Below are 288,358 nucleotides of genomic sequence, written 5' to 3'. Positions count from 1 at the left end.
TTTTAATGCATTAAGCCGAGTTTCGAATCCGTAGGCCGAGTTTTGCGTCAAGAAGCAGTGTTAGACTTTTGACAATATCTCAACGATTGGTTTCTCTTTATCAAATCTTACGGTACGTACGGAAAGGTAAATAAATTTGAAAGCCATCAGTAATAATAACATTCCGTTTGGTGCTAAACTGAGCTAGATTAAGAAAGACTAATTGCGGGTTGTGCTTAATAGGCCGGAAATGGGGTAGTTAACCCTACACCAAGTGTTTTGATGAGAAAATACGGAGAAACTATCCTTTAAATGTTGGTATCTGAAATCATTTAAAGAACGTAGAAACCGTCATTTACCCTATTGAAAATGTATTTGATGCTTATACGACAATCTTCATTGCATTTTCATGGTAATTTTGATATTGGTTTTGGCGTTTTATGTCCATGTTGACATTTGAGATGAACTAGCCTAAGGCTCATAAGCTCATTAATAAAGTTTTGAACATAAAACATGTTGACATTTGTCAGTTCATTTGTCGCAACTAGACGGCGTGTTTTTACGAACTTTTAACAACTTTTGATCTGATTTTGTGCCAACCGCACCACCAGCTGAATATTGCGCTGGTCTTGATCAGCAATAAATATGCTTTGATTAACAATTTTTCTCGATCAATCAATTATATTTATCATTGATCAACAGCGATCAAAAATTTGCCATATTAATTTTTTTTTGATTTTATCATCAATATGACTAAATCAACATCTTACCTCGATAAACAAAATGCCATGATCATCAATCTGAGCTGATCGATTTTTGCCTAGATCAACAATCTGAACGGTCTAAATTGATCAACAATATGCCCTGATCATAATTCTAATTTGTATTGATCAAACAGCAGCATCAATTATCTGGCTTGTACACCAATTTACTTCGATCGTCCGGCTTTATCAGAAATCTGCTTTGATAAAAAATTTACCAAACCATCAATTTGCACCAATCAACAATTTACCATGATCAACAACTTGTCTTGATTAAAACTTACCTTGATCAACAATATGGCTTTTTTGTTAAATACTCAAGTTAACTGTGGCACCTGACGCATTTCGCGCCAAATCGTATTCGGAGCTGGCAGCACACTCTCAGATTTCAATGAAACGTGGAACTTGACTAAATAAGCCGCTTTGCATATACTTAGTTTTTTTTCGAAATTTATCTAGACTAACCTTTGAGAAGGGCCAAACTTTTTCTGCCGATTTTTTTCAAAAAAAAAAAAAATATGGAAAAATGACAACTCCTACAAAAATGTGTTGTATGGATGACTTTTAGGAAATTGTCCAAATTATCGTAAAAAAAATATTGAACAAAATTCCTTTTGAGACCTACATAAAAAAATATTTTTAAAATTTGAAGTCGCTTTAAAAAAAAATTACCATGTTTGATTTGAATGAAACTTAGTCTCAAGATAGGTAATTATGTTTACTACCAACCGTTAATACATCGCAAGATGGGCACTTTTAAGGGATTTTTGTTTCAAACAAAAACTTTTTCATATCTGAACTGATTTTTATTTATTTGCCATTGTCACACAAAATTAAACCAGTGCAGCTCAAAATCATCTCAAAATCCAATGAAGCACAATTGGTGATTCAATTTTGTCTAATTAGCAATTAATCACTTGGATTAATCGAGAATTCCATATGAAAATGGCGTATATAATTAGAAAAGAATATAATTGATTATATTGTCTACTACTGAGGCAAAATCCGATACTTCTTTAGCAACTTAGCATTCTTAATCTAAATTATCCATAAAGAATTAGGTAAAAATAAAATTTAAACTGAGATCTTCTTTCGTATCAACAACGATTTGGGAAGTCAACCTATCGCATCATAATCATCATCACTTTAATTTTTCAGTGTAGGTCTCAAATGCATTTTTTTTCAGATTTTTTTTCCAAAACTTGGACAATTTCCTAAAAGTTATCTATACAACACATTTTTGTAGGAGTTGTAAATTTTTCCATAATATTTTTTTTTTTGAAAAAAAAAACGGCAACAACAGTTTGGCCGTTCTCAAATGTTAGTCTAGATAAATTTTGGAAAAACTGAGTATGCGAAATTCTTATTTAGTCAAAGTCTTCACATTCCGAAAATTTCATTGAAATCTGAAATCTGCCATCTTCGATTCGATTTGGTGCGAAATGCGTCACCTTTGGATACAGCTACATGAGTTTAATTTGATCAGAAATCATTTGGAGGACCTACAATTTATCAAAAATTAATGTTAGGTCTTCTGTATGTTCTTCGAAGAGGCTATGGTTGCCAGGAATCTTTTGGAAGCAATAGAACTGATCAGAAAATAAAAAGCAGCCAACCGGAGATTTCCACCAACAATTATTCCAAATACCGTCGTCCAAAATTCTAATGAAGTCTTTCTGATGTACACTCAAAAGATTTTCAAATCTAAATAGATTAAAAGTTACACTAAATCGCAACTCTCCTGATCGACGCATAGCTTGGTTTAAGAAAGAATATACACTTAGTATAAAAATGGATTGTACATCGTAATGCATTTTCTGCTTGTATACAATCCTATAGTATAAACTTGGTTTGTTTATTTTTAGTTGTCATTAAGCTTTTATTATCATTTTGAGTGAATTGGAAAACAAAATATATAAGCATACATCGAAAGCTACTTATATTCTTTTTTCATACATATATACAATACATTTTATTTTAATACCACTACCATCACCAGCTGAGTCAACAAATTTCTGGGCCACCATCCAGGAGATAAGAAGGGTTTTTACCTTCAATATTGCCACTTTACTGAGTTTTTACTCGTTGTTAGAGAAGCAACCTGAAACGGATGTTAACTTCATATCAGTTCGAATGACCTGACAGGAGTTTCAGCTGAGCAGAACGGTGGTACGTTGCACATCGTATTTGTAACCTTTTCAATCAGGTTGAAACAACTAGCGAAGGGATTCTTCGTCTTACACGCCTGTGTCCAACACGTAAAGTCGAACAGTTGAACCGCTTCTCCGTCATCGTCCCTGAAAGCACTTTCTATCCGACGCAGAATTCTAAACGAGTGACAAACATCAACATTTCGATCCTATCTGAGGCTCACTTATACCACCGACGTAGTTTTTGGGTTCCCGCTCATACGGGAAATCATCGGGTAGACCTGCTGAGATAGCTAGAGCTTAACCAAATGCATTCATACAAAACGGAATAATATTTTTGTAATTTAATTTTGATTGCATTTCTTAGTTACTTACAACTGAAAATGGTTTCTTACTCGACGATTTACTTTGGAAATACTCGGGAAAATATGCCTAAAAATCCTTGTTCCACCTTCCATTTATCTTTAATGTCTTTCTGGAACTTATAGGGAAAAGTAATGTTTTGGACGTTTACAGTCCATGTATTCAATCTTAGTATAAACACGATGGAATTTTTATGCAAAACACAGTTTATTTTGCGGTTATTTGGAAAAAATTAAATGGTCATCTAACTGTGTTACTTTTATTTTTGAGTGTATTTTAACGAGGTCGAAATTATTACTACTAGAGTTCATATTTATGAACTGTTTAAAAAATGTATTAAAGTCCTTCAGATATTTAGGAAAAAGATCGGGATGATCAGAAATTATTCCGAATACCTACAACTGAATAAAAAGTTATCTGATTTAAGATTGAATTGGTCAGTATGATCCAGAATTTGGAAGACCTCCAACTGAATCGATCTTTAAAAAATCGTTAGGATATTACGGGCACCCCAGTATTATGGGTCAGCCACAATGATGGACCACTTCCATTTGATTGCCACGCAGAACTGTCTGACCCATAAACGTTACTAGCAGGCCCTAAATACTGGGGTGACTGTAATACATGAGTTTACTTTGTTCAAAAATCATTCGGAAGATCTATAACTGATCAAAAATCCAATTGAAATGTTTTGTACGTTATTGTAATAATGACCACAACCACATTACAACTACACGAAAAACGGACGAGCGCCGGCATAAGGGTCCTCAACCGGTAATTGAACCCGTCGGCTCCGGCTTGATAATATCTTAACCTAATTGACAATATTAGACACCTTCTCTCCTCATGGATTATGTTGAACCCCAGTAACGATCAACTATCCCTATATACTTTTGATACTCTTGCTGGTCTGGTAGACTATCAATCATTCATATGTCAGGTCTGGTTGATCAGCTGGAATTAATGTAAAGAAGAAGAACGAAGAAATTCTACCAATCAAGTCATTTTGGAAGAATCTAAAGATGCCCCATCACAACAGCATGATGTGTACAACACATCCTCGAGGATCTTGCAAGTCAACCAGATAATCACCAGTAGACCAATTTAAAAAAAATATAAGTGTGAATCATTTCCAAAAAACAACAAATAGGTCAGTTCACAGTACAATAATGCCATAGGATTACGTCCTTCGACAACATATTGGGGGTGCAATTTCAAAAAATGACCACATTACGAAAAGTGGTCAGCTTTTGACCACATATAACTCTGTCAATAGCAAATGGGTTTTAATTTTAAACAAACCAACTGATTAGAAATTTTGTTACAAATCCGCTAAATTTAAATTCAATATGACACTACTAAAAATAATGCAAATGTTCAACTGTTGCAATAGTGATTAAAATTATCACCGATTGCCTGCAAACAGCGCATTCACTAACACAGAATTCAAAATCGAAATCGATTCTGTCTCCCTGAACGTTGCTAATTCAACCACCGTGTGTGTTAATGTGGTGATATGGGCCCAAATTAGGGGCACCAAGGCCGACAATACATCCTTTTTCCGTATATATTTGGATTGAATAAACCAAAAGTCTTGCCAAAAGTTCCGTGCGTTTTATGCACGAAAATGCGTAATTTTGACATCAGAAAACGAGGCGTTTCCTTCATGGCAAAAGTGGTTTCCCTAACACAGCCGCCGAATATTGATACCAAGCACTGAGCATGCCAGACCGTACCTATCTCTATGCTTTTTGTTGGAAATTTTAAGCCCCTTTTATTAAGAGAATTATGCCAAAAAAAAATCTTGCCGGATTCTCTTATTAGAAGGGGCTTAAAATTTGCCTCAAACTGCCTAAACGTAGGTACCGTCCGGTAGGCTCAGATTCTGTGATTGGCTTAACAACAAATGAAGTTCAGCTTCAAAACGTGCCAAATATTAGTTTTTTTTGTATTGTCCCACCGTCTCGATGAGTCTCATCGTTACCCACTGGTCACCCACCATAGTCGGTCGAACTCCAGACGAATCTAGAACTGAACTACCGTTCATACTGGCAACAACCCTCTGATGAGACAACGAAAACTCACCCCTAAGCTTCTTCCCTGATCTTACCTTCGACATTGTACCCTTCTAACCTCGAGTAAGCCGCGAGTACTTGGCTCAACCCTTACTAGACATAGAATTAAGTGAATTTTGTTACAAACAGTGAACAATAAATTATCGGCTCCGTAAAGCTAACGCGATTGAACCTTCCAAATAAACGAACTGGATAGAAAAAAAAAACCTTAAAAAAAAATGCTGATGGTTTCCAAATGAATTTACCTTTCTGTACGTACCGTAAAATTTGATAAAGAGGAACCAATCGTTGAGATATTGTCAAAAGTCTAACACTGCTTCTTGACGCCAATCTCGGCCTACGGATTCTAAAATCGGCCTAACGCATTGAAACGCCATTGAAACGCAAATGAATTCCACTTCGGCCTATCGGATGAAGATAAAAATTGATTCGGTCGGAGCGCTTCTTTTGTTTTTTGTGAATTATGGGTGCAAAACTTCATATCACGCGTTCTCATTGACTTCGTTCGGTAGCTTATTAACGAAAGTATCGTGCCAAACTCATAATTGACTTGTTAACTCAGAAATCATGGAATAATTTTGTGTTTTCTGCACGATAGGCCCAAAATGGGTGATTATGCCGAAGTAGTTCTCTACCCTATTCACAAAGCGCATCGCAAACAAATACACCCTCGTAAATGCGTAAACTTTCAGTACACTCCAATGGATCTTGGTATATTTACGATAGTAAATACCTCTAATACCTCTATATATTCTTCGATTTCCAGAAACCTCTCCAATAGCTGCAAATGATGAATGCAAAAATATTGTTGGTGGCTTAAATAGAAACCTCTGCAGCTCACTGCTATCAACAATGACCGAGTAATTTTTTCCCGGGCCGAACTAATGGCACGCTCATAATTTCCATCCGATATCAATGCTTTGTTTACCAACAGGCCATTTATATTACCATAAACAGTCGATAAAGCACATTAACTATCAAAACCCATGCAACCAGCATCCTAATTGAATTCAACACATCTCCCGGAATCACCATGAAATGACCACCTAAACATGCTCATAAACACGATGTAATGTGCAAGTCCTCCGATCCGAGTCTCCGCAAACATTACGCGGGCGATCATCATGGATGCTGGCTCACGCATCAGCGCTCGGTTTCTGTGGCCATCCCACATCCGCCCGTCGTCGCTTGACTGCTCTATAGCTCTGTACCACAGCACAAGTAGCAGCAGTAGCAGCTGGAGATGCTTCCCACAGACCATTTGGACAGCACACGATTAGGCTAATAAAATTAGCAAAACCGTGTGGATGTCCCACCAGCACCAGTACCTTATCGCCTCGCTTCGGCTGGGGACGCCCGTCGTTCCTTCGTTCATTTGCTCGCGTGCGAAGACATACCAGCCCCTCCAACCCCCCCCTAGTATGAAGAAAGGGAAGCTCATCATGAGGCGACATTGAAAGCACCACTACCGGTGAGGACGGAAAAAAGTAATTCTCCAGCGGAGAAGAGCTCATTCACCGGGATTAGTAGTAGGTATACTCTGCTGACTGCCACTAAGCTAGCCGATGGTGGTGTGAAGTGTGTTGTACAAATGTATTTGAATGTCTGGTCATGTTTTGACAAGACGTAGCGATAAATTATGTGCTCCGTTGCATTGGCGTTGTGCAAGCAGTTGGAGGGAAGGTACAAGACCGTTTGTCCCCCGATTGATGGTGTGGACTTTGCTAAAATAGGAAATTAGCTTATGGTGGGAAAGATTGTTAGGAAATCCGACGGAGATATGGTGTGAACATTCAAAACATTGTGTTGGGTGTCAATCATTTTGGGCGCGGAACACGTGTTTACACCGGTACTTTCTGACACAGGCTTACTCAAGGAAATCCTAGTCGGTTGGTTGAATAATGGTATCGATATTGCACCGAAAGTGTACAGATTTGCATATCAGGCAGCGGTAGATTTGGAGGATTAAAGATCTGTCACAAAACAAGACATTAGTCCGTCATTAACGATGAAAGTAAATTATGAAAACATGTTGTCACCATTTGATGTTTATCTACGATAAGAAAGATGCCGACGAAGCTGTGACCGCAGAAGATGGCGATGATGAAAAACAATAATCCAAACAGGTTGTAAAAAACTTGATTCACAACTGTCATATTTTGGGTTCGATTTGCATTTGTATCACGCGACTTGGATGTTGTGATCTTTTATCTCTAATTTAAATCAGTGGCGACAATCAGTTGATCGTGTTTAGTCGTTGCGGAGGTTATGAAACGATCTATGATCAATGATGGGTGATCAGATAGGCGATGTAAGAGTTTAGTAATCGCTTTGGATCTTATAAGGTGAAACGCATCAGTCATGTGAATTATGCACAGAGGGAGAGGTCAGTTGTCTTAATATTAAGTTTCTTCTTTTTTCGACTTTTAATACGTCCCTACTAGGACTTTTACGCCGACTATCGGCTTAGCGTTTTTATGAGCACTGCCACAGTTGTTAATTAGGGCAAGTACAATCAAACCGGGAAGCGAACCAAGCCGCCTCCAGCATGGTCTTACTTTACAACCATTACCGACTGAGCTAAGGGAGGCTAGATAACATATCACCCGATCACAGGGTCCTCCTGATATCATACTAAGTCCATTATAGTTCCTTAAAGTTCCGGTATTTCCAGATAGTACTTCATGCGACCGAAAAATCTGTCCGATTACTTCTCCAGAAGAATGAGGAAGCAGCCTGTGCACAGTTTTGCTGTCAACAACGATGCTTACCAATTGGTAGGGACAGTGGAAATTCACGATGGGTTCTTTCCGCCGCTTACCTTCTCATTGCACACAAGAAAAATGATTATAGTAACCGGTAGCATTGGCCGCGACTTTCCATCGTCCCTATCCATTGGATTTTGAATTTTTCACAAATGATGTAGTTCCTAGCACCCCACCAACGTACGTACTGTTATCCCTTAGTTAATTGTCCTCCTGTTGCTTCACTGGCTGATTGAGGGCTTCATACGGTGTCCCTACATGATGCATAAAAAGCATTCACTCTTATTCCCGTCATTCAGACGAATAAACCCTCCGATTGCGGAAATTAAACGAGGAGGAAATCTTCTTTATCATGTCCACATACATGCTTTACACACCTATATAGAGTAGACACACTTGATCCTCTGTTTTAATTTCGGATATTTAACAATCTAACTAGACGTATGGATTCAGGAAGGTCTATTCAACAAAATCCGAGCCAAATATTCAAAGAAATGAGCCAAAATCTATCCTAACTGAACGTAAAATCCAATTTTTTTACAAAAATACGTACTTTGATCATTTTAAACCTGACTTTGTGGTGCTTAAAAATATAATGATGAGATATGAATTCAGCAAATTTCATTCTATAAAACCCGAGCATAACTTTCAAAGGACGGTATCAAAATCCAACTCAGCAGAAAAGGAAATCCAAATTTCTAAACATATACTTCTCGAACTACAAACCCGGTTCAACCTTCACGTATGGATTCAGCAAGTTCTATCATATAAAATACAAACCTATTTTTCAAAGATAGGAGTCGAAAAGCAATTTGGAAGAACCGAAGAACGAAATTTCTATGCAAATACGTATGGATTCAGCTATTCTATAAAATCCACGTCTATTTTATAGAAAGGAGCCCCGAAATTCAACTTGACTGAACAGGAAACCCAAATTTCTATGAAAATACGTACTTTTGAGAATTTTAACCCAGTTTTCTAAAAAAAATGGTGCATGTTTTTAAAAATGTACCATCATGTATAGATTCAACTAGGTCCATTATTTAAAATCTAAACATATACTTCCAAGACTGGAGTCAAAAATCAACTTAGTAGAACAGAAAATCAATGTTTCTATTAAAATACGTATTTTTGTAAATTTAGTATCGGTTTTCTAAAAATATATAGAAATTCAAACCTCACTAATGGATTCATAAAGTTCTTTTTTATAAAATACAAGCCTTTTATTAAAGATAGGAGTCACAATTCAGTTCGGCAAAATAGAAAAATCAAATGTCAATGAAAACCTACTTTTGTGAACATTAACCAGGTTCGTCTTTCACGTACGGATTCAGCAAGTTCTTTATAAATAATCCAAGCACAAATTTCAACGACTGAATCGAAATCCAACCTGGCTTCCAACAAATCTACCATCACGTATGAACTCACAAAGGTCTATTCTATGACGTTATAGTACTTATGGAAACATGGCTTGATGACAAAATATATTCGCCACAGCTTTTCGGAGATTCCTACACCGTTTACAGAACAAATTGCAGCAATGTTAACAGCCAAATTCACGTAGCGATGGAGTGTTGATCGCTATTTCAATTAATTTCAACAGGTACATTGATTCCACTCCGCTAAATGTTTCTCTAGAACAGCTCTGGGTTAAGTTGAAACTGCTGTTGGGCTGGGGCTGTTCATAAATAACGTAGACAGTTGGGGGGGGAGGCTGACAATTATCCACGGCTCATACAAATTTTTTTTTGTATGGACAATTGTCTACGCAGAGGGAGGGGGAGGGTCGTGAATTCCACAAAACTGTCTACGTAGTTAATCAACAGCCCCTAGAGTCTATAGGAGCGATTGATTCACACCTTAGGAATAACGATCATGCTATTCTACTAAGCGATTATAATCAATCGGGACTTGTCTGGAACACACAAAGCAACGATCGCCCTTCCGTAGATGCATTGCAGTCTAACATCTCTGTTGCTTGCGCGTCGTTACATCGATGGCTTCAATCTGCATGGTCTGTCTCAACTATATTACTAATCAGAACATGCGAATCTTGGATTTTGATTTGGTGGATTAAGCAACACTCTCTCCGTACCAGATTGAAGAAGCTGTAGAACCGCTCTCTATTCTTGATGCCAATCATTCTGCTTTTGAAGTAGGGGAAACAGCCCTATTGTTGCGGTACGTTAGCAGCGTTAGAAGCCTATGTATGGAGACCTGCTAACGTACCGCAACAATCGGGCTGTTTCCCCTAACTATTAGTCTCTCACAGCCTACTGACTTTGAGAGTTTTCCGGACGAACCTGGACTTGACATTCACCGCGCTGATTTTGAAGGATTACTTGAACGACACTGACTGGCGCATCCTTGTCATTGCTGTAGAGAACTTCACCAGTGTTTTGAAGAATTACTTGGTTGATTTTGTTCCAATGCGTACCCACCTTGAGGAAATACACATTTACGACGACTCAAACGCCTAAGATCCAAAGCACTCCGAACCTACTGCCAATCTCGTTGTCCTTTTGCCAAGCAACATTTCGCACGTGCTAGTAGCAATTATCGCACGGTATAACCGTTATCTGTGCAAACGATACTGCAAACGAACTCAGGAAAATCTACGAAGACATCCACGACATTTTTGGAAATTTGTCAACTCTTAACGGAAGGAGAATGGTTTACCCGTTGAGATGTTTCTAGGCAATGAAGTCGCCAGGAAAAGTGCCACTCACTTTAGAAGGGCATTCAATGATTCTTCGTCGTTTGCACGTCAACTCACAGAAGCTTGTAGAGATACACCTAGTGGTGTCTGTTCCCTGAGAAGCTTTGCGATCACGTCGAATCAGGTGCAATAAACAAAATGAAATACTCTGTGTCCAGTGCAGATGACTTACAGTCATGTATCCTGAAAAAATGCGGCGAAGAGTTGATTTTCCTTCTGATGACACTTTTCAACATATCAGTCATGTCCCCGTGTTTGAAAAGAGGGGATCATCAAAACATCGAGAATTACAGAGGAATAACTTCGTTGTGTGCTTGCTCAAAGGTTTTCAAAGGTTTCCGAAATCATAATAAATGATGCACTTTTCAACTCCTGCGAGAATTACAATTCTATAGATCAGCACGGTTTCTACCCGAAAAGATCAACATCTACAAATCTCGTCCAATTTGCTTCGTTTTGCTACGCAACATTGATGCTGGTGCTGAGATCGACACCGCATACATTAATTTCAAATCAGTTTTCGATAGAGTTGACCACGGAATATTACTGAAACGTCTAGGAAGAATTGGTGTATCTGCGAATCTTGTTAGCTGGTTTGGATCATACCTTACGGATCGGAATCTCACCGTTAATATCGGATTTTAATCTTCGGAATAATTTTAAAACTTATCTGGAGTTCCACAAGGGCAACCTGGGTTCTTTGTTATTCTCACTCTTCATCAACGAGCTTTCCTTTGTACTACCCTCTGGCTGCCGTGTGTTTTACGCTGATGACGTAAAAATATACACGATCATTAAAGGTATCGAGCACTGCTATGCTATGCTCTACAAGTGCTGCTAAATAGTTTTGCTGATTGGTGCACCTGGAACATGCTGACGTTGAGCATCCACAAATGTAACATTATCTCGTTTCATCGCAAGCTCAACCCGATTACGTACGATTATTCAATTAATGGTCAGTCCCTTGAGCGTGTTCTTCAAGTTCGTGACCTTGGTGTCATCCTAGATTCAGCGGTAACCTTCCGATCGCACTACAACGGTATTATCTGTAGAGCCAGCCGACAGCTGGGATTTATGTTCAAAATATCCTGCGAATTTACCGATCCTCTCTGCCTCTGATCTCTGTACTGCGCTCTGGTGCAATCGATTCTGGAATCCAACTCTGTAGTAGGGTGCCCGTACCAGTCAACCTGGACTTGTGAGGTATGCCCTACGACGGCTTCCGTGGCGAGATCCGTTGAACTTACCACAGAACTGCAGACGCTTGAGCAAAGACGGAATGATGCCCAAGCGGTGTTAGTTGCTAAAATTCTCACAAGAGAAACTGAAACTGTTCCTGAACGATTGCTTCGCCAACGAAACTTTTTGCTGCTTGAGCCCCGGAACTCCTTGTACGGCCTTCATGATCCTGTGCGCTTCATGTCGGCAAGGTTCAACGAAGTCTACATCCTCTTCGACTTCAACTCTACTGTGGCAAAATTTAAGCGTAGACTGACTGAATTGCATTAATGAATCGAATGAGATTCGTTACTGTGAAAGGATTGCTTCGGATGATGAATGTCCAATGGAACTGATTGAATTATAAGTTTTTATGTGGTGACTACAGTTGATATTTGAAGCTATGATTACTTTATGTTGTGTTCACGGATATGCTTGTTTTGTAATGTTTGTACTGTATTGTGAAATGATATGGGGTTTTCACGCCACTTAAACTGGTTTTCCCCATCACATTAATTAAGAAGACAAAAAGTCAGATGAATAAATAAATAAATAAATAAATAAATAAATAAATAAATAAATAAATAAATAAATAAATAAATAAATAAATAAATAAATAAATAAATAAATAAATAAATAAATAAATAAATAAATAAATAAATAAATAAATAAATAAATAAATAAATAAATAAATAAATAAATAAATAAATAAATAAATAAATAAATAAATAAATAAATAAATAAATAAATAAATAAATAAATAAATAAATAAATAAATAAATAAATAAATAAATAAATAAATAAATAAATAAATAAATAAATAAATAAATAAATAAATAAATAAATAAATAAATAAATAAATAAATAAATAAATAAATAAATAAATAAATAAATAAATAAATAAATAAATAAATAAATAAATAAATAAATAAATAAATAAATAAATAAATAAATAAATAAATAAATAAATAAATAAATAAATAAATAAATAAATAAATAAATAAATAAATAAATAAATAAATAAATAAATAAATAAATAAATAAATTAATTAATTAATTAATAAATAAATAAATAAATAAATAAATAAATAAATAAATAAACAAATAAATAAATAAATAAATAAATAAATAAGTAAATAAATAAATAACTAAATAAATCAATCAAACCCAAGCCTGTTATTCATAGAACGGAACCAAATCCAACTTGGCTGATCAAGAAACCCAAATTTCTATAAAAAATACGTGCTTTTGTGGATGTACTCTCGACAATTGTACTCGCTTAACAAACCTACCATCAGGTATGAACACACGAAGGTCCATTTTATAAAATCATTTGAACATGAACATTTTATAACATCTTGCTTGAAAATTTATTATCTGGAAGGCAGCTCCCACACCTGAGCCTTGCTTACCGACCCATCAACTCATGGACCGGGGACCAACGGTTTTACTTCCCTTCCGAAGAAAGGCGTGATCAGAGATGTTATACCTCAGAAAATCTCGGTGGCACCGACTGGAATTGAACTCAGGCTCTTTGGGGGAAGAGGCAATCACGCCACCGGCGCCGCTAATCTTAACACATTGAAATGCCATTAGGTTTTCTTCATCCTACGGATACATTTAGTTCACTAGGAGTAGTTTTCTTGTTTTGAGATCAATGAATGTAAATATTCATACAATGCACTCTAATAAGCTTTGTGGTGTAGTTTTTGAACAAACGCATCGGGAAAAACGTATTATTGATTTGTGTACTGTGAAATCATTGATGTTATCGATGTTTTCTGCTCGATATTACAGAATTGTGCGATTACAACGAAGTAGCACCTATCCTATAATAATTTAATTACCGTATGTATTTTTTTCTTTTATTGATTTGTGTTTGATTTGTCCCTCCGTTTTGATGAGACTCATCGTCGCCCTCCATCGAATGCCGGTCGAACTCCAGGCGAAGTCGAAGTTTTAACGTCATTACCATTAGCTATCTGGCGACAACTCACTGATGAAACCTCATTCCCATTCCTCGAAAATGTTAACCCTTTAACCTTGAGTAAACCACGAGTAATCGGTCCCATCCATACTAGACGAAGATATACGAAAAGAATGGTAATTTTAGAAAATTTAAGAAACGAAGTAGATAAAAAATGTTGAATTTTGACTCAAAAGGTCACGACAGAAGCGACCGAGTTTCTTGTCATAAACAAAGCACACCGATACAAAAGCTTTTAACCAGTATTCAAACTGTCGATACCCAAGTACCATTGTCAGTTTTATCGAGGTTTTAAAGCATTCTTCATGTACGGAAATAACTGTGACTTTTAAAAATGGTCATAGCGATTGAACGCTTGCATGATTTTTTGATATCACTGTATTCCAGATATACTACATACATAACCTTCAAATAAGCATACATAGCAAATCTCTCTCCCTTTACCTTTAATTACCAAAATTTGACGGCCTTTATTGTCATAGAGTAAAACTACTTTTGTGAAAACCACCCAGTTCCATATTCGCTGAACATCGAGAAAGCCCTTAAAAACTGCGATCTCCAAACTAATACGTACATTCCCAAAGACTGACCAACCGCTTCACCAATGGATCACTCGCCTCACTGTCTGCTCAGTGAGACACAGATATCTTCCGCTCCAATTAACAGTCACTATGAATGCTCTTCTTGTTCAACGACAGAGTGTCCATCTTACCGTGATCCCGCGATCACCTGGCCCGATGAAAGCAAATCAAAATCCCATTAGAAGAGTTTGCCTTCATCGCAATCTCCCGGTTCGGGAACAAGGCTGACGATTATTCAATTGTATCCCCTTCTCTCCCATTAAAATGTCGACTTTCTCCGAAAACCGCGGAACAGTCACCACAGGAAAGATCATCGGACATCGAAAACCGTTTTGTCAAACAAGAATGTTCAGATAACTGTTTTTCCTTTCGCGCAACATCGGCGGCGGTGCAGATTTAATTCTTAACACGATCGCTCTTTTTTCATACACATCCGCTCGTCGGATCGTTGATCAATGAACGTGTGCTCTAGTCGAGCTGGTTCCCAAACAAGTTTCTTAACAAGTTCTGTAGATCTTTTAGAAGTTCCAGCTAGAACCGGTGCTGCAAAAACTTCTTCGTGACTATCTCGGTCGCGGTGGAATTGAAGAACAAATAACTGAAAAGCGATTAGCACCAGCGATTACCGAGCAAATTGGCAATAAATTATGTACGGGTTGAAAACACGTTTCTCCGCGATAAAAAGAAGTGCAGCTCAACTGGGTTTTATTGATGTGGAAATAAGCGGTCATAATTTCCTTTATTTTGGGAACCGAAACTCATTTCACACGGATCTAAAATACCTACTACAATGTATCGAGGACTGATCCCACCGAGAGAGCCTAGCGTACGCTAATGAATCCATTTAGGCTCGAAAAAGAAACAAGACCTCGGCAAAACAAACAGACGATAAATCCAATCGCCGCACAATCAACATTTCGTCACTCTTTAAATCACCGCAGCACCGACACCCCCGCCACCCCCACATGCGAATAAACACGTTTCCCCATTTCCATGGCATTAGCGGCAAATTCTGGTTTCCTTTCTGTCTGTGGTTAATAAACTCCCGGATCAAATCAAATTTTCATACAATCGACCAACAAATGAAAAGCCAATCAATTTTGTGCACCTCGTTGAAGGTGCATGCAGAAGAGAAAAAAAAAGCCAAGAAAGACCGACGCGACGTCTCGGTCGTCGTCCGTCAACGACAAGACAATTGTGTGCCGGTCGTTTGGTGGTTAACCGCGTCGGTGTGCTTTGCGGTCAGCAAACTGCAACACCAACCACCCGTTCGAAACTGCATTTGTCCATCATCGTCAGCAGCAGCAACAGCAGGCAACAGGTCTCTCACGTTTCTTCGACCAAGGGTTGATGTTGCAAAACATTTTCCACACCGCTAAAGCGATCCACGCGCGGACGGATCAACAGAATCTAATACGCGCGTTTTCGATCCGGTGACGAAGGAAGGACAAGGCACGGAGAGAAACAGTTGGCACGTGAAGCTTTAGAGAGGATTCTGGTGAGTTTTGGCGTGGAGTGCGGAATTATGTGGAATCCCAATTTAAGATTTTGTATGATTATTATTTTGGATTCTGTTGGATTTCTTTTTTTTTGTCAATTCTGAGCAAATTCCTATTGGGAAATATGAAATTTCTGATAATGATTCTGTTTAATCTCTGTGTGAGATTCTATTGAATCTCTACACAGAAAGCCTTTTTAAGATTGTTCTGAATCCACATTCTGTTGTACCTGCATTAATGGTTTTTTGGAAGCGCTGTTAAACATTCTATCTGCTTTAGATTAAGTAGAATCTTCATTCAGGATACTGGGAACTCCTTTTTTCCCTTGATTTGTATTCCGTTGAATTAACCACTTCATTCGAGCAGATAAAATGATGTTTACTACCACTTAAACTTTGAAATAAAACATTATTTTGAGATTTTTTCCTCTAGAACCACGAGAAAAGTAGCCAACATTTGTGCGTTTCATAAAAAAATAGAAATTAGTTGGTCCAGTTTTGTGAAATCGCTGGTAGACAGTCATGCCAAAACTGCTTGACAAAGTGGTCAATTTGTTTTCCTAGCTGAGTACCAATGCTACCGACGCCAACGAGGCAGCAACTCCCACAGCTGGACCCCACGTATCGACCCATCAACTTATGGACCGGGGACCAATGGCTTTACTTCCCTTCCGTGATCAAATATTGTATGCCTCGGAAAATCCTCGCGGTGCTGACTGGGATTGAACCCAGGCCCTTTGGGGTGAGAGGCAGTCACGCTTACCAGTGAACAGAGAAACAGAGAACAGAGAAAACATGTTTTCCTCGAGATCACATTATTTGGCATTTGAGCACTAACAACATAGTTGTTTACGTTGCATGTGTTACGTTAACGATGATTTATATCTCGCGTAAATTCGTATTTTCTAAGTGTGTGAGGTTTAGTGTTCACTCGGCTGTCGACAAAAGCAGGCCACTCTCGATGTGTGCCACGCGATCGTCTGTTTTCTCGGCAGCATCCATTGTGTGGTCCTCCTCATTGTTCTTCATCAGCAGTTCTTTCGGTTGATGCATCGTCGACTTTGGAAAGCAACCGTTTAGTGATGAGTGGTGTGTGAGTGCTGACCATTGCTGCAATGAAAGCGCTCTGACCCCCGTTGGCGATACTGCCATACAATGGAACCACTGGAAGCGGCTCCCGTTTTGATGGAGGCGGCTTTTTGGATAGCGGAAGATAAAGTGTTTATTGCGTTATACCTTTTGACTATAGTTTTAAGATGTATTGTATCCACGGCTTTTTTGAGCCTTATCAAATGAATGAACAAACAACAAGTGTGTGAGGTTTTGAGAAATCCATGATCGATATTGTGATTCATACTCAATTCCTTTTTAAGATTCTGTTGAATGCTTGTTTGGGAATCTGTGAAATCCCTGTGAAGGATTCCACTGAACCTTATTCATGTATTTATAGATACTATGTTTACCTTTGGAATTTATATTTAATGATCCATGGAATCCTAATTTGTGATTCTGTTGAATATCTATGTGGGGCACTGACGAAAACCTATTTAGGATTTTGCAGAATCTCATTTTGAATTTGATTGAATTCCTTTCTGTGCATGGTCTAAAGTGGAAGGTTAGTAACCTGTTGTACACAAATCAAATCGATTTGTCAATTTGTCAACAAAGTAAAAGTGAAAGAAGCTGCACTAGCAGTGATGCAGAGAAGGACAACGACTTCACAAAAAGGCACGAAAACTGAACAGAAGGGTGAAAAACAGCGAAAGTTTGTGAGACCTTTTAAATCTTTAAGTTTTATTATTGGTCATTTATCATTGGTCATCATTACATTCCATAGCAAAACGATATAGTGGTTCTCAAAATTTCGTAAAAATTGGTGGTTTTGTTCCATATCGCAATATATTAGAGCAGTATTTTTTTTATTTTGTCATTAGGGTGACCATTTCCATGTTAGTGTGGAACACAAAAATTGATTTTTTTTTTCAAGAATGACTTGTTCAAAAATTCATAATTATTGATCAAAATATCAAATGAAGGGTAATTTAAAATACATTTTAGGAAAAATATAATGATATTTAAAAAATTTGTATTGATAAACATTGATTTTTTTTTAAATGGTTTTTAAGGTTTGTAGATAGAGGCCGCAATATGTTTTCATGTTTTTTCTAGTAAATTCAGGCTTTTTTTACACAACATATCAGTGGCGTGTTTTTTTTTTTCGTTTTTGCGTTATATTTTTTTGAAGTTATCAAATTGTGGATTTTTGCTCAATATTCCTTTGCGACTAGACCCTGCGTCTCCATCGGTTTAGGTGACTATAATGACCTTATAATCTTTCATTTGATATTTTGATCTTTGAAATCGGCTCAGTGGTTCGAAAGTTATGAATTTTTGAAAAAAGTCATTTATGAAAAGTATCGATTTATTGGACCACCCTAACATGGAAATGGTTACCCTAATGACAAAATAAAATAAAATACGAGTCTAATATTTTGCGATAAGCTACCGATTTTTCGAAATTCTGAGAACCGCTATATCGTGTTGCTATGGAATGGCTGTAAATGATACACAAAACAATGCTGAGATTGGGAGGAACCATCAGGGCACCCGATTGAAGCGATTTTGATGGGAAGAGTGGAAATTCCAACTAATAACATTTCGTGGATATAGGGTGGGCTTTTCTCCCCACTCATTGGGCATCTTCCTGTTTGGGGGCTTGTCTGTTTGACCAATTGTGCGATCATGTTGCTGGAAGGAGCTTCTTTACTTTTTCCGTAGATGCGTATAGGCAACTTTTCCTACCGATCCACCCAATCCGTTTTTAGTCCTTCATACAGCGACATGTTGAGGACAATCAGAGGTTATTAAGCATGATCAAGACAAACAGAGAAGAGAGTCCACTACTTAGTTTCCGTGCTCCAGTGGTAGACCACTATCTTGCATACATCATGCAACTTAATAGTTTCGTTCTGTTTCTCATGCATTTTCGCATACAAATGTGACAAATTTGAACGAATTAAGCGGCGCCGGTGGTGTAGTGGTAAGTGTGATTACCTCTCACCCTAGTAGGCCTGGGTTCAATCCCAGTCGGCGCCACCGGAATGTTCTGAGGCATAACATCTCTGATCACGCCTTCCACGCCGGGAAGAAAAGCCGTTGGTCCCCGGTTCATGAGTTGATGGGTCGATAGGTAGAGTCCAGGTGTGGGAGCTGCCTCCCTGGCGTCGGTAGCATTGATGCTCACTGCGGAAAACAAGATCGGCGGAAAATAAATCAAAGAAAAAGAAAAAGAAAAATTTGAACGGATTTGGCACAGTTGTTTAGGACCTCAATGCAGATCGCAAAAGCAGTGGGAAACAAGGGAGTTATGATACGCCATAAAAACTTGACCCACCCTAATTAACATCACGCTTACCACTACACCACCGGCGCCGTTATAATATTCTGTACCGGTCAGATAGAAGAATTGATAAATAGCAGATAGCAGATTTTTAGCGATGGGCCCAATCTTAGATCCTTAGGCCAACATTAGAGCCATTTCCTCTAGTAGAAGAAAAGGTTGCAAAGTATGTATTTGACACATAAAACCTGTCAATTACGCTTTCAGTGCGTCACAATCAGCGAAATTATGACTCGTGAGCGCTCACTAAGAGTGAGCGCTCACCAATCTTAAAATCGCTTATTGTGACACATTGAAAGCAATAATGACAGGTTTTATGTGTCAAACACCTAGTATACAACCTTTTCTTCTACTAGGGGAAATAGCTCTAATGTTGGCCTAAGGATCTAAGATTGGGCCCATCGCTAAAAATCAGCTATTTATCAATTTTATCTAGATGAACGCGTCATTGCGACTAATGGATATTTTTGGCCGCTATTGAAAATTTAGTCGATTGCTGAATTTATGTATGGGCCCAAATTAGGAGCATTAAGGCCAACATTACATCCATCTCCCCCAAGGTTGCAAAGACTCATTTCAGCTAAAACAATGTTTTTCTAAATTATGAAATAATTAGATGCCATGATAAAATTTTGAATTGGTAGGATACAAGAAGAGGTTGCAAAGAATGTGTTTGACATATTAAACCTGTTTATTTCACTTCATGAGAGTCACAATCAGTGATTTTTCACAAACTCACTCACTCACTCACTCACTCACTCAGCGATCAGCAAATCGCTGATTGTGACTCATAGAAAGCAAAATTTACAGGTTTTATGTTTCCAATGCATACTTTGTGACCTCTTCTTGTAAGTTACAAGTAAAACATGCCATCATACCATCTTTTGGTTTTATTATTCCGAAAAACATTATTTTAGCTGAAATGAGTCTTTGCAACCTTGATCTCCCCTATTATCAATACTGCTTGGACTCGATGGTCTTCAACATCGAGTTAAGGAGAGTCGACAATATTTTCAATGAAATAAAAATAAACCTAGCATTTGTAGTCTTGCAAGCATAGAATCCCCATCCCATTTTTCCACAGTGTTCCCTGACGTCCACAATCCTCATCCTTCCGAAAACCACCCCCTTCTCACGCTGTTCGATTCCTTTTCACGTGCTAAATTATGCATTTCAATCGAAGAAATATGTTTATCTCGGTAGCATGGTGGTGTTTTGCATGATTCGTTTGCCTACGCCAGGCTACACAGACGAGAGGTATCCTCCATTCATGACTGACCGATGGCATGCAACAATCCACGAAATGCTCGTTTATGCAAACACAAATACGCATTTTCCGTGAGCATTTGCTTGCGCATTTGGAATTTAATGAAACTCCTCGATCGATTGCTGGCTGAGAGCTGCCATCGAGCGGACGGGCGCGCGCGCTCACTCTGACGAGCGAAGAATTCATTGTCAATGTTGGTATAAATTAACGTATAATTTCACCTCATTGAGCCACCGAGCACACCGAATCCATCCGATAACGATGCCTGGTAGGAAATTTATGCTGATTTTTCACACACCGAGTGGAGCGGCGCGGGCAAACTGGTTTCGGCACGCGGAACCTTTTGACTAGACTTGAGAAGGCTCTACTCCTGTGGCGATGACGGTGGTGGTTGTGGCATACATACATTATGATTTTCGGATAAGATCCAAAGTTTCGCCCGGCTGCTGCTGCTGCTGCCTCAGGGGGAGGACAATAATGCGCTGAGTACTGCAGCTCATCCACGTGCATATATGTGGGGCTCAAACGCTGCACAAAGGTTACAATTCAATAGATTCCTGCGTAGAAAGTGAACATCTGAGGGATTTATTTGTTTTCGCAATGCGGCATTTGAGTGGCGATTGATCATCCGAGCCGTGGCTATAAAGTAATCATATGTAGATTGAAATCTTGAGTGGTTTATGGTTGAAGTCGGAACCCGTTTATTCCCGATCGGCAGCCACTTCTTCAAAAATTGCACAAGCTCTGCAAAATCTCCGAACAATAACTGTAAATATTCGAAATCAACAACCCGTTGATTCGATGAAATTTACTGATCTCCAATCGACGCAACAATGTGACACTCTCGCCAAGTGACAAGTAAAACAACTGCCAAAGGAAGGAGGGCTCGGTAGATGGCAAAAGATACACATTTTCTTACAGCACTCACGAGTGAACGAGCTTGTAAACAGCTCCAGCTCGAAATAATGTCAGACAACATGCATTGATTTACGCTCACGACATGGACCCGTGAATTTATGAACTAGTTCTGCGGGTAAATAAATCTAAGTTCACTTTCTTTCGACAAAGTTAGGTAACATGAGATTGGCGTGCTTGTCGGTACAGGGAAATGATTGGATCCTTCTGTTTTTATCGCCAGTGTTGAGTCGAGTGACATACCTGGTATGCTTACATTGTTGCTAGAGTGGACAGGTCGTACATGTTTTATGTTATAAGATCGGAGTTCCTGGTTTTCTGTTGTGAGTTTTAGACTGGAAATCTGTCATATGTTAATGGATGATCATAAAAAAATCGCATATGGCCAATTTTATTTTACCGCTGAATCTCCTGATTTTCAATACATACAACCTTAGATCTGCTAAAAGTACATATGAAATAACTAACTGGAAACTTCATTGTAAAAATCTAAATTCATGTCCATTGGTCATATCTCTGGATCCACATGGATCCCATCGGGATGAAATTCAAAAGAGTCCTATGGAAGGCAGAAGGCAGAATAGAGATGGGCAAAAAAGATATTTTCACTGAACGGTTCCGAGTCGTCCAGTTCACTGAAAATAACTAGAACGTTGGAGTTCATTTGTGTTTTCAGAAAACAGATTTTTCAGGCACTTTAAAATAGCAGCTTGGAGTTTCAAACCAAAATTGCACGGGTAGTGGTCTGATTCTCAACATTGTGGATTTTCCTATATTTCGAGGGGTGCATCGATTAGCTTGGGACCAAAGAGAGTACCAGATCTGAGCCAAAAAGTTTAACACGTTTCTTCGGGACCTTCTGGTCTTAGAGCAAACTCTATGGACCAACCTTCTTCAGAAATCGCGTTTCGATGATGATTCGAATGCATCAGTGCCATACTGGAATTGCGGAAAACTGTCGACAGGAAACTTCAAAAGCTTCAGCTGGAAATTGACTGCCTTCCGAACCATAGCAGCGGTTTCATTCGGTGAAAGGGTCAACTGTTCCAAAAAATCCAAGGAAGCGCACATTGACTTCCTCGCATCATCCGGGAGAAGGAAAATATTTTGGGAACGATTGAGCTTCCACCTATTCCAAGTTATGCAGATACACTTCTGATTGACTACTTCGAATGGATGATAATCACCCTTATCGAGGATGAAGTTGCGTGGCATCCTCGGTATTATCATCCATTGGAAGCAGTTAATCAGGAAGTGTATCTGCATAACTTGGAACAAGTGGAAGCTCAATCGTTCCCAAAATGTTTTCCTTCTCCCGGATGATGCGAGGAAGTCAATGTGCGCTTCCTTGATCCAACGCAGGAGTAGAAGCTCGGTGCAATGATCGCGCAACAAAACTATCGAAATATAAACAAATTTAGACGTTTAACTTTTCCAGCTTCCATTAATGCCGTCATAAAACTAAACGGAATAGGATCAAGCAAAATGGCCTCAGATAAATACAATTCAGTCTGCAAATTATCTTCATTAATTGGGTGTTTACAATCATGCTTTTTACAACTATGTTATCTGACTTATAACGAATACGTTGTATACGAGTACCCCGAATACAACTTATAGTTCGTCTTATTTAATATTGCAAATGCTATCCAAAATTAGACGAGTCATTCGGGGTACTCGTATGCAACGTATTTTCGAAATAAGTCAGGTAGCACAGTAGCGCTTATTAAGCTGCTAGCAAAAAAGCTCACCTGCATAATATAAGCAGAACATTAGCGTCTACCAGCATGAGATTTCTGGAGCAACTGAGTTGCTAGTTGGCTAGTACACTAGGGCTAGCAAATCCGCACAGACGTAAACAACCCATAAAGCCAACTTAAAACGTTTTGTATTTGTCAGAGATTTCATGAAAGTAAAACAGCTTTTTCACAATTGGCCTATCAGTGTTCACTCGGCTGTCGACAGATGCAGACCACTATCAATGTGTGTTACGCGATCGTCTGCTTACTCGGCAGCAACCATTGTGTGATCCTCCTCATTGTTCTTCATCAGCAGTTCTTTCAGTCGATGCATTGTCGACTTTGGAAAGCAACCGTTTCGTGATGAGTGTGTGAGTGCTGACCACGTTTTGCGTCCATTGCTGCAATGGAAGCGCTCTGACCCCTGTTGACGAATATGCCATACAATGAAACCACTGGAAACGGCTCCCGTTCTGGTGGAGGAGGCTTATTGGATAGCGGAAGATAAAATGTTGTGTTGTACGTTTTGACTATAGTTTTAAGATGTTATGAACAAGAATCCTCGGCTCTGGTAAGTTTGTTCGGTTCAGCCTTATCAAATAAATTAATAAACGGAAAATAAAAACAATTGGCCTACAGAAAATTATTTTTTATGCCACCGCCATATTGCTGTTATTACATATGTTTTTGTACTATCTTCGTTTTTCAAGATGTTTTTCCATGAAATAACTTAATCTCATGAATTCATCAATGATTGTAATAGAGATTCCGAAAATCATTAAACTTTCGCGGCTGGACGCAATGATTAATATAAAACATTACTATACGTTGTTTCTTAAATTAAATTAAATTAAATTAAATTAAATCAAATTAAATCAAATCAACGATTTCCAAAGGCGTACTTATTTTTTTCGATCTTTCGAAGAACATTCCACATTAGATTTAATCTGTCACCTAAAAACGGATTATAAAATGAGAACTGCTTTGATAATTTTGGTAATTCTTACACATAACACCGTTTGAAAAATTCATGTAAATTTATGCGAGATATAGCGCACATAAAATTAACGCTAGAACTGGCATATTTCACTATATTTCGTGTAAATTTAAGTGTAATATAGCTTAAATTAGCAATATTGTATGCAAGCTTGTAAACGATTTCGTTGTTTATGTCAACGCGATTTATTTAACGCGATATTCAAAATTCAAAATAAATAATTCTTTGTAGATGAGAAAATTTAAGAAGACTTTTGAAAGATTCATCTTTGAACAAAGAATTTGGCAAGATCTGATGATGTTTATGTATTCCTTTTTATCTAGATTGGTGCTTTATGTTCAGTGCGGTTAACAAGCGTCAACGGTAAATGGCACAAGTATTGATGCCAAATGGCTTTTATTGTAGGTTTAAAAATGGATTTCAAATTGTTTTCAATGCTTTCGTCGTATAACCTTTTTGCAGCAAATCAATCTTGAAGTGCTTCTTCGGGGTGGGCCAAGAAGACAGATTCTAGTCTTAATGAGGTTTTGGTGGATGCAATAAAGGCAAAGCTGTGTTGACCAGGGTCTTATGAATGTTGTTTTGTAGTAGCCTTATAGTATTTCATAAAACGTAAAATACCAAGTAACATTTAGCCTTATGCATGTCATATGACTCCATCACAATTGAGAAATGATTAACTATTCGGATTTGGTACAGTTTTCATTCTTACAACGATCCTAAGAAATCGCTATTTATACCCTTCGAAGAGTTAGAGCCAGTGCCATAAATATTCCAAAACCTAACCCGATTTTTGATATTCATGTGTGTTCATTCGAACGTACACACGCTCATTTTCTGTATCCGAATGAGAGTGAACCGTTGTGAAGAGAACGTGAAAAGCATTCACCGTGCACGCACGCAATCATTGTATTTTGTCCGTACGCATTCGCTGTTTCTGTATTCATTCAAGCATTTTGAAAGCTTGCCAACACAGCAAAAAATAAATTTTAATATTACGTCCAAGAGGATGCCCTTCAATCATGTCGAAAATCTCGTGTAATTTTTATGGCCACAACAATAAACAAATGCAGTAAAAGCAGCGTAATGTCAGTTCATGCACTGTATTAATGATAATTTTGTCCTTTTTGGCAAGTAGTATTGCACCATATTTTCGACACGATTGAAGTGCATCCACTTTGATGTGATATTAAAAAAAATTTTTTTTGCTATGCATTAAAGTTGCTTTTAAAGTTCATTCGATGATACTCGTTTAAGAAGTTTTAACGCAAAACTCACAACCTGCGAGATTTCAATCACCGAATACGCTCTCTGTCTCTAGAACGAGTGGCTGAAGCGCCACCTCCGAAGAGGACCACTCGTCAAAATTAGTTTATCCCGGCAAGAATCCCAACCTCAGGGTGGATTTATGTAATAGCGAATTAGTTTTTGATTCAGTCCCAACCTGGATCGGGTATTAAAGGCTGAGTAAAAGTAATTGACGGACACGGCCGTGACGGACACGGAATCAGCGCATTTCTTCCATTTTACCTGCATTTGGTAGATGTCCTTGACTGCCCCGCCGCTTCGTCGAAGTCGTTGCTTTGAAATTGCTCAGTATCTTTCGATTGGTAGAAATTCCGGGCAATTCGGAGGATTCATTAGCTTGGGGACAAAATCGATCTTGTTCGCAGCATACCACTCCAGAACCACCTAGGAGTAGTGGCAGCCGGCCAAATCGGGTCAAAAGATGACTTTGCCCCTAAGCTTGCGAATGAACGGCAATACACGCTTTTTCAGGCATTCTTCGATGTTAACTTGGCCTTCTTCGCGAACTTGTCGGCAAACACGAACTTGAATCTTCCCGGCACATCCCTACGTCCAGTCGCGATGTAATACTTTTGACCGAAAAGCTGCTTAAAATCGAGTTTGACGTATGTTTCACTAAGGCAAAAGAATGTAAGAATTCCATAAGAACCACTTATGAATTTTAGCCACAAGAAATCGGTATGAATTTCATTGATTTGTCTTATGAAAAATAATGTCGACAAAAAAAATAAAATGAAGCAGACTGGAACCGAACCATGGATGTTTAGATTACGAATCCTGTATCTGAACCACTCATATATCAACGTTTGGGAAAATAAAATGGCTAAAGGCATACAAGAGCTACCTCATGTTAGACGAAAATCTTTCACAATTCACGCTTATGAAATTCATATGTTTTGTTCATAAGTCGAGCCTTATGAAATTCTTAAGTCTATTTGCCTAAGTGTTCGTCATCGATCAAAGTGCAGCCCTTGTGTTTCGTCAAAACACGGTCGTACAAGAGCCTTGCACGCTTTTTGGCCACGGAATTCTGCTTCATGTATCGGTTCAGATGTCTATGGGCTTTGTACGACTTGTATCCTTCCCTGGCAAGGATGTTCCGCACCGTTTGAAAGTTGGCGTTGTACCTTCTGGCCACATCTCGGATCAAAATACCGGCTTGAACACACCTCAACACCTTGCTGCGCAGATGACGATTTATTTCTGAACGCGTTCGACTACTTTGATCAAACTTGCACCAGTTGTTCTCTATAAAAGTGTAAACAAACCACTGTCAAAGATTTTTGATTCCCAACAATAGAGGCATGCTTGCGGTTGAAGATCGCACTGACAATAAGCTCGGGTTCGCACGAGTAGGAACTGGTTCCAACCTGGATAATGAAAAAAATCGCTATAAGTAATGGACCGAAATTTTGTTTGAGGGTGGTTGATAGGGTAGACTGTGCGTGCGTATGGACGTGACGTTTGTTTTTTCGGTCGTGTTTGAAATTAATAATTTATGTGTCATAGTTTGTCTCGTAGTTGGAGCACATTTTCGCGACTGTTTAAATGAAATGGTGTCGTTCGGTGTTGTACACGGACAGAAAATTGTTTGCATTGAACCAAACAAAACTTTAGTTGTATTTAAACAAACAATTCCGGTTGAAATTATATTGCATTTTATTGTTTCTATAAAACTTATTCAAATAAATTCAACATAAGATTCTTTTTGTTTTAATAAGCCACTTTTCAATTGCAACTATTGTAAAAATAACAATATTCTATTATTAAGCCAACAATAGTTAATTTTAATTTAGCATTTATTTGCTGTGTCTATTCCCCGGGCCATGAATACAAAAATAACTACCAACTATTCCCTCGTTTTCACCCGGACAAAAATGTAAATAATAACAACAAATTTCTCATTTGATTAAGTATTGTTTTTAATTGTGAATTTCGGGAAATAAGTACGAGATTTCCGAAAATCTTGAGACTTGAGGTAAGCAAGTAAGCTGTAGTTGAAGCTGCAGTTGTTAAATATAATCAATTTTTAAGTTTTTTTTCCTTGATTTCTTGTTTTCCGTACTGAGTACCAATGCTCCCGACGCCAGGAATGCACCTCCCACACCTGGACCCTACATATCGACCCATCAACTCATGAACCGGTGACCAACGGCTTTACTTCCCTTCCCGAAGGAAGGCGTGATCAGTGATTTTATGCCTCAAAAATTCAATTGCAATTCTGTTTGTTGCAAAAAGAAAACAAAACACAAAAAAAAATCGACATTATTTTTGAATCAATAAACATATTGTTATTTCTACTGCGTGAATTGTCAGCCTTCATAAAATAAATTTGATTGAATCAACAAGAAATCTCTTTTAAAAACAAACATATTTTCTTGTTGACCCAGCTGCCAAATTTGACAACTTACGTCAAAACCATGAAAGCTCTTGTAAATTCGAAAAGATTTTCTTTTTGATTTAACAATCCATGGGTTTTAAGGGACAACAATACTGGATTGTTGAAACAATAATGATTTCTTTTTGCAGCCAAAACAACATGAAATTCTTATTGCATTTACGTCAAATATTATTACGCTTAAAATATTTTTTTCTGCGTGTATATATACTTGAATGCTGATCCGGTCAACAACTACCATAGATGGATCTGGAATCGATTACCCGGTTCTGGATGGTTACCAAAACCAAACGTCAAGATGTTGGCCAATCAACAGCAACGGAAGATCATTTGATATCAGCGAGTGCTTGAGCTAGAAGCTCAACGACACTGCAATATTGCCCAACTCGTTCCTTGAACCGCTGTCAAGCCCCCAAACCTTGAACGTCCCATCGTTCGGAGCGATCATGTTGCAGATGAAGGACTTCATTCCAGTGTTTCAAGTGCCAGAAGCTTGCAGCTGACAAATGTCAAATGGTGAGATCCTTTCGTTATACTATATTTTAAATACCAATCATTACATAACATATTACTGTTACATTCACTCTTAACCAGTCTTGTAAGCGGTCACGGTAGTCGAAACATTTTACAGTACAGTACCAAACTAAAATGTCATATGACAGGCTCTGTCAGGCGACATTGTCGCCGAAGAACATAACGAATGTATGTATTTTAGTTTTTCTCATAATAAGAGTTGCTAATGTTGTGCTTGTGTGAATTCTGAAAATAGTAAGCAATGATGTCCTAGTAATAGCATTTCTGATCATAAATGGTTTAATTTACACCAAATTGAGGAATTACAACGAAATCACACAAGTCATATGATAGTTATTTGATAATTTTCTTATAGCTCGAATGATATTCTACCGTTCGTGTTGTTTGAGAGAGGTGACGGTAGATCATGAGTGTACGAATACAAACAGACTGTCGCGCACGACAACGAAGCGAGTGTAGTAAAAAACGTCAACTGTTTCAACCCCTGCTCTTAACCTAACTCAAGCGTTTGACACGATATGCCCACGCATCCTTCCATTCCTGAAGATTCACGAAATTTACAGAATCATCTTTGCGGCAAATGCAACGCAGTAGGCCTTGCCGTTTTGATGTTTGTGTCATATCTCAGATATGCTGCTTACATCAATGTTGACTAGAAAAATGATTGTCTTATCTAATCTAATCATTTTCCAGGATGCTTTCTCGTACTGGCTGCGTTTGTATTAGAAATTTAGTTTGAGGGTGATTCAGAAAATTAAAATCTCATGAGGGCTTGAGATCCGCATGATATGAGGCTGCTTCAAACGGTCTCAAGATTAAGTTGGTGCTAACAGTCGTTCTTCCCTTAACACAACACCCCACTCACATTTATCATCACCGGAGGAACTTTCCCGTTCAGATCTCCTCCCCCGATCCTAAAACGTAAGTGCGGATAATGTTTTCCTTTTTACTTTGTGAATTTATCTAACATTATCTATTGAATGAACCCAAAATTCCGTGCGTTTTGTGCACGAAAATGCGTAATTTTGTGCTTATCCGAAAACGAGGCGTTTCTGTGATGGGAAAAGGTGGTTTCCTTAACACAGTCGCCGAATATTGATACCAAGTACGTAATCCTACGTCAAATCTACGGTCGTGTCTTGGATACAACCTCTTCCTTTTTCATACAGATAAATACCGATTTACTGTAGAGGAAACAATTCTCAAAACCGAACTTCCGAAGTGTTTATGCATCGTCAGATGCACAAATTGTTCCAGGCAGAAACACCTCAGTTGCCAAGACTGAACACCAATGTTAACAGATTGTACAGATCTATTCTAGACAATTTTCTCAAAAACGGTTATATGGTGGGTTGGCTAGCTGGTTTTATTAAAGAAATTTTAAGCATCCATATTAAATAGGCTGCAAAAAAAAAACGATTATGTGCTTATATCACTTCACAATCAATGTGGAACAGAATAATTATATGGAATTGTAAATATATGAAAGATTACCAAAAACATTTAATTTAAAATAAGAATTTACATCAATGATTATTGCAAGTCACGATCAATATAACTTTTGCTTGAAGTTTTTCCAATGTTGACATTGTCCGACCGAATTCAGTATGGTCATGCTCAGCTCCAGGAAGTAAGGATCCTTACAATTCAATTAGATAATTGTCTTCTTCTTCTTCTTCTTCTTCTTCTTCTTCTTCTTCGAATTTGAAGCTTATTGCTTATCATATATTAGCATATTGCGTGCTCTCAACTTTCTGTTCTAGATGCACTTCCACAATTATTAATTGAGAGTTTTCGATGCCTGTACCATTTTTGCATTAGTATAATTGTGTGGCAAGTACAATCATACTCTTTGCCCAGGAAAGTCGAGAAATGTTCCAACCTGAAAAATTCCTAGACCGGACTGGGAATCAAACCCAGCCACTTCTTGGTCTTGCTTTGTAGCTGCGCCTTTAGCGTCAAATGTATGTATGTATGTAAGGTAGCCACCATCCCTTCGAAGATCTTGTCTTGTATGCAGCTCCACTTAATAGCAAGATCAATTTGAGCTACCGATCTGAATTCACAATATCGCTGTATGAAGGGCCAAAAACGGTGGGGTGGACCCGTAAGCAGAGGCACTTACGCGAAATCCACGGGAATTTAAGAATCTCCTTCCAACGATACGATCCAACAAATCGAATAACGCAATTCGCAATACTTATTAAGCTTCCTACAGGATGGTTTGTTAAGAAGGGCGCGTCAATCTCACTGAAACTGTTGGAGTAGAATTCACACCATCACAATCGAATCGGTAGGATAAAGAAAATGATAGTGTTTATTCCCTCCTAGACTCCGGTTGTCATACCACTCCAATCGTCCAGTTCCAGATCAAATGATACCCTGATGCTCCCTCCTAACCCAGTATTTATTTATATATATAGTAAAAATATGTAATGGAGAAATGAAATATATCAGAACATTTAAATACGTAATAATGAAAATACATTTATATGGATACAAAAAACTGGTATTCTGCAATGAAAATAATAATTAGGGGAATTTACGTATTCTCGGCAACCTAAGCAGCGACGTTCTTTCTATAGCCTTTTTCTCTAAGGAACGCACACATATGCAGTATTGGTTTGTTTACAATCTTTTGCTGCCAGCTGCTCTAACAATTTCAGTCGAAAGAATCGTCAAAAACTGTTTTGAAACGCTTTTACAAAGCTCCAATCTTCTCTAGTGAGAGCGAGTATTGTCGGCAACCAGTATTTCTTCGGCAACCGTTCCATTTGAACTGCATGTAAATCTGCTGTTCTATTATCGGCAACTCGAAATCAGCTAAAATTTGTAGTGCGTGTGTTTCATTTCAAGAAAACCTTGCTAGATTGCTATTTCTCAGTGGTAAAAATATATTCAAATAGAAGCTGAAAGCATAAAGAATCGTTTTCATGCATTCAGCGAAGTGTTTTCGTAAGAAAATCCAGTGAAAATAGTGTTTCAATTTGGGTTGCCGAAAATAGTCTGGCATGCCGAAGCCGTCATTTCCCCTATTTTACATACAATATGATGCAGCTCTATGTCTCCTCAGCTCCCAATAAGGAAGATGTAACCCTGAAATTTCCAGGTTATATTATGCAAATAAATAATTTTAGCTAGAATGATACTTAATATGCTTGTGTTGTGTTATGTTGTGGGAGAGCTTGGGATTAAACCCATGATATTCTGCTCATTAAGCAAAACCGATCCCTCTAAGGTTATCGAGCATCTCAAAACCAAACCACTAGACGGCAAAACATGATTAAGCCCTCACCTGGTATGTAGTGAACAACAGAAATACGCGATAATTCATATATTTTCAGCATATGATGCAATATCACAACTGTTGATAAAAGGAACGGATCTCATCTTATTTAAGACCTGGATGACCTGAAATGTGTGTAACCGGGTTAATACTTATTTAAATGTAATGTAATATTGAAAATGCGTTATAATGCCATGTAACAAGATACAATAAACACAAGATTTTTACAAAACAGATAATGAACGATTCAAATTTCTTTTCAAGCTGGCACTATGCTTCCCTGGAGCCGCTCATAATAGCTAAGATTAAGAATTAAGTATAATAAAATGTAATTTACAATACGCCTTTACCAAATGGCTAGTAAAAGAAATAATAGAATATTTTCAACCCAAAGTCAACTATTACATCTGCATGTGCAATTCGATGCTCCTAACCATACTTCAATCACTCAAATCTTACCTTTCCTCTGCGCAAACAGAAAAGGGTCTTTACCGGTGAATGTCATAACCGATCGTAATTTTTCCATGCACTCGGCAGATCTCTTCAAACTCATAAAAACCACGAGTCATACCAAAGAAACGGCAAGTTTCGAACTAGTTTAACACTGCCATTCAATGACGGCTCCTGGTCGCCTACCGGTCTCATCATCCGTCCGTCATCTTCACATGAATCACGAAACCATAGCTCAGTGGGTGCTGACTAACTCACCGTTTTAAAGTAGGTATGTGATTTAACAGATGACGAGAAAAACCAACACCGGACGGAGTCGATAATCGTCTGCAGTGCACTACCCATACCTATTTAATCGTCCATTGACGCGGTCGATAAGTGGCTATTAAATATTAATAGCTATAAGTATATGAACACTGATGAGGTCCGTCCCAATCGTACAAACGGTAGCCCGCTGTGGTCGGTAGTGCGGACCAAGTTCCGAACTAACAGCCACGCCTGCCAATACTACCATCGTTCCATACACCCAGGCCGAGCAGCTGATCAATTGCTGACTTAGCTACTGCTACTCGGTATTTGAAGATTTCCTCTCGCTTTCCATTAACACCTGATTCACTTGTTCCATCCCCCATCGCTAATGAACTCCATTCTGTGATGGAAACAGATCAAATAGCTACACTGCAGCCCCTTTTAACGTCACTCAGTCGAATTGACCGTCACCTTGAGAGCGGGACACACCCTATATGGAGAAACCTTATCAGTGTCCGATCGCCTTGATCTGTTAATTGCTTTTTCACCGTCAAACCGATCGAAAAACACCCGGCGCGTAGATCGATGAAGACGTCTTCCTGAACGGTCGATTGATCCCCGAGTGATCTAGAGTAAGTAGCCATCCAGCCGCTTGTAGATCGTTATCTGTCCTTGTTATTGTCGTTTGCGGTGCGGTGCTCGGCCTCCGTGGCCTACAACTGCTCTTCAAGGTTCGACCTCGGGGCATTCAGTCAGTGGGCAGTCCGCGCAACGAAACAAAAATAAAAACACGAGAACTAGTTCAAACGAAAGTCCATTTTGTCCATTGATGGATGATTTTCTCTTTCGAATCCGGCCGGAAAAGATACGAAACGAAAAAAAAAACGCACCTCAGATGAAGTGTAAGTCCATGTAGCTCATCATTGACCACCTTTTTTCCCCTCGAACGATCAACCAACCTGGTAACTGGTCCATCTCTGGTTGGAGCAAATTAACAGTTTCACTGATTAAATTATCGTCATCCCCTGCTACAGTGTCGTAGTCGGGTTTGGATGTTTTATTCAGACAGCTTGGTAATGCTCACTACACTGGCACTGCTGCTGCCTCCGAAGTTCCAGCCTCAAAAATTCATCAAAATGGGACCATTATCGCGGGCAGGGACCCCCAAAATCAACAGTTTTGGTTTGCTAATTAATGATACGAACTGTACCGAACCGAAATGCTCTGACGATAACGACGAAGACAAGAAAGCGCAGCATTAAATGTCAAAATAAATATTCATCAACGGTTAATTTACTGAATAAAAGATATCGGGAGAAACAGACCATAGAAGGGCCGACGACTTTTACTCTCATCGACAGCTCGGCTTTCGGCAGGTCGTCGTCGTCGTCGTCGTCGTCTCCGCCGACCGTGTCAAAAGAGAGCTTATGCACACTTGCAAATCGCAGTCGGTTGTTCTGCAGCATGGCTACCGAATAATTGATTACCACCACCTTAAAATCAGTACTGACCCGTTAACGGAAGCAACTAGCACCTTTTTCGCGCCGCTGGCTGCCGTGGTCAAGCGACCTTTCCAAAAGTGGGAAAAATTCGTTGGTGGTCCCATGAGAGACGCGAACGGGCGAAATTAAAGGACTCCGCCTGCTGCCGTGTGATTTAGCAGTGTTCACTAAATTACACCGCCCTTGTCAGATTAATTAGCGCTTTTGGCCGCGGCTTTGAGGCCGTGATAAAGCTTTATGATCTTGAGACTGTTACATATACTGCTGAATGCTGACACTGCGACGTCTCACGTGATACGGTTCTGTAAAGTCGCATTCGGTAAACATAATTATATAACATTTTTAACTTTTTTCCCTTTCCGTTTATCTCTCTTTACAGGTAAGGAGAAGACCTTCTGATTCGGTCGGTAGCAAAGCCTCGGGATATCCTTGGTTGCGATAATCATCTACGGGCTTGAAAGCGTGAGCAGGTATACTTAAGATTTATAGTTAAACGCAGTTTTTTTTTTTATTTCGCGGAACCGAAAATGGAAGTAGACTATCGTTGAAATCATGAGTCTAAGAATGGCGGTCTGCAGCACATTGCAATGGAGCTGACGGCGAGTGAATGGGATGAAAATGATTAGCACTGTCAGCAGATCATGACAAAGGTTAATTAGCTTGGACCGAGTTGGAAATATCACTTGTCGGAAATTAATGTTTACGATTGCTATAATATTTCAATTATCAAATGAACTGGCCATAATCTCATATCAGTCCGATATGGAAAAAAAGTAGGCATTGAGAAAATGGCAGTCGAAGTTCCAAAGTGCGATTCCCATGTACATAATTGAAAAATCATTGTAAATTTATTATTATTTTTTTTTTCAAGTTACAATCAGTTGCATAGAAGCTTGCATGTTATGTTATAGGGGAAGTTTATGTAATGTCAGCCTAAATGCCCCTAATTTGGGCCCATACATAAATTCGACTAATTTTTCAATAGCGACCAACAACATCCATTAGTACCGTCCCAATGACGCGTTCATCTAGATAAAATTGATAAATAGCAGATTTTTAGCGAAGGGCCCAATCTTAGATCCATAGGCCAACATTAGAACCATTTCCCCTATCAGCGAAAAATATAGGTACTCGAAAATCAGAACTGTAACCACACCTCTGGATGATTTAATTTAATGATGGGACTGATATGCAATTACTTTGCTTAATGGGACAAACTGACTTGATTTTGTATTCACATTTTTCATTGTAAAAGTCCGTAGTTTTATCACATAATATGACAGTAGATGCCAATGGATTGTGGATAGCGTTGTTATCTCAATATTGACGAAAATCCATATGGGACTGATATGCGATTATAGACAGTGAAGGTTACCACTACTTTGCGAGCGTTTTACCGACTCTCAACTTAGTGTTATAGATGCACTCTCTGTAGGTATGACCGATCGAATGTTTATGCTTAGTGCTCTAACTTTGCCTTATCTTTTTGGTGATACGATCCGGCATCCACAAATCATAGGGGAAGCTGATTTGTTGTTGTATGTTTTTCGGTGGCAGATAAAATGCAGAGTAGCACCAGATCCTTCTGGATCGTATAACCTTAGGTGAGAGTTAATGATTTTCCATTGATACTGACTCAACACCCGTTCGAACAACACCCAAATTCAAAATGCACCAATATCAACAAGCATTTCAACAAATACATCATATTAACAATATGATCCATTCATGCCTTTTCCAAATATTGCAAAGGTGACCCGCAAAATATTGCTTCACGCACCATCTTTGAAAAAGGTCAGCAACAATTATTCAATAACTATCGAGGGGTGCAAATATAGCCCTTATTACAAAAGTAAGAGTCACATTATTTTCATTAATTACATTGTGTACATTACTTTAAAATTTGTCTGACATGTCACTGTTGTCATCAAATAAAATAATATGCTGAAATACATTCATTTGAAACATTAAACAAATTTTCATTTGGTTTACCCCTCGTGACGATAAACAAATACATTGGTAGCCTTTTTGGCCACAGAGGTGCTTTCATCGCTAAAAATTTGGTTCACCAGCTAAGCGAAAAAGTGGATTATATTGTTAATATAATATATTTTATTTCATATTAGCAAAATGGGAAGTATTGAAATTTTATTTAACTAGTTCGTTTATTTGGAAGGCTTTACGGAGCCGATAGTTCATTGTTCTTTGTTTGTAACAAAATTCACTTAATTCTATGTAGGAGTTGGGCCGAATACTCGCGGCTTACCCGAGGTTAGAGAGGTACATTGTCGAAGGATGGGATCAGGGGAGGAGTTTGGGGGTAAGGTTTCGTTGTCTCATCAGAGCGTTGTCGCCAGTGTGAATGGTAGTGTGGTTCTAGGTTCCGGCTATGGTGACCATTGGGCGACGATGAGACTCATCGAGACGGAGGGACAAGACAAACAAAAACTATTAAAGAGAGACAAAAGACAAAGGAATTAAATTCTTATACTAGACATTTGAAGAAACACATAAACCGACTGCATATAGCAGGTATCGTGAGTTCCCAACACGTCTCTGATAGGAACATAGGGTTGTCTTCCTTGGGCCTCGAGGGTATTCAAAAGTCGCTCTCTGGTGGCGTCATTATCCGTGCATTGCCAAACTGCGTGATCGATGTCATCGTAACCGTTTCCACACCGACAGATGATGCTGCCCACGAGGTTTATTCTATTGAGATGAGCTTCTAGCAAGTAGTGGTTGGACGTAAGTCTACTCATCACGCTATTGAAATTTTGACCATATTCGTAAATACAATATTATTGTACAATTATAATTATTCTATTACTGAAATGACAACTTCATTTCCAAGATTCCAAGCTCAAGGAAAGTCTGCCGAAGGACAGAGAAGTCCTACTGAAGTTCAGGGAATTATTTCCATACTTCAGGGAAGGTCTACCGATCTTCAAGGAAGTCCTGACGAAGTTCAGAAAAGTCATGTCGAAAGTTCTGCCGAATTTCAGGGAAGTCCTGCAAAAATTCAGAGAAGTCCTGCCAAAATTCAGAGAAGTCCTGTCAATGTTCAGGAAAGTCCTTCCAAAGTTCAGGGAAGGCCTGCCAAAGGGCACCAAAGTATTGAGGTGCGTTAAAGCCAACCCCGACCTTTCGGTCCAAGATGTGGCCAGAAGGTACAACGCCAACCAACGGTGCGGAACATCCTTGCCAGGGAAGGATACAAGTCGTACAAAGCCAATAGACATCTGAACCGATACATGAAGCAGAATTCCGTGACGTGTTTTGACGAAACACAAGGGCTGCACTTTGATCGATGATGAAACATACGTCGAAGTAGATTTTAAGCAGCTTCTCGGTCATGCCTCTTCATGCCTGAAAAATCGTGTATTGCCGTTCATCCGCAAGCATAGAGGCAAAGTCATCTTTTGGCCCGATTTGTTCAGCTTACACTACTCCAAGGTAGTTCTGGAGTGGTATGCTACCAATAAGATCGAATTTGACCCCAAGCTAATGAATTCTTCGAATTGCCCGGAATTTCGAACACTCGAAAATACTGAGCAATTTCAAAACAGCGACTTCGACGAAGCGGCGGGGCAGTCAAGGACATCCAGCAAATGCGGGCAAAATGAAAAAAAAATGCGCTGATTCCGTGTTTGCTTCCACTATGCGGGCGCTGATGGGCTCCATCAAGAGGAAGATTCAAGATTTCGTTCGAACTGGAGAAATGTAACCATGTAATGCTGTAACTTTGAAGTTTTAATAAAAGTACTGTAAAACAACCATTAATGGACTTTTTAAACTTATTGAATCACGAATTACAGGTCTTTTTGAGCGTACCAATTTACTTATAGTCAGCCTTTACGCTTTCAAAGAAATTAACAAAGAGATTAGCTGTCTCCGAGCTTGAGCGAGAAGGGTTTCCATCGAAGTTGACCGAGAAAGGGATGCCGTAGTCAGCTTTACGTTTCTTGATGAAATCCCAAAAGTGCAAAGTATTTTCCTTGACAACTAGTTTTCGTGTGTTGCAGAAAGGGCAGCTTTGTACTCCAGCGGAGTCTAGCTTTATGGGACACATTTTTCGTATGGGCAAACCTGTTGCGCAGCTTACGTAGATTGTTTAGAAGTGTACGTAGCTCTGTAGTCCACCACGGTTTGTTGAAAGCAGAAATAGGTGCTTGTCTCCTTTGAGGTACATGATCATTTATAACTTCAGAGAGAGATTCGTAGAACATCAGAACATTCCGGCGGCGCAGACTAAGGAAGGATACAGATCAAAGGGAAAGGACAAAAGGAATTCAACAAGGTTCACGGGCAAGTAGAAGTCATCATCAAGCGGTCGGGACTGTCCCCGACATAATTTGGTCATTCGAACCGGATTCTTACTGCCGGTGGACTCACGGATCGATCGAATTTCGACAATTCGCCGATCAATTTGCGCCATTGCACGTCTAGTAAACGGTCTACCCGCAACCCCCAATGGATCCGCGCCATTCTAAAAGTGCCCTTAAAGGATCCATCGCCATCTCAAGCCATCATCAAAGGGATCTACAGTCTGGTCAACCACCATCGTCATCATCAGCAACATCAACAATTGGACATTGAGTGAGGAAATTCGCCATCGTCATCGAGTGTGATCGATTTCAGCCACAACAACCGTTGTTTACGAGTGGGATTTCGGATTTGCCCGGCCATTTTCAGCGATCTACAGGATTGTAGGACAACCAGAGCGTTTTCCGACTACCATATAACTGATGTAAGAACTTAGCACTCACCAACTACCTACTCGGAGATCAAACATACAACACCCGGTCGACTCAGGCCACAAGAGCAAGCTCCGGAACACCCAGGGTCGGCTAGCTACCGGGTAATCAGAGGGTTTCGCGATACAAAAACGAAGAACTTTCACTTTTCTTTAAACGCATTTATTCGCCGCTTTCTGTATTATGTGTAGCTGTAGTCGTGTAGCCTAATCGCGTTGTTCACTGTACTGGTACATACCGCTGCTGCCGTTGATGGTGAATCGGGATGGCCGACACAGTGACTCCTGTCCTACTGTGCGGCCGGAACTCTCGCCAGATTGGCGAAGCAAGCGGATGACGGGCCAGCGGGCGTAGCTGAACGGTGGGATAGCAGGCGTCGTCCTTCGTTGGCACGATCGGCCGACCGTGGCAAGGCCACCTTGGTCAAGCCGAGAAGCGAAAACTCCTTTGGGATTATGGCCTACGTTTGACCAGATAATGGTGTTTGGTCCTTGACAATTAGGCTCGGAAACTTTTTAAGGTTCAACCAAAAAAAGGTCCTATCGGACGAATACGTAATATATTTACGGTTTTGGTGCAGAGTATTTAGTTACCTGCGCGTTAAATTTCCCTAACGCACACTAGCTGCTAGTAGGGGGGGGGGGGTATCTCGTTCTCGTTCAAAAACAGCAACCACTGCACTTAGCTAATTCTTAGCTAGTTTTGTATGGTTGTTTGTAGTTCTATGGTGGACATAACGTAACGGTACAACATTTTCATAGCGGTACAGAACCCTATCACTACTGTGGTATACTGCTGTTCTTGCACAAGAAACGCGAAGGTTCTGAATACATAACATAAATTACAAAAACCTATGAACTTGTGACCAAACGGTTACAACCAGGCCAGGCATGTAAGAACAGTACATGTCCGCCGAAGCATTCAAGAGGTAGCACCACTGGTTTCTCTCACAGATGAGTTGAACAGTATATGTCCAGCCGAAGCAGACAATTTGCATACTACATCGCCGACTCCTTTCGATTCTCGGATCTTTCAACGTTTCGCCAAACTTCGAGAGCAGCACCTACCAATTGACTGGCTCTTGGTTCTTCGTTTCCGTACCGTGAGTCCTCCGACAACAATCATGTCAACGAAGATTACCAGATCAACAGACTCCTTGAAGGTTTTGAAGTCGAAACTCAAGGGTCTTAGAGCGTCGGTAAACAACATTAGTCAGTTCGTTAGGTATTATAAAGAGGGTACAACAGCTAGTCAGGTAAATGTCCGCCTCGAACGTTAAGATTTGTTGTGGGAGCAAATTAGTGAGACTGTTTGGGAGATAGAAGCACATGAGGACGAAGAGCAAGAAGGTGTTGAAAAGGAACAACTTGAGTTCGAGAATCGCTACTACGCTACTATAGGAAGAATCAGCACTAAACCAGTCAACACGGTACAATGGACCGTGTATGCCTGCCGCAAATCAAGCTGCCGACTTTCGACGGAGGCATCGAAACACACGTCTCTGATCCATGAAAAGCCAGATCTTCCGGAAGTGGAGAAATTTCACTACTTCAAGGGTTGCTTAGCAAGCGAAGCTAAGGCACTAGTGGATCCGCTAAAGATCCCTAGTAACAATTATCCGATTGCTTGGGAGTCGTTACTAAAACGATACATCAACAGCAAGTTACCGAAGAGGAAGCAAGTGCAAGCGCTAGTGAAACTGCCTTCTGCCTACTGCCTTCTAAACATGAAAAAAACATTTCCTCTCCCTAAAGACTTCGTCCTACGGGAAAGTACTGGGGGTAAATCGAAAATCTAAAATTTCAACCGTCACGAAAAGGTGTAAGGTTTTGAACGCTGATAACTTTGTAATTTATGGATGAAATTAAAATCCAAATACACCAATCGATAGGAAATAAATCTCGTAATCTGCTGCGTAAAATATTATTTTTTTCAATTTCCCACAAAAAAAAACTGTGGGAAAATGTACAAATAAAAAGTGATAATTTTTAACTGTCTTCATGAAATAAACGCTCTCCCCAAACCCAGTCGTCATAATCGAGTACCATTTGGTTACACATCGTGCTGCTTGAAACTGAAAAGTTATTTTCGCTGCAGACGGTTTGTGAGCAGGTAGCATCAGCAGCAGCAGCAGCAGCAGCAGCAGCAGCATCAGTAGCAGCACTAGCAGCAGTAGGAGGAAGGCAGCCAAGCGACAGGAAGCGCGCAGCATTCGATTTTTGCATCATAAACCTTGTGCATCGTTCCCGTCGAGATCACTGTGGCTGATGGCTCCTAAGTGGATCAACCTCCTTGCCAGTACGTGTTGTATTTATTCCGAAAGCTAACAGGAAAGATAAAACTTCACCTAAATCGTTTAGACCAATAAGCTTATCATCCGTAATGCTAAAAATCATGGAAAAGCTTATAGATCAACACATAAAATCAAAAATTTTGAAAAGTAATCCTTTGAGCAGCCATCAATTTGCTTATCAATCAGGAAAATCAACTATAACAGCGTTACACACACTTGTTTCAAAAATAGAAAAATCGTTTGAAGCAAAAGAAATTTTGCTTGCAACATTTCTCGATATTGAGGGAGCGTTTGACAACGCATCACACACTTCTATGGCAAAGACAATGTCAAAGCGTGGCTTTGACATACGTATCATAAGCTGGATTAGTGAAATGCGTGAAATGCGTGAAATTTCGGTTGAGCTCGGTAGCTCAAATATTTCAGTAAGAGCTGTTAAAGGTTGCCCACAAGGGGGTGTTTTGTCTCCACTTCTGTGGTCATTAGTAGTAGACGATTTACTAACAAATCTAGAATCACAGGGTTTTGAAATAATTGGGTTTGCAGATGATATTGTAATAATTGTTCGGGGAAAATATGACGATGTTATTACAAACAGGATGCAACAAGCCATAAATTACACCATTGCTTGGTGCAAGTCAGAAGGATTGAGCATAAATCCTCAAAAAACACATATTATCCCTTTCACAAAAAGAAGAAACATAAAAATAACTGGTCTTCACATGGAAAGGACATCAATGAAACTCTCACTTGAAGTCAAATGTCTAGGAGTTACAATTGATTATAAACTTAACTGGAACCAACACTTAAACCAAATCATAGGTAAAGCAACAAATGCACTATGGATAAGTAAAAGAACCTTTGAAAATAAATGGGGACTGAGGCCAGCAATGATCCATTGGATATACACGGCTATAATACGACCCAGAATTACATATGCCTCATTAGTATGGTGGCCAAAAACTAAGGAAAAGTGTGCAATAAACAAACTAGAAAAGTTGCAACGACTGGCTACGGTATCTACAACAGGTGCGATGCGTAGCATACCTACGAAAGCCTTAGATGCGATACTAAATCTTCTTCCACTACACCAATTTGTGTAATTAGATGCTGAAAAGAGCGCACTAAGACTTAAGCGAACTAAAACCTTGTTTGAAGGGAACATTAAGGGACACTTACATATATTAAAACTAATTCGAATCAATCAATTAGTTACAGCCAGTAATGATTGGATGGAGATAAAATTCAATTTTAGTCGACTGTTCAATGTGGTACAACCAGACCGCTCTCTCTGGAGTGCGGGAGGATCACAAATCCACCCAAGATCAGTTGTATTCTTTACTGATGGATCAAAACAAAATGATAAAGTGGGAGCTGGTGTGACAGGTCCTGGTGTTAATATTTCAGTTTCCATGGGTGGATGGCCAACCGTTTTTCAGGCTGAAATTCAAGCCATATTAGAATGCACTATTGTGTGTTTAAAGCGAAAATATAAACATGCAAATCTATGCATCTTTTCTGATAGCCAAGCAGCTTTGAATGCTTTAAAATCATTTACATGTACTTCAAAGTTAGTATGGGAATGCATTCAGTTACTTCAACAGTTGTCTAATAACAATACAGTAAATCTCTACTGGGTGCCAGGACACTGTGGAGTAGAAGGTAATGAAAAGGCTGATGAACTAGCCAGGCAAGGGTCATCTAAACAATTTCTAGGACCTGAACCATTCTGTGGGGTCTCTCCAAGCTCCATCAAGATGGAATTAAGGAACTGGAAAAAGATGATGATAGATTGTAATTGGAATAATACTGTCACAGCCCGACAATCAAGAAAGTTTGTGATGCCAAATGCATCAAACACCCAAAAACTCCTTAGCCTCTCAAAGAAAGACCTATGTACTTACATAGGACTAATTACAGGGCACTGTCCAGCCAAATATCATCTAAGACTAATTAAAAAAGTTGATGAGGATATTTGTCGGTTTTGTAACGAGGAAACAGAAACCTCCGAACATTTATTGTGCAACTGTGCAGCACTTCTTAACAGAAGGGAAAAGTTCTTTGATAAGGGATTACTACAGCCCTTTGAAATATGGTGTTCATCTCCTAGTAAGGTAGTGCGTTTCATACGACACATAGTTCCTTGCTGGGAATATACCTAAAGTTAGGCGTTGATGGTTACTTCTAATAGTAGTTTTTCACCCTAATAAGGTTAACAAAAAACCGGGGAATAGATCAAATAAATGGTCGCAGTGGTAATGTACCCAACAGAAAAAAAAAACCTCCTTGCCAGAGTGATTACGATCTCGCGTCCTACAAATCTCGATTACTTTTTCGAAAGGACATATCAGCTATTGTAAACAACAACTGATAGCTCGCCCACGCATACTAACACCAATATAACAGATAGGGGAAAATTTCCCTTATCTGATGGTAGTGCTATAATGCGTGGGTGAGCTACCAGTTCCGCCAAATCGACGATCAAATGCGTTGTTTACTCAGCCACGGTTGCCAAAATTTAACTTCTAGTCGGTCAGAAATAACCACGCTCAGATAACAGGGTTATTCGATAACTCATCTTGAGTTAAATTTAACTTGCCCATTTAGACACAACCTTGGAAGTAAAATAGAATTTTGTTGACCAGTTACCCCCTTCCCCCTCGTAGCGTGTTTTGATATACGTGATACATGGCCGGTCACAACTTCTGAAACCCCTCTCCCCTCAACTACTACGTTATTTATGAAAGCTCCCTAAGCATTAGGCAACAGTGAAAATCAGTGCAATGTCTCTACAATGTTCTTATTTTAATATTCAGGTAGGGCTGCTTCAGAATGCTATAAAAAAAAACGGGTTGGACATTTATGCAAAATTTCGGTATTGATCGTGAATATCTCGCGACCAGAAAATTAAGCTTGAAAGTTCGTGCGTTTTGTGAGCGCACATCCATTATTTTAACTACTGAACTACTGAAACTACTGAAATTATCAGACCGTACCTCTATTTAAGGTTTTAAATAAGCTATGAAGGTCCATCCTACTTGGAAAATTATGCTATAGAACGGATTATAAAATCCCAGATTTTCGCTGATGGGGGCGAGGCATAGCAAGCCGTTCGATTGCAAAATTCTTCAAGTAGGATGGACTTACAATGCTTATCTCTTAGCATAAAGAAAGGTACCGTCAACTTTTTTTTCCGTTCTAGGTACTGAAATTTGATAGTGAGCGTTGAAAGGGCCCGCACACCAAACTTCTTAAATTATGTTCGGTACTTTTTTTTTTGCTGAACTCAGTCTGTGAAATACAATTTTTACCGATTGTTCTGTAAAATACGATGTTTTGTCGCTTTTCAGTATTTAAAAGTGACGAATTTCTATGATTTACAGAAAATTACCGTAAACTGTAAATAAAATTACGGATTGAACCTGTAAATGGCTGCAATTCCGTAATTCTGCATTAATACGACAGTTTTTAAACTCAGACGCACATCTTTTGACTTCAAGTCTCCGCGTACATCGTACGGGCAAAAGATGTGCGTCTGATTTTAAAAACTGTCGCATTAATGGTCCATCGCTCATTTTCAACTTCTATTCAATTTTCATACTGCCGTACTCTAACGGAACTATCCACCTACTCTCTTCTAAAGATCATTTTCTAGCTAATAAATTATCAGACTAAAGCTTCATGTTAGCATTTCCAACCAATTCTATTTATCTTATTGTTAACTTCAAATTTGAAAAAAAAAATAGAAAATCCATAAAAAATGCAGTAACAAAACAATCGGTAATTTTTACCGAACAAATTATAGATCGACCGGTAATCATTTTACAGCATTTTCGGTAAAAAATTACAGAGCGGTAAATGCAAAACGTGCAGTAAGTATCGTTAAGTTTTGACAGCTCAGCTGAATATAAATTTACTGAACTTACTGTAAAACATAAAATTTACCGAATGTTCAGCTGTTGCATATTCGGTAAAAAATTACAATGTTCTGTAAAAAAAATCTTAGTGTGTACTTGCCATGATCGATTCTCTTCATCGATTTTCTTTTTACATTGCTACAGCGAAACAATTCAAGCTGAACATTGCATTAGGTCCTAAGTAACATTGACAGATTCTTTTCGTTGACTTTCTCCTTGTATCCCCTAGACCATTTAAATACATTCCCACGTATTTTCAGCGATTTGTGTGCTGTGTACGAAGCTTTTATCTAGCATTTAATACGACAAACACAACAAGAAACGGTTATGTACTCAAGTTATTAACGAAATAGAAAGTCGACGAAGAGAATCGATCAATGTTAAAGTAATAACCTAATGTAATGTTCAGCTTGAATATTATCTGAATTTTGTTCAATGTAGTGCTGTGACCTGTAACAGGTAGTATTGCCTATCAAAATCAACAGGAAGCGCACCGAGATATGTTAATCCAAGTGAGTTATTAACAAAAGAGGGAATCGATCATCGCGGTTACACTCTTATTTCTTATTTATTTGTCTGCATCAACAGGCTGTGTAAAGCCCCAATGATGATTTAAGTAACTTATATAGGTAAAAATCAAATCAAAAAATAAAAACTAAGAATAAAATACATAAATAAAACACACAATCATTCACGGTTAACTGTGCCAGAAAAGAACGATGAGAAGTATCTTCGTAGCAGCTGTCGAGGCATATGGAAATCGAAGATGCCCGAGACTCGATTGAACACTCGTTGCAGCCCACCTATTGCACCGTTCATGCCATAGTTTGTGCGCTGAAGTGGCAATCTCAGCATAACGTTGTTACGTAGCGCACGGGGTTGGACGTTAAAGTTGACTTGCCCCAAGATTGCACTGCAATCAATTCTACCTTGTAAAGTGTCCGCAATGAACAGGGCCCTAGAGGTGTCTCTTCTAGTTCGGAGAGGCTCCAGATCAATCAGCTGGCAACGACTTTCATAGCTGGGCAGATGAAATGGGTCTCTCCAAGGCAGCTTCCGCAGAGCGAATCGAAGAAAACGGCGTTGAACGGACTCAACTCTCTCAGCACCATTGTTGTAGTTTGGACTCCAGACCACAGAACAATATTCCAGAATGGATCGCACTAAGGAACAGTACAGTGACTTCAAACAGTAGATATCGGAGAAATTCTTTGCTATCCTGAAGATAAATCCCATCGTCCTAGACGCCTTGTCGACAACGTACGAGATGTGCTGCTTGTACGTAAGTTGAGAATCTAGAATAACACCCAGATCTTTCACATGGTTCACACGGTCGATTACAGTGCCGATAAGTTTGTATTCAAATGTGATTGGTTCTTTCTTCCGAGTAAAAGTGATCACTGAACACTTAGTGGGGTTAACCACCATTCGGTTCAAATTACACCAGCTGGCAAAGGCTTCGAACTGACGTTGAAGGAAGTGACAGTCATCAATCGAGTGGATTCGTAGGTAGATTTTAAGATCGTCTGCATACGATAGTCGTGGACCTTCGATGACCAAGTTCACGTCATTGAAGTAGAGTAAGAAAATCAAAGGTCCCAGGTGACTTCCTTGAGGTATTCCTGACGTAGCTAGATATATATTGGACCGGTTGTCACCAATGGCAACCATCAGTTGCCGATCAGTGAGATATGAACGAAACCATCGCAAGAGGTTGCCGCTGACCCCAAGTCTATGCAACTTGGCAATCGCGATGGCATGGTTTAGCTTATCGAAGGCAGCTGACAAGTCGGTGTATATGACGTCTGTTTGAGTCCTCTCTGCCATGCTTTCCGTAAGATACGATGTCAAACACAGCAGATTTGTGGAAGTAGAACGACCGGAAGTGAAGCCGTGTTGATCACCACTTAGATACTGCTTACAATGAGAGAGTAGAGGCTCCATGATGACTAACTCGAATAACTTCGAAACTGCGCTCAACGACGTAATTCCACGATAATTGTCCACATCCCGTTTGCTGCCCTTTTTGTGGATAGGAAACATATGTGCGAATTTCCAACAAGATGGAAATGTACCACTCGATATGGACAATCGAAATAGGTGAAGCATGGGCATCAGCAAGCTGGCGATATGCTTTTTCAGGAATACGGATGGAACGCCATCGGGTCCTGGATTGAAGGACGACTTGAGTTGTGATGCGGCAGTGGAAATCATCTCGACGTTGACATCCATCGCACCCAGTGTTTGACCGTACAGTGGAACATTACTAGCTGCTAGGGTAACGTGTTCGTCAGTTAATCCCTCATTCGTGAAAACACTGGCGAACTTCTCAGAAAACAAGCGACAGATCTGCTGAGAAGTGGATGCAACTGCTCCATTCAACACCATTGAAGAAGGTAGGCCGGATTCCTTGCGCTGCTCATTTACGTAATTCCAGAATGACTTCGGGTGCGACTTGAGTTTCCTCTGAATCCCTCGTTGATATCGCGAATAGCATCGACGGCTAACTCGCTTGAACTCATAATTGAGCCTAACGTAGTGACGTTTCAGCGAAAGCGTACGGTACTTAGTGAATTTTCTTAATGCGGCTCTCTTGGTCGACTTCAACCTACGCAGTTCACTCGTCTGCCAGGGAGGATGAGAAATTTTACGGTGAACTCTTTTCGGAACGTGCCTGTCAATGACATAAGCCAAGACATGTGAAAATGTTTGCGCAGCGGTTTCAACATTATCAGGATCGAGGATGCTCTCCCAATCTAAACTAGATAGCACGTTGACGATACTACGGTGATCGGCTTTCCGGAAATCGTATGACACGGTCGTGGAAATGTCGTCAAAGACCCGATCGTGATTGTCAGCAACAGTGACAACCAAGGGAGGGTGATGATGTACTTGCTTTACTAGTGGAGAAGGTGCCGTGGAGATGAAAGGAGCGGTGTCCTGAACGCTAACGAAGCAGAGGTCCAGGCTACGGTTGTTTTCGTTCTTATGCATGCTCACTGTTGAAGTTGTAATCTGTGATAGATATGGAAGGCAATTTTATTCCCACCAAAGAATCGGCCCGTGTTCTTACGCCAAATGATGCATGTGCGTCTACAAAACGCAAACAAAATCTTTAAAAAAGATGTACCGAAAACTTATTGGAGGGATTTATGGCTAATCGAGATATTCCCGATCAACTAAGAAATGTTGCATAACATTGGTGGTTTTATACATATTTAAGCACCTTTTTAGTTTTCACCTATTTGGGCCTAGGTGTTAGAGTTTCGAACTAAAATGATGGCTATCCATTGTACAGGGATCCTGTGATAAACCCTGAGAGGCACAACCAGTATCGATCAAAGTTGCAAGAGAACTGGTCTCAGTTCTTTATCTTCAATTATGGTCTTCGTTTCAGATATCCATGTTGTTCCTTGGGTTTCAATTTTGTCATGCTTAATATCTTAGCTAATTTTTATGTTCAATCATCCACTTTTATAAATCCAGCCTAATAACGTTTTCCCTAGTGCATTTAAAAAAAAAATATCATATAGCGGTAGAGAAGCAATCACGAGTTCATGAATCGGGCTTTTGGGGTTTTTAGAAATAATTGCATACAGATTTAATCTATGTTGACACTACCTGTCAAAGTAAGTCTTAAATTGCATTTGCAGAAGTTTTTTTAGAATTCTAAAGCCCAACATTCATCCATTATCTCAAGCAAAAAAACGCATTCTCGCAATCCATGAATGCTTAAAACATGCTAAGGAAAAAAACCTGACTAATTATTTTTATTAAAATTATCCATAACTCATCGTGCAACCATATTCTGTCACTCATAAATTCTTTCTTGTCTACAAAATTAGATCCCATTCCGTAGAACGCATCCTTGCAGTGCAGCGGAAACCAACTAATTGAAAGCGAAATGAGACAAATATTGCCTGCCATTAGTTCCAGATGGTTAGCGTCACTCGTGTCATTGTATTTCTTTTTTTTTCCGAATGCTAAAAAAAGAACAATTTGCAAAAAATATACCGCCTTTCAACGTTTATTTATTTTCGTCAAAAGTTATTTACCGCAACTAATTACCCGCCAATATGCTTTCTTCTTCTATTGCACGCCCTTCGCCAGCCGGCACCGTGTAGGTCCTTTCTCACAGATGAATGCAAGCCTGTCTGCACATCATAAAAATCTCGATCGTCTATCGTCTATATTTGCCTTCGGTTTTTTTATGGTTATTTGACAGACCTTCCTACAGCCGCAAGCGTCGTGTGGCGTGCCGCGTCCGTCAGTCGTTGTTGGTACACATGTGTGACGAATTAGGGGATCACTCGGAACAGTTATTTTGCTTTTATTAGCATGCAAAAAAAAAATCAACATACGATATAGCGTTAACTGTTTTATACTCTAATTCCTGTTTACAGCACTAAATTGCGCGGAATGCAAGAAGGAATACTATTAAAGTTTGTTTTTAGTGGTTAAACTAATAATGAGTAGGATATTGAGTATTCAACTTGGATATGATTTAGTACAATAATCTACAATCATAATAAAACTTAGTCGAATAAAAAAATTCAAGCACTTTTCTTCCACTACTATAATTACCAAAAAAAAAACATTAAAACCACAGCGGTTCAATAAAACTTAACAGCGCTTTAATGGTTTTGCAATTTCATTAGAGTGTCGATAAAGCCAATTTAGACTATATTGCAACAGCACGATCATCGTTTGCAAGCAAAAAATACCAACAACGGTCCAGTCGCATTTCTGCAGCCGGTGAAATGGAAACAGATGTCAAAGCAATTTCTTCCTTTCTTCTGGACCCTCTCATCTCTCATCACTGGCGCTTTACCACCACAGCGACCGACCGACTGACCGCCGGCCGTCCATCCGTCCATTCACTCCAGCTGGTCGGTTAGTCTGTTGGCCTTGATAAAATGGTTAATTTTTATTGGTTTGTGATTTTCTAGCCTACGATCACAATTAAATAGGGCTATTAACTTTTCTAAACATTTCCCATTTTCTCGAGCGGTTGAGCATTTTTATATAACCGATCCCCTGGTTGTGATAAATTGTGCCTCAATTTATGACTTTTACTTTCCGCTTATCATGCGCGAGCACGATCGCGAAATTTGACGGTCACCGATCGGACGTCGTCGCCAGTTGGTCTCGGCTTTCATGAACGCGAAATGCGGAAGATATGCAAATAAGAAAACCAGTTTCGGGTGACTGTCCGCATGGATTAATAAAACTTTGACGATCAATTTCATCGGTACAATTATCAATCAAGCAATGTGCGAATGGAAAGGTGATGGTTGGTTTCTGGTGAATATGTATGTTAATATATAGCGTTTATTGTGCCCGCCATTGTCGGCATGGGTAATATTTGACATATTTTATGATGGGACTGAGGACAACTACAGATTGATAGCATGGAAGCTTTGGTCAGAATTTCACAGTGATGTTGTTCAAAATCCTTTGCGGATTGTGAGGAGCAGTGTTGCGAAAATTTCAAAAACTTAAAATTCATGCTTGATATTATTCACCTCTGAGTTTTGCCTTGCAAAATTCAGCTACGAAATAATCAACGATGAGATTTCCTTTTCAAAATTTTGCCGTTGTTCGTTGTTTTTCATCTTGATTTTGCATTATTCGATAGAAAGCTAACAAAATGTGAGTGCGTGAAAAAATAAGCGTGAGATTTGTTTTGCAGATTCTCGTAAGATTTTATTCCAGGGCTGGTAGCGAGCCACTTTTTAGTGACTTGGTCACTTTTTTTCAAGCCAGTCACTAAAAAGTCTCTTTTTTTTAAGGCCAAGTCACTAAGGTCACTTTTTCTTGCAATAAGTCACTATTTAAATTTTTTTAAACGTGAATTTAGTTCAAGATTGATCATTCTTCTGGATAGGCCTACATTTTGTTCTATTTTTAAACAATTAGAAGTTGACGACGGTAAAGATTTTTTTTACACATAGTCGTTCTTCTCTATCTACAGTGTGTCCAATCCTTTGGGTAAATAAAGTTCCCTGAGTTTTTCAGGTTTTTCCATAACATTGGCGTATAATTTCCAGGTTTATAATAAGAATGCTATTTATTAAATGCGTTAAAAAATGTTTTGAACGCAACCGTTTTTAGGACATGACAATCAGTTTTAAAGAAACAGATTTACTATCTAATCCATTAAATGTTGAAGTTGAACACTTACTTCATTTTAGTAAGTCTAAGATCAAAACATTATTAATGTCTTGACGATTCGTTTTAACGAAATTGTGGAAACTTTAATGAAGTTCTATTGATCTCAGAAAAGCTAGATCTAGAGATCTTTGGGGAAGTCCCTGAAACTTTAGCCCAGGCTATTGAATTGGTTTAAACATCTATAAGCGTGAGTTTAGACAAATTCAGGATAGCTCCATGAGGTTCTGAAATAAAACCCATAAGATGTTCCGAAATATTCAGTACAGAAACTTTCAGAAAATTTATGAAAACTTCAGAAATATTTCAGGAACTTCATAGAAACCCAGAGAATTCCAGGGAAGTTTAAATGTGTTAACGAGAATTCAATTTATTTTAAAGCAGAACCGAGTTCATAATTGGAGTTGAGAGTTTTAAGGAAGCTCCGAGAACATCATGACAGATCAGATAATTAAAGGGCTGTTCAAAAAAATTCAAGAAAATTGCAGAAACCAGAATTTCCGGAAAATTTGGTTTGCTCAGAGAAAATTTCTGGAACGCAATAAAAATTGTATGAACATCCGGAAAATGTGATAGTATTTCAAGGGTGTTATATCATGAAAATGGCAAGATCTGAAAACATCGAAAATTTAGCTAAGTTGATTAAAGAACATCAACGAAGTTCCATTAATTAAAAAAAAAAAACAACGAAAACTTTAAGCATTTGCCGATATTTTCAAGAAATTCCAGAGAACTTCTAAGAAATTTAGATATTTTTAGATTTGTATTCAGTGGAGTTCCGAGTACTTCGAAGACGGTCAGATAACATAAGAAAAATCACATTAACTTAAAGAAATTTGCAACGACTTACAATGAGTTACTTAGATTATGGGATATTCCGAGAAGTCTATGATTGATCCGAAAACTTATGCAGCTTGAACATTTGATCAATTTAGAGGAATTAAGGTAAGCATAGAAAACTTCTTCCAGTGAGTTCCATGAGCGTTTGTAAACCTTATAAAACTCAAGAAAAATTGTAGAACTGAAAGGCAATTAAATCAATTCCAGTAAAATGGTGGGTTCTCTAAAAAAAAACTAAGACAGGGCATTTTAGAGAATTTTAAGGAAATTGAGAAATATTTTGGGCACTTTTGAAAACATCAGGAAACTCTTGACTGTTGAAGAAGTTATGAATTAGTTTCAATAATTTGAACTTCAGACAAATTTTGATAATTTCAGTGAAAATCCTAGAACTATATTAATTATTTCACTGCGGAAGCCTAAATAAGTTCCAGAAATTTCAGTATAACTTCGAAATCTTCACATGAGTACAGAGATCTTCAGAAACATTTCGAGAACTTCATAAAAGTCTATGGAACTTAAGGAAAGATCCGAGAACTTCAGGAACTTCAGGACATTTCGGGAGCATCTCAAATATGGAGTGGGATGCCTCCCCCATCCGATCAGATAGAACCATGGCCAACCGATTCAGAGCAGGGGACAACTCGGCGGAAATGAGATCCTGCCTTACCGAGCGACTGAGAACGATGTACCATAACCACCAACTCCGATACACCGACGGATCGAAGGCTAGGGGCCGAGTAGGTTTTGTAGTAACTGATGGCCGAACATCCCATTTCTGGAAACTCCCGGACCAATGCTCGGTCTTCTCAGCAGAAGCAGCAGCCCTACATTACGCGGCCTCCCTACCATCCTCCTCCCCTCTATGCATACTCACGGACTCCGCCAGCGCTCTGGCTGCATTGGAATCTTCCACTGCACGCCACCCGTGGATTCAGGCCATCCAGAAGCACACACAACCCGGCACCACCTTCATGTGGATACCGGGCCACTGCGGAATCGCCGGTAACATTGAAGCCGACCACCTCGCGGCCACCGGACGAAGCGGCCGTCTTGCCCACAAGTCGGTCCCCAGACAAGACCTGAAAGTCTGGATAAAATCTACCATCAGGTCAGCATGGGGCAACGAATGGAACAGCAACCAAGAGCTTTTCATTAGAAAGGTCAAAGGGGAAACGGCCCCATGGACCCCACCAAAAGTTACACGGAACAGAGAATACTCTCCAGACTTCGAACCGGTCACACCCGGATTACTCACAACATGGGAAGCAGCAGCGGTGGAGGCTTCCGGAGGAGATGCGACGCGTGCCGAACAACGATGACGGTTGAGCACATCCTTATCAACTGCCCGTGTTTCCACGGATCACGGGAGTTGTACGGTCTGGCCGACAACATTCGGGACGTCCTCCAAAACGACCCGGTAGCGGAAATCCAACTCATCTGCTTTACGAAGGAAGCAGGAATCTACAAAAATATTTAAAATACGATATTGATAGCAGGCCCGGCAACCCTGCCGGCAGCGGCTGCCAGGGTCACCTGGCAGTTTCTGCCGGTGGGTCTCTACCGGGGTCCTGAATTTAGTCACTATAACACGAAAAATACTATTTTGATAGCAGGCCCGGCAACCCCTGCCGGTAGCAACTACCAGGTTCACCTGGCAGCCTCTGCCGGTGGGGCTCTACCGGGGTCCTTTAGACAGCCTTTGAAATGAAAATTTGACAGCTAGCTGAGACAGGAAACATAAGTTTCAAAAACCAAAACTCTGTACTTTCTAAAAACTCTGTAAACCCTCTTTTCCCCTAGGAATACCCCCCTCTGGGGTATTCGGAGACGAGCCAGCCAACGATAAAAAAAAAAAAAAAATCTCAAATAAGTTTAGTAAAGCTCCAAAAACAAAGGGAATTTCAGGGGAGTTCAGTTCCATTAGTTTCACTAAATTAGCGGGAAATTTCAAGAAGTTCCCGATTTTCAGAGAACTTTTGAGATGTTAAGAAAATTATTGAAGTTTTCACATAAATCCAGAAGTTCACGCAAGCTTAAACATTTTTAGAGCCGATCAATTAAATTCATGGTGGTACAACAAGCTTCATAAGAACTGCAAACACTTGAGAGAAGCTTCGAGAACTTCGAAAAGATATTGATCTCGCTAATAAAGCTCTAAACAACAACAAAATCAAGAAAGAACAGATATCCTCAGAGCAGAGATATTCCAGAGCAGGAAAGTTATATAAATTATATAAAAATTCGAGAAATTCAGTGAATTGTTAACACTTTAGAAAAGATTCATGATCGTTCAGAAAATTGTGGAAGCTTTAGGAAGTCCGAAAAAAATGATGAGAAGTATTGCTAGCATCAGGTTAGATTCTAAAGCTACAAAAAACTTCAAAGCAGTTTAACTAACTTTAGGAATATTTTGGGAACTTTCAAGTAGTTATGAAGAACTCAGAGTAGTCCATTATATATTCAACGGAGATTTCTCATGAAAATTTGCTTGTAGTTTACTATCTTAGGCTTAGGCTTCACATGAAGTCTAAAATTCCAGATTGCAGTTGATGATTTTCTCATGAATTTTTTTCCCAAAACTCCCGTGGAATGAGGTCCTTAGAAATTATAATAAAACTCCATGAGCCTTAAAACTATGCAAGGAATTTCTTGATGTATTATAACTTTTCAGTTCAGAATTTATAAAATTTGTGTTAAATATGCATATTCTAAAACTAACAAAAAATCATTTGAAGGCTCTGAATTTTAAAAATGTATTTGTTACTGAAGATTAATCCATTCTGGATCTATAAAGTTCAATGTGTGAATGAAAATAACTAGAAATATTAAATGTTTTTATTTTAAAATGCATTCTAAGTAAGAAAATTATTAAATTTCATGAGTAATGATAAGATTTTATGATACTTCCAGGTATTTTCAGGAAAAATAAAATTCCCTGTGAATTTACGGTTTACTAGGTTTTTTTCAGGTAGTAGAAACTTGGAGGTTAAGTCATAAACTTTCTATTGAATCTTTCGCTTTAAAGGTTCCTATCTTAGGTCACTTTTTAATAACTTTTTTACAACTATAAGTCACGATTAGTCACTTTTTTATAACTACATGGTCACTAAAATCACTATTTTTAACAGCATTGATCGCTACCAGCCCTGTTATTCCCTTAAGAGGGCTCAATGAGAAAGAATTTGAAGAAGCTTCTGGAAAAATGCCAAGAAGAATACAAAGTATAAAAGAGAACGAATTTGAATCTGGGACAGTAGGAAAGAAATACAGTGGACTATCTTTATGATTTTTTAAGGATATTTAATGCCAAGGAGATTCTAATGAGAATATCATGGAACATGGAAGCCTGGGCGTGAAACTTCAAAATCAAAAATGTCAGCATCCACTAAACATACAAATCCGGAGAACTTCGAGATTAGGGCGTAATTGCTTTTGTACACAAACGCGTCAATCACCGATTTCTAGTGAATTGAAGCTCAATCTAAAAAAATAACAACACAAACAGGTAGATGAATGACTCCTCTATCATTTGGTATAGTTTGTTTGCGAGTTTGAGCTTTTATTCGCGAATAATCGGCGATTGACGTGTTTGTTTCCAAAGCAATTACGCCCAAATCTTAAAGTTCTCCGGAAATATGAGATTGCTACTCCTTGTTTTCTGCGCTACTACAAACAGAGAGTTCCAATTTCATAATTGTTTTGTGGCAGCTGAAATGTGTGCTTTTTAAGTTTCGCGCTAAGGCTTCCTTAGAGTATAACCTTACAAGACAATTTTTGAGATCATCCCAAATATAATTTTAAGAATATGGTTTCTTTCATTGTAAAGAACACATCATGCAAGTTCTAATGAATATTCCTAAAGTATAATAAAAAGAGCTACGAAGATAAATTTATCCTGGGAATTATACCTTACCTTACCAATCAGGCTAAGGCCATGTTGTCCTCTGCTGTCCGAAGAAGTCGTCTCCACTCTACTTGATCCATGGCCACACTTCGCCAGCCTCGCAGTCTGCGAAGGTCCGCAGGTCGATCCACCTTGCCCGCTGCGCGCCTCTTGTTCTTGATCCCGTTGGGTCGCTTTCTAGAACCGTTTTTACTGGGTCGTCGTGCGGCATTCCTACGGCTGCTCAGCCCACCGTAGTCGCCCAATTTTTGCAATGTGGACGATGGATGGTTCTCCCAGCAGCTGGTAGTTCATTCGCCTCCTCCACGTTCCGTCATGCATCTGCACTCCACCGTTCGAAAACACCAAGGGCGCGTTGGTCCTCCACGAACATAGTCCAGGTCTCGTGGCCGTAGAGGACCACCGGTCTAAAAAGCGTCTTGTAGACAGTCAACTTCGTGCGGCGGCGAATTTTATTCGACCGGAGCGTCCTCCGGAGCCCAAAGTCGGCACGATTCCCTGCCATAATGCATCTTTGAATTTCTCTGGTATCATTTTCGGCGGTCACCAGTGCGCCCAAATACACGAACTCATCGACCACCTCGATTTCGTCACCGTCAATCTGAACTCGGGGTGGGAGGCTAACATTGTCTTCCCTAGAACCTCTTTCTTTCGTATATTTTGTCTTCGATGCGTTGATGGCATGTCCAATCCGCCTAGCTTCAGCCTTCACTGTGATGTACGTTTCCGCCACTGTCTCAAAGTTCCGTGCCATGATGTCGATGTCATCGGCGAAGCCAAGAAGCTGGATGGACGTGGACGTGCCACTTGTGTCTATCCTAGCTCTTCTGATCACACTTTCTAATGTAATGTTGAATAGCAGACAAGAAAGTCCATCACCTTACCGTAACCCCTTTCGAGATTCAAAGGGACTCGATAGTGTCTACGATACTCGAACAACGCACATCACTCGATCCATCGACGCCTTGACCAATCGCGTCAGTTTGTCCGGAAATCCGTACTCGTGCATAATCTGCCACATCTGATCTCGATCGATTGTGTCGTATGCGGATTTGAAATCGATGAACAAATGATGTGTGGGCACGTTGTATTCGCGGCATTTCTGCAGAACCTGCCGAATCGCAAAAATTTGGTCCGTGGACGCGTAGTCACCCATGAATCCCACCTGGTATTGCCCCACGATCTTTTTTGGTGACATGCGGTGGAATAGAATTTGGGAGAGTACCTTGTAGGCGGCGCTCAGCAGTGTGATCACGCGGTAGTTGCAGCAATCCAACTTGTCACCGTTTTTGTAGATTGGGCATACGACACCTTCGATCCACTCTTCCGGTAATACCTACTCCTCCCAAATTTTGGCAATTACCCAGTGCTGTGCTCAGGCCAGTGCTTCACCACCGTATTTTAATAGCTCACTTGGAAGTTGATCTACACCAGTTGCTTTGTTGTTCTTCAGCCGACCGATCTCCTCCTCAACTTCCTGAAGATCAGGGGCCGGTAGCTCTGTCGTCTTCTGCGCGTGCTGCAAGGTCTGTTACCGTGCCACCTTTGTTTTCTGCTGCATCACCGTTGAGGTGCTCGTCGTAGTACTGCTTCCACCTCTCAATCACGTCACACTCGTTCTTGAGAAGATTACCGTCCAAGTCCTTGCACATATCGGCTTGCGATGCGTAGCCTTTGCGTGAACTATTTAGCTTCTCGTAGAACTTCCGTGTGTCGTTTACACGGTACAGATTTTCTGTCACCTCGCGATCTCGGTCTTCCTGTTGAGTTTTGTCTGTTCCACGCTTGTCGCTCCATATTCAATCTTGTGCGGTGTTGCAGCATTCTCGAACGTGCTACATTCTTCTTCTCTAATAACAGTTTGCATTCGCCGTCAAATCAGTAATTTCCTCGGTCCTGGATAGCAGTACCTAGTGCCGCTGCAGCAGTACTACCTATGGCGGAACGGATGTCCCTCCAGCCATCTTCAAGAGTAGCTGCGCCAAGCTGCTCTTCCGTGCGTAGTGCAATTTCCAGCTGCTGCGCGTAATTCTGGGCAACTCCTGCGTCCCGTAATTGCTCAATGTTGGATCGCGGCGTTCGACTTCCACGGGTGTTATGCATCGTCGAGAGTTTTGAGCGCATGCATACTGCAACTAGGTAGTGGTTCGAATCTATGTTTGCACTGCGGTACGTGCGGACGTTGAATTTCCCGTCGATTAGAACGTGATCGATTTGGTTTTCTGTGTGTTGGTCAGGTGATCTCCAGGTGGCTTTGTGGATATCCTTGCGGGGGAAAAAGGTGCTTCGGGCTACCATACCCCCGAGAGGCTGCAAAGTTCACGCACCGTTGGCCGTTGTCGTTCGATACGGCATGCAGGCTGTTTGGCCCGATTGCCAGTCTATACATTGCCTCCCGTCCTACCTGAGCGTTCATGTTACCGATGACGATTTTGACGTCCCGTTGCGAACAGCCGTCGTACACCTGCTCCAGCTGCGCATAGAACGCTTTTTTCTCGTCGTCGGGTCTCCTTTCGTGTGGGCAGTGCACGTTGATGATGCTTAATCCTCAACTTGCACATCCTCGCGTTGATCGGCTGCCAACCAATCAGGCGTTGGCGCATCTTACCCAGCTCTACAAAGCCGGTTCCCAGCTCGTTGGTGATGCCACAGCTCTGGTAGAAACTAGCCGCTCGATGCCCGCTTTTCCATACCTTTTGTCCCGTCCAGCAATGTTCCTGCAGTGCTACCTTCGAAGCTGCGTGGTTGAAGTTCGTCATAGATTAACCTATCGCAGCCCGGGAAGCCGAGTGATTTGCAATTCCATGTTCTGAGTTTCCAATCGTAATCCTTATTTCGTCGCGTAGGTCTGAGCTGATTTCTTTCTACGGTATTTGCAACTTTAGGTTTTTCCCAGGGTGGCTTGTTGGGCCTGCCCAACCTCTGTCTCACCGGGTCCATCGTGCACAGCTCTGTTTAGAGTCCCACGCTGGCACTAGGATGGTGATCAGCCGCTCCTAACATGGAGAACAGACACCGTTTTGAGCCGCAGCTCCATGGTGACCAGATGCTCAGGTTTGGTGAAGCGTTTCCTCTATCACCGTACTATGGTTACCGCGCCAGTGTTCGCGTGGTGGTTCGTGCGCAACATTGCCCAGGCTACGCCACCCAGCTGTGTCCATGTTTCAGCTGGTAGTCTTTTGTTATCATATGACTCGGGAAGGCGTGAGGTTGGAACTTGTGATGACCAGAGCTATGTATTCCGCTTCTTCTAGGTTGTAAACTCACCATTTTGTAGCCCAACCCATCCTGGGAATTATTCGATAATTTATTAATTATATATATGTATATAGCATTGTAACATAAGATGTGGATCTTGAGTGAAGTGTTTTGGCACTTGACTGGTTGGAGTTATTATTAAATATAAATGATGTGATGGAATGGTTTGATGAATAATAATTCATGAGTATACCAGACACACAAATTACACTCCTTTTTTATAATCCATTTATTTGTCAAGGCTCAAATGCGGTAGCTTTGCGGAGCCAAATTAATTTGAATGTAATTTTTTATATTTTTTTACAACTAAAGTCAGTATAATGGGGGCCGAGTACTCGCGGTTTACTCGAGATTAATAAATACATTTATTAGAGGATTGGAAGGGGACAAAGGGAAAGGGATATTGGTAAATCTTCTTTCTGCTTCTTTTGACGGATGAGTGTCACTGCACTGTATTGACGGGCATGTGGATATCGAAGCATTGAAAGCACAGCTGAAATGATACAAGAGAGGACTTGGGTTGGGATAGTGATAAGAGAATTAAAAATACATACATTAATCTCATAACATCGAGATCACGGCAAGCCAGGACGTCTCTAATTGGTGAATAAGGTTGTTTTCCTTAGGCCCTAAGGGATTCAATTAGTTCGGATCTCGCCACATGATGTGAGGTGCAAGACCAGACAACATGCTCGATGTCGTGATAGCCGTTTCCACAGGCACACAAACTGCTGTCTACAAGCCCTATGCGGTAGAGGTGTGCGTTTAACGAGTAGTGATTGGACATGAGCCTGGACATTACCCGGATAAATTCACGATCGACACCTGTGGGATGATCGAATGTAACCATCCTTCCAATTTTGTTGCCAGTTGATGAGGACTTGCTGACGAGCAATTGTGAAAAATTCATTGTAGGCGATTTGTCGCTCGTAAATGTCGCCTTCCATAGCGCCCACCTTAGCCAGCGAGTCTGCTTTCTCATTGCCCGGGATAGAGCAATGAGAAGGGACCCATGCTAAGGTGATGATATGTGAGCTGTTTGATAAAGCTCTCAGTGACGATTGTATTTCGTTCATCGGGCTCATAGAACGCAAAGCCTCCAGAGAACTTAGACTATACGAAAAAATGAAATAGTGATCAGGTGGACGTGAGGAGATCTACTCTAATGCTCTAATGCATACAATATAGCTGCTAGCTCTGCAACGTATACCGAACATGGTTTTTGAAGCTGATATGAGGCGCTAAATTACATTACTTATCATGTTCATAATCAGCTATACCAGAAACTATTTTTCTGGTTTCTTCACGATAATTTCATATCAAATGAACCTTTTCTTTCCTTTGGCCTATTAGTAAGTAATGCGGGGAGTAATTGTACTTTAAGCTAAACCTGCACTAGTTTCTCACCCACAGTAGGTGCTGAGGAGTAGTGGGTTCATGTTGTGGGTGCGCTTGTCTATATAGAGTATTACGAAAAAGGAACATTTTTACGAGCTCCTGCTGTTGGAGACTCACGGGTAACTCTGCTGAAGCAAGCTATTCTTGCGTTTGGCACGGAACCTCATCGAGTAATGCCTCCAATTTAACGTCTTCGAAGGTTTTTGTTTTAGTTACCTGAACTTCTCGTAACATGTACGTGTACAAGCACTCATCCGGAGCTTAATGAGCAACTCTCTGAATGCTCTTGAACAGCTCTGAAGTTTATAGACGCTATCTACACCCAAGCAGAATCACGAGCTTCTATTCTAAGTATTATTGGAGAGTATGAATCATGGTCTACAAGAATGTGATAACATTTAAATTGTTAAAATGGATGCACGCTTAAGATCTCTGAAATCTGTTCGGAATAATTGTCACTTTTAAAAATGGTCATAACGATTAAACGCTTGCCTGAGTCGAGTTTCGAACGCCTTTGGATACGGTTGTGTTTTAAGTTCGTTCTCTGTTTTGTGCGTGCATTCGCTTTCATAGTTTTCGGCTGCATTTACCGGATTAGCGCTGGCGCTCTGCCTCCCGGACGTGTCAGTTATACGTGTGTGAGTGGTGGTTTTCTCGATTTCCGAGAAGTTTTAGAATCGAGAAAGAAAACATGATTCATCATGTTTGCAAAATTGCAAGCATCAGAAGATTTGCCACTGCGTGGTTTGATTGTTTCTCCCGGATCAGAAATTTGTGGCATCGCGAGTGAAAATTTTAATTTCTGTTTATTTACGCAGTGATGAGAACGACGCTGATCTATTGTTAGGGTTTTGCGAGGTGCATTGCTTTTGTGCACTGAGTGACTTGAAAAAGAAAAGTGAAGAAAAGTGATATTTAGTTGTTGTGTGGTTGGAGTGGAGAGAAAAATATGCGTGGAAGCATCGGGAATGTGCTCCCGGGTGAAGTGATTTGGTGAGTACGTTCCAGTTGAAGATTGTTGACAAGTGAATTTGTGGTGATGCAAATTTTGGTTTAGATGACGCATTTTGTGTATCCAAATAAAACATATTACATACTAAATACACACAGGGCATCGTCTGCTGACCATTGCTGCGGGTATATCGTGAGAGTCCCAGGTACCCGGTTCAAGCTTTAGTTGGCGGCGGTGGCTCTTCTTGACCTTCTACCCCCTGAGTAGTTAGTGTGAATAAGGGCGTCTATGTGATGTTTTGCTGTACCTGTTGTGGACATCTAGTGCATCCTGTTCCCTTAACTTGTTGAGGACACACTGTCTTGCCTCAAAAGTTACCCTTTTTGAAGTACTAGTCTTCACAACATAAAGGGCACCATTACGGAGCATGAGATTTGATCAAATTATTCGCAGTTCTACTTGTCCAACACCCCCGGCTGGGTGAGGGATAGAGGATGACACACACACACACACATAACGATTAAACGCTTGCCTGAATTTTTGATTTCAGTATGTTCCAGATATATAACCTTCAACTTAGCATACTTAAATTCAAATCACTCTCCCTTTACCAGCCACATTTGTCACTAAAATTAACCGCAGCTGATACGCACGCTTTAGCTCCAGCACTTTTTGAGTCCTGGCGATGCATCTAAGCTCTGATCTTGAACGGATTTTCCAAGCATGGTTCCTTTGTACCAATATAATGATGCAAAAAATGAATGTTTCATTCTTTCGAAGAGATGTCGGTTTCTAAAAGATAACACACGATTTTATACAGATTTATAAAGTGCTCCATTTTTACGTCCGTTGCTGTTTGAAATCGCAAACGAATGGAATTTCAAATCCTACTATCAATTCAAGCTGATGTTTGGGCACACTTTAAAACAAAAATACTTTTTTTTTAAATATATAATGCGTTTATTTTTCCAGGCTCATTTTCTGTAGCTTTGCGGAGCCGATATTCAGTGTTTGGATTACAAACTCACTTAAAACTAACGTTAGTAAAGCGGGGGGGGGATTACTCGCGGCTATCTCTAGGTTAGGGGCAGGCTTGATGGAACCTCACTCGCGAGTTTGAAATGAGCCGAGCATAGCATTTTTCTGAGGAGTAGAATGCCGACTGCCAAATCATTCCACCGAGCTTCAGAGCTTGTGAGCGAAGGGGGATAAAATGAGAGTGAGGTTTGCTGCCATTCATGTTCATGTTTTCTATCACACGCTCTTACTCTCACTCTGGGTGAACTCTGAGCTTCTTGCGTCGAACAAAAAAGTCATCCGGAGTCTCGAAAAGCGCACCTCACGTCAAATCATCCGCTCGCTGAAGTTCACTCTCCCTCTCTTTCGAGGAGTTTTTGTTTACTTCTTCTATATTCCTGCCGCCATTCACTCGAGGTGAGGGCGGGCTAAACTAGCAGGACAAGAGTTTTTTAAAACCTCCAGTGAGTTTGAGCAGTTTTAGCAATCCTGGTTAGGGGTAACAAATTGTAACAATTGGATGTTAGTGAAGGGATTGATAACACAGGGTTTGGAGAGCAATGTGCTCTGATCTCGAACTAAGCGACATACTGATGAAAAAGACAACCATGGGAGTACACCGATGGGGCGCTAACAACAGAGGGAACACAAGATGACACCAACAACTAGATTCTCAAATCGATCCGTTTTAAAAATATATAAATTAAATTTAAATAGTCTACACACTTAGAAATACCTAATTTTACACGTAAAGGAATCCATCTTTGACATAAGTAATGAGACGTAAACCAACATGTCATGTAAGTTTAAGTGCTCCTAGACTGAAAAGTTCGTTACTCGACGAAAAGTAAATTTGATTGAGCTGAATTTCGCGTCTATTATGACTCAATTTTATGTCAAAATTTACGCTCGTATATGTCAGTCTCAGAGCACCTAAATTTACATGAATTTTTTGACGTAGGAATACGTCTGTGATTTCTATATGGGGGTACACTTTGTGAAAACCGAAACTGGAACATGTAACAAAATTATGAAAGATTTTGAACATTAATAACTCAGCTGCTCCTGGACCAATTTCAATAATTGTATCACCATTCGATCAGAAATATGTCTACGCATCTGTTAAATTTAACACTTCCTCATTTTTCCAAATATCATTATTGAAAATTGCACGAATGTGCAACTGCTGCTAAAATAATTAAAATTATCACCGGTTGCCTGCGAAAAGCGATTTTCCTAATACAGATTTCAAAGTTGAATTCCATCTGGTCTCACCAAACGGTTTTTATTCAATCACCACATGTGGTGAGTAGTGAAGCAGCTAGCTATCAAGGCCAGGGCTGGAAAATGTAATTTTCAATGAAAGATCTCACGCGATATTTACAGAGATGCTTCTGACACTATCATTGGATGAGAAAACGATGATAGAGATTTTCTTCAAAATCTCATCGAATTTTTTGTCATGACAGAACGTGACAGTGTTAAGATCATCGTAATTACAAGCTCATTTATTGCTATTAAAGTAGTTTGTACCAAGGAAATCTTAATATTGTATTCACTTTACCGATAACATACGGTTGCTTGCTTAAATTCATCTAAATCAGTTAGAAATGTTGATGTCAAAAAGCATATTCTCATGAGTGCTTGATCATTGGAAAATGACAAGAAAGCTAATGATAGGTAGTTTCGTCTCGTGATAGTGAGATAACCTGTTTTCTCATTGTCAAATGACGGCCGTGATATTTACCAGCTCTGATCAAGGCTGCAATTTTCCAATCACTGTGCGTGGTGGTGTCCGGTCGTCGGCATCATTTGCAGTGCTTTCGGCGTGTGGCGTTGAACTTTGTTCTCCAGTACACAACGCTGTTTGCAAGCAGCGAGCTGCAGCCCGCATGGGCATCCATAGAAGGAGGAAGAAGCCACACCGCTATTGATCGGAATCAGTAGCTCTTCGTGAGAGAACCCCGCTCAAATTCCTATTCCTACATAAAACACAAGCTCCTGCTTGTTAACAAATAACATTTATTATATAACACAGTTAACAAATAACATTTATTATATAACACCACATAGTCCTACGTCACCATTGCGTACAACCCCATAGGGCTGTCCCTTTTAGTGTTTAAGTGTGTAGATCTCGGCTTACCAACACAAAAATACTTGAACATATGCCTATTTTACTCATTGAGGATTGCATATTTGTGAAATCGGTGACAGTTATTTTTTATCACCCTGTATATGTAGTTTGTCGAACTTCTCAAAAAATTCCTGAGCTTTACAGCTTCTTTTTCTCAGAAGCGTCTTAGTCCTTTCAAAAGTCCTCTGAGAAGTTTAATTTATTTGCTATCTACAGGCATCCTGGAAAATTTTCAGAGATCATCATAGGACTAAGCTCCTCTGATACATTCAAGGAATCTTTTGGAGAAGTTCTTATTAATCTCTTCATAGTTCAGGGCATTTCAAAGAAGCTTATGGAACTTCAAAAAAGTTCAGGTAACCATAAAGAAACTTTTGAAATCCCAAATAAGTTTACAGATAAGAAGTAGGGAATTCCATGAATGTTTTCGAACATTTTTGAAGAATCTTAAGGAAGTTTCGGGCTATTCACGGAAGTCTCCTTCTTTATTTGGTGAATGGATCACATCAGTCGAGCAGTTTAAACTGAAGTTTCCTACCACTCGAACTTTGCCGTGAAAGAATACTTTGAAAAAAATAGTTCTTGTAGAACCGTGAGCCAGAAAAATTTAGAATTTATTGCGTTCCTTAAAATCACTGGAAGAAGGTTGTCGCAAAACTGCTCGACAATATGATTAATTGAATGACGTTCTGGAATAATTTAATAGTATTTGCCTGACACGCGCATATTATATCAAAAAGCTCCGTAGTCTAAAAAGTACTGTCCTCTCCAAGGAAAAAAAAATAAAGCAACCTGACTCTTATCGTCGGTCCAATTTCAAATTATCGCCGGTGTTCGCATAATTCATCGGCGTTGCAAAACGTTCACTCCTTCCAGCACCGCACAATCGTATCTCGGAGGGGCACGTTCCGGCAGCGTAACCCACACTTTCAATTTAGCAAATGAAGTATCTATCGGTAATTTATTACAACCCGATAACAGCTATTTCCCACTGTGTGTGTGTGTGTATATGTGCATGTATCCCCATATCTAACTTGGTCCGAGAAGTCTCTTCCACCACGCCTGGCTGCCTGCCGTTGAATCCTTCGGTCGAGCTGATGCGACGTCCGCGGCGGTAGCCGTTAAATTTGCTTAGCTTATTGTTAGGCTCCGGCTCTATGTACAGAGAGCTATGTAGGGAAGGCAGGTAATGCCCACCTTTTATCTTGACTTTTCGCTTTTTTCTCGTGGTTTGCTTCACGGCTCTGGTGGTGGTTTCGCACTCCGGTAATGAACGGTCGTATGAGCCGTAGCTGTCTACGGGCTGCGAACGCTATGTAGAGAGAAGACATATGCATCCGGTAGGTACCGAGTGGATGACGGGTTCAAGTGTTTTATTCGCTAGTTTATGATAGATAAGCTGAAATTAGCCACAGATGGAAAACAAACGATGGCCCCCGTTTGTATGTGTTGTGTGCTGGAGAAGGATGGGATGAATGGACGTTCTACACGACCAGCTGCATTCAGCCCAGGACAGTTACTGCAGCAAGATTAATAAGTTAATTATTAATAATAATTAAAATAATCAATTGTGATGAATTATTGGAATTGATTGCGTGTTGGAATTGAAATTAATGGAGATTTATGACGGTGGTAGCTAGTTCGGCATGCAAACAATGATGACAAAGATGGAAGCTTCCTACCGCAGAATGTAACAATGGCCATTATTTCCAAGGTGCTACAAGCTGAGTCACATCGATCGGAATGAGATAATACCCTCCCGCCCTTCCTCAATGAACCGGAGAAGAACGCAGTGAAATTTAAATGCTAAAAGTTTAACGCTTCAACGAACCGACGAACCTTGATTGACAGCTCTCGTCGTGCCCATTCCCTGCTTCCAACTGTGACCGGGAGGATCAGCTTGGAAGATCAAAGTCTGTAATTGAATTACTACCAAGCCAGAAATCAAACGGAAACAAATCATAATTTGCATATTGGCGCCTGTCATTCTTCGCCTTTTTTCCATGCTTCTGCTGTCCTACTGCTGCTGAAATTCAATTACAGAACTCATCACCAGAATGACGTCTAGGAAGGTACGATCGCATCATCCACTCCGCCGACTGTTAGACCGAACAAAGTTGATGGGGTGTGCGAGGGGTGACGGCGAGGAAAAACACTCGTTTCCGTTGTGGTTGTTGTTATTGTTGTTGTTGGTTTGCTCCATTGACAAGCGTAGGGCATCACTGCTGTTTATCTTTTTTCCTGCGCCAAGTCTTTATTATTATTTTAGCTCCATGTCTTTGATTCTTACTTTCTGCACTGTTATTACTTTGCTCAATTATTTTCCTCTCACTCACTTGTGTGGTTTCCAGCGGTAGCAAAGGGCTGATCAAAGGGGTTGAGCTTCCAAGATTGTCAACTACCTTAAATTTACAGGTAGTCAAACAAAACCCAAAATTAAAGATATCCAAATATTCTGTAGCATGTCAGATGAGAGCATGACCATGACCAGAAATGCATCGCTATTCTGGGACTTTTTTGTTACTTTTTAATATAGTATGCATACGTTAAATACAAATGCATTTTCAGTTAACCCATCTTGAAATATATAGTTCATTGCTATTTATCTCCATATCAACATTTCAAATTTCCAAACCACAGCGCCCACACTCTTTGTTTTCACTGAAGGTGAGAGCGCTCTCCAGTGAACCTTCAGTGTAAACACAGAGTGTGGCTTTACCGTGCGGAAATTTTGCATTTTGATAGGGAGATTAATAGCATTAAACTATTTGTTTAACGATAGGTTAACTGAAAATTTAACTGGATTTTACGTAAGCATTCTATCATAAAAAAAAGTAATGAAAAAGGCCCAAAATAGCGATTTATCACTTAGTCCATGACCATTGATGACCGTACAATTCGTAGATACTACTCCACGATTGCCATGATTCAGTGAAATTTACGCACAGTGATGGATCACTCTTTGGGGGCTTTTTCAATAATTTAAAATATACCCAAGTAACATTGCAAGTTTCATAGTGGTTTTACAGCATGCTACAAGTCTAAATCATGGTCAACAGAAACCCCATAAACCAAAATTTTTACTTGGGATAGAATGCTAACGTAAAATCCAGTTTAATTTTCAGATAACCCATCGTAAAATAGATAGTTTAATGAATGTTATTAATCTCCCTATCAAAATTTAAAATTTCTTAACCATAGAGCAACACTCTCTGCTTTCACTGAAGCTGCGCTCGAGAGTACTCTCAGATACATCTTGAGTGAAAACACAGAGTTTGGCTCTGCGGTGTGAAATTTTTTGTAATATGATAGGGAGATTGATAACATCAAACTATCTATTTTAAGATGGGTTAACTGAAAGTTCAATTGAATTTATCGTTAGCATTCTATATTAAAAAGTAATGAAAATGTCCCAAAAGAGCGAACCATCCCTGTTTACGCTAAGAACCAAATAGGGGAATTTACGTATTCCCGTCAACTTAAGCAGCATCCGCCTTTTAGCAATGTCCCAGCGTCACGCACACATACGTGTTTGTATGTTTACATTTATTTGCTGCATGCTATTCTTATCCATTCCAATCGACATTATTGTCCAAAACGGGTTGAAAACGTGTTTACAACGCTTCAAACTTCTCAGGTGAATGTGACTATTGTCGATAGTCTCTTTTTCTATGGCAACCTTTCCATTTGAACTGCGTGTTAACAAGCTGTTTTATTATCGGCATGTCAGCCGTTTTTTTAAGTACGTAAATTTCATTTGAAGGATACCTGAGTGCTCATTTGTAAAATGTATTCAGATTGATGCTGAAAGACTAAGGAATCGTTTAAATACATTCAGCAAAGTGTTTTGGAGGCAAAATACAGCGAAATTTACGGTTATATTTTGGTTAACGAAAGTCATCATTTACCCTATATGGGGCTTAGTATTGGCAGTCCATTATAAGTGTTAAAATTTTGTTGAATTTTCAAGATCAATAACGGAACCGGCCACGTCCTTACGGTCATCGAGGAAGACAAGGATTCTTAGTAGCACAGACATTGCTACTACAGACCGAGAAAACTTCCCAATCAACATACATGTTCTACAACAGTTTTAATATATAACCTTTATATAACTGAGTGTTCACTCGGCTGCCGACAGAAGCAGGCAACTCTTGAAGTATGTCACGCGATCGTCTGTTTACTCGGCTGCAACCATTGCATTGTGTGGTCCTCCTCATTGTTCTTCATCAGCAGTTCTTTCGGTCGATGCGTCGTCGACTTTGGAAAGCAACCGTTTCGTGATGAGTGTGTGAGTGATGATTTCGTTTATGCGTCCATTGTTGCAATGGAATCGCTGTGCCCCCCGTGGGCGATACTAACATACAATGAAACCACTGGAGGAGACTTTTTGGATAGCGGAAGATACAGTGTTTATTGTGTTGTACCTTTTGACTATAGTTTTAAGATTTTTTGTATTGTGAACAAGAATTCTCGGCTCTGCAAATCTAATTAGGTTGAGCCTTATCAAATAAATTAATGAGCAATAAAACAACTAGTATTGGTTGTAAAGCAGTTTATTCAACTTAATTATATGAATTTGTGTTACTTGGGTTATGCACCTGCTCATCTATCATGGGAAGGGAATTCATGTCATCCGCTAACTCTGGTAACAGATCTGGATTCACCATAGTATGTAATGCAACCTAATCAAGGCTGTAAAGCGCTTCAGAGTGATCACAAAGCCACTTTGTGCATGCATCGCACAACACTCGACAAAGAGTGTGTGGTTCTCCCATTTAAGGTCCCCCCAAACTGGCGCGTTTTTAACGCGGCGGCAGCAAATAATTCACGGCGGAAAATTCGCCGCGTTTTAAATGCATGGCGGCTTACGGAAGCGCTCAAACCAACGCGACAAGTTGACGCTCTTCACGCGTTTTGGCAGCGTTTCTTTTGCGTTCGCTTTCGATTCGCTGTCTGAACTGGCAAATGTAATTTACTGCTCCCTGAAATTTGATCCAGTTTTAAGACTATCATTGGAATTTCCACAATATTTCCATCTACAAAACTCCCTGAATCCCCCCGAAATTCTCCAAATTCTAGCAGAGCTTCTATGTAGTTCCAAGAACTTCTACAAAATTCCTTGCTCTACTTGGAATTCGCTCAACTTGTACAAAGATTGGTAAAGTGCTTTAAACTCACTGCCCTTCAAAAAAGCTTCCGGAGGAGAAATCTAAGGTATTTGTGAGGATAGTTGACCCACGATTTGTACAATTGCATATACTATGCTAAATCTAACGATTATGTTAGTAAAACTACATTAATTTATAAGGAGAATTTAGAAACTATGAGTTGAATGCCAAGGGAAGGAGAAAATCCAAAGCGATTTTAGAAATAAATTCAATTCTGAGAATAAACTAAAAAAAATTTCCAAAGATAATTTATTTGAAATATCGGGAGAATACTAAAAGCTAACTCAATAGACTGTCCGAGAGTTCAAAGTTCTTCAAAAAAATCTAAAAAGATATCAGAATTCTCAGAAATTATCGTAAACACCCAAGAATTCAGTTTGATCATTCTTCTGGAAATATTCAACAGCTCAACACGCCACAGGTATGAAGTTCTTCACATTTCCCTGAAGTTCTACGAAATTCCTTGATATTCTATGAACTTCCTTGAACTTTCACAAATTCCTCGGGAGATATGTTTTTCAATCTTCAACTTGAATTTTTTTGATGATCTACGAACTTTCCTGAAGTTCTGTGAGCTTCCCTTACGTTTTGCAAATTTCTATGATGATCTATCAACATTTCTGAAGTTCTGTGAATCTCTTTGAAATTCTGCAAAGTTTTTACTGATCTACGAATTTTCCTGAAGTTCTGCAAATTTATCTGAACATATACACACTTTCTTTGAACTTTTGCGTACTTCTCTGATGTTATGTCTATGAAATTTCCTGAAGATCTACAAATTTTTCTGATGATATGCATTCCAGGGGAAGTTAAGTTTTGTAATTTTTTCTAAAGATTGACAAACTTTCTTTAAAATTCCTTGAACTTCCGTGATCACCAGTGGTGAGAAATCTGTAATATCAAACAAATTAAGCTGAACATTGCATTAGGTCCTAAGTAGCATTGATCGATTCTCTTTGTCGACTTTCTTTTTCGTTAATAACTTGAGCACATAACCGTTTCTTGTTGTGTTTGTGTTATTAGATGCTAGATAAAAGCTTATTTTATCGATATGTGTTCTCAAAACACCTGGGAATGTCTTGACATGGCCGTGGGGATACAAAGAGGAAGTTGAAGTAGAAAATCTGTCAATGTTACTTAGGACCTAATGCAATGTTCAGCTTGAAATATCACTAAAATGAAGGAAATTTCCAAAGTACTTCAACGCATTTTCCTCTGCTTGCAAAGAAACTAGCAAAAGCGCCTCTTCTTCATCCGACGACGAATCCATTGCTCACGATCGCTACGACGCTGCGAAAAAACTGCCGCTTCGGTGTGGGTACCCACGCGAATATCGCTACCGCGGTTAACGCGATTTATTCGCTACCGCTGCCGCGGCGTAAAAAACGCTCCAGTTTGGGGGGACCTTTACTTCGCACACTCTTTTCCAACTTATCTTTGAGTAAGCGATCCGCACAATGAGCGGTACACTCGGTGCAGCGCAGGGAGAGAATAAAATACACCGCAGCAGCTAACGTCTTCTTTGAGTTATTTGACGTCTTTGTTTACCAAGATAGCATGCATAGCAGATGATGAAGTTCACATCAATGAAAAATTTTGTCTTTTTTCTGGGTTTCCCATTTACAGCCCTACACTTTGAGACACTCTTTGTGCTGGAGTCGTCAGAGCTATGGCTACACATTGAGTTTTTGATATTTTTGGATGTGTGACTTTCTTCTCTTCACCGCTCCTTTACGCTAACCCAGGGTGAAATGCTAGTAAAGTTTGTGTTTGCTTGATTCTAACTATAAGAATTTCAGATACTCGATCATTGCGCGCATTGAGTGATCAGATGACAGCCCTGATCCCAAATAGCTCTATAGAACAACGGAGCTGAGTATTGAACCCATGATCTACTAGGCTACCTTCCTTCTTATTATGTAAGCATATAAAACAACTGTAGTCGAGTTTCCGGTCAAGATGTTGTTATAATCGAGAGTAAAGAATAAATAACGTGTGAATGGCCCCTTTTTTTACCTTGATTTGTTTTCCGTCGATCTTGTTTTCCGTACTGAGTACCAATGCTACTGTCGCCAGGGAGGCGTGATCAGAGATTGTATGCCTCAGAAAATCCCGACGGTGTCGACTGGGATTGAATCCAGGCCTTTTGGAGTGAGAGGTAATCTCCACCGGCGCCGCTGTATGAATGACCTTGACCTCCGTGAAATTAATCAATCGTGATTTACAACCAGCACACTTCTCATTGTACCGTGAATAACACTTATTTTTCATACCTGTTCTGACGAAATTCGTCTCCACTAGGCCAGTGAGCCCCTTATATCAGAAATAAAAAAAATGGAAATCTGAAGTGATTTGGGATTTAGGCGTAGTTGCATTTGTAAACAAACACGCCAATCGCCGATTTCTAGCGGATAAAACCTCAATTGCCAAAACAAATAACACTTTGAGGTAGATAAATGTGCAACTACAACTTTGTGCAACCGAATCATTGTTGTGTCAAGTCAACTCTCAGTTGCATTTTTACAAGTAGTTAATAGTTTCGCAACATGAAAGGAGCTTACCAGTGCATTTTAAGTAAATGTCTTTTATAAATTTGGGTTCCCTGAATCGTTACAATCCTTGTGCGAAGTGTATTTTCAACGATAATGTCAAAATAGAATTCTTAAATTACACAATTGCGCTTAAAACAAGTAATTTTTTTAAACCATTGAACATTTGAGAAAAATCCTCTAATTTATTGGCCATTGTGTCCATTTTTCTCGAAATATTTCAAATACTTTGACTTCACTGACTTTAAGGTAAGTCAAAAATCAATTTGTAAGCTATTATTTTCCGTCGATCTTGTATTTCTGTACTGACTACCAATGCTACCGATGCCAGCTAGACAGCTTCCACACCTGAACCCTACCTATCGACCCATCAACTCATGAACCGGCTTTACTTCCCTTCCGAAGGAAGGCGTAATCAGAAATTGAATGCCTCAGAAAATCCCGGTGGTGCCGACTGGGATTGAACCCAGGCCTTTTGGGGTGAGAGAACATCACGCTCACAAATCAAAGCGTCCCTTTATTTTCTATCCAATCATCAGCCTTACAACTCAATCGCGTTTGCTTTGAGGAGCCGATTAATACATTTGATTTAATCAATAAAGAAAAAAAGGAAGGTCATGAATTGGTTAATCTTTTTCAGTGAGGCGACTGATTTCTGCTTGTTTTTCCCGCAATCGCAACTTTCTACTTTCTCTTCTACTATATGCTGTTTTTCATTAAAAAGTTTCTTTGCCAACAAGTAGCTTGGATAGTTCCGGTAATCGAATTGCTGCTGACCCTGAGTTTCAATTGATTGTTCTTCTTTTTCGATGATGTCTTCATCCGGGGTTGTCTCGTCGATTGACACTTCGTCGTCAGGCACCTCAATTGCGTCCGCTGTGATATCTCCGGCCGAGATGGTTTTATCACAGGTGGGCAGGAGCTCACGGTATCCCAGTGTTTGAGAGTTCTTTGCCGTTAATGTTTACGAAAAGTTCACTATTTTGCCACACAGAAATTCAGAAAACAAAAATTTTGTTTTTTGGCGGATTTGGACAGTTTTTGACCTGTTTCGTACGACCGGAAGGTGTATGCTGATCACAAATACCGTGCCAAACTGATTTCTTACGCAATTAATCAACCTTTGATGTGAATTTCGCTAGGAGCATTTCGTGTAGCAAAACTTGCCATAACAAAATGGGCATAGTTCATTTGAGTAAACAAACTAACACTTCGTCCTTGTGTGTCACCTTTGATGAAGCTCCTAGATCTCCGGTCACCACTCTTGCGTATGAACTAGCTTCCAAACTGCTGTCACTTTGATCATCGGTCGTGATTTTCTTCATCCTGCTTCCGTTCATTGTCCAGTTGTTGTTTCTCTGCCTGCTTTCGGGCCTTCTTCTTGGGACAGGAATTCATCCGATGCCACTCGATCTTGCAAATAAAACACACGTTCTTGTTCCCTTTATAGAATACAATTCACTTCCGGTTGAGCAAATACAGGGATGTAGAAATTGTCTTTTTCACATCCATATATACTTCACGTAACCCAGTGTAAGCAACGATGGTTGACATTTTTCACGGATAATTCGCTTTACTTTACCGCATTTCCCCAGCACAAACGCACAGCACATAAATTGTATAAATATGGATTTTTCCTCAGCTATTCTACAGATAGTTTCATCTGAACAGGATCCGCGTCCAGCGCTTTAGCGAAACTAACAAAATCGCTTAGCGATATTATATTACTTCATTCGTTGCTGTCATTTTATTACAGTCGTTGTCAACGTTGGATTTTAACGATGATCCAACACACGATCAAGGTGTTCGTAGCAGTCATACTGGTTTGTAGTGATATTAGAGGCTCGGTGGCCCAACAGAAGCCAGTTTTGCTTGATGAGCAGAAGATTTTGAACCTAATCCTAGGAAATCATCAGAATCAGGGCTGACAAATGTCATTTTCAATGAAAGATCTCACGCGATATTTACAGAGATACTTCGGATGAGAAAACGATGATAGAGATTTTCTTCAAAATCTCATCGAATTTTTTGTCATGACAGAACGTTAGAGTGTTGTGATCATCGTAATTACTAGCTCATTTATTGCTATAACAGTTACTTGTACCGAGGAAACCTTAATACTACATTCACTACGGTTACTTGCTTAAATTAATCTAAATCAGCTAGAAATGTTGATGTCAAAACCTCATAAGAATTATTCTCATGAGTGCTTGATCATTGGAAAATGAGTGCTTGATCATTGGAAAATGACAAGAAAGCTAATGATAGGTAGTTTCGTCTCGTGATAGTGAGAGGACCTGTTTTCTCACTGTCACAAGATGGTTGTGATATTTACCAGCTCTGATCAGAATGCAATTGGATTTCATCTAAAAGTCACCTTAAATTTATGACTACCATCTCTGAACACGCCTCTGGTGGATTATATCTATCCACACCGTACTCTCTCTTGCCTGCTTATTTAACGACTTATTCTGTTTACACACCATTTGAGCCGATCCGCCGTCACAATATACTACTACACTGGAGTCGCTTTTTACGCGGTTTTTTTTTACACGGTTTTTTTTTACGCGGTTTTTTTTTTACGCGGATTTCGGAATTTACGCGGTTTTTTTTTACACGGATTCCGGAATTTACGCGGTTTTTTTTTACGCGGATTTTGGTTTTTTTTACGCGGATTTCAGAATTTACGCGGTATATCGCTTTTTACGCGTTTTTTCTTACACGGTTTTTTTTTACGCGGATTTCGGAATTTACGCGGTTTTTTTTACGCGGATTCCGGAATTTACGCGGTTTTTTTTTACGCGGTTTTTTTTTACGCGGGACGTATCTCCCGCGTAAAAAGCGACTCCAGTGTACGTACCCTCCAGACGTTCTTGGTGGCATCTTCCGTACTTCCTCTGTTTCACGAGATTCAATTAAAAGAACTATCCGCAGTGTGGTTTCCTCTCTATGTAAGCAATCGATTGAATTACCCTTTGAAGATTTTCCCAGTCCCACCTCTAATTACTGGAATCTCTCGTAAAATAAAATCAATCACTCAAATAGCACACGAGCTTCCGTTTAACACACTTCCGCTCGCGAGAAAAAAAAAACCTAGGTTCACCGACTTCCCAAAAGCCAAATCCCATCCTTATCTGCCTCCAACTAATCTCCCCCTCGTGAATCCCCCACCCGTTGCGATTCCAAGAACGAAACAGAGAAGGATCCCTCCTGACGAGCAACTGCAACAATATCAACGACAAAATCTCATTTCCTTTTGGCAGTCAGTCACCCAACCCCGCCCCACCCTCGTCCCGAATAGACCTGCCCAACTTTTATACAACAGATGACATATCGCACCGCAACGATCTTACACCCTGCCCGGCCTCCTCATCCTCCGATTGCCAACGTTTCATTTGTTTTTATTGGATTCGTTTTCAAACGCGCTCTTTTCGTTTGCTGCTATAACCTTCCTACCACCTAATCATCCGGCGTTTGTTCTAAGAACCTTCGGAAAGGAAAAAAAAGGGAAAAGTCAAAATGGAGAGAGAAGCAAAACGCGCTGTAAAAACATACACCGCACGCCAGTGCACCGGCCGGCGGAGGTGCATTAAAATTATGTGAGTGAAATATTTATCTGTTTGAACACCGCACGGGAGGATCCGGAGTGCCTGGTGTGCAGTATAAAAATATAAGCAAAGGACAGCGTGAAGAACCCAAAATCCGTAAGAAACGCCGCGGCCACGTTCTCGTGTGTGTGAGTCTAGGTTCTGCTCCCGCAGGGTTTCGGTGGTGGTTCGATGTAGACGCCACTATGTTGCTACATATCACCGCAACCACTCCTTCCAGTTCGTCCAGAGTGGACTTGGTGTGTGACGTTTTAATTGTGTGTAGTGCCGGTTCGGTTCGGTGCGATGGTCAGGGTTGGACTGCTGGAGATTTCTCTGCAATTGGTTTTGAGTGATGCGTTAGAATCACTGTTTGCATGCATAATTTTTTGTTTGATATCATATTTTTTGTATGGTTATATGTTGAGGAAGGATGATTCAAGATTGCACTAGGTCCTAAGTAACATTGATAGATTCTCTTCGTCGACCTCACGGCCATGTAAAGACATTCCCATGTATTTTCAGCACACAGATCGATAAATGAAGCTTTTATCTAGCATCTAATATGACGAACACAATAAGAAACCGTTATGTGCTCAAGTTATTAACGAAAGAGAAGGTCGACGATGCAATTTTCAGCTTGGATTGTTCAATTTGAGGAATCTTAAAAATTATAAATAAGGTGAGAATTTTCTAATAAGGTCCACTTACAAATTTGAATAAGAAACCGAAATCCGGTGGCAAATTTATCACCGTGGTGAAATTGATAAAAACGTCTTGTGTCTTCAACATCTCGTAGAAAATTTTCGGTAATAGATATCAATAGAAATCTGGATAGAATTTCGTTAGAGGACTTCAATGATTGTTTTGATGAGTTTTTCTCCACAAAATAGTATAATCACTGCATAACTTTCACTTTCATTTTACTGGCATTCAATAAGGTCCTATATCATCATTCACAAACGATTATAGGTCTGCAACCACTGTTTTCGTAAACATGAAGGAGGTTTTATGACTAAACTAACTGTCACTGAATTGAAATTATTGACGTAGGACTACGTCTTTGATTTCTATATGGAGGTACACTTTGTGAAAACCGAAAATGGAACATGTAACAAATTAAGAAAGATTTTGAACGTTAATAACTCAGCTGCCCCTGGTCCAATTTCAATAACTTTATCACCAATCGATCAAAAATATGGCTACGCATCGATAACACTGCTTCCGGATGTTGATTTTCAACAAGAAACTATTGAAAAACTGGTAAATATCCAGCATTGTCCAAAAGCGTCGAATTAACTAACAAATCCACCAATTACCTACATGCATATGTTGCTTCCCGAGCACAGTCGTCAGAGAGTAGTAAATAGACAAAACATTTCGAAGTGGCATTCGCCTCCGATCCTCGGGCGCGTGCGAATAGGGAGGATGGAATTGCGTAATATTTTGCACACTCATCGCCATATTCAGAACCAAATGCAAATTCTTCGAGATAACTAAAGGGTGATACGGTCAAAATTTGGTCAAGGGAAAACGCGTGTAAATCGGTGAAATCGTTTATTTAAAAAATCAAATTAAATTTCTTTTTCAAGTTCAATTAGTATAAAATTCAGGAAAAATATTCAGTTAGGCTTCCGCTTTTCCAAATCCGAATTGCCGGGCCTTACGCTTGACCCCTGCCATCAGATTTTGTACAGCCACCTTGTCCACCTTCTTCGCCGCAGAAAGCCAGTTTGCCTTGAACTGCTGCTCGCCCTTAGCAGTTTTTTTGGTCTTCTTTAGGTTCCGCTTGACAATAGCCCAGTATTTCTCAATTGGGCGGAGCTCTGGCGTGTTGGGAGGGTTCTTGTCCTTGGGAAACACCTGCACGTTGTTGGCGGCGTACCACTCCATGGCCTTTTTACCGTAATGGCAAGATGCCAAATCCGGCCAAAACAGTACGGAACAACCGTGTTTCTTCAGGAAAGGCAGCAGACGTTTATTCAAACACTCTTTCACGTAAATTTCTTGGTTGACAGTCCCGGAAGCTATGAAAATGCTGCTTTTCAAGCCACAGGTACAGATGGCTTGCCAAACCAGATATTTCTTTGCGAACTTTGACAGTTTCATGTGCTTGAAAACATCTGCTACCTTTCCCCTTCCTTTTGCCGTATAAAACTCCTGTCCCGGAAGCTGCTTGTAGTCGGCTTTGACGTAGGTTTCGTCGTCCATTACCACGCAGTCAAACTTCGTCAGCATCGTCGTGTACAGCCTCCGGGATCGCGCTTTGGCCGTCGTATTTTGTTTATCATCGCGATTTGGAGTCACTACCTTCTTGTAAGTAGATAGTCCGGCTCGTTTTTTGGCTCGATGCACGGTTGTAGACGATACACCCAGCTTATTTGCGGCATCTCGGAGAGAGAGGTTAGGGTTTCGCTTGAAACTACCGGCAACTCTCTTTGTCGTCTCAGCGGCTTCCGGTTTTCGATTTCCCCCCGATCCAGACTTCCTGGCTGTCGACAAACGTTCCCCAAACACTTTAATTACATTTGTAACGGTTGATTTGGCAACTTTTAGCGATTTTGCCAACTTTGCGTGCGAGTAGCTCGGATTTTCGCGATGCGCGAGCAAAATTTTGATACGCTGCTCTTCTTGCTTGGACGGCATTTTGACAACTGAAGAGTAAATTCCAAAATCAAAATAGGAGCAACATTCTACACACACACACCTTCAAAATGAGGGGTGTTCAGGTTTTTTAAATGCAAAATTGAAAGAAATACGTCAAGTTGATATTGACCAAATTTTGACCGTATAACCCTTTACCATCCGTCGTCTGGCTCGCCGTGGCGGTGTCCGACGTATCTCCGGTCTGATTTACGAGATGTGCTGAAGGTGTTCCTGAAAAATGAGATCCGTGATGCTGTCACCTACACTAAACACGCCAAGCGTAAGCGGCCATGGATTTCATCTACGTTTTGAAGTGACAGAGACGCATTTTGTTTGGTTTCGGAGGTTAAATCATCACCAACTTTGGCAACAACACGGCTCTTTCCAGGGCCACCAAGCTTATTACAGTAAAGAGTAGGAATAGAATTCATCTGCCTGTTTGTCCATATTCAGAACCAACGACCACACAAAATCCTCATGTAATCAAACTGGAGGCAGGGGTATAAATTATTTTGATCAACCTTGAACAGCTTTGGATCGCCACGGCCGGATATTTTCGATGGAAGAAGCAACAATCTAGCATCATTCGACGAAGACGGCAGGAAACATTTGTGAAGCCGAGTTATTTACGAAAGAGAGTGTCGATGAATCGATCAATGTAGATAGGACCTATTGAAAAGGGACGCGAGATTTGTTTTCCGTACTGAGCTCCAGTGCTACCGACGCCAGGGAGGCAGCTCCCACACCTGGACCCTACCAATCTACCCATCAACTCAACCCGGGGACCAACGGCTTTACTTCCCGAAGGAAGGCGTGATCAGAGATGTTATGCCTTAGAACATGCCGGTGGCGCCGACTGAGATTGGACCCAGGCCTGCTGGGGTGAGAGATAATCACGCTAACCAACGGCACCGATATCTTTTAAGGTGATATCACGGCGAATGAGAACGGCCCAAATTTGAGTTTAGTTATCTCAGAAATAAGAAATAAATTGCAGGAACTCAGTGATGAGTAAATTTGCCTCATGTTATCCCAGGTTTTTCCAGGATTGTCCAGGGAAGAATTCATGAATTTCAGAAAAGTAAAGATTGGATTCACTCAGTCTATTGGTACTACTCCGAGACTGAATAAAATTTTCGTCAATTTCCTCATTTTCTGGCAGATTTTTTAGGTTTTCCACAGGAACCCTTGAGACAAATTTACTCATCGCTGAGTTCCTGCACTTTTAGCGATTATGAGTGAACTAAACTCAAATTTGGGTCTTTCTCATTCGCCGTGTACGCAAAAGGAAGAGAGCCAGTGTCGCTACTTGATAGCAAACTACTCATAATGGAAGAGTCTTTGTAGCTTTTATACCACTTGGTATGGCATTAGCTCATTTTCGCTTCGGACGGCGTGGTGAACAGCAATAGCAGCAGTAGGAAGGTGGTGGCTAGTCCACTCCTTCACATCTAACAAGCAACAATTGACTGGTCGTGGCAAAGGAGGAAATGGTCTGGTAAAGGAGGCGCCAAGCGTCATCGCAAAGTTCTTCGAGATAACCGCCATAGGTCGTCTGGCTCGCCGTGGTGGTGTAAAACGTATCTCCGGTCTGATCTACGAGGTGTGATGAAGGTGTTCCTGGACAATGAGGTCCGTGATGCTGTTACCTACACTAAACACGACAAGCGTAAGTGGCCATGGATGTCCTCTTCAATAAAACGGCCCTTTTCAGGGCTATCAAGCTTACATCAGAAAAATATGGAATAGAATTTATCTGTGCTTGTTTGTCCATATTCACAACCACAAGCCCCCAACGACCACACAAAATGTTCTCCAGAGTTGTAATCTTGTAACCAAACTTGGAAGCAGGGGTGCAAGTGATTTTGATTGAATCTCTTAATCAATTTTCTCTTTGAAAAAGATTACTACAATTTGGTACGCCTACAATCCAAAAACGGAAAGAATTGAGATAATAGATAATTGATCAATTAAAAGAACTAAATGCTCTTCACATTTATTCCGTCCACTAGCGGTCCTACGTCAAGCTTCCGTTCGTGCCCCTAGGTACAGACCCTTCTACTTTTTATTAAAGGAAGTTTCCAACATCAAGTAAATAATTAGGTTTTCTATAAATTTTCAACGATTTAAAAAAAAAAAAAAATTTAGGCGCAACGCTGAATTCTATGAAATCTATTTAGCATTTTTGCATAAAATTCACTTCGCGTTAGAAATGAAGCAACTGCGCCGGCTAAAAATCTCTATAATAAAGAAGAAGAAAAGCTTCACAGAAGGATGCTAACAGCTGGTTCGGGTTCATGGAGCCCTAATGTATAAAGCACAATTACTAAAAATGCACTGGGACGCTTTTCAAATGGTTGATCATCCATATCCCATATCCACTTTTTTAATTTAACATTTCCTAAAAATAAACCAAACATCCAATATTATAAATATTATTATTTTTTTTTTCTTTATTTGAGAGATTTTTAGTCATAGGCTAGTTCATCTCTTCTAGCTTCTGGTTTTAATGCCACTAGTTACTTCATACGTGAAATTCACGATTTTCAGAGTTGGTTGGAAATGCTTTAATGTGATAAAGTATCAGCTAGAGAAAGGTCTGAAGGGAGTAGGTTGATAGATCCACTAGAGTACGGCAGTATAAAAATTGAATAGAAGTTAAAAATGAGCGAAGGGCCATTAATGCGACAGTACTAGTCAAACGCACACTTCTTTACCTAGCTCATACATGAATGGATGAGGAGACTTTAAGTATTTCTTCAAGTCTACAGGCAAAAGAGTGCGCGTTTGACTTGCTCATATACTCTCTCATATACTGTCACATATACTGTCACATTATAATACACCATCGACTGGAAATGCTTTTGGCAACGTGGGGCTTTAGGTAGTGATGAAACGTCGCTAGAACTATTCCACAGCCGCAGACCTCTATTCAATTTTCATACTGCCGTACTCTAGTGGATCTATCAACCTACGCTCTTCAAACCTTCATCTAGCTAATAAATTATCACACTAAAGCTTCATGTTAGATAGCATTTACAACCAACTCTTAAAAGTATGTTTTGTAAAAATTCAAGTTCGATATCTCAAATAGGGTACATGTTGGCTTCGGCACCCATTGACTCTATTAGCAACAATAATGTATAAAGTCATTTCATTGAGTGTTCTTACCAAAACACTTCAAACACTTCACTTCAGCTTCAATTGGATGAGGTTTTATGGCTGAGCAAACAAATTTTTACAGTTTTTTCTTGAAATGATTTCAAGTTGCCGATAATAGAACAGCAGATTAACAAGCCGATCAAATGGAAAGGTTGTCGAAGAAAAATAGGCCGCCGACAACAGTTACACTCACCTGAGAAGTTTGGAGTTTTTAAAAGTGATATTGAACAGTTTTGGACAATTCTAACGATGCTGACAGCAGCTGAATGTAAACAATCAAACAGAATCTTAGAATCTTAGACATCTTAATTTTTCCTTAGTACTGAATACCTAAAACTAAATCTGAACTCTCAAAAAAGTTGCGATGTCCCGGTGTTTCGAAAATGTGTCAAATCCAAGATCGTGATCATTTTCTTAAATGATCGCAGTGTGAATCCTAAACAATGTCGATCAAAAACGCATCATTTTTCATTTATTTTTGCAATTAACCTTGCATATTTTTTATGTCTCAGAATCTAGAAATTGAGTTCCATGAGTTGAGTTTGAGTCCATGAGTTGATGGGTCGAAAGGTAGGGTCCAGGTGTGGGAGTAGCCTCCCTGGCGTTGGTAGCATTGGTACTTAGTACGGAAAACAAGATCAAAGGAAAAAAGAAGGTACCATTGGGTTGGGGAACGGAATGAACGAAACGATTGGTTTGACGAGGAAGGAGAGATTTTGGAGAAGAGTGCAGCGCGGGTGATGATACTGCAGCAACGTTCCCCTCGAAATGTGGAGCGATATAAACAGAAGCAAGGACAGCAAACTCACCTGAGGCGTGATCAGAGATGTTATGCTTCAGAATATCTCGGCGGCACCGACTGGGATTGAACCCAGGCCTGCTGGGGTGAGAGGTAATCACGCTTACCACTACACCACCGGCGCCGCTCAATGGCACCTTCTGCTGCGCTGTTAATGGCTGCCTTGACACTATCCCAACATTCCTCAAGAGAGGCTTCGGTCAGCTCTCTCTCTCATCCGGCAGCGCTGCTTTAAGGTTTTGCGGGTAACTTGAGTCCAGGGTTGCTTCCACTCACTTGCTATAAAAAATATTTTTCGGAATTATGCAATCATTAGATGTTATAATGATATGTTGTACTTGTAAGTAACAAGAAGAGGGCGTCAATTCCGCTTTCAGAGCGTCACAATCAGCGATCTTATGATTCGTGAGCGTTCACTCAGAGTGAGCACCCACGAGTCGTAAAATCGCTGATTGTGACGCACTGAATGCAATATTGACAGATTTTATGTGTCAAACATATACTTCATGACCTCTTCTTGTAACTTACAAGCACTAATTAGCATTATACTATTTCATGATTTCATAATTTCGAAAAACTTTTTTTTTTAGCAAGTGAGTGGAAGTAACCCTGCTTGAGTCGTTCCAGATTGTATGTTGTGTTTTCCGTCGATCTTGTTTTCCGTGCTGAGCACCAATGCTACCGACGTGCCAGGAAGGCAGCTCCCACACCTGGACCCTACCTATCGACCCATCAACTCATGAACCGGGGACCAACGGCTTTACTTCCCATCCGAAGGAAGGCGTGATCAGAGATGTTATGCCAGAACATCCCGGCGGCGCCGACTGGGATTGAACCCAGGCCTGCTGGGGTGACAGGTAATCACGCTTACCACTCCACCACCGGCGCCGTTGTATTATATGTTGTTGACAACGGAAAGTCTTTGGCGCACTTTGACCATTACAAGATAGTGGTCCGAATCGATGTTTGTGCGCGATAGGTCCTGACGTCGATGATATCCGAGAAGTGTCTTCCATCAATCAAAGCGTGGTCGATTTGTGATTCTGTCTGTAGTGGTGGTCTCCAGGGAGGCTGTGCTGGAAATAGGTACTACGTATGGCCATATTCTTGGAGGTGGCTAAATCTATGAGTCTGAGGCCGTTGTCGTTCGTAAATTGGTGAGCGCTGAATTTTCCGATAAACACAAATATCTGCTTCTAGGATACGTACCAAAATGAAACTGCTACTCCACGTTTGCTGTACTGCAGCATATGTACATAAAATTGCAATTTCAGGTGAAATGGGGCATTAATTTCAGAGATGTGTGTAATTTCAAATTCGAAGTGGATGTGCATGTATAGCCTACGTGGTGGCCATTTGTGGGCTCTACAAGGAATCACCTTAACTCACTTTGATGCGAATTCCTTTAGAATTCTTCCTGAAATTCCTTCAGATTTGCTTTAGACTTACCTGGAATTCTATTCGTAATCCCGAAAATCACTTCAAAACTACCTTCGAGTTCACCAGTTCGAATTGAAAAACTTTTCAAAATTACCTGGAAAATGTAGTCGAATTCAGTAGGAGTTCGCCTTAGATTTTTTTTTCTCATCAAAATTCTGCAGACATTTCTTCAAAGAATCAGAATTCTAAAACGTTATGGTAAATTTCATGACATTTGTTTCCTCCATACAATTTTTATGGTGACATCTATGTAGTCAAAATGTACATTTACTACCTCAGAGAGTTTTTAAAATGAAAGCAGATGAAGCTGTTGAAAATTTTATTTTAAACCTGTGGGTCCTTGAACGATTAGTATCTAAATTGATTGATGAGTTTTTAGTAGAATAATTGTATGCCTTATTACTTATTACATTATTACCTTATTACCTTATTAACAGGACACTTATATCTGTTATTGTAACCAGCTCGAATTTGTTTGCAAACCTGGTTAAAATGTTTATATTTAATTATCTTAAAGATAACCTCGTCCAGCTCAAACCTTTGTAGGGGTAAGAGGTGGGACCATCATCATCATCATTACGTTCTACTACTATTTATCACTTTCACTATCACCTAAATAAATAACTATACTACTACACAGATAAAAATTCTGAATTTGAATTGTGATTTTTCATTCACGTAAACTTGTATAGACTAGATGACTAGACACTGCAAGTAGTAAACAAAATAAGATTTTAAGCGATAATGAAAGTAAATAGTAAAAGTGAATAGTGAAAGTGAAAGGATTAAAGGATTACAAGAAAACACGACGTCATCAGGTATAACGTTTATTGTTCTGTTTAACATGTTACAGGTCAATCGATAACTGTCCGCGGTGAGATTTGAACTCAAGTCCTTCAGCGTGGGAAGCATGAATACTAACCATTTACGCCAGGCCCGTATTCAGTAGAATATGACGAAAGCAAAATCAGTAATCAAATTGATTTCATTGATTCAACCGAGATCAATTTCCGATAATCCATACAAAACGATATCAACAGATGTCACATGTTGCATCAAAGCGTTTCGTATAAAACAGAGAAATTCCATTCGATCAAACGACTTTTCACAAAATGACCCATCAATTAATATGAATTTTGAGTGGAATCCGTTTATTTGTCATGGCTCAACTGGGTTAGCCTTGCGGAGCCGTACTTCAAGTACATTTATAAGATTTCTAATGACTAAAGATAGTAGAACGAGGGCCGAATATACGCGGCTTACTCAATTTTTAAACAGGTTAGACGTGGACTAGGGACAACCCTAGCAGCAAACTTGTCACTAAACTGTTGTGGTGCATGTTTGCAACTTATTCCCGTCACAATCGAATTGCAGTATCTTATTGTGATGGAAGTGTGCTGTTTGGGAAGGTATATGAGGCAATTGACACGAAATTGCAAATTGATTCCTAAAATCACTTAACGATTCTTTGTAATGTAAAAATTCCCATCTGAATCCAGGCCTGCCCACCATAAACAGAACGAAACTTTTCTACCTTCTTCTCTCGGTCCGAAAAAGAAACACAAAAACCCGATGACGATTGTCGAACCGATCACCGACCCTCTACACAGCCGATCTTCATTCCTTGTCCCGCAATGATTGCTGGATTTATGCTACGTATGCACCTTCTCCCGGCCCATTAGAATGAACCATTCTCGACTACTTTTTCGAAGGGACGTATCAGCTTTTGTAAACAATGCATTTGATCGTCGATTTGGCGTAACTGGTAGCTCGCCTACGCATTCTAACAGTACCATTAGATAGGGGAAAATTTTCCCTACCTGATAGTGGTGTTAGTATGCGTGAGTGAGCTACCAGTTACGCCAAATCGACGATCAAATGCATTGTTTACAAAAGCTGATACGTCCCTTCGAAAAAGTAGTCGAGCATTCTCTCTTTCAACACACATATGCACCCATCAGAATAATATCCAGGCGCAGTACGGGGGAAATCAAGGACGCATGAGTTCGATTCTTGTTTGTGTAAGCATGAAGCACGCAGCGGTCGTCCCATTCAGGATAAGTTTATTTTTGTCGTCAGTATGCGATCAACTTCTGGGCGGGAAGGACACGATGATTTATACATATCTGCGATCACGTTCGCTTCAGTCCGGTGCCGGTTCGGAAAGTCGGGATAATATTTATGTTTTGAGCGATTACGACAACTGAACCCGAGAGGGAGGGAACGACGGAACTCAAGCGAATCGCGAAAAATATCAAATTACCAAAACAGAAAACAAAAAAGTCAATTGAGTGCGGTGCGCATTGTGTGGTGATAGTGAAAGTGAATTTAGGCAATGATCAGCGGCAAGGATAAAGCCTGAAGGAATAAATTTTGAATATTTTTTCTTGGCCTTGGTGTTTAATTCGGTGAGAGGTTCGCTCTGGTGTATGATTAAACTGTTACGGATGGTGTGTATGTGTGTCTGTATGTGATAAAGTGTTTCGGAAATTTATCGAGCGGTGAAGCTTTCAACGAAGGAATTTTCGATTATGATCGCTGGGTGGTCTTCAGCTGAGAGCCGTGGCTGAAATTACAGGTCGAATATCTCAATTATCGTTCATAATTCATCGAGCTGGTCTTGCGTGTGGAATTATTATAATCGATTTATAAATGAATGATCTCTGCTATGTTTCATGGTTATTCCTACCAGGCGTATACAATTTATAAACTACCGAGTGAAATGGTGTCTCAGATGTTGTGGCTTAACATGTTCTCATGTTGTGATCTTGAAAACTGTGGGGTTGTATTTACCTAGTATTTGACTTACACACTGTTACAAGTGAAATAACAAATGTATTTGAATTAAATCAATTACAAGTGAAATGATAACAAAGAAAATTCTCTATTATGATGATGTTAAATCATACTGAAAGCTGATTTTTTTTATGAATACACAGATAAAAATTCTGAATTTTAATTGTTATGTAAACATTCATTCACGTAAACTTGTATTTCATTTCACGCAACCTAGCAACTTGTAAACAATGTTGTTTACAACAATGGGCTTTTGTATACAATATTTGCTATATTGCATGAAATGTCTCAGAACTTTACATGATATATAATGTAAACTTATATGATATGTGACGCTCCATTTATGTGCATCATACTGAACAGAAATTTACACTACTTTTTCTAGCTGTGTAGGATAAATTCAGTAAAGACAGAAACAGTAGGAAAAATGGACACCTATTGCTTCAAATCAACCAATAGTTAAACAATACGCTTAGAACTACATACAGCTTTTTAACAAAAACTCAATAGAGCAAAATAGCAGTTGTTTATGTTGAAAGAATGCAGCTCTAAATGTATTAAAAAAAGACATTTTAATTTTAATCAGTGGCTTTCCACAAATTCAGTAGATATTCGAGTAAGAAAGGGTAACTATATCAAAACTTTGAGAATTAAAGATATTTCCATGCACAAGATCCCTACTTCAACTGTGTCTACCAGGCATGGCAAATCATTTACATTCATTTCGTGCATTCATTTACATTCATTTGCCTCTAACTTTTTTCATCAACAGAATTCCATGAAAAGGTGTATGCAGCTTTTGTAGGTTTTAATATTAGCTACAACTTTTGTCGATAACTCAAATCTGTACCTCTTATGCATGATGAACTGGGGCGAACAGAACTTGCCTATGTTTTTCAGTGAATGTAAATTGCATTCACTGAAAAATAGTAACAAGTTCTGCCCGCTCTAGTTCGTCATGCATAAGAGGTACAGATTTGAGTTCCGGGCAAAAGTTGTAGTTAATATCAAAACCTACAAAAATTTCATAAATCATGTAACGGAATTCTGTTGATGGAAAAAGTTAGAGGCAAATTAATGTAAATGAATGCACGAAATGAATGTAAATGATTTGCCATGCCTGGTGTCTACAGTTAATTCCTATCGGGTAAAAGTCCGATTCAACAGTGGGAGAAACGTTTACTAACAATGTTTTGAGAATCTTTATCGTTTGATGGAGGAGACATGAAGAAACCACAAATGCTAGGAGACACGAAGAAACCACAAATGATAGGAGGCATGAAGAAACCACAAATGTTTGAGCAGACCTTTTCAGAACTTGGTGAACATCAAAATCTACACGAAAATAGAAATTTATCACAATTACAAAAAAAATGCAATATTGATGGGTGTATTTGACACATTCTGCTGCAATTGTATTTATTTAGAGCAAATAAAGGCTTTGTGGTATATTTGATCTTATTTTTTTTATTACAGTAACTTTAACGCTCTTGGGTCATTCGTGACTTGTCCGGGGATGAGATTTGAACTCGTAACTTTGGCGTGAGAGGTATGGATGCTTACCAATACGCCGGGGTCGCCCCCTGGCATATGTGAGTGTTAATATGGAATTAGAACTTGACTCGCACTTTTTATTTTTTTTTAATTTTATTTATTTATTTCATCAACCGATGTAGACTAGTACAAATACATATACAAATTTGTTTTTCTTAAGAATATTAAAAAATATATTGTCAGCTATTATATTTTTACTTCCTACGAGTTATGATTCCGTATGGAGTTAAAATATTGTTTTAGTTTATGCCGAGACATTGAAAAGTCAATGGTTTCGCAGTATTGATTGTAAGACGCCATCATGCGATTTAATGGCCCAAATTTTGCATAATTTGTGCGATGATGTTTTATGGCAAATAAATTTCTATTTCTGAGTTGTCGAGTAGGTACATAAAAATTTAATTTTGATAAAAGTTCTGCTGAGTTAATGCGCTGCGAAACGATATCGTTTACAAACGAAACCATTGCATATTCACGACGCTCTTTTAATGTTTGTATGTTTATAAGCATGCAGCGTGCTTCCTATGATGGAAGAGGAAATGATGTCCAACCTAATTTACGAAGGGCATATAATAGAAATTGCTTTTGTACTGATTCTAATCTTTCTTCGTGCGTGATTGAAAATGGAGACCATACAATGCTGCAATATTCCAGTATTGACCTCACATAGGCAATATATAGTGTTTTAATTGTGTATGGGTCCTGAAAGTTATAGCAAAAGCGCTTGATAAAGCCTAGCATGTTATTTGCCCTGTGAATAATTGTATTGTAATGGTCTATGAAAGTTAGTTTGGAGTCTAAGATAATCCCTAAATCCCTGACTCTTTCACATTTTTCTACATTCTGATTTCCTAATGCAATTGAAATGTTTGATGGTGTTCTTTTTCTGCTAAATGATATTAAGTTGCATTTTTTTACATTCAGTTCTAATAGGCTTTTTTTACACCATGTGTAGAATATGTGTATTTCACTCTGGAATATATTGATGTCTTCATCATTTTTTATTTCCAAAAAGAGCTTCATGTCGTCGGCATAGATTAGCAATTTTATTTTTTTGAGAATGAAGGAAATGTCGTTTACGTACAGAATAAAAAGAAGAGGTCCCAGATGAGAGCCTTGCGGGACTCCTGAGGTGACTTGAATTGGGGTCGATTTCTTTCCGTTGAATTTAATTATTTGTTGGCGGTTAGTTAAATATGATTCAAGCCATTTCAGGAGTCCTGGCTCAATTCCAATTTCTTTCAATTTGAAAAGAAGCATTGGTATGTCAATTCGGTCAAATGCCTTGCTAAAGTCTGTATAGAGAGCTTCTACGTGGTTTCCATTATCCATTGCATTTAATGAATAGTCTATAAATTCAAGTAAATTTGTCGAGGTCGAACGTCCTTTAAAGAAGCCGTGTTGCATGTCAGTAATTCTATTTTTGGTTTGAAGAAATAATTTTTCATTTACAATTGCCTCGAAAAGCTTTGGAATGCAAGAGATAATGGCTATTCCACGATAATTACGTACGTCAGATTTTCGGCCAGATTTAAAAATAGGTACTAAAAATGAGCTTTTCCATATTTTTGGGAAGGTTCCGGATTCCAGTGACATATTAAAAAGCCAAAACAATGGAGCAGTGAGTTCCATTGCTAGACTTTTTAAAAATACTGGAGGAATTCCGTCAGGTCCAGGACCTTTTGAGGCGTCTAAATTCTTTAAAGCCTGCAAAATATCCTGCACTTGAAGTTGATTGACGCCAATGTCCCTTGAAAATTCTGGATGAAATGCAAAATAATCGCGGTCGCGATCTTCATCGGAAAATGTCGTATAGATTTCTTGAAAAAAAATTGCAAAAAGCTTACAATTTTTTTCCGAGCTATCCCCGACACGTTCGTCAAGATGCATTATTGATGGAAAATTGTCAGATTTTAATTTGGTTTTTACGTAATTAAAGAAGTTCTTTGGGCAGGACTTTATTTCAAGTTCAGTTTTTGAATTAAATTCTTCAAATGCATTACTGATGGCTAAATCTAGTTGATCGCATAAGTCCAAATAGATAGCCAAATTTTCACTATTATTGTGTTTTTTGTAATGTTTATGTGCTTTCTGTTTTCGATTTTTTAAGTTTTTTATTTGTCTGTTATACCAGACTGGATTTTTTGTGCTTCTGTAGCGTCTTTTTTTCTTCAAAGGTATTTCTTCCAAAATTATTCCTGATAAAATTTGGTAGAAGATGTCTACAGCAGTTTCGACATTTCCTTCATTCCTTAGAATTATTTGCCAATTGACGCTGTTTAATTTATGTTTGATTTTTTCGTAGTCTGCTAATTTGTATTCAAAGACTTCCTCGTATTCGCAGTCGTTGGGTCTTTGGTATTCGTGTACAAATAAAGAATATTCAATTGCTGTGTGAAACGCTTCGTTTTTCCACAATGGGTTTAATGATTCGGTCACACAGAAATCTTCATAAATATTCGTTAGTAAAAAGTCCAAATAGCAATTTTGTTGATTTTTGATGTGGTTAATTTGGTTCAGTCCTAAATTAGCAGTTTTGTCAAAAATGAACTGCAATGTTTCATTATCCCCAACGACTGGGAGTAAGATACATTCATTTTCAGAGTCCAGAATGAAGTCAGCATGGCGTTGATTAAAGTCTCCATAGATGTGAACTTTAACCTCAGGAGGAAGCTCAGATAGAATTTGTTCAGCACTTTGGAAGAAGGCTTCATAAGTGCTTTTATGAGCATGGTCTGGTGGAAAATACACTGAGGCGAACACGTGCGTTTCACCGGCAATGTGTGATTTCACCCAAATATGCTCAAATTCTGTAAATTTTGGTGTAAAGATAATTTCTGAGTTAAAATTGGCCGAAAGAGCTATAAGGACTCCACCGCCTGACTTCTTCTGAGTTGCATGAAAATTTCTGTCGTCTCTGAATACATTAAAAGCATTTCCAAAGATTTCTTCACTTTTCACGCTTTCGTCCCAGCTTGTTTCAGTTGCCAGAATGACCGAGAAGGATGAGCATAATAAATTTTGATAGATTTCCTTCATTTTAGCTGGGCTTTTCATGCGATTGAAATTTTGACAGTAAATCAAAATTTCAGTCGCATTCTGTTTATGTGAAGAGATTTTTGGAAGTACGTCGGTTGATAAAATATTTTCATTGGTATTATTATTTACCTCTTTCTCGTCGAAAGGAGTCATTGCTTCCGAAAATTCGGTTTGTGAAATTTGTCGGCGCTTTCCCTTATACGCTGCAGGTGTTGGATCCTCTGGTTGTTAAGATGACGCCGATAGGATTCCAAATCGTCAGATGCCGCCTGTTTTGGTACACCATGTTCTTCATGCACCTCGAAAAAGATTTTCCGAAGTTCCTCCGCTGAAGTCGGTAGTCCTTCGGATGCCAAATTAATTTTGATGCTAGTAGTGGTCATTCCTTCATGGCAAAACGATGGCTCCTTGTCATGCATATATGCCAAATAAAGGCGAACGATGTACATTATTTTTGTGTCCCGTAGTCGTGCTTTCAGGAAACGCCCGTCCCCATCAGCTGATTGCTGCGTCAAGCTTACGATGGGTGGGCGCATAGGGTCGAGTGACCATCCAGATGTTTGATTTGATGTATTTGTATTTGATTGCAATGATGACGGCGTTTCAGTCTTGTTGTTGTGTTGTACCTGCTTTTCTGTCCGGTATTGGTTGATGGTTTCACCCTTCCTGAAGTTGATGAATTTTGGGACCGAGAGGGCTGCAATTGGGTGGTCGGTGGTCAATGGCGGACCAGCAAATTGTACTTTCGCTGTGGCCAGTAGTTGCTTGTCCGATCCCTTGGCGCGGCTGTATTCATTTCCTTGGATGATGTTTTTGGTACTGCTGGTGTGGATTTGTTGTTGTTTTCGTCGTTTTCTGCTGCGTTTGGATTTTTCAGCAGCTTTTTCCTGCAACCTGCGAGTCCGTTGTTTTGCGTCAAATTTAGACCAGTCCTGCTTCCAGTGCCATTTGTTGCCTAAAAACCGCCATCCAGGAGATGAATGGTCAGTTTTTGGAGATATTGTATTTTTGTGTACTGGAGGACTTTCAGCTAACTCTTCCTCCAAGGTCTTCTGATGAGGTTCTGCAGCATTTATCTGAAGACTAGAAACAGCCCCAGATACAAATTTCACTTCCTCAAGAATTTCCAGAAGTTTCGGCTCTGGATGATGATGATGAGGTGATGATTCGGCCCCTTTTATTGAAAGTGCCATGTCAGTAGATAAGCTTGATAGCCGTTCGTCAAGTAATTTTGTAATTTTTTGTGACATCAACGAATTTGATTCGTTGATGCCGGTTATTGTCGCGTGCGCTTGTGAATCACACGTTTTCATATGCTGGCCGACCGCGCTGCACATGTTATTATTGTTTTTATTTATTACTGCCAACGTTTCTTTTACGTCATTTAGCAGGTGCTCAATGCTGTCGAATAATTCTGATACTAAGCAGAATTTTTTTAGGTCAGCAGCAATGCGGTGGTTCGCGTCCGTTTGAGAGTGGATTGCTTCCACAAGTTGCTCCTGTTGATGAAGCAGCTTCCTCACGTCGGCTTCCTTCCGTAAAATGTCAGTCAGCACACATAGGCACCATGAATGCCGTGATGAAATGCTCCCGTTGTCGCTGTACTCCGACACAGGCAGCATGGTATTTTTTGTTGCAAAATTCGCACTTCCATAGAAAGCGGTCGTCGTTGATGCTGCATGATATTACACCGCACGGCATAACTGCTTATGTTTTAAATATTCGACGCGATACTATAAGGTACAAATGGCCAGCGAGACCCACACGCGTCGTTGTCGAAGAGTAAAAAAAAAAATATATATATATATACAAATTACTTGCGGACCAAAATGCAAATGCGTCCGCGCCCGAAGACAGCTCGTGGCCACACTATAGACGATAACAACTCCTTGATGACATATCAGAAATTGAATACTCCACAAAACATCTACAAGACAAATGAATCACGCACTTAAATCATACAACCATTCAAACACATTGATTTAATCGTGTTCTATGTTTGTAAATATCGTACAAAAGTTGTAATTTCCCACCTCAAAATAAACTTTTCCGCACAACTTTTCCAAATTGTCGTGATTATTTTTTTTTATGAAACTCCGACCTCGACAGCACGTGATCTATTGTTTGGTAGGAGTTATGAGCCAGGTTTTTTTTTCACGCGAGTGTTGTGTAATCTGAAAAATAATATACACTCTGATCTAGGACCTAATAGTAGCTTGAAATATGTTGATATAGAAGACCAAATTGTAGACGGTCCGCTTGACGAATACCAACATGAACTAGTCTGGTTTGTGATAGACCTTGCATGGAATGTCTTCTTTCGATTTGAGATAAAAGATGTTTAAGTGTAGTTGATTGATGATGTGCATTGGCAAGCTTTTTCGCGGCCAATAGTCAGGTTCAGTGCTGCGACTCAACGATGAGACGAATGATAAACTGACCAGAGATCTTTGAAACTTCAGAGCAATTCCATTAACATCCGAATAATTTTAGGAATTTTACAGATGTTCTGAAAACAAAGAAGAAGAAAATCACGAACCGTCAATGAAGTTTAGATATCTTAGGGAAGAAGACATGCACTTTGGACAGTGCTAAAACTTCAGGGTAGTTCCTCGACCATCAGGAACTTTAAGGAAGTTCCGAGTGCTTAAAAAACTGATGAGATCATTCTAGAAGTTCTATTAGCTTCTGGAATATTATTGGGATTCTTCAAGAAGTTTTGAGTGCATTAGAAAAGTTCCAAAAACTTCAAGGTAGTTCCGAAAACTGCAGAGTAGTTCCAAGCGTTTCAAAATCTTCCAGAGCCTTGGGGAAGTTTAATGACCTTAAGAAGTACGTTCCTTCACAGATTCCTGGACAATTTCTAGAACTTTTGTGAAAAGTATAGAACTTCAAAGCAGTTCCATTGACTTTTGTAAAATTTCAGAAACTTTACAGAACTTGCCAAAACTCCAGAGAAGTTTAATCACCGACGAACTGACATGCCACTGGAGCATTTCGTTTGTCCGCAATTCGATTTGTTAAATGAGCGATTTTATCTGTCCAACGGGCGATCAGATCTGTCAAACGGGGTGAGACGCAAACCAAGTCTATATAAAATTTAACGTGTGTTCGTGTCCTTTCTCATGATATGTTGCGATCGGATGGGTAGATGGGGGTAGTGTTTAACGTATTTTAAATATGGCGTCTTGGGCAAGATTTTGAAAGTAGCTTCTATGAGCTGTCCCATCGGTTCGACGGTGGTTCAATGGTCTTTGGGGATGTTAGGTGAAATTTCTGGAACTACTGAGAACTTTAGTATAATTCCATGAACATCGGAAAAAATGCCGGTACTTTTGGTAAATTCCGAGGTCTTTAGGACCGATTAATTAATGTCAGCAAAACAGCGAAAACCTTAAAAAAGATTAGGAAATTCAGGGAAGCCCAGAGATTTAGAACAGTCCCATAAATTTCACGGTTATTCAACGATGATGTAGGATAATAGTGAGTAGGGGAAATTATGGCTTCGGCATGACGGACTATTTTTGGCCACCCAAATTGAAACGCTAATTTCACTGAATTATCTTACGAAAACACTTCGCTGAATGCATTCAAACGATTCTTTAGGCTTTCAGCTTCAATTTGTTTATATTTTTACCTCTGAGAAAAAGCAATCTAGCAGGGTTTTCTTGAAATGAAACACACGCTCTACAAAATGCTGCTGATTTCGAGTTGCCGATGAAAGCACAGCTGTTCAACACGCAGCTCAAATAGAAAGGCTGCCGAATAAAAAGATGTGGCCCACAATAGTCACTCTCACTAGAGAATATTGGAGCTTTGTAAAAGCGTTACAAAACAGTTTGTGACAATTTTTTTCGACTGAAATTGTTAGAGCAGCTGGCATCAAAAGATTGTAAACAAACTAATACTGCATATGTGTGCGTTCCTTAGAGAAAAAGGCTATAGAAAGAAGGTTGCTGCTTAGGTTGCTGAGAGTACGTAAATTCCCCTATTTCAGGGAAATTCCAAGAAACTCCAACTTTAAAGAAGTTCCGATAATTTCTGGGATCATAATCAGGAACATAGGGAAAGTTTCTTGAACCTCTGCAACAGTTTTGGGCTCTTCTTGGAAGCTTCAAAAACTTTAAGGCATTCGATTAGTTTCAAGAACACTTCAGCAACTTATAATAAGTTTTAAGAACTTCAGGAATATTCGGAGAACTTTCACGAAGTCAAAAAAAAACCTGATGAATGCTTACCTTTTTGCAATATAAGGCTGATAAACGGCTAACAAAGGGCATGTTAAACCGAATTAGCGGGCTTGTTGGTTACTTAGTTAGTGGAATACCTGAATAAAGAAAGAGAGAAGGATTAGTAGTTTCCATTAAATTTCGCTACGCATATTTCGTCTACAATGTGCTGATTTTGGAGTACACGACACTGAAAAAGCCCATTATATACGAATTACGCGTATCTGGGAATGATAAGCAAATTAGGTAGATAAATTGAATGGAATTTACTAGTCTTTATATCAGAGATGTCCCGGGAACAAGAAGAAAATTTAAAACTCTAAAGAAGTTCCAAAAAGCTCTGGGCAGGTAGGTTCAGCGATCATCAGGGAAGCTCAGATACTACATGGGCAGTTCCAATAGCGTCAGGGATATTCCGATAATTCAAGATGTCCAGATTTTAATGGAAGTTCCAAGAATTTTAGAAATAGTTTCAGAATAGTCCAGAAAACTACAAAGAAGTTTAAAAACTTAAGAAATATTGCAGGAATTGAAGTCTTGAGAGCTCCAGGGATGATTTTTGTTTTTCGGGCATCTCCATGCATTTCAGAGATACAGAGGAGCTCTGCAGGATAATTACGAGAACTTTGGGAAAAGTCCACGAACATCAGAAAAGATCAGTTAGTTCAATTAACTCCAATGAAATTATAAGACTTTTGGAAGTTCTAAGAAGCTCAGAAAATATGTGGAAATTTCAGTAATGGTTCAAGAGTTTCAGGTAAATTGCGAAATATTCAGGGAAGATCCATGAATATCAGGAAAATTCGAGATCTTTTTAAGGGAAGTTCCGATAACTTAATGACTTCAAGGCAGTCTCATAAATTTACGGAAAAAAAGAAGAAGGGTCTGTGCCTAGTGGCATTAAAGGAAACTAGACGTAGGACCGCTAGTGGACGGAACAAATGTGAAGAGCATTTAGTTCTTTTAATTGATCGATCATCTGTTATCTTAACTCTTTCCGTTTTTGAATTGTACGCATACCAAATTTGTAGTATTTTTTTCAAAAAGAAAATTGATGAAGAGAATCGATCAAAATCACTTGCACCCCTGCTTCCAAGTTTGGTTGCAAGATTACAACTCTGGAGAGCATTTTGTGTGGTCGTTAGGGGCGTGTGGTTCTGAATATGAACAAACAGGCACAGATAAATTCTATTCCAACTCTTTACTGTAATAAGCATGTTAGCCCTGAAAAGGACCGTTTTGTTCCCAAAGTTGGTGATGATTTAACCTCCGAAACCGTACAGACTGCGTCTCTGTCGCTTCAAAGCGTAGTTGACATCCATGGCGACTTACGCTTGGCGTGTTCAGTATAGGTGACAGCATCGCGGATCTCATTTTCCAGGAACACCTTCAGCACACTTGGTAGATCAGACCGGAGATACGTTTGACACTGCCACGGTGAAACAGACGACGGTTGGCGGTTATCACGAAGAACCTTGCAATGACGCTTGGCGCCTTTTGTACCAAGACTTTTTCCTCCTTCGCCACGACTAGTCATTGTTGCTTGTTGGGTAGAAGAGTGGACGACCTAACCTGCCACCACATTCCTACTGCTGCTATTGCTGCTTCTGCTGCCTGCTCACCACGCCGTCCGAAGCGAATTTTATGTGTACATTGGAAAATGCTTGACATTACCACTTTTTCAATAGTTTCTTGTTAAAAATCATCCGCCAAGAGCATTTTTATTGATGCGTAGAAATATTTCTGATCAATTGGTGATAAAATTATTGAAATTGTTCCAGGGGCAGCTGAGTTATTAATATTCAAAATCTTTCATAATTTCGTTACATGATTCATTTTCGGTTTTAACAAAGTGTACCCCCATAAAGAAATCACAGACGTAGTCCTACGTCAAAAATCAAAAGAGAAACTGTAGAGGAGTTCTGGGAACTTAAGAATAATTTCAAATACTTAAGGAATCTCTCTCAGGATTCATGAGAATCCCTCTTGGGTCCATTGTATTTAATATGCCAGCCAACCATCTTATTTCTCGATTATCATTTAATTTTCTGTGTCGATCCTGATAGGAGGCGCATAGATTTAGGGTGGGCAGGGGTGACACATATGAAAAATCAGTAACCAGCGCAACATTTCCCAAGACAGCATTGATACTAAAGAGATTTGGACAACCGAGCTCCCAGTGAATAGATTCAATTTTGCTGTGATCGTAGAAAAACTTGATTCCGGGCAATCGATACATAATATTTGAGGTGGAAAAGGCGAAACCAAGTGCTCTTCTTCTTCTTATTCTTCTTCTTCTTTTTCGCGTTTCAAGCTTATTGCTTATCGCATATTAGATTATTGCGTGCTCTCATCTTAGTGTTCTAGATGCACTTCCACAGTTATTAATTGAGAACTGTCGATGCTTGTTCCATTTTTGTAGTAGTATAATTGTGTGTGCCCAGGGAAGTCGAAAAATTTTCCAACCCGAAAAATTCGTAAATCGGACCAGAATCCCCAGAAATCGTTTGGTCATGAGACAAATTGGTGAAGGTTATATCTTTTGCTTTGTTATTGCGTTATATTTTTTTTTGCGATTTGCACGATCGGTAGTTGTTTTTAAACCTTAACAGAGATTTTATAATGCTGCCATTGGAACAAATTGAGCCATCCATTTAATAAAAAATAAATTTATTCCAGTACATAACATGATATGCATTTAAAAATGCAACAATATTCAAAATCTAAATACGACAGGGCATCGTTTCACGGATGTTGCCACGGGTATTGTGGTTTTCCCAAGTACCTGGTTCAAGCTTCAGGTGGCTGCGGTGGCTCTTCTTTTCCTTCTATCCCTGAATAGATAGTGCGAATAAGGGCGTCTATGTGATGTTATGCTGTACCTTTTTGTGGACATTAGTACATCCTTTTCCTTAAACTTGTTGATGACATGAAGCCTTGTCTTCCTCAAAAGTTATCAAATTTAGCTAATTATACAAACAAAGCTATTTACATTGATGTGTTGGTCTGAAGGTGCATACATAACGATTGGATCAACGTATGCTAAAATTGTGATTCAGTTATGCGGAATTTATAACTGCAGTCGAATAAAATAACTCACTATCTATGGTCTATGACTATGATCGATTTAATCGACACGAAAATAAAAATCAATCCTCGTGAATATAAAACACTCAAACTAAGAAATTGACAGCATTTTTTAAACTCAATGCATCGCGTTCATCTCGGCTTCTGACTCACTGTCGATCTCGAAGCTGTATCATCTTTTTATTTATACTTTGGGTGCCTTTTTTGACTGCTAAACGTATTGAGAATTTCAAAAGTGGGGGTGACCCTGGCGTTGTGGTTAGCATCCATGCCTCTTACGTCAAAGTCACGAGTTCAAATCTCACCCCACGAATGACCCAAGTGGTGGTCACTCTACACACTTATTTTGCGCCAAAATTTTTCCCAGTGTGCCTCAAGTGTACCGTGCTGTGCCAAGAGTTCCATGTCATCATTCTTTTTTTGTGTGTGTGAATAATTGTATGTTTGGCAACCCGGTATTTTGACAATTCAATTATTTTTTTAAATATCAAACCGTACGAGCTGTCGAAGAAAATGGTCACGTCACCGCCAGATCAACAGAATAGGCATCCCATCAAGAATACTGTTCCGTCTCCCGGATGTCGCAGTGCGTTGAAGATTTGATCCACGGAAGTACAGCAAACATTACACGCTGGTGAGGACCATTGGGAATGCACTCATTGAACATTCTGCACCGGGACATCAAAGATGAGGACGTTATCATTGATCACCATTTCCATATCAAGCTGATTGACTTCAGATCGGCGACGTTCGCACAGGAAGGGCGGCTGATTTTAGACCTTCTATGGCACGACCGAGTACTGCAGTCCGGAAGTGTTGGTAGGTAAACGCTAGACCTGCCCTGAACTGGAATTGTGGGCTCTCTGTGGGACACTGTACGTGCTGTTGTTTTTCGAGAACCCATTCGTGGACGTTGAGTAAATCCGTTGACAAGAATCCCAAAACTCGGATCACCATCCAGGAGCTACTGGTGGCGGAATGGATGACGTTGGAAATCAATTCGTCACAGTTGAATATTCCCAAAATCGTCCCCTGCTAACCGTTTGAAATCAATCCGTAGAAGTGCTACGTAGATGCAAATATCTGCTCCAGTCAGGCGGGAATGTCCATGTCGCCGAACAGCCTTTCGATATTGGATGATGAAGATGAGGATGAGCATGGCCAATGTCGAATAAGTCAGAAAATTTATTTAAAAAAAGGATTTACTCCTATTTAATTAATATATTTTTGAATTCATTTTAAATGGTTTTTATTCGGGGACTGAGGTTGAAATGTTTAGTGGCGGAGTAGCAGTGATTCTATTTTAATCAATCCTGAACTAGTCCAGGTTGAGCGTTAAATGCTTCCTGGTGATTTGGCCGGTTGGAGGTTCTGTTGGTGTGCCGGATAGCGTATCTATGTCTGAAGCTCTACAACGGGCAATGTTAGTGAATGTTTTGCTTCAAAATTCTTGAAACATCTGGAGGTCAATACAGAAATGCATAGACTTTCCAATTCCATGCCAGTTCCTCCTGTCGGCATCTTCTATTTCTCAGGTTGCAGATCATAGCAATAAGGGTGAGTTGGAGGCTCCGGCGAAATTATTTGTTGCGGATACCGACAATTGTTTGCGTCAACAATAAAATTTTGACACATCCTCACTGCGCATGCGCAGAAATAATGCAGTGATGCCAGTTACTTTAGAGATCACAAAAAATATGTACCATGGGTGCCAAATGAGTGAGCCATAGTGTGCCCTACTGTGTTTTTGGCACACTGTGCTAAGTGACCTACCCCTTGGAATGACCAAAGAGCGTTAAAGTGACATAATAGCAACAACAACAAAATTTCAAAAGTTTGTGCCATTTATGGGCAAATTGGGTTGTAATGTAAGCATTATCTATAATTGAAAACATTATGAACATTAACATTAACATGCACATTGTATTACACCTAATCTCTTTGTCCTTTACTTTATGAGTAACATTTCTTTACATATAATTTTAAGTTTGATCCACCTTCCACTGAGAATGGAAAGGCAACATGTAGAGTTTTGTCGATGATTCATAAAATAGTGAAATCAAAGTAAACTAAATCTATCTTCTTTCTTTCTCATTACAGGTACTTATTCCACTGAGACACCAGTTCAAACTGTGAATGCATCGAGAGTGTTATAAAGAAAGGTATTTAAAGTATCCATCGTGCTCTAATGATGCTTTGGTATTCACCATGGAGGATATTTGCCAGCATGGTGTAATTTTTCCAAATCGGTCGATCTCAGTCAAAATGTTGGTTGAAATATAAAACACGATATTATTTTCCACGAGGTTCATGAAATTAACGGCTTAAAAAAACATAACTCTCTCGTCCTGAACCCACACTATTGAATTAGATATGTTTTCAAAACAGCTTCAGAGTATTTCTCGTGGTTTGAATTTTTCAATTTAAAAATGATTAACAAGATGGAAGGCAGCAGTTTCCATTTTGAATAGTGAAATTTATCAAATTAATTTACAATCCAAATAATGTTTGTTCAATAACTCGATGAACTTTTTACCCGCCATTAAAGGGATAACCGTGCTTCGATTTACAAAATTAATACAACATTATTAAAGATGCACAAAATTGTTTAATATCATTAACGATCAACTTCATTATAGAAAACTTTATTGTAGTCATACATTAGCTCTATATACCTATCAAAACGCTGAACTATTGAGCTATTAGAATTACTCGGAAAGATTGGAACCGCACCCTGATACCTTTAAGCCCGTAACATGTGTTCTGATCTTGATACCCACACCACTCTTTTCCCGACAACGAGAGATGCAATAAAACCGCACTCATCGCGTAACAATCGCCCCCAGTGGTCACTGTCCACTCGCGTGCTCGGAAACAGATGGTTCTTCGATGGCGGTGGGAGCCGGTAGTAGGTAGTAAACTAGAAAATGCTCTTTTCGTGACTTGGTAATCGGACAAAATTAAAACGTTAAACTCTTTGCTGCAGCACAAGAGCCAATTGGCTGTCAGCAAAATTCAGCATCCATTAATCTGCGTAGGAAGGTAGGTACCTACTACTTGTGAGCACTTCTTGCGAACGCTGCCAGGAGCAGTGATTGGTCGATTAATCTACGCACCAACTGCTAACTTCTTTGTTGCATGGGTGCAAAGCTACAGCTAGCAGAATGTTTTCGAAAAGAAAATTTCTCTTATTTATCCTGACCCAACCCTCGTTGATAGCACATATGCATGCGTGAATTGTTTGCGGCTACAAATTGAGTTTAGAGCCTAAAGTGCTTTCACGCTTCGCCATTTACCAGTACACTGACTTCCTACCCTCTTTCGGTTCCGGCGTTCCCTGCCGGTTCCCTTTTGCCTAATTGAGCCCTATTATTCAATCGGGTGGAGGGAGTGCTGAATTCTTCGTTACTTTCAGTTACACCAGAATGGCTTTTCTCTGAATTAATCACATGAATATGCATGCTAATGAATGCGTCCGATATGACGACTGATAAGGTTCACGTGCGGGCCGTAAAATTTCTCTATGCTTGATGATCCAAACGGATTGTAAACAACGGCTCATTACCACTCGGCAATCTGACAAGCTGTGAACCAACCTAGGGGGAATTTCTCTGCAAACAGCCCATCTCATGGTGGTGGTGGTTTTACCAATTTGGGTAATAAGTCAAATTAAGGAAAGGTCGACCCCACAAATTGAGTCATTGTTGCTCCAATCGAGTGAAATATGATCAACGACCTTCGACTAACGATCCCATGGACGAAGGTCAGCTCGCAATGTTCGACCATTTGCAGCTCTATTCAAGTCAATGACTCACGAGAAAACCGGGAAAATTTCGACCTTTATCCTAACGATCATCAATTGCAACTTCCGACCGTCTGTTGTTGTTGCCGGACGGATGGACCAACGAACGAACGAAGACGAAGCCAACTTCAGCATCCGTGCAATTCATCTCGACGGACATGACTTGGATGGTGCAACTGCAACCACCACCGCCGTGCTAAGGGAAGAAAGTGGAAAATTTAATTTATGATCCCCCTATAATTATCATAATTGCTAAATTCAATTTCACATTCATGCGCACCCGGCTAAGCGCACTGTTCCAAGTTGAGTGCATACAGCAAGGTGGCGGTGTAAGGTGATATTGGGAAACTGTTTTGAACTGGACAACTGGACGTGGATCCACGACGGGCTCGGTGCGAGAAAGGGACTTATGTATTACTGCACAACCTCTCTTCGGGAGATTGTAATGATGATAAAGTGTAAAATAATATGAATACACATGTAGTATACGGATAAGGAACACGACAGAAGCCACAGAAGCATTACCGGCCGCGCTTAGCGAGGTTATAATTAAGTAATGCAAATTTAGCCATCGCGATCGGATGAAATGACGTCTCGGCACCGTTTCTGGGATAAGAAGATGAAAGATTGCGATGAGCGGGTGTTGGATAATATTGCACATGTTGTGTAATGCTATTATGTATCTGACGCAGGTCTAGATTTTGATAGATCAAACTACACCAATACTTGCCAATGAGCTTTTTTGAACAATCAACTCCATCCATTCATTTATAAAATCGATTGATACTTGTGAAATGTAATGCACCTGATACATTCACAACTTAAGGAACTCTAGGTGCTCCAGAACATCCGAGAACTCAACGAGCTCTTGAAAATATCAGGAAATGACCAATGAAAAACCAGGAAGTTGAGAAACACCTGGAACTGCGAGAACTTTAGAGTCTCCAAAATCTTCCGCGGCTCCGATACTTCAGGAGGTTGTGGAAAACTCCTAGTTTGAGAAACCATGATACTTTGGCTACTCCCGGAGCTGCGGATGTTATTTCGGATGCTCCAGTGTTTTGTGATGATTTCGGAATATATTTTTCAAGAGTACTAAGAGTTTTCGGAGGATCAGAAGATCACTAAAGCTCATAATTCCCTAAGTTTCTATGTTTACCGGAGACTTCCAATGCATGAATTTGTATATTGTGTGCCATGCACAATGATACTTAATGTCCAGGGAAGTCGAGAAAATTTCTTAACCGATAGGTCTTCTCGACCAGACCGGGAATAGAACCTGCTGCCTGTGGCTTAGTAATACCGTCCCTCTACCAACTAAGCTATCAGAGGCCCATAAAAACACAATAGGCAATTTGTTGCCTATTTTTTTTTTATCTCTGCTAGAAGAAGGTCGTCCACAAAGTATTCAAATATGTCATTAATTTATGCATGGCAGTAGATTTTGAAGCAAACCCCGAAAAAGGGTCTCGATTAGACATATCAACCCAAGAATGCCTGCAAAGAGAGTGACCAATCGTAAGAGCGTGACATTTAAAAGTAGTAACAACTGAAAATCTGTCAACGGCTTGAAAAATGTAATTCATATCTAGCAGATAACTTGACGAATGGATGAGATTTCGTCGTCTTCGTTCTGAAAATACCCATATTGTTGGGGATTTGTCAGAATTTCTAAAACCGATGGCCGCCATCTTGGATTCCAGAATGGTTTTTTTTTTTCCTTTGGTTTGTTTTTTTTTTCGTCGATCTTGTTTTCCGTGCTGAGCACCAATGCTACCGACGTGCCAGGAAGGCAGCTCCCACACCTGGACCCTACCTATCGACCCATCAACTCATGAACCGGGGACCAATGGCTTTACTTCCCATCCGAAGGAAAGCGTGATCAGAGATGTTATGCCTCAGAACATCCCGGCGGCGCCGACTGGGATTGAACCCAGGCCTGCTGGGGTGAGAGGTAATCACGCTTACCACTACACCACCGGCGCCGTTGATTCCAGAATGGTGTCCAACATCGATTTTTGACCTCTACACGTCGTTCCTGTTCCGGAAATACCCACATTGAAGTGTGTTTGACAGTTTATTCAAAACCCGATAGCCGATTTCAAAATGGCAGCGGACATCGAATTTTAACAACTACACGTCATTCTCGTGCTGAAAATATCCATATTGTAGGATAGTTGATAGTATTTCTAAAACTGATGGCCGCCATCATGGATTTAAAAATGACGTCGAACCACCTTCCATTCATTTGGGCTAAATCAATGTTTTATGATTTCGTGGAATAATAAGATAGGGGTGCGGGGGTTACACCCCTCACCATCCCTCTCCAAAGGGGGAGTTTGGCAAAGAGAGATGATTAAACTGATTTGTACCTTCCTAAAAGTTGTCTAACTCGCTTTCTACTCTCTATATGCAATTTTCACACTGCCGTACTCTAAACGGAACTACCAATTCTATACTTTCATCTGCTCATCTATCGTATAAAAATTACCACTTCAGTCTGTTATTTGAAATAAGCATCTTCAACAAAGATATTTTGATAATATTTTGTTTGTGTAAGCAACAAGAAAATATTGTGAAGTTTGTGTTTGACACACAATATCTGCCAATTTTGCTACATGAGAGTCGCAATAAACGATTTTATCAAAATCGCTCATTGCGACTCTGGAAAAGCAAATTTTGTAGGTTTTATGTGTCAAACACAAACTTTACAATCTTTTCTTGTTACTTACACATACAAAATATCACCATAATATCTTATGATTTCATAATTCCATACAACATTGTTTTAGTCAAAATGAATGGGAGGCTTACTGTAGGGTATTTGAAATTTTTTTTTTTTTATAAAACCGATGGTTGCCATCTTTGATATCAAAATGACGGTAGATATCGAATTTTAACAACTACACGTCATTCTCGTTCTAAAAATACCCATATTGTAGGATAGTTGATAGTATTTCTAAAACTGATGTGGCCATCTTGGATTCCAAGATGGCGTCCAATATCCATTTTCGACCATAACTCGTCATCCCCGTTCGGAAATACTCATATTGTAGGATAGATGACAGTATTTCTAAAACAGATGGCTGCCACCTTGGATTCAAAATGGCGTCATTTATCAATATCCGACCTCTACACGACCCCTGTTTCGGAAATATTAACATTGCACAGTACCATCCTATATGGGCAGGCTTTCGAGACATAACATATTCAAGAAGTACACATGCACACTAGCGCTACATAGTGAGAGAATTATGAACTAATATGAACACCATCCGGAAGACCGTGGTCTTCTGAACAACTCTGATCAGGACAGCTACCTTCTGTATGGCCACGATCTCAAGATATAGGTTATACAGGAAGTTCATGTGCACAATAGCGCCACGTAGTGCGAGAGTTCTAAACTAATAATATATAATATAGCTACTTTCCGAAAGCACTTTTTTTTTGTTGGGGGGAGTTGAACCACTGTGTCCATTTTTTGAACTTTTGTGGTACAAAAAAAAAACTTAGTTACCTGAACAACTTTGCTGAAGACAGCAACTTTCTACATGACCAGTATCAAGAGATATTGTATCAATCTTTTAATTTTTTTCTGACCTCTCAACAGAATCCCTTTATGAAGAGCTTTTTGAGTGTGTTGATTTATTTCCTTTTAACTCCGTTATAATTGCTTATCTTTTGACAGATACACGTATTTCGTCTACTACTTGTAGACTTCATCAGTGCCAAGTACTCAATACCATACTGTATGTTGGACCAAATTTCTATATAATATTAAGTCCGTCATAAGTAATATGAAAGTGAAGCGTGTCTAGTGGCGTAGTTCCCAATTAAACCTGAATCGAATGGCACATGAGCGTCAATTGTTTGTTTGGATGTCATGTAGAGGCCATGGTTGACACCATTTTGAAATCCAAGATCACAGATTCCAGTTTTCTAAAATCAACAATGGTGACCTCCAGATTTATGTAAACCCCAAACAACTTTTCTATATGGATATGATTCTCAGAGTTTTTATTTTTTGATTTCTAAAGTCCAATTGCTTGATCTCTGGTTTTTGAAATACTGAAAAATACTCATCAATATGAGTATATTCAGAACAGAAACTAAGGGTATACACCGGAAATTAATCACTAGTGATTTTCTAAAATCCATGAAGGAGACTTCCGGTATTAGAAAAATTATCACATATCCTACAATGTGGATTGCATATATTGGAAACAGAGATGACATGTAGAGGGTACAAATCGATTATTGACATCAAATAAGAATCTAAAATGATGGCTTCCTGTTTTTAGTATCTAAAATTGAGATTGCTAGTTTTTGAAAACCTAGACAAATATTCAACAAAATGGATATCTTAGGAACACGGACGACGTGCAGAGGATGGAAGTCGATGCTTACCGCAATTTAGGAATACAAAATTTCCAAGGGCTCAACAATCAAAAAATGTGTGACGAAATAGTGTCAGGTTTTAAACGCTTATAACTTGGTCATTTATTGATGGACTTAAATTCTGTTCACACCCTTTGACTCAAATGTTAATTAAGATTTGTTTGGAATAAAGATTATGGCAATTTATCATTAGTAAACTATTGAAAATTGATCAAACTTTTAGACTGTAATCAACCAATGCTATGCTTTTTATGACTATCGAGTGAACAGAGAGAAACGACCGGTGGCGAGGTTATGAAAAAGCTTACCAATCCGTTTTGTTCCAGTTTGTCTGTGTATGTGGCGGTTGTCAGATTGTAAGACGTCACGTACACCGTACACACACTCATAATTAAGTATGATTTCTCTCAAAATAGTTGATAGTAGGGTTACTCACTGAGTGAGTAAAATTATCATCGATTTTCCTCAAAAATTGGCATTAATTTCGTGAAAATTTTACTGTTGAGTATACTAGTACGCAGCCAATGGGAGTAACTGAAAATTGATTAGAATTGGACTGATAGTTGCCAAAACGGGGGTTACTCAGTGAATAAGTAATTTTTTCCAAGGCAAACTTGTTGAATGCCGTTGAACCCCGTTTAGTCTGAATAGCAAAAATTGCATTTAAATGGTGCTCATTTTGAATTGGTTTAACGGGTACCTCTACAGGGCCCAATTTTGCTACGCAACGCATTACAATGTTTAGTTCAATTCGACTCAGGTACTGAGTTACTTTTATCGACCGTGTAGACTGCGAATATTTTTTCTTAATTTTTAGGGAAAATTGTACTCACTCTATTTTTTATGATTTTAAGACAAATTTTCAATAATGTCAAGGTGATTATAACTGGTAAACCTCCAGTCATTGAAAATGAACATTATTTTCGTTATAATATATATTTTTATTTCCTGCAAGAGCGCAAAGGGTAATTCTAATTGAGTAACCAGTTCCAAATTTACCATGACATCACTGGATTTCGGTCTTCATCAAAGTTGTTCAGGTGGATAAGGGTGAAAAGTTGAGTTCAGAATTAGTATTGCAGGCGGTTGTAATTTGTTTTCAAATTATTTGCTTAAATTGACATCTTGACTCGATAGAAGGTTTATGTCTTTGAAAAAGTTGTTCAAGTGAAAGAGACTTATTGGATGGTGTACGTCACATTAGTTAACTTTCTAACTTTTAATTGCTTTAACTTGTGACCTCGACTAGATAGCGGAAGGTAGTGGCATTGGACAAAGTTGTTCTGATGAATAAAACTATTGGATACAACTCAGCTCAGAATTCACTCACCAGGTGACGCTAGTGTACAATTTTACAACTTATTGCTTGCTTAAACTTGACACTATGACTAGATAAAAGTTTGATGTCTTCAGTAAAGTTGGTCTGAATTGACCTATAGTGTCTTATTAAAAAAAAACTCTAACCACTAGTGCCGTTTGATGCTAATGGTTTGCTTAGGTCGGAATCTCAACTAGATAGAAGGTTGCTGTCAACACGACCTATTTTATAGTGCCTAGCTCAGTTCTGAATTATTTTCTTTTACTTGATAGCTCAACTAGATAGATAATTGCTGTTTTTGGCAAAGTTGATCAGATTCATGAGACCTATTGTATGATGGCCAGTATAGTTGAAGATTTCTTCACCAGGTGGCACTAGTGTATGAAGCGACTTGCTGCCTTTGGTCAAGTTGTTTAGATGCCCAAGATCAATTGAATGGTGCACAGTTTGGTTCAGAATTCTATCACAAGGGTAGAAAGTGTGCCTTTGAAATAATGATAATTTAAATCTAAATTTTGATAAGTTCTTCTCATTCTTCATTAAACCGTCATTATTACGTCCCTACTGGAACCTTGCTTTTGTCTCCAACTTTCATTCCATCTGCTGTTTTAGGACTGTTTTAGGTCAGCGTTGGATAGAGGAGAAGGGGTGAAGGGAGTGTTGCCGAGTTCGCTTATATAGCAGCCATCTTGCAAAATTCTCAAAGAAATATTAGAGCTACGTCCCTGCTATTCACTGCTTAAGCAGTTTACAAAACGAAGTAAATCCTCCATTGGACCCACGATGTCTTGATCATACTGAGGAGCAAGTTGGAGTGATGAACCTATCAAGAGAGCACTCGATTCAGGACATTTCATTCAAGTTTTACCAGACAGCCAGACCGGATGTTGATCCTCATCAAGAAAACGATTTGGACTTCTGCGCTGGAACATTGCTTGTCAGCTTGATACAGATTCACTTGGTCACTCGGTGAGATCGTGCTTTTTATCTTTATTTATCTATTTATACTTCACTTCAGCTTATCGTTTACCAAAGCGAACCCTGCTGCAAACCCTACCCTCTTACCCAACATCCCAGTGATTCCTTGTGGAAGTGCAGAGGATTTATCGGCTTCCATCCAGTGCTGCACAATTTCGACAATACACGGTGATACTCAAAATTCTGCTTTGGTCACTCGTTTGAGCTAACAGTCATCGTCAAGGCAAACCATGTCAATTGTCAGTGGCATTTTTGTCAGTGACGAACATGTGCTGATTTGTTTATTAGCTAAATTTAAAATGAAATTAAATGGCTTGAGGAAAACAATTACATGGAGCCATTAAAGTGAACAAGCATCTACGGCCTGAACAGCTTGGATAACAATAATGTGTCTCAGAATGCAAGAAATTACCCTTTCTGTTACCAGGTGAATCTTTGTCATTGACGAAAAAATGAATGAGATTTTGACAAAGATTTTTTTGAGGATCAAGTCTATCATTGACTATGTGAAAAACAATTTTGTCAATATCGCGCAAAAGTCTGTCAATGACAATGACAAATCTCAGCACTGCTTCCATCAAAGCGAGTGCCACGTCAACACATTCCTACCCATTCCTTTCTTGACCTGCGTTAGGACGCGGCCGGCGCTGGTATTGCCTAGTTTGAGATCACCAGTTTTTACACATTGACGATGATTGCTAGTCCCAAGCATCAGGATTTTCCAGTAATCAAAGGATCACATTTTAGCCCTTATTCCTTTTTATGACTTGATAATAGTGACAAGACTCGGGTAGTGACCACCGCGCAGTTCTGCATTTCTATATTGTATATTTCAAATCAAAAATATTGTTTATGCTCATAGATTCCACATAATCCTTTTCCCTTTGTCCTTCTCCTTTTCCTTTCCCTCTTCTCTATGCAGAAAGCGAGTAATGGCGCTATAGTCATTAGTCATAAAATGCTAGGACAAGAGTTAGTGCTCATGTCCCAACCGTCAGAAGAAAATGGAGTAAAGGGTGATACGGTCAAAATTTGGTCAAGGGAAAACGCGTGTAAATCGGTGAAATCGTTTATTTAAGAAATCAAATTAAATTTCTTTTTCAAGTTCAATTAGTATAAAACTCAGGAAAAATATTCAGTTAGGCTTCCGCTTTTCCAAATCCGAATTGCCGGGCCTAACGCTTGACCCCTGCCATCAGATTTTGTACAGCCACCTTGTCCACCTTCTTCGCCGCAGAAAGCCAGTTTGCCTTGAACTGCTGCTCGCCCTTAGCAGTTTTTTTGGTTTTCTTTAGGTTCCGCTTGACAATAGCCCAGTATTTCTCAATTGGGCGGAGCTCTGACGTGTTGGGAGGGTTCTTGTCCTTGGGAACCACCTGCACGTTGTTGGCGGCGTACCACTCCATGGCCTTTTTACCGTAATGGCAAGATGCCAAATCCGGTCAAAACAGTACGGAACAACCGTGTTTCTTCAGGAAAGGCAGCAGACGTTTATTCAAACACTCTTTCACGTAAATTTCTTGGTTGACAGTCCCGGAAGCTATGAAAATGCTGCTTTTCAAGCCACAGGTACAGATGGCTTGCCAAACCAGATATTTCTTTGCGAACTTTGACAGTTTCATGTGCTTGAAAACATCTGCTACCTTTCCCCTTCCTTTTGCCGTATAAAACTCCTGTCCCGGAAGCTGCTTGTAGTCGGCTTTGACGTAGGTTTCGTCGTCCATTACCACGCAGTCAAACTTCGTCAGCATCGTCGTGTACAGCCTCCGGGATCGCGCTTTGGCCGTCGTATTTTGTTTATCATCGCGATTTGGAGTCACTACCTTCTTGTAAGTCGATAGTCCGGCTCGTTTTTTGGCTCGATGCACGGTTGTAGACGATACACCCAGCTTATTTGCGGCATCTCGGAGAGAGAGGTTAGGGTTTCGCTTGAAACTACCGGCAACTCTCTTTGTCGTCTCAGCGGCTTCCGGTTTTCGATTTCCCCCCGATCCAGACTTCCTGGCTGTCGATAAACGTTCCCCAAACACTTTAATTACATTTGTAACGGTTGATTTGGCAACTTTTAGCGATTTTGCCAACTTTGCGTGCGAGTAGCTCGGATTTTCGCGATGCGCGAGCAAAATTTTGATACGCTGCTCTTCTTGCTTGGACGGCATTTTGACAACTGAAGTGAATTCCAAAATCAAAATAGGAGCAACATTCTACACACACACACGTTCAAAATGAGGGGTGTTCAGGTTTTTTAAATGCAAAATTGAAAGAAATACGTCAAGTTGATATTGACCAAATTTTGACCGTATCACCCTTTATCACTTAGCCTTTCTAGCTTTGATGCTTCCAACGACCAACCAATCATATAATTACCAAATTCGGAACGTACGGTACGAGATGTCTACGTTTCATCCATTTATTGGATTCTGAAGCATAGTGTTTAAATCTTCGAATGAAACAGACCCGATGTTTTCTGAATTATCTTGCCCCTTAAATGCTGCGATGTGAAACATATATCAAATATACAAGATAAATGATGTAGGTATATATATCATTATGCATCCTCTTAGATGTAATATAAAATTTTATTTTTTGCTGTGTATCAAAATGGTACCATAATGTTTGCAACTTTAAATATAGCCCAAAGCCTTGCGTAAACGAGGATAGATCAGACAAAAATGTCTTTCAATTCTATTGAAATACAGCGTTCGTTATTTGATAGATTTTTGTTTGAACACAGATATAAAGGACACACTCAAATGAGATTCGGTTTATCTTTCGTAGTTCTTATTTCAAAACATTGAATTTAGTTTAATTTAATTTATTTTAGAATTCAATTTATAAATCAATAATGTTGTAATTATTATTAAATTGAGCAACAAATCAACAATCTCGTAATCCTACGTCAATAATGCGGTCGTACTTGGGACACAACCCTAACCTTTTTTGTTGTGATACTTTGTTGCTTAACACTACCACCATCTGTTGAGCATACTGCCGAGGGCAACACGCTCAACAGATGGCGATAGTGTGTAAACGTCAAACACAAGGGATTTTAATATGAGTGCAACAGGCAGCGATATTACCAACTAAGAACAAATTAAATTGGCCGTTTAATGCGTGTTCGACGTAGAATATTCGAGTGCTATGTCTGTTGGTCTGTGCTCTAGCTAAGATAACCTCAAAATATTTGAGCCTCATAACAGAAATCGAAACAAGAACCAGGCAATGGTTCAATTTTTTATTATATTGTAATGGTTGAGTATAGTTTTTGCTAAGTAGGGGAAATGGATGTAATGTCGGCCTAAATGCCCCTAATTTGGGCCCATGCAAAAATTCAGCAATCGACTAAATTTCCAATAGCGACCAAAAATATCCATAAATACTGTCCCAATGCCGCGTTCATCTAGATAAAATTGATAAATAGCAGATTTTTAACGATGGGCCCAATCTTAGATCCATAGGCCTATTATACATATTTAAGAATTACGTGGGGCTAAAACTTTTGAAAAAAAAATTTTATATTAAACAAAAATAAAAATGGATGTACTGTCGGCCTAAATGCCCCTAATTTGAGCCCATACATAAATGCAGCAATCGACTAAATTTTCAATAATGACCAAAAATAACCATTGGTACCGTCCCAAAGAAAATTGGCTTTAATTCTCTTATTCCGTGAACAGAGATGTTTTGCCTCAGAACATCCCGGTGGCGCCGACTGGGATTGAACCCAGGCCTCCTGGGGTATTAGTATTCACGTAAACTGATTTAAAACTATAGATTTTCGTGGTACACTGAAACCTTCATTTACAATGCCTTTTTTTACGCAGTATTCAATGTACGTCCCTCTTTTTACGAAGTAAATCTCAAATAACGAGTTTTCTTTTTACGAAGTAAATTCCAAAACACGAGTTTGTTTTTTTGCGATTTTGGGAAATACTGTGAAATTACCCACAATATGGGTATTTTTGGAATCGGAGTGATATGTAGGGACTGAAAATTGATGTTTGAAGCCATTTTGAAATCCAAGATTACGGCCTCCGGCTACAGAAAAACTTGGAAATTCTGTGAAATACCCTACAATATGGGTGTTTTCGGAATTGGAGTGACTTGTAGGGACCGGAAATTGATGTCTGACACCATTTTGAACTCCAAGGCTACCGGTTACAAAAAAAAAAACTTAGAAATTCTGTCAAATACCCCACAATATAAGTATTTTTGGAAACAAGGAGACGTGTAGAAACCACCACCTTGAATTTTAAAATGGCGTCATATATAGATTTTCAGTCGTTATACGTAACCTCGATTGTAAAAATACCCATATTGTGGGGTATTCGACAGTATTTTTCTGATTTAATTTCCGATCTCTTCACGTCACCCACATTCCAAAAGTACCCATATTGTGGGGTATTTTTAAGATTATCTAAAACCTTATAGAAAAAATTATAATAGAGAGCTCACTTAATCATTTCCCGAACAAAATAATTTCAACACTGTCATGTGCGCAATCTATTGATAAACGGGTGAAGCTTTTTGTTCCTACCCTGTGCATTTTGTGTTCGTACCGTGCGCACGCATATTAATTACCGGCGCATTTTCTTTGACAATGAAAACCTAGATGACTACTTGATCAGCTGGAAGTTAAACTCGATTGGTTTTAGAATAGGTCCTATCTTCATTTGTCGATCAAATAATCGATTAATTTTATTCGCTTTCTACCTCGATCTGAGCGATGGATTTGCAATACTGATACATGCAATCAACAGTTTAAGGTTTGAGCTTTTGATTGCGTGAGTCAATATTGAAAATCCATCGCGGTTGCGGTAGAAACCGAATAAATTCAATCGATTCTTTGATCGAAAAATTGAGATAGGACCTATTCTAAAATCAATCTAGCTATCACGTCCATAGAGCATTTTGACGTTTGAATGGTGAACACTAATGCACCATTTAAACTGAAGGAGTGTGAGCTAGAGAGAAACAGATTAGTGGGAAAACAAACCAACCGTTCATCCCTGTGTGCTGGATAGAGAAAAACGATTAATTGTCAAAAAGGTCTATACCACAATAGATATTGCTGACGTTTATCGTACACACACTACGTGACGGATACGTATACGTAAAATGTTTTCATCGGGAAAAAAAAACTTCATAGCGGAAAATTTTCCCGATGAAAACAAATCACTGACACTATCACACTTTAGCAATCTCTATAATAAAAACAACCTTAGCTCCTCGACACTTTTTCTCTTTGTTCTTTTGTAGTTCTACCAAAACTGGATCGCTTAGAGTATGGATGAGCATCCAGTTATCTTCTTAAGCTTTTTAAGCTCATCGCGAAGGTGGGTTACTACGGTTCTGGTTTTGCAATGCTTTGTCTTTGTCAGTCTTAATCAATTCTCATCGCAGAAATGAATAGAACATATGTAGCTTTCGGAAGAAAACTGTTTTAAGCCATAAAATGATTTCCATGCATCCAAATCTTTCGTGCTGCTGGAAGAAACAAAATCTTCAAAACGCATTCATTCTGTAAACGAAACCAAAGTGTACCTGTTTTTCAATAATATTTTGAAAAAAGATTTCAAGCATTGTCCCGATGAAACACTTTTACATTCGCGTACTTCACACCTTTTGTAGACCATTTTAGCCGGAGTGTTTTCAAATATATCAAACATAATTACTTGTTTGGTAAATTGACAGCTGACAGTTCATCGTACATGTAAAATGCGCACGCTTGCTGTGAATTAGTTCACCCGTTGGCTGTCATAATTGAAAGAGGCGTTGTTTCAGTGATGCGAAGTTCCCTTCGAAATAAGCTCTCTATTATAATTATTTCTCTAACCTAAAACCGATAGCCACCATGTTTAATTTCAAAATAGCGTCAGACAGCGAGTTCCGGTCCCTACACGTCTCCCCGTTTCCAAAAATACTAATATTGTAGGGTATTTGACAGTATTTCCCAGTTGTTCTGTAACCGTATGCCGCCCTCTTGGATTTCAAAATGGCGTCATACATAGATTTCCGGTTCCTACATACTGCTCCGATTCCAAAAATACCAATATTGTAGGGTATTTGACAATTACTTCAAAAACCTCTTTTTACGAAGTAAATCCCAAGTAACAAGTTTTTTACGCACTAATTCGATTTACGAACACCCGGTTTGGTTCGTAAATAGAGGTTTCAGTGTATTCGAGTCGATTTTTGTGGAAAATTGAAGAAAATTTTACATATCCACTGAGTAAACCCTCTTTTGAGCTACTCTCATCGGCCGTGCATGTACACATTAACCACAGTTTTTATTGAAAACATAGTATCTCAAAACATAGGACCTCAGTAACGACATCTCTCGGGTTTCTCGCGGAAAACAAGCTTGCTCGCTAACTCGCAAACAATATTGCATAAAAGTTCTATAACATGTATAGAAACGTCAAACTGATCCGATGCAAGCGCTGCGGCAAATTTTTCGTGGAACTGATAATATTCAAATCAACCGTTAAATGCGTGAACGAAGATACACAATGAAGTGTTACGTCTATTTGTCTGTGCATTTACTTTTAGTCAGTCCTTCTTCATTGTATCCTGTATAAGAAGGGATTCTCATTAAATGAACATCATCCTAGTAGGAACCCTCACGCGACAATCCAATGAAGAAGCGATGAAGGTAACGACTGACTGACACGTGTTATCCATCACCAAATTATTTATCAAAGAACGGAACTTCCCAATGGTAATGTTGATAGTCAATTAAATGTCAAGCGCCTGCTGCTGTTGTTGATATCTGCAGGCTAGTCTTCAAATCTGCACCTTTACTATGTGGGAGCCTAGTTTTGGCATGCCGCTAAGCCTACAAGCGTAGGTGAATTGAGAAACGTGTTTCCACCCATCTTCAATGGATTGTAACAATAAACACACGCACTTCATCCGGACCAATTTTCGGCGCAGGAAAAACAGCATCAATCGATAATCTGGAGGAAGGAAGGATCGTAATTCGTTTCAGCGAATGGGACGTGGAACGAATAAGAAGATTTGAGTGCATTGTGCTCGTTGGTGAAATAATATTGTTGTGCATCAGTCAGCTGCTGCCACATGCAGAAACGGAAATTGCTTTGTTTGCAACATTCAAAACGAGAAATGCTGATGGTTTTGGCAGGAGGTTGAGGATCCGAGAAGGATTTTTTTTTCACATTTGACGAGGCATAAGGTTTGTGAGCAAAAATAAAGTCAATTATTTTTTAGTTCCCAGGAAATTACTGCCTCCTGTTTAAACTGAACCTGATAGCAATCCTTCTATTTACACAATCAGACTCAAAGGATTGCGGCCAGGAAATCCCAGCTCACCCACTTGGGATTCCGAAGTGATTACGACGGGATGCGAAAGGATGATTTAGTGCGCCAAAAATTCATAGTTTCCAAAAAGTGCTATCCCACAAATTCGATAAATCACGTCCAATTATGGTGTTTTCGGTCCAGCAATTCGTTTTGCCCGGTGGATTTCCTCCAATAATAGGGGAAACAGTAATCCCAGTCTAACAGGAAAATTAAAAACCACCACGCTTATGGGAAGGAAATCGTCCTTATGTGTACACGTTCTGTAGAATAAATATTTATTGAGGCGCGCCTTTTTTCTGGCTGAGTAACTTCCCATATGGTCCGGCGGAAAAAGGAAGGGGAGGACGAGAACGGTGACGATTTAGCAAAGGGTGTGCGTTATTCCCTTCCCAAGGATTTTTGGTAACCGATTGGGAGGGGTCGAAACGCAGCTCTCTAATGTTCTCGATTTGCCACATTTCGGCGATGGTTGTTTATATGTGCGTACGATGTAGGGATATAAGCACGTGTTCGATGGTCTATTGTTGTTCATTTCTTTTTTTTTTGTGAGAATTGGCCATTAAATTTGTTCGGATATCGATTTGTTGATGGTCGAATATATTGTGATTAAGTTAACTTGAAATCGAATCAGTGAAAAGTTTTAAGATTTTAATCTGCTATGTAGTGAAGTGAATCTTAATTGCCACTTCAGTTATTTTCATTTTTATGATTTGCACAATAGGACTATTGATTCCCTTAGATCAGTCTACAAGTCGAATATTAGAATCAGTCGCTCGTCAACTTATTGCAGAGAACTAGTGTTGAATTATTGAGTAAAGAAAAATGCGTACATATCTTGCTGAAAAGCTCGTCGGATACACTTTAATGGTCGTAGAATTTCAAAGAACCCAACTGTATGGGTAAAGCTTTTCGATATCCAATCCTTTGCGAAACAATGCGCAAAACCGCAATCGAACCGCAGCAGTCCAGCTTGTCAATTTATTTGACATGTGTCAGCATACGTGCCATTCTTGAATTCATTCCACCAACATGAATGTGGACACATCCCGCCTAGCATTTCGCTACTCGTACCCTATTCCATTCCATTCCCCATACAGCACTAGTCGTGACCTGATTATGCAATTTTCTCCCCTCCTCCTCCATTCGACCTCAACCAAGTGTATGTATACAAATATTGATCGGAGTGTTCTACACAACAGAAACTACTTCGACGACTTGACAAAACCTTCTTAAAAATCATGTCGAACATATTGTCGGCTCGCGATAGAAAGACATTTACCAACATTACACTCGAACGAAACCTATCGCTCACGACCTCTTCAAACACCTTCAGTACCGAAAAAATAAAAAACCTATACTGTAGGTAGGCATATCTGCAGGACGGCCAGGAGGCGTGAAAAATGAAAACAAATCTGCAACTTTGTTGCCTTCGAGGCTGCTGCTGCCGGTTGTTGGTTCGTTCCTATTGTGCAACATGTTGCGATTGAACTTTTGGATCACGCGAACGACATGATGGCAAGCTCGCCGTACCGCTCTGTCGAGGCTACCTACTACTTGTCAGTCAGTCAGTCACAGTCAAGTTTGCCCCATTCGATGATGCTTGTACCCCTCATTATTTGGGTTGTGCGATCTCACGAGTGCAAGTAAGAAGTGGGGAAGCCGCCTAGCGCTCCTCGGCGTAACAACAATGTAAAAAGGCGATCGCGGCGCGCGGGAAAAGGGCGTCACCTTGTCGAGATAAGTTAATTACAACTTCCTGGCAGTTCGTGCCCTATCGATCGATGCATGTAGGCATTTCTTCGATGGATGTACCTATACAAATGGGATCTCGGCGATCGGTTTGACCTTACACTTCGCCCGCGCAGTGACATTAAATATCGGCGAACGGTATTTCACCGAGTTACATCACAACCGCGCAAACGAAAGTAAAACCCATTTCCCACAAAACCGTGCCACTGCTGAGGGGGTTACGAAATCTTCCAGCCATGAAAGATGGACCAACGATGATGGAGAAGCGAAAAAAAAAATGGGCCAGTAATCCATCAGGTCATGTGGTTTTTGTGGTCGATTCGGTAGGAGCTTACCGAAAGTGAAAAGTGAGGGCTGAAAGTTCTTCATTTTTTTTTTGAGGGTGCACTGGAGGTAGTTGTGACTTTGATGGCTATTGTGGTTTTAGGGGGTCTTACGAAAGCGGTGTAGTTCCAAATCCGATTGTGATTGATTGCTCTAAGGGGCTTTAAAAAGTTTGCTGAAGCAAAGCTAATTAATCCAATTAGTTTCATTCCGCTTGTACTTTTACTTTGATGGTGATGTGTATGGGGATGCTGATCAGTGGGCTTGCGTGGAGATCATATTTTTCGGTGATTGATGGATAGAATGGACTGGTTGTCCTGAAAAAACTATCAGTAGATAGTAATCCTCCGAATATGATATTTCCTTCAAAGTACGCACAATATCGTATCAATCGTAAATGTTCACAATCCTGACCCTACGGCTAGACTTACCTTATCAAAACTAACTTTCAACGTCCTCTCGAGTTTCCTTATGCAGGAAGTTCACTAGACGTGATCTGGATATTCCAAAGCTCGTTTTAAGTTCTAATGATCTCCAATGCTTCGCTTACAATGTTCAGTTAAATCACATTTATAAAAACAGTGTAATGCTGTATAGACAAATTTGATGAGCGGTGACTTGTAGCTGACCAATATTTGTATATTGCTACAATTTTTTTGAGTTAAAATTCTTCAAAATTTTTCGAAACCAAATAAAATCTTAAGAGTTCCCGAAAAACTCTATAATACGAAAACATTATAGTGTTTAAAAACTCTCAAACTTTTGGAGTTGTAAAAATTCCAAGTACTATTGAGTGTCTCCAAATGTATCAGGAACACATTTTTTTAAGAAATGAGTAGTTCAAAGAAAAATAGCGAAAAAAGTTGTATTTATGGATCATCCTTCTCCGATTTGTATGAAACTTTGCGTAATTGTCTGTTAACGGCAATCATACACATGTTTGCTAAGATTCGTCCATTTTGGAGCTTATAAAATTTTCAAAATAACACCCGCGAAATTAAAAAAAAATTGAACGGAAACGGCATTTCTGATTGAAATGGCGTCAGAGACAAAGTTGTAGAGAAACATTATGTCTTCCCAAAAAAAAAAACATTCAGAAATAATTTTAAAAAATGTTGAAAACCCAAGTATCTCAAAATGTTCTTACCCGATTTTTTGATATTTTTTCAAACAAACTTTTGGATGTTCAAAACCATGCACATTTCAAGTGCCGTTTCCGTGCAACAATTTTTAGAAAAATAACATAGACGCCATTTTATTTTTTTTTTCTTGATACAAAATGGCAGAATTTTAGCAAAAATGTAAACCGTTGCCCATAACAAACAATTATGCAAGGTTTCATACAAATCGAAGAAGTTCGGGCTTTTCCAATTCGCGATTTGGCGTGGAACTGCTCAAAATTTTCGATATACCATGTACAATAAAAACATTCGCAGTGCCATAAACTCTCCAAATTTCAGGAATATTCTGAAATGGCATTTTTATTTTTTTTTTCCTTTGGTTTGTTTTTTCCGTCGATCTTGTTTTCCGTGCTGAGCACCAATGCTCCCACACCTGGACCCTACCTATCGACCCATCAACTCATGAACCGGGGACCAACGGCTTTACTTCCCATCCGAAGGAAGGCGTGATCAGAGATGTTATGCCTCAGAACATCCCGGCGGCGCCGACTGGGATTGAACCCAGGCCTGCTGGGGTGAGAGGTAATCACGCTTACCACTACACCACCGGCGCTGACCTATGGCACTTTTATTGGCTAAATTGTTTATTAATCTCTTTGGAACCGAATAGTACAATTTGTTTTTTTTTTTATTTAATTAATAAAAAAGAGGTACATAAATGAGTTTATTTCTTCCCGGGGAGGCGACTGTTTGCTGCTTGATTTATCCTGCTCTCACCACTATATACTTATTCTGTTTTCTTTTCTTTAATCCATTGCTGTTGATTGAACAGTTCTTTTGCCGCAAAGTTGGTTGGGTCTTCCCAGTAATAGAAAAAAAAGCACTGCTGATCCTGACTTCCGCTTGCTTGTTTTCCTTGTTCTCTTCAGTAGCCTGGGTCATCACGTCGATTGCCATCACTTCTCCATCGAGCACCTCAATCGTTTCCACTGTGGCATATCCGGCTGCCACACCTGCGTATAAACTAGTATCCAAACTGCTAATACTCTGATCTTCTTCCTGGTCGTGCTTTTGATCGTCCTGCTTTCGATCATCGTCCAGCTTTTCTGATTGCTACCAAGTCTTTCGCTTGGGGCAAGAATTCATCCGTTTAATTTTTCACATCCATATATACACCACGTACACCGGTGTACATGTCGAATCATTGTATGTAGTCTACACTGGCTTGACGAAATGAATAAATAGACTTAATTTCGAAGCACAGTTCTGCTGAGAATTTCTATGAAACGATTTTCGGAATATCGATGACATGCTTAACTTTACCGGATTTCCCTAGAACCAACGCAAGATCTATGGCGGGAACTTCAGGTGAAACTCGTACATATTAAAGATAATCCCATCATCATAATGGAAAATTTATTCCTCAGCGTTATGCAGCATCGATTCTTCGGACTAAAAACTGTATTAAGCTTGAGCTTGCTTGAGCTTGCTTGCTTGAGCTTGATTGACCGCCCACGGTTGCTACTCTGTTACTGCCAGATCAGCTGTAATTACACAGAGAACCAATAGACGATGCTTGGGACTAGCAATCATCCTCAATGTGTAAAAACTGGTGATCTTAAATTAGGCAATACCAGCGCCGGCCGCGCCCGAACACAGGTCAAGAAAGGAATGGGAAGGATTGTGTTGACATGACACTCGCTTTGATGGAAGCCGAGAACACCTCTGCACTTTCACGAGGAATCACTGGGATGTTGGATAAGAGGGTTGGGTTTGCAGCAGGGTTCGTTTTGGTAAACGATAAGCTGAATTGATGTCCTAACGATCATATAACGCGAAGGAGCTTGGGATCGAACCCACGGTCTTCTGCTCAGTAAGAAAAAACGTTTGCCACTAGGCAGACGAGCTCCTTTTTAATCATCGAGTTGCTGTTATTACCATGTAGTCATGTTAACAAATAAAACGATTGACGAATCTTGAATGTGGATGGGCCTGAGATTAGATTCATGATGTTCTGCTCAGTAAGCAAAAACGGTTGGTCTAAGGCCACCGAGCCTCTCATATCACATAATACCGTTGCTCAAATTTGTGTATCCATTCAAACCCGGAACCAACGACAACAACGAGTTTCGCAAAATACACGATACACAAGCGATTTTACCATAAATCTCTTTGATATGTAAGGACCTGGTACCGCGTTTTTCTGCTCAGTAAGCAGGCCACTGTAACCGACGATCTTTCAAATCCGAAAACTAAAAACTACGAAAAAGTACTTAGTACTTAGTACTACGTTCAATGACAGGGTCCTATCCAGGATTACATCTGAAAAATCCAAATCTGGCCAACGCCTACCCTAAACCTAAACCTGTTCTAATCCACCTGAAATGACTAACGAATGGAAGACTTTGACTACCCAGCCATGCAATAGTCTCATTCCGTGCCTTATGGCAACTTGATGATTCTATTGCGCTCATCTTTTGGCACCACCCAGGGGAGACATGGTCCTGTACCCAATGCTTAACTTATCTCCATTCCACTCAGCCACTCGCAATTTCTTGTGATAAAGTGGGCGAAATATTATTATATGAGACAATTCAATCCAGACGTCTTTCCAAATTTGGCAGATCGACAGGTATTCGGTGAGTTACCACGATAGTTGCTATTCAACAACTCGACAACGTCCCATCGTCAACGCCTGCTATGAGAATTTCCCATTGCAGACGCCAACGAAATGACGTCATCGAGCTATCGATCAGCTACCCTGGTTATCGCCTGGTACCTTATAGCACGATGCTAGGAGGCGAACCGGAAGAATCGATGAGCTACCTCTCCCCCTCTTCGGACTAAAAACTGTATTAAAAGGGATTTATCCTCAACTATCCTGTATATTGCTTCCATCTGAACGGGATCCGCTTCCAGAACCTTAACGAAATTAACTATGCACTTCAGCACTTCCATTCCCATAGCTGAGTTCGATGATATTCTTAATTTCAACGTAGCCACTCATCAACACACTTTTGCTTCCATCAGCATCCACAATACAACCGAGATATTGGCCAAGACAATTCGCACGCACCGAACAATAGCCTGAACGAGTAAAAAAAAACTGTCGATAGTTCTATCGACACCGCGAGATACAACTGCTGCTGGGTCCTCCAGGAGCTTTTGGAACTCCTTGAACTTCAAGAAATCTTGTATTGCAACAGTAAGAGCTGCAAGAAGTTCTGCAGCATCTAACTCTAAAAGATGTATGGTTATTGCTTAGTAGGAGCAACGGGTATTCGGGATTTGTCAGCGCCTGTTGAGAGAGGAATACGGAAACCCGATCATGACAACCAACGGTAGTGGACGTGGTTCGCAAGAGAGCTTCTCGAGCAAGGTAGCGAACGTGAGAGCGTATGACACTCTACGATTCATTGAAGTAAGAAAGGTATAGAAGACACGGGCTGTGAAAGAAAGGTGAGAGAAAGAGAACTTATCGATCAGATAAATGTAGGTTCTCTCGTGGGATCGATAATCCGGCGAACATTGATGTTCGTCATTCTGTTGGCGATAGTTACCGCGATTGGTAAAAATTCATCTTCGAGTAGCAGGCAGGTTAAAGGTGACTGGAAAGCGTCACGACAATTTCCTTGTCCTTTGTTTTGTGTATGTTGTAGTGCCTACAGTAATGAGATATTCATTTTCGGTACAGTTAAATTTATTTGTTTGATCTTAAAAACATTCACGAAAAACGGACATTTTTCTTGAAGATCCTACGAGACTTAAAATCCGAAAGAAACTACTAATTCTTCCAAATATATAAAGTTCCCATAAAGACATTACTGAAGCTTTCTGTGCTTCCCTTAGTTCATTCAAAATGCCATAACAATCTCTGAACTTCAATCAAGCTCTCTAAGCTTCTCTGAACTTGTTCAAACTTTTTAAATATTCCCGTTATTTTCTTGAAGTAAATTAACCGGCCTTGAAGTTATTAAAGTTTTCGAAAATTCTTTCCAAGCTTGTTCCCTGCACCTATCCTTCGAAAATGTACCCCTCTAACCGCAGGTAAGCTACGAGTATTCGGCCCAACTTCTGCTAGAATAAAGTAATTTTGGTTACGAAACAATGAACTATTGGCTCCGTAGAGCTAATGCGATTGAGCCTTTCTAATAAACGAAATAGATAAAAAACAAACTTCTTTGTAGCTCATGGAACTTCCCTTAAAATCTCTCAAAATCTCAGAATGTCTCCCACTTGTATGAAGTTTTCCATTCTTCATGAAGTTTCCTACAGTTTGAAGAAGTTCTTGGAACTTCTCTATAGTTCCAACATTTTTCCAGATAACCATGGTCTGCCCTGACTACGTTATTTTCCTATTTGAACTGCTCTGAAGATCTTTGCCTTAAAATATCACTGATTTGAAATTAAAAATTTATCTGAAGTTCTTCCTTGAAGATCTTGGAAGTGTACTGAAGTTTCAGAAATTCCCTGAGTTTCTTGAAAATTTTGCCAAATTCCTGCTATTTCTTTGAAGTAATTTGAACTGGCCGGACGATCTCTGATTTTCCCTGATTCATCTAAAAGCTATTAGATCTGCCCAGAAATAAATGAAATATTTAAAAATCTTTGATAATCTCTGGACTTTCCTTAAATTTCCAGAACTTCATCTTTAAATTTCCTGAAAGTCAAAGACCCTTAAGGTCTCTGAGCTTTCCCTCAAGATCTCTAAATTTAACTGAGGTTTTTGGAATTTAGTTCCACAATTTCCCTTAAGAATTATGTATCAGGATATTCCAAAAGGTCGTAGAACTTCTAAAAAAAAACCCTAAAATTTCCCTAAAGCTGATGGAAGGGTCTTGAAGCTCTCCTGGAGTTCCGGAAATTCTATAGAAGTTCTTGGAACTTCCCTTATTGACCCGTGATCATGAAACTTCTCCAAAAATTTCTATATTTTCTATCATTCTTCCGAACTTCTTTATTGTTCCTAAATTTGTTAAGGACCATCCTGCAGTTTTTGAAACACCCCTGAAGCTTTTATTACTCTTCTGATGATGTTTTTGGAATTACCCTGAAATTGATGAATTAAAGATATCTAAACATCCCGAAATGCAGCCGGCGCCAGTGGTGCAGTGGTAAGCGTGACTGCTTTCTCACCTAAATGGGTCTGGGTTCAATCCCAGCCTAGGTCAGTGAGATTTTTCTGAGGCATATAAATCTCTGGTGATGTCTTCCTTCGCAAGAGAAGTATACGCCGTTGGTTCCCGGCCCATGTGTGTTGAATGGGTGCGATATCCTACGCCTTCCTGTAAATTCGATTGCTGTCAATTGATGGCAATCGATGTCCGTCGGTGATTGTCACTAGATTGTGGAACAGAAACCGACGATAAATAAAGGAAAGAATGAATAAACATCCCGAAGTACTACTCTGCTGTTCCGCGTGATTATGTCTAAGTTTCTGTGAAGATTTCGAATGTTTTTCCAAAGCTCTGTAAAATTCCCTGATGATCTCTGGGATATATATAATCTTTGGAACATCGCTATTTTGCCAAATTTAATAGAATTGCCTTTAATTTCTCGAAATTTATCTGAAGATCTCGGAACTTCGTTGTAGGTCCCACAATTACCGTGATATTCTCGGAACTGCATTGAAGTTCTCAGATCTGCCCTAAAGTTTACGTAACGTCCTTTAAGATCATAAAACTCAAATGAAGTTTAAATAGTCTGAATTTAATGGATCTGCCCTTAAGATTTTGCTGTTCACGCAATGTCCAAAAATTTGCGAAAAATCTACAGAACTGCCCTGAAGTTATCGCAACCTAACAATGACGTTAAAACTTCCCCGTAGTTCTGGACGCTCTCAAACTTAACCAGATGCTTTCGGACTTTCCTTTGAATTCTTGGAATTCCCTTGAAATTTTTGGCACATCTTGAAGGTTACCCCAATTATGTAATTAATGGAACTAAAAAAAAAGTTCTCAAAATTTTCCTGTAGTTCTCGTACCTTTATTAAAAGTTCCACAATCTTCCTAACGTTCATGGGACTGCCAACTTTTTTACGATAGTTGCTAGACAAAAGCTCCAGAAGTTTATGTTGTTCCGAGAGTTCTTCTGTGGAGTATTAAAAGTTTCCACAATTTCAGCAGTTCTCTGAGATTAGTGTGTTTCTAAAGTTTCAGAATTTTCCGGAGTTTTTAAAGTATACGGAAATTTTAAAATTTCACGAAATACCGACATGTTTCATGGAGATTATTATCCGATTATTACTGAAGTTTCGAATGTAGTTTTGCTGTTTTAGGAGTTATTAACAATCCAAAAACTCCCACAATTCCAGGAACCTCCGTACTTATTGCTCACAGTTTTAGAAGTTTTTGAGGTGTCGAGAGTTATTAGATTTTTTTGTGATTTTGGAACTCCCAGTACTCTCGATGCTCCCAGAACTGCGACAACTTTCAGAATTCTAGTGACTGCCGGAACTCATGAAATTCTATAAACTTCTAAAGTTTCGAGAGTATGAAAATCTCCAAAAACTGTGATAATTCCCGGAACTTCCCCAGACCATTGGATTTCCAGGAACTTCGGGAAACTCCGATTCATCAAGAGCATTTAGTACTTTCGATCACCTCTGACTTATGGCCTGAAAGCAATCCGAAAAACGTCCGCAATTTACTGGAACTCCAGCCACTTTGGTAAATTCCAGGTATTCAGGAGCATTTAACATTTAACTTTAAGAACTACAGAAACTTGCTGAACATCAGGATCTGCAGCTTAGAATTCAAATGCATTAAAATCTTTCAAAGTTTCCTCAATTTAAAGGACGTTTCGGACTTTGAACATGGTGTTCTTAATGGGATATAAAGATGTACTCCATTTCGTGTAGCGCGAAACGCTTTAAGATCTAAAGCTAAAACCTGAAGCTTTCGGACCTTGCTTTAAATTCTTGGAATTCCCTTGAAACATCTTGAAGGTTCCTCCACTTACGTGGCTTATGGAAATACCATAAAGCTCTTAAAATTTTCCTGAGGTTCTCGTACCTTCATGGACCAAATGTCCCGCAATTATCCTGACGCTATCGTCGTTCTTGAAAAATATGTAATATTTTTCAATGTTTCTGAAGTTAGTCGAACGGCCCTGAAGTTCTCAAAACTTTCCTGAAGTTTTTTGGAACCGTTCTAAAGGTTAAAAAAAATAATTCGAACATTCGTGGAACTATCCTGAAGTTATCGAAACTCTCTGTCCTTTCCTAATGATTTTTAAAGTTACCTGAATTTATCTGGAATTTCTAAAAGTTCTTGTCACGTACCTAAAATTGTATTGAAGTTAATTAGCCTGTGATGAAGATCTTTGATCTTAATCTTGCGTCATCTAAGATCACGAAATGTTCGTGAAGTTCATGGATCTGCTCTGAAGTTTTCAGAACTTACCCTTAAAGATCTTCAAACTTTCCTAAAGTTCTGTACTTTCAAGATAACATTAGTGATGGTGACGACTGGGACTGGAACTAATTGCTTGTTTCAACGGCTTTCTCAGTCATAAATTGACTCTTACAATAACCATTGAAAAAGGCCAAAATCCATGGTAGATTATATTGGAATCGTTAGAGTGAATTCAACAAGTGAGCAAGTTCTGAACTTTCTTGTAGTTCACGGATCTTGCCTGATTTTTTTTTTTTTTTTTTTTTTTTTTTATTATAGTCACTTTAACACTCTTGTGTCATTCGTGACTTGTCCGGGGGTGAGATTTGAACTCGTGACTTTGGCGTGAGAGGTATGGATGTTAACCACTACGCCGGTGATGTTATTACCTAAGTATTGCAAAGATTACCTAAAATGAACTTTCCTGACTTCTAGAGACAGTTCTTTCAAATTTCGTGGGTCAATAAACAAAGAAGGCGTGATCAGAGATGTTACGCCTCAGGAAATCCCGGCAGCGCTAACTGTTATTGAACCCAGGCCCTATGGGATGAGAGGAAATCAGGCTTACCACTATACCACCGGCACCACGTAAATGTATTCTTATTCTATTGACAAGTGCTTGTTTTTATCACTAATGGCTTCACTTCACTTCGAAAGCGCCTAGTAAAAATTTAGAGCATAATTAATCTTAATTCATTTGGATAATTAGTTGCCTGTCTTCACAGGAGCATGCAGCGCAATTTTGTTCATGTAAGCGCACAGTTATAGATGAGTGTCCAGAAATTTTCTAATGCGTTTTGGTGCTCAGCTTTTATAAAAGAAGCGCATGAAGATCGACATTTGTGCGCCCAGTCGAATAAAAAAAATCGGTTTTTGCAGCTGGTTACTCATGTAAATAGTATCCATGAGTAACCACCTGGACCTGGGCCATTTGCATGATCATTTTGAAGATAAATGTCACTTTCAAAATTGTCTTATTTTTAGTTGAATGTAGCACAATTTTACTCAACTGAAAACTTTAAACAAATTCAAATTGATAAGTGGATTTTGAGGCTATATTGTCATCCATTCATAGACGTCCAATTTCTCTAAAATATCTAAATATCGAAATTCGAGAAACCCCCACGAGCACCCAAATGGGATCGAAATTATATCAGCTACAACTTTATCTCCGATCCATCATCTAGAAACCGTCTTCAATCAAAATAATTCCTCGATTCGTATCAATCTTTGATTAATACCAATAAGCCCCAAATGACTCCCTGAAACGTCATATATCTTGTTGCTTTATTCGAACAGAAAAATTCGAAAGCTCATGATTGATAGCTGCACAGGTACATCATTGAAATCCTCAATTCGAAACCCTACGGGAGACCTCCAAATGGCCTTCGTCCACAATCACCCTACACATCCATCCACCCATCCATGCACACAGCACAAAGCGCCGAAGATCCTCCAAAAACGATAAATGGAATCGCACCCGGACCATATCATTTGCCCTAATTATATACATCGCATTCTCGGCATTCGATTTCGATTTCCTTTGGACCGGATCAAAAGACTGCCCCACTGCTATGGGAGTCAGCGACGAACCCCTCTCGCCCAGCCACATGATGAATGCACTTGCACACTTAATCCCTTTCCCCCCAACTGGATTCGTACTTCTTCTGAATCCATAATTAAGACATTCTGCCTGTTTCGAAGGAAAATATAACTGGTTCTTCTGTCTGAAATCCAAAAATGTTTTCTCCAAAGCTAATAAATCATAAATACTCATGCTTTTGGCCGCTGGTTCGGTTGGTTTCTGGCGTGATTTATTAATGCTAATTGCTCAATTTTTCGGTTCCCGGTAGCGCCCCCGGGTCAAGCCCCGGTCCGGATTGGGTTTCACCTGCACACAGCATTCAGCATTCGCAGTCGCCGGTGGAGCAGGTCACGAAGTTAAACGCTTTTGCGCAGCGGCAAGGTGGACACATGTATATGGGCAGAAATTGTTGCAGAAAAGACATTAATTTCAAGCTCCTCCTCCCTCCCATATGGGCTGAGAGGGGGGGGGGGAACACCTCGTTAATAGATGGCAACAAAACGAGTACGACACGCGATCCTGCCTGCTGACCGAAGGGGGTAGGTGCAAGTCAACACATTTCTCCAATTTCAGGCGACTCTTACCACACCGCGGTCAATAAAACGGCGACGATTGGGGCGATTATCGATTTGAACTCTCGGAAGTCTCTTGCCTGATTCGTGGGGTGTTGTACAGGTTTGCGAATGAAAAAAAAACGAAAATATACACCCCAAGCTGTGCATTTGGATCCCGTGCAGGGGGCGCCAAAGTGGAAATCAATTTCAATTAATCATTGGTTTATCTTCACCCGTTGTCGTTGTCGTCGTCGTCGTCGTCGTCGTCGTCGTCGTCGTCGTTGGTTGGCTGGACAAAGACCTACGAGTGGCCGCATGTATGTGACGCGACCGGTCACGATCGACCCCGGAAGTAAGGGTGTTTCTCGCGCGATTTCGGTACAAATCTTGCGGAGCTCGCGATCTCCTTGGAGGAGATCAAGATATGGGAGATTTACCTCTGGGACGACTGGGACCGCTAGGTGGTATGGAAAGTAATTCATTCACTCATTTCTCAGGCCGGTTGATTTATGCCCTTTGTTTAGTGTGTGTTACATTTTCGGGCTGAATTACGTTTATATGGGGATGTTGTGTGGGAATGTGAAAGGAACGTAACGAGGGAATGCTAATGCGAATGGTTGTTGGTGTAGTTGGCAGGCTAAGAGTACACCAAAGTGTAAATAGCCTGCAAAAATTAAACAAACTAAGGAGTATGTCTTCGGCCTCGATTTGGCTGATGATTTTGGCGTTATATGTTTGTAGCCAAGCGCTCCTACAAAGCAAGTCTTAGAAATGCAGCCTCTGCTGCTATAATGGTAAGCATCCAATGTCAAATAGGAGTGATCCAAATTTTAATCATTACATAGCATTACACCATATTGGTAAGAGCAATTCCTATGAAAAATGGTCGCTTGATTTTCCAAACTAGATAAGTTGAAAGATGAAAAAGTGACCTTAACCAGGAAGTTCTGGTCGCACCAGGATAAAGATGATTTGTATTTAAATGTCCAAGTAGAAGTGTATGACCGTTTTAAGGTCCAAATGATCAGTAATTAAACGTCAGTGTAATCTTCAGGTGGATTATAAAAATAAGCAAGAAGGATTTTTTCATTTCGTATCGAAATTTCCAGCGGTAAGTATCTGTATGCAGCGGCGCCAGTGGTGTACTGGTAAGCGTGATTACATCTCACCCCAGCAGGCCTGGGTTCAATCCCAGTCGGCGCAGCCGGGATGTTCTGAGGAATTACATCTCTGATCACGCCTTCCTTCGGGATGTAGGGGTGTAAAGGGATGTAAAACCGTTGGTCCCCGGTGAGTCGATAGGTTGGGTCCAGGTGTGGAAGCTGCTTCCTTGGCGTTGGTAGCATTGGTGCTCAGCACGGAAAACAAGATCGACGGAAAATAAATCAAAGAAAAAAAAGTATCTGCACGCGAAAAATTAGCGTGATATTGCGATTTTCTCACCATATGAAATTTAATTATTTTTTTGGATAAATAAAAACTCCCGCTCTGATATGTCTAACGAGATGATACCCGTACATTCATAAAATATTGTTGTCAATTTGCTCATTGAGCCAGGGCTCACTAAAACAACATCGAATCTTGCTATCGAAATTATATGGTGAACTCATCGAGCTTACTAAGTCAGCATACTTGAGTTAGATTCTACGACCGTGTATTCCGGAATTACTACCGAATACATCACACATATATCGGTCTGCGTTTTCGTTGTACGTATTCGACCTAACAGCTTTTCCACCCTGTATTCCTTGCACTAATCAGCGGTATATCGAACGCTAGAAATTTTACAGTGATTTTAAAGTGATTACAGCAAATCTCTTTTCTCGTGATTAGTTAACATAGAAGTCTTAGAACATCTACCTGTAAACGCTTCGTTCAGACAAAAAATTTCTCCTTCTAACGTCTACCTAAATGGTCATCAGACGCCATTCGTTTGAGGAGTCGTCCATTTCTAAAAGATTTAAAACAATGTTTATGAAAGTTTTGAACTCGTGACATTATAACGATGTCTTCTTTCCTTTATTTAACGTCGGTCTCTGTTCCGCAATCTAGTGCCAATCACCGACGGACATCGATTGCCATCCATTGAAGGCAATCGAATGTGCAGGAAGGCAGCTTCCACACCTGCGTAGGATATCGCACCCATTCACAAACACACATGGGCCGGGACCAACGGCTTTACTTCCTTTCCGAAGGAAGACGTGACCAGAGATTTTTATGCCTCAGAAAAATCCCACCGACCTCGGCTGGGATTGAACCCATACCCATCGGGGGGCATCATAACGATGTCATTATGAGCATATTGAGCTTGACCGAATTAATTTGAACAAAACATTTAACTGCAATGGTTTACAACAGCTTGGGTGGATGCTTGCTTCTACCTTGACTTGTACTCAGTTCAGTGCATGAAGCACATATCTCTAAAACCTAGATTCCATTTATAAACCGCGATCTAGAAAATTTTCAGTGGATATGGACAATTTCTATACAGAACTGTCCAGTTATTCATCATTTTACACCTTTTCAAAAATGATATGAAGAGATGGTATATTCAGAAAAGTTGTGGAATTATTAGAATTTCTCTCCATAATGCTGTATAAAACACCTCATAAAACTTGTAGGTCCCTAAAAGTAGAAATTCACTTCAGAATAGTACTTAAATCTTACTCAGATTTGACTTGGAAATCTCTTGAAGTTTCCCTAAAAGTTCTGACCAACATTATCTTCGAATATATGACAAAAAATCAATGAAATTATTTTCAGTAGTTTCTTGGAATACTCTTCCAAGTTTACTTGGATTTTTTTTCGGAATTCCCTTGAAACTCTCCGTTGCATTGCATAAGAATTTCTTTTGAACTATCATTAGAATTCCTTCAGTATACTCCTTAGAATTGTCTTTTGAAATTCCTTGAAGCTCTATATCTTCAGAGTTCAATTCTATTAGAGTTCTGCATAGTATTTCTTTAGTGGTAGAGCACCCGTCTAGCGTACTGGGAAGAGTAGGTTCGGTTTCCATGTGTAGGCAGTGGATATTAACTTTCTTATTTACTTAAGGGTTCTGTACACCACTGGAGGTGCAAAAGACCAACGTGAAAGCCTTCCATTCTGGGCGGCTGCTCGCTTTTGCCTTGACCTAGGCCCAGGTCAGAATCCTATCGACATGCTTTATTTTCTTGTTGAGGCTCCGCCGCCTCTGCTACGATGTCATGCAATCCATCACTTGCTTGCAGATTTCGTTTCCGCCCCGTCGAAGTGTGTGTCCGACCCACCTCCACTTTCGCTCTCGAATTTCTGTTGCTATCGGCTTCTGATGGCATGGACGATGGAGCTCGGCATTCGTGATCCAGTTGTAAGGCCACCAGGCACGGATTACATACCGCAAGCATCGGTTGATGAAGACCTGCAGCTTCTGAGTGTTCTCCGCTGATACACACCACGTCTCGCTGGCGTATAACAACACAGATTTCACGTTCGAGTTGAAATTTTGGTGCGTTGACTTATCTGGCTAGATCTCCATACGTTTCGTAAACACGCAAAGACATCACTAGCCTTCTTGATTCGTGCATTCGCTCTTGGTCCCGCCGTCCGACGCTATTGGGCTGCCATGATATTGGAAACTTTCGACCATCTCCACTGCTTGCCCCACTACCGTAAAGTTGGAAGGGTTGCCCGTGTTGATATCCAACGATTTGGTCTTGTTGACGTTGATGGTGAGACCCGTCGCAGAGGAGCGTTCGGCCAGGTCATTGAGCTTACTCTGCATATCAGAGCACCGTTGTGCTAGTGTTGAGTTGCTCCATGGTGACAGGCTGCCAAAGCAGCCCACGGTCCGGTAGACGGTCGATTGCATCCACCATGATCTCGTCGATTACGATGAGGAACAGTATCGGTGATAGTATACAGCCAAGTCTCTCACCAGCGACTACCCGGATAGCGTCAGACAAGACTCCGGTATGCAAAATTCTGCACGTGAAAACCTGATACTGCGCTTCGATGAGGTTGACGATTTTATCCGGGACTCTTTTGCATCTCAGGGCGCCCCACAGATTCTCGTGATTGAGTCGGTCGAAATCTTTTTCGTAGTCAATGAATACCAAATAAAGGGACTCTTGGAATTCATTCACCTGCTCCAGGATAATGCGGAGCGTGAGAATATGGTCCACACAAGATCTTCCGGCAGGATCTGCTGCCACCGGATAGTCACGTCGATCTTCTCCTGTATCCGATTCAGGATATCTTTGCACAGAACTTTGAGAACAATACACAGTAACACGATGCCTCGCAAATTGTGGCACACAGTCAGATCTCCCTTCTTTGGGACCTACACTAAGATCTCTGCTGATATACGATCGACCCCTGGAGCCTTGTTGGATTTCATGCTTCGGATAGCTGCTTCAATCTCCTGCAATGATGGGGCCTCGGAATTGACGTAAGTGATGCGTCGCACCCTAGGCGGATCATGCCGAGATGTTGATAGATGATTGGCCGTCGAAACTTGAAGAAGTTGTTCAAAGTGCTCAAACCAGCGTTTCAGCTGGTCAAGGGGGGTCGGCTAGCAACTATCCAGTCATGTCCTTCAATGGCATCCTCGGGTTCATCCTTGCTCCACTCAGGCATCGTGAGATATCGTAGAGGAGGCGTATATCGCCAGTGTTTGAGGCTTTCTCCCCTTCGTCGGTCAGGGAGTTCACCCACGCTCGCTTGTCCCGTCTGCAAGAGCGCTTGACTTCCTTTTCTAGAGCCGAGTACCCAAGTAACAATTCTGGTTATATGAGGGTTCTGTAGACCATGATTTAGACTTGAAGCATGCTTTAAAACCACTATAAAACCTGCGATGTTACTTGGGTACCGTTGACGGGCTTCGTTCTTGGCTCCTCTGGTTCTCGCCCGCTCTATCGCGGCTTTTGCTTCTCTACGCTCCTCAATCTTCCGTCAGGTTTCTTCAGTGATCCACTCTTTCCTCTGGGTGCGCGGCTCACCCAGGTTGTTCTCGCTTGTTTCTATAAAGGCATTCTTGATGGCCGTCCATTGTTCTTCTACGCTGCCACCTTCTGAACTTCCGCAGCTCAAGTCTCAAGTTCTTCAACGAAAAACCTTTTTACCGCTGGATCTTCAAGTCAGCGTGTGTTAAACCGCCGCCCGAGTATCTCCTTCCGTCGCTGGATCCGCGTCATGCGTAGGCGGATCTCGCCGATTAGAAGGTGATGGTCAGACGCGATGTCGGCGCTGCGTTTATTCCGGACATCAAGAAGGCTCCGTCTCCATTTTTGGCTGATGCAGATGTGGTCGATCTGATTTTCGGTATGTCCATCACGGGAAACCCACGTGACTTTGTGCACTGGCCGATGGGGGAAGAGTGAACCCCCGATCACCATATCGTTATTGCCACAACATTCTGCAAATAGCTCACCGTTTTCGCTCATTTTGCCGAGACAATGGCGTCATAGCCCGTGATCTTTGCATTGAAGTCAACAGTGTAGATCTTGATGTCACCCTTTGGAATCTTATCCACGACGACATTCAGTTGACTGTAAAAATTTTCCTTGTCCTGTAGCTCGGCAGCATCGGTTGGCGCATAAAATTGGATTATGGTAAGGTTACGAACCCGTGTTCGGGGAGCGATTTCACCTCGAATACCAGAGTATATGTAGTATGATCCAATTCGTGTCCGTTGTTTTGCGCTAAAACTCGTTGCCGTTAAATCAGTTCGATGTCTTTCTCTGTTGGTTTCTTGAACAATTATAAAAGGTTTCAGAGACAGTAGGTGGTTAGTCTAAGGTCTCCTATCCACCGTGATGGGGCTGCCATCTTAGGTGTAGCTTCCGGGGAAGAAAATTTCTTATTCAGCTCGGGTTGACGAAGCATTTCCTCTATTACCGTGCTATGGCTACCGCGCCAGTGTTCGCGTCACACCTCCTCACTCTGATATTGTCGGATTGACAACATTGCCCAGGCTACGCCAACCAGCTGTGCCCATGTTTCAGCTGGCAGTCTTTTGTGATCATATGACTCGTGGAGGCGTGAGGTAGGGACTTGTGAGAACCGAAGCTAGGAATCACTCTCCTTCCAGGTTGTCAACTCACCATTTTGTAGCCCATCCATTCGCATATTGCATTTTTACAGATATGGCGCTGTTTTCTTGGTAGACATCGTAGAAATTAAGTATGTGAGAAGAGAGAAAATCAATTATTTTCACTAATTACAAGTAATCAGTAATCAAGTAATCAAGAATTTTACCATTGTTAGAACTTTTACTATAAAATATACTCGTTAATTAATACTGTTAAATCAATTTAACAGTGCGTTCACATGCACTTTGCTTGTTAGCTTACTATCAAGAGATTATGCTACTTTGTCTCTCACACAACTCTCTCACTCACGAGCTCAATCTCTCAACGTACAATGTACATATTCTGATGACACACGATGTACGATTTCCTTTTTTGCAGACAACAAGATAGAGTACCTGGCACTGACAAAAGTGTTGGTACTCTTATTTCAATAGCAAATTTTCATTACGTCGAAAGTAACAAAGGTAAGCAAATCAGTGTGCTATCAGTGTCAATAGATACTCCTGCTATTGCACTATATACTGTCCGTTAAGTTCCAGTTCCTGTGTCATCTTCAAACGGTTTATTGTAGCACGCATGAGCATTATCTGTCATAACCGTTAGTAGTCGTCGGATATTGATTCCATACGGCGTCAAGGTTTTAAGCACTTCTTCCGTCAGGTTTGCCACAGTGTGTCTATCGTGAAGCTCAATTATTTTGAGAGTACGTATTCTAATAGTTTTTTTGTCAACAAACTGGATATTTATTCCCAAAAACTCCCGGTCCATTCAGGTAGCTGTATCCATCTTGAGGCAAACCATTTTACTGGCAATTTCATTTGTGATCATAAGTTGGATTTGATCTGCCACCTTTGACAATACCTCACGTTTTGAATCCGGGTCCAAGTGTTTTGTCAACTTAAGGGGGTATTCCCAATCTTTTGCCTTTTTTCGGCCTGTTTTTCAATTAATTTTTTTTTTTCAAGGAAAATGAATAGTAATGCGCCTAACTCTTTGGGATTCTTGTTTATTGAATAATTTTTTTTCGACCTAAAAAAAGACATTATTGACGTCACAAAATGGCGGCAAACAGACCCCTGTTCGCCGCAAACGCCTGGACGGGCGAAGACTTTTCTCTGGAACGGCTTCATCTGAAACAGATTTCGTGATGAAATTAATTCTCTGGAGCTTCTCCCGTTGGCAGCAAAAAATCTTGCAAATTAACAAAATGGCGGCCATATGAAAAAACAGGCGATTTTTAGCCCGCTTTTTTGCAGCTTTAAGGTGCTTCAAACAATGTTAAATGTTAATATTTTTGGCTGAAAGTGGGAGAAGCTCCAAAGAATTTAATAAGGAACAAAATGCGTCAGCTATGCCTGGACACCGAATTCGCTGATCGGAAAACGGCTTGGGGGGATGAAAGTATATAGTCTAAAGTACAAAAAAACGTGAAAAAAAAATTTGATTTTTTGAAAAAAAAAAGATCGGGAATGCCCCCTTAAGTCCCTCTTCAATTGGCCTTACGATGTTTTGAAGCGCAGGATATTTGAACATATTCAAGGAAAGACCATTTACGGTTACAAGTTCGACCATAGATGAAATTTCGGTTTTTTGGTCGATTCGGACCTTGAAATTTTTCTCGAAAGACCAGCGTCACCTTGTTCGTCATCATCCAGCAGCTCTCGTTGTCGTGCGAAATCCTTGTGAAGCGTTTTGTAGTGTCGATGGTAACTGAATTTCCTCTGGTCAGTTAACTTTTCGTTGCACAACAAACAAATCGCCTCTTTGGCGAAAATATTTATATTGAACAGATCTTCATCATTAACTCATTAACATCTTTCAGGGAAAAAAGAAAAGAAAAAAATAGCAATAACAAAACTGACACGAAAAAGCACAACTTCTCCCGACAGCACAAAATATTATTTTGAGGCAAGCACGCGAGAAAATCTCACGAGCTCTCACGCGCGAGCTGTCTCAAGTACAAGCAGCACAAATACCTCTCTCGTGTCAGAAAGCGACGAGACATTCTCGAACACCTCACGAATGAGAAGCAAAAGAGCAAACAATAGAGAGAAAAGTGGCGAGAGAGAGTAAACATATTCTCGTCACTCGAAACTGATGCGTGTGTGCAGAAAGTCTGATCCCTCCTTGTATTAAAATGAGGGACTTCGAATGGGAATCTAAATGCATATATAGAGGTATCAGACATGATTTGCAGTGTCAAGTACTCTAATTTGTAGTCTGTGAAAGGGATTTCATAGTTTGTTGACTACACTGTCCTCTGTTAACTTCTAACGGAAAACAGTATTTGAGTAATTTCCGATAGATGTCACCACGAACAACAGTAGTCACATGTGGTGGTCAAAATAACCTGAAAATTGACAAAAAGGTCTTAAAGACTTTAGAGCTCTTATCAATAAAACGCCAGTATGCTTTAAATAAAAATGTTAAATAAATCGTCCAAACCATTGTTCTATTCAAAAATTATGTACATCATTATTTGACATTTCATCGACAGTATAGAAGCAAAACAGTGGAACAGTTCCGGACAACGATGCAAGGATAAAGGCGCACAGTTGATTAGTTACTAACCAAGACAAAATCATTAGTACGGCTCTACTTATAAGCAACGACTTTCTGCTTCTGCAACCTGCAAGAAAGACGAAAGTGAAATGGCACTGCTTATTACCGCCTGTACATTTGACCCTGACCAATAATTTAATCCATAAGAAAAATTCAAAGATCTGACAATACTTTTAGCAACTCACCGGTAGGGTAGGCAAGGTGCCCACTGCTGTGGTGGCAGTGTGGCAGCTGCTAGCATTTCAAAACATCATGTCGACGTTCGCCTCAAGCAACACCCCATTGAAATTCATTGTCATGGTGTGGTGCCATATCGCTGCCACACCAGTGGACGGCTGGCCTTCTTCTTTTTCTTCTTCTTCTTCTTCTTCTTCTTCTTCTTCTTCTTCTTCTTCTTCTTCTTCTTCTTCTTAGAATTTAAAGTTTATTGCTTAACGCATATTACCTTATTACGTGATTTCAACATAGTGATCTAAATGCACTTCCACAGTTATTAATTGAGGTGGTTAGAAGGAAAGGGCTGTAAGTAACTTTGATCGATTCTCCTCATCGACTTTCTCTTTTTATAGTCAAAGCTTTATAAACTGATTTTGCGCTAGATCTGCCACATAGTTTGATAAAGGAGGTTCTCATCTAGCATCCAGATGAGCACACGAATAAAGGAATGTGTTTGCAACTGAATTATTAACGAAAGAGAAAGTCGATGAAGAGAATCGATCAAAGTCACTAACACCTCTTTCCTTCTAACCCCCTCAGTTGAGAACTATCGATGTAATGCCAATGCATGAATTTATACAGTGTGTGGCAAGCACAATGCAACTTTATGCCCAGTGAAGTCGAGAAAATGTTCAACCCGAAAGATTCCCTCGACAGGACCGGAAATTTATTCCATCGCCTCCGGATTGGCAATACCGTGCCTTTGACTAGGCTACTGACCCCTACGGCGCACAGCAAAAAAAAAATTAATTTGATATTACATCCATGAGGATGCAGTTCAATCATGTCGAAAATCTCATGTAATTTTTAAGGCCACAATAATAAACAAATGCAGTAAAATCAGCGTAATGTCAGTTCATGCACTATATTTTCGGCACGATTGAAGTTCAGCCACTTTGATATGATATTATTTTTTTTTTTACTGTGCTGCAAGGAATCAAGAATATCTCCAAATGACAAAATGACAAACGATCAACGAACCGAACGATAACGCTGTGTCAGATGTGGAAAGCAATAATAATATAATCTTCTTCCTTTTTTTCATGACAAGCAACCCATGCGACATAGCTCACTCGGGGCGGTAGAAAGAAACGAGAAAATTTTTGGCTAGCTGCTTCACGAAGTAAAGCCGAAGATGATACACGTGCGTTAATGGGATTTTTTTTTTTGTTATGTCTTTTCTCGATTCAGATCAAGCTATGTCCTCATCCTGCCCCGTAATGTGGGTAGATCACCTTTTCGTGGTACGTTACGGGATGTAAGATCTACCACCGATTCCTAGTTCTGACTACTTCAAACTAGAGGAACAGGATTTTTCTGTAATCCAAGGAACACATCTTAGTCCTTGTTACTTTTTATATCTTGTTGATAGTGACAAGACTCGGCTTTGTCTACCGAGGATGATCTTGAAAGAAGGAAAAAAAATGAGTTAGTTGTCTTCATCTATGTGATTCCTAATCTTCTATTCATTGTTTCCTAGTTTGAAGTGGTTAAGACTAGGGTTCTGATGCATGGTCATTATCGGTGTCATACCTTAATTTTGTTGCTAAGGAATCCAATTTTGATTGACAAAGGGGCGCGCCTTTGGAGGGTGTTTCAACACTCCGAAGGGTATAAATAACGGGACCTTTCAATTAGAGTCGGATCCTTGCGATAAATGCAAGAGTGACAACTGTAAAAAAAATCGAATACTTCATCATTTCTCAATAGTGATGGAGTAATACGACATACACTAAACTAAAGACACGGGATATACTACAATAGATCAATTTACTGGTCGCAGTAGTGTAGAGGAAAAAAAATGTCCTCATCCGTGTATATCAATACATACAGGTACACACTTTCTTTCGCTGATCTATGTTTCTTGTGTAGGGAAATTAAGACAAGTAATATTGACTTTAATACATTGAGGTAAAAAGGCTTGCGTATTGTCAATATTCGTTTATCGATGATATTGATGGCGAAATTGACGGGTTTTTGTCAATACATTCTGAGTATTGACAAAGTGAAATGAAAATAAGTTTTTCGTCAATACTTGTCATCAATCATCGCCTTCAATATCACCTTCTCAATAATATTGTCAGTATGTCAATTTATTGTCAATATATTGATATATGTAATGAACACTTTGCAACAAAGCAGGCAAGCAATATATCATTATCCTTCTACCACTCCGATCGAGCCATGTTGCAGAGCGAGTTTTTCATGGTAGTCGTAGCAACCGATTTGTCTGTATCATTGGTTGCTTTATGTGTTTTGATTCGCTGCTCTGCTGGCATTATAACACCGACGAACCGACGTGACAGCTCCTACAAGCTACATTTAAATTCTTGCCCAAGACGCTTATTTTAAATACGTTAAACACTACCGCCGTCTACTCATCCGATCGCTTGATATCATGAGCAAGGACACGAGCACACGTAGAATTTATATTGTGGACAAACGAAATGCTCCTGTGGCATGTCGGTTTGTCTGTGCTTATAACTCATATATTGAGAAACTCTGATGGTTTCTTTGTACCTCTCGAGCAATTCTAGATAGAGCTTCTCTTGTTAATTTATAGGAATTCAATGCAGGCCTACACAAATCAACATATCCATCGGGTAGGAGAAGTTTTCCCTTACTCGCTGGTTAGGTCGATTTACCAGGAACAGCCATGACTTTCGAGAAATCATCGAGTAATGTCATCCCAAGTAACATTGCAAGCTTTATAGAGGTTTTATAGCATTCTACAAGTCTAATTCATGGTCTACAGAACCCTCATAAAACCAAAATTGTTACTTGGGATTGTTTACAAAAGCTGTTACGCCCTAATTCCAGCTCTATCTGACTTCTCGCTGCAAGATTTCACTAATCAACCTTGACAGTGCAGGCAAGTTAAAGTATCATTTAAATGAGTATCTTGTACACATTTTTTGAAGTTAGTCAAAAACGCCAAAAAAATTAGTTTTTTTTCTAAAAACGAAAAGAAAATAAAATGAAGTGGCGAGTGATTAATAATTTTATTTTTAACATCGATTACGTAACGGTGGTACGATGTAGCTAGCAGTTTTGATCCCACCGGTGTTGATTGAAGTGAAAAATTTTATTTAAAAAAAATCCTGCGACTGGAAATTTCATTGTTTCCTTCACTTTCAGAGAAGAGAAGAGTCGAATCTGAATCAACAGCACAGGGTCCGAACCTGTTCGATGAGCAGCAACCCTCGTGGTTCGATCCCAAGTAGATACTATTGGTAATTTGTGTGTAATAAAGAGTATGGCGCTTTTTTCTAATTTTTTCGATTTTTAGGGCATAAATTAGTTTGATGCAAAAAAAAATCCTTAAAATGGGTACTTTTTACTCCTGTGCAAAAAAAAACCATGAAGACTGAAAATATACATTTTTCGACGTATTCATTGAATACTCGGTTTTACTCATTTAATGAGTTATGCCACTTTTCTTCAAAATAAGTAAAATTTTATTTATTAATGGGTACTTTGGAGTATGTGCAATATCAATTTGTTTATTATTTTCAACCACTAAATCAGCTGTCAAAATGGTCGACTTGACAGCGGTTTTTTTTTTCAGCCGGTAAAACTGATGTAATAGTAAACCCGCTCACTAATACTAACAGCACAGACAAACAGACGTAACTCTTCATTGTGTATCTTCGTTCACGCATTTAACGGTTGATTTGAATATTATCAGTTCCGCGAACTACTCGCCGCAGCGCTGGCATCGGATCACTTTGACGTTTCTATACATTCTATAGAACTTTTATGCAATATTGTTTGCGAGTTAGCGAGCAACCTTGTTTTCCGCGAGAAGCCTGAAAGATGTCGCTACTGATGTCCTATGTTTTGAGATACTATGTTTTCAAGAAAAACTTTTTCAAAGAGTTACGTCTGTTTGTCTGTGCTAACAGTGACAGAGATGTCTATAGAGATCTCCAAGCACTATCTCATGAACACTAAAATCCAACATCCATATATAAAAATGAAAAAGAAGAAGAGCCAAAAACGTATCGCGATATCACAACTACTTAAAAAGGTAGCGCGCGGTCTCACGCACACTTTTGTGCATCTGGAGAACTCTATTCACCCCAATCACCAACTCGTTCGCAGACGAAACGAAAAGCACGGCTAGTTTTACATTGCCAGACCTTTTGTCCTTGACATGAAATTGGAAAGCCACTTACACACTCATAAAAATAATCACATAACCAGTGGAAAATATCCATGTGAATATCAAATAGCTTTTATGTGAGCCCATGATTGGAAATTGCACCACTAAATCACATGAGTCTTATGTGTCCAATGAAATCTATATGATTATGCACATATCATGATATTCAGATAAAAATCATTAATTTTGATATTGGAAAAATATTATGTGCATTCCTAATAGAAACTTAGTGGAAAATTTTATCAGTGCACACTTAGAAATAACTTCTTTGATACAACGAGGGGAACGTAAACAATCATTTAATGCAAAAATAAGTTGACCGAAACATAAACTCCTCAATTAAAAGTACGCTTGGTTGAGTCCAATTTCGCTTCTCTTGTGATTTAATGTTAGGTCAAAAGTGACGCTTTTACATTTTAATCTTAGGCCCCCATCTTTTGCATTCGTTTTTTACGTATTGTGAATGACCAAATCGTCAACCTTTTTTTTCCAGAAGGGCACTCATTTGATGTATTTAGTTCAAAAGTTCAATAGTTCCCTCCACCTAACAGTACTGTTACAGCATCCAACCTTGTAAACTGCCACCACCTCAACAGCCAACAACGGTTAAAGCAGCCCTCCGGGGAAATCTGATGACCTAACCTCTTACAAGCAAATCGACGTAATATTGCAAACGGCCCATCTTGAGCCCTACGGGTCTTAAAATCTAAGCACCATTCGTCGTTTCTGTATGAGAACCAAGATCCATCCTCTCTCTCTCTCTCTATGTCTATGAATCGACTGACTGACGACGACGACGACGACGACTGGAGATGCTGGGGATACAATCAGCACTTTATCTCACTTCCGAACAGAACGAAACGAGAAAGCATTTTACCCCGACCGAACCGAAGCGGCGCGGACAACTGCGCACTCTGTGGTTGCAATAGGTTATCGCAGTCTTTTTATTTGCGGTAATAAATTTAACAACCCGATAACAATCCTCTAAACCGTTTTCCAATCAACACACAAAACATTGTAAACTACTTCACTATACTTCATCGGCGTCGTCGTCGTCGTCGTCGGAACCAGCAGCATGGGAAAATCGGACGAGTGGGGTGTGCGGTGGTCGATCGGACGTTCGGATACATAGTATTTACCTAGTACCGAATCGATTGAAAGTAATCAGCAGCCGGTAGATATGGGCTGACGGAAGAAAACGTTACCATTTTTGGCTGTAAAGGTTCGACGATCTACTGTGTGAACTGAGAACTTCCTTCCTAGCGTTGGAAGCGTAATTTATATGTTTGTTCGTTTATTTGCATTTGTCATTTCGCACGTCGAGTCAGTCGTTCCAAGAGATTCCCCGAGCATTCCTAAGGCTTAAGAAAAGAAGCTTAACGGCCAATTAATTAGTACTGCTGCTGCTGCAGCTCTGTGCGCTGGTGGTGGTCTCCTCCACCACAGGCACTGGTCCCGATTTATCACTATCGCCGTGCATTAAAAATAGCAAATTGCTTTTACGTATGTTTTCCTCGCTTTCCGTTGATAAATTATCAGCTAATAATGGCGTGGAACATTTTTATTTGAAACATGTGTGGCTCTCTGAGCCCGGCCGATGGGAGGATGCAGCTGCAGATTTAATTGAAGCAATTAATCTGGAGGGTGTTGGTATAATTCAACTACCGGTAAGCTGATGTTTAAACCGTTCAGGTCTGGATTTATGGGTTAATATTTTAGAAGCTCAAGTGAGATAATCAGCAATTTCGGCGGTAACTCGATTTAATCTAAGTTCTTTCTACTGTCTTTTTTTTTACAGGACCTCTGCTGGTATAGTGGGTGGCCACTAGCCGTCGGCGGAGCCTTGGTGCTCCATCTCGGTGCACTTGATGAGTCGCTGGTACGCGTCCAGGATCTCTACCTTTGCATTCGTCCGGAGCCGGAAACGAGCAAACCCCGTCTCTATGCGGTTTGGCGTGCCGGAGGAACTCCCTCGAGTGATCAACACCAGTCAATCACCCAAGCACCACTCCAATCCACCCCCGTCGTATACCGTCAATTGGATCCGGCCAAAGATCCAATTACGCCCCTAGCTGTGGAAATGCTAGCTGAAGACTTGCCCGCACTGCTGCAGAATCTACTGGTGGGCATCGAACGAGCCATCTGTCGAGTGCCGCTAGAAGAACTATCCTTCCCCACGGGAGAATTCACCGGTACTGCAACCTCCACCATCAGTGACGAAGTCGATGACCGACAGAATAATAACGGCATTCTTCCCCCGGAGCCAACGGACCGTCAGGACAAATACATCCTAACTCCTGGCACCCCAAAGATCGGACTCAAGCGCCGTGAACTCATTACCAAGAATAAGTTGATCAACAACAAGTACGCCCTCAAAAGGATATCGTCAACTACAACACCAACGACCACAGCGGTCAGCAACAGCAACAACACCAACAACAATAATGGCTGCAATCATAATAACACCAACGGCAATAGCTTTATAAGTCGCAATGAGTCGGTCGGAAAAAGTGAAAATACTCCACGGATCAACGGTAATCAGTGTAATGACGACCTAGTGACGGCAATCGACGGCGATCATCGAAGAACCGAAAAGGAAGACGGCGGCAGTATAAAGCTCTGCGACACGGGTGGCACAGCTGTTGGAATCGTGGGCGGTGGAGGAAGCGATAATCACCAATCAACCACCACCACCAGCAGCAGTACCGCTAGTACGGCGGACATCAACTCGATGCCATTATTCTGCCTCGGCGGATCGTTTCCCCATATCGATAGCGATGAGGAGAGCGGAGACGATATGAAGCGATACGAGACAGGTGAGTGCCGAGTGGTTATAGACTGGGAGATAGATGGTGGCCCTGAAAGATCTTCTTTTTCCTCTGAAAACGAAGTGCATTATCCGGGGATGAGCATTTACGATCGGGTATGAGGTAACAGTCATTATCTTTTGTGCGATGCTCGTAGCTCTAGGTAACAATGTTGTGTCACGTAATTTTATGGCTTTTCTTAAGGGTACTGGGCTACAAGGTCAAGAGACACTTCAATCAAGCCGGTGGAGAGCGAACGTCTCTGGAAGCTTGAGGCTGTAGAATTCCCACATGAGGATGATTCCTATGTTTCCTGGAAAAATCAAGCTTCTTTTCATATGAACTCATTATCTCTCGATCGAAAGGTAATTTGTCGCATAATTTATCAAGACAAAGTTATATTTAGCAATCTTAGTACTCATTAAAACAACACAAAACGGTGTTTTATAGTTGAATTTTACACTTCTTAAACATATAAATTCTAAATAATTGTCATTCTACACTAATATAAGGGATAAATTGGAAGCACAAACACAGCAAATACATTTCGTAAGGGCACATGTTTCAAATTTTTCTTGTAAATTTAACCTATACAAATTAAATTTAGAACTTGTAAACCAATTTTACAAGCGTTGTAACGTTAACGTTTATCCGTTCACCACAAAGTTTTGAACTACTCAAATCTGAAATCATTGATCAATCCTTATAGGCAATGATCACTAGACTGATGCAAATTTTGAAATTTTCGCTCCACAGTGCTTAAACGGTTCCAAATTGGGTCCTGCTTAGCCTCCCAAATTTTGAACTATTTTAGTAAGAAACAAACTTGGCACAAACCATTTCAAGTTTATATGGGAATTACTATGGAAAAACTTATGTTTTTGTTCACATCTATCTATCAATTCTCCACATTACTGTACTTTTTAAAATGATGGCAGTGATTAAATTTCTATGACTATTCTTAGGGGAAATTTTCTCAGCTACAACTTTGTTGAAAACCATTTTTTAATCAAATTTAAGGAACAAAAGTTATTAATGATTCAAGCCACTGATGTCTTATGATTATGCTCATTCAACTGTTCAGCAGACAACATTGGTGTTTCTGGTGCGAAGAATAGAGCACAAATATAATGGCTACTATATCACACCGCAGAATACAGTGTTGCCCACAGAACAGCTCCTTGATCATGCCATAAGATTATCGATATCTTAAACAATTAATAACAATTTAATTTGACATTTGGCTGAAAAACAATGTTCAACAAAGCTGTAGCTTAGAAAATTTCTAATTATAAATAAATATTTTCGAAAAAGCAATATGGCAAATGGGTAGAAGACAATGAACAAAAAGTTTGGTTTTCCCATAGTAATTTCCATATAAACATCGAATAGTTTGTACCAAGTCAGTTTCTTACCAAATGAGTTTAAATTCTTAAACCGTTTGAGCACTGTGGAGCGAAAATTTTAAATTTTGCATCAGTCTAATGATCACGCACGGGAGAGTATTTCCTACGCTGTGTATATTTATAAACTAAAGTGAAACGGGTTTTTCGCTATCCTGCCATATGCCAATTATATTATGACCATATTAAAAACTATTGCTTCATTGATATTGCGGTAAAAGAGATAAAATCGGAAGGGGAGCGGTTCTTCCGACCGCCGAGTTCGACCTCAGTGAACTGCACTAAAAAACTTGTATTTGAAGTTTCAATTCAAATTATAAAATTGTTACATTAAATTTTAAATTTGAATGCTTCAGTGTTAATATATGTACTTTAATTTCAGGTTTTATACCTTTGCTAGTTTAACATTTACACTAAACATATAAATATTTAACATTTAATATGAAACATATGAATTTTAATATATGAAATATAAATTCATTATTTACCATTTGACAGTTAAAATTTAATAGTTAACATTTATTTGTTAACGATCAATAGTTAAAATTTTTCTTGATAACGTTCAAAAGTTAACATTTAATAGTTCACATTCAATAGTTTACTTTTAATAGTTCACATCATGCTTTGCATACACAGTTTTACTCACGAACTACTAATTTGCTAATAACTTTGCACAGAGTTGACGGAACATAGTTCTGTTTAAAGCAGTCGATAGAATAGAGTTTAAGTTTGTTATAGAGACGTGAAAAAAAGAAGATTTTAATTCTAGTAATAAACTGTATTTGATTTTGCGTTGCAAAAATGAAGTAAGAAATGATCGCTGCACATTTCGGACTTCAAGTGTAAAAATTCATTGGTGTTGATTCAAATGATAATATTTACCTACTCTTTGCATGTCTACAGTAAACTATGGTCCTAATCTATCAATTTTACTTTAAAGAAAACTCAATTGCAACAACTTATTGAAAAGTTATTAACAAATGAGCAGTTGGTGTGTACAACTGTGCATGCCAAGCATGGTTCACATATGATAATTTACATCTATAGGTATACCTCGATATAACGTATCTGTCACTTTTGGCTTCCATCGCTGATTTCTAGTTAACAATCATCAAATCAAGTAAAGAAATAACACCATCGGAGATGTGAGACAATCCTCCATCTATTCGTCATGCCAATTGGTATGATTGAATTGTTATATTTGTGAGACATCGAGGATGTAAGTCAAAAATGACAGTTACGTTATATCGAGGTGTACCTGTGATAGTTTACATATCTTGAATGAATTTTAAAATAGCCGTATCTGCTTTTCAAACGTCAATTTGTCGACATATTTAGCCAGTGCTGATAAAAATCATGTCTTCTACGCTCAAAACTACGACAACCTTAACAGATAGACCAACTATCTGCATGAATTTGAATTTTGACACACGCTTATTCTGGTCAGCTAAAAATTGAGCCGAAGGTACTCATCTCAGCGGAAAGAAGGACTACTAAAAATAGAGTAGTCTCATGTTGACTAACTTTTGAGTAAATGACGGACTCACGTAGACTGATTAAAATCGACTCAGCGATATTTTAAGTTTTGGAAGGAGGGAGTTTCTTTTGATTCTTATTCAAGGAAATGAAAATTGTCCAGGATTTTGCTGACTGAGTGGCTTTTACTCAGTTTGACATTTCTCGTTTACTCAGTTTTTGACAACTCGATACATCAGACGAAAGTGAGTACGATCGACTCACCCGGTAAGTAAGCTGAAGTTAGCGTGCATAACTTTTTATTCATTTGTGAAAATATATTCTAGCCCTAAAAATGTGTTAAAAGTATTCATTAGGGTTTTAATTATAAAAGTGACACCATCGTATCCGGTGGAAATCTTACGTGTTCGGGATTTACGTGATTTCTGCATCTACGGAAAGACCATCACTGCCTCCCTGGGAACAAACTGGAGCCGATTGGTTGATTGGTTGATTGCTTTCTTTATTATAGATACTTTCCACCGTTGGCTAGTTCATCTCTAAACTGCCGATTTTTTGGAGGTAAGGATTAGAAGAGAAATTATCAAGTAAATTAAGATATTCTAAAAAATGTGTCCCATTTCATGATAGTGGACATCTACGAAGAGGAAACTGAATTTAACTAGCGAATGGTTCTGGATCCTCATTCGATGAACGGCATCCGAACAGTGAACTGGAAGACTCATCCGGAAGAATCACTGTGACTCGATAGGTCAACACTATTATCAACAAGATAACTTCTTTTCCCGGTAGCGTTGTTGAACATATGCTCAAAATGGTTGAATATTGCAACACGTCGGCTGATTCTAGAGACAATGCCCGGTTTTGAAATCATTTTTTTTTTCCTTTATTTTATTTAACTGGTGCCAATCACCGACGGACATCGATTGCCATTCATTGACGGCAATCGAATGTGCAGGAAGGCAGCTTCCACACCTGCGTAGGATATCGCACCCATTCAACACACATTTGCCGGGACGAACGACTTAACTTCCCTTCCGAAAGAAGACGTGACCAGAGATTTTTATGCCTCAGAAAAATCCCACCGACCTCGGCTGGGATTGAACCCAGACCCATTGGGGTGAGAAAGCAGTCACGCTTACCACTACACCACCGGTGCTGACCGGTTTTGAGATGTTGGCAGTGTTTCAAGCAGAATTCGATCACCTGATTCCGAGGCCAATAAACAATATGTAGCGATTTAATGATTCGTATTTGTTTCTTTTTTCCAAAATATAGGGGAAATGACGGCTTCGGCATGCCAGACTATTTTCGGCAACCCAAATTGAAACACTATTTTCACTGGATTTTCTGACGAAAACACTTCGCTGAATGCATGCAAACGATTGTTTATGCTTTCAGCTTTAATTTGACTATATTTTTACTACTGAGAAAAAGCAATCTAGCAAGGTTTTCTTGAAATGAAACAAACGCACTACAAATTGTAGCTGATTTCGAGTTGCCGATAACAGAACAGCAGATTTACATGCAGTTCAAATGGAACGGTTGCCGAAGAAAAACTGGTTGCCGACAATACTCGCTCTCACTAGAGAAGATTGGAGCTTTGTAAAAGCGTTTCAAAACAGCTTTTGACAATTCTTTCGACTGAAATTGTTAAAGCGGCTGGCAGCAAAAGATTACAAACAAACCAATACTGCATATGTGTGCGTTCCTTAGAGAAAAAGGCTATAGAAAGAAGGTCGCTGCTTAGGTTGCCGAGAATACGTAAATTCCCCTACTACTCGGTTTTATGCTACTTTATAGTACTTTTTACACATGAACAAAAAAAGCATCATGAGTAAAAAAGACTCATTTTCTGAAGTATTCATCGAATACTCATTAATATGTTAAGTCGGTTAGATTAATTTCATGAGTTGAGCCACTTTACTCTAAAATTAGCAAAATTTTACTCAATAATGGGTACTTTTAAGTAAGCGTGCTAGTATCAAAATCGTCATTTGTTTATGTTAATTCTAAGCTGTATGTTCATTATCGCCTGTGTTGTTGTCAATATTAATATTCGTCTGCGGATGATCAAACACAATATGATTATTTTCATTTAACACTAATATAGGGCTCAAACAACGTGTTGTGTTGTTTTTTTACACACAGAACGATTGGAAATTATTGCCTCATGCTGAATTTACCACTTCATTCGAGCAGTTCAAAATGACGTTTACTACCACTCGAACTTTGAAATGAAACATTATTTTGAGATTTTTTCTTCTAGAACCACAAGAAAAGTAGCCAACATTTGTGCGTTTCATAAAAAAATATAAATTAGTTGGTCCAGTTTTGTGAAATCGCTGGTAGAAAGTCACGCCAAAACTGCTTGATAAAGTGGTCAATTGAGGTTTTAGGCTCTGGGGTCGGCAGTATTCAAAATTATAATTTTGCTCAAAATGAATTTGACTATTTTGCCTTTGAAGTACGCTTCTGATTTTGACAATTTTGGATTGGATAAGCAAGCACTGGTTATCTTTTTTCTTCTTCTTATTCTTCTTATTCTTCTTCTAATTCTTCTTCTTCTTCTTCTTCTTCTTCTTCTTCTTCTTCTTCTTATTCTTCTTCTTCTTTTTCTTCTTCTTCTTCTTCGTCTTCTTCTACGTCTTCTTCTTCGCATTTGAAGCTTATTGCTTATCGCATAGTAGCTTATTGCTTATCGCATAGTAGCTTATTGCGTGCTCTCAACTTAGTGTTCTAGATGCACTTCCACAGTTATTAATTGAGAGCTTTCGATGCCTGAACTGTTTTTGTATTATAGCGAATTTGTTTATTATCCGGGTTGGAACCAGTTCCAACCCGTGCGAACCCGAGCTTATTGTCAGTGCGAACCTCAACCCAAGCCAGGTTACAAAAACAAACGTTAACACTGACGTTTGAAAGGCAACAAGCAGATCTTGATACCCGATCCAGGTTGGAACTGAATCAAAAACAAATTCGCGATTAGTTTAATTGTGTGGCAAGTAAATCATACTCTATGCCCAGGGAAGTTGATAAATTCCTAGACCGCACCGGGAATCGAGAACCCGGCCACCTCCAACATGGCCTTGCTTTGTAGCTGCGCATTTACTCAGCACTGGTTATCAACAAACACGTATTTGTTGATGTATAATGAACTCATATGTTCATTTCACCCGTACGCTACAGCGGAGATTTTTAAAAGAAACGTAATTCTTCTAGGGTAGAGCGCTACTTCATCGTAATCGTCTATTTTTGTTCTATCGAGCAGAAAACATCAGTATAATCTATGATTTGACCGTGCACAAATCAGTAATACAGTGCTGACCACGTTTTGCGTCCATTGCTGCAATGGACGCGCTCTGACCCTCGTTGGCGTACAACAATTTACCATACAATGAAACCACTGGAAGCGGCTCCAGTTTTGATGGATGAGGCTTTTTGGATAGCGGAAGATAAAGTGTTCATTGTGTTGTACCTTTTGACTATAGTTTTAAGATGTATTGTATAGTGACCAAGAATCCTCGGCTCTGTAAAGTTAATTCGGTTGAGCCTTATCAAATGAATTAATAAAAAAAAAAAATCAGTAATACGTTTTTACTGATGCGTTAGTTCACAAGCTACAACACAAAACCTATTAGAGCGTATTGGGTGAATATTTACACTCATTGTTCTCAAAACAAAAGAAGCGCTCCTAGCAAACTCGCTTTTTCTACCTTCATCCGTAGGGCAAAGAAAATCCAATGGCTTTTCAATGCGTTTGGACGGAATTGAATCTCGTAGGACGAAATTGGAATCAAGAAGCAGTGTTAGATTTTTAACAATATCTCAACTATGTGTGTCTCTTTACCAAATTCAACGGAAGGGGGTTTAAATTTAGAAGTCATCTTTGATAGAAACATTTCATTTATTGTTAAAACCCGTTCAAGAAGGAGCGGTAAAGCGTGCGTTGTGCTTAGTAAGACGGAAATTAGATCAAAAACCCTACACTGGGTTGAAGCACTACTCCTTGCGTGCGATGGTAAATGATAAAAACAGACACTGCTTTTAGCTCGCCCACGCAAACGAACATCACCATCGTAGCGTAATGTTTGCTCAACATTATTGTGGTGTTAGATTGCGTGGACGAGCTAACAGTTTCGATAAATTTTCGTTTGAATCATTGTTTAGAAAAGCAGATACGACTGTTTCAAAGTTCACTCTTGATATAACAGCTAACATATAATGGTTAACATGTAATGATAAGCATGTATTGGTTTACATGCAATCCTTTAAAATCCAATGGTTAATATTTCAAAGTTACTAATTAGTTGTTAACATTTAATAGTTAATATCTAATTATTAAAATATGATAGGATAATATTTAACATATATTTGTTCACTATCAACATTTCACTTTAATATTTGACATTTATGATTTCATATATAAAATTTTGCATTGTAAATTTAAAATTTACCATTTGACAGTAAACATTATATATGTAGTATATTTAACATTAAACATTTTCCGTTTAAAAACATATAACTTCAAGCAGTTAAAAGTTACCATGCAACCTAACCGAATACCCTACCCAACCCTCCAACTCCGTAGCACTTATGAGGGTGTCGCTAAGTCGGTGGCCTCTCGTTAAGTAAGTACTACATCAACATTTCCTTCCCTGTCCCTAGTTATGGTAAAGATGGGCGTGGCCGGGAATAGCGATAGTCATGCTTCTGTTACTCTTGTTTAGATTGGAACCAATGTTTACTCCTCAGCATTATTCCTGAAAGTAGTCTAACTGAGAATTTCAGAAGAGACGTGAGTGTCGCTAGTATCCAATCTACGAAGTATATCATAACAACGCTAACGCTAACGCTAACAAACTATTGCTCTTCTATCATTGTATGTGATACAAAAACATCCATCCAAATTTACTTTCATTTATTTAAGATAATCATTGATCGTAAATTGTCCAATGTACAGTTTGAACTGATGGGTACATGATTGTTACTTCGGTCATTCGGACTGCCTAACATGATGGGTGCTCATTTTCCAAAGGCGGGGCCAATCTAAAGTTAGGTACTATACTCTGAAATCTGTGAAAGGGAATCTAGTATCATGTAGACAAAACGTCCAATGTAACACTCATTGATTATTTTTTTTTTTTATCTAGTTCGTTTATTTGTAAGGCTCAATCGCGTTAGCTTTACGGAGCCGATAATTCATTGTTCTTTGTTTGTAACAAAATTCACTTAATTCTATGCCTAGTAGGAGTTGGGCCGAATACTCGCGGCTTACTCGAGGTTAGAGGGGTACATTGTCGAAGGATAGGAAAAGGGGAGGAGCTTGGGGTAGGGTTTCGTTGTCTCATCAGAGCGATGTCGCCAGTATGAATGGTAGTGTGGTTCTAGATTCGTCTGGAGTTCGACCGGCTATGGTGACCAGTGGGCGACGATGAGACTCATCGAGACGGGGGACAAGACAAACAAAAACTAATAAAGAGATACAAAAGACAAACGAATTAAATTCTTATACTAGACATTTGCAGAAACACATAAATCGACTGCATATAGCAGAGATCGCGGGTACCCAACACGTCTCTGATAGGGATATAGGGTTGTCTTCCTTGGGCCTCGAGGGTATTCAAAAGTCGCTCTCTGGCGGCGTCATTATCCGTACATTGCCAAACTGCGTGATCGATGTCATCGTAACCGTTTCCACACCGACAGATGTTGCTGTCCACGAGGTTTATTCTATTGAGATGAGCATCTAGCGAGTAGTGGTTGGACATAAGTCTACTCATCACGCGAATGAAGTCACGACTTAAGCCCAAGCCTTTAAACCACGCTCTCGAAGAAACATTAGGAATAATTGAATGTAACCACCGTCCAAGATTTCCAGTGTCCCAATCGGTTTGCCAACTCGAAAGGGTACTCTGACGCACTAAATGGTTAAATTCATCGTGTGAAATTTGCCTGTCATAAAATTCGCCTTCCTGCGCGCCCACCTTTGCGAGAGAGTCCGCCTTCTCATTGCCTGGGATTGAGCAATGTGAGGGGACCCATACAAAGGTAATCATATATGATCTTTCGACCAGTACACTCATCTGCTCCCTTACCTTTGAAAGGAAATAAGATGAGTGCCTACTTGGTTTCATCGACCGAATAGCCTCAATCGAACTGAGACTATCCGAGAAGATGAAGTAATGGTCTGCGGGCATGTTGGAAATCATCCCCAATGCGAAGTTGATTGCTGCCAGCTCAGCAACATAAACAGAACAAGGTTCCTGAAGTTTGCGGAAGGCGCTAGAGTTTTCATTGAAGACACCGAAGCCAGTGGATCCATTGAGACGTGACCCGTCTGTAAAATATCTTTTGACGCAATTGACGTGTTGGTACTTTTCAGTAAAAATACGCGGGATTATAATAGTTCGAAGTTGATCTGGAATCCCATGAATCACTTGTTTCATGTACAGATCATATTCAATTGAGGAACTGCGATTGGTGAAGTGAGCACGGTCTGGAGTATAACAAGGAAGACACATATCCGACGATATGTAGTGGTGGTAGATTCTCATAAATCGAGATTGTGTGTTCAGCCCAAGAATTTCTTCAAAATTAGCAATTATAAGTGTGTTCGTCACTCCGCATTTGATTAGTATTCTGAGAGAGAGCTCCCAGAAACGGTTCTGAAGGGGTGTTACTCCTGCCAGAACCTCGAGACTCATGTTATGCGTTGAGTGCATACAGCCTAGAGCAATACGCAGACAACGATATTGAATTCGTTCCAATTTTATTAGGTGACTTTTTCTTGCCGAGAGAAAGCAGAAAGAGCCGTACTCTAGAACAGAGAGAATAGTTGTTTTATAAAGCGTTATGAGGTCTCCCGGATGAGCACCCCACCATGTGCCGCAAATTGAACGGAGAAAGTTGATCCTCTGCTGACATTTTTGCTTCAAATACGTAATATGGGTATTCCAAGTGCACTTTGAATCAAACCAGACCCCAAGGTACTTGAAAGACAATGATTGAGTAATGTTTCTGCCCAAAAGTTTAAGTTGCATTTGGGCTGGGTACCGCTTTCGAGTAAACACTACCAGTTCAGTTTTCTGCGGCGAGAATTCGATCCCTAGATTCCTAGCCCAAGAGGACAAGTTATCTAAGGAACTTTGCAATGGTCCTTGCAAGTCCACGGCATGTGGACCTCTTACGGAAACCACACCGTCATCTGCAAGTTGTCTTAGCGTGCATTGTTCTGCCAAACAGTTGTCGATATCTTTTACGTAAAAGTTATAAAGAAGAGGGCTGAGACATGAGCCTTGGGGCAGGCCCATGTAGCTAATTCTGGAAGTTGTCAGTTGTCCAAGGGAAAAGTTCATTTGCTTTTCTGACAACAAATTGTACAAGAAATTATTTAAAATTCCAGAAAGTCCACATCTGTGCAGATTGTCTGACAGAATTTCAATGGAAACTGAATCAAAAGCCCCCTTAATGTCCAAGAATACTGAAGCCAATTGCTCCTTGTGTGCAAAGGCCAGTTGAATATCTGTGGAAAGCAGCGCTAGACAATCGTTTGTTCCTTTGCTCTTGCGGAACCCAAACTGTGTATTTGATAGCAAGTTATTTGTTTCGACCCACTGATCGAGTCTCCGAAGGATCATTTTCTCCAACAATTTCCTAATGCACGAAAGCATCGCAATCGGACGGTATGAGTTATGGTCAGACGCTGGTTTGCCAGGTTTTCGAATGGCTATTACTTTGACCTGTCTCCATTCAGGCGGTATAATGTTGTTTTCTAGTAAGGAATTGAATAAGTCTAGCAAGCGTCTTTTAGCGATATCTGGGAGATTTTTCAGAAGATTGAATTTAATCATATCGCTTCCCGGTGAGGAGTTGTTCGATGAAAGAAGAGCCATAGAGAATTCCAGCATTGTGAATGGCCTATCCAGAGAGCTGCCGCTCGGAGACGCTTCTCGAAGAATGTGTTGTGCTGGAACTGAGTCCGGACAGACCTTTTTAGCGAAATCGAATATCCATCGGTTGGAGTATTCTTCACTCTCATTAGAAGATGAGCGGTTACGCATGTTGCGAGCCACCCTCCACAAGGTGTTCATTGAGGTTTCTCGTGAGAGTCCCTCGACGAAATTGCGCCAATAACCGCGTTTTTTTGCTTTGATTAATTGTTTCAGCTTTGCCTCAAGCTTTGAATATTCCTCGAAGTATGTGGAGGTTTTGTGTCTACGAAAAGCTTTGAAAGCATCAGATTTTTCTACATACAATTTTGTGCATTCTTCGTCCCATCCAGGTGTGGCTGGTCTCCTTTTAAAGGATGCACTTGGAACTTTTCTTTTTTGTGCTTCCAGAGAGCTTTTGTATATCAAATCGGTAAGGAACCGATATTCTTCCAATGGTGGGAGCGTATCTATTGATTCGATACCGATAGTCACCGCCGTTGCATATTTCTGCCAGTCGATGTTCCTTGTAAGATCAAATGGAACTCGAGTTGGTTCTGCAGATTGACGGCCACACTTAATTGAAATGATGATTGGCAAATGATCGCTACCATGGGGATCATTGATAACCTTCCACAGACAATCCAATGATAGTGATCTTGAACACAAAGATATGTCGAGTCGGCTTTCTCGAGCCGGAGGTTTAGCTATACGTGTCACTTCACCAGTGTTCAAAATAGTCAAGTTGAAATCGTCACATAAATCGTAAAAAATTGCCGCTCTATTGTCATCGTATAGATCGCCCCACCCAGTACCATGGGAGTTCATATCACCTAGAAATAATACTGGGGATGGAAGAATCGAAACTAGATTCCAGACTTGACTACGGCTAATGGAAGTTCTTGGTGGAACATATACTGAAGCTATGCAAAGATTTTTGTTCTTCACATTTATTTGGCAAGCGACGATTTCGACGCCTGATAGAGCAGGAAGGGAAATTTTGTAGAAAGGGTAGCACTTTTTGATCCCTAAAAGTACTCCTCCATAAGAATCGTCTCTATCCAGGCGAATAATGTTAAAATCGTGGAAGTTGAGTTCTTTATCGGAAGAAAGCCATGTTTCACAGAGAGCAAATATATCACAATCAGAATTGTGAAGTAAAAATTTGAACGAGTCTAGTTTAGGCACTAGACTACGGCAGTTCCACTGTAGCACCGTGATCATATCTTCAACCTCGTTCGACGAATTATCCATCGAAAGATATGATTGACGCAAGGAGGGGCCATGAAACAGTCAATTGCTTAAGATATGATTCTAATGTTGGAAGCAAGGCAGAAACTAAGCTTCTAAGAGGGTCTTGTATGTTGAACATATTTAAAATGAATTCCACAATGTCCGAAAAAGCTAGCAAACCGCGTTCGGACTTGGATTTCTTTTGAGAAGTTTGAGGAGCAGCTTTTTTGTTTTTCTTTTCTTTGTTGGGTAATGGCGGAAAATCCTTACTGCAGCCAGGAAGTGGAGCAGTAGGAGCCTTCGATTTAATTTTTTCATCCCCATTACCCTGGGAATTTTGCAATCCTCTGGGAGTGACTTTAGTTTTCTTACGGCGCACTTTCGGGGAGGAGCATTTTCGTTTTGAGGATCCGTTCGTTTTCAAAGGTGCGTGTACCACCGTAGAGTCACCCTCATCGGATGAGTCAGAGTCCGATTCTTCAGCTGACAAAATCGAAAATTGATTTTCATCTTGGACGGCTGATGCAGCCTTCACCATTTGTGCATATGACTGCTTGGAGCGTCCAGAGATTGAACGCTGCACTTTATCGGAGTGCTGCTTGTACATCGGGCACTCCTGCAAGGGATGAGGATTCTCGCCACAATAAGCGCATTTTACTGATTCTTTGTGGCAAGAATCCTCTTTGTGGTTTTCACCACATTTGCCACAACGAGTTTTGTTGCCGCAATGGCTGGCTGAGTGTCCCAGCCTTTTGCAGTTGGTACAATTGTATACCCTCTGTACAAACAACCGCACCGGAAAAAAAGCACCATCAACTTTGACAAAGTTTGGGAGAACTGAACCAGCGAAAGTCACCCGAAACGAGTCTGAATGCTGATAAATTTTCTTGCCATCTTGCAAAGATACTGAATGCAGTTGCCTAACATCCAGTATCTGTACCTGCTGACCGATTTTCGAGTTTTTGAAGCAACCCGATGCTCCTTTTAAGTCCTCGACACTCAGACTCGCGTCGGAGACCACACCTTCTATCTCCAAATCTCGAGAAGGGATGTAGATGTTGTACTCAACACTAAACAGCTCATGTTCAGCAATTTTATTTGCCACATCATAAGTCGGTGCTTCTACACGCAGTTTATTGAATCTCTCCTTATGTACCAATATTCCCGGATACTTCCGCAGCAAGTCTCTCGAAATGTCGAGAGTTTTCAAAGGTTTATTTTTAGGCCGAAAAAAGACAACCCATGGTCCTTTCGAAGACGGTTGGTAGTATCTAGTTCGCGCAACGTAGGTATCCGAAGACGCCATGAGTGTTGCGCAAAAGCGGTGCACAACCGCTTAAAAAGGAAAGAAAAAAAAATACTAAAAAAAAACCCTTCACCAATTAAACTACTTAACTACTAGATGTTAATATTTTGTTGCCCAGTGTATAAACAACCAAGCAAAACAAAAACAAAATTATCAAAAAAAAAAAAAAAAAAACTTTTCACTAGTTGCAAGAAGTTGCACCACTATAGCCCTCACAACCCTATCAGGGGAGAGGGCAAAGCCACGCGCAAAATTTTATAACAAAAGCGCGGCAATGGGCTAGAGAAGACTATTGTATAGTATACTTAACACCGGCCGGTGCCGGCTGTGTAAGCTGGTGCAGCCACTCCGTTTGCTGCTTTGTTGTTGTTGCTTGCTGCTTTGGAGTGGTGATGAGACGATGACGGTGAGATGATAGTCCACCTATAGCGTCGCTAAAGGTGGCTACTTCCTCTGCTGACTGCGGTTGCCTTGGGCACTGAACTTCGTCCACGGTAGGTAAAACGCGCGATATAAAAAAACCACTATGGTGGGAAAAAAAAACTCCACCGGCTACGAAACCAATACCCGCAACGGAGACACGAACAAACTACGTCCGGCTACTTCAAGCTATCGGCGAGGAATGACTCATTGATTATGTCATTGAGAAAAATCGTCCAATGTAACATGTCCGATGTACAACTCGACTTGTCAAAACGTCCTATGTGGTTTTTTCTATGTTGTAGCATGAAATTCAAAGTAAAATTGTGATTTTACCGTTTCTTTTGAATTTTCAACGTTATTATACACATACTACATTAAAAATAGTATTGCAAAATGTATTGTTTTTAAACAGTTAAAATAATAATCTGTCGAACTTCAACTTCGGTTTTCTCAAAATGGTGGATATGTTACATTGGTCTATTTGAAAAGTGACGCGAGAATTGACACTGCTCAACAAGGGATTAGAAATGCGATTTCTTCAAAGCCTGACGTGGAAGAGGCCATCGTTGACATGGAGACTGCAATCACTCACACACTTCCTATTCAATTACACGAGACTGCCAGGAATATTTGTTCAGAGACAATACAAAACGGAAAGGGACATTCACTTAGCAAAACCAATAAAAAAAGGAAATTCGAATTCTCGGACAACTAAAAACAAAGCCGGTATTCTATACAAAAGCGGACAAAGGTAATGCAGTAGTGATTTTGTACAAAAAGGACTATGACGGAAAAAAATACTAATGGCTCCTACAGGCAGCTTAGGATTCACACCCTCCCATCTATGGTTAAACATGTGGATAAAACGTTGAAAGAGTGCAAGGCGTTTATTGGCAACACTACGAGTTAATTGAATGTTTCAACCTATATTCTACCTAGGATCAAAGGTTTACCAAAGATTCACAAACCAGGAGACGAAATGAGGGAGATTATCTTGGCAGAAGGATCCTCCACTCATAAGCTTGCCAAATGACTAGTAAAGGAATTTCAAAATATGCCTAATCCCTTTGCTCAGTCAAAAGAACAAAGGAATTCGCAAATCGATATCAGGCATCAGGAGAGATACGGGAAAGTCATGGTTTAATTTGATGTCACAGCCCTTTTTCCGAGTGTACCAGTAAAGGAAGCCATTTGCCGTTTCTGAAGCAACGTGAGGTTTCTACTTGGAAAAACAAATTTCGATCATAGGTTAAGCTTTTTTTTTATATCTTTATTAAGGAGACTTTTAGCCGTTAGCTGGTTCGTCTCCGACGTAGGTTAAGCTTACTCGTCTTTGTAAAGAGGAAAATTATTTCAATTTCAGAGGAACACTCCGTCGTAGATGGCACCTTCTTCCGTTCGATAACACCAAGGGCCCGTGGTCCTCCACGAGTATAGTCCAGGTCTAGTGGCCGTAGTATTGGAATTTTCGTCTAGGTATAATAGGGGAAATGGCTCTAATGTTGGCCTATGGATCTAAGATTGGGCCCATCGCTAAAAATCTGCTATTTATCTATTTAATCTAGATGAACGCGTCATTGGGACGGTACTAATGAATATTTTGGTCGCTTTTGAAAATTTAGTCGATTGCTGAATTTATGTATGGGCCCAAATTAGAGGCATTTATGCCGACATAACATCCATTTCCCCTATTATGAGTGCATATTTTTTGTCATGATTCGTCTAAAGCCTTTTTTTTAATCTTTTGCTCAGTAAACTCAGAACCTCGCCAGTCTAAAATAATTTCGCACCTATTTTATTATAAAATAGTAAACCATAGTGTACAGTTGACCGATTTTTATCGAAAGATGCTCAGCTATGAGAATCCACTGAATTCAAATAACTCCTGGTAAGCAGCTTATTTGCTTCAAATCCGTCCGATTGCAACATAAAAAAGCAATCCCGAAAAATCGTGATCCGCCTCAAGTGACGCAATGGCCCGGAAAATCGTGCTCCTGTCCAGCCGTATTATTTTCAACCCTCTCCCGCACTTACCTTTTCTCTGCCTTTCTCTCCACCACAATCCCGGCTGTTAGAGGTCGAACTTCACACGTTTTGCCCCGCGAGGTAGGAATCTGCGTGTGACCTATTCACGTTTGCGTAATTTGTCTTTCTGGGTTACGTAAAAATGGTCTAACGGGATTCGAGCTACTGCCTGCCTGTTCATCGTGAGTTGCTCCACCGCAGATGCATCAATCCATCGCAACTTATGAAACATCAATAATTAACAGTAATTCTTAGCATTTCTCAACATCAAACCGGGCGGATCGACGAATTCCTGGACAGTCGTCGTCGGCAACGGCTCAAGTTCAAAGTCATTCATTCATCAAACGTGTGAGCGCGAGTGTGTGCACTTGAGCTGCTGCAATCACTGGGTCACTGTGGCGGCGAAGAAAGCCGCAATTCACGCCACGCGGAAACCAAGCAAAGCGAGGGGGCAGCTTCGTCATCGGGGACTAATTAAGCCGAGTTCAAGCGGAGAGATTTATCATTTTGCTCGAGATGTTTGTCCATTAAAAAGAAATGCATACCGTGCTCCGTCATAACGCGCGTCGGTCGGTCAGTCGGTCGTTTTGTGTTAGCCTGGAGGAGTACCGCTACCGGGACAAGAGCTCACAGCTCGGCTGCTAATGAATGGGAAAGAATCGACGCGAGAACCGCGGTGCCGGTGCCAAGAATCTCTCTTCCAGTTATGAATTTCAAGAATCTCTCCTTTTACAAGTGGAAACACGGCCTCGGTTCTGTCGGTCGGTGAATAGTCGAGATAATTAATCCGCTACGATACATGCGTTGTGATCTGCGGAAAGCGCACTGAGCAATCTTGTTAAGCGAAGTGGTTACAAATGGTTTGTTAAATGGGCTATTGTCGTTGGAAGGCTTAGTTCAGCAACAGTAAAATTTCTACCAGCCAACCTGGAAGCAAATTGAATTATATATCATCGATTTCCTTCGTACACGGGACAAAATCAATAAATCTGTCAATACATCCCTAGCATGTATCACCCTGTGGGGCTAAATTGTCCAAAATCCCATACACCATGTCTCACAAGAAATCGCCAGCACCGTCCTGTCATGAACTCCTCCGAAAGTTTCCGCAATTAGAAATGCGGAAATATAGCCACATAACTGCCAGTTTGGAATTTATTACCTAGAATAGGCCCCGCGGAGTCCTTTCGCACACTCACCTTTTTTCGCGAAAATTGCCCCCTAAACAGGCGGTAATTGAACCACCTCCACCCACCTCCAACCGACCAATTTGGGCACCCAACGACAATGCTTTATGGGGGGCACGAATTGATCGGTAGGTCGGTTGTATCCGCGCGTCGACACGGGTCAATGGGTGTGGCCTCCGGGCAAGAGGGTCTAAACGTTCACGTTCATCGATTTCATACGTGTCCGTATGACAGCCATCTAGCGATGTAATTTGAAGAAGGTGTCCGCGCACATGAATGAGGTTCGGATTTATGGCTCAAGACGCGGAAACGTTTAAGAAACGACCTGCTGTCGGCAAACACAGTTAGAGTGTCGATCCGAGGAGCGGCCCCACTCGGCTATGTTCGCAGTATGGGGTCGGCTTCAGTATCGGAAGACTATAATTTCCTGATTTTTTTTTTCGAGGTGCTCACACACCGTTTAATCTATCATTTGCCTCGTAGCGCCTGCTGCGGATTCGGTCCGGGCCGGGATATGTAAATGGGCGTCTTACTTTGTTGTGAAGTGAGAAATTCGTCAAAACAACATTTTTTTTTGAGGCCCTTCCGTACCAATGTGGGTCATTAGGATGATTTATGCCGTGACCTCGATCAGGGCCTCTAAGGTTACCCTTGTAGCGGTGTCAATTCAATTTCGTGGCAGGAAATTTATGAGAGGTGTTTTTTTTTTTTAATTTTGGTAATCACATCACGCCAAGTGGATTTACGATTGGCGATTAGTGATCCCTAGAGGCATAAATTATTCAATTACCTGTATTGAATTTGATCAAGCATTTGATAAATGCGTCCTTCCCTTTTCGCTTCTTTTTCTTACTTTCAATATGCATGTATGTTTATGGATACTTTGTTATTTCGTGATTTAACTTTATGGATGGATTGGTTGAAAGCGCTTGAAAACCGCTTTATTTAGGTTATTGTTACCCAAAACAGCTTCGAAAGTCTGCTTGACCTTGAATATTGGGTCATGGTTATTAGGGATCATCAGTCACCAGTTGTTAAGGTGTTATCAGGATAGAATGTTTTGTCAATTTATGCAATTACGACATATCGTTTGAAGGAAGCACCTTAACATATGAAGACATTCTCATTCATTCATTCTCATTGCAAAATTCTTAACTTAAAGTTCAAAAAGTCTTCGGAATCTTAAAATGTCTTACACGCAAAACAAATTTAGCTTACATCCAATGTAAGGTTGAATTTAATTAAATCCTCTGCATATGTTTGGAGCTGTACATAAACTAAGTAGACAGTTTATGGGGGGGGGGGGGGGGTGCATTATTTTCATTCAACCAAAATGTTTTATTACTTCATTCGTGAAGTTAACGATTTTCAGAGTTGGAAGGAAATGCTATACTAATATCAACATGAAGCTTTAGTACGATAATTTATAAGCTAGAAAACGTTCTGAAGAGGATAGATTGATAGTTCCGCTAAGTACGACAGTGTGAAAATTGACGCTCTATTCTCGATATTTATTTATTTAAGGCCAGAAACTTGAAAACAATTAAGGGACCCAGGTTGAAAAAGATTATTCTCTCAGAATCTAGAAAAAAAAAGATGATGATGATGGTCCCACCTCTTACCCCTACAAAGGTTTGAGCTGGACGATTTATCTTTAAGATAATTAAATATGACATTTTAACCAGGTTAGCAAACAAAATCGAACTGGTTTCAGCTACAGATATAAATTCCCTCTAGAGTTTACAGTTGCTTCACAGCGATATAAATGTGGAAAAGCTCAGGCGTCCACCTCTTAGTTCGCCTTTTTGTCCACCTAAAATATTCATAAGTATTACAAGCAATCAAGAGTTAATGAACAATCAATAAAGCATCCTATTACACCAGCAACCCCGCAATCTGATGCTATCATAATTTTCAGCAATGTCAGGAAAGCTCACGAACCCCTAACATTTGCCAGAAAACTTACTACTAACTCTTTCAAATAAGCTTCAAAATTGCATTTTTTTTATCAAATGTTAAATTCAGTCCTCTATATCCGTTATACACGCGCGAGGCTCAAACCTTTGTAGACTACTTTTTTTTTTAATTAATCTACTATCAAATCAAATATTAAAAATCCATCATCACCATCGAGGCGAAAAAATAGTTTTTGCCAAAAGTCATTAAGACAGCTATCCATACAAAATAATCCGTAAGAGATAACTTCGTCAAGATACATAATTTGTCAATTCATAAAAAAAAATCACTGGATAACTGTTCAAAAGACAGTTTTAACGTGTGAAATGCAGTGTCTGTTAAATTCTGTAAGTGTTGCTGAACGTTTGATATGTCTAGGCATCGAATTGGAAACCTTTATTATTTTATAATATAATATATTTTGTGAAGCACAAGTCAAGAAATGTGGTGTTCTTATTTCAACCGCGTTTCTAGTATTATATCTAAGAAAGTCACTTCCTCTTTCAATTTGATCACACAAATATCGAGGCAGCAAACCGTTAACTACTTTAAAAATGAACACCATAGTCAAATATACAATTCTTTGCTTCACCGACAACCATTGTAAGGCGTCTAGCATCAAAGTTGAGGAAGTGAATCTATTACATCTCAACACCAATCGCATTATTTTATTCTGCAAGCGCTGGAATGTCGATATTTGTGTTTCATTGGCCAGAAATAAAATGGAAGAGCAAAAGTCAAGATGAGGAGAGATGATTGATTTGTATAGCTGTATTTGTAACGTGTTTCAGTTGACATAGAATTCCATACTTCTTGGCAATTTTCTTGATGACATTGTCAATGTGAGAGTTGATTTTAATTTTGTCATCAATAATCACACCAAGATATTTAATCTCCCGAACGCGATCAATAGTCTCATCATCAATTACAACAGAGACGTTCTCATTTACCCTATTCCGCGACATTACCATAAATTTAGTTTTACTTGTATTCAATTTCAACTGCTTATACTTCAACCATCTACTTAGAGAACGCAAATCTTCATTCAAGTTTAAAACGGCATCATCTAAATCCTTAGCTGCAATGAATAACACAGTATCATCTGCAAAAAAGATTAATGTCGCAAAACCGTAAAACACGTCGCAAGTCATTAATATACATAATAAATAACAGGGGCCCTAATACACTTCCCTGGGGCACTCCAAGGGTATTCCCCACGGGACTGGAAACAGAATCATTAAAAACAGTCCGTTGAGATCTAACAGACAAATAGCTTTCAAACCATTTATATGCAGTACTCGTAATTCCAAAGCGCTTGATTGATCTCAACAATAAGGGTCTAGAAATGGTTTCAAAAGCGCGTTTAAGATCCAAAAAACAGCAACAATCGTATCTTTACACTCCAAGTTATTTTTCCACTTCGCTAATACCAAATTCAACGCGGTTTCACAAGAACGACATTTCCGATATCCCGATTGTTCTGGTATCAACAAACTATTACTATTTAAATACTCCAACAGATGGCCTTTAACAACAAGTTCTAAAATTTTCTCTAATATGTGTGCAACATGTTGATGGGACGAAACTCTTCGGCTTTAATCGTTTCAGCAACTTTTTGAATAGGAACTACTAAGGATTCCTTCAAAACTTGTGGCACATGTCCAGTCTGCAATGATTCATTAATAAGGTCCAGCAATATGTAGCCAATGACATGAAAGCAATCTTGAATAACTCTAGCATTAACATTATCTACTCCAGCCGATTTTCCTAATGAAAAACAAATAACTCTAAGTTCATCTAATGTAATTGGGTGAAAAACTTCAAATCCACAACTACTTTTGACTGGCTGTTTTATTTCTTCAGGTTCATCGACCAATTCAATGGATTGATTAATCAATGAAACACTGTCTACAAAATAATCATTAAACTTAGCTGCAATTACTTATTGTGGCTGTTCCAATGTGCCATTAAAAGTTATGGACCGCGGTTGCAATTGCTAGGTTTTAATAAAGATTTCAACATTTTCCATAACTCTTTGCTGTTGTTTTGAAGCTGATCAATCTTCCTTTGAACATATTCACAACGAGTTTTCATTATCGATTGTGAATACTTATTACGCGCGATTGTGTACCTATTCCAATGATTGTCATTATTTGATCTACAAAACTTTTTGTACCATTTGTCCCTTTTCCGTTTAAGACGCAAAAGAGCCAAATTGTACCAGCTGTTCGAGTTCTCTAAAGAAACAAACTTTTGCTCAACTAGTTGATTGGTACACGTTTCAAAGCGTTATTAAGAACAGCTGTAGATTCATCTAAGTTACCGGTCATGAATGAAAAATCCACGCTCCTCTCAACAAGATTCGAAACAGCTTGCTTCGAATATTTCCTCCAGCACTTTAATTTTACAAAATTATCGTTATCGTTAACATGGTCTAAGACATTAATCACTAAGGTCTCATGATCGGTTATTTTCAAATCAGTATCCGTAACTGAACAAATGGAATCAAAATTGGAATAAACGTGGCCAATTAAAGTTCAACTGAGCCTGGAAATATGCGTATATTCCTTTACCGTTTGAAAAAAAAAAAAACAAAAGTATCCATGTCTCTCATTCTAAAGGTCACGAGTTCAAATCTCATCTCCGGAAAAATCACGAACGACGTTAAAATGTGTTAAAGAGATTATAATACAAAAAAGTATACTTAACTAAACTGTTGAACTCGTTAGTATGACGCCTGAAACATAGCGAATACTTAAAATTAACTTAAACAATGTGTTCTTAGTTTAATTTCTGTGTAATTTCCTTGAAACACTCTTCAAAACTTTCGTTGGAACTTTCGTATGAATTCCCTTTAAATTCTCCTCCGTTTCTTAATGCTCCTCGAACTTTCCTGAAAAGTTTTCTAAGAATTCAATTGAGGTTCCCATTAGAATTTCTTTGGTTCTATCATCAGAACTCAATTCCCTTGGAATCCTCTCGTATTTCCTTGATATTCTTCTCATATTTCCTAACAAGAACTCCCTTGGAGTGCTTTTTAAATTCCTTTGAATTCTTTCTTAAAACTCACCAGGAATTCTCTTCACAGTCTGCTTAGACTTCTCCTAAACATTCCTCATGTTTTGTCCGCCAATAAAATTTTATTAAAAATTCCTTTGGAATTTCAAGTTCCTTGAAATACTACTCAGAATTGGAATGGAAGTATCATTAAAATTCTCCTCGGAGCTACCATGTAATTTCATAAATGAACTAGCATACGTCTCTTAACGAATAAAAACTAACCAAACCATGTAACAGGTTGCTAAATTTCCCCAAGATTCCCTTGGAATTTTTCACAAAATTCCTTGAGAATCCAATATTTCTTTGAATTGTTCCCAGAATCATATTTTAATTTGATTAAAGACTTCATTGGAATTCTTCTCAGGACATATCCTTGGGATAGACCTTCAGAGTTACTTTGAAATTCTACTCAACTTGAAGCTTCCATCGAAGCTCCAATGGAATTCTCCTCAAACTGATTTTTATATTTAGACTTTTCAATCAAATGATGCATCCTAACCAATACAATTTATTAACATATTGAATATTATATGCAGCTATATTAAATAATTCATAAATAAAAGCCTAGCTAGGATTAAATTAATTGCATGCACACTCAAGAAACAAATTCAAATTGATAACCTAAGAACACAATTTGTTACACTACAATACACGAAAACCGATACCCTTGGGAAAAGCTGATGCAGAGCTAAATGCATTACCACGGAGGAGGCAACGGACTACGATGAAAAATGATATATCTGAAAGGGAGAGGCTACTGGTGGTCCTATTAGTGATGGAATGTTTTTTTTTTCCAAATAACACCTTAAGTGAGAAACATCTCGAAACTAGACCAGTTGTGCACAGTGAAGTGGAAAAGTGACTATAATCTCAATTTATATTGTTAAATTGGAGAAAGTCGAACCAGGACCCATTGTATTCCGGTTGAAGTCGTTCCGTTACCGGTTAGCTAAAACAGCTGACCTGGAATAAAAGTCCCGTGCGAGGTGCGTAGCCAAACCCAAACCTCGACCAGCCAAAGGTCCATTGTGATCGCAGGTTCACGAATAGACCCACAGCCCACGTGGCCTCCGTCCATAGAGGTTAGGCCAGGGGTACCGACGCCATCGTATCCAGCCAGCAGATCAACGAACGCAGCCGATCAGGTGCTTTTCGGTCCGCATGACCAACAACCGATCGCGAACCTACAACGTTCTACTACGCTCTTCTGCAGCAGCAGCCGGCCGTCCCATCATACCCACAAACACACATACCATTGCTGTAAGTCAGAGTAAAAATGTGTTTAACTTTAGTTTGCGTTGTGTAGTTTTTTTATCTGGTGACTGGACTCTTGTTAAGCACATTCCCTTGATAAAAGCCGACCCTGAGCGCAAAAGTGCCTCAAGCTCGAGCTTGCCGGGAGTAATCAAAAGAGGCCTTGAGAGCCCACCTTCAATGGTCCCCGCGGCTAGACCAGGGATCGAAGGCATTGTAGGAGGGTCCGTCTGATCCCCAATTAACAGGCGTTTGGTTGTGGCATTTTTTAAGGGACACAGAGTTGTTCCGTCTTTTATTCAGTTCTAAGCTATGTGCGATTAATTGTCATAGCAACTACTTGGTTCCACTCAGTACTGAGATTTATCACTGTTATTGACAGACTTTCACGCGATATTGACAAAATTGTTATTCAAATAGTCACTGATAGACTTGATCATAATAAAAAAAACAACCTTTGTCAAAACCTTATTCATTTTTTCGTCAATGACAAAGATTCACCTGGTAACAAAAAGTTTAATTTCGTGCATTCTGATTCACATTATTGTTATCCAAGCAGTTCAGGACGTGGATGCTTGTTGACTTTAACGGCTCCATGTAATTGTTTTGCTCAAGGCATCTAATTTCGCTATTAATAAAATCTGCACATGTTCGTCACTGACAAAATTGTCACCGACAATTGACATGGTATGCCTTGACGATTAGCTGAAATGAATGTCCAAACAGAATTTTGAATATCGCCGTGTATTTTCGAGATTTTGCAGCACTGGTTTCACCACAACACCAAAATTCCTAAGGAATTATATTCTAAATTATCTTGAACATGTTATCAGTACCAAAATCCAATTTTTTTTTATCGATTTCCACAAGAGCCTTTACAATTAACCAATGTCATTAAAGGAAAGCTTAAAGCCAAAAAAAATCTTAGATTTCTGAAAAAAATTACATGCAAGAATATTTTACTTATTCATCGTGAAAAAAATTTGGCTCTAAACAAAACCGAAAGGTCAATTTTTGAGTCCAATTTTGAGCTGATGACAAAGAAAAAAATATTTTTCACGGAAATGATTTCGATAATTTTTTGCTATATTTTTGAAAATTCAAAACGTAATTTTCTTAGACATCGTATGAAATCTGACATGCTGACTTCCTGAATATTTAACTTTATTAATTTAATAACAATTTCTCAGTTTAATTTATCTTCTAAATAAGGGATATCAATCAGTCAATCAATTTCTATTTATTTGCGTAGTTGTTTTTTTCTTTTATATATATGGAAATGATTCATGTTACAGAAACTACATTACAGACTCATGACTTTGAAAATTTTCTTATACCTTAGAATTCTGAACATTTACATCTCAAACAAATGCTGTTCCTGGATCTCGATTTATTCCAGATCAAGGATTCTAATACCCTATCTGTGTTCAAAATTGGGGCTTATGACTGATTCAAAACCTTTGCGCTGCTGGTTTTCGAAAGAAATGCGATTCTGTAACTCAGAAAAATTTAAAATGCCTATCCGAGGCTCTGAAAGCCTATTGGAATCTTCGACATCCAAATTCTGGGACTTCTAGGGATAATCTGCTTCGGTTTCGGAGCTCAATAAATAGATTTTCAAGATAATTGATTATTATGTGTAACTGAATTCGGTATTCGCCACTTTCTGTGTCCTCTGGCTACGGCATTTATAAACCTATAGTTGCAAATATCTTATCTTATTTCAGAAAATATATTATTATATATCGAAAATTTATTAAAAAAAAATCCAAATTGGTAAATTTTAAATAAACACATTTTAGTTTAAATTTGTTGTCATAGTATACTTTTGATTATTGTTAGTGAAATCGTCAGTTCTTTTTTTTTCCCTTAATTTGTTTTCCGTCGATCTTGTTTTCCGTGCTGAGCACCAATGCTACCGACGCAAGGGAGGCAGATCCCACGCCTGGACCCTACCTATCGACCCATCAACTCATGAACCGGGAACCAACGGCTTTACTTCCCTTCCGAAGGAAGACGTGATCAGAGATGTTATGCTTCAGAACATCCCGGCGGCACCGACTGGGATTGAACACTTACCACTACACCACCGGCGCCGCTAATCTTCAGTACTTAAATAAAATAAAAATGATGTAACACTTGACTTAACCTCTAAAAATAATACAAACATCCAATCTGGCCCCTTCGAAATTCAAAATTACATCCGGGTAAAACCTTACCGTTAACAGTTATCGTCACGGTAAAGCTTTTTGGTTACATAACTCCATTTCCATCTACTTCTCCAGATGACAGCACACATCCCCGACAAAGTACGCCATAACTTTACCCATCAAATTACCGTTTAACTTAAAAAAAACCTCTTCGATTCACTCCACATAAAAAAAAAGTGTAGCCTCTTTATGGTCAATTTTCTCTCACTCTAAAGCCCTTTTATTGGCCGATCGACAGTTGTCTGCCGAACAAGTTGAAACAGACTTTCTTCATCGTCACGACTCGAACAACGGACGACCGGACACCGCCAGGGCAGGGACACAAAGAGCTCAATGCGTAATCCTTGCCTCAGTTCATTTCTTTTTTTATTGTGATCTGATTAGACCAATTAATAGGGCCTCGATCGCGCACTCCCGGCAGAGTTGATTTACGATTCATTCGGTAACACTTTTGAGCGTGTCTTCTTTCTCGCGCTCCGGAAGATGCCGCCAACAAGATTAGAGGTACACTCGAGAAGTGTCTGTCGCGTGTGGCTTCGGGCTAAAATGACGAAGATGCACGCCATTTAGATGTGCTTAGGTGTTTCAAAAGCGTCAATGGGACACCGATGTTGTCGCTTCAGTTTCCGATTGGGAGAGTTTATATTGAGACATAATCATATTTCTTTGTTTTTTTTTGCCAGTAATCTTTTGAAAGGTCTTTCACAACACCATACAGTTCAATCAGCTCGAGCTAATCTACTAATATCGATATCTCTTTCATTCCAGTGCCAGCCCATCCCCATGACATAGTGGCCCCGAGGTCGATCCATGATCTACCGGAGAAACACTTAACGTCAGGAATTTCGATACCAGGTACGTGCAACAATTGACGTCGCCGCGCACACATTTTCCACGCTTCCACTTGATCGGTTCAACCTTCCGGAAGATCAGCCGGTCCGATTCAACCCATCACGTCACAATATGGGTCCGTGTCCGTGTCCGTGACTTTCGATTTCTGTTGTAAGGCTGCTGCACTCAACAGCAGCAGCAGCACCTTGACTTTTCGTGATATTTTCCACAACCGACCCGGGAGTTCTTATAGACCACGACCGATCGATCGATCGATCGACCAACCGGCCGACAGACAGTACGAAGGAACGTGCTGGAGATCTCCGCGTAGCGATGATGCGCGTCATGACTTGGATAGTACAAAGCCTTGGGAAAAAGTGGCTTAGGAAGAGTGAGAGTGAGAAAATGTGCAACTGCTGCAGTTTCACCACAAGTCTTGCTCCGTTCGTGTTTCTGCCGTTGGCTGGGGTGGTGACGATTGGTGCGTGCCACGGGAACTATTGGTTCGATTGTCATTGCCGATGGTGTTCGGTATTTGATGAGGTCCATAGAAGGAAGTCTTTTTCTGTTCGATTTGCTGTCATTTTTCAAATTTATTATTTTCCATTTGAAGAGATCGATAGAGAAGTGTGGATTATAGGCATATTGGAGAACGAGAGCAATGAACTCTGGTGGTTTCTATAGATAAGGGTTTTTTTTTTGTAAGCACCCTCTCTTTCTATATAGATCAAACTGCCATAGCCGTAGACTAAAAGTTTGTTTTAATACGCAAACATTTTTAAAAAAGTATCACATTTTGCATTCAATTGGTTTCTTAAAATGACGCTACTTTTCATTTAGAACTATTAATAAAATACTGAATGTAATCTCCCATTTCCATATTGGATTTTAGATTTTTTTTAAATAAGTAAAAGAATCGCAAAAGAATAGTAACATATTTTTTTTTAAATATTGAAAAAATTCGAAAATCCAAGATCTAGCCAAAATGATTATGAAATCAACATTAAATGAAAGAAGTGTACCTACGATTTCAAGTGGAGGTGTTTCAGAGATACTGATTTTTTTTTCAATTAAATTTGTTCTTCCAACCGTCAAGTGAACAATAAAGGGTGTCCCACAGCAAATTGCATCACGGAAAAAAACGCTGTAGAAAATTACCTAGTTGACCGATCCTTTTCAAATTTTCAGGCAACAAGAAATAACCCATTTGTAAGCTTTTGGCATATTTATTTCATTCAACTTCAATACCATAACCGTACACTCGCACATTACGCTTAACTCCACTCATTAGGTTCTGTACAACGTATCGTTTACCGGCCCGAAAATAAAAAAAATATTTTCGGTACGTTTTTATTTTTCTAAAAATATTGGGAAAAATTATCAAAAATCCAAGAAAATCAGGTTCTTCCTTAGATTTTTGTCAAAAATTACATGCAAAAATTCTTTTTCTATCTCATCATGAAAAAAAATGGACCCTCAGCAAAACCGAAAAGTCGATGTTTTGTGGTTTTTTGAGTCCAACTTTACGCCAAAATGACTTAAAAAAAATGTTTAGATTTTCGATACCTTTTTTCAATATTTTTTGAAAAATCAAAACATAATTATTTGTTTTGGAGCGGTGAACGTCCCCTTAAATGGACCGCATTAACCAAATAACCAACAAGCCCGCTAATTCGCCTTTTTACATTATAAGGCTGATACAGGCTAACATAGGGCATGCCAAGCTTTATATTCGCCGCATATTAGCATTATATTGCAAAAAGGCGAATTAGCGAGCTTGTTAGTTACTTGGGTAAATAACCACTTCATTCGAGCAGTAAAAATGACATTTACTACCACTCGAACTTCGAAATAAAACATTATTTTGAGATTTATTTTCTTCTAGAACTACGAGAAAAGTAGCCAACATTTGTGCGTTTCATAAAAAAAAAATCGCTGGTAGAAAGTCACGCCAAAACTGCTTGACAAAGTGGTTAATTAAGTGCACATATCATATTACGTGGCTAAATTGTTGTTGGTGAACAGCAGGTCATAATTTTATCATGACGTTAGAGTTCTTGTAAATTACCTGTTTATTAGATATTTTTTTACGCTGGCCATCCATCCGCTGGCTAGAGCCGGATAATTCATTCTTGAACTGAGCTTAAGACCTAGCTCACCAGAATGAACGAGTGAATAAACGCTATTTTTAAATGACCCAGTTCACCATCACAAAACGTTGATCTGATAACTCTAGATAGAGCTGGAATTAGGGCATAACAGCTTTTGTAAAAAATGACTTCTCTTGATTATTTCTAGGTATTCATGGCCTGAATTTATAAATAGACGACATGTCAACATTGGAACAATCGATTGTCTGTCAAAGTCATAATAAAAGTCATTCCAGTCGAGCAGAAGACCTGTCAAATCGATAAAATGTCGCCTCTTTATAAATACAGGTTCTTTAGTGGCGAACCTACACGGTAAATAGTTATCACATCTAATCCAAATGCTTTTGCACTTGACTCAGTGTGTTATGCGGCACTACAAATTGAAGTGATTTATCATTGATTTTCAAGTTACTTGCGTTTTGAAGCAAAGTGATTTGTCGTTGAAAAATATGTACTATTATCTTTTGAATCGGCACGACTGTTTTCATCAATTGAAATTGATTAGTTGCGCTTTTGAAAGCAAATGTCAAAACGCACATGACAAACATTACTCGCGAAGATGGCAAGTCAACAACACATGAAGTTCAGCGAGAGAAGCGATAATTCTCCATCTCCACCCGAAATAATTTGCGTTTTAGAGCGTGAGTAATACGAAATTGTTGCTGTAGTCAATAATAGTGTATTATTGAGATAATTTCGATTACAAAACAGTGTCAAACTTATCAAATTTATTGCTCAATGTCTCGCCTTGCTTCTACTAAAAGCCTTGCGATGTTGTTCAATGTAACTTGGAAACATGTGATCTGGGTAGTGATATGATATGGTCACATTCTGAATAACATACAACAAGGCTTGTTGTATGAACAAGGCTATATATTTATTTAACCCCATTTTCAGCAAAAATGAAATCCAAGGATAAATTATTTAAACTTTGATGATATATTGTCATGGTTGACATTTCGAGTTTAGCTGTTTGCTGTTGATTTCATCGTGCTTCGAAATGATCTCTTTCAAGGGATTTGCACAATGAATCGAGCATCGAATTGCAATGTTTGGCAAGTAGTGCAAATTCAACAGCAAATCACTTTACATGAACAAGACTTTTTTTTACCGTGTAGGTAAAACTGCGAATTGACCAATGCACGGAATGAACTCACGAACAAATTTGACGTTTGAGCGGTGCCGTGTTTACTAAAAATGAACACATCGCGTAGTGCTCGCGTTACATTAGAAAAAGAACCTAGCAACTATTATAAACAACTTGTTAAGCCCTTTTCGCGCAAACCGAAGAACGCCCACGCAAACCAACAGCACCATCGTTAGGGTAAATTCTCCCCCTCCCGATAGTACTCTTGGTTTGCGTGGGCGTTCTTCGATTCGCGTAAAAAGGGCCTAACAAGTTGTTTGTAAAAGTTGATAGTCTCTTTTCTAAAGTAACGCGAGCATTACGCCATCAGTTCATTTTTAGTAAACACGGCATCGCTCAAACGCCGATTTTTTTCGTGAGTTCAATCCGTGCATAGGATCGCCGTACGGGCCACTAGTTTTTTTTAGCTCTGCGTGGATCTTTCCCTTCCCAGTGATGATGAATCGTTAGAGCAAATCTGAGCTGGATGAATAAAGTTAAATTAAACAGAGCGGGATTTGCAGACTGGAACCGAACGATGGACGTAGATATTACGGGGCGTGTGTTGACCACTCGTCTTTCAACGCTTGGTATAAAGAAATTGCTAAAGGCGTATAAGAGCTACCTCATATGTGTCGTTCGTAAGTCGAGCCATATGAAATTCTTAAGTTTATTTGTCTATCAATAGCTCCGCTCCGCTCATGCCTCCGCTAAGGTTTGAATACAGCTTAAACCTTAAAGTGATCAACTCCCGTTCACTTCTCTCGGAGCATAACTTGCTCCAGGGTAACCGCCGCAAAGTCTTGAAGTTTGATACCCATAGTGATATGGTTGCGGTCATGTCCCAAATTTGCCAGTTTCCCTCGGGGAACCCAAGAGACTCAAGGATGGTCATCGCAATTTGTGCCGCTGAAAACGACTCTGGAGTAATCACGCTGAAAAATCATGAAGATTGATAGCCATATTGACCTGATTCAAAAGATTAAGTAACCAGTAATTTACTTTACCGGAAACGATTTTAAGGAAATTGACAGATCTCGGTTGTTTCTCGACAGATCTTGGATCTGTGGCCAGCATTGAATTCAGAAATGCTTCTAGTGCCAGGAAAAAATATGCACACTTATATTTTTTAACGATATGGGCACCACCGAGCAGCTCGGCGTTTTATTTTTCTGGATCTCAGTAACAATAGTAACCACATAGTCACATAAAATCGCTTCCAGTCGTAAGGACACGTAGTCGATTTAAGGAAAACCAATCAAATTCCGAATTCAACCCATCCCACATTATCAACTTCCATAAACTGTCGAGCGCACCGAATTCACTTTCAATTTCAACTACCCGCTTCCTGATATCGCTCCTGCGTCAATGAACTCTACCCGCCGCCGGTCCAGCACCAGTAGCTCAGTCTTCAGTTCTCGCCATTCCCTCATCCCTCTACCCTGCCTACCACCAGAAGATACTTATACCTATTTTGGCCCGGAGGAAATTGCCGGGTCATCAAGGTCCCATTTATGGCGTCTACCCTGTCGTCCGGTACGGTACACAGTACCACTCTGGTCGGTCGTGTGAAAGTGCCGCGGGTGTTGTTGCTATTGAGATGACGTTCAAGAATGCTGCTACCAACCAACCATCACCGCGATCCAGCCCTACGGACAGAGCTTTTGCCGTTGGTGCTGCTACTGAGGACTGCCGCTGGTTGACCCTTTTCCAGCCCGTCGCTTTTTACTCAAATGGGGTACACATTGCGCGTCGTCGTCGCGTGTGCCTACATCGCCGCAAAAGTAAAGGCAATTGACATTCGAAAACATACCGTACTCTCTCAGTACGGTATGGTATTAGGTTTACGAAGGTCTGAAGCCACCACCAACTGCGAGTGACAACGCCTGGGTTGCCTATTTGGTCCAGTATAAATTAGCCATTTGACATGTCCTAACCTTGGCAGCTGATATTTCAACACAGAGCTGGCGGATCGTGTTACCACAAAGGTATGGTTGCGTTTTTTTGTGATTTGTAACGAAACAGGCCGACACCCTCACGTACAGTCTGATTAGGTGCTTTAGACAGTGACTCTAAAATTGACCTCGATTCGTATGTCGGTCTGTTATTCTTTTACGGAATCTGTACAAATATTTGCAAACAATCGGAGTTCTCAAACTTGACCGATAATATTTTCAAAACAACTCATGATGAAGCAAACCATCTGAAATCATATTTCAAACATGTCCGGAATGATCAACTACATGACTATGGCTAAACCAGTCCAATCTCAAGGCCAAAGCCCACATTCCACTTCACCGTCTCATCCCTTCCTCGACACTCTTTCCTTGAATTTCCACACTTCCGAACCCGTGCAAAACTAGTTCCGCGCACTTGCATGAATCTCGTCGGAAGAATTTATTGCATTCAATTACAACCATGACAAATGGCAGGCAGTACCTCTGCACAACGAACCCTTTCCATCAATTGCAAATTTTATTCATAACAACACTGAGGGCTCACTGTTTACGACTGCACTGCACTGCACAGCACATGTTTGCAAATTGGGTTCGGCTAACCTCTATTGTTGAAGCCTTTCTCTCTCTCCCGTGGCAGACATCTGAGCCTAAGCCCATGGAATGGGACAGGATTGCACAATCCACCTTGCCATTCGAACTTTGGTAAAGTCATTAATTTCAGACCTGTCTGCCGTCCTACTTTCGTAACCCACTACACTAACCCAGTGAAATGATGACGGAAATTTGCATTTGCCAATTAGTTTCATCAGCAATCGATTCGATTTTGCTCTGCTGCAGAGAGAGAGAGAGTTTCGTCAACGCAGCCGTACGCGTTTGCCTTCGTAAATCTAAACCTCCTTAAAAGGAACATCCCCGGAGCACCGATCAACAGCGCCATTCTGCCCAGTCAGTAGTGACAATTTTACATAATATATTTTGCTGCCGTTTTTGCGCTTGATCCATTTCATAACCTCGCACAGGATGGATGGCAAGTCAACACGACGACGACGACGACGACGAAGACGACGATCTCAATCACTCAATCGACGACGGTGACGGTGGCTTGATCCTTATCGGCTTCTGGTAGGGCTCAGGTTTTTCACAGCTCTTGCACATATCACCAAACATGTCAAACGCCGTATCGCCGATTTCGGAGCGGTGATAAATCTCCTTAGATTGCGGTTAGGTTGACGGATCATCGGTACACCCTTACCGGTGGAATGAGCAGAAAAAAATCACAAGGCATAAAAGTTGTTGGCGAACGTCAGTTTGGAGAACGATTTGTTATTTTTTTTAGTACAGCAAAGCACGATTGGGAATATTTCAAACTTATCATAAATTCAGATTACGCAATTTATGATTGACACCTTGTTACTGGAGATCTCCGATCGCGGCTATGACTTCCATAGGTATTCTGAGCGCCGATCGATCCTTGTGCAAAAACGCGACGTCGCTTGCAATTCCAAAGTGCGTGCGTGGGTTGATACCTATCCAACCAACATCAACCAACTGCGACGACATGCGAAATAAATGCCATATCCACTCCAACTGGGGAGAACATGTGTCCGCTAATGGTATATTACTGGGTACGTACACGAGTTTATGCGAACGTTTAATCGATATCGGCTGGCTGTGCGGAATCCCTCTACCAGAAAGGCAGACAGCCACCAAACGCATGTAAATTGTGCGGATTGTGTAGTGTGTAGGTAGACATACGGTTCATGGCGGTTGCCATTTTGCCGCGCTACCTGCGATTAGTCGGATGCCGACAGCGATTATGGTGACATGTGTTTAGGTGAATACTGTGAAGGAACGTACATTCAGTTTGTATTGAAAACAAGGATTTGGAAGAATTTTGCACATGATAGATCATTTTAAGGACAATCTATGAAATGACGTTAATCTATACAGCGGGACAAACTTAACGAATTTCAAAGTTGATACGTGTTTTGAAATGTACCAATAGCGTACCTTCAAGGATTTCGAACGGAAAACCCGTGTCTCGCTGGAAAGACATACGATTTCCATCTGCTGGATAGACATACGAAGCAAAACAAACATTTATTTCATAGTTGAAGATGCTAATTTCAAATAACAGACTGTAGTGGTAATTTTTATACGATAGATGGAGTAGATGAAAGCATAGAGTTGATAGTTCCGTTAGAGTACGGCAGTGTGAAGATTGTATATAGATATTAGAATAGCGAGCTAAGATAACTTTTAAGGAAGGTACAAATCGGTTTTTTCATCTCTCTTTACCAAACTCCCCCTTTGGAGAAAAAAAAACATTTATTGCAAAGCAAATTAATAAATACAAGAAAATGTTTCTTTTCATAAAATGATTTTCAGAAATAAGAAATAATTAATTCTGACGTATTACTTTCATTTCGCAAGGTCTTCTTCAATCAACATGAAGGTGTAATGGAAATAATTTATTAGTTTTGATTTGAAATTATTCAGTAAATAGACCTTCCTTCGATATAATCGTAAAAATGCAAATATTGGATGTACGTTCGATGCAATGGAATAATTCCGGATAATGGAGAATGGAATTTTTAAGATAATATTATTTTTTATTTAAATCACTGGTAAATTCTATCAGAAAGTGAATTCCAGTTAGGTACGTTGGTCATGACCGATCAGAAGGCATTTCTCATGATGGAGTTTTTCAAGCAGCGCCGTGCGTCTCCATAATTATTTTTGAAATTAACGGTTTTGTTCGAAATTAGGGTAATTGATTCTGGTTGGACCTATACAAAAACTGATGATGGTTGGACCTATTTTTTCAATCGCTAGTTTAGTCAATCTTCGCTATTTTGTTTTTCAAAGATCACTTTACTATCATAAAAAAAAAACTCTTTTTCTTCAATTTGCATGGGTGTTTTATTGAAAAAACTTCAAAACAATTGAATTTCAATGTGTTTTCAAAACAGTTCACTTTCCACGCATTAGTTCGTCATCATGCCTTACTTTCAAACATACAAAAAAGCAATATTTTTAACATTTATTTTTATTTTTATGCAGTAAAATACTGCTTTCAGGTGTAAACAACACGTTAGTACGCCATTTGTCCATTAGTTTCACTAAAATGTTTGAATAATTGACGAAATTCGAATAGATAAATATGATCATGGTTGGACCTACGCATGATGATGATTGGACCTATGTGTTTCCTAAGACGGCCGCTAGGTGCGCTGATTTGAAATTCGATTTCGTTTTGGCCGAGTGATCAGTTTCTTCGATTGAAAAATGGCTAAAGAAAAGAGTTATACGGTCGAAAATCTTCAAGAGGCTGTTTTTTTAGTAAGAAATAAATCACTTACCGCGTATCAACGGCGCCGGTGGTGTAGTGGTAAGCGTGATTACCTCTCACCCCAGCAGGCCTGGGTTCAATCCCAGTCGGCGCCGCCGGGATGTTCTGAGGCATAACATCTCTGATCACGCCTCAGAAGTAAAGCCTTTGGGAAGTAAAGCCGTTGGTTCCCGGTTCATGATTTGATGGGTCGATAGGTAGGGTCCAGATGTGGGAGCTGCCTTCCTGGCACGTCGGTAGCATTGGTGCTCAGCACGGAAAACAAGATCGACGGAAAAAAACAAACCAAAGGAAAAAAAAAAACTTACCGCGTATCAGGCACAGAAAAGGTACAATATTCCAAAAACGACACTTCACGCAAAAATTAAGGAAGCCACGGCAAGTAATATGGAAGGGAAATAGTGTTGAGTGTTGATTTGGAGAACCAGCTAGGGGATTGTGGTTGTATGTGCACTACTTCTGGCAGTCCCAAGACGACCGAAAAGATCTCGGAAGCTGCTAAAGACCTTGCATCACTAGTTGGGCGTAATTTTAAAGGAGGAATTCCATCGTCAGGTTGGCTGAAAGGGTAACCACCGATTTCCGAACTACCACGAAAGCGCCAAAAGAATCAGTTAATATGAATTTACTTTCAGCACTTCTTATACACCTTCTGTGTGTGAATTAACTTGAAATAAAATGTTAACAAACTAAAAATTGCTAACTGAAACTTATTTCCGAAAAAAAACACTCCTAGGAGAAAAAGAACTATAAAACCGGAATTAAGTTCTGATATTCTGTCATTTTAAGCCCCTAAATTCCCCGGGGGCACCCAGAACATGCCCGGAAGTGGCCAATGTGGTCCAAGGTACTCAATTTTGTTATTGATCTTGTTATCGAATTTGAAAGTAATGTGAAGTGTCGCATGATAGTTTTTATTCCTTCCATGTAAAAAATTAGGTCCATGTTCCATATACCCTGGAAATTGTTCCGGCCATATCTTCGGAACCAGTTGACCGATTCCAAAAATATTCGACAGCTTTCAATGGGACCACAGTACCTATAGTTTGAAGTTAAAAAAATTTCAAATCGGGTCAATGATTTCCGAGAAAATGAGCCATGATGAATAGCTATTACGTGGAAAGTGAACTTTTTTAAAAACGAAGTTAAACTCAAATTTCTTGATTTTTTTAAATAGCAAATTTATAAAAACTGTATAAAAAGTGTTTTTTCATGATGCCAATAAGCTCGAAACAAAGTTTTTGAACAAATATGGGCTAAACTAGCATTTGCAAAAATAGGTCCAACCATCATCATTTTTTAGGTCCAACAAGATCAGTATAGGTCCAACCAACATCATAATTCTTTGCTGAATAAAAACGTTTTATAAAATCATTTGTTCATAATATTTAACTTTTTATGTAATTATTAGAAAGAAGAAAGGAACATCTTTCCCCTAATCACGCATTTTTAATAATTATATGTTGAATTCATAAAAAAAATACGACATGAATGTTGACGTCGTGTGAAACCGGCCTGAATAGGTCCAACCATCATCAGTATATTTTTAAGGGATGCAAATAAAGAAAAACTGTTTGTGGTCCTCAAATTGGCTGTAATGCACTTAAATAAAATGTTTTTTATATGAAATCGGGCTAAATTTTTTCGGGAAATCCAATTCCGTGCCCAGAATCTATATATAAACCGCTTTAAAAAGTTTATTATAAGCATTTAAATGAAAATAAGAGGTACGTAAAAAATGAATTACAGATTCGTAAAGTACGCATTTCGTACGTCACATTTCCGCAGAAATCTGGTCGATTGACTTGGTCATTGCTGAAATCGTATGTCTATCCAGCGGGACACGGGTTTTCCGGGAAGCTTTGAGGTACGTTCAAAATCCTTGAAGGTACGCTATGGTACGCTATTGTTACATTCCAAAACACGTACCAACTTTGAAATTCGGTAAGTTTGTTCCGCTGGATAGATTGACGTTATGAAATGTTTAACTTTCACTTTTTTATCCATCATAAATAACAGTTTGAAAATTGGACTAAAAGTTATCAATTTTGAAAATGGCGCACAAATTAAGATATATTTTAAAAAATATTCCAAAAATCAAACAAACTATTATTTAAATATTTCTCTTACGAATTACTTAATCGAACAACTAGAAAAATAATGCTTATTTTATTTTTAATATATGTCACTCCCAATTAACAATCTAAATGCTTGGAAGATTTATTCTTATTTTATCATTGTTTTATCATAGCATCCCTTCCAGTCTGTGGTTGTATTACGGTTTTGTGTGTTTGTCATAAAATCAGGCCGTCAAGTCGTCTATAAAACTGTTTTATGACTACTAAATTGAAACTCAGACTTCATAGTTTTAACGGTAGCTGTAAGGTGGTTCTGCATCACTACTTATAACTGAAGAATAAAACCAAAGCAAAACATACAATTATGTTTTATGGTACACTTTTTATGACCGATATAAAACTTGAAGCAGTCTTAGACCTTCATTAAAGCTTCATTACAACTATCATCTTTATCAGAGGCCTAAGATTCACAGATAAGAAATATACTGCTACAACAAAAAATACTCTGAAATTTTTTGTCATTATAAAAAACAAATCTATTCAGATATATGAAATGAAAACCCCTTCAGTGCTTCTGAACACGATGAAGATGAGACGATCGACAATATGAAACTCCTGGAGGAACAACAGTTATACGATCCCTACATAAGGCACAGTGCGGTGAAGGAGCTCTTAAAAATATTGAACAAGCGGCTTTCCGATACACTTCCGAAAGATCCACGAACCCTTCTTAAAGCAACGCCGACAGTTTCACTAAATCCGTTTGGAGATGGCCAGTATTGGCATCACGGCTTTAAACCTTGTATTGAAAAAGCTTTTAGTGGATCCAATAAGCATTTCTAACATCTTGATTACAAGCGAAAATAGGAGGATCGCTTGAAATGTTGACTTTTTGACAGGTGGTCATGGTTTTTTGTTTTGTTTTGATTCGGTGTACCGAATAAAACCAGCAAGCTAGTTATATAGCTTAAATATAACTTAACGCTCTCAATTTGGACTACGAAATGCTAAGATACAACCATTAGGTTTATGTCATGCTATAGAATTCCAATCTAGGAGAATATGTTATATTGAGGTATTTTTAAGGAGTAGCAAGTTATAACGAAAAAAAATGTCGCCGTATGAACAAATTTCACACAGTATGAATAATTACGCTTTAATTGATAGGCAATAAAACACTTTCATACATCTAAGTATAATTAAATAATATGTGACTGGTTATTGCAGTAGTAACAGTTTTGTACTAAATAGATAATCTTTGAATGACTCTTTAATGCATGGTGCTAATGCAGACAAATTAAAAATATCCCTATATTTTAGTATTCACATGGTGCACTAAATTTATGCTCCTATTTGGTATAATAATCACCATAAATATTGCACGGCATGCTGTGAAGCATAAACAGATTGGTTTAAAATTATAATAAAATCGTCTTATTTTCAATGTACAATAATATCAGCTATTATTACCAACTGACAAGGATCATGATTTCACATCAAACATCGAAAGAATAAAACCACAATAAAATATTTCTCAATATTAACTATCATCCAAAAACCCCAACTTAAAACCTTCAAAGTTGTCAAAATGTTTTGCGTATCATGTTTTATCAACTTCTTCAGGAGCGATTTATGCGGTTGTAATATAGTTTTATGGTAGTCATTAGAAGGCTGTTAAAACTTTCTGACCTGGAGGAGGTTTTATGTTTTCATTTTTAACAATCACGTGTAGAGTGTGATAAAACTGACATAAATTCTATGCTCTTAAAGTAGTTCGCATATCAAGTTTTAATGACTGCATTAAAACTGGGCCAATTGGCCATGGCATGGCTGTATTGCGGTTCTCAGGAGATTGTTAAAGCAATGTGGTCGTCAGTGAAGGTTTTATAATTTGGTTATATCAACTGCTATAAAACTTAAATAAACAAAAATTGTTGCTTGGGCTCCCCCTGTAAAAATTACGAAATATTCAAAATTAGACCTATTTAGGGAGGCCACTGAACTGGGAATTATCTGGTAATCAAAAATAGCTTGGAAAACCAGGAAATAACCGTAAATTTGATTGGAGCCTTATACAAATTGAATTATTTTAATAAATATTCGATGCCCGATATCTCAAACATTTGTCTTCAATATTGCTTCATGTACGGATTTTGATAATCTATCCATAGTACAGGATACTAGGCATTCAGTCTGATATCTTAAACACATTAACCATGTCCCAGAGTCTGGCGTTATGAATGTTTTTGATAATTTTAGAACCTTGAAAACTTGTCATGCCAAAGGATCTAGAAAATTTCTCTTTTTCTGGGATATTAAATGCACGTCCATAGAGGATTTTTTTGAGATCTCACATACCTTACTGTTACAATATTCTGAAATTTTAACCTTGAACAATTTTCTAAGACCAGTGTTGTTTATGCAACGAATAAAACGGTCCTCTCCTAAATTTTGAACGAATTGATCATTGGCGAAGCTAAAAGGGGTGCCAGGGGACCAGGCCCACTCCAGAATTATCTACGCCCCCTCCAGTATTTTGTCAAGCTTGCTAAGTTTGATGTTACTATTTAACAGTGATAAATAAAATTGGACCACAAACAAAGATTTTTTTAAAGTCCTTTATGTTGATTACTTTTGTTGTGTTCTGGACTAGAAGAAACAATTTGGAGAAATTATATTGTATCAAATCGATGGCAATAAGATGTCTGCAGGCTCTACAAATTAGCCATGAGCCCATGGATTTTTCTTTAACTCCTGGAAACTTTGTAAAACTCCAAAAACTATGATGAAGTTCAGGGAAGATCGTACAAACTAAGTAAACTTGGTAGAAATTCTGGGAACTTGAGGATTTAATTGTAGACAGAAAGGAACCTTCAGGAAAAATTGTAGAAAAAAGGAGCTTGGAAAAGTTCTGAAAACTGCGTAAAAGTAGAAAATTAAATTAAATTTGAGCAGCTTCGTAAAAGTTAAAGGAATATTATTTTATTTTAGGGAAACTCATTATTGATCAGGGAGCTCTACATAAAATCAGGGTTTTTTTTACGCCTCATGGACTTGGAATAGTTGTGGAAATTACGTACAATTTCAAGAAATTTCGATCGTTTTCGCGGAAAATCAACGAGAAACGTAGCAGTGCTGCAAACTTTTTCGAATTTCATAGGATTTTGAGGAACTGTGTGAAACTTCATATATGTGTAAGGAATTTTGAAAAAGTTCAGAGAATTGTGTAAAAGATCTATAAACTTCTAAGAACTTCAGGGATCTTCGGTTCAGCTTAGGGAACTTTGTTGCAGTTTGTCAGAGATCTTACTCCAAAAAAATCCATGTTTTTTTTTGAAGGTTTTGGGAACTTTGCTAAATTTCAAGGAACTTTCTAGGTGTTCAAGAATATTTGTAGATGTCTTAGGTGTCTTTCCAGAAGTGCAAAAATGTCCAGAGATCTTTATAGAATTAAGAGAGATGGAAAAATATGGAATTTGGAACAAAATTTTGTAAGACTTAAGTTGTTCAGGAAACGTTGCATAAGCTACAGGATATTCTGTCAGACAAACTTCCTAGACAGCAGGAAATATTCGAATAATCTTCATATAGTCGAAGATATTAGTAAAGTTCACGGGATATTTTTCCTAGACTTCTGGTTGATCAGGTTCTGAGCATCTCCAACTGTTTAAAAATTTAAAAAGTCTTTCAAGACTGTAGGTTGATCAGGAAGTATTCAAAAGTTTTCCAGCAGATGGAATCAGATGGAATCTTGAATGATGATTCTTGATTTTATGGTCATATTTGTGCCTTGGTGACCTAACTATATTGTAAAAAATTTGCACGGAATTGGCTTAGCGCATACAAAATTCCGTGTTTTGTGTGTGTGTGTTTTTTTTAAATTAAATAAATTAACTGAAGAAGTTCTTACCGGTATAAGGTACGTGAAAATAATAAATTGATACCAAATGGGCTTCACCAAAACTTACTTAATTTGAAATATTCATAATATATTTGTAAAAATAAGTTAAATTACTATCTAGCTATAAACAGGGACATAATCATTCAATATTGACTTTCATCGACTTTCTCTTTCGTTAATAATTCAGCTGCAAACACATTCCTTGATTCGTGTGCCATTCTGGATGCTAGGTGAGAACCTCCTTTATCAAACTATGTGGTAGAAATAGCGCAAAATCTGTTTATAAAGCTGTGGCTATCAAAAAAGAAAGTCGATGAAGAGAATCGATCAAAGTCACTTACACCCCTTTCCTTCTAACCCCCTGAATTATAGTTAAATCTTGATTTTATACATAACTCCGAATGTTAGTTAGTCCGATGCATCGAATAAAAAATTGATCTGGATAAACGCTTTATTTTTTTCTTTTCTCTTCAAACATCAGAATCATGACTTTCAAAATCCGGTACCTTAAAAAGCTGATGAAATTAAATTATAACCTGATTTTTCACAATTTTGCCACATGTTAAGATTTTTCGAAATCTTTAAATCTTAATTTTTTTTTTCTTATCTCAAAGAATTTTTCTCTCGAGGAATCATGTAAGTCTCAGAATCTAGGTAAGTTTCCCAAGATCTTGAATTACAAATATTGAAGACCAGGCATTTCAAAGCTTATCTAAGTCTATGATATCAAAACCTTTTTATTTTATAGATTTAGTTTATATTGAACAAAATTACAATTCTGTATGAGTCGCCTATTCGTGAGTAACTGAATATTTTTGTTGGCTCTTTCATTGCCTCGTCCTTTACCGTTTGGTTCAGAGACGAGTGGGCACCACGTACGGGCCCCCTAACCTCAACGTCCATTTTCCGGTTCCAGTCTACACCGATTTATTATTTTTTGTCAACATTATTTTTCATAAGGCAAATCAACGAAATTCCCACTCATTTCTTATGGCTAAAATTCATAAGTTCTTCTGGAATTCTCACGTTTTTTTTTACCTGTGTGTAGAGCTGTCAGTGCAGTGCTTTCACACTCAGCCTAAAGCCTGGTACGCAGCTGAAAAATAATGACGTTTTTACATGCTAAACTAAAAAAAAATATTGAAGGTCGGTACAGTTCCAAGAATTAAATTTAAAGAAGAAGATACGAGTTTTTGTTGAATTTCCTTCGTTTTGTCTGACTTTTCGCTCAATGTTCCTTCATAAGTCCTAAGTGGACCATCATGAGCTGGAATGAAGAAGCTGCCATGCTATTTCAAATCAACACTCCCCTAATAGAAAACAACTCAATCGTTTAAAGTTCCCGTTCAATGGTCATCAGCCGTGGTTTTTAACAGAAAACTCAACCAGATGCAACCGATACCAGGCTACAATTTATGTGATTTGCTCATTTTCAATAGAATAAATCAAAACGCATGAAAAGCTTCGACACGGTGCGGACCAGCTCAACTCAGGTCTTCAGTGTTAAGGCTCACGCTTCCTGTCTCCCGCTTGAATCCCGCAGAGACGCAACTCAGACCGGTCAGGTGCTGAGGGGTGTAAAGAGCCACGATTATTTACGATCGACAGAGCTATAAAATTTTCGCGTGAAAGTGATTTATATTAAATTTTATCATTGGAGTAGTGGGCAATATAAATATGATCGGAAGTACGTTTTCGAGACTTTTTACGACTTGAAGTTTTATTCAACTGGTTGTTATTGGGTTTTGCATTGATAAAAAAATAATTGTTTAACTCATGTCATACCGGAATTAAAAAAAGGTTGATATCAACACATTTAGCATTAACGAAGAGCATACGCTTTTAGAGATGATAATCGCATAGGAATCACGCTGATCCAGTGCCATAAGTTCCGTGACCGTCGTGGTCGCAGCAACATAAATCAATGCACTACACAGCTGCGTGTGAGGGACCCCGTACTTCCCCGTAGGACATTCGGAACCAGTATATCGTTCATTGTACCCCGATCAAGTCCAGCAAACGGGAACGGGGGATGTCTGCGGTCAACCTGAATCGATGCCAAGTGACTCGGTCCGGAACATGGTTTGGCGCCCCGTGGGAATTGTCTGCGACTGAATCGGTTTCAAACGTCGATTCACTTTCTTCCGAAGTGATGCTGTAATCAAGAATTTCCATCTTGTTGCACGCTTCCTTCGGGCGTCATTGTGGAACTTGTGGGAGGTTTACTTTGTAGCAGCAGGGCCGTGGGAGTCAACTGCATCTTTCAGGTCTAAGTAGTTTGACAAACAACTCTAAAGTTTCTATTGTTCAGCTCTTTTCAACCAATTTCGAAATTATATAAAATTGATAAACGATTGTTCAAAATCATGCCTACAATTGAAATTGATTGACCAAGCACGGATCATTTCTCCAAAATGACAACATTACATCAATCCAAACACAATCGACCGCTGGCTGCGTCTGGACACTGTAAAAGGAAGCAGACATGTTGTTCATGTTTGAAATTTGTATTCCATAATTTCAAAATACAAATCAATCGACCGATCAACTGCTACTGCTACTGCTGCTGACTTGTCGTTTGCACTAAACGGTCGTATTCATAGGCTTACGGTAGCCAGGTTCCCTACTGGTAGAAACCCGTTGTCATCATGACACACGCAGCGCGGGAAGACAAGCCTCTCTGGGCAACGCAAGCGCTACCGAATATGATGATTGTTTGATCTTTGTGGCATTTCGTTCGGTAGGGTTTGCAGACGACGGCTGGCGCACAGCTGAAGTCACGTTCAAACCCAGCAGAAATGTTCAAGAGCGGTAAAAGGCATCCACAATTATTCAATTTGTGTGAGATATGCTTGCTTGGAGGTTACCGAAGAGCCCATATTGCGACATCCGTTGAAAGGTGTAGGATGGCTTTGGAATAGAGTGTTTCGAGTCTCATTCGGAACACGTTCCTTCGGTTGACCCGCTAATAAGGTCCCATTCATCGCTTGCACCTGAGATCAGCTATTCTTGACCAAAACATTCAGTTTGTATGATAAACTATTTTTAAAAAAGCAGCAGATTGCGTAACCTACTAAATATTTAGGTTCCATTTATGGCAAGAAACCTGTAGTAGACTTTAAAATATGTACTATTGAACGAGGTATCGGTTATTTTCATAGATGGCATCCTCTATAAAATTCACGGAGGCATTCGTGTTTCAAAAATATTTCCCAAATGTTCCAATAATATCAATAATAGATATATTTCGCCTAATTGCACCCTTTATATTGTTTCGAAACGGTGAAACCATGTGCAATTGAGTTCTCGAACATTTTTTCCAATGAGCAAAGCAGTGCTGAGCTTTGTCATTCCTATTCAAATATGTCACGCAATATTCATACAATTAATCATGTTTTGTTGTTTTTGACATCATCCACATCCAGAGGGCCTGTCACTTTCGAATGTATGGGAATGGTAGGAAACCATTTGGAAATGCATGAACATTTTCAGTTTTTATTCATTATCGTCTTTATGGGCAGTTTTAGATGCACAAAAATTGCACGAGTACATTACTATGGTGATAAGGTAAACACTCTTTTAATTGTTTCCTTCTGTGAAAGCATGTTTAGTCACAAATCGTGGATTCTCGGATCTTCAGTATAGCTACTACTCAAATCATATAATTAATTATGTTTGACATCGTCACTGGAAGTATTGACTCTCATGTGAATCTCCGTCAAAATCTCATTCACTTTTAGTCACTGACAAAGTGTAATTTTTGCTTATTCACATTATTAAATATTATCCATGCAGTAAAGCTTAAATTTACTTTGATGCATTTTCGAAACATTCAACAGCAGTTTATTTCGACGCATCATTTTAGATTGCAAAAATCTCACGTTATTTTGGGTAAAATAGCAAAAGGAGCTGTTAAATAGCGAGCTTTTTTTTCAATCTGAAATGATGCGTCGAGAAAAAGAGCTTTTGTTTTTTTTTTCAAAATGCATCAAAGTTAACTGATGTGTGGAAATTTTCGTAATCTCGTCACTCTAAGCAGCGTCCGCAGGTGCATAAAATCCACCCCGGGAGCTATTTGACAGCTCTAGTACAATGTCAATGTACCCCGAAAATTCTGGATCAACAATAGAAAAAGGCCCATCAGCATTTGTAAACAAACCGTTCCAAAGCCCATTCCTCACAAATCGAAGGCCGCTCACGCAAACCAACACCATCATCGTGTAGGTTTCCCCTATCCGATGATGGTGTTGGTTTGTGTGGGTGGCCTTCGATTTGTGAGTAAAGGGCCTTGGAACGGTTTGTTTACAAATGCTGATGGGCCCTTTTCTATTGTTGATCCAGAATTCTGGTACTCTTGTTCTGTCAAATCGAATAATGGTGGAGTAAATTTACAATTGGTCTTATTTTTGATCAACTCTTATTTAAGCGTTTTTGAGTTTTGTTTTTGTAAAAACATTAATATTTTTTTCATAGTTATGCAATCGACTCAACATGACGGGATCGGAAAATGTCTGTGTGATGTGTTAGAGCGAGTAACACATTTTTTTTAAACGAATTTCTACCGAATTGAACACAACAGCCATCAAATGCAAGGTCCCAAGTAACATTTTAAGTTTTATGAAATACTACTAAGCAACTATAAAACAACATTAGTAAAACCCTGGTCAAGGCTATTTTGTTATTAATGCATCCACCAAAACCTAATTAAGACTAGAAAATGTCTAGTTGGCCCACCCTGGAGAAGGTTCTGAAGGGTGTATTCTCGAAGCTCTTCAAAATTGATTTACTGCAAAAGGTTGTATGACGAACGCATTGAGAACCATTTGAAAGCTACAATAAAAGCTATTTAGCAACAATAAAAACCCTTCCCGAGCCATTTCCCCCAGCCGCATGCTGAATCCACTAGAAAAGCATCAATCAAGATAGAAAAGGATTTATGGATCCGATCTTATCAAAATAATTAAAATAGAAACTGATGGTATAAAAATATTGTTGAATATCCAAGTTTATTACAATAGTTCTCATTAAGTGGCCTAAACTTAAGAGCCATATTCAATTTTATGTAAAATGTACGTGAAAACATCGAAAAAATTAAGTCCACCCTTGTAAAACGTCGATTTGACTAATTATTTAACATTGCAAAAAAAAAATATCTTCTTCAGATCGAGCTTGGCCAAGATTTTTTTTTTTGTTATTTTCACATTTAAATGTTTGCTCATTGCTAAATTTACCAAAATATAGTTATATCTCAGGAAATATTGATTGAAAATCGAAGATTGTAAAAAAACAAGCAAACTAATTGCAACATGGCGGTGGCATAAAAGTTGATTTTCATGGGTCATTTGCGAACAAGTTGTTTTGCTTTCAAGAATTCCTTAACAAATTAATAAGGTTTTAACATGGCTTTTATGAAGAAAACTTGCAGGCTGAATTGTATTTATCTTAAGCCATTTTGCTTGATCCTAACCCGTTCAGATTTATGGCAGCGTTTATGGAGGCAAAGTTGCCTGCAGAAAGTTAAACGTCAAAGTTTGTTTATCTTGCGATAGTTGCGCTGTGAGATCCAGGATTCTTCCAGGCGGTTTACTCCCGATGGATTCGGAGCAGTCACTCAGATAGTTTGCGATACTGTTTTACAACATTTCGCATTTCGAACAACTGGAAGCGCTATCGTTCCCGAAAAAGATCCCCTTCTTCCGGATGGTTACAGAAGTGCACCATCCAACGATGCAGAGATGTACGCTTGAATGAAATTTTCGAAGAGTTGATTCTTTCGCCGAGTAAAATTGCTGCTATGGATCGGAAACCAGCTAATATCCGCTAACTAACAGTTTCAGTGGTTTACTGTCGGTTGTTATTTAGATTATCATCTATTCGCAAGATCTGGAGAAGGCTGGTATGTTTTTAAACTTTCCATAATGTTTTATGAATTCGAGGGCCACGCTCACTTTACTTTTCTCCGCCAGATGGTCAGTCGTTGATGGTGTGCTGGTTCTTCTAAAGAAGTAAATTTTGCTGAAATCGAATTTTTCATCCTACTTCGTCTATCCTTCGAGATTTCCTTGTCATAAATTTGGCATTTATTAACTATGAGGAACCATATTTTAAGCTCAATTTGTAAACAGAGTAATTGGGGAGTTAATGATGCCTTTTAAAAAGTTTAAAAAGCAGCAATAAATGCTTTTTGCTCCGATGCAAAACCTAATGGTTTTATGGTTGCTTTTATAATGATAGAACACGTTGTTCGTGCAAGCAACGATTACCGCCTTTACTCTAAGCATAACACAGTTATTGAACCTGTCCATAGATGTCACCACTTGTCCACCTATAATTGTCACTTTTATCATGTATCTACTGTAATGTGCTGTACTTGTATGTAAAAACAAACAATAAATATATAGTTCAAATGCCTCCGCCATGGCAGGACGGCCAATAAATCGGTCTGTTTCAATTAATCACACAACGTAGAAAATCGTGTCCTACCGTGCGCGATCACACGTTTATAAAGTATTTTATCAAGACATAAATAAACAATTGCTAATGACGTTTATGCTTGAATTACAAAAAAACAGTTTTAAGGAGGGATTGATAACTGTTTTAAATTTATTTTTAAAGCAAGACAGTTTTTGACTTTCTTGCCAGACTATAAGAGGCTTTTTAAAACAGCAAAAAGCTGAATTACTAAGCAGGAACGTTTTACACTTTGAAATGTTATATTTAAACTAAATGGATTTTTCATTGCCGTTATAAAACCATCATAAATCAGAGTGGATGCTAAATGGTTACTGAATTGTTACTTGGGGTACCATGATTCTATAGAATGCCCTAATAAATTGATTGATTGATTGATTTATCTTTATTAGGGAGGCTTTCAGCCTGGGGCTGGTTCGCCTCCAAAGCCCTAATAAACATGTACCATATACTAACTATATCATATATGGTACGACCATACCACATAAAGATGGGATGATAACCCGAATTGGTGGTTAGGCACTTCTTATGGTTATTTTTAATGCGGGTGTTAATTAATAGGTTTTCAATAGAACAACTGTTCCCGGAGATATGAACGGAACAAGACCCGAAAATCACGGAATTCGCGAAATAAGTGGTGTCAGCAACCACATAACCAAATAAATTAAACAACCAGCTAATAAAAGGTTTTATGGTCACATTGAATACTGTTGATCAAATTTAGAATCGGTCAACTGTTTCCGATAATCATGGATTTTTGGAGCTAAGTCGTATTTATCGGTAATAACTACTGCGAATTGCAGGCAATAACCACCAAATGAAAACAGATGAACAGATGAACAGAACAGATTCAGAATAGGTCAACTGGTGCTGGAAATGTGGCAGGAACATGTTTCGGGGAATGTGAGCCATGATACTAAATTTGACCGGTAATGAATAAAACCTATCATGTGACAAAACAAATTACTTCAAAATATGATAACCAATTCAATTGGGGCCATTTCGAGCGCCACGGATCACATTGGTGAGTTCCGGGCATGTCCCAGATGCCCCCGAGGAATTAACCAGACCAGACCAAATAATGATTTTTTTTCATTAAATCGATTAAATTCCAAGATATAATAATGCAACATCAGTAATACGTCTCACTCAAAATTTATTCTTGGCCTGCTTTCCACGTCCACATGAAGTGAAACAAAATCATGTTTTCTGATGTGAAAAAAGTTGTGCCACCAACGATGGCTGAACCCATTGTTTACGTTTATATTTATATTTTAAAGCAACCATCGAAATAAACCGACAGTATATGAAAAGGCTAGTTGCCTCCCTAAGCGGACCCCCCGCATCCTAACTCTTTTGTTAATCTACTTAATGCTATTAGGCTGTCTAAATTTTCTTATTTAAGTTCGTTTGATGAATATGATATCTCATAAGTCTAATTTAATAAGTAATTGAAATCTCTAATCTACCTAATCAATTATAACCCATGCTCTATTAAGTACCTCCACTTGTGCATGTAAACGTAAATTTAACGTGTTTCAAGATGTTTTTGACTTTGACCTATATTTATTATATATTAGTTCGTCCCAACTACGCTCACATGTTTCCACTATGTCGTCCCACAAAATTACGTATGGATATGTCACAATAGAAGCACGCCACAGTGGAAATCCCGAGCCTTATCCCAAACCAAAATGAAGCATAATTCAAGAGCAAATTTTCATTACGTCGAAAGTAACAAAGGTAAACAAAGTCGAGCTATCAGTGTCAATCGATGCTACCACATCCCATTTTTAAATTTATTTACCAGTAAAATTGCTTTTTGACGTAATCTCCTTCCGATCAAAATAGTTTTCGATGTTACTTAAGTCACCCGATTTCTATGGAGATGCCGTTTGCCTTAAGTAACAGCGCTGAGAAACCCGTGAAAAGTGTACGTTCGTCGTTTCGCTTTCTCATTATTAAAGTAAATAAATCGAACTGTTTGTTGCTAAGATGATTTCGGTGGTCCTAAAATGATGAATGGGCTGCACGTAAGGAGACGTAATTGATAATTCTCCTGAATATCCTGGCAAATACACTTTGACTTAAGTAACAAAAGGGGCCACCAAACGACGTATAATAACTTTTGACTCAAAAACCAGTATTTTTTAGCATGAAAGCTAGTGATTTGCATTTGTATGATTAAAACCCTGCTAAATATGTTAAACATTGCTATCACTAAGAGATTATATGTGTTTAATTAGAAATACACACTTAGAAATAACTAATTTTACACGTGATGGAATCCGTCTTTGACATAAAAGATGAGACTTAAATAAACATGTCATGTAATATTAAGTGCTCCGAGACTGAAAAGTTCGTTGTTCGACGAAAAATACGTTTTATTGAGCTTTATTTCGCGTCTGTTATGACTCAAATTTATGTCAAAATTGACGCTCGTATATGTCACTCTCAGAGCACCTAAATTTACATGATTTTTTCTAAGTGTGTAGGAATAACTTTTCGGTCATCAAAACAAAACTTTATTTTTCTCGGATTGGTGCGAATGTTACTTACGACACAATAAAAATTTGCTCTTGATATATAAGATTAGTTACAATACCATGTACAAAAATGATGATTAACATTGCTCCCTGAGTAATGCTTCAATGAAAACAACAATGAAAGCTTGTCACGCAAGTAGAAGGAGCACTGTTGGGCACTTTCTGAAATATTTCAATAGTATAATTCCCTTGCAAACCCAAATAAATCTATCTGTGTAAAAATAAATAAACTAAGATTGATTAGCGACAAAACTCGCCAGTATCGCACCCAACGTCAGTGCCTATACGTAAGCGTACTACGACGCGGCTCTCAAACAAAGGAGTAACAAGTGTAATACTATCACTGCTAGACTAGATGTTTGGTTTTTTCATGCAGTGGTTCATCAGAAACGGGAAGCTCAGTATCCTCATCGCATGCTCATGACGCTATTCTGCCACAGAATGAGCCAACGATGCCGAACCTGAACCAACCGTCTCCATCGCTTCACTATGAAGCATAATATTAGGCCCACCCACCAACGTCCAGTTTAAAAACTAGCCAAGGAGAGGGTCCGCTTTGTCTTTGTCCTACTTCTGGAAATTATCTAGACATATCCTTATCCTTACGAACCCGATCAACGACTTCCAGATAAACTCTGGTATGACAGCCTATTTGGTCTAGTGGATTTGCCTCTGAAATTCTTAGCCACTATCCTTAAGGGGGTATTCCCGATCTTTTTTTTCAAAAAATCAAATTTTTTTTTTCACGTTTTTTTTGTACTTTAGACTATATACTTTCATCCCCCCAAGCCGTTTTCCGATCAGCGAATTCGGTGTCCAGGCATAGCTGACTAATGGTAAGAACCCCCAAATGGTTTTAACTAAAGTCAAAACTTTAAACGCGTTTTTCTCGAAACCACATTTTTTTTATCGGGCGAAGATTTTTCTCAGAAACTATAAGAGATATTGACTTGAATCTTTGCGCATTTTGTTCCTTATTAAATTCTTTGGAGTTTCTTCCACTTTCAGCCAAAAATATTAACATTTAACATTGTTTGAAGCACCTTAAAGCTGCAAAAAAGCGGGCTAAAAATCGCCTGTTTTTTCATCTGGCCGCCATTTTGTTAATTTGCAAGATTTTTTGCTGCCAACGGGAGAAGCTCCAGAGAATCTTATGTAGATTATTAATTTCATCACGAAATCTGTTTCAGATGAAGCCGTTCCGAGAAAAGTCTTCGCCCGTCCAGGCGTTTGCGGCGAACAGGGGTCTGTTTGCCGCCATTTTGTGACGTCAATAATGTCTTTTTTATGTCGAAAAATTTTTATTTGTAAACTTTAATGTTCAATAAACAAGAATCCCAAAGAGTTAGGCGCATTACTATTCATTTTCTTTGAAAAAAAATAATTGAAAAACAGGCCGAAAAAAGGCAAAAGATTGGGAATACCCCCTTAAGCCTTAATATGGTGCACATATTTGGCCCGCGGTCCACATGTTCAGTGAGTTCGTGCGGCCCGCAGAATGCTTCCAGTCTGTGGAATGTATGAAACTTGTATCAAATTAAGATTCCCTTGAATTTCAAATCAGAATTCTTCTCGAACTCTTTTTGGAACTTCTTCTTTATCATCCTCAGAATTATTTTATGAATTCCTTCTAAAAATTTTGAACGTTCTCTCGAATGTTTTATTAAATTCTCGTAGTAATTTGTATCACAATTTCTTTAAAATTGTCCTAAAATTCCGTTACAAATATTTTTATATTCTGTTGAATCCTCCTCAAAAGATCCATTCACTATCCTCAGATGTTTTGAGTTTTAACTTCCATTGAATTCAACTCAAAACTACTGCTAAATAACCTTTCAATATTCAATTCTCTGTAAGATTGTTTTGAAATCGAATTAACTTCAGATACAGATTCTATTCGAAGTTTTATCACAATTCTTTTGAAATTAATGTCAGAATTCATAAGAAGTATTTGTCCGCATTGTGTGGAATGTAATAGGAATTGTATAATTCTGGATATTTTTGGAACTATCCTCTGAATTCTATTTGAGTTCTTCTTAAAGATTCTTTGAAATTTTGCTGGTCATTTCCTCACAATGTTCTTGCATTTTTTTTTTCAGAATTGCCATGTAATTCTAGTTATAACTACCTTTAAATTGCCCAAGTATTTTCCTGAAGCTTTCCTCACAAAGTCTTTCAATTTCTTTTCAGAATTACTTTCTAGTATCTTCGGAATTCCTTTCTAGAATTCCTTAGGAGTTCTTTTTGGAATAACCTTTGGGTTATGCCAATTCTCATCGAAATAACATTTTCTTTTTTTTTCTTCAAGAATTCATCCATGTTTAAAACATAGCACAATATTTTTGTCTTTTGGTTTGTTTTTTTTTCCGTCGATCTTGTTTTCCGTGCTGAGCATCAATGCTACCAACGTGCCAGGAAGGCAGCTCCCATACTCGGACCCTACCTATCGACCCATCAACTCATGAACCGGGGACCAACGGCTTTACTTCCCATCCGAAGGAAGGCGTGATCAGAGATGTTATGCCTCAGAACATCCCGGCGGCGCCGACTGAGATTGAACCCAGGCCTGCTGGGGTGAGAGGTAACCACTCTTACCACTACACCACCGGCGCCGTTAGCAGCATTCAGATGATTTTCATGATTCTGTAGCTCGGGTAACTTCTTAAGTCTCAATGAGATCTTGGAAATCTTTCGAGATATTCAACTTCAAAATATGAACTTAATTTTAGAGCTCATAAAACCTGCTACAGTTGTATGGAAACAATATTTATAACAAGATCTAGAAAATTAATTTGTTATCGATGCAATGAATTACTCTTACCACGGTGCTTTGTGTGGCCCACCATATGCCTTCAGCTAAGCACCACTGCTTTAAGGTATACTGGAACGGATTGTAGTTTGAAAGCTACGTATGGAACAAGCTTTAAGTCTCAAAAATTAAAATGAATTTCGGGATTTCTCAATATTTAACAACAAAATAACATCTAGAATTGGAAAAAGATTGAATACTGGTTTCAAATGTTTCCATTGCTTCCAGTTTTGTATGAAATCTATCAAGAAAGAGGTTTATGATTTAGACCAAAAAAGATATCTTTAGATCCATCGAATAACTCCACTTCTTCCTGATTGCCTTCAATCTATGGAATTGGCTTCAAATAAATCTAACATCACTGCCCAGGACCCTTAAGTTGGTATGTATGGATCACAGATTTTATTTATTTGTTTACGTAGGATTACGTCTTTTGGCAACATATTGGGGCTGTAATTTCAAAAAACCATAATTGATCGCGTTACGAAAAGTGGTCAGGTTTTGACCACTTATAACTCTGTCAATAACTGATGGATATTAATTATTACAAACCAATCGATTGGAATGTCATCTACCAATCTGCTAAAATTAAAACTTTATCAATTTTCACAAGGTCACTATTGAAAATTGCACGAATGTGCAACTCTTGCGATAGTAATGAAAATTATCACCGATTGACTACGAAAAGCGCTTTCCCAAACACAGATTTAAAGATCGAATTCACTCCGGTCTCACCGAACGTTGTTTATTCAGTCACCGTGGTGAGAGGTGGTTTTCCAAACAACATACAGCTCGCCAGCCTCATCCGTGTTGAACACCCTAATAGCTCAGCATTACTCAACCATCACGACAAAACGGTCCTTTTCAGGACCACCATTAATTTGTTAAAGAGTATGTTTTGGACGTTTATCAAAGTCATCATTTGGATATAAGTTTTCATATGTTTAAATCTAACATACCATGTATTTTAAGACAGCATTGGGGGTGTAATTTCAAAAACCAAAGTCAGTCACGGCTTGAAAGTGGTCAATCGCCAATTGATAGGACGTGGTGTATGGTAATAGTTCACAAAATGACTAGTGTTCCTTCAATAATTTGACAGAATCTCAATCATCTGCATGCAACGGATAAACACCGTTTCCACCTTCTCTAAGAACATCAATTGAAGAATACTATACTATCGCCCTTCGCCAAACTGTTCACCAATCGATCCAGGTACAAGGTATGAGCACCGCTATCATCTCCACAAACTCGAGAAAATAATTCCACAACATTGTTCTAAACTGGATTCCAAACTTTCAATCCATCGTTCCTTTTCAAGACCACAAATGACTGATAAAATAGTTAACTAAAGACTTCAGACACATCGTCCAGGAGTGGCTACATGGACACCGACAGAGTGCCTCAAAAACGGAACCCTCAAACTGCTTCCGAATTTCAACCTATCGAACTTTTTCACTGATAAAGAGATAAGAAATCAATTCAACATTTACTATACTTTTTCTGTGACATCAATACTACCTCTCGCAATCCTACGTCAAATCTACTGTCGTGTCTTGGATACAACCTCTTACCTTTTATTTTAACTTTATTAACGAAATTTTCAGCCAAGGCTAGTTCATTTCCAAACGGTGCACATAGTGAAAAACGTATCTATGTACAACTTGATTCATATTCAGCGATGAGTTCTTCTTTTTTCCTCCTTTACCTCAGCAGTGTGCCCTAAAACTTGTAAGTTCGATGCTTGCGTGTCTACAGAAAGAGCTCCAATCCGCTAATTGAAACATCCCCTCTATCTAAAAGCGAAATCAACCATCCCATTCGATTTCAATTGAAAATCTCAGTGAAACTGTTCCACTGATTCCAATTGCCAAACTTTTACTTTTCGTTCGGATTAATCTTTGGATTGTAGACAGGTACCTAGATCATTCGCACGCGTCACTCTCTCGTCATGGTCATGGGGGTCATATTAGTCACACACACACATACAAAATACCCTGGAGTCTTACGGACGACGGATCCATCTGTCAATTGTCCAAATGACACGACCTACAACCAGAGTTGAGTCGAGCAGGAAAGTGAAATATCACTTCATCTTCCCGTCTTCCATCCGACTTTTTTTCAGTCTTCTTTAATTTCGGCGCTTGATCGATAGTAAAAATGACCATTACTAATCGATCGACAATGCTGATTTACATTTGCGCGCCGGTCCGAATTTGTGCTGGCTATTTTTTTAGACCACTGAATGGACATGCAAAGAGCACACGTCACACGTTTGTACGTGCTTTCGAAACGGCCGTCTTCCCGAGCAGTGAAAATCGATTAGCGGTCAGCTCGATCTCAATTCATCTTCGGACAATTCGGATTTCGAGGTAATTAGCTGGATTTGCACTACGTACATGACGACATAGATTTGTTTAGATTTCGCTGTATATTTCGTAGATAACACCCGAATGCTTGCAAATGAGAAATTGAAGGCACGATTCGAATGCTTTTCAGTGGACCGATTCATCCGAACAACTAAAACCCATAAAACATATTTATCGACACCAGACGGAATAACTCACGTCCAGTGCAGCGCGCTGTAAATTCGCATTCAATACCGATCAATAATCGTAAAGTTTAAATGCCTGTAATGCACGTTGGCTGCCATCATCAACATCTCGAATCGACATTCGGTGCAGAGTGCAGCTCGGCACTTGCTCTATGCTGCTTCCCTGTTGGTAAAATTGCATCTGTGTAAGACACGAACGACGAAAACAGTCCACTCTGGAGCATCAACGACGACGACTCGAAGGGGATTTAATATTATAAGTGACTGTAATAACAATAATATTACAATCAAATCGACTCGCGGTGAGCAGTAAATTTGACCCGACCGATTCGACCCGGACGACTCGAGGCTCTCTGTGCCTTCTTTTGTAGTAGTCCGATCCAATCAAGAACGACGCTTTATGTTGAAGCTATTTTTGCTTAAAATTTATTGGCGAACCGAATCTTTGTGGCGTGCAGGTTGGTTGTTATAGGGAATCAAACATAATTTTAACTAAGGGGATAGGGGCGAAATAAACATCAATTTCGCCCCCTTGCTAATTTCCTTAAAACTCTTACATTTAAAGATCGATCGACGATCCATCAAGGCGGACGGTTTATGTCAAAACACTGGGAAAATTACGTTTGTCAACATCAAATACCGCTAGTGCAGCTCGATTTCTGTTTTCGCGTCTCACAGCCAAATATAGACAATCCCCAGCAATAGTCACTCGGATCAATCGAAGAAACATCATGCGGGTACAAAGTAAACCCCTCTGACGACAATCCGACTGTAGCTGCGACCGAGACTGCATCAGTAGCACCCGTTCCTCGGTGTGCAGTTGTAATCGATGCAAATCTCTGCAACTGCCGTTGCATTCCTGCATTGAAAGCGAAAATATCTCATAGATCAACACTGCCGACTCTCGCTCGCTTGGTATAGATAGGCACCCAATCAATGCGTCGGCGGCCGCTGCCTGGCGTGGTTGCTTACCTTGTCTGCCTTTTGGTCTATAGGGTGGAGCACTACTTCGGCAGAAGAGCCCATTTCCGTCATATCGAACAGAATCTACGTTTGGTATGACATGTAGTTCAAAAACTACAAAACAAAGTCTACAGGAATGCATAGATGCAAAAGAAGCGCTTCTAGCGAATCAATTTCTCTCCCTTCATTCGTATGCCGAAGTGAATTCAATGGCGTTTCAATGTGTTGTGTCATAATTGAAACTCGTATGACGGAATCGGAGTCAACAAGCGATGTTTGATGTTTATCAATATTTCTACAATTTGTTACTCTTTCTCATCTTTCCATCTTTGATAGAATCATTCCATAATTTGTTCAAACCCGACCGCAAGAGAGAGAGGTAAAGTGCAGTTTGCTGTTAGTATGACGGAAATTAGATCTTAACCCTACCTACGTCCTGACCAAAAAGTGCAATCGCACGCAACTTTTCTTCTTCGGTTGTGACTGTGGTGATGGTCAAAGGTGGTATTCCGCACGGAAGAAATAAATGTGCGGTGTCAATTTGGTGCCACACTAACAGACACTAACAATCGATAGGCAATCAAAATAATAAACAATAATTACTACCATAAACAACTTATCGGTAATGTATCTCATTGCACCGCTGCCCGCCGTCCTCCGCCGGCACTGAGACTAGATGAAGAAGAGTGCACTGCCCTTGGACTGTTACTACTGTGGTGGTTAGTAGCAAGTAGTATCGGAGCCTCACAGCGCCTTTTCGGACCAATATGGAATAACTAAGTACAGTGACCTCCATACAGTATGTGGACAAGTTTTGATGTAAAACATAACTCATAAAGACTCTTGCGAGCATGAGGTGAGCACCACAGAAACAAAATAGCCGTCCTCGATTGCAAGCAGATTGGTGATCGAGTGGAAAATGCTCCAAGCAAATGACTCTGCATGATGTAGATTCTGACAACAGTAGAACGAAACAGGCGATAAACTAAGATAATGTGGAAAATGATGTCTGTCGAATGCAAACCAGATTGAATGAGCATGAGCATTATTGACCGCCCACGGTTGCTACTCTGTTATTGCCAGATCAGCTGTAATTACACAGAGAACCAATAGACGATGCTTGGGACTAGCAATCATCCTCAATGTGTAAAAACTTATGATCTCAAACTAGGCAATACCAGCGCCGGCACGAACGCAGGTCAAGAAAGGAAGGGGCAGGAATGTGTTGACGTGACACTCACTTTGATGGAAGCTGAGAGATCCTCTGCACTTCCATGAGGAATCACTGGGATGTTGGGTAAGAGAGTATGGTTTGCAGCAGGGTTCGATAAGCTGAATTGATGGCCTAACGATATGCAGGAGTTACTGTATAAATAAATAAAAAGGAATGATCTCACCAAAAATAACCAAGTGGAGCTGCAACCGGTCTCCTCGTCGACTTTCTTGTATGCGCAATGTCGAGCATGTGCAATGTGTCGTTTGTTCGATTTGCGCTCTTTCGTTGCGTCCGTGTTTGGGATATTTCGTTACATACTTAATTTTGATTTTTTTTTATGTGACTCCCAGTATAGAAATTAAAGACGTCAAAAGATTTCTTAACATTCCAAACACGAAGCCTCCTAAAAAATGTGCTACGGAAACTTGCAATGTTTAAAACATCATAGCTCAGTCATTTATTGATAAATTTGATATCTATTGGTGCCATTTGAAGCTACATATTTTAAAGACTTATTCGGTATCAATAGCTTTGAAGTCGATCCCTAAACTGCTGAGCAATGATCTTTCAAACATTGCCAATTTTATGTTACACATTTTACCGGATGCATCGTGTTCTGAGTGTTAAAATAAATAGTTGCGCCTACATGTATAAATTTTCTTTAAAAATCACTAAATTTCATTGAAAACCATTGATTTCTCAAAATTGAAAACATTTTACTATATTTAAAAAAAAAATCAGGTTAATTGAAATCCAGTTTAATGAAACATACCACTTAAAAGTCAATGACAACAACCGATATTGAATGCTATTGAACGTCAGATACATGAAATTTAAATTCATCTAGTAGAATCTACTTCTTTGTTATGAGAAACTCGTCAAAGCAATCGTTGGAGTCTTATAATGAAATGCTATCAGAATTTCTCTTGATATATATAAAGGGCGAACACGAAATTATTGCGACACCGAAAATGTCATGCCAATTTTCCTATAATGTTTAGAATCAAACCAAAATTTTAGCGTAGTTTTATACATATATTTACTTCAAAAATCAAAAGAAAAGTTAATCGATGGAGCCTTGAGTGTAAAATTGAACGCATTTTCGCTTGATGCCCTCCATCAAAGTCTTTACAGTGTCATCCGGTACCAGTTTCTCAGTTTTTTTCCATTTTCTTAACATGTCCTTCTCGTCTTTGACTGTCTTCTTGCTCTTCCGAAGTTCCCGCTTCATTATTGCCCAGTACTGCTCCACCGGGCGCAGCTCCGGACAGTTTGGCGGATTCATGTCCTTTGGAACAAAATGGACAGAATTGGCCTCATACCACTCCAGGACACTTTTAGAATAGTGGCATGATGCCAAATCTGGCCAAAATAGCGGAGCTTCGTCGTGCTGCTGCAAGAATGGCAAAAGGCGCTTCTCGAGGCACTCAGATTTGTAGATCTCGCCATTTACTGTGCCCTTTGTCACGAAAGGCTCATTCCTCAGTCCACAAGAGCAGATGGCCTGCCAAATGAGATATTTGGAGGCGAACTTCGACATTTTCTTCTTCTTAAATTTGTCGTCCACATCGAACATGCTCTTGCCGGTGAAAAACTCCAACCCCGGAATTTGCTTAAAATCGGCTTTTATATACGTTTCGTCGTCCATCACACAGCAGCCATATTTTGTCAGCATCTTCTCGTAGAGCTTCCGTGCCCGAGTTTTAGCCGTCGATTGTTGCCGCTCATCGCGGTTTGGGAAGTTCTGTACCATGTATGTATGTAGTCCAGCTCTCTTCTTTGCATTCTGGACGTAGCTCTGCGACATGCCGATCTTTTTAGCCAAATCACGGCTTGAGACGTTGGGATTTGCCCTCCGTCTTTTTGTTCTCCGGTCCCGGTTTTCTTCCAGCTCCTTTGCCGTGGTCCAACGTCAACCGCTCCTGGAACCGCTTCAACACTCTGGAGACGGTTGAATGGTGAATGTTCAACATTTTTTCCAACTGCCGGTGCGACAGGTCAGGACATTCCAGGTGTTTGGAAAGAATTTGTTCTCTCAACTCGCGTTGGTTCACCTCCATTTTCGTTGAATCGAAAAACACGACTTCGAGTTTGACAGCATGTACACAATACACATCAATGAGAAAGTGTGCAAAATTTGGTCGATTTTTACCCAATGGTAAAAAAGTTATGCCCTGTTGAATGTGTCGCAATAATGTCGTGCTCGCCCTTTATCACCGAAAATTTTCGAAGTGACAACTAATAACGCAATCCATATTGACCAATTCCAGGATATGAAAATTTTAATTTTTACCATCCTACAATCTTGTAAAATAAATTCTAAGTCAGTGTTCGGAAAACCATTCTCAAATCTCGTTCATTGAGCCTCGCGTGCAAATGCGGCAACCAAATTTCACGCTTGAGATTCTTATGCATATTCACGCACTCACACTCACAACGCCGAAAAATCATTCCAGGTTTAAACTCATAAAAAACCATTCAAATGTCAATTTATATAATGCCTATGCATGTTGTGTTAGTTTTCCAACCTCTGATGCACAAACAATAGTAATAACAATGAATAACGCAAACATATAAAGCAATGAATTTTTGAATCTGAAAACTCATCGGTGATTTTTGCCAATCTTGAATTTTGCAAGGCAAAACTCATAGGCGCATAAACTCATGCATGATATTTGAGTTTTTGAGTTTTTCCGAACACTGTTCTAAGTCTAGGATCTTGATCACATTTTTTAGTACGCGATCTGCAGCTTTTTTAAAGTTTGAGATTTTAAAATCTTTTCTTTGAGCGTATTTTTCAATCTGGAATCATCAATTTTTTCTAGACTCAGATTAAATTTTAAGAAAAGAATGGACAGCGTTTTAAAAATGGAAAAATTCTCTTTTATAACTGACAAATGCTTGAGTCTTTGACTAATTACAAGAAATTTTAGCAAGAAGTGCTCTTATTTAAAAAAAGGAAAACTTCCAAATCTCATGAAACTTTTGAATCTTGGTTTTGCACACACAAATTATAAAGATAAAAAAAAATTATAAGAGCATTTCTAGCCTATAACGTAAAAAATAATAAGAATTGTCTCAATCTGGTTCTACCCGGGGGTTCGTCCGGGAAAATCAACGTTTTATAATTTTTACATGATTTTACCAATGTTTTTCACGCAGTATATTTTTTTTGACGTAGGACTACGCTTGTGATTTATATAGGGGGGTACACTTTGTGTAAACCGAAAATGGAACATGTAACGTAATTATGACTCGACTTCCCTGGGCATAGAAGTATGATTTGACTTGCCACACAATCATATCAATGCAAAAATGGTACAGGCATCGAAAGCTCTCAATTAATAACTGTGGAAGTGCATATAGAATACTAAGTTTGAGAGCAAGCAAAAAGCTAATATGCGATATGCAATAAGCTTGAAATGCGAAGAAGAAGAAGAAGAAGAAGAAGAAGAAGAAGAATAAGAAGAAGAAGAACGTAATTATGCAAGATTTGAACGTTAATAACTCAGCTGTACCAATTTAAATAATTTTAGCACCATTCGATTAGAAATATTTATACACATCTCTTAAAAATAAGAACTTCTAATTAGAAAATTAGAATGTGCAACTGTTGCTATGATAATTAAAATTATCACCGATTGCATGCGAAAAGCGATTTCCCTAACTCAGATTTCAAAATAAAGTTCTATCCGGTCTCACCAAACGGTGTTTATTCAATCACCGCGTGGTGAGTGGTGGTGTTCTCCAGTACACAACGAATGGCTCCCCGCAAGCAGCTAGCTATAAAGGTGGCCCTCAACCGCTGATGCTCGTCGTGAGTCACTGTAGACCATCTATGCCTAGCGCGTCACCCTCGTTCCAAAATACATACAGCTCACCAACCTCATCCGTGTTGCACACCCTACCATCACAACAAAACGGTTCTTTTCAGGACTAATATAAATTATTGTTGTTTAAGAGTTAATTTTCATTGAGCATTCGCTCGCCTTGCTGCCAGCCACATCACTCCCAAAGCTCTTTGATAATGTACCCAGCAACCAAACGTTTCAAATGTGTCAAGTATTGAAGTGGTACACTAAAGTTCTCGCAATGACCGAATACCACATGACCATGTCAATTAATCAGAAACACTTCGAATTTTAGCAAGAAATTCCTCCAATAAATGTTCACTTTTGTCAAAGGACTACGCCTGTGATTTCTATATGGCAGTACACTTAGTGAATACCGAAAATTGAACATGTAACGATATTATGAAAGATTTTGAACGTTAGTAACTCAGCTAATTTCAATAATTTTATCACCAATCGACCAGCAATATTTTTACACACCAAAAGCAATGCTTCTGATTGTTTATTTTCAACAAGAAACTATTGAAAAGTGGTGAATGTCATGCATTGTCCAAAAGCGTCGAAATAACTAACAAATCCACCAATTACGGACATGCATATGCTGCTTCCCCAACACAGTTATCAGATAATCGTTTCTAGTCGAAACATATCGATGTAACATTGCTGCTTCCCCAACACTGTCATTAGAGAGTCGTTAGTAGACGAAACAAGTCGAAGTGGCATTCACCTCCGATTTTCGGGCGTGTGTGAATAGGGAGGATGCAATTGCAAAATACACTCATCGCCATATTCAGAACCACACGCCCCTAACGAACACACAAAATGCTCTCCAGAGTTGTAATCTTGTAGCCAAACTTGGAAGCAGAGGTGCAAGTGATTTTGATCGATTCTCTTCATCGACTTTCTGTTTCGTAAATAACTCGACGGCAAACACATTCATTAATATGCTTGTTTTTGCTGGATTATAGAAGAGCATAGCAGAAATTGTGCGGAATAGGTTAGCGAAGCCATGGTCATCAAAAGAGGAAATCGATTAAGAGAATTGACTTTCACTCCTCTGCTTCTAAGTCCCTTAATTCAGTCGTCGTCATTGCAATGAAAACTAGCGTCGCACCACTTTTGATTCTTGGGTTACACTTACTGGTTGCAATTCTGCTGTTCGACATTTTCGAAGGACCACCAATGCCTAAAAGTCCAATTTTATTTGATTAATGATTAATCGTAAAGATTTTTCCAGCTATTCGAGCGCGTAACCTACATCCCTTCTCATTTTTACTCGTTTGATTTAGCACAGTAGAGAAAATAAATAAATGTACTAATTTATCTGAACAGGCATAGAGAAGAACTATGCCGTGAAACAGGATCATAAATTCGCCGAAAAAGTGTTAAGCTAATGGCTCAGATTTACCAACATGTCGAGAGAAGGAGTTTAATGAGAAAAATTAAAAAGCGGAGGAGCTTTAGCTGTGTGGACACTGATATTCTGCGGCCTTCCAACCTGTCGCAGACACCAGTTCAACCCCTGACCAGCAGCAGACGGACCAAGACTCTTGCGAGTGCCCAATCATTGAACCGAATAATATGGGATTGTCCGGTCCGATTTGCTGATCCAGCTGCAAAAAGTTCTTTTCAGGGCACTCATAGTCATACTAAAAAGTATAAACAGAAAAAAAAACCCCACTCAAATTCCTATTCCTACACAAGCTCCTGCTGCAGTTAACAAATTACATTTATTATATAAGACCACGTAGTCCTACGCCACCATTGCGTACAACCATAGAGATAACTCTAAGACGAGAAGGTCCTGAAGAAACGTGCTCAACGTTTTGGCTCAGCTCTGGTACTATCGTCGGTCCCAAGCTAATCAATGCACCCCTCGAAACATAGGAAAATCCACAAACCCCTCATTTTATCTGTCAAACTTTCATATCGATTTAAATCAAATAAAGTGTAGTACTAGAATTTCGACTAGAATGGGGTACGTTTATAGATGTACTTGGGACCAATAGGCTAGTCAAGTAGTGAGTCAATTTAAAATCTTTAGCTTCCACCGGTTGGTACAACTCCATAGGGCTGTCCCTTGTAGTTTTTTTTAAATGAACATTTAATTACCTACAACTTCTTCTCAAATGTCATTTTGATTTGATAATTCAATTGTCAATACCGGGCGTATGAGAAATGGGTTTGGTTTTAGGCTGGAAATGCTCTATAAAGTCTAGTCAACTTAGAATCCAGACACTTTATTTATTCCACAGCAGCGCCTCTAGGAATTGGATTTGGAATGTTTTGACATCAATAAGTTTTGAAAGTACATACACATGTTTCAGTTATGAAAGTTGCGTCTCGATGTACTGTATTAAACAAGTTGTACTAGATGTAAGACGACACCCACGGCCAAGACCCGACGTGTTCAATTCGGAATATCGCGAAAAATTTTAAAATTTGCTGTTTCTACCGTGGGAGATGTTCTCAAGCGGTTCCGTGATCGCAAGATTGTTCCCCGGAAGGTTCAAAGCAAACGTCATGCTGGAACTTTGGATCGACAGCTAAACTGGAAGGTGTTGAGGTCGGTGCCAGCCGCAGTACCTTTTGGAGAATCGGTCTGTGAGCAAGTTACCGTTCGTTCCGTGCCACCAAGCAACCGAAGAGGACAATGAAGCACAATTTAGTGGCCAAAACATGCGCCCGGACCGGGTTGTACGACCGGTTTCTGACGAAGTACAGAGGATGCCTTCTTATTGGCAAAAAAACCTATGTCAATATGGACTTCAGGCAATTTCCCGGACAAAAGTTTTATCTGGTCGCAGTACGGGGTGATGTCAACAGCAAATTCAAGTTTGGTTCCGCCGATAAATTCACCCGGAAACTGATGAAATGGCCGGTAAGGTTGACCAGTCCTGTGTGCGCGGTAGATGATGGTGAGAATTCCAAAGAAAGTCCACGAGTTCATCCGAACGCCGCCGGAGTAATTTTGATTTTCTTTTATGAAAGTACAATAACATACCGCTAATTTGACTAAATTTTATTTTTCTTACGTCAAACCATAACCGAAAAACACCGACCAAACTTTAATGTAAATTTTGGAAGAAATTGGCTTAAAAAGAATAATTTTTGGTGGCAAAATATCCTTCGGTGAAATGTCTTTCGGTGACATGACTCATTCGGCGATATTTTTTCGGCTAAATGTCCTTCGATGAAATGACCTTCGGTGAAATATCCCACTCCCGGAAAACCAGGAAAACCGGGAATTGAAATTAATAAATCCAGTAGTTTTTAAGCAAATTTTAAAATAGAATTATTGAATTCAACTTCAGTGAACTCTTGAAATACTCATTAAAAATGCGAAGAGAATCTCAGGATGAATTTCATGAATTTATTGGAGTGCTCTGCTGAGAATTTTTGGACTGTTAAAGATAAACTAAGGGACTCCCAGAGATAATCTAAAATGTATTTTTGAGGAATTCTGAAAATAATTCTGTGAAAGAGAATGATTCTATTGGAAATTCCTGAGAATATTCCAGTGAAATCCTGTTAAGAGCTCTTAGCGAATTTTCAAGGTAGTTTTAAACAGTTTTTTTTTTAATTTTTTATTCAAAATTACTTGAAATTTTTTAGCGTGTATTTTTTATTTTTCTGAACACAAACACTGAAAACTACACAAACGTAGAGAGTGAGTTACTTTTACCACGTTGTGAAACACTTATGCTTTCCTCGAATATTCACTAAAACGCTCTCACATATCGCACCAATACAACCGGACTCTATTGGAACAATCGATTATCTGTCAAAGTCATAGGAAAAGTTATTCCAATCGAGCAGAAGACCTGTCAAATGGATAAGATGTCGCCTCTTCACCCAATTCAGTCTCTTTAGTCCACACTATACCATGCTGGTAGCTGGACCAAAGTTCAGTCAAATTTTGAATTAATTCTATCGAGTGAACAAAGGTTGAGGATTAATTAAAAACTACAGTGACTGAAGGGTTCAAATGAGACAGAATTCCTAATTCAGAATCAACGGACAAAACAGTCCTGAACCAGGCAACGAATCTGTGTGACATCTGCGGCCCATCATTGAACTTCCTACCTTCTGCTCAGTAAGCAGAAACGGTAGCCACTGAGCTACCGAGCCTCGTCTGTACCTTATAATCGCCCATGGATGATTTTTTTTATTTATTTAAATGAAAAGTGATTTTCACTGTTTCACTTGTTTTTAACGTTCAGAATTTTTTAAAATCTGACTGCCACAATTTTAAGAGCATCCTTCGTTTAAAGTTCATAATTAACAGATAGTAAATTTAATTACAAAGACCACATACATTTTTTCGTGTACCTATCTCCTCCACAACGCAATCAATTGGCCTTTTTTTCAAGCAGCTTTGCCATTACACACCAGCTATTTCACAAAACTGGAAGCAACACTAGTTACTTTTGGGTAGTAAACGTCATTTTAACTGAATCGAAGAAAGTTGTTAATCGGCAGTCCCCTATGTTCACAGTCAATCGGCAGTCACTGTTCGAATCTGCTTCCAACCACATGACGAGGAATCTGCCAAATACCGCCCGCAAATCCCACAAAACTTCCCCATGTTTCGATCTCCCTGTAGCTTCAGCTCAGCTCACACATAACACAACTCAATTGCACCTATATCCCTCGAACCCCAATAACGACGTGAGATAGATAAAATATTTAGAATACACAAACCGTACCACAATGTTTCGAAACCTTCGATCAATGCGCCGGAATGGAAGTCATACTGGGACGAAGTAGAGGGACGACGGTTTAGGGGGCAGTCATGCGTTTTCGTTTGCTCATTAAAGGAGGGAAAAATGTCGGAAAGGAATGCACTGGCCACCGCAGCACTGCACCGTCGTGTCGCAGAGAGTTAGAAAGTGAGAGTGCAAATAAGTTGCAATTGCATCGTGTGGAATTGCTGCATATCGCCGATATCCAGGAAAAAGGTAGACCACGCGTACCAATCTATGCGATTCCGCTGTTCGAACGGAGCTTTCGACTGCTGATGATGGTGTAAGTATGGAGATAGAAGCCCGCGGAACGTTCATCATCCTTCGTCTAATGAGGATTCGATTCCCGAGATCGGCGCGGTTACGTTGATGGCTCACGATCTCGCAGATTCCATGCGAACTGATAATTTGGATTGCACTATGTTGGATCGTTACGGCGGGATCGACGTCCGTAGATCATTTGTATATGTTTGTTTGTTTGAAACCATCGTGCGATTTTCAAATCTCTAATTATCCCCAATGCTCGACATTGATTTGCAATTCCACTAATTGTCGCTTATGCCTTGTCTATTTCCAGGAACTTACGACCGCTCGGGGTCCCCGCTGATCTACATCGAAGCCGAGAAGGTGCTTGCGTCGGGACTCAACTGTTACGAAATTGCAACCGTTCTGTTGTATTACAACACGCTACCTATCCAAAGGTAAGTGCTATAATTTTCGTTTGCCACCAACGGAGCAACGTGCGATCAAAAGCAGGGTGAGATTTATGGCACCCTGCCAAGGCTCGCATTTAATCCCGAGAAGCTGGTATCAACCACTTTAAGCCGTCAGGCGATCCTCCAGCACGTGATTTGCGTGATCTCATCTCGCTTTTTGCGTCGATTGTGATTGAATGCGTAAAAGCTACTGTTAAATTGATTTCATTGATACAGTAAATCATTCTTGTTCGGTTTTGCCAACACCATAGCGGACACAATTTTCGAAAGTCAACAGCAGAGGCAGCAGCCGAGAGCCCAGCTGATGCCGATATAAATCACAATCCGTATGGGAGAGCTTTTAATTCACACGCTTGCACCTACCTACCAATCTCGAGCGAGCTCAGGCTCAACCGAGAAGATTTATATCCCCACTTGGGATTCGGAACGCACTTTACTAATCCGACGTCGACAGACTCAAGCGCATATGCGAGATCCCATAATTTTTCATTATGCGCCCCTCACTCCCCAAATCCGATCGAGGCAGATTCTTGTACCTCATTGATCGGTGCAAATTACTGAATAAATCAGGTACAGTTAGGAATACATGCAGCACGCCGCAGCCTCCGTCTAATTTATTAACTCTTATTGACTGTCGATAGGAAGTGGATGATGCGAGGAAGGGCCACGGCGAACTCGTTTCAAATTGCACAAAAATCAACACCACATGTGATCTAGTTTTGCAACGTTGCAAATAGGCCTACGTGAGCGGTGCAAGGGATTGCATCGATTAACTGCAGTCCCTCTCTCTGTGTGTATGTGTCGAGTTAGATTCCCCATCTGCTATCGTTCGTCTTCCCGCGGTGTACGGACTTGAGGAATATTGGTTCTGACTGATTTATGGTTCGATTTTCCGCATTCCTGCTGTGAAGTGGAAGTGATTTCTTAGGGCAACTTTAATTATTTATTTTCATGATTTCGTATGTTTATTTACATTCCAATGAAGCAGAGCACATCATTCTCTTGTGGTTCTTGTTCAAGTTGATTTAGAAAGAGGTAATTCTAATAAACAAATCCACAAACAATCAATGGTCCTTTAATACCGAATACGGGTTGATCTTGAAGGTAATTTACGGTGTGATGCACCACTTAGTTCTTGTTATGGTATTTTCTTTTAAAGAATTGTGACTGCAATCAAGCCAACAACCGTAAATCTCTTGAAGCAATCAAGCTGAACAATGCATCAGGTCCTAAGTAACATTGATCGATTCTCTTCAACGACTTTCTCTTTCGTACAGAACCGTTTCTTGTCGTGTCAGACGTATTAGAAGCTAGATAAAGTCTGGAACGCGAAAACTTCAACTTCAAATTGGTGTATTTCTGTTAAAAATGCATAAAAAAAAACCTGAAATGCTGCATTTGGAAGTTGAGTGTATATACAATGGTTGCTGGATGTGGCCAAATCGTCAGTGACAAACGTGTTAAAAGTGTTCAGGGAGCATCTGTCGACCGTCAGGAAGCCTGGAAGCGGCGGCAATCGTAATCCGGACGTGGCAGCGACGAAGAAGAAGGTGGCGGTGAAATATAAGTGGAATCCTAACCTCTCCATCCGGGACATCACTGGCAAACTCAATGTCTCCCATACTACTGTGCAGCGGGCCAAGAAACTAGCCGAGTTGTCGACGTTTAAGAAGGTGAAGGTGGCGAACCGAGATTACAAACAAAACACATCGGCAAAGCAGCGGTCCCGAAAGCTGTATACGAATCTGCTCACAAAGTTCGACTGTGTCGTCATGGACGACGAAACTTATGTGAAGGTGGATTTCAAGCAGCTTCCGGAACAGGAGTTTTATACCACATCAGGAAAAGGGAAGGTGGCTGAAATTTTCAAAACCATCAAACTATCGAAGTTCCTGAAAAAATATCTCGTCTGCCAGGCCATATGCACGTGTGGTCTAAAAAGCGTCATTTTCATTACTACGGAAACCATCTGTCAAGAGACCTATGTCCAGGAGTGCCTGGAAAGCGGGTGCTACCATTCCTAAAGCAACATAATAGACTTGTGCTGTTCTGGCCGGACTTGGTGAGCTGCCACTATGGGAAAAGGCAATCGAGTGGTACGATGCGAACAACGTGGTTGTTATACCCAAAGACCACAACCCTCCCAACAGCCCAGAACTCCGCCCTATCGAGCGGTATTGGGCCTTGGTCAAACGGAATCTCAAATCCATGGAAAACGAGCAGCAGTTTAAATCTAACTGGCGTTCGGCGGCGAATAAGGTCGATGAGACCATTATGCAAAATTTAATGGAAGGGGTTAAGGGAAAGGCACTGCAGTTCGGATTTGGCAAACCAAAAGAATAAACGAACATTATTTCCTTTAAATTGAACTACCAAATGAAAAATAAGATGAATTTTGACTGAAAGAAACGATTTTTCTGTCGACCAGTTTTTGCGCGTTCCAGTCTTTAATAGCTTCTTTCATCGATCGTACTGAAAATAGTTGGGAATATCTTAACATGGCCGTTATGATGCAAAGAGAAAGTTGAGGAAGAGAATTTTGCAATGTTACTTAGAACCTAATGCATTGTGTAGCTTAAAGATATTGAAGATAAGATATTGATATATTCAAACTGAAAAAATAAATATCGTGCATATTTTGCGGGATTCCATGAACAAGTCTAAGTCAAAGTATTCTTCTTCTAGATTCTTTGATTTAACGTTAGTCTCTGTTCCGCAATCTAGCGCCAATCACCGACGTACATCGATTGCCATCCATTGACAAGGATTGAATGTATATGGAGGAAGCTTCCACACCTCTGTAGGATCCAAACTAACAATTTAAGCTGTAGATTAGCTTATACAGCCAAAAATTTGCATATACAGCTAATTTTTGCCTGTATAAGCTAGTTTACAGCTAAAATTGTTTGTTGGGATGTCGTACCCATCAACACACATGGGCCGGGGACCAACGGCTTTACGTGACCAGAAATTTTTATACCATAGAAAAATCGCACCGACCTCGGCTGTGATTGAACTCAGACCCATTGGGTAATAAAGCAGTCACGCTTGAACCTACACCATCAACGTCAGCATAAGTCAAAGTCAACCTGGCCAAAAATATTATTTTTGCTATGTTTACATCCGATCGCTACCTCGTTGAAACACTCATGCAGCGTCAGTCATGACTGTTCTTGGAAAAGCTTCTGATAAAGTGATTATTCTATTCAAGGGCCTGGGTTCAATCCCAGTCGGTGCCGCCGGGATTTTCTGAGTCATAAAATCTCTCATCACACTTTCCTTCGGTAGGGAAGTAAATCCGATGGTACACCGGTCCATAAGTTGATGGGTCGGTAGGTAAGTTCCAGTTGTGGGAGCTACCACCCTGGCGTCGATAGCATTGGTATTCAGTACGGAAAAAGATGGACGATTAGACGATGGATATTACTCTAATTAGTTTTAGAGTGTTTATGTTTCTGTCAGTTTCTTGATCGCGCCTACACTGAACCAAAACATCCGCGATACTTCGAATGATTATTGCATTGCTCGAGCCCTTTAACAATATGCATTCGAATTTCGGATGATTTTCTTATGGTTGAATTCGTCGTCAGATGATGAACATCCATATGATAGCGATACATATGCTTGCACCTCGTTTGTCAGCTCAGATCAGCAAATGACGTTCGATACAATTATTTACATCATCGTTTTGAATGATTTGCGTTATGGGGCTGAACCAATACCATATGCATTTCCATTTAGTATTACAGTCATTCTGCAGAGAGCATTACGCATTTCAACTGAAGGCCCTATCCCTTCTCATAACAAGTTTCATCCTGAATTCGAGAGGAAGATCATCTGATTTCAAAACAACCGTCATCCGGTTGCAGCTATCATTCGAAAAAGCGATTTCGGTGTTTTGTTTTGAATGGTCTGAGGTTTTATTCGATCAGAGGATGATGTTTGTGTACAGTGTAGTGCAACCGCTGTGTGATACTGTTAAGGCGGCGCACAATAGAGACGTTTTCAGGTTTTTTACAGCTAGCCCATGCATTATCTGTCAAAAAACCCGAAAACGTATGCATTGTGCGCCGGCCTTTAAATATTTGGCTAATGGAAACAAATAAAAACAACATTACCGGTAGATTAATCGGACCTCTTCAAATACTGCAGTGAATTGATCACACATGCGAACTCCGGTAGCGTTAATCTGCCTGAATATGAGCGAAACACCTTGAAATCCCCCTAAACCAGTCCCCAGTTGACAACCGATCCTCCTTCTCTTCGCCTTCCTCCCTCCAAAATTTCAAAAGAAAGAAGATTACAAACTGAGTGACGGTGTCTTGAACCTTAAACCTTGAACTTCTCCGGGAACCTACCCAATCAAAGCTGAACAATCTTTGGTTTCCCATCATATAATCTCGTCCGCGCCGGGATGAACCCTCCTCGGTGTTCCCAATTAATTATATTGTCGAGCAGTTTTGGGACGACCTTCTACCAGCGATTTTACGGAAATGAAACAATCAATTCCAGATTTTTCAAACATTTTACAAATAAGACCCTATTTTCTCGAGGTTGTAGAAGAAAAAATATTAAAATATTGTTCCACGTTAAAGTTCGAGTGGTAGAAAATGTCATTTTAAACTGCTCGAATGATGTGATCCATTGACCACTTTCTCAAGCAGTTTTGGCGTGACTTTCTACCAGCGATTTCACAAAACTGGACCAACTAATTTCTATTTTTTTATGAAACGCACTTTTCTCGTGGTTCTAGAAGATAAAATCTCAAAATAATGTTTTATTTCAAAGTTCGAGTGGTAGTAAACGTAATTTTAACTGCTCGAATAAAGTGGTTAATTGAATAATTCTGACCGTGCAAGTACCGTAAACCTGCTGCTGCATAGTCAGACGTCGGTTGCACCTATTCGGACTGAACCCGTTATCCAGGTAGTGAATGGTGATCACGAAGTACCCACCCTCATAGATCTGTGACAAAATCCTCCTCAATGTCTCATTTCGGCACTGAGTGTTCATAAGGGCCAATGTCGCAAACGTAAATAATTGCTTCTTTTGTAAAATTTCCCTAATTCAAAGTCTATCCATGCAAGCAACCAATTCGATCGGATACGGGACTCTCCCTCTGCAAAATAATCGTGGTAGTTTACTTAGACGAGTTTTCTTCCTCGACAATTTCTCGGAAGAAGTAATTCTTTACGTTTGCAAACTGGCCCTTATGAAAGAACAGTAGAGAGTTGTTAGTTTGTTGTTGTAAAGGTTTTTGACGTATAATCGGCGCACACTAATACACCTTTGAAATTGAATGAGTGCGAGCAAGAGGGAAACAGATCAGTGGGAAAACAAACCATCCATTCTTCCCTGTGTGCTATAGAGATTGCTTACGTTTATCGTACGTACACTACGTCACGTATACGTATACGCAAAATGTTTTCATCAGGAAAAAAAACTTCTTAGCGGAAAATTTTCCTGATGAAAGCAAATCACTGACACAATTACACTTTAGCAATCTCTGTAGATATATCTCTATACACGCTAACTTGAAAGTACCCATTAATGGTTAAAAAAGACCCATTTTGAAGAAAAGTGGCTTAACTCATTAAATGAGTAAATTTTTTACCCATTAATGAGTATCTGTTACCCATTAATGAGTAATTGTTAATCATTAATGGGTAACAGATACTCATTAATGGGTAAAATTGTTTAATCATTAATGAGTTAAGCCACTTTTCTTCAAAATGGGTCTTTTTTTACTCATTAATGAGTACTTTCAAGTTAGCGTGTAGAGAAAGACGATTAAACGTCAAAAGAGTCAATTGGGAGATTGCCGTAAAAGCTCGACGCAGATGTCGCCACTGCATGATGATGATAATGTTGACAGACTGCATATAAAATTCGTGAAAATTAGCATTAAATCATAATTTTCATCAAGCCAATATCCTTCCAATATAACATTCTAATTGAAGAAGAAAATGTTTTCACGATCAGACTGATGTGCATCTTTGACTTTTCCAGATGAAATTTCATAAGATATATTAATTTCATTTCACAGCTCCATCAATGCTGCATCGTACATATGATGTAAACAGAAGTAAATTGCTCAATTACTCAAAATAAAGATGATTTTTCATCTTGTTATCACTTTATAAACCATCAAGCACCATTTTATAGTATGGTGCGTGTTGAGTAAATCAAGTTCCGTTGCGTTTTCCGTCGAAAATTGTGAATATCAATATGTTAGCCAAAAATGGCCAAAATGAACATTTATTGAATATTGCCGTCCTATACAACCATTTCTCCATTATCACTAGCATGATACAATCTTTCCTAAGTAAATTCACCTAATTTCCACTTTCATCCTAGTGGAAATCGCACATATTCACCATTTTCTGATAAATGCAGCTGCGCAGGAGGTACCCTTTACCTGTGGGTGCAAACTTGTTATGCATAGTTTTCCATGAAAACATCTCCGATCCATACCGAAATAATAACAGTTAGTTTGCAAACACGTTTTCTTACACGATTCAAGCAAAAGTTTCCACTGGAAATTATTAGTTTTTCTTTATGTACCGATTTGCCCCAAAAATCGTCTGTTTTACTTGGAGAATTTGGAAACTATCCTCCTTCTAGTAGTTCTCACTTCGAAGTGTAGGTGGCGAAAGCTTAGAAAAGTTACACTGCAAGACGCCAATGGTAATCTGTCATGTGATGTGACCCGACATGTTGGAGATGTGATCGATTAAAAACGATATTATTTAATTTAAAGATTTAAACGCGATTATATCGGATAAAACCAATTTGCATGGATATAAATCAGTTCGTCAAACTAAAAGGTATTTTTGGAGAAAGTTTTAATAAATCTGGGGCTTTCATCCCCCTCGGAAATCGCTGGTAGAAACGCTAATAAAATTGTTTTGGATATTTTGCTTAGCGTCAGAAACAAACATTGGAACTTCCGTTGGTAGCACCGAAAATCTTCACCAGAATTGACTGAAACCTCCTCCATCGACAACGACAAGAAAAATCAAATGGAACATTCGTTGGCAACATCTAAAATCTCCACCAAAATCGCTGGAACTTTCTTCATCAACAACGTCCACAATTCCACCGGAGTCTTCCGAATCTTTCGTCGGCAGCATCCGAAATCTCCACCGGAATCGACTGGAAACTCATACGTCGAGAACCGTGTTGACAACGTTAGAAAAAACTACTGGAACGGAACCTCGTCGACGTCAGAAAACTCCGCTGAAATCCATCGGATCTTTTGATGGCAGCAGTGATGGGAAAAATCCAAAAAATCAAAAATCAGAACGGCCGAAAATCACTGCTGATCTTGCAGCAAAATCACAAAGCAGAAAATCAAGGCTGATTTTACCCTAAGCTGATTTTGAGGTAATAAAATGACCAATCGGAAAATCAATACATTGGTATTACAGTCAAAGTAAGAAACCAACATCCGCCGCCATTTTGGAATCCAAGATGGTGGACCAAAATCCAATATGATGGCCTCTTAGCAGCGTATATGCATCTATGGTGGATTTTTGTACGCCTTTTTGACTTCCAAAATGGCAGCGGATGTCAATTTTCCACTTTTACTCATCGAGCCCATTCCGTGGATACCTATATTGCATGGGTTTAGATGCATATACGCTGTTTAGAGGTCGCTATATTGGATTTTGTTTTGACATCTTGGTTTATAAAATGGCGGCGGATGTTGATTTTCCGCTGCTACTCGTTAAGCCCATTCCGTAGATACCCGTATTGCATGGGTTTAGATACATATACGCTGTTTAGAGGCCGCCATATTGGATTTTGGTCCACCATCTTGGATTCCAAAATGGCAGTGGAGGTAGGGTTACCATATGGTATCCTAAAGGAGGACATGTCCTCCTTTTTGAATAATTTTTCTACATCCTCCTTTTGCCGGAAAATGTCCTCCTTTTTAATCCTTGCATTTTTTCCAGTAACATATTCAAAAAATTGTTTTCCAAGAGCGTTGTTTGCAGAGCTTATTTGTTTAATTATGTCGCAACCACATCTTATCTAGCAAATGCCATTCGATGGGGGGACTAGGAGTATAGCCACAGAACAGAAGGGGAAGTGTAAATAAATCCGTGAATCAAAAAGTGGTTCGTTTTTCTGCTCAACAAGCGATGTGTTGTGGTAGCGTTCCACACGGGCTTTCTATGTACACTCACACTATCATAGCATGCTGCCTATCTTAACTGCAGGCAGAAGATGCCTTCTACCGCTAGGTGCGCTAGTGTTCGCAAATGACAAATGGAGCCACTTTCTGATCCGAAGTTCCACTCCTGTGCTATAGCTACATTTAGGCTGCGGTTCATTTGGTGAATTTTAACTTATATTTGACAGTTGGAAAATTTTCAAATAATCCTGCTATTCTACCAGACTAATTTTAGACAAACCAGGAATCAATTTTGATAAACAATTTCTCAAAAATCGGACAACAACAGAGGGATTTTCGAACATTATAATTTATTTTACTAAAATTTGACATTTCGAAAATAAATTATAATGTTCGAAAATCTCTCCGTTGTGATTTTCGAATAGGTGTTTGTCAAAATTTATTCCTGGTTTGCCAGAAATAAGTCTGGTATAAAAGCAGGTTTATTTGAAAATTTCCTATCGGTCAATTGTAAGTTAAAATTCACCAAATGGAACACTGCCACACAGATTGAATCTAACATGTGTTCGATTTTGACGTTCTGGTTCTATGGGATTTTAGGTATTCTGTTTAGGCCGCTGCCATACCAACAATCAATTCGAAACTAACGATTGTAAATTGGCTCACTACTTGACTAGCCTATTGGTCCCAAGCAAATCGATTAACGAACCCCATTCTTGTCAAAATTCTAGTACTACACAATGTTTGTTTTGTTTCGGTATGAAAGTTTGACAGATAAAATGAGGGGTTAGTGGATTTTCCTATGTTTCGAGGGGTGAATCGATTAGCTTGGGACCGAAGATAGTACCAGAGCTGAGCCAAAAAGTTGAGCACATTTATTCGGGACCTTCTGGTCTTAGAATGGAGTTAATTTTGAGTTACTCTGAGTAACTCGAGCTGCTTAAAATTCTGTTTGTTTTGTTGACTCAGTAGCCATGTTTTTTTTTTTGTTGTGCTCTTCTCCCAGTTGTCAAACAACAATACATTCTAGCTCCGTTTCATACCGGAACATTATTCTCAAATTACGTAACTGTTCGTCTTCCGGAATGTAGTGTAGCCCATCCCCAATCGATTATAAACGTATAATTGTTCCATACCGTTTTCAGATTAAGCATAAGCCCTATAGTTGACAGAAATGAATATTTACTAGAAGACATTTGGTCCACGGCTCTCAAAATATTCCAAAGATTTTTATGGGGGCAGTGATAAAATTAAATGCAGCAATGTTGCAGTTTCAGGGGTACATGTTATATTCAACTATTTTTTATTATTCCAACTGGACATTGTACATTATTCATTAATGAAATTGCAGTAAGAAATTTCCTATTGTTGATATCTGCAAAATGCCATTGGCTGGGATTTAATGGAAATAAGAAACTGGCATTTATTTATTCATATTAATCATTTTATTAATCGATTATACAAAGAAAAAGTTTCCATCCTTCTTGAATAGGTAACTTATCCTCTTCTTGGGGCAATACTTGTATCAACTCAATAAATTACACTTATAGAATGAAAACCTTAGATCTTAGCGAAATTGTGGCACGGAGTTACAGGTGTTGGATTGAAAGGTTCTGCGATGTTTATCCGACGTCCCTAATCAGTGTGGACTAGGAGGAATCCCTTTATCGGTTCGACAAAGCGTGGCCTTGAACGAAGCACCTTAGCATCGGAATCAGTTCCACATAGCCACGAAACTGCCATACCAGCCCAAGATGGAAGGATGTATAGGAGGCACAGTACTCACGGTTCGCTAGTGTTGGTTAGTTATTTGCCGTTAATGTTCATCAAAAGTTCACTATATGCCATAGACGGTGCCTAAAAAATACGGACGGATTTGGACCTGGTGTATGCTGGTCAAAAATGCCTTGCCAAATTAATTTCCTACGCAAGTGATCAATCTTTTATGTGAATTTCGCGAATAAACACGAGTAGGATTGATTATATCCAAACTTGCCATATACAACCGTCATGTTCATTTTAGTAAACAAATTAACACTTCTTCCTTCTGTGGCACCTGTACTAATCCATCTAAATACTAGCCCACTACCCAACTGCCATCTCACTTAACAACGGTACACAGCTAGCCGTACCACCATCCTGCTGATAGGCGTAGCACAGTATCATCCGCCATCATCGGAATCGAGTCCGGATCCTCATCACAAGCGTTCGTTGGATTTCAGTCGTTTATTCAAACTGACGACAGATGATGTTTATTCAAACTGTTTTAGCTTGTTGACGTAAGACTACTTTGATTATTTTTGAATAATTATGAGTAACTCAAATTTACTCGATGCAAAAATATTAACTCGGAGTACAGCTGGCTTGCCCCTAGGAATAATATCAATAATAAGAATTCTTTTTTATAGAACGCTAATCACGCCTCTTCGCTCCCACTATATGGCAGCGCCAGCGGTCTCTGAATCAATGGTAAAATTAACAGGTTGCTCAGATGTTGGTTTCTAGCAGCGATGACATGTATCCTGATTTTTGTACATGATAAAAATTAGGATGGTTTTAAGGCTGTAAAGCTGTAGTATTCATGCAAATCAGCTAGACTAGATCATTTCCAAGTATCAAAAATGAATTATGAAGGCTAGCTTGATGCATTTTTCAGAAGAATAACGAGAAGATGCATTGAATTGGTAACAATCTCAATTGAACCTTTGCAAATCATGAATTTTGTGATAGCGCATATATTATTAAAACGTTTGATAAAAACTCATTGTCCTCATTTAATGTTAAGAAAAGGAATCATTGTCCTCCTTAGCCTCCAAACTTCAAATGAAATGTCCTCCTTTTCAAATTTTTGATATAATAACCCTAAGCGGAGGTCAATTTTTCACTTCTACTCATCGATTTAGATTCATATTCGCTGTTTAGAGACCACCGTATTGGATTTTGGTCCGCCATCTTGGGTCAAATCTACCATTTTAATTTCATCCGGAATGCTAACTTGAATTTTGGAATGTCCCAGACTCTAGAATTTAACATATCTTCTAATCCCACGATTTTCGATGATTTTGATCTTGGTTGATATTGATGCTGGTTGATTTTGGGAATCGAAAATCACAGCTGATATTGGTCGAAAATCACGAGTGATTTTCGTGGTGACAATGGCTTGTGGTGATATTGGTGCCTGTGATTTTAGGTGATAATAATCTTGACAGATAGCTGATTTTGATTTTCTGGTCTAGATTATAGCCAACACTGGTTCCAAGCAACGTCTATTGGTTTTGGTAATTACAGCTGATCTGGCAATAACGGACTTGCATTCTCGGGCGGTCAATCATGCTCATTAGGGTGAATCAAATTATCGTTTGTGCTCCACCAAGCTTAATCCATTTCAAACCAGGTCCTGAAAATTCTCCCAAAATTTGAGCTCATTTGGATGTGAACTCATGCTGCTCTGGCCCTTTAAAAGTTTTATATGGGAATTAGTATGGGAAATTTGATGTGATCATGCTGTAATGTACATTCTTGAACACAATAGTCAAGTTAGATTAAGGGGGTATTCCCGATCTTTTTTTTTTTCAAAACATCAAATTTTTTTTTCACGTTTTTTTGTTCTTTAGACTATATACTTTCATCCCCCCAAGCCGTTTTCCGATCAGCGAATTCGGTGTCCAGGCATAGCTGACTAATGGTAAGAACCCCCAAAATGGTTTTAACTAAAGTCAAAACTTTAAACGCGTTTTTCTCGAAACCACATTTTTTTTTATCGGGCGAAGATTTTTCTCAGAAACTATAAGAGATATTGACTTGAATCTTTGCGCATTTTGTTCCTTATTAAATTCTTTGGAGCTTCTCCCACTTTCAGCCAAAAATATTAACATTTAACATTGTTTAAAGCACCTTAAAGCTGCAAAAAAGCGGGCTAAAAATCGCCTGTTTTTCATATGGCCGCCATTTTGTTAATTTGCAAGATTTTTTGCTGCCAACGGGAGAAGCTCCAGAGAATCTTATGCAGATTATTAATTTCATCACGAAATCTGTTTCAGATGAAGCCGTTCCAGAGAAAAGTCTTCGCCCGTCCAGGCGTTTGCGGCGAACAGGGGTCTGTTTGCCGCCATTTTGTGACGTCAATAATGTCTTTTTTTATGTCGAAAAAAATTTATTTGTAAACTTTAATGTTCAATAAACAAGAATCCCAAAGAGTTAGGCGCATTACTATTCATTTTCCTTCAAAAAAAAATTAATTGAAAAACAGGCCGAAAAAAGGCAAAAGATTGGGAATACCCCCTTAAAAAGGCATTTGTGTCCAGTACCATCTATTTGATTATTAAATGATATGCAAGCTAATAGATCGATATTCCTAATTTAATCAATAATATCTATATCTATAATATCTATATCGCCAACAATCAAGAAAGGGCACTATGTATCTAATTATACATATTACTATAATCCAGGAAAATGTTCATATCACATCCCACAACTGGATATTTTCCAAATATCGTTGAATACCTTGAAAAAAAAAACAAAATAAAAACAACTGATTCCAAATTCATTAACATAAAACATGCTCACATTTGAATTTTAAATCACATACAATTTTAAAAATATATTTCACCCTCCGGTTTGTTGACCTTGTTCAGCTCAATCAAAAGCCAATGGAGATCCATTCATTGCGAAGAATTTTCCACAAAAGAAGAACCGCACCCGAAGTTAATTACAGCCCCGAAAACAAGATTCTTGATTAATGATTTCTACTAAATTTTCAATTACACGGTAAGCACCGGTAACCACACTTTGGGATGCACAGAAAATGCACCTTGAAATTGCATTACAATTATGATTCTCACCCGAAACCGAAAAAAAAAGCACGAAGACAGATAACGAGAAACCGCTGCCGCTGACTGCAATTACGATATTCTTCATCGCCGGAGAAGCCCTGCAACCAGAATAAATTTTCACTTCAATAAAACACGCTCGGAATAACGCAGCAGCGGTTCCTCCAAAAACCGCATCGATAATAAATTTGCACCAACAGCCGAAAAATTTGCATCGGTCAGTGAACTTTGTTTCCAAACCAATTCGCCGCAAGGCTCACCAACCGCGTACCGGCCATTCGGATGGAACATGTGCTTGGGCTTTTTTTCTCTGGAAACTGTTTTCCTATCCAATGAAAGTTTGATTGCCGATACTAAAATATGCATATTGGATTTCTAATCATCCCAATCGAAAACCACCCGCACTCATCTGATCTCATTGGTCTGGTGTTAGTACCCGTAGATGTGCGCCCACTGCTGCGAGCCTACCCAAACAGCGATTATTTCAACTGGAGCACACCGATCGACCACCAACGAGAGCATTAAGGAATGGTACCCGATCTGCTATAGCACTTCCACCAACCTGCATTATATTGCGCTTCCAAGCCCACTTGGCCGTATGGTTTATGGGGTGGAATCAAAATGCGAAAATTATACGTTCGTTTGCGTGGTACTAATCCCGATCCACCGCCCTCACCCTGATGCTGCGTTTGGACCGATCGATCGGTGATGGCTCGAAGGTAGGCAAAACCTTAACTCAAAGTGCGCCCGTTGCATCCCGCAGTCCTGCACTTCGTAACGAGTAGCATTTTATTTCCATTGGCTTGCGCCGGCCAGCTTTATCGCTGCCTACAAGCCCCGCGATCAACAAACGGCCGAACACGGTCGGGTAATTTCATTTGGTGTAAAATTTATCTTCTAATGCAAATTAATTGTTTACAATAAAATATCTTTTATTGGATATTAATTTCAATTTGAATTGGAGATTGCCCGGCGCGAAAGCGTTCCCGCAATCAAAACAAACGGAGCTAAGTGGGTGTTAAGCTGATAACTCAATAAATATCCAATCCATGGTTGGTTTTCACGCTGTTCTAATGCAAAATTTCTTGTGATTTCCATTTCAGCCCATCTCAGTACTGCATCCACCTGCTGCTGACCGAAAGCTCCCAGCTGACATTCCTCGAAACGCTGGACAGTGCACTGCAACTTCTAAGCGGCCATCTAAAGTTCGGATCGATCTACGTGTCCGGATCGTACGACCCAGCGGACAACAAGCACCCACCGAAGGAGCTGATCCGCAACTTGAACGTGCACATCAAATACCTTAACAACGAGACCATCAAGAACTTCATCGGTACGGACAATCTGCCGATCCGGTGCGCTGGGTTCTACGTGCACGATCAACGCGAGTGGATCGACTTCTTCCGAACCCTTGAACCCATGCAAATCCAGTGTGTCGAAACAGGTCGCCGATTGGTTACCGTGCTGAACGACATTCGGAACCTGGAGGTCCAGGGAACGGCACCGACCCGCCGACAGCTCCATTCGCAGCATCGTGCCCTGAGCCGCGCACTGATGGACTCGGAACTGCAAGCCCTCCGCCGCAAAGGACCAAATACCATACAACGACTTCAGGACAAACTAACCGTTATCAACAACAAACAAACGCTTAAACAAACCAAAAATTTAGTTAGGAATTGTAGTCTAGATAGTAGTAATCGCCTCGTGGGCAGTAGTCTTAACGGAAACTTCACCCTTCACCACAACTACCAGCAGCAGAATGCCGTCAACGGTGGCGGCGCGGACAAGGACCTGATCAATGCTCGCCTCAGCGAGGTGATTACCATCTTCCAGGAGGTCGACCGAGCCGCACGGAAGCTCGAACAACTTACCGAACAGAGGAGAGAAAGACTTAGGGAGATGACCCGGCAGCGTGCCCTGGACGACGAGATCAATGAGGTAAGGATGCACTTTCAGGAGGATGCTTCTTTTGTCCGTCCGCCGGGTTGATGCCGTAATTTGAAGCGATTTAAACTTCAACGATTTCTTGCTCGATGGAAAGCATTGACGAGACTACTTATGATATTAAAGTGGCAATTTTAATTTTTAGTTCAGACCTTTGCCTAGGACTTGAGTTTATTTATAGTTGATCTTGAGTCATAGAGAAGATAACTTGAAACTGACTAAAGAGTCTCACGAGATTTCCCATGAATCAGATTTTCTTTGTAATCTTAGAACGTTAAATCACCCATGTATTTTTCAATATTTGTCATTCGATTATTTGATGATATCACTGACAGATTCGGACCATTGAACTTTACCTTTCAATGATATCCTAATGTTATCTTATTACTCTAGAAATTACAGAGTTTTAACTTTGCTTCTTATGCAAAACATAATATTTAGTTAATACATTTTTCAAAACTCGTCCAGGAGTATCAAAACTTAATTCTTACGTTTTATTCAGTTAATTCTAGAATTTGTATTGAATTCAGACCCTTCTTGGTCATTTTGAATCATCTTTAAATAGCTAAAAACTAACTAAGAATATTGCAAAATTTATCAAAAAATCTTCAGTTGTTCACAAAATTAATTTTAGTGATTATTTAAAATGGATTCTTAAGAGGTATTGTCTATGACATACACTCAATTCTGTATTAATGCCTCATTTAGGATGAGTACAGAAATTTCATTACCATATACTACGATCAGCTTCAGAGAATCCCGGAAGGTAAATCAGAGAATCCTTGGATACTTTTTTTCCCCCAAATGATATGCAGGGTTTCCCAGAGTAAGATTGAGTGACTTCAGGTATAAGATTCAGAGAATCCCAACTTTGGAGAAGATTCAGAAGACCTCAGAATAATATTCAGAGAATCTTGGCTAGCGAATCAGATACAGAGAGGTACCGTTGTTTGCGGGTGGAGTTTTAGCCGGTATTCTTTTTTTTTCTGGATTACTTGATACCAGGTTTTGGTAATAAAGATACTCTTTGGTGGTCAATATTCTTACTACAGAGAACAGACGTCCAACTTACACCAGAAACTTGTGTAAAGATAAGTGGGAACGTCGCCGTTACGTGGCGCTAGCATCTCCTGATTTCCTCTATAAATGTTCAATTTTCGACCAATTTGGCGCTAGTATCGATAAATTTTCGGTTGAAAATTACCACTCAGCACTACCGGCACTTAGTGTCTAGTGTAAGTTGTGCAACGCCAGCGCCATCATGTTGTCAAAGAAGGTTTTTAAGTGGGGAAGTCGGCGTTGGTGGCGCTTAAATCAAATAGGAATCTTTACACAAGTGTTTACAAAAATTTAGTTCGAGCGTAAACGTCTGTTCTCTGTGTTCTTACTAAGGTAGCTACTGTATTACCTGACTTACGTTCTATCCACGGGATTGTAAATTTCGTCTAATTAAATATAGCACAGATAGCAGACGTTGAGACTCAAACTAAATTTCTGTAAAAACTTGTGTAAAGATTCCTATTCGATGCGCCACCAACGCCGACTTACCCACTTAAAACCCCTCTTTAACAACATGATGGCGTAAGTATCTGGAAGAAATAGATTTCTGGGTTATCTGAACTTCCCGATTTTTTAATTGATTTTTAAAGTTCTAGAAACTGCTGATAAAAAAACACAGAGCTTCCCTTAAAATGTTCTCACAATTTTCTAATGGTCATGTAACCCCTTACATTTCCAAAATTTTCATGAACCTCTCGGAACTTAACTGAAGTTTTCGAAAATTGGCTGAGTTTCACGGAACTCATTTAAAGGTTCAGAAATTTCCTTGAGTTTATATGTCCTGATGTTCTCAAAGCTTCCCTAAAGTTATTTCATCTCTCCTGAAACAAATGGAACTATCCTGAAAATCATTAAATTTTTTTGAAGTTCTTTGGGCTTGTGCAGTTTCCAAAATATTTCAGTTTCGTTAAGTTCATTGGAGTTCTCTGGGCTTTCCTGAGATTCCCGTGTTCTCGGATTTGAACAGATGTTAATGAAACTGTCTATAATTTATCGGAATCTACCCAAAAGTCCGAACTATTCTGAAGTTTCAGAACTTCTGAAAAGTTCCTGAAGTTTTCCTGAAACTAATGGAACCGCAATAAAACTCTGGAAGCATTTCTAAAGTCCCGGGGAAGTTGAAAAAACTTTTTTTTTTTTTTTGTTATTATAGTCACTTTTACACTCTTGGGTCATTCGTGACTTGTCCGGGGGTGAGATTTGAACTCATGACTTTGGCGTGAGAGGTATGGATGTTAACCACTACGCCGGGGTCGTCCCCCTTGAAAAAAAAAAAAAAAAACTGACGGGAGGAGACGGAAGAACCTTTCGAGCGAAACCAGAAGACGCTTCCAATGGAAGTCGTAATAGCTTTCCGGAAGGAATTGGAAAATAACTTACAGGGCAGGGTAAGATGAACGGAAATTCTAAGAGAAAGTTGGAAGAAACTTCAAAGGGAAGATTAAAGAAATTTCAGGTAGTTCTAAAATTAACGTTTTTATGGGCCAATTTTTCCACAGAATAAAAGTATTTCCCGATTTCCAGAAATTATTGGAATAAACCATCGGCTGTTTCTCGACTCCTGGGTAACGCGAGGAAATGTAAGAATTAGTCAAAAGAGTATCAAGCATAAGACATGACACCATGACAAACTCGCTCTGTACCATAGCTCAATCCGAGTGGTAGAAGGATAATGATATATTGCTTGCCTGCTTTGTTACAATATACACGGATGACGACATCCCAAGTAACAATTTCGGTTTTATAAGGGTTCTGTAGACCATGATTTAGACTTGTAGCATGCTTTAAAACCTCCATAAAACTTGCAATGTTACATGGGATAGCTTGATCTGAATCGAGAAAAGGCATAACAAAAAAAATTCCCATTAACACACGTGTATCATCTTTGGCTTTACTTCGGGAAGCAGCTTGTCAACAATTTGCTCGTTTCCTTCTACCGCCCCGAGTGAGTTGTGTCGCAGCAGCCCGCTTGTCATGAAAAAGAAGGAAGAAAATTATATCATTTTTGCTTTCCACATCTGATATAGCGTTATCATTCGGTTCGTTGATCGCTTGTCATTTTGTCATTTGGAGATATGTTTTATTCCTTCCTCACAATAGTTTCCTATGACAATTCAGTGCGGGCAGGCAGTAATCATTTTGATTATTAATAAAAAAAAATCGGTACAAATCGGCATTAAAACTCAAAAAATCGGTATTCTGAGAAACCTTATCTATATATCGGTATCAATTTTTAAAATCGGTATAAATCGGTATATCCAGCAACGCTGATCTAGTATAAAAGAGGAGAGGACTGGCTGGTGTTGATGATAGCTGCAAGCGGATGACAGTTGTTTTGAAATCAGATGATTTTCCTCTAGAATACAGGATGAACATTGTTGTGAGAAGGGATAGGGTGTTCAGTTGAAATGCTTAATGCTCTCTGCAGAATAATTTTTATTTTAAATAAAATGCATTTGGTGTTCAGCCCCATAACGCAAATCATTCAAAACCATGATGTAAATAATTATATCAAACATTATTTGCTGATCTGAGCAGACGAATGAGGTGGAAGCCATGCTTGGCATACACAGTTTTGGTCACGAACTGCTCATTTGCTAATAACTTTGCACACAGTTGACGAAACATAGTTATTTTTGAAACAGTAGATAGAATAGAGATTAAGCTTGTTATAGATACGTAAATACAAGTAGATTGTAGTTCCAGTAATAAACTGTATTTGTTTTTGCGTTGTAAAAATGAAGTGAGAAATGCTTGCTGCACATCTCGCACTTCAAGTGTAAAAATTCATTAGTGTTGATTCAAATGTTAAGATTTACCTACTCTTTGAATATTTATAGTAAACTATGATCCTTATTCTTCTTCTTCTTCGCATTTCAAGCTTATTGCATATCGCTTATTAGCTTATTGCATGCTCTCAACTTAGTGTTCTAGATGCTCCACAGTTATTAATTGAGAGCTTTCGATGCCTTTACCATTTTTTGCATTGTTATAATTGTGTGGCAAGTCCAATCATACTTCTTTGCCCCGGGAAGTCGAGACATTTTCCAACCAGAAAAATTCCTAGACCGGACCGGAAATTGAACACAGCCACCTCCAGCATGGTCTTGCTTTGTAGCTGCGCCTCTACCGACTGAGCTAAGGGAGGCCCCATGATGATCCTATCCTGATCCTGATCCTAATCTATCAATTTCTTTAAAGAAAAACAATTTTCAACATCTGAGTGAGAAATTATTAGCAAATGAGTAGTTGGTGTGTACAACTGTGCAAGCATGGAGGAAGTATACCCATCGCTATCAGAGGTGGTACGAACATTTTTAAACCGTGGGAACCGAAGATTGTTTGTTTCGTGGTGGAAGAAGTTTCCTGTACCAACGAGTGATTTTCGTATCCATTATGAATGGCTGTTCATGGCTATTCAATATGGAAATGTATTCATCAAATGTATTCATTTGTAAGTCATCATATCATTAAATTGTTGTCCTCAAAGCGCTGTATGTTTATCAGCCAATTTTCAAATAAATATCATCCTTTATTTGGATGACAGTCATATGGATGCTCATCAGTTGATGATGAATGTGGTTGCATTCATCAGAGATTCCACAGCATATTGTTAAAGGGCTCGAGCAATACAATAATCATTCAAAATATTGCGGATGTTTTCGTTCAGTGTATCTTGATTGCATTGGCAGTGTTGCTAGTAATCACCTAGGCATAGGTTGCCAAGGCCGTTTGTTTTGAATCCACTTCTCTCTTATACTAGACCCTCTCTAGTTTGCAAAAGTAGTATGTGCAAATTAATAATTGAGAGCATCGCACTATTTTTTACATTTCTTGGAGCCTTTAATTTTCCAGCAAAGATATTTAAGTTTCCATTCGATTAAAATACTACACAATCTGATGCATACGCTATTTCAAAACTACCCAAATTTGGGTAGAATCCATCCAGATCAGTCAAAACTGAATCAAATGAACAAAATCGATCGAATTCATGTCGATGTTATCCATTGGTCAACTTGTCTCTCCCAACATAGCAATTTTTGGGTAGGTTCAGTTTTGACCGATCTGAGTGGATTGTACCCAAATTTGGGTAGTTTTGAAATAGCGTGTAGTTATTGCAAATTTTTGCCGAAACGCGATATCTGGATCAACAATATCAAAGAGTTCATCAGCATTTGCAGACAGTTTGCTAGAGAAATCCTAGCAGGGAGCTGTAAACTGTTTCATTGCGAGCTGTCAAACTCTCAAGTTGTTGATGTCGACGGCGTTACTGTAGCTCTTTGCTTCTATGGAAAATCTCTTAAAGCCTAGTATACAGATCGAAGCGAAACGAAAATTGAAGCACGCGAAAAATCATAAAATTTCGCTAGCGAAAAAGGTTGTGAAAAAAATTTTGTGGAACATTTTCCAGTTTCCTTTTTTTGCAGTGTGAAATGAAATCGGTCAGTTTACACCTCCGGTGAAGTGAAAATCTGACAGATACGCTCTTTCTCGAAACGTCAACTTTTCGCTTACCTGCTGCTCTTTTCGCTAGCGCTGCATGCGCGAAAAAAATGAACGTAAGCGAAAAAGATACGATCCACAAAATAAGATTTCGCTGGATCGTATCTGTTTACAGTTCAAAGCGAAGCGAAATATTTGCCAATTGCGTTTTTCACGCAGGTGAAAAATGTAGTATTTTGTATGAGATTTTCGCTTCGCTTCGATCTCTAAACAGGCCTTAAGCAAGTGTAATTCTGTGCGTGAAGAATGGCGGACAGTTCCTTACTCTTCCGCTCCTCTGAAAAATCCCGTAAGAAACTGTCATTCTGTGCGTGAAGAGCCAATGGCGTCAACTCGAATTGCGAACTACATATCAAATTGTCAAGCCACGCTGTTAGATCTGATGAATTGTCGTGTTCATATGCAGTGATGTCTAATTTTCGTAAAGAATTTGAATAAATTAATTACAACAATTCTAGATAGAGCTGGAATTAGGGCGTAGTAGCCTTTGTAAACAATGACTTGTCTCGATGATTTCTAGGAAATCAAGCCACGCCTACATAAAGCAACATATCCATCGAGTAGGGGAAGTCTTGATGTCTATTTTCCAGGGAGGGCCATGGCTTTCAAGAAATCATCGAGAGAAGTCATTGTTTACAAAAGCTGTTTCGTCATAATTCCAGCTCTATCTAGAATTAAGTCCTTTAATTTTGAAAAAAAAACACATCGGTCATCTGAAAGAGCGTCGTTTTCTGAGCACAACGATATTTTTTTTTTCGAACCCATAGACTTTCAGCTCGATTTTTAAATCCAGATTTAAAGATAAAAACCACCTCACTGTTTGACACTCAAATAACTAATTGACAACTCGCTCCCATACAAAGTATCGCCGAGGGACGCTAAGATGATGTTTTTTGCTTATATGAAAGAACTTATTTAAAATAGTTCCCGTGTGCCAAACTTGATGAAATTTTGGGTTTCGAATCAACTTTTAAGGCAGGTTACGAATAAGCATTTACTTCAATACCCTCAAAGAACCCAATTGATCCAAAAGGTTTTCACCATGATTTTCGGAGTTTTCCCATAATTATCTTTGTTAATTTACTATGTCACATGCTGGTAAAATGTGATCGATGTTTTGGACAATAAATAGGGAAAATAAATGTAATGTCGTCCTAAATGCCCCTAATTTGGGCCCATACATTCAATAGCGACCAAAAATATCCATAAGTACCGTCCCAATAACGCGTTCATCTGGATAAAATTGATAAATAGCAGATGTTTAGTGATGGGCCCAATCTTAGATCCATAGGCCAACATTAGAGCCATTTCCCCTGCACAACTTTTCAAAAATATTCCAAAATATCGCGATCAGTGCACATGGCACAGAGAGTCACATCACCACGACGTGAGTTTTCTCACTTCACTAGTGACAAAAGTCAGTTCGCTTTTCGTCCCAAAAATTCCCTGGATTCCTTCCCGAATTCCTCTTGACCTCCCCAACAACTTCTTCAGTACTATAGTTCAGAAAATGTTCTGAACATTATTCAGGTATGCAACCGCATTTTAAAACTTGACGGCTATTTTCAGCTTGTTCGAAATAGTCTCCATAAATTTCACAATTTGAAAAATTTGTTGCTCGATTGAAGCCTGTTTCAAAGTTTTAAAATATAAAAAAAATATATATATTAAGGCTAACTATAAAGCCTCTGTCTCAAACGTGTTGTTGAAATTTTACCTGTAGACTAAACTACTAGAAACTGAAGACTAAATTATCTAAGCTCCTGAAATATGTTAAGTTATTCTCCAAATCACTATAAACAGTGACAGTTGTCAAATTATTCTCACATATGCAATTAAACAGATAACTATAATGATTTGTCAACGAATTCAGTGTTATCGCAGAGCAGGTAAGTATTGACAATATGACTATGACTTATGGTTGTGGACAAATGATGTTCTTTAGAAAGAACCTAACTCGGCATATAACGGCCACTATGTATTCTTCGGTTGGGTCTTGAGGAATTCGCCGATGCTTGATAACACTCCAGTCACCCATTTTGTAAATAGCGATCCTGATGATTCCAATTTGTGCTTTGATCTGCGAAGAATTCATCCCCCAGTTACTGCACGGATAGTTCTCCCCCAAAAGAAAATTCAGTTGATCGCTCCCGACACGCTGTTTTACTCCAATAATCGTTTACGAAACAGAGAGGAGCAAGCACTATCTGTGCGCATGAATGTATATAATCATATCGATCCTCTTTAATAACCTTTTCAACAATGATCTACTAACCTGAATTTGAGTTGGCTCTAGAGGTTAGACGAGAACATTTCGAAACACACTGTAGATTGAACCAATACTAAAACTAATACTTTGATTTGTACTCCCTAAAACTATCACTAGCAACATATGTAGATCACAGGGCTAACGGGTCTAATTTTGATCGCAGGTTATACTATGGATTCGGAACGATGGCAGCAAGACCCTGCAGAGCTTCAACGAATCGTCCAACCTGGAAAATGCCGATCGCACCAAGGTAGTAAGTCAGGAATTCGACAAGTTCTACTTCATCTCCATGAAGCACATCAGTAAAGCTCAGGATCTGTACGATGCATCGGCAGAGTTGGAAATTCTGAAGGATACGCTGAAGATGCTGAAGGACTGCATTGATCAGCATAAGGAACGGCTGGAGAAGACGAGGGAGCGTATTGAAGGGACCGTTCGCCTGCACGGTCTGCTGGAATCGCAACGCCTGAAGCCTCACGACGATGCCATGCAGACCGAGCTGCTTAAGCTCGCCGAGAAGGTCGAGGTTTCTGCTTTGATTGAACAATGCAAGAATCTACTACAACCACCACCATCACCACCACCACCACCAGCCAGTAACAATAACAACAAAGATACCAACACCACCAGTACCAGTGATAACATCAGTTTAGATATAAGTTTATCCGACGATACGATCACGGCGACCAGCACGCCGGAGAAGGGCAAGTTCGGTCAACCACTACCACCACCGACACTGATCGAGCCCAATGAGAACCGTTGTATCCACAACAACCACGGCCGACATCACCACGACGAGGACGAGGAGGAGCAATCGAAAATGGCCGACTCTGGCCTGGGCGGTTGCGATCGTTGTGAGGGCAATGAGAAGCTCGAACGGACCTGCTCGTGCCAGAGTCTCAACGATCCGAAGAATGGATGGTAAGATCTTTGTACTAATCTCAAGCCCAACAATTTCCTATACTTTCAACAATTGCAGCAACAATGGTGATGACCTAGATGAGGACTGCTTTGAAGGGATTTCAAAGCCTTCCCTGGATCTACAGATACCGCTGCAGGCAAACGCCCATCTCTACTGTCACGCGTCGAACTTGCAGCTAGATTACGAGGAGAATATCATATTTGACCAGAAGACGCAGAAGTATGCCCTGCCAAGACCCTCGAATACCTGTAGAGGTACTGACCGTATCCAATTTTCTTTCAGAACGCTTCTATTGATCATGCGTGAGATGATTGGAACAGAACGCGACTACGTGCGATCGCTGCAGTACGTAATCGAAAACTACACGCAAGAACTGCTTCGCGAAGACATACCGCAAGCCCTGCGCGGCCAACGGAACGTCATCTTCGGTAACATCGAACGGATATGCGAGTTCCACCAGCAGCACTTCCTCAGCGAGTTGGAAAGGTAAGCTCCCACATTACTCCCTAGAGCATATGGCGTAGACTAATCCGATGTTCTTTCCAACAGTTGCGAATACCACCCGATCAAGGTCGGTAGCGCATTCCTACGGCACGAGTCCAAGTTTTACCTGTATGCGTTGTACAACAAGAACAAACCAAAGAGTGATTCTCTGATGAGCGAGAATGGTACTCAATTTTTCAAAGCCAAGCAGGTGGAGCTGAATGACAAAATGGATCTAGCCTCGTATCTGCTGAAACCGGTCCAGCGGATGGGAAAGTACGCCCTGCTGCTGCAGCAGCTAATGAAGGCCTGTGCCGCAGCTCAGGTATGGGATGGGACCGTGTAACTGGAAGTTCGTTACGTTTAATTGAACAATTGATTTCTTACAGGAAACCACCGACCAGGAGATCCTGGATGACATGGAGCAGCTGCAGAAAGCCGAAGAGATGGTTCGTTTCCAGTTGCGGCATGGTAACGATCTGCTGGCGATGGACTCCCTTCGGGATTGTGATGTCAACGTGAAGGAACAGGGCCGGTTGCTGCGACAGAACGAGTTCCTCGTTTGGGAGGGCAAAGCAGGCAAAAAATCTCTGCGACAAGTGTTCCTGTTCGAAGAACTAGTGCTGTTCAGCAAAGCTAGGCGATTTCCGGATCGGAAGGTGAGTTTGAAGTGAGTTTACCTTGGAACCGGCTTTCTAACGTATTACTACCCATAGAACCTAGACATCTACATCTACAAGAATAGCATCAAGACGGCGGATATCGGTTTGACGGCTCACGTTGGTGATTCACCGTACAAATTTGAGATATGGTTCCGCAAGCGTAAACCAGGCGATACCTGGACGCTGCAGACGATGAGCGAGGATATCAAGAATGTCTGGACCGACGAAGTCTCCAAACTACTCTGGAAACAAGCCAAACGGAATCGAGAGATTCGTCTTGCCGAGATGTCCTCCATGGGAATCGGTAGTAAGCCATGCTTGGACATTCGTCCCAGTCAGGATCAGATTAACGATCGATCAATCAGTATTTCAATGTTTGGTAAAAGTAAGTAGCCTATACAGAAAGCTACGCGACAGCCTGTCGCTAATTTCAAAACTCTTATTCCAGCTCCAAAACTTCGCAACTCCTTCATTGGAACTCTACCGGAGTCCAAGAGTTCAAAGCGACCTCAATCGATCATTTCGGTTAGCAGTTCATCGTCCGGAAGTTCGGTAGTCAGTACCGGAACCGGTTCAACGGCCAGCGGCTGCGAAACGAATCCGATCAATAGCTCCGGAAGTGCCGTCGGAAGTAGTTCGGCCGTTTCGTCCGGTTGCAGTGCCAGTAGCACCAGCAGCAGTAGCACCACCGCAAGCATTACAACCTGTAAACGCCTCACACTTAGCATAACCGATCCAAATGCTCCAGCGCCTCTGAAGACCAACTTCAAGAAACATCAAAGGTCGACCACGCTGGTGAGCCAATGTTCAATGGGTAAGTTTTTTTTAGATGACTCTCGTCAAGGTCTAACACATCCTAACATAACACCCATCTCATTTCCAGAAAGTGGCATCATAGCCGACATTTCTTTAAGCCCGGACGAGGCACTGGAGAATCCCCTTTGGCCCCAGCAGAAGAATCACACCCTGTTGAAGAAATCCCACAGCGTTGCATCCACCAGCCAGGAGCACAACAAAACACCCGAAGATAAACCAAAATCAGTAGAACTACCCTGCGGTAATAGCAGCAGTGCTTCATCTAACAATACCAACTCCACAAACAACCACATCAGTTCCAGCACCTCAGACACCATAACCGTCCATCTTTGAAAGTAATGGATGCTGTTGACCTGTTACACCGTTTGTGGTCTTTTTTTGTACAAAACAAATCATCTAACCTTACTATTCGTAAGCTTCTTCCTCCTGGAGAAACATGTTTTAACCTCTAATCGCTAGTAAGAATAATTATGCTTTTATGCACATGGTATTTTATCAATTAATCTGATACGATTGTGTGTATTGAGTGTACCTTTTGAAGTCTTGGAAAAAAAAATCAGAGTATCCATAGGAAAAGTGCTCCCGTTAGAACTAATCAAACCCCACAAAGTAAATCAATAGAAAATTGGATAATCAGTTATTTGATTAGAGAAAACAAACAAGCAAATCCGCATAAAGAGTCACCAATGGAACAATTTCTAATTTATGAGAAACAAAACTGACACTGTTTAAATTATCAGCTACCGCTTCGGCTAAGACGACAGATATGGAACAGAAAGGCAAGCTACCTACCTATAAAAGTAATCGTTGAAACTATTAAACTAGAACAATATGTGCAGATGTGTTGAAATATTGAAATAAATTAAACAAGCAAATTAAAAAACAAACATGTCTAGGAATACTAAAGCAAATATACATGATGCATTATGTCTCTATACGTTAGTCCTGCGAGAAGCCATTATTTCGTACCAATTTATTCCTTATAAACCTATAACGGATAAGATTCTAAGACCTTAGGCATCAGTTTTAAAGCGCAGCTAAATATTCTCGAACTTAAAGCTTTTCATTAAGAAATACAATTCATAATTCAGTGCAGGTGTTCATTTTTTTTTTCGAAAACAACTGCGCGAGAGTATTCCTGGGAAACAGTATAATTATTTACATTAAATCATTCGAGCGTTTCTTTTTTTTTTATTTTGTCTTATTTAAGCGATAATTTATGAAACAGTCTATTAAATATTAGTGGTAGGGTTTTCGAACTGCGTGCGAATCTCTGATTTGAAATTACCGAATTGATGCTTCTTTTTTCTTACTTTGAAGATTTTTTTTTATTCTGCTACCCCGTTAGTCACGTTTCGTATTTTGTATATTATTGCTTCCGGAAGATTATATTGTATGTATATTTAAATTTAAACCGTAGATTTATCCACATAAAAAGCTATTAAAACATTTTATTTACTACTAATGATGAGCGTTTTATTTTATGTTCGAAAAGTAAATTACACGATGACTTCAAGGATGCTCAACTACGGGGGTTAAGGAAGCTGGGGGGCTTGACCGCAGCTCCCTCTTGAATTGTTGCTACAATTACTTCTTTTTTATTTCCAAATTCATATCCAAATTGTTCGCTAATTGCTAATTCTCGCGTAACTTTTCATAAAGTTCTAAGTAAAAAGAAATGTAAATAAATCGAGTTAAGCGATACAAACGATTGCTCTTCTATCATTGTATGTGATACAAAAACATCCATCCAAATTTACTTTAATTTATTTAAAATAATCATAGGTCAAAAATTGTCCAATATACAGTTTGAAATGATGGGTACATGATTGTTAGGTCGGTCATTCGGACTGCCTAACATGATTGGTGCTCATTTTCCAAAGGCGAGGCTATCCAAAGTTAGGTACGCTAAAGCCCGATTCAAAGTAAATTTGGACGCATTTAAGTGATCATAACTCATGAATTAAACAACATACACGGTTGATCAAAACGTCAAACAAAAGGGTATTTATTCAGCATTCAAACGATATATAACTAGTTATTACATTTCACCGTTTCGAACGAACTGTTGCACTTTACTTGTGATCGATGCCATCATGATCTGCACAGTCGCTGGTGACACTGTACCGGCGAACTTATTCCACTTTAAACGCATTTGTTGTGCATTTGTCACTTCTTCACCGCATCCTCGAAGTTTTCGCTTGACAATTGCCCAATATGTTTCGATCGGTCTGAACTCAGGGCAGTTCGGAGGATTAATCTCTTTGGCGACGAAATTAACATTGTTTGCAGCATACCATTCTAGTACCTCCTTAGATTAGTGGCAGCTGGCTAGATCCGGCCAAAACATAACGTTGGTCTTGTGTTGCCGAATGAAGGGTAAAATCCGCTTTTTCAGACACTCTTTAATGTAAACCTTCGACGTCATTGTGTGAGATGTGATGAAAACCTTGGTTTTAAGGCCACAACTTCAGATTCCTTGCCAAATCATTAGTTTCCGAGCAAACTTATCAGCAAAAACAAATTTATACTTGGAAGGAACATCCCTACGACCAGTTTCCAGGTAAAAATTTCCGGGTATTTGTTTGATTTGTTTATAATCCATTTTGACATATATTTCGTCATCCATTAAATTTATAGCCATCAAATTTCGTCAAAACTCGTTCGTATAGTAATCGTGCTCGCTTTTTGGCCACTAAATTTTGTTTCAGAGAGCGATTCGGATGTTTACTGGCACAATAAGACTTATACCCGGATAAAAATAAACCATTGCTTTTTTTGTATAAACCATTCGTATACAGTAGGCTCTATAACATACAATACGATATATTGTATTTGAATGACAAGACAAAATGTTTCCGTATTGTAACTACCATACATAAACATCATATTCTTATGTAACAACACAATGTATTGTTATTCTTATGTTTGAACCTTTCTTAACTTCAGAACAGTGTAGATTTTCCTGGAACTGGATCATAGGAAATAAAGTGATGAATTAACATATTTTACACATTTTATTGTAACAAAAAATACAATTTAGTCGACCCATGGTACATATTTAACAATTCTTATATACATTTTGTTTGAAGCATAGATTCGGACACATTTCTTAATTGAGTCATTAACTTTAACAAACGTTTTGTTATTGATTTCTGTTCCAATTATCAGCTCTTGTTCTTTTTGAACGAGTATCTGCTTGAAAATCAAATAAAAATTGGAATTTGAAAAGAGGATGCGCTGGATAATTCCATGTATAATTTCACCTTTCACATTCATAGTAAATGTTGAATCATCAGATTTTTTAAAAGAGGATATTTTTTCCGGTTTAAATGTATATCTGTTCTGAATCAAAATATTTCGCTCTTCGAGTAGTTGTTGTGGAATTTGTTCCTCTAGTATACATATCTCATGATTTCTAATATTAATATTTTCATTTATACACTTACTTTTGTGTTTGTAACGATTCATGGATTCACAAAATTCTCGAGCTTCTTTATTTTGAATTAAGTTAAGGTTAATACTATCTTTCTTTTGCACTAAGATACACCGACTTGCAATTTGGATAACAGGTTGTTTTGGACCTTTAATGAATTGTTTCAAAACTCCATTCATATCTTCAAAACAAAAAAGTGAAAATGCCCTCAAAGGACCAAAATTTCTAACACAAGAGCCTATATGCAGAAGTAAATGAACATTGTACTTCATTTCATCGATACCGTATAGCACTTCACAATTTTGAACGAAAACTTTTAATAATCTCTCGCTTTCTGCAATTTCCTTGGCAGTAATACATGTATTTAAAAGTTTTTCTATTGCTATTACTAATAATTGGAAATGATCGTAATAACTTTTCGGTAAAAAGTCTTTTAAACAAACGGAACTATAGATTAACAACCAATTTTGCCATTCATTTGCTTTCCATGTCTTTCTATCGGAAACCTTACGAGGAGATCTTGAGCATTCTTGAAAAGAGCGTATGGATGTTATAATGTTATCTACTTTCCCAATGTAGCGTTTTATACAATATTCATTACTGCTGAATTCGAACCACAGTCCACAGAATTGTTTGCAAACCCCAAGAAAAACTGCATGCATGTAATCAACTGGGCAGTTGGTGATGATATCAAAATATGGAATCAACAGTAAATTTGAGACCCCTTTGATTCCGCTTACAGCTATGCCACGTTTCATGCACAAATCCATCGCCCTAACAGTGTCCTGATGAGTTCTGTTATGCACTTCAAGATATTTGTAACGTATTTGATTACTCTCAGTTAAATAACCAGGATGCATACAAAAACTACAGGCTTCGTATCCATTGAACTGCTTTATCTGCTGAAGTTTACAGCGTGCTATGCTGTCAACGCAACAACAAATAGCGAGAACTTTGCATGATATGTTATTAGATAAAGATAAGCCTTCGTGTGCTAGAACCTGCAATTTTTCCAAAAACGGCTTAATAAATACGTCGAGGTCAGGTTCACTACTTGACAACCAAAGCCCAACAACTATAATGTTTTGTCTCAAAAATCTCAGAGATGGCGGTAAATTATTGATTGTCACTAATATGGGCCACAATGATTTTTTTATATTAGAATTGAAGACAGCTACTACATCCGTGTTGAAAGAAATCAAAATGTTGTATACACTATCCATCTTGCGAGCCACTTGTCCTTGTAGAATGTCACTAATTTGCCCGTCAATTAAGGATGCTTTGTACGCCACAATTTGTTCCCAGTTCTTCGAAAGAATACTCTTGAGACTTGAGGTCAGATCAAATGAGATAAAAAAGGTTTTTTCACTTTCTTCACAAATTTTGCATTTTTCGTCCTTGTTATTTCCTACGTATAATCCACAAACTTTACATACATAGTGACGCACGAACTGATGTGTTCCAAAGTGTGAAAAAAATGAGTAGTAAGTGTTCGGAAGTGATGAAAACCCAACAATGACGTTGATCAAATGAAGTAAATCTTCAAGCGCACTTTTCGAAAGATTATGACGTGTGAAAACATGCATGAGCATGATCAATACCTCATACTTGGTGATCAGAAGCTGTGGATGAAGAAGATCATCCCCGTTCATGAAATGATCCTGTGACAAAAAAAGAATAAACACATGATATACTTTGGAAAATCGCAATAACTGAGTGTTTTTTGTGATAGTTAATTAAATATGATAGATAATGGTTAACTTGTATGAAAAAAGTGTTACCTGTTCCTGCTCATAGTTTTCAGAATCAGGCTCCGAAAATGTATCGTATTCCGAGTTACAATCTTCTTCCGAACTACTGTCATCCAAATAGCCAGGATTATTGGGGGGCATTGCATTGGATTTACTTATGTAACTGGCATCATCTAACCTTTGGTCGTTTCTGAGACTTTCCTTTACAACAGTTTCTCTTGTCTCTAGCTCTGGATAACATGATAATAAAGTCTACAAACGAAATTTCATCAATTTTATAAATTGTGCTGCAATACCCATTTTAGATTAGGTAAAATACCTGCTGTTCAATAATGTTTAAACTTGGATTTCCTTGCGATTTTTGTGGTGTCATCTGCTCCACTCCGGTTGTTTGCATTTGCATTTCCCGATTGGAGTGCTCCTTATCGTGATTCTCCTGGTTTGTAAGTGCTCGTGATTGTGCATTATTTACGTCCCTGTACTGTTGATTCCTACCAGCTCCATCGTTATATGAAGTCGCTTCAGCACGTTCCGACTGTATTATAATAAAGTATTTTAATATGGCTGTCCCATATAAAAAATGTTCGATTCTTACCAGTCGATATCGTCGCGCATATGGAACGTTCTTATTACCACAAAATAGTGTATCCAGCCTCGAATTGCGCATTTTTTTCATTTTTGCAGCTTCCAAAAACTCACTTTTAGACTGAAATAGTGGTAAAGGAATTGTTTTTGATATGAGCGTAGACCACAATGCTCAATGAGTCTATATAAGTTCCGGCCCAACAAGAAACTTGCTGGTATTGGAAGCAAAAATTGAGGCAAAAATATTGTAAACATTGCTGAGCAAGTAAGTGCATACGTCATGTTAGCACAAAATTCCATACTATGAATATAGAACATGACGTAGCAACGAACGCCACTAATTTACACATTTCACTAACACCAATAAGCCTCTTGGGCTGGACTTCCTATAAATGGCATTGGTCGTTGATAACTTTTAGCGAATTTTTTTATTCCCAGGTTGGAACCAGTTCCAACCCAGTGCGAACCCGAACTTTTTGTCAGTGCGAACCTCGACCCGATAATAAGCATAACAAGCAGACACAATCTTGATACCCGATCCAGGTTGGAACTGGATAATAAACAAATTCGCTAAGTGACAGCTTTGTGAATTCTAGCGTAATGTTTCGATGAGGTCTATTCGTATATTGATTGATGCTCTAGTGATTTTATTTTTAGCTTATCGCGCAACGCAAACAGATTTCGATACAGATTTTCATATTTTTTAAATACAATCCGTAACCAGATTTATATTAAACAGCACCTACATTAGTAACATTACATTTCTAGACCAATAATTAAAAAGCGGAACAACCAAACGTAAACAATGGCTTTCAACGCAAATTTCTCGAGAATAAAAACACACCTACATCAGATGCTGGTGTTAGATTGCTTGAATGTGTTTTGGTTCTCGAGAAATTTGCGTTCAAAATCATTGTTTACGTTTGATTATTTCGCGTATTTCAAATGTTGATCTAGATTTATTCGAGACAAATTCACAAGCAATTGATAAAATCAAATCGGTTTTCAGATCAGATATTCTTAGGCTGTGTTCCATTTGGTGAATTTTCACTTAAATTTGACACTTAAAAAATAAATTAAGATGTTTGAAAATCCCTCTGTTGTTGATGGGTCGATTTTCGTAAAGGTTTCTGTCAAAATTCATTTCTTGTCTGTCAGAAAAAATTCTGCTCGAATAGCAGATTAATTTCAAAATTTTCCATCATCAGCATTTCCACCAAGTTTAAGTGGAAATTGTCCAACTGATTTGAATTGGCTCTTTTTATTTGTTATTCTAGCTTCATCTTGTTTGCTTGTAAAAGAAGCACCACCATTTTAGTCTTGGAGTACGACGCTAAAGACGTGTTTTGTAATATTTTCTCGGTTGATTGCACAAAATGGCACAGAAAAAGGAAACTTCTTTGAAAAATCGAAAAAAACGGTAAGTTGTTATTGGAATATTTTCATTTTAGTAAACTAATAATGAATGTTTACATGCTTGCTTTTATTTTCAGCTAAAGCAGAAAGAAAACCTACCAAAAAACCGAAGGAACGAACTGCAGAGGATAAACAAGATGGCGTCCGCAAACGAGCCAAAAACTGCAATCAAAGTCATTTGATGGACGCTGTGAGTTTATTTTTTTTTTGTGTACAATGCATATGATTATTATATGATTTTTGGTTTATAGCTGAGTGTAGCAATGGCTGAAGTGAATGGCGAAAGCTACACCACCGGTGGCCTTACATTCGTTGCAGTGAATACCACAAAAAGCATGACAGAGGATACTCAGAAATATTCAACCGATCCGCTTAATCTAAGCCAAGCCCGGACGGACCAAGTTCGTGAGAAGGCAAAACAGCGTTCGGCTGTGGGTCAAAATGCATCCTGCTCTCATGCATTGGAAGATTCAGATGATCAAACTGCCGATTCCGCCGATGAATTTGTGGAAAGCAGTCAGCTTCCATCCATGCGTCTTTCCGCCAGAGGTTTGATCAGAACAAAACAGTCCTCTCTGCCAAGGAATGTGTGTTCAATCAATCAAATCTGTTCGGCTGTTGGTCAAAGTGTATCCAGCTCTCGAGCGATAGAAGATTCAGATGATGACACCACCGATTCTCCTGTCCGTCACGATAATGCTGCCAAAAAATTCAAATCCGTTACTACTGCATCTCCAATCACATCAAAAAAGTCCTCTCTGCCAAGGAATCTTGTCATCGATTTCTCAGACACCGGATTCTCTCAGCGTACAATCCCAATTGACGACCCTTCCCCGTTGGATGCTTTTGAGGATGGTACCCTGGATAAGAGGGGGCCACGTCAGCTGAATTATTTTGCGATCAACAGCCCAGCTTCTGGAGGTGCAGCTAATTCGTATCGCCCGGAGCTTCCTGTTGCCGAAATGTGTTACACTGATGGACATCATACCACCGTATCACCGCCAGAACCCCAAATCTCAAAGAAAAGGCCAGATGAGGCATCTCGTCAGTCTGATGGTGTCGAAAATGAAGATAACGACTCATATCGCAGCAAGTATTTCGATTTGTTGGAGAGATTCAAGAAGAAATCGAAAGCACATAAAGATATAAAGGCGAAATATGAGAAACTGAAGTTGAGTTTCGCAGAAATGAAAGACCTTGTAGTTTTTGCTAATGCTGAAACTAAAAAAGCACAATTGGACCCAAATGCCAAATTGGTTAGTGTATTTTCTGTTCAATTTTTATTGATGTTGACATTTATTCAATTTCTATAGACATTCTCAACGGAACCTGAAATCGATATGACTGTTCAGCAGATTGAGGAAATCAGCGCTGCGTCCAAAACAGATGTTTCATTCGGACAGAATATGGCTTTATTTTTTTATGGTGCTCAAAAATTGCAAACTATGTCAGTTTGTGGTGTTGCAACCAACCGTTTCAAAAACGCTATGCCACGTCCTGGAATCTCACCCAAGAAGTTGGCATTTATTTACGGTAAGTGTGGTAGTTTGATTAAGATTTAAACAGAACATACTCTAATCCATGTTACCTACCAACAGAAAAAGTACAACAGCGTGTCGCCTCACGGGTTGGTACCAAAAATTTGGCACAAATCACTACATTGGCTCATCCAACGCGAATCAATAAGGGCATCGCAGAAAAAATCGCAAATCTGAAAAAGGCAGCAAGATACGCGGCGGCACGCAATGTCATTCAAGATGTTAATCAGGATGCCAATGCAACAGCAAGAGATTCAGCCAACTGATTTAAATTTACCTTGGCTAGAGATATCTAGAGAAATCGTTTCTCGGATTCCACATATGTACGAATTCCTTTGCATCAATTTGGCAGATTTTCTGTGACGATGCATTTTTTTACTAACTTCTACTAAATGTTTTCATTGTTAATCGAATGGTTTTTAAACATACGTTCCAACATATGTTTTATGTTCTTATTTTTTCTTTTTCATTTTTTTAAGCAAATTTTAATGAACGAACTTCGACACCTTTTAACGATATAAAAATAAAGAAATATTCGTTGCAGAACAGGTTTTGTTTTTCTCTATTCTCAAGAAAATTATACAGCCTAAAATAATAAGCAACATATTGTACCGTCGTTTTTTCGTAAAACAATACAACATTGAATGGTGAAACTATTATCATACCATTCAATAGATTGTTGAATCAGCGATTTAGTCACTATTCAGAACAGTATGATCAATATTCTTTTTATTGTTTTGTTACCGTCATTTAACAATCAAACCTTAAGTAACTTTGATGTTCTGTTCAGTTCTAATAACTATATAATTACTATTCATCTTATTGTTTTGGAGAAAAAATACTATGAGAAAAAACAAATTTTTGAACTGTTACGATACTTAACAACCCGTACATTCCGCTGTAAAAGCTCCGTTTACCATACATTCAAAAGTTTGAAACAATCCATTTTAACATATTTTTATTGTTATAATTACAATAGCTTTTATGGTAATCATAATGTTCCAAATAGTACTGTTACAATGAATCGTATTGTTTTTCTATAATATTTTTTATTCGGGTATCCTTCTCTTGAAAGGAAGTTACGCACGGTGGAAAAGTTGGAATCATATTTTTTTGCCAAATCACGTATGGAGACACCTGGGTTGCTTTTCACGTACCTCAACACCTTTCTCCTCAGCTCTTTGTCCCTAGTGCCATTTTTATGATAGATGCACTGTGATTTTTCCAAACTCAGAGTATTCTTGTAACGTTTGATTACAAGACTCACCGTTGACTTTGGGAATTTTAACACTTTTGCTATTTTTGAGGCAGACCACGAAGGGTTCTCTAGATGTTTGAGCACATTTATTTTCTTTTCTCAAGTTCCATGATCCGTTATTTCGGGATGCGTCGATCAATCGAGAAAAACTTTTCACCAATTTTTTTGTCAATGAAACATCAACAAATGCCTGTCAAACGTTTTTTGTTTCAACCACCAGAGGCGCGGTGGTGTATTACACCGTGCGTCCAGATTACCTTTGAACCGAGCTTTACTCTTAAATCTGTGAAAGAGAATCTAGTATCATGTAAAAAAAACGTCCAATGTAACACTGATTGATTATGTTATTGAGAAAAATCGTCTAATGTGACATGTCCAATGTACAACTTGACTTGTAAAAACGTCCTATGTGTTATTTTCCTATTTTGTAGCATGGAATTCAAAATAAAATTGTGATTTTAGCGTTTCTACTGAATTTTCAACGTTATTATTCACTGACTACATTTAAAATAGTATTACAAAATGTATTGTTTCTAAACAGTCAAAATAATAATCTGTCGAACTTCAACATCGATTTTCTCAAAATGATGGATATGTTACATTAGTCCATTTGAAAAGTGACTCGAGAATTAAGAAGTCGACAAATAGAATTTTTTCCTCAGTTACGTCCGAGGGGGGCGACACATCTAAATCTCAAATTTAGATGCTCAATAAATCTCACACTAGCGAATAAATCTTCGAAAAATCTTCTTTCATTTCTCGCATCTACTTGCATCGCGCATCATCTTTTTGCAGGAAATCTTCAAAATCGTGATAAATCTTCTTTCTACTCAGCGTACGCGCAGCTAGCCACAGCAAAACACAATATTTCCTGCATCGTAGATAGAGTCGTCCCCCTCGGTTACGTCAATGCCCAGTAGTGTGTTCCAACTTTACTACCCCCTGCTCTCAACTGCTTTTTCAATCTGTATTGAGGGGAGTACTAGAAAAGGCCGAATCTCAAAAGGCCAAAAACACTAAAGGCCAAAATACACAAAAGGCCGAAAAAAAAAACTCTAGAAAGCAACACTTTGTCATTTTCCCGATTCGGGCTTTTGTTAATTTGTTTTTAATCAATTAAACTACGGGTGTTCAATAAAAAATGAGAATGATTTCAGTGCCGTCCAGCGCTCTTATTGCGAGAGCATCGCGACTTAGTTGCATCGTACGGCTGACCAGGGCCTCTTCTTCAATATTCATTGACGTTTTTTTGAAGAATAAATACTATGTTTTTAATAAAAAAAAAATTGTTGAAAAAAAATTTTTTTTTTACTAACGGTTGGCAACTAAAATTTTGGAATTTTTTCGAGCCTCTATGCTCAACAACAAACGAGCTCTCTCTCCTCTTTCTGCTAGTATTTTCTGTTTTGTTTATGCTTGCTCAGTTTTGCTCAAAATGCCGTCGAAACAAGAAGTTTTTCGCGAGCGCGTTGTACAGTTCTACGAACTGCACAGAAATCTCGGCAAAAAGTATACGGTACAACATTTTAAAAGCGAAAATGTTGCGGCTTCGACTGTTTACCATATCCTAAGATCCCCAACAACTGCTCGCAAGCAAGGTAGTGGAAGACCAGCCAAAATTATGGACGCAAAATTCCGAGAAAGGCCTTTCTAAGCCATGGTTCAAGTCCTCTGGTTTGGCAATCAATATGTGTACCAGAACGAATGTTTGAAGAAAATTTTGATCCCGTTTCTACAAAAACATCATGCTGATGGAAAATACGTGTTTTGGCCGGATAAAGCGTCATCGCATTACGCCAAAAAAACACAATCGTTCCTGAAAAAAAATTCGATCCCATTTGTACCCAAAAACCACAACCCGACAAATCTGCCTCAGTGTCACCCAATCGAAGATTTCTTCGGGGTTTTGAGCTCCTTGGTGTACAAAAATAACTGGAGAGCCACGAATTGCAAACAATTGATTGGTAGAATCAAGAGATGCATTCGCAAAGTTGACATGAAGGCCGTAAAACGCTCCTGTTCCGACATCAAACGCCGAGCATCCGATTACGGACCGTTTTCAAATGTTCACTATATTTTTTTTCAACAATGGACAATGTATCTTTAATTTCAATAAATCAGATCTTCTTCAAGTATGTTTGTCTTTTTTTGACAGCTTGAGAAAGAAATTCCAAAATTTTAGTTGCCACCCGTTAGCTTTATGACTGAAAAAAATCACATTTTTTATTGAACACCCGTTAGATTTTTAGAGTAAAGTAACAATAATTGATATTCTGCATCTTCGAAATAAAATATAATGGAAGCTACTAAATATTTATTCAATTTCCATTATGAAAAATAAAAAAAAAAACTATAAACTTGGGTGTTTGAGTGTTTAACGACGATTTAATGGTAAGATGGCTTCGTTTTTTGTAAATTTCAACGAAGCGACTCAGTTGTAAGAGCACAAAGGCTTCAGATGCTGAATGAGAAAGAAAGTGATAGGGGAAATGACGGCTTCGGCATGACAGACTATTTTCGGCAACCCAAATTGAAACACTATTTTCACTGGATTTTCTTACGAAAACACTTCGCTGAATGCATGCAAACGATTCTTTATGCTTTCAGCTTCAATTTGACTATATTTTTACCACTGAGAAAAAGCAATCTAGCAGGGTTTTCTTGAAATGAAACACACGCACTACAAATTGTAGCTGATTTCGAGTTGCCGATAATAGAACAGCAGATTTACATGCAGTTCAAATGGAACGGTTGCCGAAGAAAAACTGGTTTCCGACAATACTCGCTCTCACTAGAGAAGATTGGAGCTTTGTAAAAGCGTTTCAAAACAGTTTTTGACAATTCCTTCGACTGAAATTAATAGAGCAGCTGGCAGCAAAAGATTGTAAACAAACCAATACTGCATATGTGTGCGTTGCATAGTGAAAAAGGCTATAGAAAGAAGGTCGCTGCTTAGGTTGCCGAGAATACGTAAATTCCCCTAGTTAGCTTTATTTTCCGGATGTTTGAGTTATTCTTAAATCGAAAATCGTCATTAGCAGCAATATTTCTCTTGGTCCGTTTTGCTGAACGATCTAGTTACACACATTTAACTGGTTGCGCAACTCGCTACCCAATCAGAATGTTTGGTATGCGTTTGTCTGTGGTATGCGTAAGGCTGTGAACCATTTGCTGAGGTTAATTTAACTCGTGGTTAAAAGTGACATTTCGGAAGTTATTTTCTATGTTCGAAAACCCCCCTGGCTGTCAATCGGCCGGTTTTCGATCCACGGTTGTCAAAATTTAACTTCTTGTCTGTCAGAAATTACCATGCTACTAAGGCTGTGAACCATTTGCCGAGTTAAATTTAACTCGTAGTTAAAAGTGACATTTCGAAAGTTATTTCTTATGTTCGAAAATCCCCGTGCTGTCGATCGACCAGTTTTCGAGCCACGGTCGTCAAAATTTAACTTTTTGTCTGTCAGAAATAACCACGCTCGGATAGCAGGGTTAATCGATAACTTTCCATCTGTCAAATTTTAACCAAAAGTTAAAATAATTCGCCAAATGGTTCAGAGCCTAAAATACCCTAATAAAAATACTCAAAAATACCTCGAAAATACGTACACGAAAAATACATTTCATAATGAATTTAATACTCTTTAATACAAAATTTGTGTATTTTTACCTTAAAATACATAAATACGAAAAAATACAAAAAACACCTTTTCAAGATTTTCGGTAGATGAATCGAAAATTCTCAAGTTGACAGCTCCTCGGATTTGACCTCCTTGGGATGCTTGCTTTCATAGCGAATCAAAACAAACATAGTGTAGTACTGGTATTTATACTAGAATCGGATACGTTAGTCGATTTGCTTGGGACCAATAGGCTAGTCAAGTAGTGAGCCAATTTAAAATCGTAAGTTTCGTATTGATTGATGGCTTTACTTCCCTTCCGAAGGAAGACGTGACCAGAGATTTTTATGCCTCAGAAAAATCCCACCGACCTCGGCTGGGATTGAACCCAGACCCATTGGGGTGAGAAAGCAGTCACGCTTACCACTACACCACCGGCGCCGGCTAATCTTTTGGTCGACAAACATGCCGTTTACTCAGACGGGCATGGTTTCGGGCTGTAAATCGTTGGTTTCTGAAGATGCTGCAATGTATTTGTTTAGTTCCGTTAAATTAATCACTTCATTCGAGCAGTTAAAATGACGTTTACTACCACTCGAACTTTGAAATAAAACATTATTTTGAGATTTTTTCTTCTAGAACCTCAAGAAAAGTGGCCAACATTTGTGCGTTTCATAAAAAATAGAAATTAGTTGGTTCAGTTTTGTGAAATCGTTGATAGAAAATCACGCTAAAACTGCTTGACAAAGTGGTCAATTGTAGAAAAATAATGGCAGGTAGTGTTCGTGAGTGTTGTGCAGTTTTCTCCGTTGTCAATCTCCCTGGTAGGCATAGATAATACAGCCTCCCGCATAAATGCGAACCATTACTTGACCTTACCAAAAATGGTTAAAAATGGTTCATCATCCCTGCTAAGCTTTGACTGAAATGGTTATGGAACTTTACATAAACGTGTGATAAAGTTTTAACCTTATGTATTAAGGTTTTTTGTAAGTGAATTTTTCAAATAATACACGGAACCAAAAATCAAAAATAAATATGTTTATTAAATAAAAATATGAATAGTTCAAAGTAAATTAAAACATGCTTTCAACAAAAATATGTTTGTTTAAATTAAATTCAAAAGCATGTTTATTTTAAACAAAACATAATCTGGGTAATCAGGTACACAGCAAAAAAAGTTGTTGAATATTACATCGAAACTGCTGCAACCAGGTCAATCCATCGGTTGTGTAAAATCACATTGTACGATGTACATCGATTTTGCGAACAAAATTACATCCATTGATGTAATATTGTATCTGCGTTCTGCTATTACATGATTATTTCATGCATCAGCTTGAATTACGTTGATCGATATTACATTTTTTTTTGCTGTGTAGAGGTTGAAAGTTAAAGATTGACGTATAACAATTGTGTGTACATCGTATATTTATTGTTAAATTAATAAAATTGCTTAGTACCTCCACTACTGGCTCACCCACCCTAGTTGTCAAATAAATCAAAAATATTCACGTTTATTTTCAACACGAATATTTTTATAATAAACGTTAAATTATTTTGGTTTTAAACATTATTATCAATGGATTCAAACATGGAATACGTTTGAAATCAACCTATTATATGCAAGGTTACAAATACTCATTTCAGCTAAAACAATGTTTTTTTTTTAATTATGAAATAATTAGATGCTATGATCATATTTTGAATTGGTAAGATACAAGAAGAGGTTGCAAAGAATGTGTTTGACATATTAAATCTGTTTATTTCACTTCATGTGAGTCACAATCAGCGATTTTTCACACACTCACTCACTCAGCGATCAGAAAATCGCTGATTGTAACTCATAAAAGGCAATTTAACGGACTTCATGTTTCAAACGCATACTTTGTAGCCTCTTCTTACACGCAGAAAAATTTATTGTTGAAACAAAAATATTTGAGGTAAATTTAAACATAAACTCAGTTTTTTCTCGCCACAAAAATAAACAATGTTTATTTCAAACGTATTCCATGTTTGAAGTCATGTAATATTAATGTTTAAAATAAAAATAATGTTACGTTTATTTTAAAAATATTCGTGTTGAAAATAAACGTGAATATTTTTGTTTGGTTTGACAACTATGCGAACAAAAATAAATATGTTTATTTTAAACATGCTTCTTATGTTTGAAAGAAACATACTTAATTTTAAATTATATTAGCATTTGAATGTAGAATAAGCAGAAAAATGGATTGCCAAGAGATGAAAAAAAAAAACGATCTGCAGGAAGATCCCGAATTCAGTTTGATTGCAATGCAGGAATCGGAAGAAGAAACCGTTGAGTTCGGTAAGGAAGGAGGATGCATACAGCACTGATTTTAGTCGAGATTTTAGTAAGAAGTTGATCCAATAAATTCATCAGTCGAGTCAGGATTGTGTGAATATGATAAAGCTTGCTGAAGTTTCGAAGCGGAAGAAGTTGGAGCAATTACGGAAAGAGCAAGAACACAAGGCAGGTGCAAATTAGGAGGATGTTTCGGATCTGCTTATGGCAGGAGAGAAGATCAAAGACAAAAGCTCGAAGCAAACAGGAAGAAATGACATTATCCCCCTGGGTAGAGGATCCGGAATAGTATCAATTTCGGATTTTCATTTTCCTTTGTTAAGACACTTACCTAGGTGTCCATGACTTCGGTTTTGTTGCGGGCCGTTTTCAGTTTATAGGCAAAGCTATATAGGGCAATTTTTTACCGAATGTAAACAAGAAGGAAAAAAATGCAGGGCACGCTAAAAATCCTTTACCCAAATTCTATATTGTTAATATAAACCTGGGACGGGACTTGACAATCGGGTAGCGATTTCGAGCCAATTTGCTGTCAAATCCGAGCCAGTTTCTGATTGGTCGATTTGACAGTAGCAATCGTGGAATAAAAAGGACAGAGGGATCGCATCAATCTGGCTAGCAGTGATGCCGGAATCAATGTTGACGTGAATGGCATTGTTAATTTTTTTTTATATTTGCGAAAGGAAAGTTGAAAAATTGAGTGCATTGCGTGTTTTAAGCGTTGGATATTGTTGTTTGTTTATGGTTGTTTTTATTGTGTTGAGCAAAAATGATGCACATGTTGTTAAGCTGCGGAAGGAACTCCGCATAAAATCCAAATTAATATAGAATAAATATTATACATTCCTGGCATCCTTGGTCAACTCCGTCAAACACCACGCACAAGTTTCCGAAGGGCATTCTTCAAAAACATTAAGAAGAGTGAGAAGCTCGATTGTCAAGTCCCGTCCCAGATATAAACATGCTTTTGACTTTAATTCAAACATATATATTTTTGTTGCAAACATGTTTTTAATTTATTTTGAATTATTCATATGTTTATAGAATGAACATTTTTATTTTTGACTTAAATGAACAAAATTCGGTTTCGTGAATTGTATGTTACAAGTAAGACATGTAATCATACCATTTGTTGGTTTTATTATTCCGAAAAACATTATTTTTGCTGAAATGAGTATTTGCAACCTTGATTTTATGTTTGTGGCCAGAACAAACTGAGTTTACGTTTAAATTTACCTCAAATAAGTTTGTTTCAACGGTAAATTTTTCTGCGTGTAGGATGTTAAGAACCATTACCATTCGAAATTCTTGTTTACTGCATGCATTTTTGGGAAACCATTTTATTTATGATTTGAGAACTTTAATGGTAATGTTTATGGTAGTCGGTAAGGTTTATACATGGTTTTGTAACATCCATCAACTTTATGTGGAATATATCGTCTTTAAATTACTAAATACCAATTTGCGATATCTTCCACGTAAAGTTGACAAATAATACAAAACCATTAAAGTTCTCAAACCATAAGTATAAAGGTTCTAATATAGTCCTCTCTCCGAAAATGTATGGAGAAACAACTATTTTTAATGGTAATGGTTCTTAACAACCCATTATTTGTAAGGTTCACTTCCAAAGAACCATAATACTTTATCACACAAACGTAATGTAAAGTTCCATAACCATTTTAGTTAAAGTTTAGCAGGAATGATAAGATTTATTTAACCATTTTCGGTAAGGTCAAGTTATTGTTCGCGTTTATGCGGGTTACCGTACACCGACAGAAAATTGTTTGCATTGAACCATAGAAAAAAACTTTAGTTGTATTTAAACAAACAATGGACCACTTTGTCAAGCAGTTTTACCGTTTTTTTCTACCAGCAATTTCACACAATTGAGCCAACATATGTCTATTTTACTATGAAACGCACTACTTTTGGCTACTTTTCTCGTGGTTCTGGAAGAAACCATCTCAAAATATTGTGTTATTTCGAAGTTCGAGTGGTAGGAAACGTCATTTTCAACTGCTCGAATTAAATGGTTTATTCCTGTTGAAATTATATTGCATTTGATTGTTTCGATAATACTTATTCACATAAATTCAATATAAGAGCACTATTTTGCACCAGAAAAACGGAGAACTTCATAGAGAACAGTAAAGTTTATGGAACTTGATGATTACAAACATCTTTTAGAACTGTGCGTTGCGCTGATCGTGTTGCAGTTTTATTTTTGACAGTTTCAAATTATAGAATTGACGAGTAGTTTAAAACAATTTTGAAACTCAGCATTGCGAACGCCTAAGCCAACAATAATTAACCACTTCATTCGAGCAGTTAAAATGACATATACTTCCACTCGAACTTTTAAATAAAACATTATTTTGAGATTTTTTCTTCTAGAACCTCGAGAAAAGTAACCAACATTTGTGTGTTTCATAAAAAAATAGAAATTAGTTGGTCCAGTTTTGTGAAATCGTTGGTAGAAAGTCACGCCAAAACTGCTTGACAAAGTGTTCCACTGCTCGAATAGTTCCTGCTCGATTTTTCCTTAAGCGCCGCGTCGCATCTTGCGCAAATAGCGCACAGCTCTGTCGGCGTGTTTGTTTTGACGTTTGATTTTGAAAGTCGTTTGAAATGTTTTGGTGTTTCTGTCATCGTGAATCGGCTGCTGAAGCAGTTTGCTGAAATACACTCTCTTCAAAAAGTAAAAAAATATTGTGAGGATTTCGTAATATTCCATAAGAAATTTTCAGTTTGTGAATGTTCAATCGTTGCTCGGTAGCGTTTCGAGCGTTTGCAAACGGTGGCGAACGGAATTGAGGACTATTTTGCTGGTTCAACAACCTTCAAAGATGTCGTCTTTCACGGAGTCCGGTCTGGTGAAGAAGCTGCTTGAGCTCAATCCAAGCCAGCAAAGCATACAAACCCTTTCCCTCTGGTTGATCCACCATCGGAAGCATAATTCGATCATCGTTAAAACATGGTTGAAGGAATTGCAAAAAGGTATGTCTGTTGTTTCGATATAACTTCCGGTTCCTAACCTTCCCTGATTGTGATTGTTTGTAGCTCCGACATCCAAAAAGTTAACGTTCATGTATCTTGCGAATGATGTGATTCAGAACAGCAAGAAAAAGGGTCCTGAATTTGGAAAGGAATTTGAACATGTTCTGCTGAAAGCATTTAAACTGATTGCGCAATCCGGTCCGGAGGATAAAACCATTCACAATTTGAACCGCATTTTGAAGATTTGGGGCGAGCGAGGCGTGTACGAGGAGGCTAAAATCAAAGAATTTTCCGCGGCACTGAATCAAAGGGAGAAAAGTCCTGCGGTGACCAAGATTGTCGAAGAGAAGAAACGGAAGGCTGAAGACACGAAAGGGCATGAACCGGGCCACGTAAACAAGAAAGCTAAACCTTCGGAAAAAAGCAACGATAAGAAGGCTAAAAGCGAGATCATTGAAGTGAATGGAACGGTAGAAACTCACGTTACGCTAAGTCCACACCAACCGGAAGGAGATCCTCCAGAGCCAGAGGAGCTGATTAAAGTTCTACAGGATCTGGAAAATTCAGCATCGAGCGACGCGGTTGTTCGAGAGCGGATCGCAAATTTGCCACCAGAAGTGTCCGAGCTGTCCGCGCTGGCAAAGTTGGAAGATAAAGAAGCAGCGATGCGGTTGGCTATGAAGGTTTGTATTATTTATGAATGGATTCATACTTGAATAACGATGGTGGCATAACAATTTCAGGTAAATGATGCCATTAATATCCTCAACGACTACAATGCCCGTCTCGCCACGGAAATGGATGATCGGAAAAAGTTGACGACGATGTTGAAAGATTTCCAACGCGAACAGCAAGAATTGTTGGCACAAGCTGAGCAGCGATTACAAGTATGGAGATTGGAGACAGTCTAATTTGCCTGAAACGTTTGTTAAACACTTACTTACTTTTCAGGAATACCAATCCAAACTATCCAAAATCAAAGAAGTCCAGCGGGAAGTGCGCAACCACATGAACAACCTACCCGATCTCACAGCGTTGCCTGATGTTACGGGTGGGCTCGCTCCGCTACCTTCGGCAGGTGACCTTTTCAACATTCACCATCACTAGGAATCGTACGCGCAGAGTAATTATAGCACTAAGAGACAAATGTCCACACAGTTATATTCACACACCCACACACATTGCACGGAAGCAGATTGACCTGTGCACCGGTTTCTCTAATATCGATAGGGTTTGCGTTCGTCGTCGTTTGTAAATGTTGTTTTCATGAAATCGGTTTTTCGGTGAAATTTTCGCAACTCGAAGAAGGAAGAGTTTTTTTTTAGGGATTTAGATACCTACCTAATTTGGGAAGTGTACAGAATTGTACATTGATAGAATTCAGTAACTGTGTATTGACTTTCGCGTAGACCAAATCATTCAAAATGGTTGGGATAACTGCACAGATGAAAGTTAATGGCCGGACGCGTAATAAAATCAAGAGAACGATACAATAGTTATATTAGAACTAATAAACCTAAAGTGTGTACTGATCACTTAAAAACTATATATCTTTTACTTCATGTTACTATATTAATCGATACCTTTGCATTTTTGATAGGTTAAACCATTTTCTTAGAGGTGGCGAAATCGATGAGTCTGAGGCCATTTGCGTTCGTTAGCTGGTGAGTGCTGAACTTTCCCATAACCGGTCTGAATTCCTCCTCCTGAGCGACCTTAGCGTTAAGATCTCCGATAACGATTTTGAGGGGGCAGCTATCGTATTCCCGTTCCAACTGCGCGTAGAAAGCGTTTTTATCGTCATTGTCACTTGCTAAGTGAGAGCTGTGCACGGTAATTATGCTGACTTTTGAAATTTGTGGAATGGATTTTCAAGTGACACAGATGCGTCTTTTCAACTTTAGTTATTTTGAAATTTTAATTATTATTTACAGTTCCTAGTCCTTTCAGGCCTGTTAGAGTATGGTGGGTTTCAGTGCGGAAAACAGTCAGGTTCATGAATATGAATATGAACTGCCATATGCCTCATCATTCACTGCCTCGTGAGAGTCTGAATGATTGAGAGGTAAACGAGTCACTGACAGCCGAGCACTCAGTCAGTAGCTGAGCACGTTTATTCTTCCGTTATGGTACCCAATCCTTGTTTTGAATGACTGGGCGTACATTTTCTAGGCAAAAATGACTCAATTACATGCTGTGTGAGCGAAGGCAAGCGGTGTGACTCGCCTGCTCGTGAGTGACTGAATGTTTTTGTTGGCTCTTTCATTGCCTCGTCCTTTTCCGTTTGGTACAAGCGGTCTGCACAGCGCAATGGATTGAATAGTGCAGTGCTTTCACACTCAGCCTTAACAGTCAATAATTTTACGCTCTGGTGTGTGTGTTTTTCCCCCCTGATTTGTTTTCCGTCGATCTTGTTTTTCGTGCTGAGCGCACCAAAGCTACCGATGCCAGGAAGGCAGCTTCCACACCTGGACCTTACCTATCGACCCATCAACTCATGAACCGGGGACCAACGGCTTCCCTTCCGAAGGAACGCTTAATCAGAGATGTTATGCCTCAGAAAATCCCGGCGGCCGTGTGGGAATAAATGGCAGCAAACTCACCCCTCACAGAAACTTGACGAACAACCGTCTCGTCGGCCACGGATATGGCCTGGTGAAGTCCTTCCAGCGCCCGATCGATGTCCTCTACGATGTCAAGTGGCGGATTTTCGTCGATGTTCCGGTCAACCACACGTCCAAACTGAACCCAGTTGACGTGGTGGTAGTCTTTTCGTAGGATTGGAGCAGGAGCTATGTTAAAGCCGACCTCAGCCACCACCGGTTGGTGGTCGGAGCTTAAATCGTTTATTGCCACCGGCTTGGATAGCCCGAAGTTCGCCAGGAAGAAGTCCAGCGTGGAAGGGTTTCCCACAGGAGAGATCAATGTCGGTTCAGGTTGGCAATTCCACCTCCACACTAAGGGCTTCGATGATAGAAGTGCGGATGTGGGCAGGGTGTGAAACAAGATCCCCTTCTTGATGATGACCGCAACACCACCCCCCCTGGAGTCGGTGCGATCAAGTCGGATAATATTGTGATCAGGCAACCAAAAGCTGTCGCCGGGCCGTTCATAAATAATTATGAAATTTGAAAGGAATCGGGGCTATTACCAAATCACGTCCCCACGGTAACTGAAATAAACACAAGTGCTGACCGGTTGCCTCCTAAGAGAAGAGGTGAAAATACGGGGGCGAAAATGAACCGCTTTTCTGTCAAACGTGAACCAGCTCCTGATTGGCCGATTTCATGTGCGTAAGATAGAGATAGAGATATAAATAAAAGAGGAAGAAGCCAATTGTCACCTCTTCCTCTTAGGTTGCCTCTAGAGTCGGTGTATAATGAGTCACGCCAAGAGTGAAGCCAAGTCTACCTATTGAACTGTCAAACCGGCTACCTATCGTGCAAAGTAAACAAGCATTACGATGCTATGAAATGTCCACGAAAGGTATTGCAATTAAATATAAAATATAATCGAAGAAATGATCATATACACGCAGTGAGCATTACATTTGTCATGCGATACGTTTTGTAATGATCAGTAATGACAATTTCTACTATTTTTCTTTAAGATAATTCGACAAAATCCCTGATATAATGATTTACTACAGCCGTTAATTTTTTTCCTCGCTAGAAGTCATTTGAAGTTGATGCAGAAGTCCTCTGTTGCCAAGTTAAAATAAAGGGAATCTTTCAAAAACCGTGTTGCAAGTTCAACTGATTTTCTCTTGGTGTGACTCATTATACAGTCAGGAATCCTTATTGCCGGGGTAACGGGGGCGTGAATAAGGAACCGCGAATAAGGATACCCACAGCTTATGGGATTTTCACTAATGGGGGCTGTAGTGGATTATCTCATTTGTTTCAATACATAAAGCTATACTGTCTTCGACAAAGTTGCTGTACTGGGTTAGACCAACAAGCCTGTGCCATTGGATTCAGGTTAAATTGGGAACTACGCCGCTAGAGGCGCTTCACTTTTATGTTACTTATGACGGGCGCTATAATATATGGATCATATTTCCAACACAGAATATTTCGTGATCCTGACCATATAGAAAGTTACTGTCTTCAGTAAAGTTGTTCAGGTGATCAAGTCCTTTTGGATGGTGGCCATATTAGTTCAGAACTCTCTCACTACGCAGCGCTAGTGTGCATGTGCAATTCCTATATAAACTGTATCTCGAGAGCCTGGCCATATAGAAAGTTGCTGTTTTCAGCAAAGTTGTTCAGGTGATCAAGTCCTTTTGGATGGTGGCCATATTAGTTCAGAACTCTCTCACTACGCAGCGCTAGTGTGCATGTGCAATTCTTATATAAACTGTATCCCGAGAGCCTGGCCATATAGAAAGTTGCTGTTTTCAGGAAAGTTGTGCAGGTGAGCAAGTCCTTTCGGATGATGTTCATATTAGTTCAGAACACGCTCACTACGCGGCGCTAGTGTGCAAGTGAATTTCCTGTATAAGCTGTATCTCGAGAACCTGGCCATATAGAAGGTTACTGTCTTGAGAAAAGTTGTTCAGGTCACTAAGTCCTTTCGGATGATGGTCATATTATTTCAGAACCCTTACACTACGCGGCGCTAGTGTGCACATGAACTTTCTTAATATGTTATGACTCCAAATCTTGTCCATATAAGATGTTGCTGTGCAATGTGAGAACAGGAACCGGAAAAAGGATGACGTGTAGAGCGCGACAATCGATGTCAGATGCCATTTTGGAATCCAAGATGGCGGCCATCGGTTCAAGAAAAACTGTCAAATACCGTACAATATGGATATTTTTGGAAAGGGGATGACGTGCAGAGGCCGGAAATCGTTGCCAGACGTCATTTTGGAATCCAAGATGGCGGCCATCGGGTCAAGAAAAACTGTCAAATACCCTATAATACGGGTATTTCCGGAAAGGGAACGACGTGGAGAGGCCGGAAATCGATGCCAGACGCCATTTTGGAATCCAAGATGGCGACCATCGGGTCAAGAAAAACTGTCAAATACCCTACAATATGGGTATTTCCGGATAGGGAACGACGTGTAGAGGCCGGAAATCGATGTCAGACGTCATTTTGGAATCCAAGATGGTTGCCATCGGTTCAAGAAAAACTGTCATATACTCTACAATATGAGTATTTCCGGAAAGAAAACGACGTGTAGAGGCCGAAAATCGATGCCAGATGCCATTTTGAAATTCAAGATGACGGCCATTGGTTCAATAAAAACTGTCAAATACCCTACAATATGGGTATTTCCGGACGTGTAGAGGACGGAAACCGATGCCAGACGCCATTTTAAAAACCAAGATGGCGGCCATCGGTTTTAAGAAAAACTGTCAAATATCCTACAATGTAGGAATTTCCGAAAAGGGACGACGTGTTAAGGTCAGATATACATTCCAGACGCTATTTTGGAATCCAATATGGCGGCAACATGTTTTCCATAAATAAGGCTTACCAAGCATATTGCGTATAATTTATTGTGTATAGCGTATCATTGTGCAAGATCGCAACGTAACGTGGAAAATTCCTCAAAACAATAAAATGCTTTGATTTGTTTTTTTTTCTATCGTAAGCTACATATTTATTCCACATTTTATTTTCTCTTTCGATAACAAAGAACCAACCAGCGCTGTCATGTTTAATGCATTCTAGTCACTCTCGTTCTTCCACACCGTGAGATGGGTCTCGACTTCCCTTAGCAAATCTTGCATTTTTGCACTCCGTTCAACATTGCTGTCCAATGTGCAGAAACTATCGACCTCGGAGAGTTGATTTAGTTTTAACTCGATTTCTGCCGCACCAGGTGGTGGATGAAAATATCAACCATATTCACTGTAGAGGGGTCCAGGAATAAATCTGTAGTTTACGATAGAAAAAAAACAAAATAATTAAAAGCGTTTTATTTATTTATTTTTTTCTTTCCTATATTTAACGTCGGTCTCTGTTCCGCAATCTAGTGCCAATCACCGACGGACATCGATTGCCATTCATTGACGGCAATCGAATGTGCAGGAAGGCAGCTTCCACACCTGCGTAGGATATCGCACCCATTCAACACACATGACACATGGGGCGGGACCAACGGCTTTACTTCCCTTCCGAAGGAAGACGTGACCAGAGATTTTTATGCCTCCGAAAAATCCCACCGACCTCGGCTGGGATTGAACCCAGACCCATTGGGGTGTTAAGAAAGCAGTCACGCTTACCACTACACCACCGGCGCCGGCTAAAAAGCGTTTTATTGTTTTGAGGAATTTTCCACGTTATGTTGCGATCTTGCTCAGTGATACGCTATACACAATAAATTACACGTAATATTCTTGGTAAGCCTTATATATGGAAAACATGTTTTTTAACTAGTTCGTTTATTAGGAAGGCTCAATCACGTTAGCTTTACGGAGTCGATAGCTCATTGTTCTTTTGTTTTTCTTTGAACGGTAGTGCGGTTTTAGTTTCGTCTGGAGTTCGATCGGCTATGGTGACCATGGAAAACATGTTGCCGCCATATTGGATTCCAAAATAGCGTCTGGAATCTATATCTGGCCTCTACACGTCATCCATTTTCGGAAATTCCCAACTTGTAGTGTATTTGAAAGTTTTTCTTAAACTGATGGCCGCCATCTTGGATTCCAAAATGGCATCCTGCATCGATTTCCGGCCTCTACACGTCGTTTCCTTTCCGGAAATACTCATATTGTAGAGTATTTGACAGTTTTTCTTGACCCGATGACCACCATCTTGGATCCCAAAATGTCGTCTGGCATCTATTTCCGGCCTCTACACGTCGTCTCCTTCCAAAAATATCCATATTGTAGGGTATTTGACAGTTTTTCTTGAACCTATGGTCGCCATCTTGGATTACAAAATGGCATCTGACATCGATTTCCGGCTTCTACACGTCATCTCCTATCCGAAAATACCCATGTTGTTGGGTATTTTACAGTTTTTCTTGAAACGATGGCAACCATCTTGGATTCCAAAATGGCGTCTGACATCGATTTTCGGTCTCTACACGTCGTTCCTTATCCGGAAAACCCATATGGTAGGGTATTTGACAGTTTTTCTTGACCCGATGGTCGCCATCTTGGATTCCAAAATGGCGTCTGGCATCGATTTCCGGCCTCTACACGTCATCTCCTATCCAAAAATACCCATGTTGTTGGGTATTTTACAGTTTTTCTTGAAACGATGGCAACCATCTTGGATTCCAAAATGACGTCTGGCATCGATTTCCAGCCTCTACACGTCGTCCCCTTTCCAAAAACTATCCATATTGTAGGGTATTTGACAGTTTTTCTTGAACCGATGGCCGCCATCTTGGATTCCAAAATGGCATTTGACATCGATTTCCGGCATCTACACGTCATCCTTTTTCCGGTTCCTGTTCTCACATTGCACAGCAACATCTTATATGGACATGCTTTGGAGACATAACATATTAAGGAAGTTCATGTGTACACTAGCGCCACGTAGTGTGAGAGTTCTGAAATAATATGACGATCATCCGAAAGGACTTGATCACCTGCACAACATTGCTGAATAAAGTATCCTTCTATATGGCTAGGTTCTCGAGATACAGCTTATACAGGAAATTCACTTGCACACTAGCGCCGCGTAGTGAGCGTGTTCTGAACTAATATGAACATCATCCGAAAGGACTTGCTCACCTGCACAACTTTCCTGAAAACAGCAACTTTCTATATGACCAGGCTCTCGAGATACAGTTGATATAAGAATTGCACATGCACACTAGCGCTGCGTATTGAAAGAGTTCTGAACTTATATGGCCATCATCCAAAAGGACTTGATCACCAGCACAACTTTGCTGAAAACAGCAACTTTCTATATGGCCAGGCTCTCGAGATACAGTTTATATAGGAATTGCACATGCACACTAGCGCCGCGTAGTGAGCGTGTTCTGAACTAATATGAACATCATCCGAAAGGACTTGCTCACCTGCACAACTTTCCTGAAAACAGCAACTTTCTATATGACCAGGCTCTCGAGATACAGTTTATATAAGAATTGCACATGCACACTAGCGCTGCGTAGTGAGAGAGTTCTGAACTTATATGGCCACCATCCGAAAGGACTTGATCACCTGCACAACTTTGCTGAAAACAGCAACTTTCTATATGGCCAGGCTCTCGAGATACAGTTGATATAGGAATTGCACATGCACACTAGCGCTGCGTAGTGAGAGAGTTCTGAACTAATATGGCCACCATCCGAAAGGACTTGATCACCTGCCCAACTTTGCTGAAAACAGCAACTTTCTATATGGCCAGGCTCTCGAGATCCAGTTTATATAGGAATTGCACATGCACACTAGCGCTGCGTAGTGAGAGAGTTCTGAACTAATATGGCCACCATCCGAAAGGACTTGGTCACCTGAACAACTTTGCTGAAGACAGTAACTTTCTATATCGTCAGGATCACGAAATATTCTATGTTGGAAATATGATCCATATATTATAGCGCCCGTCATAAGTAACATAAAAGTGAAGCGCCTCTAGCGGCGTAGTTCCCAATTTAACCTGAATCCAATGGCATAGGCTTGTTGGTCTAACCCAGGACAGCAACTTTGTCGAAGACAGTATAGCTTTATGTATTGAAACAAATGAGATAATCCACTACAGCCCCCATTAGTGAAAATCCCATAAGCTGTGGGTATCCTTATTCGCGGATAGCCCGGCAATAAGGATCCGGCAATAAGAGATACCGGCAATAAGGAATCCGGCAATAAGGATTCCTGACTGTACACCGACTCTATCAACCACACGTCCAACAGGGTGGCCAGACCTACCGATTTATCGGTAGTCCTACACTAATCAAATTCTAAACTTAATGTTTATTTTGTCTGTACACATAATTTTTAAAAGATATTCAAAACATTATGTTTATATGTGTAAACATAATTTTCATAACAAACCCCTTACCTACTATAAGGTAACCTATAACACGTATATGCGTGACAAATTTTATTTATATGTGTGCTGCCATAAAAATTATGGTTCGAATCTTATAAATGAAAGTTATGTGTTTTCACACATAATGGTTAAGTGATTCAATTCAGTGCACACTATTAATATGGCGTCAAACAATAAGTTTGCACAATTTGTGCTAAATCGTCTCCATCTATCAACAAAACTTGAGCATTCTCAAAGGTAAATAATTATTTATCTCATTTATCTTTAACTATTTACCATAAAACTATTATTTTCGATTATTTTCAGTGAAAAAAAAAAATCACAGAAACACGAAACATTAGCCAAAAGGTTCCGTGATGAGCTCGGAGAAGCTTTAAACTCAGAGGAAACTGAAATCTTCCGTCGGATGACTTAATGGCGCAAGGCAAACGTGTGTTAGTATAATAAAAATTATTTGTTTGAAATAACTTTTTTTGTGAATTCTACACAGGGATTCTTCCTGCTGGACGTGTAGGAGGAAGACTTGCAGGAGGATGACGTGCAGGAGGAGGAAGTGCAGGAGGAGGAAGTGCAAGAGGAGGAAGTGCAGGAGGAGGACGTGCAGGAGGAGGACGCGCAGGAAGAGGACGTAGAGACTAAAGGCGGCGATGTATACGCTAGACCCTCCGAGGCACCTTCGACCTCGCCTTCGACAGACATCGGAGGACTCAAACCACAAACGAAGTGACAGACGACTTTCTCCGAAGAAATTAATTAAAATAATGTGGTTCTCTGTAATAGAATTTTATTCCACCTTGCGCCCTTCACCGCCAGGTTCGCTAGTATTTTTGCTTTGAATTAATTCAAGTTGGTTTTGTGTGCAATGATCTGGCAACCCTCGTTCTCGCTCGCATAGACGTGGTGCTGTTTTCTCACTCATCGAAGGAAATTTTGATTAGAGTGAGAAAGTAAGGAACAATCCGTGCGGGAACCGTGTGCGTTACTGTAGGTGCGGCAGAAGGAATGTTGACAACTCTTTCGTTCTCACGGTGTTCTTACGTATGATCCAACGTTACGTCACACTAGATTATGCATAAGAACGTCGTGATAATGAAAGTGCTAACTTGTTTCCTTCTGCCTCACCACAGCACTTGCGATTCTCCGTCGGTTTCAGGTGCATAGACCTTTTTGACGTTTCATCATCTTTCTCTATCTAGCACACATGGATGAACGGACGGTTTGTTTTCCCACTAATCTGTGTGGGTAGTGAAATCCGGAACATTTTCTCACTTTTGAGCATCAACGTCAACTCGGTTTCGAATCGCATTCCCACTTGAGGTGGCACCGTTGGCAGTAATCCACTGCGCCGTGGGAAAGACCTGACTAGTACTGGAAAATTCACCGTCTAAGGAAGGTCACCATTAAAATTAAATCAACCTAATTTTCTTCGCTGTAACGTACTCCGGATCAGACTCGCTGGTGGACCGTCTTCGTGGGACGGTTTTCGACCCGAAAAGCTACAATTTGAACAGATTTTCAAAAGATTTCTGGCAGGCGTCTTGGGACGCACGATCTCCTGTCCCACCGAGGCATCCGTTAGCGTGTCCGTGTCGGAACGGATGAACTCTTTGATCGACTGCAATTCTACCATCGATTTTCGGCACTGCTTTGTTGGTTAAATTCACACGATAGTTGAAATCGAACACGGTCGACGATCCGGCGGAGGATGCTTCGTCTTCATTGTCCGAAGAAGTCAACGATTTGATACGACCGGTTTGGCTCGAAGCAATTTTTCGACGGAAGTTCCTCGAAGTTTTCGACGGAAGTTCCTCGAAGTTTTCGACGGAAGTTCCTCGAAGTTTTCGACGGAAGTTCCTCGTGGCAGTGGAATATAAATGCCACGCTGCTGCATCTGCTGACTAAAGTCGTCCTTGTTGTTGCACAAAGGGCACTAGAAAAAGTACCCCGCCGATTGGGCAAACTTAAAGAGCCTAAATTTATAAAGAGGCGACATGTCAAAATTGGAACAATCGATTGTCTGTCAAAGTCATAGGAAAAGTCATTCCAATCGAGCAGAAGACCTGTCAAATGAATAAGATGTCGTCTCTTTATAAATTCAGGCTCTTTAGGCAAACTGTGCCATGCAGCTCCGATGGAACCAGACATTCTGACAGCACGAATCGATTCCAGCTTCCTGTACGGTCCCATCTCATCGTAGCAAATCCCACAGGCTTCGGTCCCAGATTATTTCACCTTACCCACCAGCGCTACGTGCTTATCGCACCACGACTGGAACGTATCCACGTAATGCGACAGGCACTCATTCTGCACCCCACAAAGCGTCTGAAATGAACGGAAGCACTTCTTCGTGCAACACAAAACGTTCGCATACCGTTCCTTGGGGCCCATGCATTAATTTTGTCACGCTAAATCGAAGAGAAATTTACACCCCCCCCCCTATCGTGACGTTTTTCCTATACCTAATGCATTGCTTGTCACAAAATCTTAGACCCCCCCCCCCCCCCTATAGCGTGACATAATATATGCATCAACCCTTGCAGATGTAACACTTTTGTCCTCGCATACGAGCTTCCTCATTTCTGATGTCCGATGTCCTCCTCCATGAATCCGAAGATTCCCTCCTCGTCTTTAGTATAATGACTAGTTTTGCCACGTATAGTAAACCAGTCCAGAATAGTGCATCGTACCGCAATCATGCTCAAACGCTTGACATACAGCATCTCTAGCCGTAATAAATTAAAAAAAAAAATCAGTTTCATCCGATCCTCCTTCATTCTCACCTCCAGCACGTCGATCGCCTCTTTGATTCGATGGATCTCGGCATGATTTTGGAGTAAATTTTCCTCCTTTAGATCGCCCTCGTCGAGAGCTTCCGGTTCCGCTACGGAGTAACGAATGCATACCGAGGATGGACGCAAAAAAATTATAATAAAATAACGAAATTACAAGGAATTTTACGGTTGAATTTTGGGCACATTAAAAATTTATTATTAAATTAATTATTGGAAAGGAGGAATAATAAATTTCGTTTTTAACGATACAATTATCAATGATAATTAATTTGATGAGATCAAATTTGTTCGACAAAAATCATTTTTTTTATTTTTAAGATGCTTAGCTTAACAAGCCCCCTTTTTTATTGTACATTTCTCATATACCATGATTTTCGTTGTGATTTTATGGTAGGGGTAAGAGAGGCATAGTGAACAAGTGGGGCATAGTGAGCATCCCATGCCTCAGCTTGGTCTTCCGGCCGTTCGGAACAAATTGGTTGGTGGTAGCCTTATACATTTTATGAATAATCAGCAATGGAAATTTGCCAAAATGTATAAGGGGATTTTTATCAGTGCTGGCATCGGTAGCATTGGTGCTCAGTACGGAAAACCAGATCGACGAAAAACAAATCAAAGGAAAAAAAAAAGAAATGAGATTAACAGAACTTTATCTGTACAAGTTCAGAAAAAGTTTCATATTTTTGAATTTCCTGCAGAGTTTTAAACTTTTTTCGAACAGTCCGCAATTCAAAAACCCAGTAAAACATTACTGACTGGATTAATGTGTATATGTTATGTGCAGCTTATCTGCTGTAATATTCAACAACTTTTTTTTTACTGTTTCCCTAATAAAAAACTACCATACATGAACGAAAACCCAAATAATAAAACTATTCAACAAATGGTTTGGATGATACCCCGAACACGTCGTTAAGCAAAATAACCATAACAATTATTAGGGTTGGTTTTCAATTTCAGATTGAATTCCAATTTCCCATTTGCATCGACGTAAAAACTTGCCACAGCTTGTTAACCGAGCTTGTGCTGCATAGGTGGAAGAGATTACTCCGTTGAAAACTTCATCTGCATGATAGCTGGAAAGTTTGATAACTGGTACTTGTCGATGACGATGATCTCGTCTAATCAACCAATTCGACAGGGACATCCACTACCCGCACCCGTACCGGAAAATGTTTTGAATGATGAATAAGTAGAGGCTGAGCAGTCGAGGCAGCAAGAGACAAAAGCGTGACATCAAATCCTATGTCCCGATCGATTCGTACAGAAGTTTCAATGCGCCGCCTGTTCGGAAAGGATTCCCCGTGACATGAGCGAGCGTCACTACGCGAAGCATGCCGGCCATACCTATCGGGTTGATATCGATCCAGTGATCGATCTGTACGACGAAACTACTGCCACGGCGATTGTAATCCGCTCCATGAAAGTGCAGCAGCAAGTGACGATCTACTGCGACAAATGCAACGTGCCTAAGAAATCGGCTTTCAGATTAGTATTCCACCGGTTGGTTTGGCAAACACGACCAGTACTCGCACTGTCTGGTTCTGCAGAATAATAAGAAGAAGCTGGAGCAAACAAAACTGATATCCGGCAGCTTGGGTGGATCCTTCCAGTTCCGCTACGGAGGAGTGAATGTATACCAGCATACCGAGTATGGCCGGGTTCTGTTTGGCGTCCAACAACGATGTCTGTCTTCTCGGTCGCGAATGACTGTGACTTAGGCTTCTACACGGACTGAAGAAATCTGTAGCAACAATTGCAACAAGCGCGAGTCATTGACAGCTCAACATCGTTTACTTGTAAGCAAATGTTAGCCCGATGTGTTCATCCCTAATCATTTTGGCCTATGGTCTTTCATTATACAAAAGAAGCGATATAATGACATGCTGTTTGACAACAGGCTCTCCCTTTCAATTTTCGTTAGAGAAAAAGAGATAACAGGCGGTACCCTGGGGGGGGGGGGGGATGTGCTGTCAAATCAGCCTACTGATCATCTTGTATGAAACTGGTTCCAAACGTAAACAAACGCTGTAGGTTTCTTATGGCTTGTTTACGTTTGGAACCAGTTATGCGAGGTAGGCGACGATTGTTCGTATTTGACAGCCACCTCCCCCCCTTGGCGGTACCCCCTAGTTTAATCTAGTACATATGAGTAGATAGTGTTGCCGTGAGGTACACTCGAAAATTGAAAATGTAAGTGCGTCAAATCAAATTTCGAGCCGCTCCGTCTGTCACTTCGTTTGTGCTAATAGCATAGAGGTAACTCTAAGACCACTGGGTCCCGAAGAAAATCATTATTATTTTTGGCTCACTCAGTACCAGAACAACGGTTCCAAGCAGTCCCAAGCTATTTCACTCACCCCTGCATGTTCTGCATGAATCCACACACCCCTGATGTTATCTGTCAAACTTTCATAGCGAATCAAAACAAACATAGTGTAGTAATAGAATTTTTAACTAGAATAGGGTACGTTAATCGTTTGCTTGGGACCAATAGGCTACTAAAGTAGTGAGCCAATTTAAAATCGTTAGTTTCGTATTGATTGTTGCTAATAGTACGTTCAGACTACAGAGTTATAACATGTTATAGCGCTATCTTGATGGTGGTTTCTGTGTTGCAATTATTTGACAACCGTTATAACATGTTATAACTCTCCAGTCTGGACAGCGTTTAAACTTAAAAACTGACAGCTCGCTCCCATACAAAGTGACACCGAGAGGTGCTAATTAGGTGATTTTTGGAAATGTAATCGTACTTATTTAAAATAGTTCCAGTGTGCTAAAATTGATGAAATTTTGGGTTTGGGTTCCATTTTTAATGCAGATTACGAATATGCATTTACCTCAATACCCTTAATTACCCAATTCTCGATGAAAATTTCAAATGGTCTTATCTGCTTTGATCGATTCTCTTCATCGACTTTCTCTTTTCATAACCACTGCTATGCAAACAGATTTCGCGCTAATTCTACCACATAGTTTGATAAAGAAGGTTCTTATCTAGCGTCCAAAACGTCAAATACAACAGGGAAAGGTTTTGCAGCTGAGTTATTAACGAAAGAGAAAGTCGATGAAGAGAATCGATCAATGCAGATAGGACCTTTGGAAATGTTTATCTAGAATTGTCTACGCAGGGGGAGGGAGGGTCAAGAATTAAAAAAAAAACATGTCTACGCAGTTAATGAGCAGCCCCTAAGGAGATTTCTATCCGTGTATGCTCCACTGGCAGGGGTAATATCATAGAGGTAACTTTAAGACTAGTAGGTCCCGAAGAAACGTGCTCAACTTTTTGGCTCAGCTCTGGTACTCTCTTCGGACCCAAGCTAATCGATGCACCCCTCGAAAGATAGGAAATCCACGAACCCCTCATTTTATCTGTCAAATTTTCATAGCGAATCAAAACAAACATTGTGTAGTAGTAGAATTTCGACTAGAATGGGGTACGTTAATCGTTTGCTTGGGACCAATAGGCTAGTCAAGTAATGAGCCAATTTAAAATCGTTAGTTTCGTCACAGACAAACAGACGTAACTCTTCATTGTGTATCTTCGTTCACGCATTTAACGGTTGATTTGAATATTATCAGTTCCGCGAACTACTCGCCGCAGCGCTGGCATCGGATCACTTTGACGTTTCTATACATTCTATAGAACTTTTATGCAATATTGTTTGCGAGTTAGCGAGCAAGCTTGTTTTCCGCGAGAAGCCTGAAAGATGTCGCTACTGATGTCCTATGTTTTGAGATACTATGTTTTCAAGAAAAACTTTTTCAAAGAGTTACGTCTGTTTGTCTGTGGTTTCGTGTTGATTGTTGGTAATATGCACCGCTTCGTAAGTGTTATGCTTTTTGCTAGAAGTTATGTAGGTTTTATACATTTATGCGCTATCCGTACGTTATTATTACGGGCAATTGACATTTAAGTTGCATTTAGAACACCTGTGTAAATGTAAAAAAAATAAAATGAAGCAGAACAAAATAACATTGACGAGGGGAGCGTCATATCTAAATCGCAATTCTAGATGCTCGAAAAATCTCACACTATCGAATCAATCTACGAAAAATCTTCTTTCATGCCTCGCATCTACTTGCATCGAGCATCATCTGTTTGCAGGAAATCTTCAGAAACGTCACCAACATTCTTTTTAACTACTCAGCGTGCGCGCAACTAACCAGAGCAAAACAAAATATTTCCTGCATCATAGATAGAGTCACCCCCCTCGAACATTGATCAAACTGTTACACCAACCGATAAGACGGAATAATTTTTAACAAGTAGAATAACAAAATCTACCCGACGGCTCTTACAAACCGTTGAGCAAATCTTACATCAAAAATGAGTGTAATTTTTATAATTTTTGTGTGAGCAGAAGTAGAAAATTTTTAGATTAGAATATCATTTAACCCCTAAATGGTTGGTGCAATAAAAAGTCGATCAAAGTGGCTATTAAATATCGTGGTGGTGCGTATTACCCCACCATTTTCCCCTATCACCAATTACCAATGCCATTCAAGACTATTCGACCTGATGCTTCTTTTGTTTGAGCTCCACAGGTTACCGTTTCCATAGCAACGACGGTTACGATAGAAACCAGCATGTAAACATAAATGCAGTAGCGTTGCTATGATGACACGTGCTCTTCATAGCGATTAACGTGTTGATCCACGGAAACCACCTGTTAGATTGTGTTTGGGCTTTTAATGTTTACATGTGTTTTTTTTTACCGAATTTATAACCATGGATACAGTTGTCACAAACAATGGAATATGACAGTTTTGTAAATAATTGTGGAAAAATCGATTATTTTCTGGTAAAGCAGAATTCTGTGAGACGTAATTAAGAATTTTGTGTGTGAGAAATGCAGCTGAAATTCATGAAAACTGTTGTTGAAGCGCAAGTAAGTGCATTACATCGTTAGATAACGAAGTTGAAGTCTTAATGGAATTATCGCCTTCGAGCAGGACTATCTGTATCGCGTGGCCGGACTAACTTGGTCACCGAACAACCAAAAGCTTGCGGTGGCTACTGCGGATCGAACGATTCTACTGTTTGACGAGAACGGCGAACGACGGGACAAGTTCTCGACAAAGCCCGGTGATCCCAATGCTGGCAAAAGTTCCTACGTCATTCGAGGGATTGCGTTCAGCCCGGACTCGAGTAGGCTGGCTGTGGCGCAAAGCGATAATATCGTTTATGTGTATAAGCTGGGCGAATCATGGAATGAGAAAAAGGTCATCTGCAATAAGTTTCCGCAAGGTGGTGCTGTAACTTGCATCACATGGCTGTCGGGTGGAATGATCATCGCTGGGCTCGAAGACGGTAAGGTTCGGTCGCTGCACTGTAAGAACAATAAATCGAAGACATTGTATGGGGCGGAAAGCTTTGTAGTATCGCTCGCTCCGAATGCGAGAGGAACTGGGCTTTTGTCTGGGCACGACGATGGATCGGTAATCAAGTTTTACATTATTGAAGAGCCTGGTGAAACTTCCGGTAGGATCCTGCAGCATCCGGTAGCTCCAGTGTCGTTGGCATGGCCTCAAAGTGGTGTACTGGTAGGAGGATGTGACAAGAAGATTTGCTTCTACGACACCATAGGTCGGTTGACTCGTACATTTGACTACACTAGAGATGATACGGAACGGGAGTTTACGATCGCTGCCTCTAGCCCTAATGGGCAAGCTGTGGCAGTTGGTAGTTTTGATAGAATTCGTATTTTTACTTGGAGTCCTAGGCAGAATACGTGGGCTGAGTCCCTTTGCAAGAGCATTCCAAATTTGTACACGGTGACGGCTATTGCGTGGAGAAAGGATGGCTCCCGGTTAACGGTAGGATCGCTATGCGGAGCTGTATTGGCTTATGAGTCGGTCTTGCGTCGCACGATCTGGCAGGATAAGTTTGAGTTAACCTTCGTTGCTCCAAGTCAAGTTTTGCTCAAGTCACTTCATGAACCCTCGAATACCATGATCGTTGAGTCTCAGTTGGGGTTGGAGATTGATGACGTACGAATAATGGGAAAGGATAATTACTTGGTCGGGCGAACTGAAGATTCGCTTATTCTATGCGACCTTATTCGTTCTTTGACCAGTGAAATCCCCTGGATTGCGACTGGTCGTCACGAGAGATTCTACTTTGAAAATCCTACGGTTGCACTGATCTTCAATGCCGGGGAGCTCTCCCTGATAGAATACGGAGAAAACTACATCCTGGGTTCCGTCCGCACAGAATTCGTCAACCCACACGTTATTTCAGTTCGTCTGAACGAACGCGGAAATACAACAAACAACAAGAAACTTGCTTATCTTCTGGACATGAAAACCGTTTGCGTAGTAGACCTGATCTTGCAGTCAACGATAACTCAGATAACTCATGATTCCAAGATAGATTGGTTGGAACTGAGTGAAACCGGTCACAAACTACTGTTCAGAGACAAAAAGATGCGCCTTCTGTTGGTAGATATCATGAGCGGAAAGAAGCAGACACTGCTGGCCAAGGTGGCGTTCGTTCAGTGGGTACCCTCGAGTGATGTCGCCGTAGCGCAGAGTGACTCTAACCTGGCCGTCTGGTACAACATTGATCTGCCGGAGCACGTGACGATTCTACCGGTTCGGGGAGATGTGTTTGACGTGATCCGGGAAGATGGAAAAACTGAAGTCCACACAAGGGAGGGAGCATCCGAACATGTCTACAATCTGGATGAAGGTTTGGTAGAGTTCGGAACAGCCGTTAATGATAGCGACTTTGGTAGAGCAATTTTCTATCTGGAGTCCCTTGGGGATAAACCTGCAGCGAAGGCAATGTGGCATAACCTAGCGAATATAGCGCTGGCTCAACAGAATCTGCGAGTGGCTCAACGGTGCTTTGCGGCGTTGGAAAATGCATCCAAGACATTCTACATTGGGGAGATGATTACGATTTCTGAAAAGTATGAGGAAAGCACCGGGAATCCAGGTATGACTTGTCCGGAGGTGAGAGCTAGGATGGCTCTGCTTGGTGGAGATTTGAGGTAAGATGAATTGATGTCATGAGTTGATTTTCAACGACAGCACTTTTTTTTTCAGGTCTGCCGAGAGAATCTACATCGAGCAAGGTGACATCGATGCAGCATTGGACATGTACAAGAAGCTTCGCAGGTGGGACGATGCTATCAAGCTAGCCGAACGTCGGGGATATCATGGATTGAACGAACTGAAAGAGCAACAAATGGAGTTCCTGCTGAACACGAATCAAGAGGAGAAAGCAGGTGAGGTATTGGAGGAACGTGGTGAAAAGGACAAAGCAATGACATTGTACATGAAAGCCAACAAACCGGTAAAGGCAGCAAAGTTAGCCCTCAAAACGCCACATCTCTTGTCCAATGAGAATATTGTGTCAAGAGTGTCTGCCTCGCTGGTCAAGGCTGAATTGTTCGAGCTGGCAGCTGAATTGGCTCACCGAACAGGTCAACAGGAAAATGCCATAGCTCTATACCGGAAAAGGAGGAGCTTACGCTCGGGCAATCGACCTCGCTCGCTTTGTATCACCGGACGCGGTGACCAGTTTGGAAGAGGAGTGGGGGGATTGGTTGGTTTCAAAGCGCCAGCTTGATGCTTCGATTAGTCATTACATTGAAGCTGGCTGCACGGTCAAGGCTCTGGAAGCAGCTGTTGGAGCGAAGCAGTGGCGTAAGGCCGTTCAAATTGCCAAAGTTGTCGACGATCCTGAAGAGATACGTAAGTATGCAGTTGAGCTAGCTGAACATCTGTGTCTGATTGGAGATGTAAAAACGGCTGAAGACTTGCTGGTCAGAGCCGAGATGTACAAGGAAGCGATCAATCTTTTGAACAAGCACGGACAATGGGAGAAGGCATTTGACATAGCAGAGAAGTATTTGAATACGGATGACGTGCGTGACATGTTTATCGATTTGGCAAAAGGTCTTGAGAAAGACGGAAAATATCGAGACGCTGAGAAGGTGCTTCTCACCATCAACGAACCGGATATTGCCATCAACATGTACAAAGAGCTAGAGTTGTACGATTCTATGATTCGGCTTGTGGAGAGATATCATAAGAATTTACTGGAGCAGACTCATGCTTCGTTGGCTCGTCAATTAGAAAGCAAAGGTCGGTTGAAGAACGCTGAGGTTCATTTTCTGGCTGCAGCGGATTGGAAAGCAGCCGTGCACATGTACTGCAGTGCCAACAAGTGGGAGGAAGCTCATCGCGTAGCCAAACAGAAGGGTGGCGAAGGAGCTTCGGACCAGGTTGCGTTCATGTGGGCTAAGTCGCTTCCCATTGAAGGAGCTGCCAGACTTCTTACCAAGATGAACCTGATTGATAATTCGATTGCGTATGCTTGTGAGGCAGGGCAGTTTGACTTTGCTTTGGAGCTGTGCAAAGCTAGTGGCAAACCAGCGGATGATGTACACTTGAAGATTGCAATGGCTCTGGAAGACGATGGAAAGTTCACGGAAGCGGAAGCTGAATTTCTGTTGGCGAACAAACCGAAGGAAGCCATCATGATGCATACTCACAGCGGTGACTGGAAGTCTGCTCTACGCGTAGCGGAAAAGTATCTTCCCGAAGCAGTCAAGGAAGTGCTGCTCAGCCAAGCTGCTTCTGCATTGGAGTCACGGAATTATCCGGAATATGAAGCACTGATGATCAGAGCTGATCGACCGGATTTGATTTTGGAACACTATAAAGAGTACAACATGCTTAATGAAGCGTTGAGGGTCGCTAAAGATTATGTTCCTTCTGCTTTAGCGGAGATTCAGAAAATGTATGCCAAGGCGAATCGTGGAAGTGCATCTAACGATTCGAGATATCTTCTTCAAAAGGCCTCCGAGTGTGCAAGAGCCGAAGAGTTCAAGAAGGCTACGGAATGTCTGCTGCAGATCAACGATGGCAATGCCGATGAAGCAACCGTGGGAAGAGCATTGCTTCGTGCAGCTGAAATCTGCAACCAGTTTTTGGAAGGTCCTGATGCGATGGATATTGCTCGTGAACTTGGACCGCGTTTAATTGAAATCAATCAAATTGGACCTGCAGCTCAGCTGTATCTGGCTGCGGAGCTCCCCCGTGAAGCAGTTGATGTATTTATTAAAACTGATAACTGGAACAAAGCTCGTCGACTTGCGAAGGAAATTGATCCACAGTTGGTTGCTTACGTGGAGTCTCAGCAGAAATCACGTTTGAGAAACCAAGGCAACGTCGAACAGTTGGCCGATATCGACATCATGGGAGCTTTGGATTTGCTGGCCGAACAAGGTCAATGGACGCGCTGCATCGAAAAGGCTAAGCAGCATAGCGTTCCTGTTTTGCAAAAGTACTTGGCCCAATACGCCGCACAGCTGATCCGTGATAGTGATTGCATTGGTGCTCTGAACCTATATCTGGAGCATGGAGTACCACCTGTAGCGCAGAACTTCAACATCTACAACCGCATCGCACTGGAGTGCTTCGCTTTGCGTGAACCCGATGGGGTCCAGATTTGGAAGAACCTTCGGAACTTTCTTCTAAATTTGGTCCAAGCTTTGCGTGGTTCGGACCAGGCTGAAGCTGACGTGATTGACCGGTTCGAGCAGTTGCTGATGATTGCTCACTATTTCTGCACGAGAGCAGCATGTCGTCAAGCACCCGCCTTGCAGTCGATTGCCGTCAAAATCTCCGTTGCGATGCTGCGTCATACGGATATCATTCCATGTGATAAGGGATACTACGAAGCTGGTATGGATCTGCGAGGAATGGGTCGTGAGTCGGAGGCGTTCGTTATTCTTAACCACTATCTGGACGTTTGCGAAGCGATCGAGGAAGGTTCTGGCAACCTGGTCGATCACTCTGACCTCTCGTGCACGGATTTCCCCAGCTCGGTGCCGATACCGGCTGAGCTGCACCTGAAGAATGAGCAGGGCTTGCACGAGGAAGTCCGTGAATGGGTGTTGGCCGTCAGCATGGACCAGAAGGTCGATCAGGTACTGCCGACCGATGATCGCAATCTGTACGAGTCCAGTTTGGGTATTTCGGACCAGGCTTGTTTGGTTAGCGCTTATCCGGTGATGGGGCGACAGCCGGTGGTGTTTCAGCGCACTCACCGCTTGGCGAACAGAGATGCCTGGAGTAAGCTTACGGTTGCGGCCAGGATGGCACCGCAGACGGATATTCCAAATGTGATTGAGTTCATTGAAAAGTGGTGTGGACCGGCGAATTTTCTGTCCGGATAAATTAATGCCCGAAAATAGTCACCTATTTAGTGTTGCGAATAAATAGACGTGTGATACACTGATTTAGTGGTAATTTATGATGAGAAACTTCCCGATTTCAAAAGTCCGCTGCATACCACCCTAACTCGTCACGAGCCGTAATCAGCTGGCTACAGCACTTCTGCGACACATCCTCTCCCATTACACGTCCTTCCTGTGTATGTATCTACCTTCATTTAAGTCATCGTGTTCCTGCTGTGCTCTATTTTCCGACTGTAATAGTCTGCCGCTGTACCGATTTCAATATATTTGTGTGGGTGGAAAAGCCTCATGCTACATCCATGTCCGTTCAAAGGGAAAAGCGAAAGCATAATAATGGTACACGGCCGTCTCCTTACCACCGACCGTTGCCCCAAGCGACTACACAGTCGGTTCAGGTTGGATGCTGGCAGTCAGTCGTCGTCGTTAGAAATGGTTGAGAACAACAAAGAGGAAAAGTCGACAACAACAAAAACATCGGGCCACTGCTTGCCAGGAAGGGTATTTTTAGTTTGAAACAGGAGACGGGAGTTCCGGAGATTGTGGGGTTTCTCATGGTGAGATGAGTTGCACATGGAGAGCGTAGCAAAAACAAAAGAAATACGAGTGGGAGAGAGAGATGATGGCGCATGTCACCTGTTGCGAAGGCCTATCACGGAAGCTGTATGTTTGTTTTGTGAGTTGTAAATCGGTACCGTCTATGTCGAGATGGATGACCGGAGCAGGGTGGGTGTAATGACCAAGCAACGTGTTTTGCTTCTGGATCGTGTGGTGTGGTGAGCTCTTTTGATTTATGAGAGCGAGAGCGATTAACAGCCAGAGGGAGCAGCTCATTTCAAGAAATCTTTGAAATAAAGTTTATTCATTTGAAGTTGAATTATTTCTAAGGTCGTCAAATTATAAAAGAGTTGTGAAAACACCCGTTTATCTTTTTGATTTTCAAATTATAACTAAAGAACAAGGAAACATCTGAAAGAGAGGATGAGAATCTAAAGTTTAATAAGAGAGAGTCTTCTTATCAGAGTTCATGTGCATGGATACAAAGCAGCAGCGATGCAGTAGTAAGGGATGATGGAACAGCAGATATTAGTAGTTTAGTAGCTTTAAACGTTTAGTAAATTGGGTTTAGTACATCAAAATCAACTCAAAATATTAGTAGACAAACAATTTATTCCTTCTTCATACTATTGCGTTATTTAAACCAAAATTACGTAGATCAATCCAACAGGTAGAACTATTATGTCAATTGTGTCAAGTTTTATTTAAAGTGTAGAAATTAAAACGTCAACATCTGGCAATGACAATGAACCAATTTACCCTCCTGCTGTACACTGTACCAAAACATCATCATCGAATGAAACCTCAGACCATTCAACCGGGTGACGGTTGTTTTGTGATCAGATGCTTCTCTCAATAAACATTGATGTACGAACATAGGTAAAGCGTACGAACATAGGTAAAGCATGCAAACCAAAGATTGTCTATTTCTTGGTCGAAGAAGTTTGGAACTCGGGTCTAATTTAGAAACATTATTTTCAAATGTTTTGTTCCTCAGGACAGAGAATCGTTTTTTAATTTGTTTTTGTAGATCCCGCCAGATAACTTTCATGGCAGGATCGCTTGTTCTTTGATATTGTCTCCTACGGACATTTTTAAGACGGATCAAGAGCTGAAGATCGTCGTCTATTATAATTGAATCGAATTTAACCTCGCATTTTGGTACTGAGGCAGCTCTTGCTTCAACTATAGAAGTAGTCAGAGATTCAAGAGCATAATTAATTTCATCTTTGGTTTGCAAAGGAATGTTTGGATCGAAGTTATATTCCATAAATGTTCGATATTGCTCCCAATCAGCTCTATGGTAATTGAAAGTAGAGCTGTTGGGATTAGAAATTATTTCTTGGGATATTTCAAAAGTTACTGGAAGGTGATCAGAACCGAAGTCAGTATGGGTAACCAATTGGCTACAAAGTTGACATGAATCAGTTAAGACAAAATCAATAGCGGAGCGATTTCTTGCAGAAGAAAAGCATGTTGGGCTGTTTGGATATTGAATAGTGTAATAACCTGCAGAACAATCATCAAACAGAATATTACCATTGGAATTGCTTTGAGCATTATTCCATGAGCGGTGTTTTGCATTAAAATCACCAATAATGAAGAATTTAGACCTATGACGGGTAAGTTTCTGGAGGTCACCCTTGAGAAAATTCTTTTGCTGGCCTACGCATTGGAATGGCAAATAGGCAGCTATAAACGTAAGTTGTCCAAATTTTGTTTCAACAGAAACTCCCAAGACGATCATTTCTATAAATTAAACAATTCGAGTCCTTCTTAACCTTATGGCCAGGTTTAAGGAACGTTTCAGTTATAACGGCAATATGCACGTTATGAACTCTCAAAAAGTTAAATAGCTCGTCTTTATTATCTTTAAGAGATCGAGCATTCCAATTTAAAATATTTAAAGCTTTAAAATCCATTACTGAATTTTAAAATCATGACAATATTATTAGCAAATTTTACTCCAGTTTGAATAGCATCAAACATGGAGTTAGATTTAAGCATATCAGAAATCATGTCAATTAATGAATTCTGTAAAAATTCCATTTTAGGGTCAGTAATGCTTCCTAAGTCAAAATTGTCAAAATTTCCGTTAGAACATTGGTTAGTATTTTGATTTCTACCCGTTGCAATAGCAGCATAGGTAGCTCCATTAACTCGCTGAACATTGTTAGCAGCGAGGGGAGTAGGTACAGATGAATCATTTGAAGCTACGGGTACGAATGTAGAGGGGAGTAGGTACAGATGAATCATTTGAAGCTACGGGTACGAATGTAGAATTTGTTCCTCGCTGACCGTTGGTAGCAGCAGAGGAAGTTGTACCTCTTCGGAAACGTGAAGCGTTCCCTACCTGTCGTTTAGAACGAGATTGTAGAATCGCTTTGCGAGTCTTACATTCCCAAAAATTGGATTTGTGGTTTTCACCACAATTTGAACATTTAATTCAAAGTGTTTTTTATGTTACTTCATACGCGAAGTTAACGATTTTCAGAGTTGGTTGGAAATGCTAACATGAAGCTTTAGTGTGATGATTTATTAGCTAGAGAATGATCTTTAGAAGAGGGTAGGTGGATAGTTCCGTTAGAGTACGGCAGTATGAAAATTGAATAGAAGTTGAAAATGAGCGAAGGGCCATTCTTTAACTTCGTTAACTTCGCGTATGAAGTAACATAAAAAAAACACTTTGAATGTAACAACTCAAGGCGGGAGTAGCCGTCAACAATGCTGATGATGGTACAGCACGCAACAACCACCCTACTGCTTTCTCTCTGAGATGATCACGTTGGTCATGACGAGAGGAGCAACACAATAGTTGGGTAAAGAAGAACTGCATTATAACACACCATCGACTGGAAATGCTCTCGCAAACGTGGGGCTTTAGGTAGTGATGAAAAACGTCGCTAGAACTATTCCACAGCCGCAGTCAGTTTATGAGCAACAAGAGGGACGCACATTTTTGCCTGTGGACTTGGAGACATACTTCAAGTCCCCGCGTACATCGTACGGGCTAGGCAAAAATGTGCGTCTATCTTGTAAAACTGTCGCTTTAATGGCCCTTCGGTCATTTTCAACTTCTATTCAATTTTCATACTGCCGTACTCTAACGGAACTATCCACCTACCCTCTTCTAAAGATCATTCTCTAGCTAATAAATCATCACACTAAAGCTTCATGTTAGCATTTTCAACCAACTTTGAACATTTAAATTTCTTAGGATCTTCCTTCACAGGACAGTCGTCCTTTGCGTGAGAGGAATCACCACAGTTCATGCATTTAGCTGGCATGTAGCAATGTTTAGTTCCGTGACCCCATCCCTGGCACTTACGGCACTGGGTGAGGTTTTGGAAATTTCCTCCAGTCTTCCTGAAGTGTTCCCACTTCACTCGGACATGGAGCATAAGGCTAGCTTTTTCTAAGGCCTTAAGGTTGTTTAGTTCACTAGACTTGAAGTGAACTAAATAAAAATCATTAGAAATCCCGTTGCGCGAATCGCCAGGACGGGATTTCATTTTCATTTTGATTACTTGGAGTGGCACAACTCCAAGCAATTTTGCCAGTTCATCTTTGATCTGATCCAGGGATTCACCACTGGGCAGTCCTTTCATGACAACCTTGAACACACGTTCAGTTTTGGTGTCGTAAGTAAAAAATGTGTGCTTCTTCTCAGTAAGATACTTGAGAAGACATTTAAATCCGTCCAAGGTTTCAGCCAATACACGACATTCACCCCGACGTCCAATTTGTAGTGAAAACTTAACTTTCACGAAATTCGGAAGTGGTTATCACAATAGGGGGAATCTTTTCCTGCTTGGCATTAAGCCGGAAAAGTTTACTATAATTTTTCTAGGATGATCTAGGATCATTCTCATCATCCGTGAGCAAATCAAATTGATTACTCAAATTAATTTCATCAGAAGGGGGGTCAAGAGTTTGCCCCTTTCTTTTGCGTTTAGGCGCCATGGCGGCAGTAAATTTTTATCCAAATCGACTTCCAAGCAGATTACTATAAGAATCTGAAGGATCGAAGAAGAATTTTCCAAATCGATATCCAAGAAGGATTACCTCGGGTAGGGTCCAAACAAGGATCGAAGAGGAATAAGAGTTGAAACAGGTAGAAATTTTTTACAGGGTGAGCACTGAAAAGTGCTGTTTAAATTTGTTGTAGCTTTAGGTAGTAGTAACACTTCCTTAAGGGGTTAGGCCTACCTGCAAATTTTAAAAAAAAATCGAGTTTTTTACTGTCCTAATCGAAAGTATATAAAGTCAAGAATATTTCCTCAAAAGATCAAGTTGATCCGATGAAAATTGTGAAAGTTATGCGACGTACAAAAATATTCACTTATAGTGGACTAAACCCAACTTGAAACTTTAAACGCGATTATCTCGGAATCATATTTTCAAAACCGGTGCCAAAAATTTCTCGAAATGTATACATTCGATTCGTTTTGATTTCTGTTTAGTACTATTTTGTGCAGTCCACGATCGTTCGGATTTCGTCTATCATTTAATTTCGATTTTTTACAGCCGATCAAAGACAAATTTTTTCAACTTTGCAATTCCGCCATTTTGTCAAAAAAATTAAAAAAAAACCGGACGATCAAGGACTAGTTTAACACATGCTTAACGATTTGGCATGGTTTTTTTTTAATTTCAGATGATTACATCACAAACCACAGTTGACTCTTAGCAAACGATGATGGAATTGATGGAGCGGATGGCTTTCAGTGCGTTGAGCGTCACTGTTCCCTTCTGGTAGTGCTCCTGGAAAAGGCAATCCAGGAAAGCCTTCACATTCTCGTCCCATCTTGTCATCCGATAGACGGCACTTGGGGTCAGCTTGTATCGGACTCTGATTTCAGCTTCGATAAACTTTGGGTCGAAGTTCGGTAGGCCCTTGATGACGGCCTTGAATGTTTTCTCACCGGAAATGTCGTGGGTGAAGAATTACACCTTGAAAGTCCTCAGGTAGGCGACGACCATGTTAAGTTGAGCGGCTCCGGTGCTCACGCCACCACCGACATCTGCATCAGCAACATGGCCCATATATCAGTTTGTCTACGAAGAACTAAGCTCGAACCACTATCCGGTGGTGGCCGAAGTGGGTTCCTCGGTGAACCGATTCGAAGCTTCCCGGTGCAACTACCATCGTGTCAACTGGGAACACAACCATCTACTACTATGTCCAACCGGAAACGTCCAAAAACGTTGACCGGTGTCTGCAATTCTTCGAAGAGGCAACAACACGTGCACAGATGAGTAACACTCTGAACCTTGACAGCTCTACTAAAGACCTCATTAGACTCCGTAACACCATAGAGGTAACTCTAAGACCGGAAGGTTCCGAAGAAATGTGCTCAACTTTTTGGCTCAGCTCTGGTACTAAAGGGTGATACGGTCAAAATTTGGTCAAGGGAAAACGCGTGTAAATCGGTGAATTCAAAAAATTTTTCAAGTTCAATTAGTATAAAATTCAGGAAAAATATTCAGTTAGGCTTCCGCTTTTCCAAATCCAAATTGCCGGGCCTTACGCTTGACCCCTGCCATCAGATTTTGTACAGCCACCTTGTCCACCTTCTTCGCCGCAGAAAGCCAGTTTGCCTTGAACTGCTGCTCGCCCTTAGCAGTTTTTTTGGTCTTCTTTAGGTTCCGCTTGACAATAGCCCAGTATTTCTCAATTGGGCGGAGCTCTGGCGTGTTGGGAGGGTTCTTGTCCTTGGGAACCACCTGCACGTTGTTGGCGGCGTACCACTCCATGGCCTTTTTACCGTAATGGCAAGATGCCAAATCCGGCCAAAACAGTACAGAACAACCGTGTTTCTTCAGGAAAGGCAGCAGACGTTTATTCAAACACTCTTTCACGTAAATTTCTTGGTTGACAGTCCCGGAAGCTATGAAAATGCTGCTTTTCAAGCCACAGGTACAGATGGCTTGCCAAACCAGATATTTCTTTGCGAACTTTGACAGTTTCATGTGCTTGAAAACATCTGCTACCTTTCCCCTTCCTTTTGCCGTATAAAACTCCTGTCCCGGAAGCTGCTTGTAGTCGGCTTTGACGTAGGTTTCGTCGTCCATTACCACGCAGTCAAACTTCGTCAGCATCGTCGTGTACAGCCTCCGGGATCGCGCTTTGGCCGTCGTATTTTGTTTATCATCGCGATTTGGAGTCACTACCTTCTTGTAAGTCGATAGTCCGGCTCGTTTTTTGACTCGATGCACGGTTGTAGACGATACACCCAGCTTATTTGCGGCATCTCGGAGAGAGAGGTTAGGGTTTCGCTTGAAACTACCGGCAACTCTCTTTGTCGTCTCAGCGGCTTCCGGTTTTCGATTTCCCCCCGATCCACACTTCCTGGCAGTCGACAAACGTTCTTCAAACACTTTAATTACATTTGTAACGGTTGATTTGGCAACTTTTAGCGATTTTGCCAACTTTGCGTGCGAGTAGCTCGGATTTTCGCGATGCGCGAGCAAAATTTTGATACGCTGCTCTTCTTGCTTGGACGGCATTTTGACAACTGAAGAGTGAATTCCAAAATCAAAATAGGAGCAACATTCTACACACACACACCTTCAAAATGAGGGGTGTTCAGGTTTTTTAAATGCAAAATTGAAAGAAATACGTCAAGTTGATATTGACCAAATTTTGACCGTATCACCCTTTATCTTCGGTCCCAAGCTAATCCATCATCATTTTATCTGCCAAACTTTCATAGCGAATCAAAACAAACATTGTGTAGTAGTAGAATTTCGACTAGAATGGAGTACGTTAATCGATTTGCTTGGGACCAATAGGCTGGTCAAGTAGTGAGCCAATTTAAAATGGTTAGTTTCGTATTGATTGTTGGTAAGAAACTAATCTGTCATTGAGTATGTTATGCCCGGTATGCTAATCGGGGGGAGTTGTTCCTAATGCCATCATCTTAAAATCAAAATCAATTGAACATTTTGGATGAAAATGAGAAAAGCAGCTATCCGCTATCTAAGGGGACCTTCTTCGAATGGGTGATATCATTTCCTTAGTCATTTAATGAAGGCATGGATCATTCTCATTTGAGAAACGCTTCTTCTTCTTCTTCTTCTTCTTCTTCATTCCTTTATTTAACGTCGGTCTCTGTTCCGTAATCTAGTGCCAATCACCGACGGACAGCTTCCACACCTGCGTAGGATATCGCACCCATTCATCAACACACAGGGGCTGGGACCAACGGCCGACCTCGGCTGGGATTGAACCCAGACCCATTGGGGTGTGAGAAAGCAGTCACGCTTACCACTACACCACCAGCGCCGGCATAGAAACGCTTGATATCATTCAATTGAGTGTAACCTACACATAAACGGAGCTCGAGTTGACATTCCGACGAAAAAGCTAAGCCAACCCGACACCAACATGACTTCTACCAAACCCCAATCCGATGTTGACACGACATTTACTCGACATAAACCCAAAATTTAACATAGATCAACCTGACATTGGGTCGACATCGACCTTAAATTTGCCTTTCATTGATCCAACATCGGGTCGACTTGTCTGTTCAGCACCATTTTGCTAGGTTTTTTGCATACTCCACTGTCGTATATCAAATAGTTCGTTGCGCGACGAAAAATACGTCTGATTGAGCTACATTTCGCGTCTGTTATGACTTAATTTATGTCAAAATTGACGCTTGTATGTGTCACTCTCAGAGCACTTAAATTTACGTGTGCATGTCAATTGTCAATGACAATGCTGTCAGTGACGAACATGTGTACACACTTAGAAAAATGCATTTAAATTTAGGTGCTCTGAGAGTGACATATACGAGCGTCAATGTTGACATAAATTTAAGTCATAACAGACGTGAAATATAGCTCAATCAAACGTACTTTTCGTCGAGCAACAAACTTTTCAATCTCGGAGCACTTAATATTACATGACATGTTTGTTTACGTCTCATCTTTTATGTCATAGATGGATTTCGTCACGTGTAAAATTCATTATTTCTAAGTGTGTAGATTTTTGTATTAACTAAATTTGCAACGAAATTAAATGACTTGAACAACACAATTACATGGAGCCGTTAAAGTGAACAAGTATCTACGTCCTGAACTACTTGTGACACAGAATGCACGAAATTACACTTTTTGTTACCAGGTGAATCTTTGTCATTGACGAAGAAATGAAAGAGATTTTTACCAAGGTTTTTCTTTTTGAAGATCAAGTCGGTCAGTGACTATGTGAAATTCTTTTTTGTCAATATCGTGCAAAAATTGTCAATGACAAATTTCAGCACTGATAGTGAGTTACTCAATTGACAGTGACGATGAGGTTAGAATGAGAAAGAGGCTCTTCAAATCATGGGCATGTGAGAATTCGTTTTCACAGAATTGATTGAATGATTGTATTGGTTAATCTTCAGTCGAATGATATGAAAATTAACAGCACTGTCCAGAACAAGATCTTTATGATGATCTTAAACTGTCCCCGTGGACTCGAAACTCTGAGATGCACCTCCTGGTTGGAATTCAGACATGAAAAGAATGGAGAGTATTATTAAAAAAAAAACAAAGATAGGTAATCAATTGAAATGCTAAATCTGCTGTAACTTTTAAGGAGTTCTATGACTTCAGGGCTACCCAGAAAAAAACTTTCGAGAAGTCAAGATATAATCTCAGAAGTCTGCACAACTTTAGGACAATTTAAGAAACTTGGAAGAAATCTAGCTCTAGAGATCACCAGGGAAGGCCAGATATCTTAATATTTTAAGTTCAGATTTTCGGGAAAGTTTAAAGATCTGTAGTTATTAGGAAAGGATACTAAGTAGTGGTAGTACTAAGATCTGAAAATGTTAAATTATATAAATTCAGGACAGCACCATGAGTTTCAGGATAGTTTTGAGAAAGTATAAGAAGTTCCAGGAATTTTGAGGGAAGCCATGAGAACTACAGTTTTATTATTTTCAGGGATTTTTTTTCTCTTGATTTGTTTTTCGTCGATCTTGTTTTCCGTGCTGAGCACCAATGTTGCCGACGCCAGGGAGGCAGCTTCCACACCTGGACCCTACCTATCGACCCATCAACTCATGAGCCGGGTACCAACGGCTTTACTTCCCTTCCGAAGGAAGGCATGATCAGAGATGTTATGCCTCAGAAAATCCCGGTGGCAAAGACTGGGATTGAACCCAGGCCTTTTGGGGTGAGATGTAATCACGCTTACTACTACACCACCGGCGCCACTATTTTCAGGGATGTTCGGAGTATTTCGGAGTATATGCCATCCCTAAACTGCTTTACAATTAATTTATTTTCTGGTGTCTGGAACCAGTTGCGATAATATGCCACCATTTTT

General features: G+C 39.6%; 4 protein-coding genes across 4 annotated transcripts; all 4 read left to right on the top strand.

Moving 5' to 3' along the window:
• Nucleotides 1–86,263: 86,263 nt before the first annotated feature.
• On the top strand, nucleotides 86,264–239,037 carry Pura (Puratrophin-1-like). Its single transcript, XM_065231683.1, has 13 exons — nucleotides 86,264–86,717; nucleotides 144,203–145,220; nucleotides 171,444–171,530; nucleotides 211,804–211,927; nucleotides 226,018–226,852; nucleotides 234,853–235,610; nucleotides 235,669–235,830; nucleotides 235,894–236,097; nucleotides 236,161–236,419; nucleotides 236,484–236,753; nucleotides 236,811–237,141; nucleotides 237,205–237,570; nucleotides 237,640–239,037. Exons 2-13 carry the CDS (start codon nucleotides 144,485–144,487, stop codon nucleotides 237,903–237,905), a joined length of 4,398 nt encoding a protein of 1,465 aa, XP_065087755.1. The 5' UTR covers nucleotides 86,264–86,717; nucleotides 144,203–144,484; the 3' UTR covers nucleotides 237,906–239,037.
• Nucleotides 239,038–242,485: 3,448 nt separating this feature from the next.
• LOC135709392 (uncharacterized) lies at nucleotides 242,486–246,576 on the top strand. Its single transcript, XM_065231685.1, has 6 exons — nucleotides 242,486–242,492; nucleotides 244,838–244,950; nucleotides 245,012–245,309; nucleotides 245,550–246,016; nucleotides 246,074–246,293; nucleotides 246,359–246,576. The coding sequence occupies exons 1-6, from the start codon at nucleotides 242,486–242,488 to the stop codon at nucleotides 246,562–246,564; spliced, it is 1,311 nt and encodes a 436-aa protein (XP_065087757.1). The 3' UTR covers nucleotides 246,565–246,576.
• Nucleotides 246,577–256,174: 9,598 nt separating this feature from the next.
• On the top strand, nucleotides 256,175–258,014 carry LOC135709398 (regulation of nuclear pre-mRNA domain-containing protein 1B). The gene is made up of 4 exons (XM_065231690.1): nucleotides 256,175–256,499; nucleotides 256,563–257,182; nucleotides 257,243–257,386; nucleotides 257,451–258,014. The coding sequence occupies exons 1-4, from the start codon at nucleotides 256,349–256,351 to the stop codon at nucleotides 257,604–257,606; spliced, it is 1,071 nt and encodes a 356-aa protein (XP_065087762.1). The 5' UTR covers nucleotides 256,175–256,348; the 3' UTR covers nucleotides 257,607–258,014.
• A 15,047-nt stretch (nucleotides 258,015–273,061) lies between these two features.
• Nucleotides 273,062–278,460, top strand: Oseg2 (intraflagellar transport protein Oseg2). Its single transcript, XM_065231689.1, is given in 4 exon segments — nucleotides 273,062–273,150; nucleotides 273,215–275,256; nucleotides 275,312–275,723; nucleotides 275,725–278,460. Coding segments are annotated over 4 exon segments (5,223 nt in total). The 5' UTR covers nucleotides 273,062–273,111; the 3' UTR covers nucleotides 278,455–278,460.
• The last annotated feature ends 9,898 nt before the right edge of the window (nucleotides 278,461–288,358 follow it).

This window comes from Ochlerotatus camptorhynchus, unplaced genomic scaffold (genome assembly GCF_037179485.1).
Source record: "Ochlerotatus camptorhynchus isolate MF236.1 unplaced genomic scaffold, CSIRO-AGI_Acam_v1.1 ptg000360l, whole genome shotgun sequence".
Taxonomy (NCBI): domain Eukaryota; kingdom Metazoa; phylum Arthropoda; class Insecta; order Diptera; family Culicidae; genus Ochlerotatus; species Ochlerotatus camptorhynchus.
The sequence above is the reverse complement of the archived record's forward strand: the minus strand, read 5'-3'. Positions and strand labels throughout refer to the sequence as shown.

Excerpts from the sequence above, each read along its gene's own strand:
- LOC135709392 (XM_065231685.1), top strand. Across the intron at positions 244,951-245,011 it reads AAAGTCATTTGATGGACGCT|CTGAGTGTAGCAATGGCTGA; the intron begins GTGAGTTTATTT and ends TTTGGTTTATAG. Across the intron at positions 246,294-246,358 it reads GAAGTTGGCATTTATTTACG|AAAAAGTACAACAGCGTGTC; the intron begins GTAAGTGTGGTA and ends ACCTACCAACAG.
- LOC135709398 (XM_065231690.1), top strand. The coding sequence starts at position 256,349 with ATGTCGTCTTTCACGGAGTCCGGTCTGGTGAAGAAGCTGCTTGAGCTC. Across the intron at positions 256,500-256,562 it reads GTTGAAGGAATTGCAAAAAG|CTCCGACATCCAAAAAGTTA; the intron begins GTATGTCTGTTG and ends GATTGTTTGTAG. Across the intron at positions 257,183-257,242 it reads CGATGCGGTTGGCTATGAAG|GTAAATGATGCCATTAATAT; the intron begins GTTTGTATTATT and ends TAACAATTTCAG.
- Pura (XM_065231683.1), top strand. The coding sequence starts at position 144,485 with ATGCTAGCTGAAGACTTGCCCGCACTGCTGCAGAATCTACTGGTGGGC. Across the intron at positions 235,831-235,893 it reads TTTGACCAGAAGACGCAGAA|AACGCTTCTATTGATCATGC; the intron begins GTATGCCCTGCC and ends ATTTTCTTTCAG. Across the intron at positions 236,420-236,483 it reads AGGCCTGTGCCGCAGCTCAG|GAAACCACCGACCAGGAGAT; the intron begins GTATGGGATGGG and ends GATTTCTTACAG.